General features: G+C 39.5%; 5 protein-coding genes across 12 annotated transcripts; 2 read left to right on the top strand and 3 right to left on the bottom strand.

The window, feature by feature from the left end:
• Positions 1-12,636: 12,636 nt before the first annotated feature.
• Positions 12,637-28,170, bottom strand: FEM1B (fem-1 homolog B). The gene is made up of 2 exons (XM_036932320.2): positions 27,923-28,170; positions 12,637-16,839 (listed from the first exon to the last, which is right to left on the bottom strand). The coding sequence occupies exons 1-2, from the start codon at positions 28,168-28,170 to the stop codon at positions 15,204-15,206; spliced, it is 1,884 nt and encodes a 627-aa protein (XP_036788215.1). The 3' UTR covers positions 12,637-15,203.
• Positions 28,171-62,827: 34,657 nt separating this feature from the next.
• On the bottom strand, positions 62,828-67,657 carry LOC118935734 (G2/mitotic-specific cyclin-B2-like). 2 transcript variants are annotated; one of them, XM_036932325.2, is made up of 4 exons: positions 67,505-67,657; positions 65,648-65,776; positions 65,320-65,433; positions 62,828-64,064 (listed from the first exon to the last, which is right to left on the bottom strand). In XM_036932325.2, the coding sequence occupies exons 1-4, from the start codon at positions 67,526-67,528 to the stop codon at positions 64,017-64,019; spliced, it is 315 nt and encodes a 104-aa protein (XP_036788220.2). In that variant the 5' UTR covers positions 67,529-67,657; the 3' UTR covers positions 62,828-64,016. The 2 variants fall into 2 exon arrangements, with proteins under 2 accessions (XP_036788220.2, XP_036788219.2); XM_036932324.2 differs by lacking the exon at positions 62,828-64,064 and having other exon boundaries at positions 65,070-65,433.
• Positions 67,658-89,616: 21,959 nt separating this feature from the next.
• CLN6 (CLN6 transmembrane ER protein) lies at positions 89,617-107,214 on the top strand. Of its 2 annotated transcripts, XM_057488924.1 has the most exons (8): positions 89,617-89,806; positions 97,668-97,782; positions 100,439-100,537; positions 101,524-101,712; positions 102,055-102,110; positions 103,492-103,614; positions 103,746-103,923; positions 105,220-105,311. In XM_057488924.1, the coding sequence occupies exons 1-7, from the start codon at positions 89,721-89,723 to the stop codon at positions 103,882-103,884; spliced, it is 807 nt and encodes a 268-aa protein (XP_057344907.1). In that variant the 5' UTR covers positions 89,617-89,720; the 3' UTR covers positions 103,885-103,923; positions 105,220-105,311. The 2 variants fall into 2 exon arrangements, with proteins under 2 accessions (XP_057344907.1, XP_036788259.2); XM_036932364.2 differs by lacking the exon at positions 103,746-103,923 and having other exon boundaries at positions 105,220-107,214.
• Positions 107,215-109,075: 1,861 nt separating this feature from the next.
• On the top strand, positions 109,076-118,877 carry CALML4 (calmodulin like 4). Of its 6 annotated transcripts, none has more exons than XM_057488926.1 (5): positions 109,076-109,344; positions 109,422-109,459; positions 113,921-114,061; positions 115,648-115,836; positions 118,608-118,877. In XM_057488926.1, exons 1-5 carry the CDS (start codon positions 109,214-109,216, stop codon positions 118,703-118,705), a joined length of 597 nt encoding a protein of 198 aa, XP_057344909.1. In that variant the 5' UTR covers positions 109,076-109,213; the 3' UTR covers positions 118,706-118,877. The 6 variants fall into 6 exon arrangements, with proteins under 6 accessions (XP_057344909.1, XP_036788261.2, XP_057344908.1 ...); XM_036932367.2 differs by having other exon boundaries at positions 109,200-109,331; positions 109,429-109,459; XM_036932368.2 differs by having other exon boundaries at positions 109,223-109,331; positions 109,429-109,459; positions 113,956-114,061.
• Positions 118,878-121,337: 2,460 nt separating this feature from the next.
• PIAS1 (protein inhibitor of activated STAT 1) lies at positions 121,338-236,868 on the bottom strand. Its single transcript, XM_036932362.2, has 14 exons — positions 236,807-236,868; positions 210,362-210,806; positions 161,597-161,681; positions 161,291-161,338; positions 158,374-158,464; positions 157,586-157,720; positions 151,021-151,126; positions 142,743-142,816; positions 134,150-134,310; positions 132,275-132,405; positions 131,455-131,635; positions 127,781-127,923; positions 125,875-125,912; positions 121,338-125,287 (listed from the first exon to the last, which is right to left on the bottom strand). The coding sequence occupies exons 1-14, from the start codon at positions 236,828-236,830 to the stop codon at positions 124,994-124,996; spliced, it is 1,956 nt and encodes a 651-aa protein (XP_036788257.1). The 5' UTR covers positions 236,831-236,868; the 3' UTR covers positions 121,338-124,993.
• Positions 236,869-237,646: the final 778 nt, after the last annotated feature.

The raw sequence follows: 237,646 nt of genomic DNA, 5'->3' as shown, positions 1-237,646 counted from the left end.
AGGGAGAAGTCCAGACAAGTGTGCTGCTGCTTTCTGGCAGTAGATGGTATGGGCATGCCAGCTCCAAGCACAAGCTGTGATTCGTAAAGCAATTATCTATCCTGAGCTGAGCTTCTCAAACTGGGGTCCCAGAGCCACCTTGATCAGAACCACAGACTAAGTTCCACCCCAGACCTCACAGGTGCAATTTCTGTGAGATAGTTCTAAATGCATTAAACCTATAGAACCAACGATCCAGAGCCATAATATTGTTATTCTCTGGACTTTAATGCTGGTTTCTTAAACAGTGCAGCCTTTCTCAACCGCCCTTAGGCCTATCTTGGTGGCAGCAATAATCAGCAAAAATCCCAAGGGGCATCTTTTCAGTGCAAACACTGGAGCATCTGGACTTTTCCTTTTGTCAAGGAAGGTGGTACTTCTTGACAGGTATCAGGTAGAAGGGGCAAAGTGCTAATAACACTAACGCAACAGAGAGAGGGGGTGTAACTCTGCCCTGGGGTGTGTGGAAGAGCTTCTGGGAGAAGGCATGGAATGCACCTTTCCTGGAGGTCTTTAAAAGACAAGGGGTATCTCCATCAGTATGCAAAGATTTTTCAGTGTCAATACTCTCCCAGAATAAGACACTAGACTTGAGTCAGTACCTCTGGCTTCAAGCCCCAAGATGCCAAGCAGCCTGTAATAGAAACAGCTGGCTTAATCCTGCTCCTTTTCTGGCACAATGACTCACTGCAACCATGCCTCACCCCAAACAAGAAGTGGCCAGGTCTCCCCACCACCACTTATGCCTTGGGCAACCTGACTTAATACAGCTATTAGTAGTGAATGGTTCTGTTTTCCTTCAACGCTACCCAGGCTTTGTTTTTACCTTTAGCTAATGATGTCAGCCCTTTACTCTGCACTACTATTTTAAAATCAGTATCGTCCTATCAGCATTAACATCAACTAGGCTCCTCTCAAAGGGCAGTCAAGGTTAATTGAAGACATTAAAATCTGCACAGTGCTTCTGTGAACTGTCTATTCCACTAGCTTTGACATCACACCAAAGCAGGACACCATGTTCCAAACAGAAACTGAAGCAGAGGAGCATTACTGGTTTGGTGTGGAGGGTTAGAAACCTGATACCTGGGCTCGGAAACTTTTCAATAAGAGACAACCTAAAATGTACTGAACAAACTCATGAGGTTCAAAGTAAGGTATGAGCAGAAAAAAATATATTTTTTAAGAAAGAAGAGGGCACCATTCCTTAAGGGACTTAACCCTCCAGTCAGTTATGCATGTTGTTTGTTCTATCTCCCAATACTATAAAAAAAATCAGTGAGCAACAATTCAAATGATAATATTTTCCAAAATGTTTTCAGGAGGTGGGCGAAGCCAGAGTCAAAAAGTAACACACTTTTATTTGGGAAATAGAAAGTAAAGTTTAAGGAAAAACAGAAAATTAAATTTCAAACAGGGACATCTAACTGGACAAGCTTATCAAGGGCGGACACCATCTTTCTGATTTCTGTACGCACATCCCTGGTATAGTGCCTGACACACAGTAGGTGTTCAATAAACACTAATTTCTAAGAGTTTGCTCCTATTGGTTGAGACAGAAACAAATCCCAGTCTTGTTCTCAAGATGGACTGAGCACACCAAATTTACAAAGATCAGATTAGAATATACAATTTTGTCTAAGCTTCCCAACAAGCTCAGATTTTGTGACCCACCTGAAATTTTCACCTCATACTGAAATTTCCTAGATCGCATATATGATGAAATATATTCCTGCCAGTATTTTCTGTAGTCTGGTCATTTGTCACTTTAAAACAGAAAGTATTTTTAAGCAGATCTGAAACAGAAAAAAATGATTTAGAATTTGTCTGGATGATTTCTGCAGTTCAGCTGAACACTGCTGTCAGGCACGGACCGAGCAGAGATGCTAAGGTGACCTTCTCTGGAAGAGAGGCTGACAGTAAAAACGCACTCCTCAGCAGGATTAAAGATGGCAGCATGAGAGGTGAGACAGAGGCCTCCTCCTAAAACCGTGCATATAATACGAAAATATAATTAATACAACTAATCCTGAAAGAGCAACAGGAAAGAGGGCTGTGCCAGACTGCATACACCTGGAGGAAAGAATATACCACACAGAACAGAATAACATACCACAGCCATGACCCGGCAGCACCCAAGCCCTTCCCCAACCCCAGCTCACCGGCAGGAGGAAGAGAAACAGAGCGGGAGGGAGTGGAGGCCTGGGACTGCTGAACACCTAGCTCTGGAGATCTGCTCTGGGAGCACAAACCTACATTTCATGGTGCTCTGGTGATTAGGCAGGCTGGAAAGCTAAGACAGGCATAATACCTGGAGAGACTGAGATTCCAGCCACTTGCGGAAAACAGGGATCCATATCCGGCTGCTCTGGGAAAAAAGAAAGGCAGACAGTCTGAGAGGCTTCATAACAGCAAGAGGGCTGCTAAGGGGGCAAGGATTGCACAGAGCTTACTGTTCAGGTGAAAGGACAGGTAGACAAAATTGTCCAGATGCACTCTGCCCAACAGGTTGGGAACTTTCACAAACTTCAGGTGCTTCACCCCCCTGGCTGGCTATGCAGCTCCAAGGCCCCCCTCCATGATTCACAGCCTGCTGCACCTCCCTCCCAGCCAGCCCACACCTGGCTCACAAACCTGCAAATCCTGCCCTGGCATCAGAACAGCCAGAGGGAAGACCCGCCTACAGCAGCTAGAAACACAAAGCAGAGAGGCTTATACCTGTGTGCTCAGCCCACTGGTTCTGGCAGTGGAGACAAGCATAGCAGCCAGGAAGCAGGAAACAGCTCTTTCCTACCCCCAGGCACCAACACCATTCCCCTGTGACCCCCAACATTGCTCCATGGGCAGAGCAGCTCCAGAGAGTAGAGCTTCTGGGCACTAGAGGGCGCCACACACAAATATGAAACATCAAAGGAACCTGGTTCAAAGCAAAATTATACACACACCAGAAAAAGAGTCAAATAAAACCAAATTCATGAATCATCCTGAAAGGAATTTCAAAATAAAAATCATAAACATATTCAAGAACTCAGGAATGAATTCCCATCAGGGATCCAATCATCACGGAACACAGTATCAGATAGGAAACATACAACGGAAGATTTCAAAAGCAGATTAGATATGGTGGGGAAGACGATAAATGAAATAAAAATTACAGAAAAGGAATACAAAGAAGCTGAGGCACAGAAAGAAAAAAGGAGCTCTAAGAATGAAAGAATATTGAGAGAACTGTGTGACCAATCCAAACAGAATGATATTTGTATTATAGGGGTACCAGAAGAAGAAGAGAGAAAAAGGGATAGAAAGTGTTTTTGAGGAGGTAATTGATGAAAATTTCCCCAATCTGGGGAAGGAGATAGGCTCTCAGGCCATGGAGATGCACAGATCTCCCAACACAAGGGACCCAAGGAAGACAACACCAAGAAATATAGTAATTAAAATGGCAAAGATCAAGGATAAGGACAGACTATTAAAAGCAGCCAGAGAAAGAAATAAGATCACCTACAAAGGAATGTCCATCAGGCTATCATCAGACTTCTCAGCAGAAACCTTACAGGCCAGAAGGGAGTGGAATGATGTATTTAATGCAATGACGCAGAAGGGTCTCAAACCAAGAATATTTTATCTGGCAAGATTATCATTTAAATTTGAAGGAGGGATTAAACAATTTCCAGATAAGCAAAAGCTGAGCCAATTTACCTCCCACAAACCATCTCTAGAGTGTATTTTGGAGGGACTGCTATAGAGGGAAGTGTTCCTAAGTTAATATCTGTCACCAGAGGTAAGAAAACCACAGTAAAGTAGTACAGTTAATTACTAAGCAAATGCAAAATTAAATCAACTACCTCCAAAGTCAGTCAAGAGAGAGACAAAGAGTACAGAATATGATACCTAATATATAAAGAATGGAGGAGGAAGAAAAAGGAAGAGAAAAAAAAAACCTTTAGATTGCATTTGGAATAGCATACTAAGTGAGTTAAGTTAGACTCTTAGATAGTAAGGAAGTTAACCTTGAACCTTTGGTAACCACGAATCTAAAGCTTGCAATGGCAACAAGTACATACCTACCCATAATCACCCTAAATGTAAATGGTCTGAATGCACCAAAAGACACAGAGTCACTGAATGGATAAAAAACCAAGACCCATCTATATGCTGCCTACAATAGACTCACTTTAAACCCAAAGACATACACAGACTAAAAGTGAAGAGATGAAAAAAGTATTTCATTCAACTAATAGGGAGAAAAAAGCAGGAGTTACAGTACTTGTACCAGACAAAATAGACTTCAAAACAAAGAAAGTCACAAGAGACAAAGAAGGACATTACATAAGATAATGGTAAAGGGGTCAGTCAATTCAACAAGAAAATATAACCATTATAAATACCTATGCACCCAAAGAAGCACCTACCTATGTGAAACCAATACAAATAGAATTAAAAGAGGAAATAGAATGCACTGAATTCATTCTAGGAGATTTCAACACTCCACTCATTCTGAAGGACAGATCAACCAGACAGAAAATAAGTAAGAAGACAGAGGCACTGAACAACACATTAGAACAGATGGACCTAACAGATATCTACAGAACTCTACACCGAAAAGCAGCAGAATACACATTCTTCTCAAGTGCACATGGAACATTTTCAAGAATAGATCATATACTAGGCCACAACAAGAGCCTTTGTAAATTCAAAAGAAGACTGAAATTGTACCAACCAGCTTCTAAGACCACAAAGGTATGAATCTAGAAATAAATTATGCTAAGAAAACAAAAAATCCCACAAACACATGGAGGCTTAACAACATGCTCCTAAATAACCAATGGATCAATGACCAAATAAAAACAGAGATCAAGCAATATATGGAGACAAATGACAACAATAATTCAGCATTGCAAAATGTGTGGGACACAGCGAAGGCCATGCTGAGAGGAAAGTATATTGCAATACAGGCCTACCTCAGGAAAGAAGAACAATACAATATGAACAGTCTAAACTCACAATTAACGAAACTAGAAAAAGAAGAACAAATGAGGCCCAAAGTCAACAGAAGGAAGGACATAATAAAGATTCAAGCAGAAATAAATAAAATCAAGAAGAATAAAACAATAGAAAGAATTAATGAAAGCAAGAGCTGGTTCTTTGAGAAAATAAACAAAATAGATTAAACCCCTAGCCAGACTTACCAGGAAAAAAAAGAGTCTATACACATAAACAGAACCACAAATGAGCAAGGAAAAATCACTGTGGACACCACAAAAATAGAAAGAATTATTATAGAATACTATGAAAAAGTATACGCTAACAAACTGGATAATCAAGAAGAAATGGAAAACTTTCTAGAAAAATACAACCTTCCAAGACTAACACAGAAAGAAACAGAAAATCTGAAGAGACCGATTACCAGCAATGAAATTTAACTGGTAATCAAATAACTACCTAAGAACAAAACACCTGTACCAGATGGCTTCACCGCTGAATTTTATCAAACATTTAGTGAAGACCTAATACCCATCCTCCTTAAAGTTTTCCAAAAAGTAGAAGAAGAGGGAATACTTCCAAACTCAATCTATGAGGCCAGCATCACTCTAATACCAAAACCAGGCAAAGACACCACAAAAAAAGAAAATTACAGACCAATATCCCTGATGAACATAGATGTAACAATACCCAACAAAATATTAGCAAACCAAATTCAAACTACATCAAAAAGATCATCCAATAAGATCAAGTAGGATTTATTCCAGGGATGCAAGGATGGGACAATATTAGAAAACCCATCAACATCATCCACCACATCAACAAAAAGAAGGACAAAATCCACAGGATCATCTCCATAAATGCTGAAAAAGCATTTGACAAAATTCAACATTCATTCATGATAAAAACTCTCAACAAAATGGGTATAGAGGGTAAATACCTCAACATAATAAAGGCCATATATGACAAACCCACAGCCAACATTATACTTAACAGTGAGAAGCTGAAAGCCTTTTCTTTAAGATCAGAAACAAGACAAGGATGACCACTCTCTCCACTTTTATTCAACATAGTTCTCGAGGTCCTCACCACAGCCATTAGACAACACAAACAAATAAAGGGCATCCAGATTGATAAGGAAGAAGTTAAACTGTCCCTGTTTGCAGATGGCATGATATTGTACATAAAAAAACCCTAAAGACTCCACTCCAAAACTACTGGCTAATATCTAAATTCAGCAAAGTTGCAGGATACAAAATTAATACACAGAAATCTGTTGCATTTGTATACACTAACAATGAACTAGCAGAAAGAGAAATCAGAAAAACAATTCCATTAACAAATGCATCAAAAAGAATAAAATACCTAGGAATAAACCTAACCAAGGAAGTGAAAAACCTATACTTTGAAAACTACAAGACCCTCATGAGAGAAAGTAAAGAAGATACCAATAAATGGAAACACATCCTGTGCTCATGGATAGGAAGAATTGATATTGTTAAAATGGCCATCCTGCCTAAAGCAATCTACAGATTCAATGCAATTCCTATCAAAATACTGACAGCATTCTTCAATGAACTATATCAAATAGTTTTAAAATTCATATGGAACCACAAAAGACCCCGAATACCCAAAGCAATCCTGAGAACAAAGAATAAAGCTGGGGAGATTACGCTCCCCAACTTCAAGCTGTACTACAAAGCCACAATAATCAAGACAATTTGGTACTGGCACAAGAACAGAACAATAGACCAATGGAACAGACTAGAGAGCCCCAATATAAACCCAACCATATATGGTCAACTGATATACAATAACGGAGCTATGGACATACAATGGGGAAATGACAGCCTCTTCAACAACTGGTGTTGGCAAAACTGGACGACTACATGCAAGAGAATGAAACTGGATTGTTTAACTCCATATACAATTATGAGTAAACTCGAAATGGATCAAAGACCTGAATGTAAGTCATGAAACCATAATACTCTTAGAAGAAAACATAAGCAAAAATCTCCTGAATATAAACATGAACAACTTCTTCCTGAATGCATCTCCTTGAGTGAGAGAAACAAAAGCAAAAATGAACAAGTGGGACTACATCAAATTAAAAAGCTTTTTGTATGGCAAAGGACACCATCAACAGAACAAAAAGGCATCCTACAGTATGGGAGAATATATTCATAAATGACATATCTGACAAGGGGTTAACATCCAAAATATATAAAGAGCTCACACACCTCAACACCCAAAAAGCAAATAACCCAATTAAAAAATGGGCAGAGAATATGAAGAGACAATTCTCCAAAGAAGAAATTCAGATGGCTAACAGAAACATGAAAAGATGCTCCACAACACTAATCATCAGGGAAATGCAAATTAAAACCACAATGAGATATCACCTCACACCAGTAAGGATGGCCAGTATTGAAAAGACTAAGAACAACAAATGCTGGCGACGATGCGGAGAAAGGGGAACCCTCCTACACTGCTGATGGGAATGTAAGCTAGTCCAACCATTGTGGAAAGAAATATGGAGATTCCTCAAAAAACTAAAAATAGAAATAACATTTGACCTGGGAATCCCACTTCTTGGAATTTACCCAAAGAATACAAGTTCTCAGATTCAAAAAGACAGATGCACCTCTATGTTTATCGCAGCACTATTTACAATAGCCAAGACATGGAAGCAACCTAAGTGTCCATCAGTAGATGAATGGATAAAGAGGTGGTACATATATACAAGGGAATACTATTCAGCCATAAGAAAGAAACAAATCCTACCATTTGCAACAACATGGATGGAACTGGAGGACATTATGCTCAGTGAAATAAGCCAGGCAGAGAAAGACAAGTACCAAATGATTTCCCTCATTTGTGGAGTATAACAATGAAGAAAAACTGAAGAAACAAAACTGTCTTAGACTCACAGACTCCCAAGAAGGGACTAGTGGTTACCAAAGGGGAGAGGTGGCAGAGAGTGGGTAGGGAGGGAGGTAGAAGGGCATTGTGGGGTATCATGATTGGTGCACATGGTGTGTGGGGTCACGGGGAAGACAGTGTAGCTCAGAAAAGACAAATAGGAACTCTGTGGTGTCTTACTACACTGATGGACAGTGACTGCAATGGGGTATAGGGGGGACATGATAATATGGGTAAATGCAGTAACCACATTGTTTTTTCACGTGAAACCTTCATAAGAGTGTATATCAATAATGCCTTAATAAAAAATAAAATAAATTAAATTAAATTAAAAAGCACTGCTCAGTGGGTCAGGAGACCCAGAGCCCACCCCAAGGTGACACTCAAGTCTTTGAGTGACCTTGAATGGACAAGTCACTTCTTTCTGGGCCTGTGTCATCAACTGTAATATGAGAGAGGTGCACTAAATGGTCTCTTGTGATGGCTATAAAGGGACTAGAATGGCTACCCTAAACCTAGATTTGAAAACAAACGTGCTGAGGGTGTGCTCCAGTCCCACCTTTTAATACTCTTCTGGTAATCTTAAACAATGTAATCAGGTAAGTGAAAAAAATATGAGGTATGAATACCAGATCTAAGGGTAAAATTATTCTTACTTGTTGTAAAATGATGATTACAGTATATCTGGGACATCCAAAAGAAGCAACTGAAAAATTACTTTTTAAAAAAAAGGCAAATACATTAAAATGCCTAGGTAAAAACATAAACATTTAGGAGTATATATATATATATATATATATATATATATATATATGGAAGAAAAGGTCCTATCCACAATATAAACAAACAAAAAAACCTAATGAACCTAATGATAATAAGAGGAAGACATCTGCAAGACTTCCATGTAAAAAAAAAAAAACTTAAAAAGAATCTCTTAAGAGATGTAAGACTTCATTAAATGGGCATATCTTTTGAATAAAAAGTATCAGACTTACAGAGATAACAAGTATCCCTAAATTAATCTAGTATCTCAATGCTAAACACAATAATCTTTCAATATGATAAAATGACACCAAAATTCATCTAGAAAAAAACAGTTAATTATCCCCCATCCTCTCCAAAAAAGACAATGAAGAAATATTAAACCCACTAGTATTATTATTTAACATCTAACACACATTTCACTATGCATCAAGCACTATGTTAATAAGCATTTTGATTCACTCATTTGCTCATCCCAGTGCAAGTTAAATAATTGTCACAATTTACAGAAACAGGGGCTTAGAAAGAAAAGTAAGTTGCCCAAGGTCACAGAGCTAATAAGTGACGGAGCCTTGCCAACATGGCCCAGAGCTCCAGCACACTGCTGTACCAACCGAAAACAGAGAGCCCAGAAAATGACCCAGTTACATTTAGTTTGTGATTCAAGTCAGTGGAAAATAATTAAGGGAGTCCTGGACTAGCTGGATCCTTATGTCACTATAAATTCCAGATGGATAAAAATATTAAACCAAATAAGTGGAAGAGGAGGAGAAAAATGGAGGGAGAAGGTATGAAAAGGTACAAGAAGAAAACATGGGTAAAATAGATTTATGATCTGAAAATGCAGACATCCTTACAAGCAAGATACAAAATTCAGAATCCACTTAAAAAATTATGATAAATCTGGCTACATAACAATGTCAACTTCTGATATAAAAACTACTATACTTAAGGTCAAAAAATAAACTACAAACTATGACATGACATATTTCCTTAAACCTCTGAAGAATTTCTAATATGAAAAAGACCACAAACCCAGAAGCAAACAATAGAAATACAAATGGTCAGTAAATACATGAAAGTAACACCTCATTCATAATAAAGGACCACAAATCAAAACCATGAAACACTATTTTTCATTAATCACCTTGGCAAAAACTAAATGATTAGGTAATAGCTGATGTCAGTAAGGGTGGAAGGAGATGGAAGATAATTTGATAACTTCTATAAGATTTTAAATGTTCAGTCCCTAAACCAGAAGTTCCACTATTAGGAATGAATTTGTTCTATGAATATAGTATATAAGGATATTCACTGAAGCATTTACTTGGAAGGTCAGTAAACTAAAAACCTAACAGTCTAATAATAAAGTCTGATTACATAAATTTTAAGTCTATCTAATAGAATTAAACCTATGAAGTTGTTCAAAAAAAAAAACTATACATACCAAAATGAAAAAATTACCTAAGACATACTAAAGAGAAGATGCAAAATAGTGTAGGAAAAGTGAAAGTCTGCATTTTTTAAAATGAAAAGGAGAGAAAATACATGTATGCACAGAATAATTCTGGGAAACTACTCAAAAAACTAATAGTGATTGCCTTCTGAAGAGTCCAGATGGAAGGCAGGTAGAGGTGGAAAGGAACTTTTTTTTTAACTATTTGAATTTTTCTTTACCATCTGAATTTTTCCCCATACACACATACAACTTTAACAAATTTTTGTTTTTTAGTGAATTCAACAAAAGATCATCTCAAACTACACCACACTAAACAATAAAGACACAAACTTCAAGGTAGTTTTTTTTTTTTCAAACATTTACTCAACACAAACACCATTTTCTCCTTTTACACAGCAATATTGTTAGTTTCAAATTAGCTGGGCTGTCAACTGCCAAGAAATTAAAAATGATTCTACATGTCAAACTCAAATAGAAAATGTCATACAACATATAAATCACTAATAGACCTCTGGTGCAGTCAGCAAGTTTACTATGTTTATTAAAGTCATGTAAATGATTTGACAAAAGTGCACAACAGAATGACATCACTGGTATGTGAGTTACTAGAATACAACAATGCAGTCCTCTACATGGAGGATGCAGGATGGGGTGAATATTACCAAGGATAAAATCTTTTCAACACGTTAGGCCAGTCAGATTTTACTCCCAACTACGTATCTCTGGAAAGACTGGTTAGCAAAGCTGAGGAATTTTCCCCTCAACCAATTACTAAGCAACAACAAAAAAAAAAGCCATGCACAAATTTTACAACACCTGATTAAAAACAGACATAAAACCTTGTTCACTTCATCACTTGGCAAACTTTGCAACTTCACTCCTTCATTTTTCTGATTAGGCCACTCATCACATGACTCACCCCTACTGAGAAGCTGTTAATAATTTAGCAATACTCACCCTGCACACACATCAAGATACGCTCCCCATAACCATCAAGTCAAAGTCCCTTCCCTACACATAACACAAATGAACACACCACAAACCTAGGACTAGAGACACATTTACTTTACAGTCTTTAAAATTAATATATCTATCACCACTACCAGTATAGTATTTATTTCAGATCCCATATTTGGGGGAGGGGATACTGTACAACCCAGCCCACCTGAAGATTTGGGCAAGTCTGTGAGAAATGTATGAGAAAGCCCTGCCGTGTGCCATACATAATTAGGAGCTTTCTACTTTCTAGAGAGGGTACCCAGAGCAGAGCTGTGCATTTTCAGAGTAGGAATGAACACACAGCTTAAAATCTTACGGACTAGTAACTTCTCATAGAGCATTTGTTTTCTTTAACCCATTTTAATGTCATAGGATAATCACTGAGGAAAACAGAGGAGTTCCCTGTATGTTGATACATCTGGTGAGCCTGAAGAGGAACATTTAAAATTTTTATAGAACGTTTACCATAAAAACAAGTCCTTTATACTGTTGTCCATCTATTCACTACGTCAACCTCTGGCTGCTTCTAAAGCCAGCAACTGTAACCCAACGTCCAGCAACTCACTCTCACCCCACCCTATTCCAAAAAAGGAATGCTTCTGCTCAAATAATCCAAAGTGGTCTTATTCATGAAGTAGCTGCCTCAGCTTCAGTGGACACTGGTGACAGGGTGTTTGTTGTTCCCTTGGAATTTAAATTTTCAAAAATTCTTGCCAAATGCAGAGTTGATACGTAGGGAGCTGCTGCCTCCAAATCATTTGTCATGTCCAACAGTGCTATCATACCTATCAAAGTTTCTCATAATAATAAGTTAGATTAATCAACTACTAGTATAAATAAATAAAATCCTTCCCAGAAATAAGGCTGAAGCTTGCTTTTTGGTTGGCTTGTTTGGTCCTTTGTTTGACGTTCCCACGGCAAAGAACCTTAAGGTACCTGGACTGACGCCTGCTAGAGCAACCCAGAGTAGACCAAAAACCCCTATGTTGTGTCAGAGTTCTTCTGTTAAAAATAGTCCCCTTCTTTATCAATTGTGGGGATGGAATTTCTGCCCATTCTTGAGTTAAATAGCTATCTAAACTCAAGAGTTCAATTTCACCCACTCTAGTAAAAATATAAAACCTACCAAAGTTTCACATGGTTTGCCCAGGCATTCATTCAGCTGGGTCTCCAGGTCAACCAAATGTATATGACAATTAACTGAGCAAAAAAAAGTTTTGATTGAAACTGTAACGTTACCAAAGACTTACTAACCAAAGCATTCATTCTACAAATAATTAACATAAAATGACAAAAAGTGGCTGAAAAATGGAAGATAGCCTAGCATTCCCAGAGCTGAGATACAGAATTATTACCTTTACCTATTTATTTTCCTTTAAAACAAAATGAAACAAAACTTAAGCTTGGGAAGGGTTTGGCTAAATGTATTTTAACATAATTCTACCAAAAAAAAAAAACAAAAACAGGCATGTAGATCACTTGTTTCAAGAATGGCTTTATACAGGTGTTTCACAATACATATTTGGATTTATTTTACAAGACAGAATTAGATCCTTAGCAATATAGCACACAATGTACTACCATAGCAAAAAAAATTAAGTTACCATTAGTAGAATTCAGTTTATTCCACTGTCTTCAAATTCATTCTCCAACTTTGTCAGCATTTCAATCAGCAGTTTTACTAACTCCAGTATTCAGTCTTTCCTTCTCAAAAACACCTAATGTCATTAAATTTCAATGTCTAAATATGTACATATAATCATTATCCTCATTTTATAAATAATATCTAAATAGCATTGGTCCTGGGTAACCAAAGGGATGAAATGACTTTTAAAACATTCAACATTATGTGACAGTTTAAGTTCTGGTGTTCACAAATCATACACATTAATACTGGAACCAGCTGAATACCCTGCCATTCTTGAGACATTCCTCAGGATATCAAATAAGCAGACCTTGAAGTCTGAAAAATACAGGGTCTGATCTAAGCTATGGGAAAGGCATGATTCACTCACCTTGAGGATGTACATTTTCTCTTTCAGGCCAGGAAAGTTGCCAAGAGCGAGGTACAGTATTTCCTTGATTCACACCAGGAGGATCAAGGACAGTAATTTTCAAATTAGGGCTCATTCAAATACCTCCCTTTGACTGATCCTAAAAACCTTCCTTGTAAAAATCTCAGGTTAGGAAAACAGAAATATATTACCATGACATAATCTACCATCAAAGCATTCCTAACTGAAGTAAAAAGATACATGAAATTTAATTGCAGTAGCTGTCAAAGTATCTTGCATTCTTGTGGGGAAAAAGTTTTTAAAGTTCCCCCTTCCATCCCCTCCCCACCCTTCAAAGTATTTCATTTTCTGGGGTCTCTATTTTATTAAAGGCCGTAGGTGCTGATTTTGGCTTGGTCGTTATGTTTCCACTGATTCAACTGCAACATTTCTCTTATATTTCACAAAGCAATATCCATACGTAGTTAACTGAAACTTTACAGTTTTGGTTTTTTTAGCTTAAATCTGATGTTGCTACATCATTATAATGCTTTTCTTTAAAGAAAAAAAGCTGCAGGTCTTCAGTTAACAGTACCATGCACTATGAGTAGCTAAGGCATTCATTTGGCACTGGGGAGAAAAATACAGATACAGTTAATTTTACTTGATCATTTTTAACATCAATAGAAATGGGTGTGTACTCTTTACTTGAATTTCTTTGATGCTTAAAAGATAATCATAGAATACTCTTTTAGTCTGACAGTTAAAATGTTGCCATTAAAACAAAACAAAGACACATAAAGACCTCTGTACAGCCTGTTGAAATAAATGACATATTGAATATATGACTGAAAAATTTACAGCTCTCAGAAATACTTTTCAAAGTAGAAATGCAAATTATTTTCATCATCAAAAACTTTTTATTTCCTATACCCAGCTAGTGATTTTTTCTACTTCTTATCACAGACTAAGTAAGAAAGTGAAAAAATTAAAAATATCCTGATTCCCTTTCGTCTATCATAAACATCTTACTAGGGAGGCACGAGTCATGCTCTCTGGGACAGTAGTTTCCAAATTTTTAAAGATACCACACAGGAGGAAAGGGAGAAAGGGACAAAAACAGAATGTATAACTATATTGTGACAATTTGTTTCATAAGAAAACACAGCATTCATAATTCTTATGTGTCTGTGAGCTCAAATACAGACTGCTGCAGCTTAGCTAAATCATATGAAAATAGAGACATCAAAGAATTTTAGAATTCAAGCCTTACAGTCTATCAGTATTCTCTAAAAAATTGCTTTAAGATTACTACCATATACCACCCGGCATAATGCAAGAATTTCAATGGATTTAACTTCATATTTGTAATTACTATTAAATTAGAACATTTTTTCAGATTAATCTGCAGCTATTGTATTTTAAATCCTCCTGATGTTATAATATGTTGTATCACTCCACATAAATAATCCAGAGTGAAAACTACCTACAGCAGTTTGGCACATGCAGAACACCTGGGTGTCCCATTACTTTTAATGTTCCTTTTTAGTTGTTTTTCATGAAATCCTCAAAACTGCTGAAAGGATAATAATGCTGACCCAGGCTTAACAGAAATGCTTTTGCAGAGACAGTTTTTTAAAACATTATCAACTTCAAATCATAAATGTCCCATGTTACATAATTGAAGTATTTTATATTCATTCCTTAAAAAGAACACAAATGTTGAATCATTATATTGTATACCTGAAACTAATATGTTGCGTCTCGATTGTACTTCAAGTTAAAAAAAAAAGAAAAATAAGTAATATTTTTTATCCAATATCCACACCTTAGATTATTATAGTTACACCTAAACAGTGTGGCTTTGTTCTAAGTGTATTTGAAATCAATTAACTGCATGAGGTAAGACGACCACAGACCTAAGGAAGGATGGGGAGGGAGGAAGGGTAATGGAAAGAAACAGAACTTATGAACACATCATTCTGTTATCTGTGATTAAAGTCCTTTACTTTTAGCACCACTTTAAACAATTTTACATATGCAGTCACTTAATGAAATCCAACAAACTCTTCAAGAGTTCTGGGGATCTGGTCTTGGTAGTTAATGTCATTAGCCCGAACTGCTCGGGCAGCCAGGCACTTGAGACTCATCTTCATTTGAGTTTTCAGTAGTATTTCAGATACCCCAGTTGTACTTTTGTCTAGCGGAGTCTTGTTCTGTTTATTTGTCATGTCAGTGTGAGCGCCAGCTTCCACTAGGCTAATGATGATAGAGTGCAAGGTTAAAAAATCACTGATGGGCCTGTTGTACTGAACAATAATATGAAGGGCGCTGTTCCCCTCATTGTCCACAGCATTCACCTCAGCGCCACAGTCCAGCAGGAGCTTGGTGACAAGCGCGTTTGGAAAACTGCAGACATCATTGGTGTGGAAATCATCAACTGGGGTATTTGAGTTGACGGCAAGATGCAATAAGGTGAAGCCTTCCCGAGTTCTGGGATCAAGGTGAATCAGGTTGTAGATCTGCTTGTTAATTTTGCACTGATCTTCTTCACTGCACTGTGTTTTGGTGGAGATGCACACTAAATACAGAAAGGTATAGAGATTACATTCGTAATTGTCCATAGCATTGTGGACATCAGCATCTGCAATATTTTTTACTCTGTTCATACTCTGCTCTATTTCCAAAACACTGCATCTCAAAACACATTCTATGTCGGGGGCCTTCACAGTTTCATTCAAATGAATCATCTGTGAGAAAACTTGGGCAAATCGAAGAAGGTCCTTGTGGGTATTCCTGTTACCTTTCTGTCTCAGGTGCAGGGCATGAAGCCACAACTTGATACACTGTTCAAATTCCATGTTATCTGCATAAACAGCTCCCCTGTAAATGATGGGATGGGAAACATCAATATTGTCAGCACCTAAAATCCGTTCCCGAACTATAAGGCCTTCCATATGAAGAGCATCTCTGTCCTGCCGAATGGATTCCAGTTCCTGAGGATTTCTACATTCAGTTCTATTCCCATAAGCATGGATTGGTGGGAGAACCTCTTTCTCAAGAACATTATCACCATCTTGAAACCTCTCCAACATAGCTAAATATAAATAGTGGTATGTCTTCATGATGTCATAGTTCTCACGGTCATTTGCAAAGGAGGCACCCAGGAGCTCCAAAGCTTCAATCCGACTTCTTCTGTCACAATCAGCATGGGAGAGCAACAGTTCGACGACATCAGCTTTACAGCTTTCAGCAGCTACTTTTAATGGTGTCATCCCGTGGCCGTTCACTACTATAGCAGCCCGCCATTTTATCAGCTCTTTCACAATATCTATGTGCCCAGCTTCAGCTGCAAAATGCAATGCTGTGGCTCCACAATGTGCTTTAGCATTGGGATCAGCACGTTGTTCTAAAAGGTATCTGACCACATCAGTGTGTCCCTTATATGCTGCAATCATTAGGCAGGTGTTGTCATATTTGTTAGCAATGCTGATGTTAGCGTTATTTTCAACCAAGTACTTCACAATGTCCAGTCTGCCATCAAAGCAAGCTGCCCGCAGCGGGGTCGAGTTAGTGACTGTTGTATGGTTTACGTTGGCTCCATGACTGACTAGAAGTTTAACAACTTCAAAATGCCCTGCTCCTGCTGCACACCAAAGAGCGGTGGCACCATCAATGACATACCTATTCATGAAAAGAACAAATAGTTAGAAAACGGAGGCCACATACCCTAGTGTAAGTTTAAAGAATGTATTCATTTGCAACAACCAAATCTTCAATCTACAGAACATTAATAAAACATTAGTTTGCTAAAAAAAAGGCAGTTAACTTAAGTAAAGCACTTTGCCTAGTACTTTTATCTAGTATTAGCTCAATAAACATTAGTTACTACTGTTATTATTAAAGTACATTAACCTAAAAAAAATCAACTTTCTACTATAAAAGTGTAAATTTCAGGAAACACAGAGGAAATGTATGAAGGTCTGTAACTTCACCACAAAGCTGACACCCTGGCTCTTCTGAGCTCTGCATGTTCCTCGTTTCCAGTATCCCCCAGGTACCACCGTTTCTCTCAAATAATGCCAGTGAGAAAATCACCCCAGTCTCTACATTAACACTGTATTAGAAAACCTCTTCAGAAGGAAAGTACTTAAGCAGATAATTTTTCCTTAAGATTATTTAAGCTAATCAAGTATTGTACTCTACTATGGTGATGAGAATGGAAGAGCTACTGCTCTACACAACCACATGGATGGGTCACACAAACATGGCGCTGAGCAACAGAAGCCAACCAAACAGAGTGCTCATTGTGGTATCACAGTTACAGATAGGCAGTATTAGAAGTCAGGGTGCTCGCCACGAGTGAATGTGAGGAAGCACAGACAGACTTCATTAACCAAACATGTTCACTTTGTGGAGCTTTTATACATTCCAACTAGTGCATATTGTGTATCTATGTGTGTTCCTCAACTAAACCATCGGGGAAAAAATACTAACAGCAAGAAAAATTGGCACTTCCTGAAAACCAAGTAGGCATGTTCCCTGACCTTCAGTCTGTGATGGGGCTTTGTAGCTTCACGGTCACCATTTAAATTACTGAGTGTCTTGATATGCACTAGGTTCACTTCTGATATACAAGTAGACTCTTGCTAGGTAGCCAATCTTTCCCACCTTTCCACTTTCAGGTTTTCCTCAATTTCCTAACTTTTATCCTATTACTGACCATCAGACCTAAAAAACAGATATTTGCTAGAGAGACTCAGATCTACTAGCTAGAGCCACTAAAATAAGTATACTTGTAAGTGCTAAGGAAAAAGATCAATCAAAAGCACTATCCACTAGAGCAATCAAATATATATACAAAAAGCCTCACTGGTGAGCTTCTCCCTGTGCAACCTTATGTTTTAATGTAGGCTAAATTATCTCTCTCATGAAGTGAAAAAGAGTACAGTCCCCCAGATAATATAAATATCATAGTTTAACCCAACTAACACCCCAAAAACAACACTACCATTTCTGAATATAGAAGACCTACTTTATAATAATTCAAGCAATTACTTATTCAGATTCAAATAATGACACAAAATGTTTACAAGCAAAAGCTTTCTCATTAACTCCCTATGGGGGAGTTTTGAGGAACTGCCTGGGAAAAGGGTTTAAAGCTGCTGGAAATAGCCTGTATCTTGATCTGGGTGGTGGCTACATGGATGGATATTTAGGAAAAACACTCATCAAACTGCATACTTAAGACTTGTTATGGAAGATAACCCTCCCCCGCCCCACCCCTCCCAAGAATTAGAAACCTTTCGTAGTTTCTTTTTAAATTATTATTTGTTTAAATACCATTTAAATGTTAATTGATTTTTTTAAATAATCAATCAAGAAAATAAGACATTACATCAGGGATATGTTTTAGTGGTTGCCAACTATCTACCTTTCACAAACAATTCAGTTCAATTAAAATTTACTTTATACACATAAAGTTTAAGAATTTTCTTTCAAAAAATTTTTTCACAGTCAAAAAAGTACTATTTACAACATATCAGAAAATACCAATATCTAGTAATACATCTAATAAAAAATGCAAAAGACCTCTACACTGAGAACTACAAAACATTCCCAAGATAAATTAAAGAAGACCTAAATAAATGAACAAATATTCCATGTTCATAGTTTAGAAGACTCAATAGCATTAAGATGTCAATTATCCCCCAAAATGATCTATAGATTCAATGCAATTCAAATCAAAATCCCAGCAGGTGTTTGTGTATGCACACACACAAGCACATAGATGCACAAACACACAAATGTATCCATACACAGATAGAAATTGACAAGCCAATTCTGAAATGTATATAGAAATGCAAAGGACATAGAGCAACCAAGATATTCTTGAAAGAAAAATAAAGTTGGAGGACAAACTACAGTAATTAAGATAGTGTGTCACTGGCACAAAGACAAATATATTAATAAAACAAAAAACTCCAGAAATAGATTCACACACATAGAGTCCTTGATTTATGACAAAAGCTCCAATGAAACTCAGGTAGAAACTATGGTCTTTTAAACACAGGGTACTGAAGCAACTAGACACCCATATGGTAAAAAATTAACCTTGACTCTTAACTCACACTATGCAAAAAATTTAGAGAAGTAGCACAGACCTATAACATAAAAAGTAAAACAATAAAAGCTTGTAAGAAAAAAAAACTGTCGTCATGACCTAGGGGTTGATGACAATTTCTTAAACAGAGTACAAAAAACAATAATCACAGAAGAAAAACTGATTTATTAGATTTTCTCAAAATTAAGAATTTCTCTTCATCAAAAGACATTGTGAAGACAGTGAATAGGCAATCCACTAACTGGACAAGATATCTGCAGTAGATAAATCAATTTTAAAAAGGGAAAATAACCCAATTTTTAAAACGAGTGAAAAAGAGAATACTATGAAAAAATTATATGCCAACAAACTGGATAATCTAAAAGAAATGGACAACCTTCTAGAAAAATACAACTTTCCAAGACTGACCCAGGAAGAAACAGAAAGTCTAAACAGACCAATTACCAGCAACAAAATTGAATAGATAATCAAAAAACTACCCAAGGACAAAACCCCCAGACCAGATGGCTACACACTGAATTTTATCAGACATTTAGAGAAGACCTAATACCCATCCTCCTTAAAGTGTTCCAAAAAGTAGAAGAGGTGGGAATACTTCCAAACTCATTCTACGAGGCCAACATCACTCCAATACCAAAACCAGGCAAAGATACCACAAAAAAAGAAAATTACAGACCAATATCCCTAATGAACATAGATGCAACAATACTCAACAAAACATTAGCAAACCAAATTAAAAAATACATCAAAAAGATCATACATCATGGTCAAGTGAGATTTATTCCAGGGACGCAAGGATGGTATAATATTAGAAAATCCATCAACACCACCCACTACATCAACAAAAAGGACAAAAATCACATGATCATCTCCATAGATGCTGAAAAAGCATTCAACAAAATTCAACATCCATTCCTGACAAAAACTCTCAAAAAAATGGGTATAGAGGGCAAGTACCTCAACATAATAAAGGCCATATATGACAAACCTACAGCCAACATCATACTTAACAGTGAAAAGCTGAAAGCTTTTCCTCTAAGACTGGGAACAAGACAAGGATACCCACTCTCCCCACTTTTATTCAACATAGTTCTGGAGGTCTTGGCCATGGCAATCAGACAACACAAAGAAATAAAAGGCATCCAGATTGGCAAGGAAGAAGCTAAACTGTCCCTGTTTGCAGATGACATGACATTGTACATAAAAAAAAACCTAAAGAATCCACTCCAAAACTACTAGAACTAATATCTGAATTCCGCAAAGTTGCAGGATACAAAATTAATACACAGAAATCTGCTGCATTCCTATACACTAATGATGAACTAGCAGAAAGAGAAATCGGGAAAACATTTCCATTCACAATTGCATCAAAAAGAATAAAATGCCTAGGAATAAACCTAACCAAGAAAGTGAAAGACCAATACCCTGAAAACTACAAGACACTCTTGAGAGAAATTAAAGAAGCCACTAATAAATAGAAACACATCTGATGCTCAAAGATAGGAAGAATTAATATTGTCAAAATGGCCATCCTGCCCAAAGCAATCTACAGATTCAATGCAATTCCTATCAAAATACTGAAAGCATTCTTCAATGAACTATATCAAATAGTTTTAAAATTCATATGGAACCACAAAAGACCCTGAATAGCCAAAACAATCCTTAGAAGGAAGAATAAAGCTGGGGGTATTATGCTCCCCAACTTGATGCGCTACTACAAAGGCACAGTAATCAAGACAATTTGGTACTCGCACAAGAACAGAGCCATAGGTAAATGGAATAGAATAGAGAGCCCAGATATAAACCCAAACATATATGGCCAATTAATATATGATAAAGGAGCCATGGACATTCAATGGAGAAAGGACAGCCTCTTCAACAACTGGTGTTGGCAAAACTGGACAGCCATACGTAAGAGAATGAAACTGGATTACTGTCTAACTCCATACACAAAAGTAAACTCGAAATGGAACAAAGACCTGAATGTAAGTCATGAAACCATAAAACTCTTAGAAGAAAACATAGGTAAAACTCTCTTGAATATAAACATGAGCAATTTTTCATGAACATATCTCCTCAGGCAAGGGAAACAAAAGCAAAAATGAACAAGTGGGACTACATCAAACTAAAAAGCTTCTGTACAGCAAAGGACACCATCAGTAGAACAAAAAGGCATCCTACAGTATGGGAGAATATATTCATAAATGACATATCTGATAAGGGGTTAACATCTAAAATATATAAAGAGCTCACACACCTCAATACCCAAAAAGCAAATAACCCGATTAACAAATGGGCAGAGGATCCAAACAGACAGTTCTCCAAAGAAGAAATTCAGATGGCCAACAGGCACATGAAAAGATGCTTCATATTGCTAACCATCAGGGAAATGCAAATTAAAACCACGATGAGATATCACCTCACACCAGTTAGGATGGCCAACATCCAAAAGACAAGCAACAACAAATACTCGCAAAGATGCGGAGAAAGGGGAACCTTCCTACACTGCTGGTGGGAATGTAAATTAGTTCAACCATTGTGGAAAGCAATATGGAGGTTCCTCAAAAAACTAAAAGTAGAAATACCATTTGACCAGGAATTCCACTCTTAGGAATTTACCTGAAAAAAAACAAGATCACAGACTCAAAATGACATATGCACTATGTTTATTGCAGCACTATTTACAATAGCCAAGACATGGAAGCAACCTAAGTGTCCATCACTAGATGAATAGATAAAGAAGATGTGGTAAATATACACAATGGAATATTATTCAGCCATAAGAAAACAAATCCTACCATTTGCAACAACATGGATGGAACTAGAGGGTATTATGCTCAGTGAAATAAGCCAGGCAGAGAAAGACAAGTACCAAATGATTTCACTCATTTGTGGAGTATAACAATGAAGCAAAACTGAAGGAACAAAATAGCAGCAGACTCACAGAACCCAAGGATGGACTAGCAGTTACCAAACGGAAAGGGGTTGGGGAGAGTGGGTGGTAAGGGAAGGATAAGGGGATTAAGGTGTATTATGATAGCACGCATAATATATGGGGACACAGGGAACACAGTATAGCATAGAAAAGTAGTGACTCTGTGGCATCTTACTACACTGATGGACAGTGACTGCAATGGGATGTTGGGGGGGACTTGATAATATGGGGAATGTAGTAACCACAAGGTCGCTCAAGTGAAACCTGAGCATAAAATTATATATCAGTGATACCTTAATAAAAAAAAATGAGTGAAAAGACTGAAAAGTCTACTTCACAAAAGAAGCTATTTAAATGACAATAAAGATATGAGAAAATGTTCATGGTCAGCATGTGAAGCAACTCAAATTTTTAACTGATGGAAATTACAGATAGGAATGTAATTTGGTTCAACCACTTTGGGAAAACTGTTCAGCAATAACTATTAAACATACACACCAATTCCACTCCTTGGCATTCTCTTCTAATACAGAGAAACGAATGCAAATGTCCAGCAGAAAACACATAAACGTTCATAGCAGCTTTATTCACAAGTCAAACACTGGAAACAACTAAAATGTCCATCAACAGGATAAATAAACTGTACATACAATGGAATATTACAAGGCATGTTTTTTAAAAAAAGAAACCACTTATATATCCAACTACATAGATGAATTTCATAGAATTGTTCCAAAAAAAAAGTCAGACAGAAAAGAGAGAATATATTGCATGATTCTATTTATAGAAGTTCAATTATAGGCTAAACTAATTTATGATGATAGAAGTCAGAATAATCATTACTTCTGGGAGAGGAAAGGAGGGGGAATTGACTGAAAACGGCACAAGGGAAACTTTTGGAGTGATTAAAATGTTCTGCATATTGATCTAGAGGGTGATTACTAGATGTAAACATTAAAATTTTATTGCATTGTACACTTAAGATTTATGCACCTTACTGTATGTTATACCTTAACTAAAAACAGGTATAATTAAAACAAATAAGCACAAATCAATTTAAAGAAAAACAGCTTAAATGAATACAAATAGCTAATACTTTCAATGTGCCAAGCACTGTATAAGTGCTTAATATGCAATGTATCTCATTTAGTTCTCACAAAAACCTCCACCCAAGAACCCTATGAGGTAGATACTATTATTTTGTTCACTTTACAATCTATAACTAAAAAATTTACATGAAATTAAAAAGTCAAAAGTACTCTGGAAACTATAAAATCCATCAAATGTAAGGAAACATTGACATATCATTGTCCAAATATTTGTTTCAATTTAAAAAGCATTTTTTTCAAACTGATTACTAATATAATCAAAAAATTAGTACATAGTTAGCATATAGGTACATTTGCATAGTTACAGTGTTTCCTTGTATTCTTTAAAATATAAAATTATTAAACACCAGGAACATGAAGCTAAACTATCTAAAACTCAAGAAATGTTACACTAAAATAAGCATTCATATACATTGTCCTTAACTCTCACAATAACCATACAAGATAAATATGATCCCCATTTTAAAGACGAAAAAGAGAAAGTGATTAAAATATTTTTCTGACCTCAAATTTGTCAGTTAATAATGTAAGAGCAAAACTTAAAAGAGTATATACTTAACTTGGTTTTTATAATAGTTTAATACTTTTCCTGGTAGCCTAATAATTTCCATTCTTTTCACATAGTGATGTAAAAGGAGTCTCAAAAGAAGTTTCAATTATCAATTTTTATTGAGACAATTAAAAACCTCTAATAGTTTATGACAAAAATTTCACTGCAAAACATATTATAAAATGATTAGTCCTTCAGAACCATTAGCCTTAGAGAATCTGGAATTTCTACATCTAAACAAAAATTATAATCCTAACATCTATGACATTCCTTTGTTATAAAATTCAGCTAAAATTGTAAGTGTATACTGCCTCAAAAATACTGACCACATGTATAACAAAAAATAAAAATACAGTAAAATTAATACAATTTTTACTTAGTGCCTATGGGAGAAACACTATGAAATGATCTTCCTAGACTTAGTCTAAAACTGCAATGCAAATTCTCTATTATGAAATTTCATCTTAAAAATCAAGGAACTATAATCTGATATTCATCTTTTTAAACAAAATATGTGCATCAACGATGGAAACATTTCACAATAATAACATTTCTGATCAAAAAGTAAGCTCATCTATTTCCTGGTTCAATTTTAAATAAAAACATCCGGTTCAAGCATTTGAAATAGAAATAAAAATTCAGTAAATGTAAATGACCAGCACTTTATTTCGAGCAAAGTCCTTACAATCATTTACTAGATGAAATGTTGTTCCTTGAAATATATCCTGGCAATGACTTTCTAAATAAAGTCAAATGATGATGTGCCTGACATGCCTATCCTCTACCTGGACACTTACTGAAAGTATTAGCATTAGCACTGATGTTTTTTAAAAGGAAGAACACTCAACAAAAAGCCTCAGAATTCCCAGAGGTCCTCTTCTCCTTCCCACCTATGTCAGCAAACCTCTTCTAGGACAGGGATTCCCCATAAACTTTGAGATGGGGTGTTGAGACCCTCAGAACTCAGGCCAGCAAACTATTAGATGGTCACATGGCACCTCCCCTTTGTTTTGTTCATATTTATAACATTCCCAACAGCTTCCCATTCTCCAACTAAAGGTTCTTTCATCCCCAGTCATGTCCTCTCACCCATGTCAATTTTGGTCTTCATATATTAAGCTGTAAGAAAAATCATCTTAAATGTTACTCCTAAAAATATGAACAAGAATACAAATATCAGCCTGGGGCTTAATGTAGGTGGGTAGTCCCTTCCCCCTTGAGGCTCTATTATGAATCTATTTTAGTTTTCTAAGGTATTATGGAAGTTTTCAGGCAGAACATAGATTTTCTTAAAATTTTAATCTTATTTACTTAATGTCTCTCTCTCTCTCTCTCTCTCTCTCTCTCTCTCACACACACACACACACACACACACACACACACACACATCATGTACCATATCAAACCCATAATTAATTTACTGTTGCTTAGGAAGAAGATACGAAGTAGTACTTTAAAAATATGAAGATGGTACACAAATGACTGAAAATTAGGTAACACTAATCTACTTCAGCACACAGAGAGAAACTGCTAGTCCCCACTTGGTCATGGGTCTCAAGTACCAATGGAATCTAAAGGGGGGATTGGCTAAGCACCTCTCAAAAACCTAGCCCCCAATGGATAAGTGAGCTTCCAGTTGTTAAAACCTCATTCAGGCTAACATTTCCACCACGTCTAGAAAGAGTGTAAAGTGAAATCATATGACATTTGCAAATTACAGTCTCTTTATCTAGTTCTGAAATGCCAAAATGACTGGGATAAATTGCAAAATAACCTCGCAGAGTGGTGTGAGTGGGCAGAAAGGTGGCCATGAATTTCAGTTCTTCTCCTTTGTTAATTAATTGGTAAGCTCCTCAAAAGTAGAAGCCTTCCGTTTTTCTGTATCCTCCACAGAACATGACACAGGCTGGGTCCATCATAGGCATTTAATAAATAGAACACTAAACTACTTTTACATAACAGTAATAAATTCATAAATAAGCCATAAACAAAAAGACAGATTCAAAAAGGCTCAGACAAAATCTTAAATGACAGAAATGTTTGTAATTGCAGTCTTACCAGTCTGACTCGATATGTTACACAAAGATCATCAAAAATCTGACCTCCACCTCTCTCCAGTATCCCACAATCTCTGTCTCAATTTCCCTAGCTTGAATCCTTTTCTTCATGTCTTTTAAGATCCAGCTCAGACCACCTCACCTGGACGTCTCCCTGAGTCACCCAGGCGAAGCCAAGCACTTCCTCTTCCTGTACTCCTTCCGTCTGCAAATTACTCTTTTGTGTATCTATTTCTCTGTATCCCCATTAGAATGTCTTCCCCCATAGTGGGGACAGTATGTTATTCATCTCTGCATTCCCAATTCCTAACACAAAGCTTGGCACACAGTAGGAGTTCAGATAAATGCTTGCTTACTGAAACCCCTTAATTTCACTGGCCAGTGCAGAATACTGGGCAAGGTAAACCACTGCACAGGATCAGAGCTATATTTCTAGTCATTTCAGGTTTTTTAAACTGCCACCTCACGGTACCTTTCTCCCTGATAGTCAAGGACAGCAATATGCAAAACCTTTCCAAATGCATTAGAAAACTATTTTTTCTTGCCACTTATTCTCCCCTCATCCAAATAGGCCCCAGCAAGCTCCTTCTTAACAGTGTTCCCAGCAGCTGTTGCTGCAGAGATTCTATCTCCATGGACGCATGTGCCTGTGCAGCTGGAATGGCGCTGGAAGTTCAAGGGGTCATTTCTGCTTCACTCCTGCTCTGGGCAGAGGAAAGGCTGTGGGAACACAGGGCGTTACAGAAAGGAGACGGGAGCCAGTAAGGAAAAAGGAAACATGAATCAGGTTGTCATCTTCGGTCAACATGAAAAAGACCATTTTCTTAATGTCTAGAGAAGTGGTACCAGAGATTAACCACTACCCGTGGGCTACATTTCTTTAAAATGTAGAACTCTAAAATATTTTCCTCCCATCTAAAACAGAAGAAAAATCTTTTTATTTAAACCTAAAAAAGAATCAGCCAAAATTCAACAATGCCCTAGTCATCCTCAAGAAGTGGTGCTTTTTCAGTCAGGTTTTAACCAAGCAGTTTTCAATCACCAAAACTAAAGGTACAGATTTTTATGCTTGGACTACGTGTACCTCAAAAGAAGAAAATGCTATAATAGTTTATGTACTGGCACAAATGAACAGAAACAAATACAACCAATGAAGTTTGTAATCTGTAAAGCACATTATAATCATCCACCACAGAAGAAAGGATAATGTGGTCAAACCTGACAATTCTGTATTCAACAGTACTATACCCAAAATATGTACAGTTAAACCCGAGGAGAAGTTTTAACTATTCTAATAGGAATTTTTGAACTCCCCACCTCAAATAAAAGTAAATTATCAAGCTTCCCTATAATATCAGAGGATAATATATAGTTTAACAATGGCATCATCTCCTATACAGGGTACAGAGTCATTTTTGCAGCCAACATATCTACCCCCAGCAATGTAAAAGAGAATGTCTTGGGACGTCTGGCTGCCTGCTGATGGTTCTAAGGGCTTATTTTGACACTGAAGTCCAGCAACCCGCTGAAGGTTTTATCGGACCATTCACTTCAAGGGGTAAAAATTGGGTGACCAATAACTCATCAAACAGAGGTTTTCAATGTTAATTGCCGACCTCGTTAATTTCTAATTTCGGTTAGAACCCTAGTACTGACAAACCTAAAACCTGGAAAGGCAGCCGCCTCCTCTATACTGCTTGCTCACAGGCTAGTACAGAATTATCTATTAGATATCAAGGCAGAGGGTGTGGCTATTTACCTATAGAAGCGATAAGGTGTAGGGGACTGATGAGGATGAGCAGCAAAACGTGGGGTGGAGAATTAGCCCTGGGAGATGAAACGGGCATTAACGGGCAGAAGGAAGCACAAAAAGTGAAAAGTGAATACCTCCGTGAAGACAGAGAGTGGGAGGGGCGTGAGAAGGGAACACACTCCGCGAAGTGGTGGGTCCATGCGTGCTGGGGAGGAGGCTGGGAGTTGGGATGTACCTACCCGTCGAAGCGGACGGTGCCTGTCTGCTGAGTCTGCACCCGGTAATGTTCTAAGAGCAAGCGCACCACCTTGGCGTGCCCATTGCGGGCTGCGATGATGAGGGGCGTGGAGCGCTGCCCTCCCTGCTGGCTGACATAGCCAAGCAGATAGCGGATGTCGCTTTCAGACCGGTTGAGAAGCAAGGCGGCCAGGGTAAGCACCTTGCCCTCGCTGGCCGCTTTGTATACATAGCCAGCCAGGCCCTCCATGGCGGCCGCCAACTCCAATACCCGTTTGGTCGCCACCGCTGCTGCTGCCTTGCGCCCCCGGAGGCCGCGTTCGCCAGCGCTTCAAACCTGGGCCCTCGCAGCCCATTCAACGGGGCGCCTTCGCCGCCGCCGCGCCCAGGCAGCAGCGCGGCCGGGAGAGGGCGGGGACGCAGAGGCGGCCGAATGCCGCGGGGGGCACGTCCGCGACCCAGCCCCGGCAAGGGGGAAGGCGGTCAGGGCTGCTGCCCCCAAGGTCCCAGGCGTCGGCCCTGAGCCGAGGGCATCTCCACGGCAACCGCCGCCCCGGGCCTCCAGCCGGACCCCTCCTTTCTGCGGGCTGCGACAGGCGCGTGGCCGAGCTACGGGTCGCCGAGGAGGTCTCTAGAGGGCCGCGCGCGCCAGGGACGGCGGACGGTGGGCGCGTCTCACCCGCCCCGGCCCGCCGGGCCTGAAGCCTGAAGCTGCCCCTGCCTCCGCCTCGGCTCTCCGTCCTCCCCGGCTGGAGGAAAGCCGCAGGCCCTCGCCCACCGGAGCTCAGAAGAGCCACACGCTGGGGAAGGCTTCGGAGCTCCAAGCCGGGCGGCCCCCGGGGCGATGCGGAAGGCTCCCGCGGCAGCAGCCCCCGACCAGGCTTGGGACGAAGGCGAGCCTCTGCAGACCGGGCCGGGAGGGGGAGGGCGCGAGCGGGAGGGACGAGTAGGCGGGGTGTCTCTTCCAAAGTCGACCGGCCGGCAAACGAGGCCTTGGTGAAGAAAGGTTCTACCGCGCGAAGTGGGCCCTTGCCCGGTTCGCACCTGAATGTCCTCTTCGCCCTTGACTCCTGGCGTCCCCACACAGCCCTGGGGGGGGTCCCTTGCCAGAGAGGGCACCAGAGTGAGGGCACTGAACCCCTACTACCGGTGGGCTGGGGGCACGCCCCATTTTACCATTGATGGGGCGGGACCCCTCTCTGCCCCTGATTGGGGGCCCAGGGAGGGGCACCTGGCAGGATCCATTTTTGGAAAAGGACAGCGTCTCTGAGACCCAGAAACGTGAGAGGACTTAAGGACCGACACTAGGCTCTGAGAAGGAGCTGGAAGACCGGCCTGCCCTCCCTGGAGAGGGAGATTAAGTGTGTGAGAGAAGTCAGGGGGAGGGAGAACCCCCATGGTGGAAAGGCACGAAGGATCCTGGGAAGGGAGACGAGGTCAGTGTTGAGACAGACCAGGATTCTGATCCTGAGCCTGTCAGACCCTCCGTTTTCTCACATACCTCACAAGATAGTTAGGATTTGAAAAAATCATTTGTCCATTGAACACTAGAGATGTTCAATGGACAAATGGACACTATTATGTGCCAGGCTCAACACTAGCGATTCAGTGATAGACAAGAAAACACAGTGCCTTCCGTTGAGACGTTTGTGGTGGTGTGGGGAAAACAGACTACAAACAAGTAAACAACTGATAAGACAAAACTACTGGAGTTCGTATTATTAGCACTTGCTAGGAAGCAAATAAAACCGAGTGGTGGTGGGGGTTGCTAATTCAGTTTGGGTGATCAGACCAGACCTCCCTCCCAGTAACTCCAGGCTTGGGTGTTCTGGGCAGAGGGAGGAGCTGGGACAAAAGCCCTGAGAAGGGTGCAGTCTTGGTGAGCTCAGAAGCAAACATCCGTGTGGCTTGCCGCGGAGTGGGCCATAGATGTATGGGAGATGAAATACGCAGGGTACAGATCACGCTAGGGCTCAGAACCCCCCCGTAAAGCGTACTTTACTTCTACCCAAGTGTGATGAGGGCATTTGAAGGCTTTTAAACAGGAATGTGACAAGATACAATTTATGGTTTTTAAACGATCACGGTGGCTGCTGTATGGAGAATAAACTCCACGAAGCAAGAGTAGAAGCAGGAAGGTCATTTAGGAGGAAAGGTCTTGGGCCAGGATGGTAGGAGTGGAGATGAGGAAGCTCCAGGGACAGTCACGAAGTGTACAAGCTCAGGACAGAAGCTACTTCCTCTCCCCCCCTTCCCCACCACCACCCCCTCTGCCCACCACCCCCGCAACAAAGGACATTATCTAATATAGAGAAAGAACACACATATTTATTCGATCTCAAGGGACCAGGCTAGGCTCAACAAGTTCCCATAAATTCCTTTACTTCAGCTGTTCTGCTCCTCGGTGGTGAAGGCCTCTCCTCTGTTGCAGAGCTATTGGTGGATGATCGGGCCGCTTCTCAAATTCTCTCCTCCATTTGGCAGCACAGTTTTACCTATTTGCAGAGCCCTACACAAACGTTCTTTTCCCCTTACCATATTAAACAAAAGCAAGGTTGGAAACGAGGGCTGGAGATGAGGCAGGTGAGACTGGCAGAGGCCCTGAAGTAGCTGGTAGAAAAGAGAAGGAAGCTGGCTGGTTGCATTCTGGGGCTTCAGAGTTGGAAGAAAGTCCCATTGTTGACAGGCTGACCCAGGCTTTTTGGCCTCTAGGTACATGGCAGTGACATACTGCGATGTATGACCTGGGTCGGGGCACTCCTTGCAAACGATTCCATTCCCTAGCTCTGTAGAGCGACTGGGCTCCTCATCCTTCTCTCTCCTCACGGCCTTGTACCCTGCATCATTGTTTTCCCACCCAAGTTTTTGGAGAAGGTGATCCAGACACAGGTCCCTTCTTCCCTTCAGTTTTGTTTTCTGAAGGAGACCTGATTCACCCGGCTGTTCATTACTGAATAAGAGACTTCCTTCCTCCTCTCGCCCTTGCAAGGTAAATTAGGGTTCATCCCAGTGCTGACACCTCAGTTTGGTGGTGTAACTGGGTGGGTGCTAGGAAGGGTGACTGCACTAAGAGTCATGCCAAAGAGGGACTCAGAATTTGCATTGTGTAGCCTCGTTCCCCAGATAAGAATATGTTTCTGCTCCAGCAGCCCACAGTCAGGATCCTTGGGCTGCTCTTCCGTATTTATCACAGCAGCCTGGTATGGCCTCTGAGCTCCCTCAGTTGCTCAATGGCCATTGGCTGACTGGAAACTCTTTGATTGCCTCTATTTTTCTGGGCTTGGAGAGTGGCATTTCTGTGGTCGGGTTGTGCAAATCTGGAGAGGGGTTGTGTAAACAGAACAACCCTGCTTTCCCAAAGGCCAGAGCCCAGAACTAGTTCCTTGTGCTTTTGATCTCTTCCGCATCCCCTTGACAGAAAGCTACTGAGCAAAGGAACAATAGTAAAATATAACTGCAATTAGGTTTATCCTGATGGAGATTGATTTGCTGAGGACAACAGACTACACTTTCCACCTGGACAAAAGACAGAACCAACCTCCAGCGCTTTGCTTGGTGGGGAGTGGGAGGTGGCCTATGAGCAGAATAGCTGTACCTTCCATAGAGCATTCCTTTTTCCAAACCAGGTCAGCCCAGCCTTACAGCTCTGAGACAATAGAGTTTATCAGATTTCTATAAAGTGCCTGTAAAATGTCATTTTCAGGCACCAGTAAAGATACTTTAGTCCTAGAACACGCACGTAGTGCAATGGAAGAGGATGACCTTTGGTGTTGGATAGATCAGGGTGTACTCCCTTCTCTATGGGCTAGCTGTGGTCTTGGGCAAGTTTCTTCTGTACAGTAGAGTTAATACTTTCCTTGCAAAGCTGGTGTGATGGCATACGTGAGCTCTTTCACCCAGCCTAGTCTTGCAAGTGAGTGTCAGTATATATTAGTGTCATGTCTCCATAGCTCCTAACTGACAGTGATCCTTCTACTGTGCCATTCACCTGTTCAGGAAAGGACTTCCCACCCCATCTGCATTTTCCCTGCTTCCGAGAATGCAGCATAAATCCACAGCATGCAAAGAGATAGATGATGAAGAGGCTAATTAGCTAAAGTTCAGAAATTTCAGCAGAGATACCAAAGGAAGATGTCAGAAATTAGTGAATGTGAACCGAGAAACCACTGATGACCAGTCACTATCAGCCCAGCTTCCAGGGAATGGAGGCCCATTGGCCTTTATCTCCTCTCCCTCCCTCTCCTTGCCTTTCCCAGAGAAGCAGAGCTAAGGGCTGTTGAAAACAAAACCTAAAGTGGGGTTGGGGAGGGGAGCTAGCTAATCAGTGTTGTTTTGCAAACAAATTCACTCCTGCAAATTTCCTTTTACCAGGAAGTGGATTGAAATATACTGTGTGCCTGCTTTCCTCTAACCTGACTCCTCCTGGAGTTGTGATACCAGTCAGGAACCCCAGGATTATAAACAGCAATAACAATAGCTAGCTCATATTGAGTGCTTACTATATGCCAGGCTTCATAGTAAACACTTTACACAGATTAGCATGGCAAAGTTGCGCAAGCCTCTGAATGATACCATTATCATTCCCATTCTTCGGATGAGGAAACTGAGATAGAGATGTTGTATAGCTTGTCCATGGCGTCATAACTAGGGTGTGGTAGAATGCAAGGATTTGGACTCAAGATGTCTCACCCCTGTCCCTACCCCTGCTACCAGCCTTCAATGCCTCCCTTACTCCCTCTAAGCGGCACCCACCCAGCCTTCTCTCTGCAGCTAGCATGACAGCTGTAGGTCACCAGTGCTGTGGGCCTGAGCACTTCAGCGCCAAGGTGCTAATTAGCTAATCTGATCAGCCACCCTATGCTAATGGAGGGTCAGAGGAAACTCTTCCCCACCATCACCCCCATACACCCTGGACATACTTCATTCCTACGCAGGATCACAGGTCCAAATCCAAAGCAAATGACATGGCATCTAGAGATCATCCTTGATTTTGCCCCAAGCTCTGTACCACTTGCATACCTCTCTTGGGACCCTTACTATTTCTAATAACATACGTCTGTAGGGCACATTATAGTCTTAAAGTACTTTCCCGTCTACCTAACCCAGCTCCCTCCTCCTAGGCTTCTTAGTCACCTTCTATCACTAGAGTGGCACAAAGCATTAGTGGTTCAACATCTGCGTCTGGAATCCTCTCTGCTGTCATCCCAGCTCCACCACCCACTAGCTGTGTGACGCAGGACAAGTTGATTATTTAATTTCTCCACTTGTTCCTTATCTGTGAAATGGGGATAATAAAAGTGCCTCTCCCATCTGGTTATTGTGAGGATTGAATGAAAATAAACAGGCATGCACGATGGAACTCAGTAAGTGTCAGCTATTGTTATCATTATATCATTGGATTTACCTCCAAATTCCTGTGGTAATAAACAAAGCAAGTCAGTTCTTGTCATCTGTAAACATCAGTTTAAACCAGATAATCTTTAAACTCTCTTCAAACTCCATCAAGCTCTGATTCTACAATGAATCACATTTATTTATGGATACATCTTAGCTCTTCTATGCTGCAGTAGCCTCCTAGAGGCCCAGCCTTTAACAGAGGGCTTTTTATACAGTACGATGTCCTGCCAGCTCCATGTTAGCATGTACAATAGTCCCTGCCTCATCCAGGCTTTGGGATGAACAAATGAGAAATTACTGTAGAGCATTTAGCACAGTGCCTGGCAGTAAATAAGCTCCTAATAAATCATCATTACTCTTGTTGTCCCATCTTACATGGGACTCCCAAACATGGTTATTAAAAGCATAAACTCTGAAGCCACACTGCCTGAGTTCATCCTAGTGCTGATCCTGTGAGACCTTGAGCAAGTTAATTAACCACCCTGGACCTCAGTTTCCTCATCTGTAAAATGGACATGATGATAACAACTCATGCCTAATAAGGTTGTTGTGCAGGTCAAATGAGTTAATATATGAAAGACACCTAGAACTGTGCCTGGCACATGCCTGGTGTATGTAGAGTGCTTTTTGTCATTACTAACAGGGGAAGAGACCCAGGCCAGAGATGTCAAGTGACTACCCCAAGCAGTAGTGGAGTTGGGATCCAAATAAGTCTAAGTCTGTCTGATTCCCGAGCCTCAAACCTCATATTAGGATATCTGCTGCCCTAGATGATCCATGTACATTTTTAATGGTGCAGACTTCAAGAGGAGAGCGAGTGCATCAGAACCTCTGGGGTGAGGGAGGCCACAGGATGCCCTCAAGTCATGCCACAAAAGAAGTGGCTTTTTCTTTACCTGTATCTGGCCCCGTGGCTTTAGCATTCCAGCAGGATCACCGCCCAGAAGCCCATAAACATGGCACCACCCACTCTTGCCTTTTGGCCAGGAGCATGCAGAGAGTCTCATTACACACTTTGATGTCACACTCAAAGCTGGGCTCTAGCTCTTCAGCCCAGGCAGGCCCTGGCCTTGAGGCATTTTTTGTATCTTTGGCGTGATTCAGCCCAGCAGACAAGACCAGACAGACTTGTACCAGAAGAAGGAGCTGGGCAGTCGATGGAGGAGAAGAAGAAAAACAAATAGGGATTAGAGCTGGGTGGCTCTCACAGCTGCTGGGCTCCAGGGGAAGGAGCAGGGTTAGGCCTAGGAAGCCACGTGCTCCCGAGCTGCACGGAACGCAGCTGCCCACTGACCAATTTACCTTCCTTACAGTCAAACTGACTGATTTAAACATGAATCCAACTGTGCTTCTAAAGCCCCAGCAAAACACTAATAACATTTCCCATTTGTGTAGCATGACGTGATTTTCAACACTTTCACACAAATAACCTTAATTTTGAGTTGTTTTTAAAATAATTTGCTTCTGTTATTATAAAGCAGCACATGCTTATTGAGGAATATTGGGAAAATTTTTAAATAGAAAATTTAAAATTTTTAAATATATATACACATGTGTATATATGTATGTGTGTGTATATATATATATAAATATGTATATATTTATATATATATATATGCCACTAGCAATAATATGTTCAGTAAAGTTCCAACTAGTCTTTTTTTTAAGCCCATAGGCGTATTTATTAAACAAAATTGGAGACATACTACATAAAGAATTTTGTGTCTTTTTTTCACTTAATGTAAAATCATGGGCATCTTCTAATGTTACAAAACATTCCACTACAACGATTTATAATGACTGCATTCATCAGGATATATGTGTCACAGTTTCTGTGGCCAGGCCCTAATTATTGCACATTCAAGATGTTTCCAAAATTGTTACTGTTATAACTAATACTGCCATGAACATCTTTTTGCTTACATTTTTGTCTAATACCTGATTACATTGTAATAATAAATTTCTAGTAATGGAATTACTAGCTTGAAAGATTTGACTATTTTTTAGTACATATAGCTGAATTACTCTCCAGAAAATACAGTTTATACTCCTGAAAGCAATGTGTGAGAGGGTACCTCTCAGTCTCTGTTCTGACCCAGTAAGCCAGATAACAAACATCTTGAAATCCTCAGTTTCTTGACCTTACTTGCGCCAAGGACCCCCTTTGGCAGTCCAGTTAAGCCTATTAACCCCTTCTCAGAAATATATATAAATATAAAATAAAATACCTAGGGTTATAAAGGACACCGGCTATATTGAAACATAAAAGCACAATGATGATATGGTAGTCTTTCTGCTCCTTTATAAATGCATTTATAATGAGCTCTAGCACTATGTGTTGGAGAAGCAGTCCACCATAGCTCCTGAGTGTCTCCCTATGCACTTGGTGAGTGTACCAGATGGCTAGGCTTTTCCACTGCTTATTACTAAACAGTTTCAGTAGCTAGTCACTTAGGCAACCAGATAAGCTTATTTTCTGCTTGCTACATTTGCTGCTTGCTGAAAAAGTGCTGGGCCTTTAGCCCTACCTTCCTTTCTTGTAACAGAATCTGTTACATATGCTTTTGTCTTCTGGCCTCCATGTTGCCTGTGGAAATTAGAGATCAGCGAGACAGCACAAACACATTGACACTCTGGCTACCTCTTTTGCTGTGAGTAATAAAGTCTTTCATCTCAGATACAGGAGTTTTGTGTCTTCCGTCATTATCCATGAAACTGTGGCAAGCTGCCTTGTTCACTTGCGAGTAGGTAGTCTCAGAGCCTTCACAGTTCTGACCCTACATTATTTCAAAGTAGTGGTGAGCATAAATGGTATTTTGAGATAAATGCAACAGCTGTAATGCAGACTGAAAAGATACCTAATTTTTACTGGTGACAAAGTCACTGTGGTTTGTTGTTTATATTCATAATAGAAAGAAACACTCTAATTCAGTTAAAGGTTTATGAAAATAAATGTCAGGTTTTTTTCCTCATTCAAGTTTACAGACTTTGTAAGAAACTCTTGTCTACTGCCAAATCCCCAAAGAACAGCAGAAAAACCTGTTGCTCAAGCAAAGGAAGTCTAAGCTTATTACATATTTTCTGCAATAGGGGAGAATATCATCTTCATAGAGATTTGGTAGTATCTCAAAAGGGAGATTTCAAGAAAGGGTATTTATAGGATTTGGGAGGTCTGGCTTCAGGTTGTTGCAGGCGGCTTTTCGAAGCAGGAAATTGATAGGAATTGGGCACAGTTTGTGACACTTCAGACAATTTAGGATTCCTAGAACCAGTGAGGGTCTTGAAGCAAGTTGTAATAAATAAACTTTGTCACATAAGGGAACTCTTTGCTTATGTGAGCAGTCTCTAGTCCTGATAGGAGAGCAGTCATCTTCCTGTCCCAGATGAGCAAACTATTTGCCCAGATAAATTTATTTCTTCAGGCAAACAATCTACTTAACTTCCTGGGCAAGAATTTCCTGAACCTGTTGAATCATGTTGATTTCGGTGGTCTCAGTTCTTCCTCACAAGACAAACTTCTTAGCCTGAAATTCTTTCTCACAAAAGCAAAGGCTATTTTTGCCAGTTTTTGCTGTCTGTCCTTTCCACACTGTGAGTTTATTGAGGGTGGGGGCTAAATCTTACACTCCTATATATGAGGTTTGATTGTTTTCTGTATTATATTTAAAATATATAACATGCACTATTTATAACATTTGCCTATATTTCTTGCTTTTTAAAAAACTTAATATTGTATCATAAACATTTCCCATCATATTATACAATCTTCATAAAAGCGTTTCAGTGATTCTATTGGTGGACATTCGGCTGTTGGGATTATATCCTTAGCTATGTTCCAAGAAATGGAATTATTGAGACAAAAGGTGTAAACTGTTTTAGAACCTTAATAAAGGTGATTATCAATTGCTTAACTAAATAATTTTATCAGTTTACACATCTTCCCACCACATATGAGGAATCCTATTTCACCAAACTCTCCATAACTGTGGATATTAATATTTTTAAAAATATTTGCTAATTTGATAGTGTAACTGATATCTCATTGTTACATGGATTTATATTTTTTTTGATTCCTAAAATGTTGGGAGATTTTCATATATTTTTTTCCTAATTTTATTTAATTTTTGAAATTACTTGTTTTCTTTTCTTGTTAATTGAAACTCAGATCCCCAGGTGCAGAGAATTAATCATACTTCTCAGTCCATAGTTCATTATACTCTCAAATTGGCACAATGGCATTCTCAAAATTTTTCTTTTTTCTCCCTTCTTTTCTGATATATGTATGTATATATATACAAAATTTATGCATGTGTGTATATATACACACATATATACAAAAGAAACCACACAAAAGAGTAACTACTGCATGATTCCATTTATATGAAGTTCAAAAGAAAGCAGAACTACTCTTTGATGATAGAAGTTAGAAAAGAGGTTACTTTTTGTAGGAGTTACTGACTGGAAGGACACACAGAGCATGTTTCTAGCATTCTAGAAATGTTTTATTCTGGACTTGATTGGTTACATGAGGATACTCATTTATAAAATTCATTGAGTTTAGTATACTTAATGTTTATGCACTTCACTGTATGTAAGTTATACTTCATCAAAAATATGTACTAAAAAAAACCAGTAAGATAACTTTTGTTCATATATGGGGATGTTCACAAGGTGTTATCATCCCTTACTGGAGAAAATATGTAATAAACTTAGACTTCCTTTGCTTGATCAACAGGTTTTTCTGGTGTTCTCTGGGGAGTTGGCAGTAGACAAGTTCTTACAAAATCCGGAAGAAACTGTTTTTTTCATATATGGGGATTCCTTGTGCTGATCACTTTTCCACAAGCATGTAATATTTGAATAATTAAGTTTCTTTTTAGAAAACTTCTCTTCTGTTGAGCCTCATAGCTATTGATTCTTTTTCTTTTTTACTCCTTTTTGCATTAAAATTCCTAAAAAGACCTATCTGTACTCATTGTTTCTAATTACTCTCCTTTCATTCTCTCTCTTTATTTGGAATGAACTTTCTTATTTGAAAGATTTCCAACATGAACAAAAATCAAATTGTAGAGTGTGCACCACCCCGATTCAACAATTGTAAGCTCATAGTCAATCTTGGTTCATATATATCCCATCCCACATAACTCCCATTGTATTATTTTGAAAGGAATCTCAGACATTGTATCATTTCATCAATAATTACCTTAGCATGTATCTTTAAAAAATAAATTTTTTAACCCAATCATAATACCATAAATCTAAAAAATAATACTATAATATCTAAAGTAACATATGATAAAATAGCATATATTATAATATCTTTAAAATTGACAGTAATTCCTTAATATTATGAAATATCCAATCAGGGTTCAAATTTCCCAGTCTCATAAATGATAGCACATATATTTTGTTTGAATCAGTATCTAAATCTGTCTCATATATTGCCCTTGGTTGCTCTGTACTTTAAATTTATTTTAATGTAGAGATTCCCTCTCTCTCTTCTTTATTTTTCTTTAAGTTATTTATCAAAGAAATTAATCACTTGTCCTGTAGCTGATTGCATCCCCTTGGCACATTGTTTAACATGTTCTTCTTATGCCTTTATTTTCTGTAACTAGGCAGTTTAGACCTAGTGACTTGATCAGATTCAAGTTTAGATGTTAGGCAAGAAGAGTCCGGAGGTGGTACAGTGGTCTCCTATTGCGCACAGGATGTCTAGCTTCTCGCACTTTCTGTCTCCTTTTTGCAACCATTGGCAGTCTTTGCTTACATGATTTTCTGAGTGGTTTCCTTATTCCTTCTTTATTTAATAATGAGAATACTTCTATAAAGAGAAACTTCCTTTCATCAACTACTTGGCCATCCTGACATACCATTCACATAGAAAAGGCAGGTCATACTTCTTTCCTTTTGTTTTCACTTCTTTGTTTTTAAAATAGTGAATTTGTTTCCCTAATATCTTCCAGAAGCAAATATAGAAGATTTGGGGAGTTTTTATGGTATGTTAAAAATTCATAGATTTAAACATATCTCACGTTTCATTCTTACAGATGGAAATACCATTTTTAGTCTATCATATTGTCAAAGATCAAAAAGTTTGAAAACACAGTGTTGGTGAGGCTGTGTAAAATGGTTCAACCTCTGTGAACAGAAATTTGACAATATTTGACAAATTATAAAATGCACATCTCCTTTGACCCAACAATTTTACTTTTAGGAATGTATCCTACAGATGGATTCACAAGTGTGCAAAGTGGTATATGTACTGAGATATTAATGGCAGCTTTGTTATTTTCAGCAAAAAATTGAGAAGAGAAAAGTATTTGTTACACCCCTATTCAAAGCAGCATTATTCACAATAGCCAAAAGGCAGAAGCAGCCCAAATGTCTGTTGATGGACAAATGGATAAAGTGGTACATACCTACATTGGAATGCGATTCAATCTTAACAAGGAGAAAAATTCTGACACATGGTAAAACGTGGCTGAACCTTAAGGACATTATGCTAAGTGAATAGCCAGTCCCAAAAAGACAAATACTGTATGTTTTCAAACTCACAGAAAGTAGAATGGTGGTTGCCTGGCGCCAACTGGAGAAAGAAATGGAGAATTGGGGTTTAATGGGTAGAGAGTTTTAGTTTTCCAAGATGAAAAAATTCTGGAGATTGGTGTTAAAACATACGCACATACTTAACACTACTGAGCTGCATATGTAAAATGCTTAAGATGGTAGATTTAATGTGATGTGTATCTTAACACAATTAAGCAAAAAATTTTTTCATCCATTTAAAAATGTAAAGAAAAAATTTAACTTTAATCAGCATGACGTTTATTATTCATGTTTGTATTGTGTAATGTCAGTTTTAAATACAAATGTCATGGTATTTGACTCCTGGAAATTACGCAATTTATGTGTAATGGCTTTTCCGCAGAGGGTGCCTTGAGCTGTCCAGAAGAGACAAACACAGCGAAGAATGAGGAAGGCTGGAAGGAGGAAGAGAAGACGCCCCACCCCTCTCCCCCAAGCTTGGAGCGAGACTGGGGCGCGCGGACACGGTCGGGGCGTGGGCGCCCCTGCCCGGCGCGCGGGCGCAGTCCCCATCACTGGGGTGCGGGGGGCGAGCTCAAGCCTGCCAACCGCTGGGCTGCGGCCCCCGGCGGGCGCTGAGCACCCCGCTGTGCCCTGGTGGAGCCGGGAGAAGTCAGGCCAGGTGTCTCGTCTTGCCAAGCGCCCACCTCCCAGACCCGAGCAGACAGGCACCCCAAAGGTACTGCGACCTCGACGCGGCGCCGGTCGCGTCCGCCCCTGCATCGCGATGGGCGAGAGGCCCTGCGCTGCCAGCCCGGGAAGCGGCGGCCGGCTCCACACCCGCTCCTGGGCATCCCCGCGACCACGCCTCGGGCCCTGCCCCGGGCGGAAGGCGGCCGCAGTCGCGGCGCAGGAGCCGGGAGGGAGCGGCGGGGCGGGGCCCCTGTGCTGGCCGCACACCCCGAAGCCTGCCGGGTATGTAGGGATCACAAGTATTGGTAATAGCATCTAGAGCAGTGCTGTCCGACAGAAACATAATAAGATCCACACGTGGGAGCCGCGTCATATGCTTGTATATGTAATTTTAATTTTTCTAGAAGCCACATAAAAAACGATGAAAAGAAACAGGTGAATTAACTTTAATAATATATTTTATTTATCCTAACAAATCTAAACTATTATTTCCACGTGCAATCAATATTACCAATTATTGAGACATTTTACCTTTTTTTTTTTCATACTAAGTCTTCAAAACTCCAGTGTGTGTTTTTAGGGTTCATCTCATTCCAGGTACTTGAGAGCTGCATGTGGCTAAGGTACCGGACAAGGCGGGTCTAGAGAAGGAAACCGGAAGTGGGGACTACCTGTGCTATTGACACTTGGTGGCATAACAGTCGCAGCTAGAGCTGACGTACCAGCCAGCAATGGTCAGTCACATCACAGGATAAGCCTTTTGGCCTCAGAATTTCTGAAAGTGTCTTGGTGACTATTGTGTTGTATTTTGACAGTGTTAACTAAATTTTAAACATTCCTGTATATAAGCCTCGTCCGGACATTTATTAAGCTAATGCTGGAAAACAATAGCCCCAAATCAATAAACAGAAAGGAAAATTAGATTTTGCAGTTGCCGTGAGGGAGGCCAAATAATTAACCTCATGTTCTGTGTTGTTAATTGAAGAATGAACACTTTGGGAAATACTGGAAAATTCTGGAAAAAATCAAGATCCAAGCAGATACACTTTTAAGTTTCCAAAAATGGTTACATAAGAAGGCAGAGAGGAAGGAAAAAACAAAACCTGGCCCCACGGCCTCGAGATCTACGCCAAAGTGACGTGCACCTGGGCTGCCCTGGCTGTGCATGTAAACACTCGGAGAACAGGCAGCCTTGTTTTGTATCTGCTCCTACCGGGGAAATGGATTGCTGGTAGAATGCAGCCATTATGTACTTTCCCATTTTCACTAGCCTTTCCCTTTCATTTGTTACTTTACTGATGGACTAGCCTACCACCTGGTGGTGAAAGACAAAAACTACAGGCCACTTTAGAAAAAGAATGCCTAAAAATCTCTTGAATATTAAACATGAACTACTTTTTCTTGAACGCATCTCCTCGGGCAAGGGAAACAAATTAAAAAACGAACAAATGGAATACATCAAACTAAAAAGCTTCTGTACAGCGAAGGACATGACACCATCAGCAGAATAAAAAGGCATCCTACAGTACAGGAGAATGTATTTGTCAATGATTTATCTGATAAGGGTTTAACATCCAAAACATATAAAGAACTCACATGCCTCAACACCCCAAAAACATATAACCCTTTCAAAAAATAGGCGGAAGACCTGAACAGACACTTCTCCGAAGAACAAATAGGGATGGCCAACAGGCACATGAAAAGATGCTCCACATCACTAATTATCAGGGAAACGCAAGTAAAAACCACAATGAGATATCACCTCACACCAGTTAGGATGGCCACTTTCCAAAACACAAACAAATTCTGGTAAGGATGTGGAGAAAAGGTAACCCCCTGACACTGTTGGTGGGAATGTAAATTAGTGCAGCTACTGTGGAAAGCAATGTGGAGGTTTTGAGGACAAAAACTAAAAATAGAAACACCATACAACCAGGTAATTCCACTTCTAGGAATTTACCAAAAAACACAAAATCTCTGATTCAAAAGGTACATGAACCCCTATGTTAACTGCCACATTATTTACAATAGCCAAGATATGGAAGCAGCCAAAGTGTCCATCAACAGATGAATGGATAAAGAAGAGGTGGTACATATACACAATGGAATATTATTCAGCCACAAAAAGAAAAGAAATCCTGACATTTGCACCGACATGGATGGATCTAGAGGGTATTATGCTCAGTGGAATAAGCCAGGCAGATTTTCATATGATTTTACCTATTTGTGGAACATAAAAACAAAGCAAAACAGAAGGAACAAAACAGCATTAGACTCAAAGACACTGAGAAGTGACGTGGTTACCAAGAGGGAGGGGTTGGGGCTGGTGCTTTGTGGGGAAGAGAGATAAAAGGGCACAATAATTCACAATCACAGTATAAGTTGATCACAGGGACCACTGAACTACTGTGATGGATATTTGAAACCAACATAAGATTGTAGATTAATGATACTTTAAAAAAAAGAAAAAACAAATGCCTAGTATTTCATACCTCAAAAGAATAAATGCAACATGAAATCCTGGAAACTGACTGTCCAGTTTGAGAACTAGAACATACCTATTGCTGCATCCACCTGTATGTATGCCTTTTTCCTATCTTATCCTTCCTCCTTACCAAAGGTAATACTAGCTTGAATTTTATGTTGATCAAGTTTTTTATTTTTAAAAATATGTGGTTGTATCATATGCATATGTATCCCTGAACAAAATATTGTTTAGTTTACTTGTTTGAGGTATGTAAAAGTGCTATCATGACTTTATGTCATTTTCTGGAACTTGCCTTTTTCAGACATATTTCACCAGGTTATGTGTGTAGTTGTAGTTCATTCTTTGTGTGAATATATCACTTTTGTTTATCCATTCTGCTGTCAATGGACATTTGGTAGCCTTGTTTTTTGCTATTGCAAACAGTACTGTAATGAATATTCTTAGGCACGTGCAAGAATTTCTCTGTAATAGACCTGGTTCAATGTTATAAAATGTTGCCAAAGTATCTTTCAAAGTTGTACCAATTTACACTCCATCTGTGTTATATAAAAGGTGCCATTTATCCTCATATTCACCAGCATTTGGTGGCACTAAATTTCTTAATTTTTGTGGACAGAGTTGGTGTAAAATGGTATCTTGTAGTATTGATATCAATTTACCTGCTTGTCAATGAGGTTGAGTATATTTTTACATGTTTTTTGGCAATTTATGGTTCTGTTTTTGTAAAGTGCCTATTCATGTCTTTTGCCCATTTTTCTACTGATTTGTCTTTTTCTTATTTCAAGATTAAGATCTTTATCTGGATCCTAATTTTTTGTCAGTTATTTATGTCACAAATACCTTCTGCCAGTTTCTGTATTTAGCAAACTTGCTGGATTCTTGTGAATTCTAATAATTTGTAAGTTCTTCTAGAGTTTTCAGTGTATACAATTTTATTACCTGCAGAATTGTTTCCTCCTTTCCCCTGATATCTGTCTTATTCTTGCCTTATTGAGCAGAAGGGTAATAGCAGACACCTTCATCTTGTTCTGCTCTTAAAGGAACAGTGTTTTCAATGACTCGCCCATAAGAATAGTGACTACTGTAGGCTTTTAAAAAAATTAACTTTCTAACATTAGGAAAATTCATTTTATTCCTGCTTTATTAAGCGATTTTATTATGAATGGACGTTGACTTCTACTGATTGCCTTACACATTTATCATGATAATCATGTAACTTCTACTTTAACCAATAAATGATATTAATTAAAGTCATGATGTTTTATATTACATCAGCCTAATATCCTTGAGATAAATCCAGCATAGTCATGGTAAACTGCCTTTATCATTCTCCAGTGGACTTGATTTGCTAATATTTTGTTTGTAATATTTTCATCTGTGTTCATGAGGGATTCTGGTCTGTTATTTTCTTTTTCATACAGTCCTCAAATAACTTTATTTCAAGGCTGTACTAACCTTATGTGAGTTGGGGAGTCTTGCTTCTTTTGATATTCTTGGTAAGAGTTTACATAAAATTAATTCGTTCTATTAAAATCTCCTAGGAATTGCCTTAAAACCAGCTAAACTTGAATTTTTTAAGCCACTAAGTCAGTTTATTTAATACTATTGTATTCTTGGGCTTTTCTGTCACAGCTTTGATAAGCTATATTTTTCTAGAAATGATTCCTTTTCTTATAAGTTTTCAAATTCATTGACGTAATGTTATTTGTGGTGTGCTCATCCTTTAAATCTCTTCTGTATTTGCAACTTCTGTTCTTTATTCCTATTATTGTTTATTTATGCATGCTACTACCATCATTTTAATGACTCTTACCAAAACTTTGTCTATTTTGTCTGGCCTTGGCTTGTTGATTGTCTCTATTGTAGATTTGTTTTCTATTTCATTAATTTTTGCTCTTATCTTTCTCTTTCCGTATGCTTTTTTTTTAGCTTATTTCATTGGGTATTTTTCCTCTTAGAGTGAAAGCTAGTTCATTAATTTTCAGCCTTTTAAAAATTTTCTAACATAAGCATCTAAAGCTGTAAGTTTCCTTGTAATTACATTTTTGCTGCATCCACCAGTTTTGAAATGTAGAATTTTTATCACGTATCATATGGTTTTTTCTATACAACTTTCAATTTCTATTATGATTTCTTACTTGACTTAAAAATTATTTAGAAACTGACTCATAAATTATTTAGAAGTGTACTTTCTAATTTCTAAAACTTGGAGAGGAGTTATTTATTTTTCTGTTATGGACTTTGAATTTAATTGAACATTAGATCTATGATCATAGGTCATCAAATGTGGAATCAAATTCTTTGAAATTTGTTGAAACTGGCTTTATGGCCTTTTATATGGTCAATTTTTGGAAGTGTGTGCACACTTGAAAAGAATGTCCATTCTTTGATTGTTGGATGCAGAGTAATTTATAAACATGCACTAAATCGAGCTGGTTAATTATGTTATTCCATCTTTCTTGACCCATCAATAATTGAGAGCATTGTACTGAAATCTCCCAGTATGTTAGTGCATTAGTCACTTTCTCTCCATAGTTCTATACATTTTAATTGTATATATTTGGATGCTATCTTAATAGGTACCCACAACTTTATAACTATTATATCTTCCTAACGAATTAAACTTTTTAACATTGTAATGTTAAAAGGCTCTAATAATACTCTTTACCTTATGGCCTATTTTGTTTAATACATAATTATACCAGCTTTTTTTAAATTAGTAATTGCCTGGCATATATTTTTCAGCATTTTACTTTCATCCTTTCTGTGTCCTTTTGAGATGCATGCAGACTTTTTTTTATCTAGGACTGATGTCTTATAATTGATTGTTTAGCCTACTTATTGTGATCACTGATAATATTTAAATTTCTGTCAGCTTACTTTTCACTTCCTATTTGTTCTCCTTTTCTAAACTTCTTTTTTCCTCCTTTATTTTTCTAAATTGAATTTTTGTTTTCTTATTCTCTTCTCTTCCACTGGAGTAAAAGTTCTATTTTCTATTCTTAGTGATAACCCTCAAATTTTTACCATGCACAGTTAACAAAGAGAAAAGTGAATCAGTGCCTGAACCTTCGCAGGAGGAAAACAAAGAACTTAAAACACAAACTCCACTAGCCACCTCACCCACCTGTACATTATTGTTGTCCAGTATTTATTCCTGTCCTTTTTCAACTCCACAAATTGTATGCCATCATCATCTTTTATTAGTGGTTTTTGCAAGTGGCGTTTGTTTTGAATTATCTGCATGTTTACTGATATTTTTTGCTCCCCATTTCTTCCTGCATTTTAGACCCTCCCTCTGGGATCATTTTCCTTCTTCCTGAATTACATCTTCTAAAAGTTGTTTTACTGAAAGTGTGTAAGTGGTTAAAACTCTGTTTTTTTTTTTTTCTAATTTCACCTTTATGTTTCTGTTTACACTCATTCTTGAAAGACAGTTTTACTGGGTATGGAATTCTGGATTAACTTTCTCTTCATACTTTGAAGATATTGTTGTCTTGTGGATTCATTGTTGCTGTCACTATCTAATTGTTGTTTCTTTGTAGGCAGTTTTTCTTTCCTCTATAGCTGCTTTTAAAATCTTTGCCTTTCATGCTCTGTGGTTTCTCTAATATATGCCCAAAGTGTGGATTTCTTTCTTTTTTAACCTGCTTGATGTATAATGTATTTCTTATATCCATGGGTTCATGTCTTTTCAGTTCTGGAAATTCTGAGCTATTATTGGCTTTTCAAGTTTGGCTTCTCCTTTATTCTTTCTATTCTCTCCTGGGATTCTGACTGGATATTTTTTTTTTAATAATTATTTTTTATTGAAGGGTAGTTGACGCACAGTATTACATTACATTAGTTTCAAGTGTACAACACAGTGGTAGAACATTTATATACAAATTTCTAGGTTCCAGCTATCACCCTATCAAGCTGTTACAATATCTTGACTATATTCCTTATGCTATACATTACATCCCGGTTACTTATTTATTTTACCATTGGAAGTCTGTCCTTTTTTTTGTGTGTGTGAGGGCATCTCTCATATTTATTGATCAAATGGTTGTTAACGACAATAAAATTCTGTATAGGGGAGTCAATGCTCAATGCACAATCATTAATCCACCCCAAGCCTAATTTTCGTCAGTCTCCAATCTTCTGAGGCATAACAAACAAGTTCTTACATGTAGAACAAATTCTTACATAATGAATAAGTTACATAGTGAACAGTACAAGGGGAGTCATCACAGAAACTTTCGGTTTTGCTCATGCATTATGAACTCTAAACAGTCAGTTCAAATATGAATACTCATTTAGTTTTTATACTTGATTTATATGTGGATACCACATTTCTCTCTTTATTATTATTATTTTTAATAAAATGCTGAAGTGGTAGGTAGATACAAGATAAAGGTAGAAAACATAGTTTAGTGTTGTAAGAGAGCAAATGTAGATGATCAGGTATGTGCCTATGTGTTAATCCAAGCTAGACCAGGGCAATAAAACATCCACGTATGCAGAAGATTTCTCTCAGAACGGGGGGGTGAGGTTCTAAGCCTCACCTCTGTTGATCCCCAATTTCTCACCTGATGACCCCCCTGCGACTGTGCCTGTCTTAGGTTGTTCCTCCCTTGAGGAATCTTACCCGTCTCTGGCTAACCAGTCATCTTCCGGGGCCATACAGGGAAATGTGAAGTTGGTAAGTGAGAGGGAAGCCTTATTGTTTGAAAAGGTTACCTTTTTACTTCTTTGCATATTTATGCCCTGTGGCTTCTATGTCCAGCATTTGTCTTGAGGTATCTTTACCACTTGGAGGAGTTATGATACTCGGTAAATTTGATATGAGGCACGAATTCTATTTAAGGGTTGTAATTAGGAAGGAAGAAGAAAAGCTATAGAAGTAGCAGGCAGAAGAAAACATGGGAAGATTGATTATTTCTTTGACATATCTTCTTGTAGAGTAACTTCAGCATATATAGGTTTTAAGCTACTACTTAAATTGTGCACACACATTAACATAATAGGAGTATAGTTACATAACCAAAGCATATCTGTAATTACCAGCCATCTCCAGTGAAACCAAGAAAACCATTAAGGCACCTTAGGCATTTGTGAAAACTTATCTATGATATGGTGGATATTGTCCAACTGAACTTGAACAGTCTGAGAGAAATCAGAAAAATTAAAACAACCCATTCCTGGGGACTGTTCACATGCCATATGTTCTTTTAACAGTAAATAGTCTGTAGTTGTAAGATTTTGGAGCACTACAATTTGCACTTCTCCAAATTCTTGGTTGAGTTCCAACAGTATAGATCCAGTCAAATTTGTTGTTTTACTGTATGCACAGGCCAGCTTAGATATCTCCTTCCTCATTCCCATGGCAAGTCCAGGAACTGGTGGGATGAGTGCATCTACAGCTGTAGCAGTGCGTGGATCTTTGTTGGGGTTTTTTGATGATCATCTTCTGGCATGAGTCTTCCAGAGAGTGCTGATGTTGGAAGTTCTTTTTCATATCGTATCTTAGTTCATTTTCGGGGTAGCCCAATTAGGCTTTGATCCTCTGTATAAACACAAACAGACCCTTTGCCTACACTTTTATATGCCCTTTATACCCTTGTGTAGAACTCGTTGGAGGTTACCACACAGGAACTGCCCTTTTTTTTTTTTTTTTTTGCTTTGTTTTTGGTATCACTAATCTACACTTACATGACGAATATTATATTTACTAGGCTCTCCCCTATACCAGGTCTCCCCTATAAACCCCTTTACAGTCACTGTCCATCAGCATAGCAAAATGTTGTAGAATCACTACTTGCCTTCTCTGTGTTGTACAGCCCTCCCTTTTCTCCTACACCCCATGTATGTTAATTTTAATACCCCCCTACTTCTCCCCCCCTTATCCCTCCCTACCCACCCATCCTCCCCAGTCCCTTTCCCTTTGGTACCTGTTAGTCCATTCTTGAGTTCTGTGATTCTGCTGCTGTTTTGTTCCTTCAGTTTTTCCTTTGTTCTTATATTCCACAGATAAGTGAAATCATTTGGTATTTCTCTTTCTCCGCTTGGCTTGTTTCACTGAGCATAATACCCTCCAGCTCCATCCATGTTGCTGCAAATGATTGGATTTGCCCTTTTCTTATGGCTGAGTAGTATTCCATTGTGTATATGTACCACATCTTCTTTATCCATTCATCTATTGATGGACATTTAGGTTGCTTCCAATTCTTGGCTATTGTAAATAGTGCTGCAATAAACATAGGGGTGCATCTGTCTTTCTCAAACTTGATTGCTGCGTTCTTAGGGTAAATTCCTAGGAGTGCAATTCCTGGGTCAAATGGTAAGTCTGTTTTGAGCATTTTGATATACCTCCATACTTCTTTCCACAATGGTTGAACTAGTTTACATTCCCACCAGCAGTGTAGGAGGGTTCCCCTTTCTCCACAGCCTCGCCAACATTTGTTGTTGTTTGTCTTTTGGATGGCAGCCATCCTTACTGGTGTGAGGTGATACCTCATTGTAGTTTTAATTTGCATTTCTCTGATAATTAGCGATGTGGAGCATCTTTTCATGTGTCTGTTGGCCATCTGTATTTCTTTTTTGGAGAACTGTCTGTTCAGTTCCTCTGCCCATTTTTTAATTGGGTTATTTGTTTTTTGTTTGTTGAGGCGTGTGAGCTCCTTATATATTCTGGACGTCAAGCCTTTATCGGATGTGTCATTTTCAAATATATTCTCCCATACTGTAGGGATCCTTCTTGTTCTATTGATGGTGTCTTTTGCTGTACAGAAGCTTTTCAGCTTAATATAGTCCCACTTACTCATTTTTGCTGTTGTTTTCCTTGCCCGGGGAGATATGTTCAAGAAGAGGTCACTCATGCTTATGTCTAAGAGGTTTTCGCCTATGTTTTCTTCCAAGAGTTTAATGGTTTCATGGCTTACATTCAGGTCTTTGATCCATTTTGAGTTTACTTTTGTATATGGGGTTAGACAATGGTCCAGTTTCATTCTCCTACATGTAGCTGTCCAGTTTTGCCAGCACCACCTGTTGAAGAGACTGTCATTTCGCCATTGTGTGTCCATGGCTCCTTTATCAAATATTAATTGACCATATATGTCTGGGTTAATGTCTGGATTCTCTAGTCTGTTCCATTGGTCTGTGGCTCTGCTCTTGTGCCAGTACCAAATTGTCTTGATTACTATGGCTTTATAGTAGAGCTTGAAGTTGGGGAGTGAGATCCCCCCTACTTTATTCTTCTTTCTCAGGATTGCTTTGGCTATTCGGGGTCTTTGGTGTTTCCATATGAATTTTTGAATTATTTGTTCCAGTTCATTGAAGAATGTTGCTGGTAGTTTCATAGGGATTGCATCAAATCTGTATATTGCTTTGGGCAGGATGGCCATTTTGACGATATTAATTCTTCCTAGCCACGAGCATGGGATGAGTTTCCATCTGTTAGTGTCCCCTTTAATTTCTCTTAAGAGTGACTTGTAGTTTTCAGAGTATAAGTCTTTCACTTCTTTGGTTAGGTTTATTCCTAGGTATTTTATTTTTTTTGATGCAATTGTGAATGGAGTTGTTTTCCTGATTTCTCTTTCTGTTGGTTCATTGTTAGTATATAGGAAAGCCACAGATTTCTGTGTGTTGATTTTGTATCCTGCAACTTTGCTGTATTCCGATATCAGTTCTAGTAGTTTTGGGGTGGAGTCTTTAGGGTTTTTTATGTACAGTATCATGTCATCTGCAAATAGTGACAGTTTAACTTCTTCTTTACCAATCTGGATTCCTTGTATTTCTTTATTTTGTCTGATTTCCGTGGCTAGGACCTCCAGTACTATGTTAAATAACAGTGGAGAGAGTGGGCATCCCTGTCTAGTTCCCGATCTCAGAGGAAATGCTTTCAGCTTCTCGCTGTTCAATATAATGTTGGCTGTGGGTTTATCATAGATGGCCTTTATTATGTTGAGGTACTTGCCCTCTATTCCCATTTTGCTGAGAGTTTTTAACATGAATGGATGTTGAACTTTGTCAAATGCTTTTTCAGCATCTATGGAGATGATCATGTGGTTTTTGTCTTTCTTTTTGTTGATGTGGTGGATGATGTTGATGGACTTTCGAATGTTGTACCATCCTTGCATCCCTGGGATGAATCCCACTTGGTCATGGTGTATGATCCTTTTGATGTATTTTTGAATTCGGTTTGCTAATATTTTGTTGAGTATTTTTGCATCTACGTTCATCAGGGATATTGGTCTGTAGTTTTCTTTTTTGGTGGGGTCTTTGCCTGGTTTTGGTATTAGGGTGATGTTAGCTTCATAGAATGAGTTTGGGAGTATCCCCTCCTCCTCTATTTTTTGGAAAACTTTAAGGAGAATGGGTATTATGTCTTCCCTGTATGTCTGATAAAATTCCGAGGTAAATCCATCTGGCCCGGGGGTTTTGTTCTTTGGTAGTTTTTTGATTACCGCTTCAATTTCGTTGCTGGTAATTGGTCTGTTTAGATTTTCTGTTTCTTCCTGGGTCAATCTTGGAAGGTTATATTTTTCTAGGAAGTTGTCCATTTCTCCTAGGTTTCCCAGCTTGTTAGCATATAGGTTTTCATAGTATTCTCCAATAATTCTTTGCATTTCCGTGGGGTCCGTCTTGATTTTTCCTTTCTCGTTTCTGATACTGTTGATTTGTGTTGACTCTCTTTTCTTCTTAATAAGTCTGGCTAGAGGCTTATCTATTTTGTTTATTTTCTCGAAGAACCAGCTCTTGGTTTCATTGATTTTTGCTATTGTTTTATTCTTCTCAATTTTATTTATTTCTTCTCTGATCTTTATTATGTCCCTCCTTCTGCTGACCTTAGGCCTCATCTGTTCTTCTTTTTCCAATTTCGATAATTGTGACATTAGACCATTCATTTGGGATTGCTCTTCCTTTTTAAAATATGCTTGGATTGCTATATACTTTCCTCTTAAGACTGCTTTTGCTGTGTCCCACAGAAGTTGGGGCTTAGTGTTGTTGTTGTCATTTGTTTCCATATATTGCTGGATCTCCATTTTGATTTGGTCATTGATCCATTGATTATTTAGGAGCGTGTTGTTAAGCCTCCATGTGTTTGTGAGCCTCTTTGCTTTCTTTGTACAGTTTATTTCTAGTTTTATGCCTTTGTGGTCTGAAAAGTTGGTTGGTAGGATTTCAATCTTTTGGAATTTTCTGAGGCTCTTTTTGTGGCCTAGTATGTGGTCTATTCTGGAGAATGTTCCATGTGCACTTGAGAAGAATGTATATCCCGCTGTTTTTGGATGTAGAGTTCTATAGATGTCTATTAGGTCCATCTGCTCTACTGTGTTGTTCAGTGCTTCCGTGTCCTTACTTATTTTCTGCCCAGTGGATCTATCCTTTGGGGTGAGTGGTGTGTTGAAGTCTCCTAGAATGAATGCATTGCAGTCTATATCCCCCTTTAGTTCTGTTAGTATTTGTTTCACATATGCTGGTGCTCCTGTGTTGGGTGCATATATATTTAGAATGGTTATATCCTCTTGTTTGACTGAGCCCTTTATCATTATGTAGTGTCCTTCTTTATCTCTTGTTACTTTCTTTGTTTTGAAGTCTATTTTGTCTGATATTAGTACTGCAACCCCTGCTTTCTTCTCACTGTTGTTTGCTTGAAATATGTTCTTCCATCCCTTGACTTTTAGTCTGTACATGTCTTTGGGTTTGAGGTGAGTTTCTTGTAAGCAGCATATAGATGGGTCTTGCTTTTTTATCCATTCTGTTACTCTGTGTCTTTTGATTGGTGCATTCAACCCATTAACATTTAGGGTGACTATTGAAAGATATGTACTGATTGCCATTGCAGGCTTTAAATTCGTGGTTACCAAAGGTTCAAGGTTAGCCTCTTTAGTATCTTACTGCCTAACTTAGCTCGCTTATTGAGCTGTTATATACACTGTCTGGAGATTCTTTTCTTCTCTCCCTTCTTGTTCCTCCTCCTCGATTCTTCATATGTTGGGTGTTTTGTGCTGTGCTCTTTCTAGGAGTGCTCCCATCTAGAGCAGTCCCTGTAAGATGTTCTGTAGAGGTGGTTTGTGGAAAGCAAATTCCCTCAGCTTTTGTTTGTCTGGGAATTGTTTAATCCCACCGTCATATTTGAATGATAGTCGTGCTGGATACAGTATCCTTGGTTCAAGGCCCTTCTGTTTCATTGTATTAAATATATCATGCCATTCTCTTCTGGCCTGTAGGGTTTCTGTTGAGAAATCTGACGTTAGCCTGATGGGTTTCCCTTTATAGGTGACCTTTTTCTCTCTAGCTGCCTTTAACACTCTTTCCTTGTCCTTGATCTTTGCCATTTTAATTATTATGTGTCTTGGTGTTGCCCTTCTTAGATCCTTTCTGTTGGGGGTTCTGTGTATTTCCGTGGTCTGTTCGATTACTTCCTCCCCCAGTGTGGGGAAGTTTTCAGCAATTATTTCTTCTAAGATACTTTCCATCTCTTTTCCTCTCTCTTCTTCTTCTGTGACCCCTATAATACGGATATTGTTCCTTTTGGATTGGTCACACAGTTCTCTTAATATTGTTTCATTCCTGGAGATCCTTTTGTCTCTCTCTATGTCAGCTTCTATGCGTTCCTGTTCTCTGATTTCAATTCCATCAATGGCCTCTTGCATTCTATCCATTCTGCTTATAAACCCTTCCAGAGTTTGTTTCATTTCTGCGATCTCCTTTCTGGCATCTGTGATCTCTTTCCGGACTTCATCCCATTTCTCTTGCGTATTTCTCTGCATCTCTGTCAGCATGTTTATGATTCTTATTTTGAATTCTTTTTCAGGGAGACTGGTTAGGTCTGTCTCCTTCTCTGGTGTTGTCTCTGTGATCTTTGTCTGCCTGTAGCTTTGCCTTTTCATGGTGATAGGAATAGTCTGCAGAACTGGGACGAGTGACGGCTGGAAGAACTTCCCTTCTTGTTGGTTTGTGGCCCTCCTCTCCTGGGAGAACAGCGGCCTCTAGTGGCTTGTGCTGCGCAGCTGCTCGCAGACAGGGTTTCTGCTTCCTGCCCGGCTGCTATGGAGTTAATCTCCGCTGTTGCTGTGGGCGTGGCCTGGCTCGGGCAGCTACTCCAAAATGGTGGAGTCGCGTTGGAGCAGGAGCGGCTGGGAGGCTATTTATCTCTGTAAGGGGCCTCCCTGCTCCCTGCAGCCCAGGGGTTAGGGTGCCCAGAGATCCCGGATTCCCTACCTCTGGATTAAGTGACCCGCCCTGCCCCTTTAAGACTTCCAAAAAGCACCCGCCAAAACAAAACAACGCCCACCAAAAAAAAAAGAAAAAAAAATTTTTTTAATTAAAAAAAAAAAAAAGTTTTTAATTAAAAAAAAAAAAAGTTTTTAATTAAAAAAAAAAAAAAAAAGGTGGTCGTTCGTTTTTCTTTATTCTGCGGTGCCAGCCTCAGGCCTCTGCTCACCGGTCTTTCTGCCCTGTTTCCCTAGTATTGGGGTCCCTATCCCTTTAAGACTTCCAAAAAGCGCTCGCCAAAACAAAACAGCAAAAAAGCAAAAAAAAATGGTCGCGCACTTTTCTTATGTCCTCCGACACCCGGCCTCCAGTGCCCGCTCACTGTTCTTGCTGCCCTGATTCCCTAGTATCCAGGGCCCCCTGTGCACATGCTGTGTCTGCGCTCTGGCCCGGATGGCGGGGGCTGGGTGTTCGGCAGTCCTGGGCTCCGTCTCCCTCCCGCTCTGCCTGCTCTTCTCCCGCCGGGAGCTGGGGGGAGGGGCGCTCGGCTCCCGCCGGGCCGGGGCTTGTATCTTACCCCCTTCGCGAGGCGCTGGGTTCTCTCAGGTGTGGATGTGGTCTGGATATTGTCCTGTGTCCTCTGGTCTTTATTCTAGGAAGGGTTGTCTTTGTTATATTTTCATAGATATATGTTGTTTTGGGAGGAGATTTCCGCTGCTCTACTCACGCCGCCATCTTCTGCCCCTCTCTGACTGGATATTTTTTAGACTTTCTCAATCCATCATCCCTTCTCTTATCCCTTCAATCATATTTCTCATTTCCTTGATTCCCTGACCTGTATTGTGGGTAATTTCCTCAGATCTGTCTTCCGGTTCACTAATCACTGCTCAGCTGTGTTTAATGTTGTTTAGCTTGTCCATTGAGTTTTTTATCTCAACAATTAAATTGTCCAGAAAACTGTGGTCATTTGCAATAGTCCCTTTGCCTTGCTTATTTTTTTTAATAATAGCTTTATTGAGATGTAATTCACAAATAACAGTCACCCTTTGAAAGTGTACAATTCATTGTGAGTTTTTTTGGTACATTCAGAGAAGTTGTAAAACCATTTTGACTATCTAATTCTAGAATATTTCTATCACCCCAAAAAGAAACCCTGCATTCGTTAGCAGTCACTGCCAATTTCTTTCTATCACCATCCCCCAGAAATCACTAATCCATTTTCTGTCTCTATGGATCTGCCAATTCTTGACTTTTCATGTAAATGGAATCATACAATAGATGACCTTTTGTCACTGGCCTCTTTCGTTTAGCATATTTCCTAGGTTCATCCATGTTGTAGGAAGTATCAATAATTTGTTCCTTCTTATGGCTGAATAATAGTTCATTGAATGGATATAACACTTTTGTCTAAATATGTTAAATTTTTCATCTTATACTCATGATGGCTTGTTTCCTTCTATGTTTGATGATACATTTCTGAGAAAAGGATTTTTGTTTTGTTCACTGCTGTAGCCCTATCATCTCAAACAGTGACTGATATGCTCAGTAAGTCTCTGTTGAATGACCAAATGAGTCCTGAGGACCTAAGCAGGAGAGGAAACCCCAAGGAGGATGTGCATTTGCTTCTGCTGGGTGGAGGCTGTCTACACACCTAGGACTATGTTAGCCTCCAACAGTCAGGGTTTTGTTGGCAAAATAGAAGCCACACAACTCTATATATTTCAAGTATATCCACCTGTATTGATGCAAGGTAGATAATCAGCTGCCCCCTGGGTGCAACTCATCTGTACCCCAAAAGGTTGCTTCTTGCCTTTCTAGAGACTAAGGACAGGCAATCCAGAGACAGAAACCACACAGTGATTTATTAAACAGGGAATGTTTCATATAAGGAATTATTAAGCTATGATACATGAGTAACTATAAGGTGTACCCAAGGATGGCAAACTTTGAAGGGGAGAGTCCCCTCTCAAAAACTGGGGTTCAGACCTCATTGGAGAAGATGTGGTTGCAGCCCCCTGGGTGGCAGAGAAGTCTGCAGGGTGACTTGGAGCAGAGCCAGTCCTCAGCCTCTGGAATCTCAGACTCTGCACACAGGAGGCATGTGCATGTGCATAGAGGCAGTCTGGGCACCAGTGCAGGAAGGAGGCCTGGAATACCCACCCTCCATATTAGAGGACCACAGGAAGGCAATCACCAGGCCTGGGAGGGGCTGCAAGGGCACTGAGAGGCTGTGGTCTGGGTGTGTGGCTGGGGCAGTGCACAACCAGAAGTCCTCGCATCTGTACCAATTTCTGAAGGTAAAGCACCAGACCCAGGAGGTGGTAAAGGAGCCTCCTTCCTCCCCCAAAGCCTTTCCAGTGACCTCTACTGAAAAAGCTCATAGCATTCATTGGAAGGAGATATGTTTAAAATAATGTTGCCCATTATTACAGAACAGGTATTGAAAAGTGAATTTGGAGCTAAGAGGCAATAAGTGGATAATTGGCATGCCCAGTGTCTTAGATACAGGGATATAGAGGTATATACAACATTGGATAGGGGAGGGGAGTGAAGGTAAGGGAGACTTCGACTGTGACTTCAGTCCCTGGCAACCCATATGGGTGGTCCCCAAGGTTTGCAGCGAGGCCACTCTGATCTTAAGCACCCCTGGGCAGCTCCCACCTACCCTCTCGGGCTGCAGCACCATTTCAGGTGATTCTCAAGAGGCACGCCCAGAAGCTGCTGTGGACTCATGTCGTCCCGGAGTCTGCCTGAAACACTTCTGGAGAATTGCGCCCTCTCCCTTTTGCCTGCCTTCAGAATTTCTCACCAGGGCCTCCCGTTTGCAGCCTCTACGGGAACCCCACAGGCCAGAGGATTCTGAGAAACAGTTTCTGCTCCTCCTCCAGGACGCAGAGGAGACTCAGCAAGGGGTGCATTGACAGTAACAGTCTGTTAGAGTCCTGTGCTAAGGTGGAGTCTTGCATCAAATCTCCCACATTGCCTCTGGCCCAAGGGCAGGCTTCCCAGAAGCAGCTGAAATGGGCATTTGCCCTCAGGGCCACCCAACCTTTCCTTTGTTCTCCATCAAGGCTGCTGTTCTAGTCTCAGGTCCTTGAGTTTTGTTTGTTTTTAGTGGTGAGGGACCTTGGGGATTGCCCTTACTTTCTGCATACCCAACAATACATTACAAGTATTTTTTTTCCAGGATCCAGTTGTTTTTTGGGGGGAGCCCCTCAGAGTATCTAGTCCATCACACTGCCAACAGCAGAAGATCCAGGCTATTTTATTTTTATTGTTTTTTACCAAGGTATCATTGATATACAATCTTATGAAGGTTTCACATGAGTAACATTGTGGTTTCAACATTCTCCCATATTATCAAGTTCCCCCACACACCCCATTGCAATCAGTGTCCATCAGTATAGTAAGATGCTATAGAGTCATTACTTGTCTTCTCCGTGCTATACTGCCTTACCCCCATGACCTACCTATATTATGTGTGCTCATTATAATCCCCTTCTCCCTCCCTCCTCATCTACCCTTCCCAGCCGTTCCCTTTGGTAACTGCTAGTCCCTTCTTGGAGTCTGTGAGTCTGCTGCTGTTCTGTTCCTTCTCTTTTGCTTTGTTGTTATACTCCACAAATGAGTGAAATCATTTGGTACTTGTCTTTCTCTGCCTGGTTTATTTCACTGAGCATAATACCCTCTAGCTTCATCCATGTTGTTGCAAACAGTAGGATTTGTTTTCTTCTTATGGCTGAATAATATTCCATTGTGTATATGTACCACCTCTTCTTTACCCATTCATCTACTGATGGACACTTAGGTTGCTTCCATTTCTTGGCTATTGTACATAGTGCTGTGATAAACATAGGGGTGCATATGTCTTTTTGAATCAGGGATCTTGTTTTCTTCTGGTAAATTCCTAGGAGTGAAATTCCTGGGTCAAATGATATTTCTATTTTTAGTTTTTTGAGGAACCTCCATATTGCTTTCCACAATTGTTGAACTAATTTACATTCCCACCAACAGTGTAGGAGGGTTCCCCTTTCTCCACATCCTCGCCAGCATTTGTTGTTCCTTGTCTTTTGGATGTTGGCCATCCTAACTAGTGTGAGGTGTGGTTTTAATTTTCATTTCCCTGATAATTAGCAATGTGGAGCATCTTTTCATGTGCCTGTTGGCCATCTGAATTTCTTCTTTGGAGAAGTGTCTGTTCAGATCCTCCACCCATTTTTTAATTGGGTTATTTGCTTTTTGGGTGTTGAGATGTGAGCTCTTTATATATTTTAGATGTTAACCCTTTATCGGATATATCATTTACGAATATATTCTCCCATACTGTAGGATGCCATTTTGTTCTGCTGATGGTGTCCTTTTAGTTAGATGTAGTCTCATTTATTCATTTTTGCTTTTGTTTTCCTTGCCCAAGGAGGTGTGTTCAGGAAAAAGTTGCTTATTTTATATTCAAGAGATTTTTGCCTATGTTTTCTTCTAAGAGTTTTATGGTTTCATGACTTACATTCAGGTCTTTGATCCATTTCGAGGTTACTTTTGTGTATGGAGTTAGACAATAATCCAGTTTCATTCTCTTACATGTAGCTGTCCAGTTTTACCAACATCAGTTGTTGAAGAGGCTGTCATTTGCCCATTGTACATCCATGGCTCCTTTAGCATATAATAATTGGCCATATATGTGTGGGTTTATAGCTGGGCTCTCTATGCTGTTCCATTGATCTATGGGTCTGTTCTTGTGCCAGTACCAAATTGTTTTGATTACTGTGGCTTTGTAGTAGCCACGTTACTTTTTAAAATGATAATTCCAACTCTGAACATTCCTCTAAAGTTAATGGAATAATTTTGATGCCACTGCTGGCAACAGAAAAATACAAAGAAATAAGTGATCCAAACTTGTGGTTGTATCATAGAGACCACAGATCTGATGAAAGCTATAATTCCAGAAAAGATGTAGAGCCTCAAAACATGTTGACACAATTGCAGGTGGTTCAAAGACTCCTGAGGCCCATTTGTGGACTCTGCCCATGGAGAGTAAGAACCTGATCAAAAAGAAATAAGATCACATACAAAAATCTCAGTCCAGCTTTAATAAGGAGGCCAAAGCCATTACGATTTTTCTTCCAATGCTTTTCTGAACACAAATAAATGCATTTCTAGTTAAGTGTTCACTGTTCACCATTTTTAGCATATTCACTTTAAATTATATTAAAATTTTGCATGTTGCATTAAAAAACTGCAGTGTAATTAATGTGTACAATGACTTCATGCCTATTTTATAGACTAAGCATAGTTTTATTAAGTTGTTATAGATGCTTCAATTTGTAATTACTTTGCTTATGTGATATTTTCATTTCATACCTTAATCAAGAGCAAACTCCCAACTCAAACGATGTTCTTAAGAGAAAAACACAGTTTTATGCAGTGGTCAGTTTTTTTTTTTTTCAAACATGCCCTGGGTGAAAACTTGAATTGTCTAGTTTCATGCATTTTAGCCTTAGCCCCCCCACTACCTTAAGTGTCTCCCCATGAAAGAAATAGAACAGCAGAAAGACCTGGGAGTCCGTTCTGACTTCTGCTGGAGAGCTTTAAACACATTACTTCCATCTGCACCCTTCTGTTTAATCATCTGTTAAGGAGCAACGACAATATCCAGAGTAGTTTGGCAATAACAGTTAAGGTTGCAAGAAGTATCGGTTTCGTGTGCATTATCCTGGTGTAGCTCAACGAATGCTTATTGACTGATTGGGTACAGTACCTGAGAACTGGCTCTGGTTAATTATCTAGCCAGGAAAAGAGACCCAGCTTTGTCTGCTGGATCCATTTAGGTTTATGACTTGCCCTTTGTTTGATGGGGGATCCTGTAGCCAAACAAATGAATAGTTAATTTTAAGGCAGGCAACTAGGATGCTTTGGATGGAAACTTAATTCCCAGACAATGCATACATTATGTATAGATTGCCTTGACCTGTCTCTGCACTTGGCATTCAGAGCAGGGCCCAGCACAGTACAATCATGGAAAGGTACGGGAGGATGAGAGGCAGGGCAGGGGTGAATGACCCAGTTTAGAGCTTTGCTCTCACAGTGCAGGGACAAGACCTCCAGGCCACAGGATTCACCCAACTCGATTCATCATCAGGATGCTGCTGCTATGGTTACCTCTGCTGTAGTCCAGAAGGTAATCTTTCTTGACCCCTTCTGCAAGGCAGAGCATCTCAGGTTTTTAAGATGAAAGATCACTTGAAATGGTTCGGCTACTTTGGAAAACAGTTTGCAGTTTCTAATGAAGTTAAATATGTACTTGCCATGTGACCCAGCGGGCCCATTTACCTAAGGGCTATTTACCTAAGAGAAATGAAACATTTATCCACACAAGGACTTGTACATGAATGTTCCTAACAGCTTTATTATAATAGCCCCAAACTGGAAACAACTCAAATCTTCAACTGGTGCCTGAATTAACGAACTGGGGTACATCCAGGTAGTAGAATTCTACTTGGTAATAAAAAGAACTGAAATCTTGATATATACAACATGAATGAATCTCAAAAGCATCATGCGAAATGGAAGAATCCAGGCAGAAAAAGAAGCTAGATGAGGGATATTTATATGACATTTAAGAAAAAACAATGATGACATAAATATCAGTGGCTGTCAGGGGTTAGGGGTGGTAGGAGGGAGAGACTGCAAAGAAGCTTTTGGGGAAATTTTTTGAGATGATAGAATTATTCTGTATCATGACTGTGGTGGTGGTTACATGGGAATATACATTTGTCAAAACTCTTGACTTGTACTTACAATTAAAAAATTTCATGGTGTGTAAATGATAGCTCAATAAAGCTGACTTTTAAAAACATTATGTGATTTGAAGCTATCATGTTTATCCTGCAGTAAGACCTGAGACCAGTGAAGTTTACTTGAGTTTGGGCTTAATTTTTCATGCAGGTCAGGGGGCCTCAAAAGAATTCCTAAGGACCTGCTCCTGAGCCCATGGTGGAAAAGGCTGAGGTGGGTTTTTGAGACCAGAATTTGTGTTCTCTGCTTCAGGAGTCCATAGGTTCAAGGCATCTGGGGTCTCTTGGACGTGGACCAGGATACTGAACTTGGGGCTTCAGGGGACCCAGGGAGTTCTCCTTCAGATGCTCCCACATTGGTGCTGAACTTCAAGCCTTAGAGCTTCCCCTGGAGTAAGCATTGCTTTCCCAGAGCTCCCACCTGGAAAACAAGATCTCTTGCCACCAGGACAATGATCATGAGCTATCCGGCTTCTAGCACCCTCTTTGAGCCTCTCAAGAACCTTGGAAGGAGGCTGTTGTGATTATGCCCATTTTACAGGCAAAGAAACCAACTCTGAGAGCTTGGGGGGCTTCAGGATCGCACAGCCCTGAATCACCCAGATAGGGTCAGATCCCACCCAAGGCTTCTCTCTTCAGAGCCCTCACTTTCAGCAGCAAGGCTGGCCACCCACGGGAACGGCTCTCCCACTTTTAAAGGACCAAGCCTACCAAGATGCCTCCCGGCCAAGATTTTCTAAAGACTAACGGCTCTGGGTGTCTGTGATACCACAACAAGGAATGCATTTCAAAGTCCAACACAGAGTTCAAGATTAACAATTCTTAAACAATTTTGAAAGGTAGATATTACTCATTGCTGACTGTGGCCATAGAAAAACCTCCCCCAAGCCTACACAGCCTGTCTGTTCAGGCAGATAGTGTGGTGGTTTCTGAAGAATGAGGCCCCAGAGGCAGACTGCTCTGGTCACTTATGACTACATGAGACAGGCTGTGTGGTCTTGGGTAGGTGACTTGGCCTCTCTGTCCCTGAGTTTTCTCATTTGTAAGCAAGGCAAAAGTTATTCCTACCCTTTAGTGCTAATGTGAGGGTTAAATGAGATCATATGCACAAAGCCTTGAGACCATGCATAGCACAGTGCTTATACTATCAGTGTAAGCTGTTGCTAGTGAAAGAAAAGAACCCTGAATGCTTTTCTGGCCTTGAATCCATGGATTTCTGAAGCAGAGAACATCATGGAAGTTCTAGTTTTAGAAGCCTACATCAGCCTTTGCCTCCACAGGGTCAGAAAGCAGGTCCTTAGGAATTGAGGCTCACTGACCTGCACAAAAAGTGCCTCTAAAATCAAACTGAAGCATCACTAGTGTTCACTTAAGTGCTGTGGATGTGACATTAGGACAGGGGCAGGCCTTGGGACCCTGTCAGCTCTCCCAGCTCTCAGCAGCAGATGGCACGGGAAGGGACAGCCCGAGACCAGTTCAGCTCTGGGCTGCAGGGGGGAGGCAGCTTCTGGGCAAGGCGTGAATCCATTCCCACATGTAGGGCAGTGGCCTCTCCAGTAAGGATTGCGGAAAGGGCACAGAACCTCCCGGTGGGGTTTTTGTTCAGGCGTGCAAGCCCAGGGCAGCGAACTGTCCGCTTTTCCACTTGCCTTACTGGTCAGAGAGGGAGGAGGCATGGTTATATGCCTGAGCAGGGCCCCACGCTGGGCCGACCAGAACTTAAAATTGCGCCTGGAGGAGTCCAGGCTCGTTCTGCTTCTCTCTCTCTTAGATGGAGGAGCGGTAACCCTGGGAGCTGCTGGCTGAGGCCATTCACTGCCATGTTCCCCAGGATGCCTGGAAAGCCAGTCTTCAGGGAGAGGAAGGAGAGGCCAGAAGCAGGTGGCAGGAGGTGACTTTCTGGGTCCTCTAAGTCCAGGCTCTGGTTCTTGTCTCTTCCCCAAGGCCCAGCAGCATCCTTGGGCTTAGACCCCTTAAGATGCCCCCTGGAACCTTATAATATAGAATCCCTTTTCTGTCATCAACCTGTCCCCAGCTGTTTCTAGCAGTCACAACCACAGGAATCTTATTGAAAGCAATTTGAGGCAACCACCTCCTTCTGTGTCTTTCCCCCAGTGTGACTTGTCACCTTCCCAGCTTCCTAGGGGGCAGCCTCAGTCTGAAAAGGCTGCCCTACAGGCCTCATCAGCAGACAGGGAGGGCCCGCCTCCATCTCTTTCTGTGGCTCCTCCCTCTGCCCCCAGGCCTGTCCCCACCTCCACCCTGCGATCTGCGCAGCCTTCTAACCGCGTCATCCCTGTTTCCCACACACAGAGGTCCCTAAATCAGGTGCCCTGGCTGCCTTCCTCCCAGAATTCCTGCCCCTTCTGTCCCATGTCCCTTTTGTCTGTCCTCCCAGGTCCCAGCTTCTGAATTCGGGGCTCTGTGTGTCATGCCTGCAGGTGGTGGCTGCAGTCTAGCAGGGCCTTCAACGCCTCCTGAGGGCAGGCCAGTGCAGGAAGATGTTTTGGGAAAGGAGAAATCTTCACAAGTTCTGAAATGGACTTGAAAGAGAGAGTGCTGGACTGGGAGTGAGGGGACTGGCTGCTGGTCCTGGCTTTGTTTCCAGCTTGCTGTGTGACTTCAGGTTTCAGTGGCTTCGGCAGCAGAATGAGAGAATCAGATGAGATGAGAGGCTCTCCAGGGAACCTTGTCCAGGTGCCTGGGTCATCTGTCACCTTGGAGACCGCAGAGGTGGCGCCCGGGCCCTGGGTCTCCTCACTCTGAGTGGCCCCACTGCTACCTCTTTCATTCGTTGAGCATCCTTGCAAGGTGCTCTCTTCACCCAGGTTCCCTAAGAAGCAGAGTGTGAGGCAGAAGCCTCTGTGCGGACACTTCCTGAGGGAGAGCAGTGCCAGAGGGGCTGGAGGGAGGGAACAGGGGAGTGAGGCCTCCGAGGAGGGGGGCATGGAGAGCACTTTGCTGAGCTGCCTCCTGAGCACCCGCTGATGCTGGATCTCACGGGACCTCCCTGAAAGAGGCTGCGTGAAGCTTCGGGCAGTTCATCTGCGAAGAGGAAGAGAAAAGAATTGACCTGCCAACCCCAGTCTCTTCTTGGTCAAAGGTTCACCCCATGGAGTGTCCGACACCCCTGCACTTTGGGGTGCAGTTAGCTTGTGCTGGAATGAAACAAGTGGAAGGACCTGGAAGATGGGGTGCCAGAGGGGGTCTTGGGTGGCACACTGAAAAGCATCTAGTGCAGCTATAATTGAAGATGGGGGAGAACATCTGCCAAAGCCCAAGTGAAAGCAGTGGGCTGGATAATCCCAAAGGAGCTTCCCAGCTAAAGAATCCCCTGAAGCTCTTCAGTGACTCACAGAGCTGAGGCCATCTGTCCTGCTGCTGTGCAGGGAGCATGTCCCCAGGGAGTTACAAGCAAGCTCCCTGGAAATGAGTACCCCTCAGTGCCCAAGAGTTGGTGCCAACTTTGCTCGACCCCCCACATCACACACACCCTAACGTCCGTGTAATTTGAAAGCTAATGAGAATGGTGTTTTTAAAGAGTCCTGATGGGACAGGAGGATACAGGGACTGATAATCCTGCCAGGCTTGGGGAGTTTTCATCATTCATTCAGGAAGGCCTGGCCCCCTGCCAGCCTGGGCCCCCCTCCACTCAGGGGGCAGCTGCCAGCTCCAGGCGGGAGGCAGATTTGTCAGTATTGAAGGGACTGGAGGATTGAAGGGGCCGGAGAGGCTCCCTCCACACAGCCTCACCCTCTAATGGCTGGAAGCCCACCCCTGGCTGTCATTAATAATTACATCATAGGCATTCCATGCCCCTTCCTTCGGAGCCCAGCAGGCTCGCAAAGCCAGCAGAGAACGAGAGGTTAAGGAAACCTCAATCCTTGTGTGGTGTAAACATAGATCAGTTTACAGATGGAAGACCAGACTCACCAGAATTAAACCCAGGATCCAGTCTGAGTATTGTCATTGGCCGACCTGGGGTCTACACGTCAGCTCAGGACACGGGCAAGTTTATTCTTACAGCGGATTATTTTAATCAAACCTACTAAATTTCACTCTGAGACCACTACATTTATTTGGGTATTAAGGTAATTAACTTTGTTATTCATGATCATAACATCAAGGAACCATCAGGAAAAAGATGTGCATGTTCATTTGTTTCCCACACTCTTGTTTCAAAGGAGGGCTGTAGCTGTGACTCCTCTTCAAAAGTCGCCGTAACGATAAAGGCACGCTTGCAGTCAAGCTAAAAACAGGTTACTTTCCTGAGTTTGATTGTAAATTTGGACCTTCCTACTTTTGGAGCCAACATTTCCACCTGTACTGGTTTCACAGAAGCAGTAGGTTTCAGTGGCTGGTTTGCATTTGTTGTTTTGGTGGGCTGCGCAGGTACTTTGGTGTTCTGAGCTTTCTACAAAGAAAAAGGTACTTTGGTGTTTTGACCTTTCTACAGAGAAAAAGGTACTTTGGTGTTCTGAGCTTTCTACAAAGAAAAAGGTACTTTGGTGTTCTGAGCTTTCTACAGAGAAAAAGAAATGTGAACCAGGGGCAAGAGAGCCAGCGTCGCCCCCAGTACTACACAGAACCAGCCCAGCGTGCACACGTACAGTCTTCAGCGTTGTTACCTTAGCTCCTTGTGTGGCTCTGGTTGTGACTCGATTTCCAATTTCTTCTAAAACTGCCCATCTGATAGTCACATGACTCTTTGCTTTTGAATTCACTCCTGTGTAAATATTCTCCAAATCAGTGGGCACCTTAAAAAAAATATTAGTGAAGAATTGAGACAATTTCCAATACTTTGCTAAAGCCAGATAACCAAAGTCAGAATTAACTTGGAAAAGGTGAATAAGCTGAGATCTATTTACAAGGGGAAAAACTACATTTTAGGAAGTCTAAAAATGCTATTTGTGATTGATAACACCACTCTAAATCAGGCAAATCATATCCACCTCATCTATAAAATAAATAATCCCACTAAGAGCTTCACAGATTTGTGATTATTTCATATACAGCACCCATGTCACTTGTTCGAGAACCTTGTATACTAAAGGCATCTATTAAAAAACTTCCTTTATAGAGCTTAGCAGCAAGTACAATTAAGATACAATATTAGAAAGCTATAATTGGTCTGGCTGTTTAAAAACCAGATGTTTGAAACCCAAACTGCCTTTGACTCTTAGGCCATTCTAGAGAGAAGAAGTGGTCTTTAGATACATAGCCTTTTAAAATAAGGTTGCATAGCATGGACTCTCTCTTATATTAAGGGTACTTAGAAAGGAAATGATTTTCATGAGTAAAATAATTTTACTCTCAAATTCAGAAAATGTTGGAATTATGTGAAATACAAAGTTAGCTGACATTAACTTGCTTTAGACAGACTGTACTTGGAAAGAGAACTTGCTGGGAAAACAAAAAATTTTCATTTTATTATAGAATTGATAAACATTTCATGAGGACAAACATCATGCCCCATCCCTGGGAACTGGGGGTTGTAATTCTAAAAAAATGTCCCGGCGGGGTGTTGAACAGACCCACCAAAATAGACACAGGAGCAAAGGAAAAGTCAAGCCTCCCCTGAACGGAAAGAATTCAACTATGAAAGAATTTTATGGAACAGATTAGGCAAAAATTACTTGTCAGTTTGACTTCGAGCTGCACAAAGATAGGAATTAAATACTGAATGTATTCAATTTAGGAGTCTCAAAAGTCACACTGTTCAATTTTTCCAGCATCCATTGCCAGTTCTGAAAAGCGTTTGAAAATTTATTGTTTATGAGTTGAAGCCTGGTAATCTAAGTTGCAATCCATCTTAGATTCATTGGGGAAAATTGCCAGTTTCTAACGAGCGTTATAGCCAGGTGGATGGAACTCAGATGTGTCAGGCTCCTCTATTTTTTCAGCAAAGGAAAAGTAGATCCAGATACAATTCAAGCCCACAGAAAAAAATACCAATTAACACTTTGAGTTTTGCAAAGATGAAGTAAACGAATTCGGACTCTTCTCTTTCCATCTGCCGTATTGCTCCAAATTATGTGCAAAATCTCTATTACACTGGAGTTAAGAAGTTATTATTTAAGACAAATCTACATATTAATGAATTTAGCCTGGAAGACTTCGTGTGCAGAAATAATTGGGGAAAATTGTACAAAGTAAAATGTGAAACATGTGAAAAGCAGCCACGGCGGTTGTTGGTCAGTGAGCACACTTCACTGCCTGCGGGGTTTCTCCCAGGCCCCTCCGCATCCCCACCACGGATCCCCTGGCCGCCAAGGAGTTGAGAACAGAGGCAGGAAACGCCAGGAACCTGAATTTAGGCGGCTCTCTAACAGAGAGCCCTCGGGACCGCTCGCGGAGCGCTAGGCCCCGGGGCCCGGGAGGCCCACGTGGCACGTGGCAGCTCAGAGAGAAAGAGGGGCGAGAGGCGGTCGGGGGCCGCGTGGCCGAAGCCCTGTCCCGTGCTGGGGGTCGCCGGGCCCACTCACCGCCGGGTGTGGGAGCAGCGCCATGAGGAACGGGGCAGGCGAGAGCGCAAGCCCGGCCCAGGGCAGGACGCGGACTGGGGAGGGAGAGCACAGGCTTCCGCGGCGCCGTTAGGGCTGCGCTCCCGGCCGCACCGCTGGAGATCTTCGCGCGGTCGCCTCGTTCCAGGATTCAAATACCGCGCCGCTCGCGCCCCAGTGGGCGGTCTTTCGTACGACGGGCTCCTCCCATTGGTCAGGCCGGAGGCGTTTCCGCAAGCTGATTGGCAGAAAAAAAGTCTCGGCCTCGAAGATAGATAAATTGAAGTGGCTCATTGGGAAAGCAGATGTGGGATGCTTCCTTCGAGGTCTGACGAGGCGTCAGCCACGGATGCCTCTCTACGTTTGTACTGAGTGGGCGGAAGCTGGTTCTAGGGACACCCCGGGAAGGCTGGGAAGGCCGTTTCTGACCATCAATCCTCTTCCGGGAGTTTGGAGCTGGGAGTTCAGGTTGGCCTGGGTCTTGGTCAGGCGCCCCTGGGCGGCTCAGGGCTGCGCTGCGATTAGGGGATTGAGCCTCAAACGTGTTCTAAAGGAATGAAATTGTGGCATTTACTCAAAGGTGAGAATCCCAGGAGAGGCAAAACAAAAACAAAAAAACAGTACTGGGATTTGTGTGAATCATGTAAACTCTGTGTTGAGCTGCGGGCACCTAGCAATTGTTAGGTATGTGTTGTGGTCGGTGCTTAATAAATATTCCTCGAATAAATGATTTTTACATGAGAAGGAAGGTGTGACCCAGCCTTGGGTAGAAGAGTGAGAGGATCCAGCACGATAAGAAAAGAGGAAGGGAAAAAGGGAGACGAATGGAAAGGGGAAAAGGGAAGGAAAGGCCCAGGGCCCACAGAAATGTAATGGATTGACTCCTAATAACGATCCATCTAAGAATTTGAGCAAGCTTCTCTATCACTCCTATACTACTCTTTAAGTTTACCTTTCTGTTACTGAGGTACTAATGACCCAAAATGAAGCTAATGATCTAAATGATCTGGATTAATTTTCTTCTCTTGTCCTTTCTCTTGCCTCTGACATTTCAAATTTGTTTCCTCTTCTGTAAAGCAGGAATAATTGCAGCTCTTACGTGGCATGGAAAGATGTTAGTGTACCTATCGTCCTTGAACTAAACATTAGATAGCCAGTGAAAAAGTCTTGGGGAGGAAAAACAGATGTTTAGTGCAATGCAGTTGTGAGTAAAATTGTATTTCTTCTTTATTATTATAATATTGTGGTGTTATCAAAATCTACAACTATAAAAGTAACAATCTTCACTGACTCACAGGACTTTGTAAACAGAAGTGTTGTGAGTGGCTCAACACTGTCAAAATCAAATAATTTAATCCTTATTAGACAAATTGTATCTTCATTAAAAATAGAAGTAATGTTTCTTTTGTATCCCTCAGCACAACTAACCTAGAACCTTACAAATAAACTTTTGGATTCAACCTTGTTAATGCTTTGTAGTCCTCACATTTTTATTTCCTGTTCACTCCAGTCTCAGGAAACATCAGTCACTCTTCCCATATACTAATTTACATTTACTTTCTCATTGAATGTGGGTAAGAATTCTTATAAAGGAGTAGTATCCCAATTTTTTTGATGTGTAACTGACATATACCATTGTACTCATTTCAGGTGTGCAACATAATTATTTGATATTTGTATGTACTATGAAATGATCACCACAGTAAGTCTAGTTAACATCCATCACATGTTATCCTAATTTAATAGATGAAGCAACTAAGGCTCAGAGCAGTAAAATGTCTTGGCTACCAATCACAGCACCTAGGAGTTTCAGGCCTAGAGATCAGTGCTCAGGTCTGATTACAAAGCCTATGTCCTTTCCACTATTTTTGCCATTGTCCATTCTATTTACGTTTGGCAGAAAGAGTGGGAAAAGTTTGAAACAGTCAGCGTAGGAAACCAAAGAGTAAATTAGCCAAGGATAAATTTCTTGAAGGCCAATGGCCCTTTACAGTATGGTAAAATTCTACATGATCAATTCACTTTCTTTTTGTTCTTGGTCAAGTACTGCTTCAAAACGGTGTGCATATGAACTTCACCAGACATGGGGTGAAGGGAGAATATTGCAGGGAGAGGGAGCTTCCAAAGAAAAGTATGGAGCCCCAGTACTGGACTGGCACAACTGGAGACAAGGTGAATGACTTGGTTCTGGGGGAGCCACTGGACTTCAAGGCAGCTGTTGCCTAGTGTCTTCCTACCCCATGAAAGGGAGTCAGAGGCAGAGAGATTCTGAGATTCTAACACAACTGTTTAGGTCCTGGAGTGCCAAATGTGATGCAATTTGACACCAAAATCCTCCAGTGTGGGGTGGAGTCTTGTGGTCTTGGCTGTCAGGACTATACTTCTGAATCACCAAAGATTTGCTCGCTATTTGTCAGACCTTCCTGGCTTCTGATTTCTTATTCTGATACCCATTTCCTTCTCCTGGTCTTGGGATTCATTTTTTTTTTTCCAGGGCCTTCCTCCATTAGAAGTACTTCAGTCAAATACCCACAGTTGATGGATAGCTCAAGAACTTTAGGAAGCAAAAATTTCCCTGAGTCAGGTCAGGGCAGGTCAGCCTACTCCAAGAGGTCCCGTTGGCAGGCCACTAGGACCACATGTCAGGCTCAGCCTGAGGTGCTGCTTAATTTAAACAAATCCACGAGTAAAAGCTCTATAAGAAGTGGTGCTGGTTTGGGGTCCCATTCTATCTCTAGTGTCTAGAACAAATGAGGTGACTATTTCTTGTTGGATGTTCACCAAGGTTCATTTGGGGCAGGTGCTCGTGTGTCAGAGGACAAGTCCAGATGCTCAGCTCATGGTCATGGCTGCTGGATCTTTGAAGAACACTTTTCCGCTTGTGTCCTTGGTAACTTTCAGTAGCCATCCTTCCCCATCACAACGAGGTCATCAAGACCCAGCTTAATTTATATATCATTAATTTGTGAATGAGATGATTGGCAAACTGTGATTTTCACCAGCTGAGTCTTATCAGAACACTTCCTATAGTTTTACCAGCTATCTTCCTAATGTACTATCATGTTCTCTCCCTCACTCTTATCCCATTTCTATTCTCCACCACCACCCATTTCTGCCTCCTTCTGATTTCTTCTTTTCTCTCTTAACTAGCTAGAAGACAAAATGTATTTGCTATATTAAAATTAAAACATCAGTGTGTGCAAGGCACTGCAGGGAAACCAGAGGAGAATGAAGTATGACCCATGCCCTCAAGTTCAAAACAAGGAAAGGGAGACACATAGGAACAAAATTATTATAAGAGGCAGAACCCATAAAACACTGAGCAAGAAGGACAAAATTAACTCGAAACCAGGGCAGATCAAAGAAGGCTTTTTAAAAGGAGACATTTGAGCTGAACTTTGAAGGAAGGGTTAGATTTTAGCAGGCAGCCACGATAAGGGTGTTCAAGAATTGGAAACAATGATAATAAATCTTTGGAAAAACAAATTAGTCTGAGGCATTAGATCATAGGAATGTTAAACATAAAGCTGCAAAAGATCCAGAAAATGAGGAATCTGAATTTCTTAAGACAGATAACAACTTGGTCAGAACATTGCGTTAGAAAGTTGAACCCTGGGGGCAGCATGAGGGATGGATTACAGTGGATTGGAAAGCTGAAGTTTTCCCAAGTGAGATGTAACAAAAATTTGACTCAGATGAGTATAGAGAATGAAAAAGAGGGGAACAGGTATGACAGGCATTTTGGGAGAAATGACAGAACATTGGCAAATGACTGAATGTAGATGATAAGGGTAAACAGTTGTAAGTTAAAAGTTTTGAGTGTTTTAAGTTAAAATTATACCTTAGGGAGTAAAGGAAGATGGCGGTGTGAGTAGGGCAGCAGAAATTTCCTCCCAAAACCATACATATTTTTGAAAATACAACAAAAACAACTATTCCTAAAGCAGAGACCAGAAGATACAGTATAACAGTCAGGCTACATCTACACCTGCAAGAACCCAGCGCCTCACGAAGGGGGTAAGATACAAGCCACAGCCTGGTGGGACCCGAGCGCACCCCACACCCCAGCTCCCCAGCGGGAGGATAGGAGTCAGGGAGGGAGAGGGAGCCCAGGACTGCTAAATACCCAGCCCTAGCCGTCCGCACCAGAGTGCAGACACAAAGTGCGTGGTGTGCTGGATACTAGGGAAACGGAACAGTAAAACCCACGAGCGGGTCCCCACAGCCGGCACCCCTGGGACAAAAGGAAAGCGAGTGCTTTTTGAAAGTCTTAAAGGGACAGGAGCCTCACAGCTGGACGGAAGCATCCCGGAACACTCAGTCCAGCAGCTAGGAATCCTGGGGAACTCTGGGCACCCTAACCCCTTGGGCAGCATGCAGCTCTGAGGCCCCTCACAGTGATAAACAGCCTCCCGCCCGTTCTCCTTCTGACTCGGCCCCACCATAGCAGAGCAGCAGCCTGAGACTGGCCACGTCCACAGCAGCCACACAGAGCCTCCTCCACAGCTGCCCAGGCCAGACTCAGATGCCCTGTGAGCATGCAGCTGCCCAGCACAAGCCGCTAGGGGTCGTCATTCTCTCAGGAAGGGAAGATGACCAACAAGCAGGAATGGACTTTGTTCTCCCAGCTGACACACGCACCAACTGCCCACAACTACCTCTATTGCCATAAAAAGGCAGAAGAACTTGATACAGACAAGAATAACCCAGACATCCCCTGAGAGGGAACCTGGGAAGATAGATTTAACCAATCTTCCTGAAAAAAAATTCAAAATAAAGGTCATAACCATGCTGATGGAGCTACAGAGAAAAATGCAAGAGCTAACGGATAAAGTTGGGAGGGAGAATACAGAAATAAAACAATCTTTGGAAGGACTTAAAAGCAGAATGGATGAGGTGCAAGAGGCCGTTAATGGAATAGAAATCAGAGAACAGGAACACAGAGAAGCTGAGGCACAGAGAGATAAAAGGATCTCCAAGAATGAAAGAATATTAAGAGAACTGTGTGACCAATCCAAATGGAACAATATCTGCATTATAGGGGTACCAGAAGAAGAAGAAGAAGAGAGAAAAAGGGATAGAAAGTGTATTTGAAGAAATAATTGCTGAAAACTTCCCCAAACTGGGGGAGGAAATAGTCGCTCAGACCATGGAAGCACACAGAACTCCCAACAGAAGGGACCCAAGGAGGACAACACCAAGACACATAATAATTAAAATGGCAAAGATCAAGGACAAGGACAGAGTATTAAAGGCAGCCAGAGAGAGAGAAAAGGTCACCTACAAAGGAAAACCCATCAGGCTATCATCAGAATTCTCAGCAGAAACCTTACAGGCCAGAAGAGAATGGCATGATAGATTTAATGCAATGAAACAGAAGGGCCTTGAACCAAGGATACTGTATCCAGCACGATTATCATTATAATATGAAGGAGGGATTAAACAATGCCCAGACTAGCAAAAGTTGAGGGAATTTGCCTCCTACAAACCACCTCTACAGGGTATTTTAGAGGGACTGCTCTAGATGGGAGCACTCCTAAGGCTAAGCAGATGTCACCAGAGAAAATAAAATCACAGCAAAGAAATCAGACCAACCAAATACTAACTAAAGGTAAAAAATAAAATCAACTACCCACAAAAGCAGTTAAAGGAAACACAAAAGAGCACAGAATAAAACACCCAACATATAAAGAATGGAGGAGGAGGAATAAGAAGGGAGAGAAATAAAGAATCACCAGACAGTGTTTATAATAGCTCAATAAGCGAGTTAAGTTAGACAGTAAGATACTAAAGAAGCTAACCTTGAACCTTTGGTAACCACGAATCTAAAGCCTGCAATGGCAATAAGTACATATCTTTCAATAATCACCCTAAATGTAAATGGACTGAATGCACTGAATGGACTGAAAGACACAGAGTAGTAAAATGGATAAAAAAGCAAGACCCATCTATAAGCTGCTTACAAGAGACTCACCTTAAACCCAAAGACATGCACAGACTAAAGGTCAAGGGATGGAAAAAGATATTTCATGCAAACAACAGTGAGAAAAAAGCAGGTGTTGCAGTACTAGTATCAGACAAAATAGACTTCAAAACAAAGAAAGTAACAAGAGATAAAGAAGGACACTACATAATGATAAAGGGCTCAGTCCAACAAGAGGATTTATAATAACCATTATAAATATATATGCACCCAACACAGGGGCACCAGCATATATGAAACAAATACTAACAGAACTAAAGGAGGAAATAGAATGCAACGCATTTATTTTAGGAGACTTCAACACTCCACTCACTCCAAAGGACAGATCCACCAGACAGAAAATAAGTAAGGACACAGAGGCACTGAACAACACACTAGAACAGATGGACCTAATAGACATCTATAGAACTCTACACCCAAAAGCAACAGGATACACATTCTTCTCAACTGCACATGGAACATAGTCCATAATAGACCACATACTAGGCCACAAAAAGAACCTCAGTAAATTCAAAAAGATTGAAATCCTACCAACCAACTTCTCAGACCACAAAGGTATAAAACTAGAAATAAATTGTACAAAGAAAGCAAAAAGGCTCACAAACACATGGAGGCTTAACAACATGCTCCTAAATAATCAATGGATCAATGACCAAATTAAAATAGAGATCAAGCAATATATGAAAACAAATGACAATAACAACACAAAGTCCCATCTGCTGTGGAATGCAGCAAAAGCAGTCTTAAGAGGAAAGTATATAGCAATCCAGGCATATTTAAAGAAGGAAGAACAATCCCAAATGAATAGTCTAAAGTAACGATTATTGAAATTGGAAAAAGAAGAACAAATGAGGCCTAAGGTCAGCAGAAGGAGAGACATAATAAAGATCAGAGAAGAAATAAATAAAATTGAGAAGAATAAAACAATAGAAAAAAATCAATGAAACCAAGAGCTGGTTCTTGAAAAAATAAACAAAATAGATAAGCCTCTAGCCAGACTGATTAAGAGAAAAAGAGAATCAACACACATCAACAGAATCAGAAATGAGAAAGGAAAAATCACGACAGACCCCACAGAAATACAAAGAATTATTAGAGACTGCTATGAAAACCTATATGCTAACAAGCTGGAAAACCTAGAAGAAATGGACAACTTCCTAGAAAAATACAACCTTCCAAGACTGACCAAGGAAGAAACAGAAAATCTAAACAGACCATTTACCAGCAACGAAATTGAAGAGGTAATCAAAAAACTACCCAAGAGCAAAACTCCCAGGCCAGATGGATTTACCACGGAATTTTATCAGACATACAGAGAAGACATAATACCCATTCTCCTTAAAGTTTTCCAAAAAATGGAAGAGAAGGGAATACTCCCAAACTCATTCTTTGAAGCCAGCACCACCCTAATACCAAAACCAGGCAAAGACCCCACCAAAAAGTAAAATTACAGACCAATATCCCTGATGAACATATATGCAAAAATACTCAACAAAATATTAGGAAACCGAATTCAAAAATACATCAAGAGGATCATACACCATGACCAAGTGGGATTCATCTCAGGGATGCAAGGATGGTACAACATTCGAAAATCCATCAACATCAGAATAGCTAATTTTAACTATAATATAAGAAAGTTCAAGAGTTTCAAAATTTTAGTGCACATCAGAATCACTTGGTGTGGGGACGCTTGTCCAAAATTCAGATCCTCAACCCCAGAAATTCAACTTTGGAGCCTAGGTTTAAGTTTTGGCATCTGTGTTTTTAATGAGCATAATGAGTTTTTTCTACTCTCAAAAGTCTGCAGACTAGGCTTAGAAAAAGAGTTAATATTCTTAAAATTCTGTAATCAAATATTGAATTGGTTAAAATTGTGAAAGGTCAAAGAAGTCCAGAAATACTAGACAAAGGTCAGACAGCAAAGAAGTGAGTGAAATGTCACTCATAAGTGCACCGAGACATTTCCACCAGATATCTCAATTTTTCTGAACTCTCCTAGGCACTGTTCATCTCCTTAAATTGAACTGCTTGATATTTAATAGTTCAACGTCTAATCATTGTACAGTGGCAACCAGAAAAGGTTTTAAAACAATTTTATTATAAAGGAAGATAAAAATCAACTTTTCAGTGGGTCTTCATGGAATAATACGCCCTTACTTTGAAATAGCATTTGACTTACCAATCCTCAAATACAAAGGAGACATCTTAAAATCTAGTTTTAGAAGAAAAGTAACTTAGAAGTAAATGTTTTTAATAGGACTAGCATGGAGGTATAATGATAAGAATGTTGAGTCTTGGCTGTGTGACTGGTAGAATCAGTTTTGCTGTTTATTAGTACCGCAAGCAGGTTGAGGAAAACCCTCAGGGCATATGGGTACAGCTCAACTTCACTATTCTCAGCAGGAGCAATCAAGTATTTACAGTTATTTCCACAGGTGACACACTGACAATTGGATTTGTGGACCAGTGACCCAATTCAGTCAGTCAGAGTTAAAAAACACAAACATGCCACAACACAAGCAAAAACAGGAAAATGACAGTGTGTGGCACACTATCGTGAGGAAAGGGAGAACTTTAGGACTAAAGGGGATGATAAAGAAGTTTAGCACCTAAGTTTAGCACCCTCATTTACAGGGGGGAAAAGGAGTTGTAAAAACAGGTGCAAGCTTGTCTTTGACCTTATGATTCCCCAGTTGGAACTGAGATCCCCCAACTCCCAGCTCTGTGGTCCAAGGGTTACTTGGCTCATAATGATGGAGTCCACGCCCACCTGCCCAAGGAGGCAGCCTCTGGGCGTCAGTACTGCCTCCGAGGGTGGACCTGCTCCTCCACTGACAGGGTATTGCCTTGAGTAATTATTTTTAAAAATCCATATGTTATTTTTCATTGAACTTATAGGAAAACATGTGCTCTTTTTTTTACTCTCTAGGATCACAAATGTAAAAATAAAACATTGTACTTTGTAATACTTTTTATTTTAACCTGCTTTTATCATTTATTATAAAACGAGTGTTCCCAGTGCCTCAGGTCGCCGAGTGATGACGCGCTTCCTGCCCTCCCGGCGCTCGCGCCCGCGCTCGCTCTCGGCTCGTTCCGCTCCGGGAGCCAGCCGCGGCGGCAGCGGCCGAGGCGGCTGCGGGAGCAGAGTGGTCGCCGGGCGTGCGGGGGTACGCCGGCTGCACTCCAGGGCAAGCGCTCTGCAATGAGACAGTAAATGCACCCCCCGGTAAGGAGCACGGCTCAGTCGGGTTTTTCTCTTCCTCCAGCTGCTTGCACGTGGCATGAATTCCTCGTGTCTTTTCCCTCCTCTCTACAGGAAAATGTGAGTGGTTTTTTCCTCCCTTTTGCATACCATGAGCGATGCAAATGCAGAAAAAGAAACCCACAAAGCACCCAGATTTGATATTCTAGGAGGTCTTTTTTTGCAGAAAATAAAATAAAATTCATGCACCTGTCTATTGCATATGTATGTTTCACTGCACTCGACCCGGGCGCAGAGCTGTTGGCAAACAGCCCTGCTGCCGGCGCCCGAGAAAGGGTTCCTGGCGGTGGTCAGCCGGTCCCCCTCCGGGGCTCCCGCTGGGTTTCCGGTAACTGGGCTTTGAAAAGCGGCCCCGCCTGCATGGAGTGTCTCCGCAGCCCCGGCTGGGCCCCCGCGCCAGGAGAGTTGGCACGGGCGGAGCGGCTTCATTCCAGCGCTGGCCGTCCCGACTCTAGCGCCACTTTGCAAACAAGTCTCAGTCCGACGCTCCAGGCAAAGACAGCCGCCGGTGCGGAGCCCTTCCTCACCCAGTCCTGGACTCTCAGACCTGCCGATTCCACGACTCCCCTTTGCCCTGCAATCTCGCCACCAGCAAAGTGCTGGTCGCTGAGGGAAGGGGACAGCGCCTGGCCGAGAGACAGAGCAGGATTTGGATTCGGTGCCGCTGGCCTCGCACTGGAAGAGCGGCGCCCTCTCCTTCCTCGGGTCCACGAGCTGAAATTTTGAGCCCACTGGGTGCTGGGGGTTCTGGAGACCGGCAATTCGGGGTTCCCTGAGGGGATTGAGGAACGACGTTGGAGGGCCCCGTATTTTCAGTGGGCCTGAGATGCGGAGGTCAGGAGCCGACCAGTTTCCGGGGCCCTGGGAAAGCGCGGCGCCCCCGCAGAAGGGGCAGGAGCGGTTTGCTCCGGGAATCTGCGCGCCGAGGTCAGCACGGAGGCGGGGGCGCAGGGCGCGCACGGCGGCTGTCCCCACAAGGGCGCGCGCGTTGCAGCGCGGGCCAGGCCCGCCCGGAGCGGGTGGGGGGCCGGGAACCACGGTCGGGGACTGCGCGTCCCGCTCACCCCTCCCCCGTCCCGCCGAGACCCGGCGTTCGCGCTCGGAGGCGCAGGGAGCACGCCCCCCGTCCCCGGCGCCCCGCCGGAGTCGGGCGCCGGGTGCCGAGCGTTCTCCAGGCCCGGGGATTCGCCTGGGCGCCCCGCAGGGCGCGGGAGCTCACTCCCTGAGCAGGGGGAGGCGCCGGGTTAGCGGATCCGGGCCGAGGGCCTGGCTTGGGGCCGCCCCGGGGCCGAAGACCAGCCGGAGCCTCTTATCCCTCCCGGGCGGTGGCGACGGCAGCAGCAGCGCCCGCGACTGCGTGCCCAGCCCTCGCTGCGGTGCCAGCTCTCGGAGGCGAGGTGAGGGGGGCGTTTCCAGAAGTTGGGGTTTCAGGGGACGCGTGGGGAAACTTGGAATTTTGCTGCCTGTGAGGAGCTGCGGTGATTCGGGGATAGGGAGCTGATTCAGAATCCCTGGGTCTCGCGGTGAAAATTTATCTCCAGTCTTTTACAGAAGAGGAGAGAGGAATGAGCTGAAGTTCTCGGCGTTGTCCAAGACACAGTTAAAGAACAGGAAGGTAGGGATGATGTCCTGGAGAAGTGGGCCCAAAATAAAAAAAAATTACAGCCCCCCTGGGCTCTAAGTACCACCTACTTTGGCTTTTACTAGTGCCCGGGTGCACTGCGTTGTGGCATCCGTCAGGTTGCGCGCTATCCTTTCTACTCCAGAGCTTGGAGTCAGCGACCTCTTGGAAGTCAGGCCGTGGGGAACCTTTATTTATTTTTTAAAGAGACTGTGGTCTCTGCTTTGAGAAGGGGCAAGGGAAGGGCGTGTGTGCTGACCTACAATCCGCTGAGTGCAGGAATGTGCCAGTCTTTTTCCTTGGGGTCTTACTGAAATGATGCCATAGTATTGAGGTCATGTCAGCACTTGGGGGGCTTCATCATTGGAGATAATTCAAGGGATCACAGAAGTGGGGGTGGGGTGGGCGGAGATGGGGGAAAGCTTTCTTCTGGGAGATAGGCTCCCTGATGTCAGGGATTAGACCGGTTCTTCCTTCTCCACTTCATTAAGTGCCTCCAGGGTGAATGTCAGCCATTGAGTTTACAAGATTTTATCTTCTTTGATGCTGGTTTGGGATATCTATGGGAAAATCTGGGGGCAGTCGAAATAACAAATAGCCTTGAGAGAGGAGGGATATCTGCATGAATGCTCTCTTCTTTTTCACTGAGTCCAAGAATTGTGGAAAACACCCAGAGTCCAAGGTGTGCTTATCTAAAATTAGCATAACCAATTTTGGAGAGAAATCAGCTGCAGAAAATGCCCATCTATATTGTGAGGTTCCCAGTCTTAGAGGTGGTACCTTGAATCGCAGAAACACAGGCCTCCTTGGATTGGGCAAGTCACTGTTTTTGCTCAGCCTTTGTACCCACTTATTATCAAGGAAATAGTAGAGGTATTAGAGCCTCCATTTTTGGCATTGATGTTGTGCTTCAACCTCCAAAGGGAAAGTTGGATGGGGATATTATTTACAGGTATAGGCATATTGGTGTGTGTCTTGTATTCACTTACTGTCAAACTTACTTGCTCAGGGTTTTTCAAACACTGTTCCCCAAAGTATTTTTAGGGAAAGTCAGGTTTTAGAAAAAAAATGTATGTGTGGTTTTTTTCTAGCCCAGTTTCTATCTTTCATACCTCAAAATAATACTGATTCCCCTGCTCCTCCAACCCTCACTCCCATTAAGCACATGATTAGTCCACAAGAGCAGTTAAGGATGGTTACAAGTCATGAACAATCTAAACTTTCACCAACTCAGAAAAAAAAATACATCTAAGCATGTATTTATTCATTTTAGCATTATGCTACATGACTATGTCACATATTTTTGTGTATGTGCTAGATGTTATATAACAGAAATTAAATTTTAAAAAGTTTTCTTAAAGTGGAAATAAAAAATTAAAGAAGTTTTATTGCAAACCCTACAATGTTCATTCCCAAGTTCATTGCCTTAATATTTATCTAGTTGCTTATGCCTGTCTTAACAAAGTGTTATAAATTGTGCTCTTGACTGATTCTTATTACAACTTCATGGTTTGATGAAAGGTCTTTTTTTTCTTTAAGAAGATGTTGTCACTTCAAAAGGTTACAAAATGCTTACAAGTTTTAAAGAGCTGTCTGTCAATTTACCGGGCCTTGTTTTGTGTTGTGCGTGTTGTGGGGTGGCATGCCCAGACTCTTGGAGCAGCGTCTAAAACTTGTGATCTGTGACATGATTGCCCAGAACCTTTGAGTCATAATGTTTTCTTGGAGATTTGGGGTGGTGTGTGGCCAATACAGGAAGTACTAAAAAAGAGTTAAATAATTGAAAGTTATTTTTATTGGTTCCAAGAAATTTTAAAGACGAGGAGGAAAACTTAATAAGCAGGACCAGAATTACAGCTTAATATATCCAACTGGTACCTTTAATTACAGCACTTTCTTCCAAACCCTTTAATCCTATTACTTTTATATTTAATAAGGAGACTAGTTAAAACATAAGCCAAACAGAACTATTACAAATAATGGAGATAAATGGTGGGTATAACCACATGTTTTGCCTAAAGTTAAAATACTTAAAGAATCTGAATTGTCAAACTCCCCCTGCAGCCCTTCCAACACCCCTCTTTCCAGTAAGCGGGAGATTTTGAGATGGGAAACAATCTTTGAGGGGATGGAGACAAAAAAACAACAATAAAGAAACAAAATGCTTAGGTAGGTTTCTCCTGTCCTCACAACCTTTGGCTCAGTGGCAGGTGCCATTTGAATGAGACAAGGCTGGGTACAAAATGTTTTGGTTGTGAAAACTTTGATATGTCACCCAGAACTGTGAATTAGGGTTGGGCTTATTTGCCACCCATTTCATAGGGAATTTTCAGAATCAGTGCCACGACCATAGTTTTGTTTTTTCCTTAACCAGCAATTTAATTTCATCCAAAGTGATGCTGTTCTGAATAAGTATAAAAGTAATGAATATTTGTATTTCCTTTCACTTCGTAGCCTCAGTCTTATCAAATGAATTTCTCTTAAGTCTTCTATTCCCTTACTCAGCACTTGGTTTTGAGGCTTCCCATGTACTTGCTGCTAAGAAGACATCCCTGAGCCTCACCACACACACTGAATTCCAAAGGGATGATACTCTTTCATACTTTCTCTAATAGATTAGGGTGGGAGGTGAGTGTATGATTGATAGTATTTGAAGGACAACACTATAGAAAGGTGAGCAAAGGATATGAACAGGCAATCCCCAAAAGAAGAATTACAAGTGGTCAATAAACATGGGGAAATATTCTCAACCTCCCTAATGGTTAGGGAAATGAAAATGAAAAAACAAAGACACTAGTTTTCTGTCTATGCAATCGACCCACTCTTTAAAAGATTGGTAACATCCTTTATTAGATGTTTTAGGGGCAATTCTTTGGTAGGAATATGAATTGTAACATTTAGGGAAAACAGACGGTTTCTGCAAAAGTTTTGTAGGTGGATGACAATATGACCTAGCAGTCCCATATTTGGAGTCCTGTCTTGCAGAAATAAAAACATAAGCATTAAGAATCTGTGTGTGAGGATGTTCATTGCAGGATTATTAAAGTAAATAACCTAGAAGCAGCATGAATGTTCATCAGTAGGAGAAATAAAGAAGGGTATAGCCATACTAAGGATTTTTTTGCAAGGGATGTTGCCTTGCCTGAGGGTTTCAGCCCCAGGCAAGTTCACTATGGATTCAGTGAGACTGAGAAATAACAATGGGATATTCTTGGGTAAAAGGGTTTATACCGAGCTTTATTCTCATGGTGTGGTCCGAGCACTAGAATCACTGTCTATATCCAGCAGTTTGCAGGTTTGTAATCTGCCTCTGCTCAGAGCCCTGGACGCAACTCTTTGTGTAGTGACTCACTCAGTCACAGCTTATTGCCTACATGTGTGGAAGCAGTACCCTGGCAGGAGGCCAATTACATCATCAAGTAGTTTAGGGTCAGGTGAGGATCCTGGCCATGGGCAGTTCTGTGTTCTCCACAGATGTTCACAATACAGTAAATGTAAATAAATCCAGTTGCACAGTATCATATGTAGTGTGATCCTATTCTGATTTTAAAAAAGAAGAAGCTCTATGTGTATGACCTTGGAGAAAAATGGGGAAAGACACACAAAACTCAATATCGTTTAAAATTGGCTGTGGGAAAGGGGTGGTGATTAACTTGCTCCCTATACACCTCGATTGGTTTACTTGCTCAAGCATGTAAGCTTTTCTATAGAAAACTTTTTCTATAGTAAGCTTTTCTTATAAGAAAACACTTTAAAATGTTATTTGGTAGAAACAGATATGGAATCATTTTGGAAACAAAAGCTGAGCCATATCATGCCTGCTTTCTCTGATGCCTTCTGCAGCAATCTCCATCGTTAGAAACTTCCAGATAATTATCTTCACAAATCCTGAGGTTTGCCAATTTTGAGTAAATTCCTTCCATGTAAAGGATGGCTTCAGGAAAAGCTGTTTACCTCTGTGCCCCTGGAGAGTAGTGAAAATAAGAGATCATGAAAACACAAGCAAGCACTCCCCTTTCCCTTGATCCCATTCTGGGGGAAGACCAATGGCAGTCCTAGCAGGGGAGGTGTTTGGGCAAAGTGCGGTCTTCCTTTGCCAAAGGATATCTTCCAATATCAGCAGCCTGTTCTCAGACTTGGTTTTCCTATCTGAAGCCCAGAGAAGTGCTGCTTAATGGCTGGGCTGGCAACTGAACCCAGGTCTCCTTCCACACTACCCCCAGCTTAGCTGATTGCCTCATCTGTTATCACTTTCAATCCTGCTTCTTACTGTGAGTTTGAAACTTGATAGAATGTATGAGTTCTTGGCAGTTACCACTAAAACTAAACTTTCAAAAACAGTGGAATCTCCATCCACTTTTTTAAAAGTACATACTAAGTGACCTTGTAAATCCTGCTGGGAGACTCAGAATCTTCACCTGTTGGAAGCTGGGGCTCTGCTGTACAATTTGAGACCCATGGTTGGATTTGAGTGCATCAGAATCACACAGAGGGCTTGTTAAAACCCAGGTCATTGGGCCAGAATTGAAGATTCTGCAAGTCTTGGGTAGGGACTGACAATCTGCATTTTTACCAAGTTGCCAAGTATGCTGATCATGCTGGTCATGGACCACACTTTAAGAACCACTGGTTTAGAGGAGATAGCTTGCTCAGATTTGCAGTTCTTGTGTGCTTGGCCAGCCAGTTCTCTACCCTATCACAAATGAAAATTAGAAGGCCAATCAAGGCAAGTTAACTCAATTTTATCAATTTCACCAAGCTGGGAAAAATAAATATTTGGGTTATACTATATAACTGTTGTCTGTATCTGGTGTATGTGTTAGGAGATTTAGTGATATTTTATCGATAGATGTTTGTTTGACCAACAGTGAAAGTCAGTTAGTGGGTATTGTTTTGAATATCTGGAAGGGATTCTCTCGGAAAAGCCAAGAAGACTGTTAGAGGTTCTCTGGTCCCTGTTTTTGTTTCTGTTTTTGCTGCTTCATCATGCATACGTACATATTCAGGATTTGATGTCATTGTCTTGCCAATGGGTTTCAGCCCCGGGCAAGTTTGCTATGGATTCAATGTGACCAAAGAAATTGACAGCAAAACGTTCTTGGGGTGAAAGGGTTATGATATATATGTTCTTTTAACAATAGATAGTCTATAGTAGCACGATTTTGAAGCACTGCAACTCACACTTCTCCTAATTCTTGGTTGAGTTCCGACAATATAGAACCAGTCAAATTTGTTGTTTTACTGTATGCACAGGCCAGCTTACATATCTGCTGCATTCCAATGGCAAGTACAGGAACCGATGGGATGAATGCAGCTACAACTGCAACAGCACCAGGATCTTTGTTGAAATTTTTTGATGATCATCTTCTGGAATGACTCTTCCAGAGGAAGTTGATGTCGGAAGTACTTCTTCATATCATATCTTAATTCGTTTTCTGGGTAGCCAAATTAGGCTTTGATCCTCTGTATAAACACAAACAAACCCTTTGCCCACACTTTGATATGACCTTTATACCATTGTGAAGAACCTACTGGAGACCACCACAAAGGAACTGCTTTTTCTTAAGAGAAAGAAATATTATCAGAAAAATGTACTTCCATAGCTGATCATCTGACACCCTTTAAAAGATCAAAATTAAGGATATGTAAAGCATGCATTAATTGTTGATTTGCAGTTAATTTTATCCTATCAGGGAGTAATCCCCCCCTTTTTTTGTTATCATTAATCTACAATTACACGAAGAACATTATGTTTACTAGGCTCTCCCCTACACCAAGTCCCCCCCACAAACCCCATTACAGTCACTGTCCATCAGCATAGCAAGATGTTGTAGAATCACTACTTGTCTTCTCTGTGTTGCAAAGCCCTCCCCTTTCCCCCACCCAGCACATTATACATGCTAATCGTAATACCCCCTTTCTTCTTCCCCACCCTTATCTCTCCCTACCCTCCCATTCTCCCCAGTCTCTTTCCCTTTGGTAACTGTTAGTCCATTCTTGGGTTCTGTGAGTCTGCTGCTGTTTTGTTCCTTCAGTTTTTTCTTTGTTCTTATACTCCACATATGAGTGAAATCATTTGGTACTTGTCTTTCTCCACCTGGCTTATTTCACTGAGCATAATACCCTCTAGCTCCATCCATGTGGTTGCAAATTGTAGGATTTGTTTTCTTCTTATGGCTGAATAATATTCCATTGTGTATATGTACCACATCTTCTTTATCCATTCATCTACTGATGGACACTTAGGTTGCTTCCATTTCTTGGCTATTGTAAATAGTGCTGTGATAAACATAGGGGTTCATCTGTCTTTTTCAAACTGGAGTGCTGCATTCTTAGGGTAAATTCCTAGAAGTGGAATTCCTGGGTCAAACAGTATTTCTGTTTTGAACTTCCTGAGGAACCTCCATACTGCTTTCCACAATGGTTGAACTAATTTACATTCCCACCAGCAGTGTAGGAGGGTTCCCCTTTCTCCACAATCTCACCAACATTTTTTGTTTATCTTTTGGATGGTGGCCATCCTTACTGGTGTGAGGTGATATCTCATTGTGGTTTTAATTTGCATTTCTCTGATGGCTAGTGATGTGGAGCATCTTTTCATGTGTCTGTTGGCCATCTGAATTTCTTCTTTGGACAACTGTCTGTTCAGCTCCTCTGCCCATTTTTTAATTGGATTATTTGCTTTTTGTTTGTTGAGGTGGGTGAGCTCTTTATGTATTTTGGATGTCAACCCTTTATCAGATCTGTCATTTATGAATATATTCTCCCATACTGCAAGATGCCTTTTTGTTCTATTGATGGTGTCCTTTGCTATACAGAAGGTTTTCAGCTTGACATAGTCCCACTTGTTCATTTTTGCTTTTGTTTCCCTTGCCCAGGGAGATATGTTCATGAAGAAGTTGCTCATGTTTATGTCCAAGAGATTTTTGCCTATGTTTTTTTCTAAGAGTTTTATAGTTTCATGACTTACATTCAGATCTTTGATTCATTTCAAATTTACTTTTGTGTATAGGGTTAGACAGTGATCCAGTTTCATTCTCTTACATGTAGCTGTCCAGTTTTGCTAACACCAGCTGTTGAAGAGGCTATCATTTCCCCATTGTATGTCCATGGCTCTTTTATCGTATATTAATTGACCATATATGTCTGGGTTAATATCTGGACTCTCTATTGTGTTCCACTGGTCTATGGGTCTGTTCTTGTGCCAGTACCAAATTGTCTTGATTACTGTGGCTTTGTAGTAGAGCTTCAAGTTGGGAAGCGAGATCCCCCCTGCTTTATTCTTCCTTCTCAGGATTGCTTGGGCTATTCGGGGTCCTTTGTGGTTCCATATGAATTTTAAAACTATTTGTTCCAGTTCATTGAAGAATGCTGTTGGTATTTTGATAGGGATTGCATTGAATCCATAGATTGCTTTAGGCAGGATGGCCATTTTGACTATATTACTTCTTCCTAGCCAAGAGCATGGAATGAGTTTCCATTTGTTAGTGCCTTCTTTAATTTCTCTTAAGAGTGTCTTGTAGTTTTCAAGGTATAGGTCTTTCACTTCCTTGGTTAGGTTTATTCCTAGGTATTTTATTCTTTTTGATGCAATTGTGAATGGAATTGTTTTCCTGATTTCTCTTTCTGCTAGTTCATCATTAGTGTATAAGAAAGCAACAGATTCCTGTGTGTTAATTTTGTATCCTGCAACTTTGCTGAATTCAGATATTTGATCTAGTAGTTTTGGAGTGGATTCTTTCAGGTTTTTTATGTACAATATCATGTCATCTGCAAATAGTGACAGTTTGACTTCTTCTTTACCAATCTGGATGCCTTGTATTTCTTTGTTTTGTCTGATTGCCATGGCTAGGACCTCCAATACTATGTTGAATAGCAGTGGGGAGAGTGGGCATCCCTGTCTCATTCCCGATCTTAGAGGAAAACCTTTCAGCTTCTCGCTGTTAAGTGTATGGTGGCTGTGGGTTTGTCATATATGGCCTTTATTATGTTGAGGTACTTGCCCTCTCTACCCATTTTGCTGAGTTTTTATCATGAATGGATGTTGAATTTTGTCGAATGCTTTTTCAGCATCTATGGAGATGATTATGTGGTTTTTGTCCTTTTTGTTGATGTGGTGGATGATGTTGATGGATTTTCGAATGTTGTACCATCCTTGCATCCCTGAGGTGAATCCCACTTGATCATGGTGTATGATCCTCTTGATGTATTTTTGAATTCGGTTTGCTAATATTTTGTTGACTGTTTTTGCATCTATGTTCATCAGGGATATTGGTCTGTAATTTTCTTTTTTGGTGGGGTCTTTGCCTGGTTTTGGTATTAGGGTGATGCTGGCTTCATAGAATGAGTTTCGGAGTATTCCCTCCTCTTCCATTTTTTGGAAAACTTTAAGGAGAATGGGTATTATGTCTTCTGTATATGTCTGATAAAATTCAGTTTTTACACACTTTTAAAAGCAAATCTGGGTTGCACTGCATTGTATTGTGTTATAATCTGATTTTTCCATTGACATGATATGCACTTGACACCTTTAAATTCTACTAAAACATGTTTAGGTTGCACAGTATTTCAGTAAATGGACTGAACCAATCTTCTAATACAGAATATTTCTCTTTTATATAAGAGATGTTCATCACAGCACCATTTAAAAGTCCTCAACTCTCCCTCTGATCATTAACTTAGGATAGCTTTTGAAAAGAGACTTACTGGGTATGGAGAATAACCATTTGAAATATACTGCCAAACAGTTCTCCTGAAATGTGGGAGGAACCACATTCAAACAGTCACCCATATAAAATGCTGCTTAATGGTCAAGACATCACAGTCTGAAAAGCTGCTTTGAGTTTGGCGTTTAGAAACCTCCCTATTAAAGAAAGGCCAATTTTGAGTATTTGTTCTGAGCTTTAGTTCTTGCTTTGAAGCCTGTTTTCTCTTGTCTTATAAACAGCAACATGCTGCAACCCTCACCTCTAAGTAGAAGGCTCCCAAGTCTGTCCTCTCCCTTCAGATGTTGCTGGCTTATTTCCAAGTGGATGTGTCTTTCCTGGTGGATGTCTCTGTTACCTCAACAAATATAAGGCCAAATAAGACCCCTTCCCCAAAGCTACCTCCGACTCCTGACTTACCTTTTTAAAAATTTATTCCATAAATGGTTTCTTAAAAACTCAAGTGTTTAAGGGTCTCACTCTTCCACACCAAGCAACATATCCAAAGAATTCCTTGTAAATGCAGGACGGTGTCCCTGAAAGGCATCTGGCCCATCCTCACCTACTGAGTGTTGTTTCTCGGCACCTGTGTACATCCTGGCTTCTGGGTGAGAGAGCTGACCCTCATCAGCTCTCGCTCGGAGAACTGCAGGGCCTCCTAATCGATGTCCCTTCCCTGGCCACCCTACACTGCTTTCATCACTTCTCAAACTTCTCACAGGTTCTTCACTGCCAAATGGGAAAAAAAAACCCTCATTCCAAGGCCTTCAAATCCAACTGCAACCTTCTTCCCAACTTTATCTTCTGATTCCTCACACAAACCCTGTTAGCCCAATGTAGACCTGCTGACTCCTTGCGCAGGACAGGATTATAAACTTATTTCCATTTGGTGCCTTGACTCCTGTTGTGCTTTGTTCCCTAAAAAGATGCTCCTTCCAATCAGCATCTCCCCATTCTTAAAAATCCTACTTATTCCATGAAGTTCCCCCTGACTCCTCCATTCCTGAGCCTTCTTCCCTCCCTAACACATACTTTCTGAAGGAGGGCACATCCTTCTGCCCTAGTCAGCCGTGGCGCAGGGCCATCTACCATCAATCCCAGGATCACTAACGTAATTTCCAGGACTGTCCACCCCTTCTGTTGCTCTAGGCAAGACGTCTCCTTATCAGCCTTTGCACAATCAGATTTGTATATAAATGTTCATCTCCTGCAAAGCAGGGACATCACCCGATCTGCTAATAACATGGTGAGCAGGAAAGAAAGCTATAACGCAGACGTGGCCTTTAGTGGGGCTGGGGTGTGGCCTGCTGGAGCCCAGGATGGAGCTGATGAAAACTGACCCCGGTGCAGGCACCAGCCACAGCCAAGACAGGACTTGTGGGTTCTGATGAAAAGGAGAAGAAATAAACTCAATTAAAGTCTCCCACGAAAGAAGACAGGGGAAAAAAACAGAACGTAAGTAGGTATAGCTCAAACCCCTCACATCATGGAAGGAAACATCGGGTCGGGGGACAGACTATGGGAAATACAAACCCGGCCCTGCAGGCCCCGAGCTGAGTGCTTCCTGGGCGCTGCTTTGCTTAGTCATCACAGCCCCAGTGCAGCAGACGCAGCAGGCTGCTCCTTGCAGAGGAGCAGCTGAGGCTGGGAGCGGCTGGGCAATCTACCCGAGTGCCACGGCGAGATAGGAAATAGACCAGGATTGAAACCCAGGCTATCTGCTTGCATATCATTCTTGGGCTTTGCGCTTTGTTCCCCCTTCTCACTGGGACGCTGTCGCTCCAGGCAGCCTCTTAGGTTCTGAAACTCATCTGTATTCCCGTGACTCCCAAATCTGTCTGCCCAGCTACCACGTCGACTAAGCTTCAGAACCATGGGTCCAACAGCCTTCTTGACCCACCTCGGGGTCAGGCTTAATGTGGCTGAGGATGAACTCTCATTTACTCTAAAACTGCTCCAACGCCCTTCCCAGGGGGCGCCCCCACCAACCACCCAGCGCAGAGCCTGGCCGCCGCCTGAACTCTCCTCACCCCCTGACACCTGAGTCACAGCAGCGGTACCTCCCACACAACTCGACGTCTTCATCTCCCTCCTTCCCACTGTCACCATTAGCAGCCTGGACTCTCACTAGAACAACTGCATGCCCTGTGCTCCACCTCCAAGTCTCCAGCCCTGCCTCCTCTCGTCTACCCCTCCACGGCAGGCGTCTAAAATCCGAGTATGATGGTGCCCTCCTCTGCCCAATGCCCTTGAACTGCGTCCCCTGCTAGAGGACGGTTTACCCGGCCCTGCCCGCACCGTGTTGCTCACAGCAAAGACTGAGGATGTTACCGCCATCCCATCCCCACCACGCACGCGACCCCTGCAAATACCAGCGCCAACACGGCCACCCGCGCTGCGCGCGCAGGACTCCGCCCCACGGCCCGCGAGGACGCCGCCTCCTCGCCGCCGCCCGGGGACGCCCTCGGTCCCTCTCCGGGTCCCCGCCTCCTCCTCCGGCCCCGCCCCCCGGGTCCCCGCCTCCCTCCCCCGCGCTCGGTGCGCGATCGCCGCAGCCCGGCCAGCAGAGCCCGTCTTTAACTCGGGAAAGCAGGGCCGAAGGGTCGACGGCAGGCGGGGCAGCCATGGAGGCAGCGGCGCGGAGGCGGCAGCACCCGGGAGCGGCTGGCGGCCGGGGCGCGCAGCCGGGCGCCTCCTTCCCGCAGGCCAGGTGGGCGCGCGCCGGCCGGGGGGAGCGGAGTCGCGGCCCCGCCACGTGACGGGGGCCGGCGGCGGGGCCGGGCGAGCGGAGCCGGGGTGAGCCCGCGGCGGCCTCGCGATCGGTCTCCGGCGGAGCCCCGCCTCCGCGCTCCCTTCTCTTCCTGGGAGGCGGGTGAGGCTCAGCGTCCCCCGCGGCCTCGCTCGGCCGGGGAGACCTGCCAGGGGCCCAGAAGCTCGGGAGCGGGCGGCGGGCCGGAGGACATCTCTGCCCCCTCGGGCCCCCTACGCACCTGTAAGCCACGGGCGCCACCTACAAGTTCTCGGGGTCCCTCCAACCACGAAAAGGACTTGGGAATCTGTGTTAGTCCAGAGGCTCACTCCTTGCCCGGAGGCACCCAAGAATGTGGGAATGTAGAGGGGAGAGAGCGAAGTGTGGAAGCTCCTCCCCCGAGGAGTGAGGAAGGGCTTTCTTCATGTGGTTGCGGTTCCCTGGTGTCGCCGAGGGGAGGAAGTTTTCGGTGCATGTACTAGAGCCCAGACAGGACAAAGGGAGAGGCACGGAACCACCTTTCAGTCTTTCTCTCCATTCCTCCTTCATCCCGTGTTACAGACCAGAAACATTCGTCCCGTAAGCAGAGAGCCATGGAAAGGTTTTGTGCACTGGTTGCTCGGAGTCAAGTTTAGAAGTTAGTGGCATGATTTGGAATGGCGGAGACGTCCGAGACACTTGCAGAGGGTAGCGCTTTCTCGTGCTACCGAGGGACGTCTCTGTTCTGGATCCCTTTCAAGTTGGGGGTCTTTAACTGCCTTGAACTGTGGGAGCCCAATTAAGGCAGTCTGTGGATATCAACATTGTCACTTTATCTCGTGTGGAGCTTCCATATGCAGCATCTTAGTATCTTTCTATTTTGTATGCGTGGAAACTGAGGCCCAGAGAGGTTACATCATTTGCTGGCAAGAACCAGGGCCTAAACCCCAGGCTCCTGACTTCTGGTTTGTGCTCTTGCTACTCGTGCATGAGTTACCAGCAAGGGTGCTCCCTAGTGATGGCATGAGGGGCTGGCACTCTTCCAGGGTGTCTCTCCCCACCTTTTTGGGTACCTGTAGGCACGTTCTTGTTCTCAGTGTCACTGTTGCTCAAGACAATAGGCAGAACCATCTTGTCCAGTTCCTGGGATGCTTGGATTTCTCTGCTGCATCCATGCTTTGCTTACCTTATGAAATGATAAGGTGCTCACCACCTTTTAAGGTAACTCCTGCTAGCTTTCTTCTGCTCTATTGACAGTTTCTTGTACTGTTATCAAAGTAATACATGTCCATCATCAAATAAAATAGCACAGAAGGCCTTAGGGTAAAAAGCGATGATTCTCTGTTCCATCTCTTCCTAGCATCGGACATAACTGCATTAATTTCTTTTAGCTGTTCCTACCAGAGTTAAATTCATATTTCTAAATAATAAAAAACAGTATGTAACACTTTATGTGGGCTAGGCTCCACTCTAAGTTTTTGCAGGTATTGATTCAACCACAACTCTAATTACCTTTCTTTGTTCCTCTTACTGTTTGCCTTCATTTTCTCATTTTTTGGTTCAAACTTTCCATCATGTTGGATAATTTATCATTCTTCATATAAAACCACAATCAGTCCCTCTACAGTCCCCATTCATGGTCCATGCTTGGCTCCTCTGTGGCTGAGACTCATCCCTTTTCTGCCAGGCAGTCCTCCATATGCTGGCTGCTTTGAATATTTGAACGTAATGGTATGTGCTTCCCAACTGCCATGGTATCAGTTTCCCCATATGGTACACTTGTAAAAACTGTGGAGGATAGAAAAGGCTATCCTTGTATCAGGTGACCTGCCATTGTGTTTTCACTGTTGTTCTCAGCAGCAGTTTCTGAGACCAAGAGCTGGCACAGGCTGGGGGCTCAGTGAGTAAAGTTGGTGGAGTCAGAAACTTGGGACAGGCTTGAGGTTGTTCATTCCTAAGACAGACTGTGGGAAGAGGATGCCTTCACCCTCCCTGAACTGCCTCTGGTGGTCAGAGTCCCCACCAAAGAAAACCAGTCAGATGTTAACCAATCTTAATTCCCAAGCTGGGTATCTGCCCTGTACTACTTACCCTTTTCTTCCTGCCCTGCTAAGCCAGGCTGGACTGATGACAGGGATCCCCACTGACTGAAGTGCCTCCTGAAGTTGGGGGGGAAAGAGTTACTGAGCCCCTACTATGTGCTGGATATTCACAACTTCCCTACCTGAGTCCTTCCCTGGGCTTTCACAATGCCTTTATTCCCTGTACCAAGTATCCTACTCTTTGCGCAGTTTGGAGGTTTCCAGAACAAAACACTGAAGGCTGTTATCCTTTTCCCCCAGCCAGTTTCTTCAGGAATGGAGGTGGCCACCATGTGCTATTTTAAACCTTGCCCTAGTGGGCACTAAGGGGAAGGGGCAGAGTGGGGTCTCTGTACCAGTTGCTTATCTCACACTCATCTCAGTCGGTTTCTGAATATCTGCCTAGTCTGAGAGCCCAGCCAGCCACTCCCTTCTCTTCCTCTCCACCAGTAAGCCAGGCGTCTCAACTCCACACAGTGCTGTCTCACTTCCATCTCCAGGCCTTAGATCCTGCTCTCCTGCTGCTTTTCTGCCTAGTTAAGTCACCCATCCCTACTTCCAGGCTCCTTGCCTTCATGCAGGCTTTGTATACTGCTCCAGGCCACACCGATCCCTCTTTATCTTGATCTCCTAATATGCCACATAGCTCGTTATAAGAATCAGAATAGCAAGCTGTTTAGAGCACAGGTCTTAATGTAGATAGGTTTGAATTCTTTTATTCAAGTTATGAGTGACAGAAAGCCAGCAGGAACTGCAGCACCCTTAGCAAGAGGGAATGTATCGGCTTGCATGGCCAAACCATTGCCTTGGGGATGCCTAGAGGTGGGAATGTGAATGCTCATTTCTCCTCTTCCTCTGATGTTCTTCTCAGGGCTGCTTCATTCTCACCTGACTGTCCCTTGAGGCCAGAACCTTGGCCACAGGCAGCCTGGGCTTGCATCCTCAGCACCCGAGCACCAGAAAGGAAGGCATTCTTTCTACCTATACTACTTATAAAGGTCCCCATGGGCCAGCCTGGGTTCCTGGCCTACCCTGTGCCTAAGGAAACATCATCTCTTACCAGACGAATGGGGGAGTAGGAAATGGGCTGACAAGAGGAATAGTTGCTGCACTCCTTCCTATAGGGGTGACCTTGGCCAAGCACTTAAAACACATGTACGTCTCAGTGTCCTTATCTCTAAAACAGGAGGCAACAGCCTCCTGGTGTTGTCATAAGGATTGGATGAGATGGTGCAGGTGAAGCTCCTAATACAGCATACAGTTGGCCCTCAGTAAGTGGTAGGGGCACTGAGCAGAAGGGACAGAAATGCTTAGTTGACCTAAGAAAGGCCCGCTCCACCTGTCTAGTCTGCCACCAGAGGGTGACAAGATCTCCCGAGAGCTTGCCTCCCTGTCTCTGGGTCGCTCCACTAGCCCAGTGTGGACCATTCTTGGAATTGGCTGAAAATGGTCCCAGAAAGTTATAGAAGCAAGACTGTTGACAGGAAAACCTTCATGATGTCTCCAAGCTAGTGTTGGCCACTGAAAAGAATGAATAACTGGTCACTGAGATTGTTTTAAATAAGTCAGTGTTCACTGAGCATAAACCAGGTACTGAGCCAAGAACTCTGGAGACTACAGACCCAAGTCACACCGCTACTGTTCTTGGCACAATGGGTGATAAAACTCACACACCTCAGTCACCTCAGGAAGTAGGCTGCTCATCACTGCAGGTGGCAAGTAGTGACAGTGACACTGGAAAGAGGATTTGGGCTCTGATGGGGAGGTGGGTAAGGGGAAAGAACCTAAAACCCACCCCTCTTCTTGAGTGTTTAGATAAGAGAGCAGAATTCAGCCCTGTGATGTCATGGCTGGACTGGGTGTTAGGGATGAAGCACTAACAGTGGGGCTTTGGGAAAAGCTTCAGGAAGCCTTCCTGGAGGAGGTGGCACATGCCCTGGCCCTTGAACTTCAGCTCACCTGTGAAGAGCAGATGGCTAACTGCTTTGCAGGAGGGACAGGCATCCAAAGATGTGTTATCAGATGGTGCTCCACTTCCTGCCATGTCTCACATCAGCTTGTCTGGCCGGTTTCCTTCTTCTGTTTCACAGGGAATTGTGAGAAGAGGGACACTGGCAGCCCCATTCTTACCTCCTCCTGGCTTATGAGCCCAGAGAGGGAGGTCCAGTTCATCCTGCTCTTTAGTCTATAAAGTGAATCTCCCTAGAGGGCTCTGATTGGTCCAGCTTGGGTCACATGCTGGAACAATCAGTGTGGCCACAATGATGGGATAGGGGTTAAAAATATAAACTCTGAAGCCAGGTCACTTAACTTCAAGTTCTTAGCTCTTTAACTTTGGGCCAGTTCTTAATATTTGGACCGCAGTTTTTTCACTTTTAAATGAGGGTAATATTCCAACCTCAGATGGTTTCTGTGAGGATTAAAAGAGTTCATTGAGAACAGATGGACCTAACAGACATCTACAGAACTCTACACCCCAAATCAGCAGAATACACCTTCTCAAGTACACATGGAACATTTTCAAGAATAGATCATATACTAGGCCACAAAAAGCCTTGCTAAATTCAAAAGATTGAAATTGTACAAACCAGCTTCTCAGATCACAAAGGTATGAAATTAGAAATAAATTACGCAAAGAAAATGAAAAATCCCACAAACACACGGAGGCTTCACAGCATGCTCCTAAATAACCAATGGATCAATGACCAAATAAAAACAGAGATTGAGCAATATATGGAGACAAATGACAACAATAATTCAACACCACAAAAATCTGTGGGACGCAGCAAAGGCAGTGCTAAGAGGAAAGTATGTTGCAATACAGGCCTACCTCAGGAAAGAAGAACAATCCCATATGAGCAGTCTAAACATATAATTAATGAAACTAGAAAAAGAAGAACAAATGAGGCCCAAAGTCAGTAGGAGGAGGGACATAATAAAGATTAGAGCATAAATAAATAAAAATCAAGAAGTATAAAACAATAGAAAGAATCAATGAAAATAAGAGCTGGTTCTTCAAGAAAATAAACAAAATAGACAAACTTCTAGCCAGACTTATCAAGAAAAAAAGAGAGTCTACTCACATCAACAGAATCAGAAATGAGAAAGGAAAAATCACTACAGACACCACAGAAATACAAAGAATTATTAGAGAATACTATGAAAAATAATATGCTAACAAACTGGATAACCTAGAAGAAATGGACAACTTTCTAGAAAAACACAACCTTCGAAGGCTTTATTATTAGAGAATTATGAGAGAATACTATGAAAAATTATATGCTAACAAACTGGATAACCTAGAAGAAATGGACAACTTTCTAGAAAAACACAACCTTCCAACACTGACCCAGAAAGAAACAGAAAATCTGAACAGACCAATTACCAGCAATGAAATTGAACTGGTAATCAAAAACCTACCTAAGAACAAAACTCCTGGACCAGATGGCTTCACCGCTGAATTTTATCAAACATTTATTGAAGACCTAATACCCATCATCCTTAAAGTTTTCCAAAGATTAGAAGAGGGAATACTTCCAAACTCATTCTATGAGGCCAGCGTCACTCTGATACCAAAACCTGGCAGAGATACCACAAAAAAAGAAAATTACAGACCAATATCCCTGATGAACATAGATGCAACAATACCCAACAAAATATTAGCAAAACAAATTCAAAACTACATCAAAAAGATCATCCAACAAGATCAAGTAGGATTTATTCCAGGGATGCAAGGATGGTACAACATTCGAAAATCTATCATCATCATCCACCACGTCAACAAAAAGAAGGACAAAATCCACATGATCGTCTCCATAGATGCTAAAAAAGTATTTGACAAAATTTAACATCCATTCATGATAAAAACTCTCAACAAAATGGGTACAGAGGGCAAGTACCCCAATATAAACCCAACCATATATGGTCAATTAATATATGATAAAGGAGCCATGGACATACAATGAGGAAATGACAGCCTCTTTAACAGCTGGTGTTGGCAAAACTGGACAGCTACATGCAAGAGAATGAAACTGGATTATTGTTTAACCCCATACACAAAAGTAAACTTGAAATGGATTAAAGACCTGAAAGTAAGTCATGAAACATAAAACTCTTAGAAGACAACAAAGGCATAAATCTCCTGAATTTAAGCATGAGCAACTTCTTCCTGAACACATCTCAAGCAAGGGAAACAAACCAAAAATGAACTCTTGGGACTACATCAAACTAAAAAGTTTCTGTACAGCAAAGGACACCATCAACATAACAAACAGGCATCCTACAGTATGGGAGAACATATTTGTAAATGACATATCCAACAGAGGGTTAACATCCAAAATACATAAAGAACTTACACACCTCAACACCCAAAAAGCAAACAACCCAATTAAAAAATGGGCAGAGGATATGAAGAGACAGTTCTCCAAAGAAGATATTCAGATGGCCAATAGGCACATGAGAAGATGCTCCACATTGCTAATCATCAGGGAAATGCAAATTAAAACCTCAAGGAGATATCACCTCATACCAGTTAGGATGGCCAGCGTTGAAAAGACTAAGAACAACAAATGTTGGTGAGGATGCGGAGAAAGGGGAACCCTCCTACACTGCTGGTGGGAATGTAAGCTAGTTGAACTATTGTGGAAAGCAGTATGGAGGTTCCTCAAAAAACTAAAAATAGAAATACCATTTGACCCAGGAGTCCCACCCCTTGGAATTCACCCAAAGAATACAAGTTCTCAGATTCAAAAAGACACGTGCACCCCTATGTTTATCGCAGCACTTTTTACAATAGCCAAGATATGGAAGCAACCTAAGTGTCCATCAGTAAATGAAAGGATAAAGAAGATGTGGTACATATACACAATGGAATACTATTCAGCCATAAGAAGAAAACAAATCCTACCATTTGCAACAACATGGATGGAGCTGGAGGATATTATGCTCAGTGAAATAAACCAGGCAGAGAAAGACAAGTGCCAAATTATTTCCCTCATTTATGGAGTATAACAACGAAGCAAAACTGAAGGAACAAAACAGCAGCAGACTGAGAGACTCCAAGAAGGAACTAGTGGTTACTAAAGGGGAGGGGTGTGGGAGGGCGGGTGGGGAGGGAGGGAGAAGGGGATTGAGGGGTATTATGTTTAGTACACATGGTGTGGGGGATCACTGGGAAAACTGTGTAGCACAGAGAGGGCAAATAGTGAATCTGTGGCATCTTGCTGCACTGATGGACAGTGACTGCAATGGGGAGTGGGGGGGGACTCGATAATAAGGGTGAATGTAATAACCATTGTTTTTTCATGTGAAACCTTCATAAGAGGTTATATCCACAATACCTTAATAAAAAATTTTAAAAAATAAAAGTTCATTGAGGTAATACATGTGAACAGCTATAATAGTGCCTAGAATATAGCAAGTGTTCAATAAAGTTTAGCTATTATCATCCATCACTATGTTTCACATATTTTAGTTGCTGCATTTGCAGCCTTTGATTTCCTATCATTCTATAGGTGAGAAAGCTCAGGAGTTAGTATTCCTGTTTGGCAGCTCCCTCCTGAATCACAGAAGCTAAGCTAATGTCAGGGCAGCTGGAGTCCATCCCAGGACACCCCCACCTCCATTAGGTCCTGCAAAATAGAACTTAATCATGTGCATTTCCTCCTGTCCCCAAATCCCATTAACTTCTCTGTGGCTCATCGCAGGGGGAGATTCCCACGGGAAGAGAGGAGACGCGCTGACCCTGTCTGCTTCCTTCCCAGGCACAGCTCCATCAGTGCTGATGAGGCTGCCAGCACAGCTCCCTTTCACCTTGACCTGTGGTTCTACTTCACTGTGCAGAACTGGGTTCTGGACTTTGGCCGCCCCATTGCCATGGTGAGTGTGAAGCTGTGGACAGAGCCCCAGCCAGCAGTGAGGAGGCTGTGACTTGAATTAGCTGAGTGTCCTTAGATACTGAAGTCACTTCCACTACCAGAAAAATATGAGAATAGACCTGGGTGCTTTCCTGTCCTTTAGCTCTATGGACAGGACCTCAGCCAGCAGGGCACCCGCCAGCAAACAGGAGGTCTGAGGGCCTGAATAGTCATATTGTGCCCTGACTCACAGGTTGCTGGTGGCCCTGAACAGGCATCCTGTGCCCTCCCACCCATTTCCCATATCCCAGTTTGACCAAATCACCAAGCCAGACAGAGAGGAATACAGGAAAGAAAGCAGAACGTCCCACCAGCCTTCCCCACAGCCTTGGTACAGTATTATTGCTCTGAAGGTGATGAATATAGGCTGATTTTGCAAACTGTATCCTCAGTTCATTCTTAGTGTCATCCACCAAAACTGTCCCTTGTGAAGAAAATCTGCCCCAAAGCCCTAATCAGCAAGAAGACAACAGCCCGTATACCCAAAGATGTTCATTACAGTGTTGCTTGCAGTAGCCGAAACTTCAGAGTGACTTCAGTGTCCAGCAGTAGGGACTGGGTAAATGAGCTTTCTGTATCCGGTAAGAGGATGTTACCTGGCCACCAAACAGGAATTACAGATACTATAGAGCAACCTGAAATGTTTAAGGAGGAAAAAGGTGCTGAAGAGGCATGCATACTGACTGACTGCAAACCAGTGATGATCTCAGCAATCTGGTGCACACGGGATTCACGACTTGAGAGGGATTAGGGAAAGCTGTCCTGGCAGCAGTGTCCAGGGAGGCTTACGGTAGGTGCTGGTTCTCCTTTCTCCAGACTTGCTGGAGAAGCATAAGCTCTATATGTTGTTTTTTAACTGGGGGAGAATGAAAAGGGACTGTGCTAGGAGTCAGGGCGTGTAGTCAGGTTCGTGGGTGATACTGGACAAGTCGCTGTCCTCTGGGCTTCCGTTCTTTCACCCGTAAGAAGACTGGCTGGACTGGCTGCTCCGAGCCCCCTTCCAGCATGAAGGTCTCACATAGTGGGAGCCAAAGGAGCTGCGCATCAAACTCGTGCGATGGGCGTGAGGAGACGAGACCAGGAGCAGGCCCATGGCTCTCTTCACTCACTGGGCCTTAGCCGCAGGTGGCCTACTGGGGATCTCCCATTGGGCATCTCACCTCCCCCATCCTGCCCAGAGTTGCCACTGTATGCATTTGGGGGAGTATACATTTGGAAAGCTCATGTATACACTGGAGCTATTCAGATGTAAGCATGATAGTCCCAAATTTGCAGTAACTAAAAAAAAAGTTTACAAAAGTATTATGTAATAGTTTGTAGCAAGTCAGTTAATACCCAGGTGTGTGAAGTGTTAGATTCTACCTTTCCAGTCCCACCCCTGACAGTTGGGGACACATCCTTCCAGTCCTTTCTCTGCTTATACAAACATATCTATGTTCTTTTTCTTTTCTAAACAAAATAAGATTCTACTTTATACCTTATTCTACAACGTGCTTGTCTTACTATAGAATATATCATGGCTTTATCTCCATGTCAAGGAGTCCTTTCTGTTAATGGCTACTTAACCGCCTATAGTAGAGATGTACTATAATGTATTCAACCAGTCCTGTTTGGTTGATGAGTTAGCCTATCTCTGGTATTTTGCTCTCACAAAGAGTATTTTAACCAGTGTATATATCTTGATACAGATAAAAATGTAGAGGTATACACACACCGAGTAAGAGACAAAGAGAGGGACAGAGATTCCTGTATCCTGGGAGTTTTGTTGTAGCCGGTTAGTTTTATCTACCATTTCTGAATTAAAAGAGTTAAGTATTTAAATTTCGAGTGACATTTGTGGTCATTACATGTGCTCTCAAACAACAGATAGTGGAAGTACAGTTTGGCAGGGTGGGGAGTTTTAAAATGTTTAGACCTCACATAGGGGTTTTCACACTGACTGACGAGGCCGGGGTCATGGGGTAGACCAATAGGAGGAGAGGGCGTTCCAGGCAGAGAAACCGCCCCTGGCCTGCCTCCTCTCTCAGGGAAGGGAGGAAAGAACTGAAGCTACTTTGTAGAACTCACTTATTTTCTTCTTCGTCTCCTAATGTAGACTTTTGACCAGGTTCGGAGGCGGCCCAGGTGCTCAGTGGATAGAGCATTTCCCATGCCTGGGCCTAGTGGGGAGGAGATCTTACCATCGTCATAAGGCCTGGAGTGCCAGATCCCTAAGGGTCCAGGGAGACCACCGGGACCACAGCTCTTGTGCTGCAGATGGGGAAACCACGGTCCAGAGAGGGGAAGGACTTGTTCAGGGTCACTTAGAAAGTCAGTGTCACAGCTGAATCCCAGTGTAGCCTCCAGCATCCAGGCTAGTACCCAGGGACATTCAGTGGGTACCCATTAGGAGAGGGGCGCAGAGTCAGGCTCTGGATTTGCATCTACCTCTGTGCCTGGAGACAAATCCGTTTATCTTCTCTGAGACTCAGTTTGTCTGGATACACCTGCCCTGGGGCAGCTGAGAGGATCCACAGAAATCACAGAGAATTAAGTGTGCAGAGGAGGTGGGGGCTGACTCTCCGAGGGTCTCACGGGGCTGTGCCCAGTTGAACACCAATCCTCCCTTTGTTCCGCAGCTGGTATTCCCTCTCGAATGGTTCCCACTCAACAAGCCCAGCATGGGAGACTACTTCCACATGGCCTACAACCTCATCACGCCCTTTCTCCTTCTCAAGGTACAAGTCCCTGGCTCCCTGCCCTTCCTTCCTGACTTAGGCCTGGGGGCACATCAAGGGCCTGGGGCCCCAAGGGAGCAGGGCTGCTTCTGGTTGGGAGGGATGAAGGCGTCCCCAAGGAGAGGCATTTTATTTGGGTCTCCACCTGGTGTGCCAGGGGGTGAAGTAGGTGAGGAGCGTTCAGGGAAAGGGACTGGAAGAAAAGCCATGTTGGGAAACCATAATATATTTGGAGGGTCTGAGGCACAAGGAGTGATTGGGTTACTGAGGGAAAGGTGCCAGTTGGGAAGGCAGGTGGGGCCGGTTAGCAGGAATGGCAGCAATGGAGGGGGAACTCTATCTTACGGTCTGCAGATCCCTGCCTTTGAGACGCCACTGGAGCCCTAAGCTCGCTAGGACTGCCAGCTTTGCACTTTGCCAAGTAAGGGCTCTAATAACAACTGTGACCATCTACTATCCCCATCATTTTGTCTTTAGAAAACTATTTCAAATCTCTAAAAGTAGGGAGGGTATAATCTCAGAATTCAGAGGAGTCTCTGGTTAAATGGTTTAATTTCAGAAGCAGCCACCCCATCGCTGACATTTTCTTTGTGTTTGCCATGAACCAGTGGCTCGGAAATCAGACGGTCCCTTCGGCAGGTCAGCCCAGCCATGCAGGGGCACCTTGGGGATGGTGGGACGGCTGGGCCTGGAACCTGGACGCCGGCTCTGGAGGCCTGGCTGTCACCTCCAGCATGTGGCTCACGTGTGACCTTGGGCAATGAGCCGGCCCCTCTAGTCTGTTTCCTCTCAGTGAAAAGGGGTGCTGTTCCCCGGCCCCTGCTAGGTTCACAGGCATATGTGCGCTTCTGAAGACTGGTTGGCCCGCTAAGGGGACTCACCGATTCCTGAGTGCCTTTCTAGCTGGTGGCGGCTATCCCACTCCAGACGTGAGGGGCGGGGTGTCAGTACGGTAGGTCACGCCGCCGGCCTCCCTCTGCCCGCAGCTCGTGGAGCGGTGCCCCCGCGCCCCGCCCCGCCCCTTGATCTACGTCAGCGTCACCACCCTCGTCATGGGTGCCAGCATCCACCTGGTGGGCGACTCCGTGAACCACCGCCTGCTCCTCAGCGGCTACCAGCACCACCTGTCCGTCCGTGAGAATCCCATCATCAGGAACCTCAGGCCGGAGACCCTGGTGAGGCTGCCTCCCCCACCGCGGGGAAGCCTGAGGGCAGCCTGTCCTCTGGGCCAAGGGCATTGCTGCAGCCCGTCTCTATGCCTGACCTTCTGCTAAAGGCATTGTCCCCACCCCACCTCCAAGCTGGGATGCCCCTGTATGATTTCAGCATGTGGCCCATTGACTGGCTGCCACGTGGGCCCCGCAGGGAGAGGGCAAGACCCTGCAAGTAGGGAAAGAGGGCAGCTGGGGAGGCCTGGGCGTTGTGGGGGAGGGCGGGGGCCAGAGGGCTGCAGGTGCCCCAAGCACGCTCCCTGAAGCACGTCGCCCTCTAACCCTGCCGTGCCCTGCCGCCTTCAGATCGACTCCTTCGAGCTGCTGTACTACTACGATGAGTACCTGGGCCACTCCATGTGGTGAGTGATGGGGCCGCCCCCTGCCGGGAGAGCAACGACGGCCAGTCTGCCTACCCGAGGGCCCTGGCCGCCCGCCAGTTCCGCCGCCGGCCCCAGGGCCCGTGGGCAGGGCTTCCGGGCCTCGGGGCTCCAGGTGTGGAGCAGAGCCCCCGGCCCGGCTGCAAGGGCGTCTCTTCCCCTGCGGGGACGCTGTGGGCGGTGCCCGGACCCTGGCTTCTCGCCGGCGGCCCCCAGCCCCGCAGTGCCCGCGGCGGCCACTAGAGGGCAGCGAGCGGCTGTCCCTCCCTCGCCAGCCTGGAGCAGATCACCCCTCCCGCCGCGGGGACGTGCGGGGAGGACGAAGGCGGGTCGGCCGGGCCGGCGGGAGGGCAGAGGGCAGCCGTGTGCGTCCCCCTCCTCAGAACTCCAGGAGAGCGCCCCTTTCTCCCCGCGGCCGCGGGGCGCCTCACGAGTGCAGGCCGGGCCCCAGGACGTTCGGCGCCCAAGCGGAGAGCCAGGCCTCTGTTGCAGCCCCGCACCGCCCAGGAGCACAGGGCCCGGGGGAGGGGGTTGGTGCTGGGTGGACGGCTAGTAGGTGACAGCTAGCCCGGGACCGGGGTGCACCCACTCCTCCCACACACGCCCCACACTGGTGTTTACAGGGTCTGTTTAGAACATGGAAAGTTGGTCCTTCTGGCCCGGGGGGCTCCCCGGACAAGCCTCTTGCCAACTGTACCCGCCCTTTGCCAAGAGTCCCTTCCCATGGAGGGCAGGGAGGAAGGAGAAGGGGGGGAACAGAGGCGGGGAAGGCTAGGAGGGGGGCGGGAGTGTGGGGCGCCGGTGCGGGGTAGGCAGGAGGGTGGGGGTGGGCACGTGGGACAGCAGCCTGGGTGTGGAGGGCGCAGGGGGGGTGGAGGAGGCCGTGGGCGGAGTGCAGGGGAGCGGGCCCCGCAGAGCTCGTGGACGACCTGGGCAGGAGTTCTTTTTCTGAATTTTTTTTTTTTTTTAAACCTGGGCCTCGGGCCTCTCCTTTGGTGCTTCTGGGTGGCCCTGTTCCAGGCCAGTGAGGAGCCGGGGCTGCTGGTATATAGGGTGCAGGGGTGAAGCAGAGGCACCACACACACCTGCGTGGAGTAAGTGAGATGGCAGGGCAGTGTGGAAGGGTAACCCCCACCCACTGTGGGCCTCTGATTTGCATGTGCCCGGGGAGCAGGTCTCCTCTTCCTGCTTCCCTCCCGTCCCTCCCTGGACCCCCAGCTCAAAGATGCTGGCAGGGGTGATGCCCTCCCCAAACCAGGTGCCAGTGCCAGGAACCGGTGCGAGGACAGGTGGGGGAGGGGCCTGTGGGGGCCGGTGACGGGCAGCTGGGCAGGCCTCTGAGGCCCGGGCCTCCCTGTCGCAGGTATGTCCCCTTCTTCCTCATCCTCTTCATGTACTTCAGCGGCTGTTTCACTCCCACGAAAGCTGAGAGCTCGATGCCAGGGGCAGCCCTGCTCCTGGTGGTGCCCAGTAGCCTGTACTACTGGTGAGTAGGCAGCAGACCTGGGGGGCGGGGGAGGGCTCCAGACCAGAGACCTACAGTGTGACACCAGGGGCCCCTGCTCCCCCCTCTGGTGGGGACCGTGACAGGGCCTTACGGTGGCCTCTCTGCTCCAGGCAGCCAGGCCTGAGTGTGGCCTCTCCGTCCTCAGCCCCCCAGAACCCTGCCTCCCAGAACCCCAGGGCCACCTCTACGGGCCCCACTCCAACACCAAGCCCCATAGAGCCCCGTGGGCCTCAGCTGTCTCCTCTGTGAAATGAGGGTAATACATGCCTGTCTTCCTCCCAGGAGACGGTAAGAATCCAGGGGGGGGAGGGGCTTCGCAGACTCCGAAGCACCATGGAGAGGACAGGATAGGTAGGGGGAGAAATTCCGGAGCCTCAGGAGCGGCTTGCCTGGTTTCTTCATTCCTTCTTGGTCTCTCTTCCCGTCTCAGAGGCCAGGCCTCAGTCAGCCTCTAACTCCTCTGTTACTTCCACCCTAGAAACAGGCTCCCGTGGGGATTGTGGGTAACCTAGGAAGGACTCGGCCCTTCTCTGATGGGAAGCCTTCCTCAAAAGGAAAAGGGCAACCTTTCCTGGAACCAGCTTCAGCCACTGTCAGGTTCTGTCCCTTGACCAGCTGATCGGGTCCACCAGACAAATTTGCACGCTCCCTGAGGACAGAAATAAAAGGAATAGGTGGCACCTCCAGCAAGAAGGAAAGAGGTTAGACATGGGAAAGAACTTCCTACCCTACTCTTGCCCACAGAATGTTCGTGCAGTGATGGCCACAGTCATAGCAGCAACCATTTGCTGAATAATATGCTTTTCCAAGTAAGAGATGTACACAGCTCTCATCAGTAACCTTGAGAACACTATTTACATACCCCCTTTATAAGCAAGAAAACAGAGATTCCAAGATGTCCTGTAAATAACCCTGAGGTCACACAGCCACTAGGTTTCAGAGCTATAGTTCCTTGAGTGGAATGGATAAAAATTGTGGTTCTCAAGGGGCAGGGGAGTAGACCAGACCACCTCTCCAAAGCCCTTCAACAAGTGTTACAGGGTTCCTGGCCATGTGCTAAGTACTGCCTTAGGAGCGACCAGGAACCTCTGAGATCTGAGACTATGTCCCAGCCTTCAAGGAGACGGTAATGACAACCCCCATAAATTGTAACTGCATTCTCAAACTCAAATGCCTTAAGGAACCAAGCTGGTAAAAGAAATGCATCAAGCAGGCATTGAGGCAATAGAGAACGGTAGGGACTATGGCAAACAGATCTAAAGCAGCAGCTGCTTTCTCCTCCAATCAGTTGTCCTGTAACACAAGCCTAATGTAACCAGAGAAACCAGAGATTTACTTAGGTAATCTGTTACTTAAATACTGGTAACAAACTCAACACATAAAAAAAAATAGTAACTATACAAGCCAAATCAATATGCTGCCTATGGGCTGTGGCTCATAGTGGTGTGGTTCCCTGAGCCTCTCATCAGGGGATCCGTCCTGACTGACTGGGAAGGCAGCCTGGTGCTTGGGTACCAGGAGGGATGCTGTGCAGCATGGAGCTGTCATGGCACCCACCTCACTCCCCTACCCTGGCCTCTTCAGGTACCTGGTCACTGAGGGCCAGATCTTCATCCTCTTCATCTTCACCTTCTTCGCCATGCTAGCCCTCGTCCTGCACCAGAAGCGCAAGCGCCTCTTCCTGGACAGCAACGGCCTCTTCCTCTTCTATTCCTTTGCCCTCACCCTCCTGCTGGTGGCACTCTGGGTCACCTGGCTGTGGAACGACCCTGTACTTAGGAGGAAGTACCCGGGTGTCATCTACGTCCCTGAGCCCTGGGCCTTCTACACCCTCCACGTCAGCAGTCAGCAGCAGCACTGAGTCCTTAGCACCAGCCGCTGGTGCTCCGCCTAACGGGCGATGGGCCATAGAGGGCATCTGAGCACGGAGAAGTGTGTGTGCAACCAGCACCTGCGGGCATGTGTGTGTGTGCATGTGCGCATACGCACAGAACACATCATCCTAAGACTTGATTGTTTCGGTCAAGTTTCTATTTGATTTGGATCCTTCCAGGATGGGATTTCGTGTAGCAGAATTTCCAGGCCAGATCTGGGCCCTGCCTTGGTGTGCACCTCACTGGACTCTGGGCCCTTTCGCTGTCACTGCTCAGGGCTGGTCTCTTCTTCCCAGGGTGTCTTTGGGTAGCCCTGCAGGAGAGGCCTGGGTAGGGCAGAAACGGGAGAGGACCTGGCTTGTCACCCACCCTCTGGCTCACCCCTCAGACCCACTCTGGCCCTGGAGGTCAGATTACAAAGGTTAATAACTTCACAGATATCGTTGAGCAAAACACCTCCCTCTCTGGGCCTCCTTTGCACTAGATGGGCACAGTAGTCCCAGAGAGCGTCAGTGGGCCATTTGCAGTTTCCTCTTGGGCAGCCCTGGATAGACAAGCAGCTCTGTCCTGTCTCTGCCCTCTCCTACCCTGGGAGAGGGATGTGCACCCCAGACCCCCACTCAGACCTCAGGCCGCACAGGGTGTTGGGCCACCCTGACCCTGGGGTGCCAGGGGCCAGCCCACTCCCCTAACCACCAGCCTCATCTTGGGGTCCCTCCAACCATCTTCCTCTGCCAGAGCTTCCCCTCCCCCCCCAGGAGAATGGTGGAACCCCCTTTGTGTCAACCTGACCAAAGGTCTTTGAGCTAAAGGAGAGTTCTCCAATGCTTAGCCTTCTCCCCTGAGCCCTGTGATATGGGCGGGGGTTGTCTTGATGCTCTCTCCCTTGGCCTCATCTCAGCCTGAACCACATGCCTTCTGCCAGTGGCCTTGTTCCCAGAAAAGGGAGGCCTCACCCCCAGCAGGACCTGCCCCCCACCCGGTCCCAGACCTTGGGGCCAGGTCTCCTCCCACAGCTGCAGGCACCACAGCCTCCTTCCAGCACTAGCCCACCCGTTCTCGAGGGCCCCAGGGGGCCCGCTTTGCCTTCCCCAGGCCCTGCCTCTTCTGTGTTCTCAGGGAGCCCCATACCTCAGATTCTCCTTCCATGTTGGGGTTCCTCTGCAGCCCCCATAGGGGTCCCCCAGGGACTGGTCAGTCCCTGTCTGCTGGCAACTTGAGTGGTGAGAGGTATGAGTAAAGGCCAGTGCAGAGCCAGGGCTGGCTGGTGGCTGCTGCTCTGGGTATGTGTTTGGGCAGCAGGAGGGCATTCCCTGGAATGAGGGAGTGACTGGTCTCCCTGGCAGGCCCCAGAGGCCCACTGAGCCCACATCTGGTGCTGCCACTGCCCACCAGCCCTCCGTGCTGTGTAGGATCCTGGGGGTGGAGCGCCCGGGCAGGCTGTGCCACCAGCCCCGAGGCCGAAGCAGGGAGAGGGAGGGTGGCCTTGTGGGGAAGCTGGGGAGTGGCACTTAGCCTTGGGAAGGTCACCTGATGCCTCAGCGTCTCAGCCTCAGCACCCAGCCATCAGGGACCTCCTGGGGCTCCTGTATCTCACCACACAGGAAGGGCCACATGGTATGAGGTGCACTGAGTCGGCTCGGCCCCTACCTGCCCAGTAGCCTCCCTGAGGACCCTGCTCCTTCAAGCCTGTCCTGAAGCTTATACAATTTGGAGGGACCCTTGATAAGAAAACAGGAAAAAAAAAAGTGAATAAAACATTCAGTATGAAAGTGAGTGTTTAGAATGGAAAAGAAATCGCAGCAAATTAGAGCTGTGGAGATTCCATGTCCCTTGACTGATATCCCTTTGGACAGTTTACTGGGAACATATCCCTAGAAATACTTAATTGCAGCCTGGCTTCACTCCACCTGGAAAACTAGGCCAATGGTTCTCAAAGCGTGGCCCTGACTGGCAGCATCAGGATGACAGAGGAAAATGCCCCCTTCCACTTGCTAAATCAGAAACTGGTGGTGGGGCTGTTCAGGTGAACGTATCTCAGCTCCCGAGTGATTGTGGAGGGGGTTTCTGTTTTTTCATATCAAGTCCAAGCGTAGCACGCAATGACGTGTGCAGCTTGATGGATTTTTGTATCGTGAACGCTCCTGTAGCCACCATGTGTTTTCCGCCATGTGGGAGACACCCCTTGGAGACATACATGTAAAGAAGGTATTGACTAGGGTGTGCCAGGGACGATGTCTCTGGGGGGACACAGCCCCAAACCCAGCACACCGACATCCCAGGGGAATGTCTTTGTCTCCCCAGTGAGCCCGTCTTGAACACAGCATGACCCCAAGTGAGCACTTTGGCCTGGCCCTGTCCTACAAGCGTCCACTCTGTGCACCCCCCACCCACGGCCCTCCGAGGCCCCGCCTGACTTTTCCTTTACCTCTTCTCCCAACAAGGCTGTTGGCAGGAAGCTCTCCTGCTCTTGCACCCTGGCCAGCCTTCCTCTTCTCAGAATCCTCCAGCTGAAATTCTCCAAGCCTCGAAACAAGTGTGAAGAGGTGACTCAGGAGACAATCTGGGGCAAAAGAGAACCTCCCACGTGGAGGTAGGTAGGCAGGCAGGGACGGAGGGAGAATGGACCAAAGGCAGGCGGCCTGTCCACGGGCCACGTACAAATTAGCAACAGGTCCTTCTTCCTCTGGGCATGCGCAGCCTGGCGCCGGGACCCGCTGTCCCCAGGGCTGGGAGCCCTTGTGCAGGACATGGCCTGTGGCGACCACACATGCCTGTCCTGACAAAGGGCAGAACCCTGGGGTGGGCGCCCCAGACAGGCCTCCCAGCTTGGAAGAGGAGGTGAAGGGTCACAGCCTGCAGTGCCCAGCGCAGCAGCTGCAGGAACCGCCCACACTTCCGGGGGGGCTGAGGGGGCCACACAAACCAGTGAGGAAATGGGGAAAGTCAGCAGCTTCTGCAGAAGGGATGGGAGCTGTGGGGGGGAAGAGGGGGAAAAGGAAGGAAAGGAGGAGCCCTCGCCAGGAAAAATTCACCGAAGAGGCCGCCCTCTGAGACCCAGAGTTGGCACTTCCCCCAACCCCTACCCCAGGGACCAGGGCGGGAGGCAAAGAACTGATACCTGCTGAGAACAGACTACACTGGCTACATGATCCCCTCAGCTCTGGGATGAGGCCCAGCAAGGAGACAGAGGCACAGCAGCCCCAAGGTCACTCAGCAAACAGGCAGAAGGGAAGGCTTTGAATCCAGCCTGAGCGCGCCAGGGCCTGCGTCCCTTCTGCGGACTGCATCCCAAGCCTTTGGCGTTGGAGGCGCCTTCGGCCGCGCTGCGCCTCGGTGGCAGGGTGTGGGGTGAGCTCTGAGTAAGACAGTGCTGCGGACACCCAGCAGGAGCTCGTCAGTCCAGGGGAACGAGAGAACCCACAACCGAGGCAGGCCAAGGTGGGGCCCAGGAGCAGCCCCACCCCGGAGCCCCTTTCTGTGTATCACTGATCCCTTTTCAGTGTCCAGGGAGGCCCCCAGGAAGGAAAAGTGGTGTTTGCTGCGGAGCATCCACTTCCTGATGCAGAAATGAATCGTGGGAGAGCCAGTCTCTAGGCCTATTTTCTCAAAATCAAACCTGCCGCCCCGCCCAGGTAGTGGACGGGGGCGTCAGCTGTGCATGGGAAGCTGGAATCTGACCCCTGGCGCTGGGCCTGGTCTCCATGGCAGCCGAGGACTTATTACTGGGGCCTCCACCCTGCTTGGCAGACTTTCGACTTAGAGCTGGGAAGAAGGGGCACCAAGGAGGCGGTTCTGGGAGCAGCGGGAGGCCCTGCCATGGTAAGCGGGGTCCCTGTCGCCCGCCGTGCTGGTGTGGTGGGGGTGGGGGGCGTGTTCGTGAAGCCCCTCCCTGACTGTTTTCCTCTCTCTGCTGCAGGCCAAGTTTCTTTCCCAGGACCAAATTAATGGTAGGTTGAGTTTGCTTGTTAATTAGCAACTCACAGCAAAATGTGGGTCTCATTAGGCAATTTGCTCTGCTCATTTTGTGTTGGTCCGGAGGAAGGCGGCTGGCGGGAATGCTTGGCCCACCCACGGGCCAGGGGCCCGCTGCTTCTAGGGACACCACTACTCGGTGGAGGCTCAGGGGGAGAAATGTTGGTATCACATTTGTCAGTGGGATTTAGAAGGTGGGGTGAGAGGGGAAATAGCTCACCAGGTTTTCCTCTGGAAACTGATTGTTGGATTTGGGGGAGAGAGGATAGGAGAGGGGGAGAGACACCACTCACTGGCTTGAGGGCTGAACAAAAGAGGAGGCTTTGTGATTGGCAGAGATAGAAGAGCTCAGGCTGCACTCCCTGCTCCTTGGGCCTCAGTCTCCCCATCTGTAAAATGGGGGGCTAGCTTAGGTGGTCTTTGAAGTCTCTTTGCCCTGACACCATGCTTCGCTCTGGTGTTTGGAGCACTTTACTCCCTGAGCCCCTAACCTGCCTGCCTCTAAGCAGGCTTCAGTTTCACTCAGGCATAGTTCTGTTTGCAACAGGCTAGGAGGAAAGACTTGAGTTACAGAGAACTCAGGGGCCCAGATGTGGGCAGGGGAGAGCCCGGAAGAACCCAGGTCGAGTCCTTCGGGCCCTGGAGGTGGGCCTAAAGTTGCCTGTGCAGGTATCCAGCGTTCTGGGTGCCCAGAGCTTGGTCTAAACAAGCTCCAGGCGATTGCCTCCTCACAGACCCCTCAATATCCTCACCCCCAAGAGGGCCAGCCTAAGTGCATTTAAAACACAAAGCCCAGGGCAGGGGCCTCTCTTGCCCAAGTGTAAAAGAGAAGCTGGTGACTCAAGTCTTAAACCAAGCTGTCGGCCTCAGCAGTCCCCTACCCACGCCTGCTTTGAGGCTCACCGATCCCCTTTATGGCCCTCCGAAGCTCCCAGAAGGGAAGGAAAATTTCCCTTTGTATCCCAGTATCTGACACCAAGAGGGTGGCCTCCAACGTTTAATGAATGAATGCAGGACTGGACAGGGGCGACCTGCTAGAGTGGGAAGCACAGGGACCTTGGAGCCAGCAGACCTGGTCCAGTCACCTCTGAGCCTTGGTTTTCTTATCTGTGAAGTAGGAGTAATGACACTGCCTCACCAGGCTGCTCTGGGCGACGGAGAGAAAGGGTGATGCCAATCATGCGTCTGACACTGGGCCTGGCACCCAGACACGTGCTGGGTCCTGCTTGCTCTAGTTACCATGAGCAGGGTGGTATGGTTTTAAGGATTTTGTGACTTGGTTGTTAACATCAGCCATTATTAAATAATGTAGGATCAAGCAATGCAAAACAAAATTTTAACCCTACTGCAATCAGTAGTGCTGAAGATTTAAAAGATTTCAGTTTAATGAATGTAATTTATACAAGGGTGAGAAATAGTTTAACAGTGGTTCATTTACCAGATTTAATGACAACACATTCACTGGGGAAAGAGTTGCATTCATTGGCATACAAGCTCTCTTGTCAAATCACGGTGGAATCAAAACTATAGGCTGGCAATAGATGTAAGAGTTGGCAAAACTCACTTGTGATGGTCAGTTGATTATTGATTATTGCTAAAATGGACTTTATAATTAAGAATATTGTATATGTTATTATCTGTAAATTGTCTGCTGCACAACCTTTATGTCTGTAAAATTGGTAATAAACGTATATCCTTATGTCATCAGAGCCAGGTGTTAAACATTTGCCAGCACACAGCTGTTCTTCTAGACCCTGGGGGACTATTTCTTGTCCTGAGCATTTGCATTTTCAAAGGGAAGACCTAATGGGTATTTCTAACCCCATTCATTCTCTCATTCAACAAATATATTTGAGCCCTTTCCTGTGGCAGCCGAGTTCTGGCATTAAAATAGAGCCATGAACACAGTGGACCAAATCCCTGTCTCATGGTGCTCACTTCCAGGGAGAGAAGGATGACAAATGTAGTAAAATATATGGAATGTTTGATGGCCAACCTATCAGGAGAAAAACCCAGGCGGGAGGGCAAGCAGGTGTGGAGGCCATGGGGGCCTGACCAGCAGATGGAAGAACTTGTTCCAGCACGGGAATTCAAGTTCAGATCTGGCCTTTGAATGGTATATTTTTAAGGTAGAAAGACAGAACATATTTTATGTAATGGTTTGTTAGAAGATGGACCTCCGTTCGACCCTAGCCCTGCTGATGTCAGGGGCCACAGGCCCCAGTTACCGATGCAGGACATGTGGGAGGGGGGCAGTTTGCCCATCTGTAGACTCTGGCTGATTCCAGGCTCCAAGGGCGAGGGCCGCCTTCTGGTACTGGCCAAGCAGGGGCATCTGCCATAGGATGAGGCCTCGAGAGGGCAGTGGGCCCACGCCTCCCCTGCGGGCAAACCCTGATGGACAGGGAGGCGTGGTGGCTGTGAGAGGTCCCAAGAAGGGGCACTGGTTGGGGGGCGGTTGGGCTTAAGCCCTGCACGCAGTGGAGCCCCCTTCCTGACCCCTGATGTAAAATGATAGCATCGTCCCAGTGGGCTCTGGGCCCTCCTGGAGGATATTAGGCTTTGCAAGAGCCAAAGGTGGGGCCTTAGGCTAGGCTCTGCCCCGGCCACCTGGTCCTGAATACGGTCGGCTCCTACTGAAGCCCAGGCTCTGGGAAGTTCTGAAATGGCAGGGCTTTCCCTCATTAACCTCTCCACAGGCATAAAGGCAGCAAATTGTCTCTAAATCCCTCTAAGCAGGCCTGCGAACACCTATGCTGCCAGAAGAGGCCTTAATTAGTGAACCTGAAGGAGCCTTAGGCCCAGGGTGGAGACCCTGCACCCCCCGCACACTCTGCTGCCCCCTAGTGGCCTTTTCTGGGAGTGGAGGACGCCGCGTGGTCCCCTGGGCAGAGCTCCGCCTCAGGAGCCGGTGGCCCGGTGGCGCCACCTGCATAATGGGAGCAATGAAGGGAGCGCATCACAGGGTCACGGTGAGGGTGAGGCAAGGGCCGGGGAGTAGAGGGCTCAGTAGTGTGAGCTGTCACTGTTGATTTGTGTGGTTTTATGTTTTAAGAAAATCACCCAATGTTTTTATTTTTATTCATTTTTTATTGAAATATAGTTGATACACAATATTATATTAGTTTCAGATGTACAGCATAGTGATTCAACAATTATATACATTACGAAGTGCTCACCACTGTGTCGTTACCATCTGTCAACATACAAAGAAATTACAATTTTATTGACTATGTTCCCTATGCTATACTTCCATCCTCATGACTAATTTATTCTATACTTGGAAGTTTGTACCTCTTTATCTCCTTCCCCCGTTTTGCCCGGCCCCCACCCCTATGGGACCCACCCGTCCATCTTCTGTGGGTTGTTTTGTTGTATCAGCTAAGGAGTCAGCCTGGTGTGTGAGAGACGGCAGAGAGCAGGATGCTGTGGGGGCCAGGGCCGGGCCCAGGGGGGTTCCGTGGTGGGCCTCAAGCAGTGGCTCCAGCCTGTGGGCCTCAGGAATTGGAGAATCACCCGCGGCGCTTTTGCCCAATTCTGATGGCAGCCCTGCTCCCAACCCCTGAGTCAGAATCTCTGCGGAGGGGCCCAGAGAGCTCCCAGCTGGGCTCCTGGTGCTCTGCTGGTCCCTGCCACTGGGTCTAAAGGGGCCTTGGCTCTGACAACGATTTCATCTCCAAGAAAGAAAGGGTTCAGGGAGAGCAGCAAGCTGGATCTAGTCAGAGCCTGGAAGAACTTCCTCACAGTATCCCTTAAAGTCTTCAAGACCAAGACTTGTATCAGAGGGCAGCTTGAGAGCTCAGCAGCCTGGAGGCCAGGGCTGGGCAGCAGGCCACAATGCCCGCAGCTGTGAGAGCAGTTGTTGCCGCATGAGCACCACTCCCTGCCAGGCCTCCCCAGAGGGTATTTCTGGTCCTTTCGGTGACCCACAGGCATTAGATCCCATTTCTCACATGAGGTGTCTTTGCAAAGGTCCCTGGAGAGTCTGGGAGCCCTGGGGGCGCCTGGTCTCCCTGGGCTGGAGAGAGCTTTCCTGGGGTTTTAGTCACGTGTGGGAGGGGAGAAAAGGGGGAGAGGAGAAAGGGGCAGGGAAGGAAGCCAGGAGAGGGGCAGGGGACTGAGTTGCCAGGTAAAATGCAGGATACCCAGGTAAATGTGAATTTCAGGTAAACAACAAATACTTTTTATATAAGTATATCCCATGCAAACTTTGGGACATGCTTAAACTAAAAATGTATTCATTTTTTATCCAAAATTCAGTTTCACTTAAAAAAAATTTAAAGTTTAAATTTTTATTTGCTGATCTGGCCACCCTAGGAGGGGAGGAAGAGAGAGAGTGCAAAAGGAAGGGGAAAGGAAGAGAAGGGACGGGGGACAGCGGCACTGGGCGCAGAGCGAATGCGGGCTGCTGATTCTCGCTTCTGGGCGGTCCACAGAGTACAAGGAGTGTTTCTCCCTGTATGACAAGAGGCAGCGGGGCAAGATCAAAGCCACTGACCTCTTGGTGCTGATGAGATGCCTGGGGGCCAGCCCCACGCCGGGGGAGGTTCAGCGGCACCTGAAGACTCACGGCATAGGTGAGTGGACTGGACCAGAGCTGGCCGCCGAGAAGCAGCCATCCAGGCTGGTGGGCCCCGCATCTGTAGCCCTGGGAGGGACCTGGAATCAGGTACAGATGGTGGGGGTGAAAACAGCTCAGAAGTTTGAGGGGCAGGTGGTAGTGAGAGCTCACCAGCCCAGAGCTGTGCAGACACCTGTCACAGCGACCGGCATCTCCCCGTCTCACAGAGAATCGCCCAACCTAGGTGTTCCAGCAAGGTGATCACCCACCTGCAGTAAAGGCAGTGCAAACGTAAGCCCAGTGTTCTCTCGGGAGAACAATTTCCCTTTATTAAGCATTTGTCATGTGCTTAGTTCAAACTCTCCTGTGAAGTCCTCAAGCTGTGACAGACTCAGGGTCGGTCCCTTGGGAGTCTGGGAATTCTTCTGATTTCAAAGACTGACATCCGAAACATTACAATACTGCGGGCAGGGGGGTGGGGGAGAGTGGAAGAAAACCCACCCAAAACAGTACCACGTGGTTCTCTCTCATGGTGGGATTATGGATGACTTTCATTCCCTTTATTGTTGTTTCCTGTATTTTTGACAGTGGGAACATATAGACTTTTATAACCAGAAACAAACAAGGTGGAGTTTTTTTGCTTTTTTTTTTAAAGAAACAAAAGGAGTGGGATCAGAGGCCAAGGTGGCTATTTGCATGTAGCTGGGCACTCAGGAAGGATGGCCCTGAGGAAGGGGCTGGCCTGGAAAGAGCACTTGACCTAGAGCCAGAGGCGACTTAGTCTCTGGACTGCTCCCTTATCTCTCAGCTGGGCTCCCGCCATCCGCTACGCTTGTCCTGAGGTCCCAGGAGAGCGGACCTGCAGCAGCGCCGGAGCCCATCCTGGAGCAGGCCAAGCGGGGCCTGGGGACACGGTGCTCGGGGCTGAGATCCCCTATTTTGAGCTCTGAACGGGTGGTGGTTTCCTTTGGTTACAGTCTCCTCCAAACAGGAAGCTGTGGTCAGGGGAAGTTCTGATTTCCTGCAGTTGTAGCCCAGCTGGGCCTGGGCTGAGGCCCCAGGCTGGCCTGGAGGAGGGGTATGGGCTGGGAAGACGGTTCAGGGGGTGGGGGGTGGCTGCAGTGAGGGGAAGAGCAGGTGAGCAGCCTGGGTGGCACTGGAGCTCGAGGCTCCAGGCGGGGTCCCCTGTCCATCCTGTGAATGTGCTGCGGTGGCTGCCGCAGGGGCGTGGCCATGCAGTCTACTTCCCCCCAGTTCAGAAAGGAGGGAAACACCTAGAAGGGGGCAGAGGAGGTGATGCTCCGTCTGGGCCCTGCCACTGCTGTCTGAGGTGACTCTCTGGGCTCTGTCTTCTCAGTGGGTGAAATGGGATGATGATAACATAGTCACTGGGGATTGTTCCAAGCATTAAATGAGGCATATCCGTCATGGGAGCTCGTCGGGGTTCTGCATCCTCTTCACCATGACCACTGCCACCATCGCAGTGCTCCCTGAATTAGGTGGCCCTAGCTCTGGCCATGAAGGCTTGGGCAGGAGGCCAGCTCGCTTCCCTAAGAGCCTCTTCCTGCCTGCTAACTCTGCTGTGTTTGGGGGGTTTCCTAGACAGAAATGGGGAGCTGGATTTCTCCACTTTCCTGACCATTATGCACATGCAAATAAAACAAGAGGACCCAAAGAAGGAAATTCTTTTGGCCATGTTGATGGCTGACAAGGAGAAGAAAGGCTACATCATGGCATCTGAGCTGCAGTCCAAACTCATGAAACTGGGGGAGAAGCTCACCCAGCAGGAAGGTAACTGGCTGGGTTCCTCTTTCCCAAGAGTGGGGAGGATTCAGGAGCTGCAGGGGGGACACCAAAGCCCAATCCATGCCGCCAGAATTGCGCAGACACCGCATTTGACACATGCCCCAGAAGGCTGCAACTAGATGTCAAGCTCAGTGAACTCCAACCTGAGCCCAGGGGAACTAGGGGGTCTGGTGACAGGAGGGAAGTCTGCTGGGGTAAAGGGAATGCTGGGGAACCCCAGCCAGGATCTACTTGGGCCTCCCACTGTGTCTAGGCATCCACTGTGGGCTTCCACGCAGTGCTTGGGACACCCTGCCAGCATGCAGCTGAGCTGGGAGGTGAATGCAGCAGGGCCATTAGACACACGGACACCCCACCTACACGCACCCCAGCCCACCCCAGACTCTCCTCTCACCACAGCTGCCTGCTGAACTTGCTGCTGCCCCCAAGAGTTTGCAAACTGAGCTGCTACTTTGCTCCTCCTCTTCATGACTCAGCCAGCTTTAAGAGCTGTCCTGGAGGGGTGCCTGTGGTGGGCTTTGCTGGGACCATGGGTCTCAGGTCGCTGCCACCGGGGGCCTTTGTCTTGTGCCTTCCAGCAGCCCCGCAGGACTTCCTGCCTCAGAGCAGGGCCAGGGGCCTGGTCCTCAGGAAAGCCCTTGCGACATCGCAAAGGGTGGCCTGGGTGCTGGTGTCCTAGCCTGCCTGGCTAGCTCCTCTGTCCGGGCTGCCACACCCACCGGCCCCACAGGCTGCCACTTCTAGTTAGCCCGGCTTGCCAGTCCGTGGTTGGGGCAGGAGGGCTGAGCTAGGACGCAAGTGCATGGAGGAAAAGGGTTCAGACCTAAGGGACCTTTAGCCTTTGGTTAAGTCACAAGAGACCAATGGAGGGGTTGCATGGCGGTGGTTTGAATTAGATTCGATTCCTGGCTCCGCCTCATTCTGGTGGACCTCACATGAGTTTCTTAGTATCTCCCAGCCCCCTCTGCTTCCTCGTTATAGCAGACAGTCCCTCAGGACCCTCCAAGAGCTAACACCCCATAAAGCAGTCTGCTTGAATTTGACCTGAAGTCAGAGGCACAGCGCAAAGCGTCTAAAAATAGAGCTACGGAAGGCAGAGTCCGCTGCCCCCGCCTCCCCAGGCCGTCGCTCTCACAATCTCAGCTTCCACTGTGGCTGTTTTAACGTGAACTTCGGAAACGTGGGCTCTCCTGCCTGCCTTCCGGGCTCTGAGGACGCTCTCGGCCTTTCATGTGCCAGGTGGAGGGTTAGCGGAGAGGACCAGCTGGGGCTTTAATTCTTGTGGTTAATGATCTCGATCTAAAACAACACCATGGCTCCCCAACTCACACACACCTCTCATTTGTTTGACCAGTAAGGAAACATTTCAAAGAAACTGGCAACATGGTCCAGACAAGCAGGGAGACTGATTTCCCTTCCCCTTGGGGAAGACAGAAAAGATGGCACCAGAAGTAGGAATCCTGCAGCTTGGGCGATTGGAAGAAAACCTGCGATTTTCTTAGGAAGCATCCTTGGAGCAGCCGGAGGAGGCTGCCGGAGGCCCTCTCAGGCTGGGACGGGCTGACGCCGGCACCCTGGTTCTTTACGCTTCAGCGTGAACTGCCGTTCCTCCCGCAGGTCCTCCTCAGACCCCAGCACCTGGCTAGGCGGGCGGCTCCTTCTCTGCACGGGGGGCGGCTGCGTGGCTGGCGCCGGAGCGGGTCTTGGGCCTGCCCACTGGGAAGGTTTGAAACAAGGGGCTCATGGGCAGAAGCTTCTCCACGAAATAAGATAAATTACAGTCTCCTCAACGGTCTAAAAATACTCACAACTACCAGCGGCCGAGGCACAGAGTGTAGTGATCACATTTTAGAGGATGGCCAGAGAACGGCAGGAGAGTTTCCGACTGCCCAGAATTACGTGCCTGGGATGCGCAGCTGCAGGGAAGCTGACACAGGGCAGTGCGACAGCTTCTGCAAGAGGGTGAGGATGGGCCAAGTACCCGAAGGCAGGCTGGCCCGAGGGGCCACCGTGAGACGTGCAAGTGGAATGGCTCTTCTGGCCAATGCCTGAGACAAGCTAGCGTTTTGTCTGAGGAGTCCAGAACCAGAAGAAACAAGTGAATGACACCATTTCTTTTTGTGAGCAACATCAGAGAACAGCGGCAGTTTTGTATGCTTTGAGTTTTAAGTACAGTTGAATTCATTTTCTCCCATATACCCCCACCTCCAAAACACATACTTTAAAAAAAAAAAAAAAAGAGGCGATGGTAGCAGACACCACTTGTCACCAAGTCCCTTCTTGGGGTGGGACATGCCAATCTGAAAGGTGAGGCAGGCAGGCCAGGAGCAGGCCAAAGCCTGGGCCAGGGTGGCCCAGGGGGGAGCTGCTGCACCGTCCACTGGGAGGCTGAGAGAGTAGGCTGTGCAAGGCAAAATCCATGCCAAAGGTTCCTGAAAGTACAGGTACAGGAGTCAGATATTTTCTTAAAAAAGAAAACAATGCAAATTGGCTTCAGTGACTGGATCCTCACCAATACACCTCCCCATCCCCTACCCCAGCCCCTGCAGAAAGCCCGATTAACTCTAAATTGAATCAGTGGTCTCCAAGGAGAGGGTGTGGGTTGTCCGTTCTGTTCCTGTTGTATTTCCTGGTCTCTGGGAAGAGTCCGTGGGACACGCAGGGAGGACCTCCCGGGAGCCCCGCCCCCTCATGAACTCAATGTCCTATAACGTAACACTAAAGCCAAACTGAAAAATTAATGTCATTTATTGCAGTGGATGATCTTTTCAAGGAAGCAAATATCGAACCAAACGGCCAAGTGAAGTATGAAGAATTTATCCACAAGATCACCATTCCTGTGCAGGACTACTGAGTGAGGAGAATGCAGGAGAGCTTCCCTGGGCCTGAACACCCAGACTGGTTAATTTTTTAAAAGAAAGTGTTCCTTTCACTCTACGGAGATGGCAAACACGCAGCAAGATGACCTTACCCGAGGAGCAGAGTGTAATTTAGCAATGGAAATAAATGATTTCAGTCATGGTGTTGGCATGTCTTTAACAAAAGATGTTCATTGATTTTAGTAACTACCATTAGCCCGGCATGGAAGGAGCCTATGGTCTGGAGCGGGGCCTGGGTTCCAGTCCTGACTCTGCCATGACCCAGCTGTGTGACTCTGGGCAAATCATTTCCCCTCTCAAAGCCTGAGGATATTCACTCAGGTTGGGTTCCTCCTTCTGACCTCATGGGGCCTGTCGAGGATGGTCCGAGATAATGCCTTGGAAATGCTTTTGCAAACTGTAGAGCACTGTGCAATCCTCAGTTACCATAGTAGTGCTTCTCCTAAAAAGGGCAGTCTAGCAAAAACTGTATTCTGTATTTGGCTAAATAATAGTGGAACCACCTTCCACAATTGCAAAATAAAGCCAGAGCTGTTTGAGAAAGAGCAACAAGAAAAGAGCTAAAACAAGCAAACAACTGTGGTAATATTTCTTGTAGCATCACAGGGCTACTCACAAATTCTCCCATCCGCATCTCAACACATAGTAACATGATTCAGGATATTCATTCATAGAGTATAGGGTGAAAACACTCATGTTCAAAGCATCATCAGCTACCAGTAGGGGGAGTGATCCAACTTTACGGCCCGCACCAAAGGAAACCAGACGTGACACTGAGGCCTTGCAGAGCTTGCGAAGGCCCCTGGCGAGGCTCCTGTCAGAATCTCGAGCTCTCCCCTGGCCTGTCGATGGGGAGGTTTGCAGCACCAGGATGGATGGTCGGCTCGAGTGGACCAAACTGATTGTGGCTTCAAGCCGTTTCCCCAGGACTCATGGAGAGGAACAGGGGGCTGTAACAGGCCACGGCCGTGGTACAGCAAGGGCCCCGGAAAATGTACTAGAGGTACCGGCCCTGCAGGGAGCTCTTCCAGCTCCAGTGGATTTCTAAGTGGGTTATTTAGCCAGCAGGTACCAGGCTGCTGCTGCCTGTGTGCTCATCCAATCTGTGGACATTGGTGGTGTCAGTACAGCCCTAAAAAGGGTCGGAGTCACACACTGGCATGTTGGGGTGTGGGGAGGAGCAGGGAGCAGTACAGGACAGAGAGCTCTAAGGAGAGATTTTCATCCTTATATGTTATCAAAACTGGGCTCTCTGGGCTGTGGCTTTTTCTAATGGTGCCTTCGTGGCTAAAGGAGAAAACCAAACCAAGAGGGAGGTGTCTTTGAGAGGTTATCCAGGACACCAGTCTAAGGGCCAGGCACGAGGGGAACTGCAGGGGACCAGCCAGTCACAGTCTTGGTGCATCCAACTCACGAGGCTGTGTGGCTTCAGACCAAAACCAGGTCCTGAGAAAAGAGACTCTCACTTTCCCAACAGTGTAATTGCCAATGGGAGTGAAGAGGAATTCCTGGGAGCTGCAGGGAGGGTCGGGTGTGTGGGGTGGGGGAGCAGGCAGTAAATGGCCCAGACCCTCATCACCCAGTGGGGGAGCCTGGGTTCACAAGGTGCAGAGGCAGATCCGTTTTGTGGGGCCTGAGGCTTGTGCGATTTGGCATTCTTCTTTAATACAAAAATAGAACTATAGAATTTCTAGGGCTCCTCCCAGGACCCTGGAGGAGGCCAGAGCAAGGGAGGGGCCCCAGCGCTCAACCATCACTGTCTCCTGAATCACCTGAGGACTGGTTAACGTTGGCTTGAACAACTGCTGGATTTCACCCACCATCAGGCAAGGTGCCCAGGTCCTAGCCCATCTCGTTCGACCCATCCTGGACATTAGGAAACCAGTCCACACATCCAACTTGGAACACCAGGGATTAGACAGCAGGTAACTATGGTTCAGACGGGACAGAAGTTCTGGGCTGTAATAACAGGATACTTTCCCTCGGAGCTTTTTTATGTCTGTCACTGAATGATCCCAGTATGCTCTTAAAGCGAGTTTTTCATCATCTCATTTGCCTACCAGGAATCTGAAGTACATTTTGCCAAAAGTAAGTGGAATGGAGTGGTAAGGAGAACCTGAAGCTCATCTCCACAGGGGCACGGTCCTGATTGAGGGTGTTCAGTGGTTCCAAGATCCTGTGACACGTTCTGCTTTAAATCTCTACTCCAGGAAAGGCCTCTCCACTACCCCGTCTGGGTTTCACAATCATTCCTGAAATTCCAGTTGGTTTACCTAGCACCTCGTATTGTTTACAAAGAAGGCCACAGCGTGGTTAGCACTCAAACTGAAAATGATTCAACAAATTTTAAACTAGACGGATGCTGCGGTTCATCACAAAGCTAGCCGAATTTCAGTAAGAAAGAGGTATGATGGCTGTATATTCCTTACTCACCACTCACCTCAAAGCATGTTGGAAGAGGACAGGTAAAATCCATGCCAATCCTCAATTACCACAGTAGTGCTTTGAACTCTGGCTGAAAGGTGCTTTGGAAGTTCAAAGTATTATCACTTTTCTCATAGGGTCTGTCCCCTTGTACACCCAGCAGTGTATTTTACAGAAGACAAATTAACTGAAGGCTTTTCTTTTATTACATCTAAAGAGCTCTACATAAACAGGTAACATTCAATAGGTAAACAATTTTTTTTCCAATGCATGTAATAAATATTTTCACTTGGTACTTTTATACAAACTGACATTGGTCTACTATACATTTTTAAAAGCCATTTTACTGGTTTGGCATGCGGTATGGGAATTCTAAGAGAGAAAGTTTTAAGGCAATGAATCACAGATTTAAGTTCATGGAATTTATGGTAACTTTTATATCTGTTTATATACATTTTCCCCTTTGTTAATTAAACAATTAACAGCAGCACATTCTGGGACCACCAGCTATTCTCCCTCCTTCTTTCTGAAATCTAAGCTTTGTGTTTTCTTTAAATTAAAAAACAGAATTCAACATGTATTGATAAAACAAAATCCTTACTAATTTCACATATGCCTTAAAGTCCCGAAGATCTTGAAGTGTTTTATGTACTTAAAATTAGGAACTGTTTAAAAACAATGCTCTTTCCACAATTCGTAATTTAATATTGGTATTTTCATTGAGCTTCAGACATTTGACTTAAAGGAAAATCTGCCGAGAAACTACATTTTTCAGACGCTTGAGTGAATCTTTCTTAAGTCAGTAATGATGTATTGTGATAATGTCTAAATCAACATATGTAAAAAAAGTTTTAATGTTCAAAATAAATTAGTCAACCAAGTGTGGCATAGTTAAGGTTCAGACTGTTTTAAAAAGATGTGTCCAATAATGCCCATAAAATAATTAAAAGCCACTTCAACCCTGCTAGTCAAACAGCTATTTTATCAAAGATGTGTGTGCATATATGCATGTAGGTATACACACACACAGATAGTACTTACAGAAACGCAAACATATGCACACCTAGTATGAAAGACCAAGCCAAGCGGGGTGGTGGCAACTCGCCTTTCAGAAATTCTGAGAATTGCTACTGTCCGCAGACAGCATGTCAGTGTTGGCATGGGTGGGGGGAGGGAGGGTGGGCTAAGGCAAAAAAGAGATGAAATGCCTACGAGCTTTTTGTGAAACTTAGAGAAGATAAAGATGCAGTGCATAACTCTACTAATAATTACTGCAGATCATGAACGTCTGAGTGGCTAGTATCAGCCATGAGAATGGAGTGACAGCCACTACTAATGCAACATTCTGGAAAGTCAACAACTGAAGGAACCGTACTCCTTCGAGTGGAGTGAACTAAAGTGAAAAGACAACCCAACGGTTAGTTTCTCCTGTGGAGACGTGAGCAAAGCCACAAGACAAGACATTTAGTTCTATTACCTGTTCTTCCCTTAGGTTGGTATAATGGAGGACATGGAGGGAAATTAAACATCTCTAAAACTGGACTGAAGATGGGTTTTCAACTGGGTAATTTAAGAGTTTGTAATTCAGCATCATACACAAAGTTATTGATCAGAATTTTGAGACAACTAATGACAAAAAAACCCCAAACTATTTGTTTTATCTTAGGTAGTTAAATAGAAATGTTTCCTACTAAATGTGAAATAAGAAGCAATTCCCCACAATTTAAGTAATTTCTACCCCAATGTGAACTTAGACACAAATTATACTATTAGATATTAGCCTAATGTGGCAATGAGAGTTCTTAAAGTGTTTACTCAGATTCATTAAAAAACTTAACTATTTGCTGTTTTAACCAACAATGAACTTTTTATTGCGAATTTAGTGACTATAACTCAGCCGTGTTTGTGTGGAATACACATGCGTAGGGGAAGACTATATGACTCACTTGTCACTCATACACACTTGTCTATAAATACATATATACACACACACACATATACATATCAACACCAACTTTTTTTTAAAATTCAAGTCAACAATTTAGTGGCAGAGAGATGCTGTAAAAACGCATTATTTTTAGATGCCACACAGTCATGTGAACCATTAATTCTATCAAAAACTGAAGATTCAGCCATCTTGAATTCGACTTGGATTAAAGTAGGTCATTTTGTTACCACTGCAAAGTTTAAAATGACAGTTTTATACACAAAGGTGGTCCTTCATCAACTCTAAGAACAACTCTGAGAACATTAACAGTTGATATAAAAATCATCAGGAAAACTGGTAATCATTATGCCCCTTATCTTTTCTGTTAAACCTGCTATACTTCTCAATCAGCTAAAAAAATATTTTAAACACCTTCAGCTATTCCCTGAAGAACGTAATACCTTCTTTACTGAGGATTTTGGAACACAAGTAGAACCACTTTTCCTTCCCTCTAACCCTCACTCATCTCCTGAAAAAGTTTTTAATATTTACATGCTCCATTATTAATAATAGATCAGATTCATGAATTCTAAAAAGAACTTGACTTTCCTATGTCATGCTTTCCTTTAAAAGGTGAAGAAAAAAATAAAACAAACAATATAGCTAGGCTAAGAAAATAAGTACATTCAGAACCAGAGAGAAACAATGACTAGGGATCAAGCCCATTATGAATTTCAACTGTTTCTCAGATAGGAATTTCTACAGATTGACGTGTGTGGTGCATTGCATTTCCCTAACAGAATTTACTTTTCAGATAACTGACTTTTTTTTTTCTTTTCTGAGGTGATGGAACCATACTTCTGTCAGCTGCTCAAGACACCCAACAGTGCTTTCTAAGCTATTTTTACTTCCTACTTTGGCATGAAGATCTCACAAGAAAACTTGTTACCCTGTGGCCAAAAAAGCAGGTGTTCACAGACTTGGTTTAAATACATAATACTGGCAATCCAAATTTAGAATAAAAAACTAGTCGAAAGTGTATTTCTCACAGGTCTGCTAAGCCCTCTCCTTACCCAGACAATTTTACTCCAACCTCTAAAACATATTCTCAGGGATATCGAGCAAATAAAAGAGAATATGTGATGGACAACATGCAATTGGGATAGTCAATAAAGATGCGCAGATGTGAGTTCAAGACCTTCAAAGCACTTTGAAGGAAGCAGGCAACTGATTTATCAACTGAATGCAAACTTGGGAGGAGAAGGAACAGTAATGACAGAAAAATACACACGGACACACACACCAAACACACACCCACCCACGAGCTATGTCCTGAAAATACAACGGGAATGCAGTGGGACAGATGAGATTTATAACTTAAGGCTGGATAAAATATGCACACACACACAAACAGAACCCCAGTCTGTCATTTTTAGAAAATGGAAATTAAAACTATCCCCCCAGCCCCCTCCCCATAACAAAGAAAAGCCCACAATTTAAAACTTCATACATGCAATTCCTTTTGTTATTGCAAATAAAATAATGCCATTGAAGTAAAATAAAACCAAAACCATAGGACAAATGATGAAAAAAATCTTCAGAATCCAGGAAAAAATGAACTGAAGGTGGTTTGTGGGTACTTGCTTTTTTTTTCTTTTTTTCTTTTCTTTCCTTTTTTTTTTTTTTACAAGTGTTTTATCAGATAGGCAGTCTTAGATTTATATACAAAAGTAAAACTGAAAATATAGTTTTGTTCTCTGTACATTTCTTTTAACTTTTTCCCTAAAAAAAGGAAAAAAACACGCTTGTGTACTTTTCTAAACAGAATAAGGTAAAACATAGCACAAAGTTCTCTTCTTTCTGCCAAAGTTCCTGAGCCCGGCGTGGGCACGGGAGCGGCAGGGCGAGGCGATCAGTCCAGTGAGATGATGTCCGGGATGATGCCGAAGATGGACGCCGCGTCCGCGCCGCCCCTGCTCGCCACGGTGTGCGCGTGGCCCTCCCGCAGGCCGTTGGAGGAGACGAGGCTGCTGTTACTGCCGCTGCTGCTGCCGTTGGTGGCTGGCAGAGAGGCACTGCCTCCTGCACTTAACTGATCAAGAAACATCTGTGAGGAGGTATATGGAAAAAACCGGGACGAGTGTAAGAGGTCTTGATCATCTGAAACGGCGGCTGCTGCAGCGGCGAGGAGGGAGGTGTTATAATGCTGGTGGGGGCAAACGAAAGAAAAACATTGTGAATTATACTTGTAAATTAGGGGATTTTCTTCTTAGCAGAACAAAGTCCTAATTTGAAAATATTCTGGGTTTCTGAAATATTCAATAAAATGCTCTGCAAATCAAATGTAATGATCTCATTATTGATCTTGAGACACTTCTGTATCTCAAACTGGGGGGAAAAACCGAAAACAAAAATTTTTTTTGCTTTTTGTTTTGATTTGTATTGCAAACAATTTTCAAAATCCTATTTCCAAAGAGTATACTCAGAAGCAGCCAAAAGAGGACAGTCCATCCCCTTTCCTCTTTTACGGAACAATTTGGCCATGAAAACAATCACTTAATATATAATTCACTGTCCTGTTTCTTTGCAAAACAGTACTGGAAACCACGTACTGTTCTTAACTATATACTCGGGCACAACTGAAACAAAGGGGTTTTTATTTAAATTCTTAAAACCTTAACAATAATGGGTATGACTACTCTGAATTTTCTAAGGAAACGTCTCTCTTGGCTACATATTTTAATTATTTTAATGTACAGTTAAAACAACAAGAACTTTTTTCATATAACATACCTGATTGTCTCCTGATAAGAAAGGAAAGAAATCTAATCCTGTGGGAGAAAAGATTATTTTAGTTTTGGGGAAAAAAAACAAACAAAGAAAAAACCCTCCCAAATGCCCTACTACTTTGAAAATAAACACAAATGTTAAATGCTAATTGTAAATTCATCTTGAATTTTATTTGAACATGAAGAGTTGAGCTGAATGTTTTATGTCCCTCCCACCTCTAGGTTACTACAGCTGAAGGCCAAGGTTTAGCAGTGATTTGCCCTCCGTGTGACTCCTGCTATGGAACTTGGCCACGGCTGGCCCGACAGAGCTAACGTGGGCCCCTTAAAATGATGGAGCCGTTTTCCCCAGATGCTTTCATGGACCCATCTTAAACACCCTGTCCATCTACCCTAATTTATTCCTCACAGGAACTCCTTGAGGTATGTAATTATTTTGGGCCTCATTTTGTGGATGAGAAGTGGAGGTTAAAAGAAGTTAAGCAAGTTGTATCCCAGATTTTCTTTCTTTCTCAAATTTGCTCACTTGCCACTATTTATACCAGATAAAGACTCTAGTGGCATGAGGGGGCAGGAGGTCTGCGGGCTACTTGCTGGGTGGTGGCTGCTACAGAAAGCCCAGGTCTGATCTCTGGCTGCCAGGAAGTCACTGCCAGCGGCCCCTTCTGATTCACATTCTTGTCCATACTGCCCCTTGTGTAGTGTGACGAAGAGCAAGTAAACCAACATGAACAAAGTGCCTCACTGTGATATCTAAACTTGGGGAAACATATAACAAGCAGACGTAGACACCAGTTATGACAACAATACAAATACTCTGGGGATCTACCCACTGTCTGCACTAGAATAGATGATCACATGAGGACCTGCAAAATGCACAGAATCGTGGTTCTTGAGAGTGAGATTCAGCAGTGAGCTAAGTGGAAAACAGGGCTGCGTTGTCCAATAAAGTAGCCACTAAACACATGACATGGCTATTTAAATTTACTAACAGAAAGTAAAATGAAAAATTCAGCTCTTCAGTCACACTAGCCACATTTCAAATGCTCACCAACTATATGTGGCTCGTGATTACTGTATTGGTCAGTATAGATGACAACATTTCCCTCACTGCAGAAAGTTCTATTGGACAGAGCTGAAATAGGGTTTTCATAACAATCACTAAGAATTCACTCAATTATCTCAACTCCCAAGAATCCTTACCAGTGGCCCTGGCTTTTTTTGTAGGGAAGAGGGAGAGAGAACCTTCCATTTAATGTTTTTGTATTAAATTTTCCACAATGAGCATATATGGCTTTTTGTTATAAGAAAAATGTTTTTAGATTATATGGCTAATATACCAATTATTAAATTACAAAGATAATGAGAACTAGTAATTCCTTTTTAATGTAAATGATTGTTATGAACTCAAAATACATTCTACAAATGAGTATACTGACATTTTAAACTACTTTTAAAAGGAAGAATCAAGTTCACTGGAACAAAAATGAAAACTTTGCAATGTCTCAATTCAGCATGACCTAAAAGATAATGCAAGAGTTCTAACACCTGTTGCATTATAACTGCATTTAGGGAACAAAAACCTAATTTTCGTAAGTATCAAAATTCAAAGCAATATACTGAAAGGCATCCAAAGGCAACTTGCAGACTAGTGTGAAGCTCACAAAACCTAAAGACAATTCCACTAGTTTCATCACTGGTGGTAGAACACTGACCACTGATGAAGGTATGAATAAGGAACTGCGTCTGTATTTATGACCATGGCATGTATTTCCCCCAGTTCCCTAGGTTCGTGTCCCTGTATTCGCAATTTTCAGTTCTTCAATTCTTCTTCAGACTTACCCAGCAGACTATGTAGATGAAAGGCAGTCAGAACGCTATGTGGCGGTACAGGAGAACCACTGACTCACCTTGTAAGTCATAAGGCATGGGTGTCATGTGGAACGGATGCCTGTAGTCTTGGATGAGGGATGTGTTGACGTAGCTCGTGTCTACAGCAGGGAGGCTTGGGGTGCGGGACACTGGAGATGCTTGATGTGGAAGACTTAAGATGCTGGAGGAAGGAAAAGTTTGTATAATTTTCATGAGTCAGTTAAGTTTAACAAACAAAAGGGTTACATTCACAATGAGTCCTTGCCCTTGTGCTGGAAATAAAAGGACAAGTAAAGCAATACATTAATTTAGACTACTGTAACTATTAAGAAATAATTTGTATACTTAATAGCATTTTGCAGGGCTGGAGGAAGAAATGGATGGATGCAATGGTACTGAACTTTCATGAATTGCATAGTGTCTTGGGAACATCATCGTCTCACATTCAGAATACAGGGGGGAAGGCACGGTTGAGGCATTTCAACAGAGTATAAGTGAATGTTATCTATAGCAGATGGAATTCTGAAACCTTTTAAAAATAAGCACTAGAGTGGAGGCTGGTAAAAAGTATAAGCAAGCCCTTGCAAAGAAAATACATATAGACAAGACTAGGGGAATGAATGTAGCAATCTGAGCAGTGTAGTTAACGGCTGGTCCCCAGACCCGTAGGCTTTTTAAGAACCGAAACGAGGTACTGTTTATCTTGGTATACCCAATGCCCAGCACAGCCATCAGCACTGTCTGCATAAAAGGCCTGCTTAATAAATGAAGGTAGCACGAGAGGAGAAAAGATGTTCCAAAATGAATAGGTGGCAGAGAGTTTTTGAAGGGAAAAGAGTATAGCTGGAAAAAAACAAAGAGATTCTGGAAAAACAGTGAAATGTTTAAGGAGCTGAACAGTCAAATCTTTTTTTTCCTTACCAAAAATTAAGGAAAACGCAAAAAGGAAGGAGAAAGAAAGAAAAAGAAGAAGAAGAATCTAAATGATTTTGAATAGAAAAAGCATTCTAATAGTCCTGAGTGCAAACCTAAGGGTCATATGCTATCCTAATCATGCGAGAGGCTAATAGGCATATAAGTAAAAAAAAATAAAGAGAAAACTAGGTACAAAGAGGCTGTCTTTTGCTTTCAAAACTTCATGAAAAGTACCTGGGGGGTGAAGATGCAATTTCAATGGTACACAATATTTCAAAAGATGCCAACAATTGATTTCTAGGAACAGAGCTCTAGTTATGAGCATCTACCAAATTTTTATGAATGAGATATGAAACATAAAATACTCTCATCTGTTTCATAAAAATGTTTCACTTAATGGGAACTTAATTAAACCTCTTGCATCTATAAAAAGCACCATTTTCCATTAGCTGTCTTCTCCGACAATCCCTATGGGATTACAAGAGAGAAGAAAGCAGTTGAAATGTTAGTCTTTGAAAACATCTTGCTATGCCAAAGAGCAAAGGAAATTTCTGGATGAATACTAAACACTCAGTGGTTGAAGACAGCAAAATCTTTTACATTTACTGAAGCTGTCTAATTCCTGGCTGGCTCCTTTTCTTTCAATTTTGTGGTAACATTCTGAAATGCAGAACTACTCTAAAATATTTTACACTGCACAATAATAAATACAATATGCTTGGTTAAGGTTTCTATTTACTGGTCATGATTATAAAATGGTGACTGGTACTGAATACAGTGTTATCTTTCTAAAAATGTCATAAACTTTCAGATTGCTTGTTTTTATCTGAAAATAAAGGCCTAGTATTTGCAAATACTGTATCTGGGTTCAATTAGCCACTAGGAAGCTCAGGAAGTAGTTAATGCATCTAATGTAATTTTCCAAACATAAATACAGCTATTTCTGAAGAAACAACAAAGCAAATATGCAAAGAAGAAATGTTAAATTTCTAAGTACTGAAAAAAGTTTCCTTTAAGCAAAGATATATAATCAGTAAAATTACTGCAATTTTCACATATATATATGACTACTACTGATATTCTAAAGAATAAAACTAATATATATAATAATGTATTTAATCCACAAAGTATTAGACTTAAAAAGTATTTTTTTAAGTTGCAATTACGGCATTTAAAGAAATAATACAATAACATGTATCTGGTCATACTATGGTCTAATATTAAATAAAAAATATCTAAGGATCAAAATTCTATAGATATTTGTTCCAACTATGCCAGCTTCTGGTAATTGTACTTTTCTTTTCCTCCCACTCAAGTTTGTAAGTTGGTGTAATAACAAGGTCAAGAATATAGGGTAACAGCCATCAAGATAGGCTTTCATCAGAGGCACATGTTCATAAAGTAAGATTTAAAGTAGAGTTAGTGTTTAAATATTCATCTTCTTTAGAATAATGATACTGCTTTTAGTATCTTTATTTTTGCCTCTCTGTATGCTGAGATCAACTACTTGAATAAAAATACCAACTTGTATAATGTTTGTCTGTATTATGAAGATTTCTGAAATAGAAAAAGTCATCACATAGTGAAGAGCTACCATTTGTCAAGATTGTCATCCTTCACCATTTCAACTTTATCTTTCAAGTAACGACAAATAAATTCAAACAGAATTTTTATCTCATCAAACCTGAAAATAATTTGACCCTGGGCACGGAATGCCTGCTCTTGGCCTGTACTAACTTTCCCCCTTGAACCCTGAAATCCGTAACCATGCCTTCTGTGGACTTTCCCTCTCTAGCTTATATTCTTTCTTCAAGTACCACTGCTAAAAGGGAGGGGATTTTGTGAATAGCTCCTATTCAGTTACAACAGGCCATGTAATTCTCCTGATATATACTTAAAAGGAGCACATCTATTTCTAGATGTACCTTTAGTGTGCTACAACTGTGCCTCAGTAAAACATGAAGGCTTTTTGCTGGGAACCCGAGGTGTCTCATGAGACTAAAGTCTTTTTAAGAGTATAGCTTGAGTTAGCTACTTGTTTTACCATCCTCTAAAAAAATGTTAAACTCTTTAAGGTTAAGACTGCATTTGCTCATTTTATTATCACCCATGTTAGCACAGGGTGTTTTACATAAATTAGGTAACAGTGTTTCATGAACTGAACTGAAGCATAACCAAGGTACATTATTACTGAGATGAGACTAATGGGAAATATGGGAAACGAGTCTGCAAAACAGAAAGCATTGTGTACCGCCAACTTAAATCTTAAGAGTTCATTGCCTGCCTTACACATTCTGAGGCAGGTTTAAAGCATTCATTTGGTCTTCCTCTGCTTTCCACTTAAAACATTCAACTTAGGGTTAATTTTACAGCATATTATTTTCCTTTCTTTTTTTTAAAGTATGTTTGAATAAATGCTCTAAATCCTATGAGCAACATTAGGATCACCTGGGAACTTACTAGAAATATAAATTTCCTCAGTCCCTGTTCTTGAATCAGGCATGGGGGGATGGGGTGCAACGTGTATTTTAATAAGCCCACCACCGATTCTGATGTACACAAGTTTGAGAACCACTGTACTAGAATTCTCTTTTGGTATGACAAATGCTGTATCTAAGTGACCCCTTTAATCCATGTCCCAACCTCTCAAGAATATAACACACGCAGGGAAAATTCAACCTATTTTTCAATTCCTAGGTCTTACAATCATGAATAATCATTTTATTTGGCAGATCTTTTAATTCTATTCTCAAAATTAATTCTCGCAATGACTGTTTTTAAAGATCTCAGCACTTACCCTTTATTATTTAGTGGTGATGTGGGAGATAGGGAAGGACAGGTCCTCTTGGCAGATGGCTCTTCCTCCTCTTCATCAGATGAACTATCTATGGTTAGGTCAATCACCTCTACTTTCTTATTTTTATTTGAGGACGGGTGATGAGAGGCCACCTGATGCTCCAATGTAGAGCTCAAGCATCCTATTTGGGAAGATTAAGACACAAGGCAAAAAAGATCTATGACACCTCTCTCTTTTTTTCAGTATGCCGATTGATTAATTTATCTGTTTTAGTTTAGACTTACAATATTGCTAAGGTCAGAGTAGAAAACCAACAGTGGCTCTGTTCCCCTAAGCTTAAAACTAGTATTTATTATGGGTTGTTAAAAGATTTTTTGAAAAACAATTCTGAATGAGAGCAAATAATCAAAATGTATGTCCACTTGCTAATACAAGCAGTTTGAGCACATTTACCTGTAACAGTACCTGACATACTTAAGAAATGCAGCAAAAACATACTAAAAGCCAGGAAAAAAATATAAATGGAAAAGGAATGCTCACTAATCTGTACTAAGTCAGTTAAAAAATTTAATGGATACTGTTTCAAAAGCATGATTTTACAAATGACTTATAAGATTGTTACTTTGAAATCTTATACCACAAAATTTTTAAAGATAGCAAAAAAGTGAATTGAAAAGGACTCTTACTACTTCTGAACATTTTATCAATGATTTAATAAGTTATTCGGCTATCCACAAGCTGTTGAGTGTTATGCATTTTAATATTGAAAACCAAGGCTTTACAATAGCAGGGAGACTTGTTTTGGACAACTAACACTCACCATCAACTCCATTGTAAGAGGCAGAGACTTCCTGTACTTCCTTTTTTGATCTCATAGGTGCCCAAGAGCCATCCTCCTTAAACTGTATTTCATCACAATCTGTACAGTACTTTAGGATTTCCATAAATAAGCTATAAAAAACAATTTGTTCTTGAGAATCACATTCTAAATGAAGGCAGATTAGCTTTAACTATTACTGTTCAAAAAACATTCAGCTTTTCTATGCTTGGTACAAGTATAAATGCGAAAGAAGAAAGTGGAACTGACAAGGTATATTTGTCCTTAAAATCTAGGACTAAATAGGGAAATAGTTACTTAAATTATACCTTTATATAAGGAAATACCATGTCACCATGAAAAATGAAGTTTCCAAAGACTTTTAATAATATGGGAAAATATTGACAGAAAGTAGGAAGAGACCAAGAAAAGGAAACTCTGCATTTAAAAAATAAAGTTCTGAAAAAAAAATAAAAAATAAAGTTCTGCGGTGAGTGGTACATGAATAGCAGTTATCTCTGAGTGTGACATTGCGGATATGCATTTTTCTTCTTTATACATTTTTACATAGTACAAATTGCCTATAAGTTTATCTGATAAACTGAAGCAATACATACAAAAATATGTATTGAATATTTTATCTCCTTGATAAATATGCAGGTATTAAAAAATGAGGTGTACAAAAAATGTATAATATTAAAGGTCAGATTCTTAGGTTACAGTATTAAATTAAATCAAAGGATAAACAAATAGCAATACTGTGCAATGACAATTACGTGAAAGGAAAAATCATGCTGTAAATTCTACTTCAGTTTTCCAATGGGGGTGGTGGGGGGTGGTGGTGGTGTGTGTGTGTGTGTGTGTGTGTGTGTGCGTCTTATAGTAAGAAAAACCCCAATTGATGAGGGGATCTAAAGCTGTATAATACACAAAGTTGATAAATATCATTATTCGATTCTAATTTATTAGTGATCATTGTCATCTCTGAAAAATTTTAACATTTAGATAACATATTTATTGTCACATGATGGGTCCAACTTCTTTCAAGCTCTCAGTTACACTTGTATTGCTAAATATATTCCATTCCTGTTACATCTTTAGACTCCCATGTTTTCTCAAATACTATAGATAAGTTTCCTTAAACTTTTTGCTAGAGAGTATAGAAAATATCAAGAAGATCTTTCTTGTCACCATTTATCTTTGTTGGCAAAGAGGGGAAAAGAAAGGACAACTAGAGAATGAGGGAAAATTTATAAGATGTCTGGCAGAACAGATAAAATAGGAATGCTAAAAAAACTGTGATGCTGTAGGTGGACAAGAAAGACAAAGCTGAATATTCCAGAGGAAATGAAAATAAATTAAGCTGCTATTCAGTGTGTTGATGAGTTTTAGGAGCCCTTAAAGCAGAGAAAAGGTATCATGGACCAAAAAAAGGTTACTGAGCACACGCACACACACACACACACAGATCTCCAATAACAGTCTAACTTCTACTAAAAAGCCCAATTTTGGTGAGCTTGAGTTAACCAGAGTTTCAGAACTCTTTCATTCTTTCTCTAATATGGTCTTCATGTCTTGGGATAGATGGATTCATGTTAGGAAAAAAAATGCTAGCAGACCCTGCTTAGAGCCTTCAATGCTTTCAATGGTAATGTCAGGAGGCACTGACAGTAAAGCATGCATTTCCAAAATAAGAAAAGGGAAAAATGTTCATAATATCAACTTACTTTAAAAATGACTGATTTCTAGAATCATGAAAATCCTAAAAATATGTAACTCAAAAAACATTGCAGAATTTTCATCCCAAATCTGAGGGATAACAAATACAGATAATAGATGTTATTTCAAGGAATAAGGAAAAACTTTAAATTGGCATACCCATCAATAATAAGGTGTTCATACGGAGCCTTCTTATCACAGACAGGACAGACCCAGGTTGGTTTTTTCTCATTCATCTGAATATAAAGAGTTGCATCAAAACACTGCAGATGAGAACATGTAAGGGCCCGACATGGAATTGTCAGCCGCATTTTACCAAGCTTTAAAAGAGGGGACAAAAGTAAATATTAGATAACTATATGCAAAATTTAAGTGTGATAAAAATTTCCTGAAACACAATGTGTATATGTTCTGATTTAAAGCATATTATGTTTACTTTTTATCAATAAGGAAGAACATTAAATACATTTTCTGTGAAACATCTACAGGTTAAAAAATTAAGAGTATTTCTTTGGATATTAAATACACAAACTATTCTGGAAAGCCTATTCCAATCCACAGCTCATATACTGGCTTTTGGGGGAAATGGCCATGAACCCCTTGAAATTATATGTAAAATTTTCTAAGTGTGGGCATTTTTCTGGAGAGAGTGCTTTCAGCAAATTCTCAGAATAGTCCCTGATGCAAAAAAATTAAGAACCACTTTAACAGGAATTTGGGAAAGGAAAAAAGGACGTCTTATTAAATACTACAAGATACAAATATTATGACATTTACTGCCAACCTGCTCTGAGTAAGAGTAGTTCACAGGTCAAAACAGAATGAATGGCAAGCATTCCCCACAATGTTTGACATCACTGTGCCAAAATGGCAATTCTAAGATGGAAGCCAGAAGTGTGCACCCTCTGTATTTCTTCTCTCACTAGGCACCACCACAGGCAATTCAGCAAATACCGCTGGACCTCTAGCATCTCCATCATGTTATGACTTTCTCTTCTTGCTCTGCAAATAAATGTTGCTTAGGCTGACACAGGTTGAATATGAGTTATGTACAATGAAATCTGCTTCCTCTGGTCTCTGAGCTACTAGCTTTAGCCCAAGGAAGAGAAGTTGCCAGGGAGCTGCCATATCATGACCTCCTTCCCTGGAGAACACCTCATATAGTGCAGCTGGAAGTCCCCAGAGGCCACAATGGCATACAGTATAAAAATTATCTATTTTCAATAACCATGTTATTTGCTAAATACCAAGAAAAGATTTTCTGCTTATTTACGAGCTTGAAAAATATAAAGGCTTAAAAGGAATGAGTTAAGTGAGGAAAAAAGAGGAAAAGATCTTGGCTTGGAAGAATTTCAGGGAAATGTGCAATTTCCTAGGCTACCAAGGAAATTAACTGTCATTTAGGGCCTTAAATTATTGTTCTAGTACCAACGATTTACTGTACCTCTAGGAAAAGCACTTAACCTTTCTGGGCCTCTCTTCGTATCTCTAATGTAACACTTACTTCAATGTTACTATGGCCTCCTTACTTCAACAGGATGTAGTGATGAAGAATGAAAAAAAGACCCAGGATGAGCTAGAAACTTATGAAAAAGGAGTAATGCTAGTTCAAGGTATCAGAAACATGGACAGGAAGGACACAGAGGAAACTGATGGCTCCCTTCTCTGTGCTCCCAATTCTGCCCCGCATATAACTATACTGTTTATTTGTGTGTTGTTTCTCCTCCTATAATACACATATTGACTTATCTCCTTATCCTGGCCTCACTACTTTCTGTGTGAATCCTAAATATATTAAGTCTCTCTGAGCCTCAGTTTTGTAAAATGGGAATAAAAATAGCATCTGTATCATAAAATTAGGGGGTTTAAAATTATAGTATGTTTACTGCACAGTGCCTGATGCATAGTTACTATGCTAAGTGCTCAGGTTTATGTACTGCAGAACCAGTAGGCCACTTCTGACTTTATGAAGACAATGGATAAGATGATAAGAAATAAAGACTGTTTCAGAATCCAAGTTCTAAGCCATAGAATTCATACTCTGAAAAGCACTTTGTCTCTGAAGCCCTCATCTCACATACTGTTATCCCTAGAATCCCTAGCTGCCAGTCCTCTTCTTGGTGAGAGAGAAACTCTCAAGTCCTTACCAGCCATGCTGACAAGTTCACTTCCATAGTTTTTAACAACATTGCTACACGAGTGGTGCAGGAAGGACATTTATAAACCCGTAGAACAAAGGGGAAGTTCACTTTCAAATGCACTACTAGTAGTCATACAAATGCCTTGCTACAAAGAATCATAAATTAACTGCTATGTGATAATGATAATCCTCATGTTCTGGATTTTTAAAAATACCCTCCAAAGTCTAAATATGGACACTGATTTCTCCAACTTGGCATCAGGAGAGGAGCTGAGCTTTGAACATCTTCATCTTGTAATTACAAATCCCTCCTTTTCCCTTTCTTTGTAGGATGTGGTGGATATTTACATCATTTGCAAATAAACACTTTGAAAACAACTTTCAAATGAGTTTTCTAATGCCACTAACCTCACTATAACATAATTGTACTATACTAGTAACTGATGATCCTGCAAAATACCCTATCTAAATAGAAGTTTAAACCAGCTTATATCAAAATGACCCTAAAAAGTCCATAAAGTATGTATTTTTTCTCTGTAAAAAGGAATAGTGTGATATTAGGAATAATTTCACAACTTTTCATTTTAATCACCATCATCAATAAATATATTTCCAAGGAGTTTTGTTTTTTTATTCTATCAGTTCCAAGTCATTTGTATTTGAGGTTACAGTTTTGGCATTTCACAAAGCAGATTCTCAAACATTCTTTCATCACTCTCTCTCTGTTTTTTATTTATGTATAAATAAAGATATAAACATAAATTTATATATATACATATTTATCTATTTATCTATCCATCCATTCATTCATTCATCATTGATATACAATCTTACGCTCAGGTTTCACATGAGCAACACTGTGGTTACTACCTTCCCCTATTATCAAGTCCCCACCACATACCCCATTACAGTCGCTGTCCATCAGCATAGTAAGATTTCCAGCTCTATTTTTAATAAATCAGAACTAAAAAATTTTCAAAGAGCAAAAATATTTTTAATTATTTTCATTGCCTTTAGCTAAATGGCATACAAACAAGAGACACTCATTTATTTTGAGCTGTGTATATCACAAGAGCAATTCAAATGTGCAGTCAGACATCATATTTACATATTTCAAAAGGAACAAATCTTTTATTATTCAATAAATTTGATATATAGATGAGCTGTTATTACTAAGTTTTACTTTTTAGAGTAAAAACATACCTAAAATATATTGCCTTACTGTCCCAGAATAATTGTAAAGGGATTGTCCCTTTAGCCACATAGAATTTTATTAAAGTATTGTAATTATGGATTATATATAAAGTTTTTTTTCTATAATCTGCATTTTGAAATCAGGTGCCAATTTAAAATGAACTGCTAACACTGTTGAAAGTAAAAAGGCAGGAGCAGGGAGAGTATGGAAAGAAAAATTTAAAGCTGGCCCACTTAATACAGAGATCACCTAAACTATAAAATTCAAAACTAGTTAGTTCTATGAGTAAAAACGCCAAGATTTATATTCTAGTGTTTATTTACATGAATAAATGCTTCATCTAAATGTTAAATTATATGAACATCATATATATATAGCATGACTGTAAGCACTTGCAAAATGAGACTGCAGAAAAACTAGCCTTCTTCCAATGATTTACATGGAAAATGAAGCTTATGTACAATTCTCAATTTCTCATATCCTATGAGTGTGTTTTATAATGGAATGGGTTGATAAAGAATATGTGGAGGCAGAGGGTAGATAAAATGGGATTTGGGTGGAAGAGGGTAGGATAAGTAAACATCTTTCTTTTTTTTATCTTTATCTTCCTACCTACCATTTACCTAGTCTGTGAACGATTTTTCTAAATGGCAAAAAATAGCAGCTTCCTTTACACCATAATCTGCTATAACATTTAACTGTCTATTTAAGAATCAACCTACATCAGCTGGCAATAATTTTTATTGTGACAAAAAACACCTAACATTAAATTTTCCACCTTAACCATTTTTTTAAGTGTGCAATTCAGTAGAGTTAAGTATATTCACATTGTTGTGCCACAGATCTTTGAGAACTTTTCCATCCTGCAACACAGAAACTCTGTACCCACTAAACACTAAGTCCCCCTCACCCCAACCCTTGGTCAACCACCTTTCTGCTTTGTTTCTACAATTTTGATTACTTTAGATACCTCAAGAGTAGAATCACACAGTATTTATGGCTTCTGTGACTGACTTAGTATAATATTCTCAATGTTCATCCATGTTGTATGATTTCCTTATTTTTTAATGCTACATAATATTCCACTGATGAACATGGGTGTGCAAATTATCTCATCAAGATCCTGCTTTAAATTCTTCTGGACATATATCCAGAAGAGTAATTGTTAGATGATATGGTAATTCCATTTTTAATTTTTTGAAGCACTGGCACACTTATTTATTTTCCATAACGGCAGCAGCATTTTACATTCCCACCAACAATGCACAAAGGTTCCAGGGTCTCTGCATCCTCATTAACACTTGATATCATCTGTTCTTTTGATTGTGGCCATCTTGATGTGTGTGAAGTGATATCTCCTGAAGTTTTGATCTGCTTAATTTGATTTAAGGATGTTTTGATATCCTTAATGATTAGTAATGTTGAACATCCTTTCATGTGCTTGTTGGCCATTTGTGTATCTTCTTTGGAAAAATGTCTGTTCAAGCCCTTTGCCCATTTTTTAATCAAGTTGTTTGCTTTTTCCGTTGCTGAGTTGTAGAAGTTTCTTATGTATTAACCCCTTATCAGATACATGACTTAAAATTATTGTCTGCCATTTTATAGGTTGTCTTGTCACTGTGTTGACTGTTTTCTTTGACATGTAAGTTTTTAAGTTTAGGGTAGTTCCATGTCAATTTTGCTTTTTATACCTGTGCTTTTTATGTCATATTGAATTAATAGTTGCCAAATTCAACTGCTTTTTTCATGTTTTCTTCTATTAGTTTAATAAAGTTTTGTGCTTTAGGTCTTTGATCTATTTTGAGTTAATTTTTGCATATGTGTAAAGTAAGGATCCAACTTCATTATTTTGCTTGTGAACATCCAGTTTTCCCAACACCACTTAAGAGACTGTCTTCCCTACTGTGTAGTCTTGGCACTTTGGTTGAAAGTCATTTGGTCATATTGGTGTGATCCGTTGGTCTATATTATCTATCTTTATGTCAGTAGTACATCATCTTAATTATTATTGCTTTGTAGTATGCTTTGAGGTCAGGAAGTATGAGGCCTCAAATTTTGTTCTCATTAAATTATTTTGGCTATCTGGGATCCCTTTAGACTCCATAGGGATTTTAGGGATATCTGCAAAAGGAAAAATGCCATGGGGATTTTGATAGGAATTGCAGTGAATCTGCAGATCACTCTGGGTAGTATGGACATTGTAACAATATTAAGTCTTCCAATCCATGGGTATAGGATGCCTTTTCATTTATTTTTATCTTCTCTGAATTGGTTCAATAATATTTTGTAGTTTTCAATGTTCAAGCTTTTATCTCCTTGGTTTATTCCTAAATATTTTACCCTTTATGATGCTATAGTAAATGAAACTGTTCTTAATTTCTTTTCCAGATTGATTATTGTTAGTGTATAGAAAACAACTAATTTTTGGCCATTGATTTTGTACCCTCAAACTTTGCTGAACTCGTTTATTAGTTCTAGTTTTTTGTGGAATCTTGAGGGTTTTCTACATAAAAGATCATGTTATCTGCAAATAGATCACCTTACATCTTCCTTTCCAGTTGTATATCTTACCTCTTTTTCTTGTCTATTTGCTTTAACTAGAATTTCCAGTACTATGTTTAACAGCAGTGGTGAAAATGGCATTCTTGCCTTGTTCCTGATCTCAAAGGATTAGTTTTCAGTCATTCCATACTGAATATGATGTTCACTGTGGGCTTTTCATATATGGCTTATGTGGAAGAAAGTCTCTTATATTTCTAGTTTGTTGAGTGTTTTTATCATGAAAGGGTTTTGAATTTTGTCAAATGCTTTTTCTGCATCAACTGAGGTTACCTTGTGGTTTTTGTCCTTCATTTTGTTAATGTGGCATATTACACTGGTAGCTTTTTGTATGCTGGACCATCCTTACATTCCAGCTATAAGTCCCACTTGGTCTTGGTGTTTGAGCCTTTTAATGTGTTCACAAATTCCATTTGCTAGTATTTTGTTCAGGATTCTCACATCAGTATTTATCAAGGATACTGGTATGAAGTTTATTTTGTTGTGTCTTTGTCTCGTTTTGGAATCAGGGTAATGTCAGCCTTACAGAATTGAGTTTGGAAGTTTTTTTTCTCTTCAATTATTAGGAAATATTTGAAAAGGATTGGTGTTAATTACCCTTTAAATGTCTGACAGGATTTTGTTGAAACCATAGGGTCTTGGTCTTTTCTTTGTTGGGAGGTTTTTAATTGCTGCTTCAATCTTCTCACTACTTACAGGTTTATTCATGATTATTTGTTTATGTTCATTATTTCTTTCTGATTCAGTCTTGGTAGGGTGTATGTATTTAGGAATTTATTTCTTCTAGGTTATCCAACTTTTGGCATATAACTGTTCATAGTAACCTCTAATAATCCTTTTTATTTCCCCTTTTATTTCTAACTTTAGCTATATGAATCTTCCCTTTTTTCCCAGTCTAGCTAAGATTTGTCAATTTTGTTGATTTAAAAAAAAACAGCTCGTTAGTCTTTTGGTTTTTTTTTTTCTAGTCTATGTTTCAGTTATCTCTGCTCTAATCTTTAGTTCTGCAGATTTGGGGTTTAGTTTTTTCTTTTTCTAGTTTCTTGAGGTATAAAGTTAGGTTGTTGATTTGAGAGCTTTCTTTTTTCATGTAAGCACTTACAGCTATAAACTTCTCTCTTCCTACTGCTCTTGCTGCATCCCTTAAGTCTTGGTATATTGTGTTTTCGTTTTCATTTGTCTCAAGGTATTTTCTAAATTTCCAAGTGATTTCTTCTTTCACCCTTCAGTTGTTTGAGAGTGAGAGAAACAACCAAATCTCTACATATTTGGATTTTCCTGTTTACCTTCTACTGATTTCTAGTTTCATCTGGTTGTGGTCAGAAAAGGTACTTTGTATGACTTTAATCTTAAATTTGTTAGGACTTATTTTGCGACCTAACGTGGTCTATCTTGAAGAATGTTCTGAGAAAAATGTGTTACCTGCTGTTTTTGGGTGGAGTATTTGGTATATGTCTGTTGGTCTAATTGGTTGTTGGTGTTGTATTAATCCTCTGCTTGCTTCCTTACTGGCTTTCTGTCTGGGTGTTCTATCCATAACTGAAAGTGGGGTATCAAATATCAAATTTTCTTACTAGATTGTACTGCTGTCTCTCTCTTCAGTTCTGTCAATGATTGCATCATATATTTAGGAAATAATTTTTAATAATAATATAAAAAGACTGCAGTCAAAGTATTTTCCCTTAAGAAAAAGACTGGCTATAATAAGGAATAAAAAGATAGAAGGATATACACAAAATGAGAGGCTTTGGTGGTTTTTATTAACTTCATTGTATTTCTTTTTATATTCTGCCAAAGGTTAATAATGAATAGAAGTTCCCTTAGCAATTACAAAATAAAAAATCTTTTTTTAAAAAAAAGATGTGAACAGTATTATAAACTGATTCATGAGCTAATGAATTTTTCATATTGCATTTGAGTTTCTATTAATTACAAAAGACTAGGATGTTAGACAAATAACATTTAATTTGCTTAAATTCTTTTTTCTTTAAGAATACAATCACTTCATCTTCATCTTAGATTAGCAGAATTTCAAAATTAAAAACTTTCAATATCAGGCCTGCCTGAATAATCCAGGCAAATCAGGAAACAGCTGTGTCCTCTTAGTCTTCATACTTTCTCCCCCATTTAGATATTAATTTGATTATAAAACAAAAGTAATCAAGATGTTAAAGCAATTTACTCTTAGTTTTTCACATATTTTGTAAGAAAGCCACATTCAATTACCACCCCTACTATTGCAGACCTTATTAAGAAATAAACTTTGTAACAATTATTTTTTTGGAAAATTGTTCACTACAAATTTAATCATTTGATATGTCTTGAGCCTCATACTCATTCTGCACAAAGAAATGATTTTGAGACTCATTTTCTGGTTTAAAAATATTTTTAAGTATTTTTATAAGCACAATTAATTATTCAGGCTAAATAGAAGTTTTTAATTGGTGGATTCTTATAATGTAGTCATTGTTGGCAAAATGGTTAAATTGAATGTGTAGGTAATCGGAGCCAAATTTTTATTCAGAATGAAATTATTTTTAAAAATGAAATTTTAATAAAAATATTGAGATAATGAACATTCTGTATTTGGAGATTTTATACTTGAGTCTAAGGGACAGTCATTAACAACAGCAATATTTAAATATATCTTACTAAAAGTAGAAAATTTTTATAGATTTATAAAAATATTTAGAATCCAATCCTATAACTAAATAATAATGTCTTTCCACTTTTCACAACTGTAAGAAAGGTAGGTATATTTAAAAAGTAAACAGAATTTCCCAAATACTGGAAATACTTAGCAGAATGAGAAAATATATGTTAAATCTTCTGGAAAGAAAGTATTAGTTAACACTTACTGGACATAGCAGAGAAACCCTTAGGCTGGTTGTAGCTATTTCACTGTCTGGATCCGCAGTCAATTTCTCTTTAACTGATATTCATTGAAGAGAAACAAACAAATAAAACAAGTTTATTAAAGATGCATGGCTGATGCAATGTAAAAAAGAATGAGGAACTTAAACTGAAGAACCTTTAGAAAAAAACAAAACTAAAAACTAATCTGCTTAATTACTTCCCCATCAATTGAATGGAAAGATAAAAACAAGTAAATGGTTTATAATTTCTACAATAAGCAAAGGAAGGAAAACAATTGTCTATCTCTAGACCGACTAACTACATTTCCTGTAAGTTTCCTATTTCTCACCCACAGAACAAAAACTGCTTTGCAGTAACATAAAGGAAATTTCTACAGCAGATTGACATATTCTACTGATAGCAGGCTCTTTTTCTCTTATAACTCTAAGATACTGGATATAGAGTGTCTTTCTTTTAAACTATGACCAATATTATTTTGGTATATAAAATAACTATGTTTTATAAACATAAAACTAACATTGACAAAATTTTCCAAAGCTCAGGTTATATTTATTGTAAAACACATTTTAAAAAGTTAATTGCTTTTTTATCATAAAATTATTTGAATTTTCCATTTATTTATCTATAAACTAATTATGCTCCCTTGGGCAAGTCAAACTTCCTCTCTGAGCTCAATTTTACTTCTAGCAAAACAAGAACTCATACTAGATAACCTCTAAGTCTTTTCAGTTCAAACTATCTAGAGAGGAGGCAAACTTTAAGAAAGGAGTCACAAGTAATTTTATTTTTAATAGCTATTCTGTTATTCTCCATCAGTCTAATATAACAAGGATCTTTATACTTCTCATCTGGAAACCTGAGGGATCTGTTACTTTTGAAACTTTAATTTACAACTTAAGTGAAATTTCAATGCAAAAGTGAAACTGCAAATGTCTAAAGTAATTAATATGCAAACAGTTTTTTAAATTGTTCCACAGTAACTTTAAGGCTCACATTTGTAAGGGCTGCCCAAATGGAGTACTTGTATACATAGTCAATCTTAGAATTTCAGAGCTGGGGCGAGCAACTAAGTATGACCAAGCAGTTACCACAGAGTAAAAAAAAAAATGGGGAGGGAAAAAATATTTGGATAAGGAAGAATGGTGGTATCTGTTGTACTGATAACCATTTATAAGAAGTAAGAATCCTGTATTTATTAAACATGGTGATCACAGTCTGGATTTTTTTTTTTGAGATGGTCCAAACCTTACATATTTTATCCACCTGTCTTCAAAAATTAGTGAATCTCAAGTAAGATGCACATCAGAACTACCTGTAGAGCTTTCTAACTTATAACTGCCCACTGAATCAGAATAGGGAGGAAGGACACCAATGCGTAGTTTTTAAAAAAATAGATGTGATTCTGATGCCAGACTAAAAAGTCACTTCATGGCCTGGAAATTCCAAAGTTTTAATGTCTATATAACTCATAAGGTGCCTCTCACACCTGAAAAGGCATAAAATGCCTGTATTTTAGTTTGGAAAATACAGTTATCATTATCACTTATGCTAATTAATATCATATGTAAATTATGAAAGCATGCCTTTGCCATTATAGTCTCAATCTTAATCTTCATATAAAGCTACATTTAAAGAAAATTATCTTTTTTGACAAGATACTTTATCTTTGAGGTAACAAATAACTGCCATACAAAATAAACATGTAAATAGAATTCTAGTGTGATTATTGACCATTCTGACTTTGGGTTTTGCCTATTTAAAATTCCACTTAAATTTAAGAAACAATACCATAGATCACAATAGAGCCTTATGCAAAACAAAGTTTAATGTTTAGGAGTTCAAAAAGAAATTAAATTAGGAGAGGCAATGAGGGAGTGATTAATACAGGATCTAGAGTCAGCCTAAATTAGAATTCAAACTTAATGTTAACTCATTTAACCTCTCTATGCCTCAGTTTCATCATCTTGTAAATGGTAATCATAATTGTAAATCTTAGCACTGTTTTAAGGATTAGATGAGTTAATACACATAAAATATTCTAAAACCTAACATTACTACTCAATAAATATTGGCTACTGCTACTTAAAAGTAAAATGTGACTTGTATATTCACTTTCTTTCAGAGGTGAGAGCATGTTCTGAAATTATTTTACAATAAGCTAGTCAATTTCTATTAAAAAAAGAAAAAGCTTGCCTTTCACCTTTGATATCACAGACTCAATCTTAGTCAATCCTTTGATGTAAAGATACTTTTAAAGATCTTACTAGGATCTTAATAGGATTGAATTTAATCTGTGGATCAACATGGAGAGAAATGACATTTCTCTAATAACAATACTGAGTGTTCTAAATCATTAGTTCTCCATTATTTAGATCTTACTTAATTTCTCTCAGCAGGTTTGTAGTTTTCATACAGATCTTGCACATATTTTGTGCAATGTATCCCTAAGTATTTCATATGTTTGGATGTTATAGTAAATTCTTGTTTTTTTGAATTTCAACTTCCAATTATTTACTGCTAATTGAAATACAATTGATATTTATAAATCAACCATGTATTCTGAAACCTTGTTAAATTCACATACTAGCACTATATCTTTTTTGTAGATTCTTTGGGATTTTTTTCTACACAATGAGGTCATCTTCAAATAAAGACAATAATTATTTATTCATTTCTAATTTTTTGCTTTTTTTTCTTGCTTTATTGTGCTGCCTAGGATTGCAAGGACAATGCTAAACAGCAGTTTTAAGAGCAGATATTCTTGCCTTGCTCCCAATTTTAGGTGTGAAGCATTCAAATTTTTCACCATTAACTATGATACCAACTAAAGGTTTTTTGTAAATACCCTTTATTACACTGAGGCAGTTTCCTTCTTTTTTTTTTCCTTGCTGAGAGTTTTATCATGACTTGATACTGAATTTGACCAAATGCTTTCTCCACATCAATGGAAATAATCATACCATCTTTTTATTTTTAGTTTGCTGAAAATGTGAATTATACTGATTGATTTCTGAACATTGTACCGACCTAATATTCCTGGAATAAACTCTATTTGGTTTATTGCCTGGAATGTGGCAGTGGTTCATGAGTGCATATACCTGTCAAACTCATCAAACTGTATACTTAAAAAGGTGGATTTTTACTGTGTGTAAACTGTACTTTCAATAAACATAACCAAGAGGAAGAAGAAAGAAAGAGAGAGCAGGGAAAAAATCACTATGTTAAATTTAAACCCAAGAAGGTATGGAGAAAAAATTAAGAAAAGTACTTGTCCTTTGTGGGCAAGGTAATAAAAAATAAAAACAAGACATAATATTCATCTGGCTTATCAACCAACACATGGAAGTCTTCTGAGAGTTAGTGAGTTACAGTATTAACAGTATTTTTATAGGATGACCTATAAGAGAATTATAGTTAACCACATTTAAAGTTTATCTTTTTAAATCCCTGCTATCATGAGCTATAAGCCACTAGTCACATGTGACTATATTTAAATTAAAATTAAATAGAATTTAAAATTCAGTTCCTTAGTTGCATTAGCCATGTTTTCAGTGTTCAATAGCCACATATGGCTGGTGGCTACCACATGGGACAGTGCAGATACAGAAAATTTCCATCATCAGACATTGTTCTACTAGTGCTGTTCTAGGTTTTTTTTGTTGTTGTTTGCTTTTTAAATAATTTCTATCCTTCATTAGTGTCAGATTATTTTATACTCAGCCTTTTAGAATTTTAAGGCTGGAAACAAATGAACATATTAAGTCCAATACTTCACATTTTATAGGAAAGGAAACAAAGGCACAGAGATACGATTTTTACTCTAGAACTTTTTTCGTCAATTTCCTTCACCAAAAATCTGAGAATCTACTATGTGCCAGGAACTATGCTAAGAACTAGGAATTCAAAGAACTCATAGTCTAGTAGAGAGTAAAGACACCTAGTGAGATCATCTCTAATGTGCTCTGATGCACATGTTTAGGAAGCTAGTTGCCAGTCAACTCATCCACTGGGGCTTCTGAGATGCCTCCTGGAAAAAGTGAAATGTGAAGGACAACGAGTTAGGTGAAGAAGGCAACAGGAAAGTTTTGCGGCCCAGAGAACAGTACTTGCAAAGCACTAGGAAAACAATTCAGTGTTTTTCTAATAATAATGCATGAGAAGAGTAAATACAGGTGACACTGGAAAGAAATGAGCAGGTGCCAAATTATGGAAAGCCATGTATGTTATGCTAAAGAAGCTGAAGTTTTTGTTTCATTAGTGTTAAGAAGCCATGGATTATAAAGGAATAGCAAGAAAATTAATCACTTAGGTTGCCACCAGAGGAGAGATATGAAGAGAGGCCAAGAAAGGAGAGGGATCTATTATTTAAAAGTAGATTTGTAAAATAAAGGCAAGACAGGAGAGCTTAAACTAGGACAGTGATGGTATGGAAAGACAGGAGACAGATTTGAGAAATATTTAGGGCTTAAGTTTGATAGGACTTGGTCAGCTCAGTTTTAAATACTTGACTTTAAGGAGCAAGTAGAATGTTTTGGTGAAGGTAGTTAGCTACACATATCTGTATTTGAAATTCAAGGGAAGGTCTGGGATGAAGATATGTATCTTGGAGTTGGTGCTAGTTTAAACCAAAAAAGTGGTTCTGATGATCTCTAGGGGAAGTATGGAGAAAAGCAGACCAAAGATGAAACCCCAAGGAAAAAAAAACTTGACATGCTTCCTTAAGAGAATCCACTGAAGGCAAGTGATTGAGAAGAAACAATCAGAAAAGAGAATTTCAGGGACAAAGTGGTTGGTAGGAAATGTAGCAAAAAAAATGAAAACTAGGAAGATAAACTTGAAATTTGGAAATCAGATGGTCACTTGTGACATCTGCAAGAGCAATTTCAGTGAACAATGGGTTACAGAGAAGACGTAAAAAGAGCAAGTGTAGAGTACTCTGAGGAACTAGATAAGAACAATAGGATGAACACAGAGCTCTACTAGAAAGTAGCTTGTTTTTGTGTTTTTTTAAAGGTTGAGAGACTTGAGAGGATGAGCCTATAGAGAGACAGGAACTGAAAATACAGGACAGAGAGAAGGTAAATGAGAGAGCCAGGTCTCAAAATTGTTCCTGAGCATTTTCACCTGATGTCTCACAGACATCTCCAATACCAAAAGTCTAAGAGTATATACTCTGATCTTTCTCTCACAAACTGATGGTTTCTCTACCGTAACCTGTGCTTCAGTAAGAAACCTAGAACTTCTCCTTGACCTCTCCTTTTTCTTCACTCCCCACAGTCTATTACCATTTCTACCCTCAACACTTCTGAAACTAACTTCTCTCTCTATCAGCATTACCTTAGTTCAAGACACCATCATCCCTTATTTTGTGTAATACTAGATTCCTAACTGGCCTCAATGTATCAGCCTTGCCCCGCTTCAATGCAGTCTTCAAAGTGATCTTTTTACTGCCCAAATCTGAACATGTCACTCTGCTTAAAAATCCTTTAAGGGTTTTCTGTCATCTTTCTTTGTATCAGCCATATGAACTAAGCCCATGGCTCTCTCTCTGATCACTCTTCTTGCTCTCTTCACTCCAGTTTCATTGGCCTCTCAGCGTACTCCTCTCCTGTCTTGGGGCTTCACTCCTCATCATCCTTATAATCTTGTTTTAAACATCACAGCACCAAGAGAGGACTACATTCTCCTGTAATCACCTCCAGAGTTCCCTTTCTTCTTTAAGACATGTCACAACTGTAATTCATTAATGACTTGTGCTATCATTTAATCCTATCTTTCTCACTAGACTGCAAACTTCTGAGGGCTGCAGAGACAGTGTATGTCTTGTTTAATGCTATACTCCTTGTGCCTGGAACACAGCAGACTCTTAATATTATTTCTTGAATGAGAAGAATAAATGAAAAAAAGATTAGCTTTGAGCAAGAAAAGGGCTATTTCCTCCTGAGACTGAAAAGAGTAAGAAAGAATGGGTACAAATGTAGATAAGCTGAAAAGTAGTTGTAGTGGCACTAAGATTAAGGAAGAAATGGGCAGCTTAGAGAATTCACATCTTGTAACCCCAATTTTCTTGCATTAGCAGTGATCTGAGAGAGGGAGAATAGTGTTTGCATAAAGTATGGCCAAGATTTAAAGTGACTACCGAAGGGAAGAGGGAGAGAAGACAGGAACCTGACCAAGAATTAGTCAAGGGTGGTTTTGTGTTCATTGTTAAGGGGCAACTCTACATAAGGTGGAAACCACAATGCAAAAATATACTAAGCCAAATTTATCAGAGAATGGATTTCCCTGTGCAAAGTCTAATTACTGACTTTATTCTTTCAAGATGTTAACAGTTTCTCATTTGATTAATAAAACCTGCCAGTAGAATTTATTGGTAAGAGAATGACTTAACAATGAACATATTTGTTGGTAATTTGATTCTTCAAAAATATCTGAGAAACCTGTCAGCATTTTCTTCTCTCGGGTTGTCTTAACACAGTATTTTAATTACATAATTAATTTGCTGGCAAAGTTACTTCTTTACTGATAGTAAAAAGGCAAATAGTCTGTTCTTTAGTCAATTACAACAAATGTCTTATTGGTAGGATTCAAATTAACGTTTTGTTGGTTCCCAGGACAGTAAGTAAGATATAAATTGCCACAAAAATCCTACCAAATCTGCAACTCCTCCTCCTCCAGCACTGTATCACAGATGAAATAAATAGCTTTTGGATTAAGGAACTTTTGCTGCTTAATAGTGGCTAACATTGGTTCTTTGCAGAAAATAAAATAATTCTAGCTCATCTTCCCACTCTCCCTTCCAGATGGTGCTACAGCTACAAGTGGAGAAAAGTTAATAGCTGGAGCAAAGACAGCTTGTCTTCTTCTTATTATTAAATATAACAGCTTAATCTGCCTTATTTCTTGTTATGATTACCTTTTCCATACAGGCTCACATAATTCCACAATGCTTTCCGACAAGATGAGATTCTAGCACTATGTAGCAAATGTGAAGGTTCTCATTAGAATGACCAGGAATGGACTTGAGCAAGTGAGAAGAAAGTTCTTTTCTTGCACTCTCCTTCCTCTATCTCTTTGCCCCTGCCAAATGTAGTTGCCACACCCCTAGGTCCCCAACCAGCACTGTCACTGTAGCTCCCCATTGTCCTTCAAGGACACTGAAAGAGGGAGGCATTAGTCAAAAGTGTACTCTTCTTGACTCAAGATTCAATTTGCATTTTAAAAGAGCCCTTTTAATACAGAAAAATCCCTCAATGAACTATTATTTCCTCAATAAACTGATATTCAGAGGTAGTAGGATATTTTATTCTGGCACAGAAACAGATTAGAAAAAAGATGAGGCTGTACCACAAAGGGAAGTAAGAGGAGAGCTGACTTTACTACTTTAGTTCTTTCTGCCAGTGATCCTAAATGTGAATCTGACACTGAGCTTCATTAACAAATTCACATCAAGAATCCTTTGAGAATAGCTAGCTAACCCCTGCCAGTAAGTTTTGTACCCTAAGTGCCTAGACCCATCCCCAATCCACTCATCCATGAAGAATCTTTCTCTCACAAAGAAGAGAAAAAAAGGAAGAACTTAAATCACCTCATTGGAAAGACCACCAACTTCTGGCCTTAACCCTCAAAACTTGGGGCCAGAACAGTCAATCTGCAAACCTTACTATATTAACTCAAATTCAACACAAGAAAATGAATCATCTAGCTATTCATACCAAAAAAAACAGTCTTTGGAGGGGCCTCAGAAATCATATGGTACACAAACCTCTTATTACAGATGAGGAATATGAGACTCAAAGTAGAGCGCTTGTCCAAAGCTACATAACTGATTAATAGCAGAACCTACTTCATTATTTCTATAACCCCAATGACTCACTTTTTATTTTGTTCATGCAGAATCTGGTCATCATAAATGCCTGCACACTTTTTCTAGATCAACCTTAAATATAAAATAATTCTCATGGAATATATATCAAGATGTCCTTCCCATGTCCTAAAGTTCCTTGAACATTTATTTATTTTATGAAGTTTTAGTAATATATTCTGTGTTCGTGTACTGGCTTTACAAGGTTAATTTTAAGATCAGCAAAATATAGACTATAAACTATAAGTTGTTACAAAGATACGGTTTTCAGTGTTTTTAATCCTTTAATGACAAGCTCTAGTTAAAAAAAAAAAATTCTTGAATTGAGAAAATACTACTCTAACCTTTACCAAAATATTTCAGCTGCAGAAATGAAGTAAGTTTATCATACGTACTTAAAGCTCTAGAATGATCCGGATTCCTTATTCCCTTTGCTCGTAACCTCTGAAGAAGAACTGTTGAGGACAATTGTTTTACAAGATACACTGCCATGGAATAGTTCTGAAAAAAAAAAAAAAAAAGATGTAGAAAACAAACAACATATGTAAGTAAATAGTACATCTATTTTAATCCCACAGTGATAGGGAAAGAAAGCTAACATTTGTTAAAACACCTACTGTGTGCCAAGCACTATCTCAGGTGTTCTCATGAAGGGTAATTCGCTAAACCCTAAACAAAAAGCTGCTGAGGTGGTCATAAACTTACTTTTATGGATGAGGAAAGTGAAGTGTAGAAAAAAGAACTTGCCCTAATTATCCAACTTTCAAGCAATAAAGCAGGTCTGCTATGCTTCTGTATTACCTGACTACATACGCTTAAAGCTAATCAATTTAAGGTGCTTATATAAAAGACCACTAAATATAAACTAAGACCAATAAGATGTCAAAGTCTTCATAAAACATATTTAGTAGGTAATAAATATATCTAAAATAGTAACTATTTTAAAGATTACAGATCAGATTGGCTTCCTAATCTGTACCATTTAATCTCTATATCTTAAACTAGTTCTTGAAAAGAACCTACTTGGACCATTATCACAAGAAGCAGAGGGAATATTAAAGATTTTTAAAGAGAAGCTGCTGGTTTGGCAAATGAATCCAGTACCAGCACAGGGACTACCCAGCTGTGGTAAATAGCAGAAGGGGACAAAGAAAATAGTTAACTAATAAGCCAAGGTAAAGTAAAAGGTAAATGATTAGATAAGAGGAAGAAAAGAGGGCTGAGGCTTGTGAAGGGTAGGAGAGAGATCTCAATAAAAAGGCCAACTTTCCATTTGGTATTGGGATCAAGAGGAAGATCAAGAGATTTGGAAAGAAGCAAAAGGAAAAATAATTACTGCACCTTCTATCTTACAGCTATATACAGTTTTCAAAGCACTCTTAATATACACTATCTACTTCATTTAAACCTGTAAGGTATAAGGCCTATAAGAGAGAGAGAGGATAAGTATTTTTCTAAGTGAGGGGTTGATGAGACACAGACACACAAAAAATGTGGAATCTGATCACGATCATTTATCTGCTTGGTGACAGGGCTGGCAGTAGAGACCAAGAGGAAAGAGGACAGCAGGCTTAATGGCCCAGGCCAGTGTAGTTCTCTACAGTCCTGCTTTCACACAGCCTGGGGGCTCTGACCCTCAGCCTAGTCCAATGTACATTCCAACAAGTTCCTTTCACACTTCTGAAAATGCAGTCCCCTCTTTTGGCAACAAGAGAAAATATCTTACAATATTCTCTGGGAGTTCGTATTTTCATTTAGAGTTCAGAAGCCTATCCTTGTTCCCATGTTACACATTTTCTGAGAAAAAAATGAAGGGTCAAAAAAGCTAATTTACTATAATTAACAAATAACCTTAAAACTTCCTTAAATTTTAGAGCATACAACATCTAAGCTTTTTTTAGGGGAAAAAACCCATATTCACTTTTGTTATTTATTTGATTAATGTTTCAAGCATGGTAGAAACTGGAGGAATACTAATTAACACTGTGAAATTATGTACTGACAGCTTGAATCTTCAGAACTAGTAATTACCCTAAAGCTTTATATAAAATTTTAAGGAAAGATCAAGTAAAAACCACAACTACAAGTTCAATAAAAAGGTATGGCCACTCTTGTTGAAACATAACCAAATAAGAAAAAGAAAAACAGCAGCAGCAGAAAGAATGTCAGGTAATAACAATGCCACTTGTACTGATAATGTAGAATTAAATTTTGTATTACATGAAAGAGATTCAGTGGCAAAAAACCCCAAAGTTTTAGTGGTACAGTATCTGCTACGTAGACATTATTTTGTTCCCCTAACTTTTCAAAGTACTACTCCAACTACTGGTATATATTGCATTACATTGATGTTTTTGTTAAATTTTTTTTGGTAAAATATTCAGAACTGCCTACCAAGTTCATAGGACATTGTCTCCATAATATACTCATTTAGTGCCCTTTACACCAGTATCTGAATAACTTCTCTACAAACAATGAGAGTAACAAATGCCAAATGCAGTGATTACCCTGCTTTAGGATAAGTTACAATACAGTTTACTTTGCTTATTTCCTTCAAGAACTGTACTAGCTCTTTTATATTATGTCTTTCTAAAAAACTGAACTATAGTTGACGTGTAACACTGTGTAAGTTTAATATGCACAGCCTGTTGACTTGATATATTTATGTATTACAATATGATTACCACAGTAGCCTTAGCTAACACTACTAGCTCTTCTATTTATTTCTTTTGAACAGGTATTTCTAACATTTCTCAATGGCACATACTAATACAAATTAATCTCCAAACAGTAAAAGATCCTACACAAACTAGTGTATCTTTACAAGATGAATTAAAAACGGAACAAAAAACAATCTGTTAAGTTATTTTCTTGACTTTAGAAAAGAGTAATTTTCTTTCAATGGTTTACTTCAGAAAGGTCTCCAACTTGTTGACTGGAGTCTACATGAAGGAAGATCTTACCTGGTAAACCTTCAAATCACTGAAGATACTGTTTTGTTTCTGAGGTTTGGAAGACTCCCCATGGAAAGGTATCCCCCCCTCTCAAGTGCTACATATCAGCAACAGCATTTCCCTCCTCTCAATTTCAGACTTCTTTCATAGTTCATTGTAAAAAACCTGGTGTTATACTTCGCTGGTAGGTTATACTTTTCACACACAGACAAAAACCAAAACATTTTCAACAACCTCTTCAAACAGGGGGACAAAAAGGGGGAACCCCAAGGTAAAACACTAAGTAAAACATTTAAAAGGATTTTTAAAACCTAATGGTGACAATTAGGCAAAGGAAAAAAAAAATAACATTTACATATGTCAAAAGGGATTTGGATAAAATTCAAATCCATTTCTCACAAATACAGGAATATGCTGTGGATGAAACTGTTCTATCAAAAATCAATTGCCATTATAATACTTAATGTTGTGACACTAGTAGGATTCTCATTAACATAAGGAGTAAGTCACGTATGTCCACTAGCACTCCTATTATTAACACTGTCTGAAGAGTTCTAGCCAGCACAATAGGACACGAACAAGAAATTATAGCATAAATATTTGGATAATCATTTTTTGTATGATAAATCTCAGAGTCAAAACTGTCTACCTGGAAACAAGAAAACAACAAAAAGGCTACTAGAACCACTGTGTGAAGTTAGATATTAAGTAAATATTTAAAAATAACTAGCTTTTAAATACACTAGCAATAAATTCTTTAGAAAATACAGAAAAAAACTATAATAGCAATAATAATAATAAACACAAATTAACTTAAAATATTGAAGACTTTTAAGAAACCTATTAAATTAGAGGAACATAAGAGAGGATTTGAGTGCATGGAGAAATACACAGTTCTTGGAATGGGTACATTAAATATTGTACATAAAATAATCTTCCCTAACTTAATCTATATAAATTTTAAGCAATCTCATTCAAATTCCCAGAAAAGTTTGTGAAGTAATGCAGGGAAAATGTCTCATTCTCTGTAATTACTTTTCCAACATTTTCACTACCCTCAAAGTCTGTTTTTTCCCCTACAAGTCTCAGCACATTTATCTGACTTGCTATGTCACGAAGAAGTGGTGAGACCAGAACACACCCATCTCTCTAATACCAATCATACACACTCATCCAAGATTCCTTTAATTCTTCCATTAACTAAAGAAGCTGTCTCTCAGCCGCCATGAGATACTAAGCAATTCACCATTCATTAACCTTTCTTTCTCTTGTATATTTAATCTCCTTGTCTCTAGAAGATACCATCGTTTTTTATATATGTTAAAGAATCTCTCATTAAAACAAGTAACTTTCATCTCACACTTCCCTCCAGCACATCCTTCTTTCCAAAGCCATATTTCTATAGCTCACTATGCCCAGTGCCTCTCCACCTGGTCACAGTCTGGCCTCCCCTCTCACCAGCCAGTGAAACAGCTCATGCCACAGTCACCTTCAGGTTCCTAATCCAAAGGGTGTTTTTTAGACTTCAACATACTTGACTTCTCAACATCTGTTCAATACTGCTTACCACTTCCTTCCTTTTCGAAACTCTTCCCTTGGTGTCTTATATCCACTCTCCAGCTGTTCCACCTCTGTGACACTATGTCCCCAGGTCCTCTGCAGGTCCTGTCTCTTCAACCCAGTATTAAATGGTGCAGTTCCTCAAGAATAAGTCTTAGGCACTCTCCTCTTCCTATTTGATGCATTCCCCCTAAGACCTGCTTGTGTGACCCCAATAGCCACCAATATGCAGATGACTCACATATTTTTCTCTAGTCCAAATTCATCCTGAGCCTATAGGCCCAACTGCCTATTCAGAATGTCTCAAATTCCAAAACTTCAAAACTGAACTCATGATTTTCTCCATCTAGTTCTCCAACACTCCCCCCTCTAAAGCAAAACAAAACACACTGAAACCAATCCTTTTTCAGTGTTTCCTCTATCTCAGTAATATTATCATTTACCTTGTTACTCAAGCCACAAACCAAGCAGTCCCTTAACATCTCCTTTCTCTTTGTCCCTACTACTAATCTATCACTTAGTCCTATAGATCTACCTACTTATCTCAATCCCCACTGCCACCACTCAAGGCTAATAAACCATCTCACTGATCTTCAGGAAAAGCTTGCTCCTAAGAGGTCACCCCTCTGCATGATTCTGGCCTCCATTCAAGCTGTTTACCCACTCTGAGGAGTGATCTTGTCTAAACAGAAATACGGTCCTGTAAACCTTCTGCTTAAAAAGAGAAGATCATTAACATTAACATTCCTTCAGTGGCCCTATGTGGTCTGGTCCTTTCTTGCCTCTCCAGCCTCATCCTGTACATTGCTCCTCTCCATTCTCTGCACTCTAGCCAGTGAACCCTTTCAATTTATTGAAAAGAACTAGGCTCACCCTCGCCACTGGGCTGTTGTGCAGGTGATTTCCTCTGAACCTCTAACCTGATTCCTTCTAGCCTTCTTTCAGTTCTTGGCTCAGCCACTAAATCCTCAGGGAAACCCTGCCTGACAACTCTTTCTAGATCAAAATGCCCTTTAATATACTCTAAAATCACCACACACCTCTCTTTTATAGTACTAGTTCACATTTGTGTGTGTGACCACCTGGCTCCTATCTCAGGCTCCAAAAGAGAAAGGACTTTTTCCCCTCACTTTGATACTACTAGTTTTCAGTACAGTGCATGGCATATAGTGAGCACTCAATAAATTTCAAATAAAAATATCTATGAGCTTATATCATAAAACTTCAATAATAAAAAATTTTTGAACCCAGAAAAAGAATGCTAGACTAAGAAACAATACAGAAAAGATCTGGAAATGCATACAGGATAAATAAAAATCAAATACATAATAATAGTGGCATCTCAATCAGCACTTATTTGGCTAATGGTATTAGAACTGGCTGGCTATTTTAAAAATGAAAGTAAATTTTCATTTCATACAACACACAAATTTATGATGGATTAAATATTTAAGGGTAAAACAAGAAACCTCAAAAGTCTAGATGAAAATATAAACAAATATATATGTAAGCTTGGGAAAGGCAGATGGACTGAGCATGACAGGGCTGAGAGGGAAAGACTTAAAAAGGAAAAAAACTGGTTAAGACTTCACTCCATAATAATTTAAACCTTCTATGCATTCAATAATCACATAGAAATAAAAATAAAAGGCAAACAAACTGGAAACAAATATTTGTAACATGTGAAAGAGGCTTAAGTCTTAAGATCCGTAAGGAAAACCGCAAGAGAAATAGATACAGACACAATTTTGAATGTAAGTAATCATAAACATAAACTATTCAATCTCAGTAATAATAAAAGGAGTACTAATTAAAGCAATGTGGTGACATTATTTACCTACTAAAATTATAAAGATTTTACAGAAGAAAAAGCTCAGCACTGACAGGGTATGAGTCAACAGACACATGAATAAACACTGAAAGTCACAGAATAAATCTGTATATCTTTTGGTAAGTCAATCTGTCAGTGTACAAAGAATTTCTTAAAATTCTGCACGCTCTCTGACTCAGCAATTCCACTTCTGGGAATTTACTCTAAGGAAGTTATCATGTATGTATGCAAAGCTATTGCTACAAGGATGGTCTTCAAAATGTTTTCTGAAACAGCAATGAATCAATCAATAAATCAAATAAGTGCTCAACAATAGAGACAAGACTAAATTATGACATACTCACATTGGAATATGCAGTAGCCATTTAAAATCATGCAGATGAACATGTAATGACATACAAAGACGTTTATGATAAATTGCTGGGTGAAAGGATTAGGCTATAAAACACCGAATGCTGCATGATACCATTTTTTAAATGGGAAAATGTTGAAAATTCATTGTGAGATAAAAATAAATCCTTTTGCAACTCATTTTACAGTATGATTTACATATTAGTTCAGGTAGCCATGGAGATTAACCCCTCCTTATAATTCAGAAATCAAAAATTTACTTACTCTTCCGATTTCTGCAGTCCAAGAAACAACAATGGTGTTTGGTACTGTTGTGGACAATCGGACAAGTGATGTGATATTAATTGGTCGGCTGGGTCGCTTTGGTTCCACACCATTTTTAGTAGGTGGAAGATAACCCTAGGGATGAAATATAATTTATTTCTACTTATTTTTTCTATAATCATTTCAACTTCCACTCCTAAAACAAAAACCTACAAATCACATCCTAGAAAATGTGAACATTTTTGTTAAAAAGAAAGAAGCAAATACAAGTTTCCTGTGTACTTTCCTAAACAACCCTACAGTCTCATTATAGTAAGTCTGCGAAAAATAGTGGTACTACAACTTGAAAATCTCTAAACTTTAAGAATTGGGGTGAATTCATAAAAAGACTTGGGTAAGTATATAAGGAATATTTTTAAGGTGAACAATATCCACCTCCATATCCACCCTCTGTTTAAGGCATAGCACTCCTCAAATCTCTTCTCTCCCAACAGACTACCAGATTCACAGGAACACCACTGAAGTTTTGTTGAGACAATTTCTGCTCCCCAAATTCACTATCACACTGAAGCTGACACACCCAACTCCAAGTCCTAGATTTTCTCTCCACAGCTAACGTCATAGCTGTTACTCGTACATAGTCGGTACAAGTGCTTTATTCAGTCACTTGAATATCTATCCAAAATAAAGACGTTTTCTTAATGAAAATCTATGATTAACAACAACTGTGATGACTTATTTGCTAGCTATGCTGGCAATGTATTTAAAAAATAGCTTTTAGGACTTACTGGAAGGCTGCAGGGTTTTGTATTCACTTTCACACAAAGATTGGGTGGGAAGTGATCTTCTTGTGGACAACTGGTTTCTGATAAACAAAACCTAAACAATAAAGGACAAATTTAATTTCTTTTATTAAAGGATAACCTCATTATTATTTCTGTTCAGTAGATGATCTAAAAGATGGTCAAATTAACAATAACAACAACAACAAAACTATTAAGACCAAACATTTCACATGATAAATCATATTTAAACAGGTTTATAATAGATAATTCTGCCAATGTAGTTTCAGCAATCATGACCATCAACCTGTAAGTATCTTCATAATATTTCCAATCATCTGCTTATGCATGTTTGGCAGGGGAGGGCTCTGTAGTTGAATAAGTTTAAAAATTTTTGAATCAAAAATCACAAATTGTTTCTTTAATATAGAACATCTTAAAGCTGAGCTAACATGCATCTGCATTATTTCCCAAATTTAGTTGCCTATGAAACAGTTTTTTTGGTTCTTAGCCAAAGATACTGAAAATCATACAAATCCATCTCCAGGACCAAGTTCTGCCCACTAAGCCAAGGTACTCCATTATTCCCTGAGAACTGAAGATGTTGAGTAATAACATGGCTTGTACTATCCACATGTATTTAGAAAATTACATGCATAATCTTTTGAGAAAACCAAGAACAGCTACATAATTTATAAATCCTCTGTTAACTCTTACATAGATCAAGAAATAAATTATTAATTTGCTATTTAAGATATCTATTCTTAATTACTTCCTTATTCCCAATATACTGTTGAGGCTCATTCCATCTTTACAGAATGTTCATAACACCTTTGAATTATATAATATGAAGAATGCTATCTCTGAATTCTATGAAATACTCATGAGTCACACAAGCATCTTCCCTCAACATCTGTAGAGTCTTAACCTGCCAGCCATGGAATCTGTGTGTGAGAAGGGTACACAAAATGGGATAGTCTTCTATGTAAAATTTCCTAAATACATATTCATCTTTATGGGGAGATAATCTATAGCTTCCATCAGATTCTCAAAAGGATTAAGGATCCATATAAAGGTTAAAAATTGAGGATCTATAAAAATTTTCTCAAAAAATACTTGACAAACAGATGTCAAAGTTCATAGGATCATCTCTAACCCCAACAGAACCTTCTATTACAGGCCAGTTCTTTACATGCAACAGTAAGAGGATGCCACGAAGTTGTTAATGAATTATTCCAATGTAGGGATACATTTAAAACATGGATGCTGACTGCCTGGGCTATAGGAAAATAATTTATATGACAGGTTGACTCCTACTCAATTAAATAAAAAGTAAAAATCTAAACTAGCCAAACAAACTAAAGGCAAAAGAAAGAAAAAAGGGGGACAAAAGCAGAAAGTTTTTGTGAAGAGTTCATAGGGGAGGGAAGGTGAAACAGGTACATGAATGAAAACAGACTAGGAATCCCATTAATAGAGAACACGCTGATACATTCTGGTCAAATTATTTTCATGCTTTATATAAAAATTTATACAGAATTAGGATAGTAAATAGGTATATACTCCCAACCTAAATACACTGTGATTGCAGACCTACTGATGTGGGGATGAAAAATGACCACTGTATTTAAACACAAAGAACCACTTAACAATCACCAAATATAATACAAAACCGTTTGTTTTTCATCAAGTTCTGCAGATAAATTTTTAACCATCAAGACTCCCTTAGAATCTCTGAATTAGAAAGTTGGTCATAGAAAGAAAACCTTCCTTTATAATGTAAACCATACCTGTTGCTGCTTTAAAGAACACATGTACATTAATATAAAATACTGAGGATGCAACTAGATCCTTAGTTCTAGAGCTATGGTTTTTAAACTTAATTTTAGTTGTCTTGGGACTCTTTCTTCATATGAAAACCAACCCAGAAGTCAAACATGCAAAAACTTAGTAGCACCACTTGGGCTCAGAGGATGTTGCAAGGGCTGCTGGAGGAGGGAGGGGTGAGGCACAGGGGAGATGGAATGTCACCAGAGTGTACAGGCTCCTAACGGCGGCTCCAGCAACAGGGTGAAACCCACTATTTTAAAGGATGATGTCCCTACATATCAGTATAAACAAAATATAAATTGTTGACGCAGGAAGTAAAAAAAGGGTCATCACCAATATAAATTATGAAAGCACCCTATATTATTAGTCCTTTAATTTATTCAGTCACTGCCCCTGACAGCAGATAAAGTACCTTGAACACAGGAACATCTTTGTTAGTGCCTTCCAAAACCAAGACCTCAACTTCTCCTCTGCTTTCTTACTGTTTCCATTACACTATTTTTAAGCCTACATTAGAGATTTTCATTGTTCTACAAAGCACAGAGCAGGAACTTTTATGAGTTTTCTGACCTGTTAGTGTATTTATAATTTGTACATACAACTTAGCATCTGATTATTGACACTGGGCAGCATGTTTGACTTACCCTTCCCACTTCAGTGGAAAAAGCTTGCTGAGGAAAAAACTGTTTCGTATTTTCTCTTTTATTATCCCTATTGCCACAAAAACAGTGTAGGGCACTTAGGTTCACACATGTATAGTCATTGAGTAACAAGAGCAGAAGATAATTGATGTAAGCAAGAGATAAAGACATATTAACATAGAAGATTTCTTAGATATTCTTAGAAGAGATGGGCTAAGAAAAGAAATTGAATAAGGGGCAGCTGTGAATTCATATTGGAAAATTTTCCGTTCATCTTTGTAAAACTATCAAGAGATGTCTCATATGGAATATTACTTATAGAATATTTAAATTAATGATTTAAAATGCAGGACAAGGCAAATTAGACGGTTTTGGTTTTGGTTAGAGTTTAAAATAAATCTTTTAGCATAATTAACTTAAATTTTGGATATATACTATAGTCAACACTGTACCTTAACTGGACCTGCACTGTGAAGTCACATTTGGTCCCAGAAATATCCCTAGAAAAAGACAAGAGTAAGAACTACAATTATTTTTAAAATATGCACATGAAAACTGATTCAAAGATACCACCAAGCATAAAGTTTTTCAACTTAGTAGAGATATAACTGTTCTTAGGTTACCACTGTAATAACATTCCAATATTAGTATTTGCTTACTAATATTTACCCACTATACTGTCTTTAAAAAAATCACTTAATATAAGACAATACTGGATTCAAAGGCTAAACTGCAAATCACACTTGAAGACAACTTACATGGAACTACTGATTTGCTGCACTTGTTGTGGTGTCAATGCAAATGCAAAACAGGTTTCTCGAAAGCGCTGACTGTTGTCTGATGCTAAAGAAGAAAAGAATTATACTTTACCTTCAAATTCATCAATAGAGGACACAACAGAAAAAAAGAACCACACCATTCACATGCTTTTAACTGACTGGGATGTAACAGCTCTTAAATATATGTGGCAGTTGTAATATAACACAAATGGGCACCAAAAAATGGCTAATTTCAGACAGACATATCAGGATTCAAATTCAGGGAATACATAATCAAAGAAACACTAATAAATGTTAAGACAATCATATAAATGTTCACACCTAAAAAGCATATTTATAAAAAAACATACTGATATTAATTTCAATTAAAATAAATGTAAACCCATTTAAAGATGCATGGTTTCTGAGCTAAGTAACAAACATACACACCTTGAGATCTGCACAGGTGAGAAGACATTTGGTTTTCAAGGCAAATTAAGAAATTTATCATCCCCTGCCTAAATATACCATGCAAGCTTTATACAACAAATATATATAGTTTCTCCTAGACTTGGATGATTTGACTTCAAATTTTGCCTGTGGTCACTATCTCAATAAGGCAAGAGTTACAAAAAGGGGAGGAAGAGAATAAAGAGAGGAAGAAGGGAGGGATGGGAAGGGACACACAGAGAAGAGAGTGAGAGAAAAGGCAGGAAGCACAGGTCAGTGTAGAGCAGTGATTCCTAAAGTGGCTGCTCTGAGCAACAATAGTTTATTGGCTTGTAATACACATTAAATATGTTTTAAAAATCAGTGGTCAATATCCCTCTTGTTCACTAATATTTACTCAGTGATTGGCACAAAAAAGCACTAAATTATTGTTGAATGAATAAAAGATGATGGAAATTAAGAAACACCAGATTAAATTATTTAAACTGTACTTTTCCAAGTTAATATTCTAGAACAAAAGAATGACTAAAAAGTTAGTATCAAGGAACTCCTGGCCTGTGGGCTATTTAAACCTGTGTAGAAAAAGTGACTGGAGTTGGCCATCCTTGATTAAACTGGATTTGACCCTACTTGCAAGCAAAACTTCCTCTACAACTACTACCAAACTGCAGTATGTTATGATGAAAAATCTGTACAACGTATTACTATAAGAAAAAAAATGGAAAAGAGCAATGCTGATCTACAATTTCATCTCCATACAGGAGTATCTTTTAAAGGCTAGATTTGTGTTTCTGCTTTTTGTTATCTGGGAAGCTTTTCCTTTAGAAAAAAAATCCATTGCCAAGATATAGTTATTAACCAGAAAGTTAAACTTAATTGTGAAGTACAAAAGAAAAAAAAAATCTATCCCCAAGAAACAGTTATTAACCAGAAAGTTAATCGTAATTGTGAAGTACCAACCAGGCAAATGGTTGATAACCAAGGACCAGAATGGAGAAAAGCACACAGTTCCCTTTGTCAGGCAATACAGATAACTCCTTTGCTTCTTAGAGGATATATCTCTATAAAGATTTTAGTCCTGTAGGTTTAGCCTCATTTAGATTTCTGGCTCCATTCTAAAACAGTACTAAAATAATTTCTCAAGTACAAAAATTCATATTACTCTCTAGGCAAAATTTCAGATTCACTTTAGAATATATGAATACAGAGTGTGGGACACACAAACACAGATCTAGACAGAGAAGATGTGATTAAAATGACAAGGCTGCTTCTTGCACCCTACACGGAAATCAGGTTTATTATTTAATAACCCTTACTTACATCCTCTTTTTATATATATAGATTATAATGCTCATGAGGTTATTAATATTTGTCTGGAAAAGCATCTTTCATATACTATGTGGTTTTCAGGCTTAATTTCTGCTATGAATGCTAGTAAAAAATTTTCAGTGTTTGTCTTAGATATTAAATTATCTAAAAACTCTTCTGAAAGTGAATTAAGCTATCATCAACCCTTTCAGAAAAATTCAGGCTAAACAGAATCATATACTCTTCAAAATGACAAAGAAGTCTTACAAATCATCCAAAACAATGACCTCAAATGTTGAAGGTATGCAGCTCAGTGAGTACACAAGATAATCAAAAGGGAAACAGGAAAACATAAACTACCTGTAAAATAGAAGCTTTAAAAAGTTGAGATTTTACATAAAATCTAACATTTAATTTACAAAAATATCTAGAATTTTATGTAAAATCCTAACTTTTTTAACTTCTATTTTTTTGTTTTGTAACATATATAATATTAGTATAATAGTATAATACATATAACATACATAGATAAGATATGGTACATGCAAAATTATTTTGCTGAGAGGTGCATGTGATCAAATTAAGTCTACAGGCCACTGACCAAGAGAGTTCAACCTTCCTTTCAAACCTTCCATTCATACTTTGTTTGAACCCTTTTAGAGAGAGGGGAGAGTGGCCAGAAGGCAGAACAATGCTGGTGATGAACAGTTTAATTTTAAGAAAGCCTGCAGTCCTATAGAGAGAAGCAAAGTTTAATGGAAAGAGATGAGATCACATAGACCTGCATTTCAGATTGGTTTTGCTTTTTATTTGCCATGTGACCTTAGGTACTAGTTATCTATTCCTAGTCTGTTTCTTCTAATACTTAAACATAAACACATACATGTACACAAACCCCCACAGGATTATTTTGAAGAACATAAATGAGGTAAGGTATTTAAAACAACCAACAATTTTCCTGTCCCCTTTCCTCCCTATGGCCATATACTGAATCAAAATAGATAATGCTGCAACTTTCAGCCCCTGATGTCATACAGCATATCCAATGATAGTCATTCTTCAAATATTTTAGACAGCATGAATATGCCCATCTCTCTCCACATCAATTCTTCCCACTCTATTTCAGGCAAAATTAGAATATTACTCACCATCCTGATCTTTCTTCTCTAGACATAGTGCAGGTCGTCACACACTTGAAGTGACAGCAAGAACTGGACATACTCTCTCATAGCATACAGTATTTGTTCAAAATATTTGCTGCCCCTTTTTACTGGCCCATCACCATGGGAGGATTATACCTCTGTGACACTGACATTAGTCTTGGTCAATGAAATGCGACTGGAAGTGTACCACTCCAAGCAAACCCTTTTTTTTTGTTACCGTTAATCTACAATTACATAAGGAACATTATGTTTACTAGACTCCCCCCATCACCAATTCCCGCCCACATAACCCATTACAGTCACTGTCCATCAGCATAGTAAGTGCTGTAGAATCACTACTTGTCTTCTCTGTGTTGTACAGCCCTCCCTGCACCCCCCCCATTATACATGCTAATCATAATGCCCCCTTTCTTTCCCCCACCCCCCTTATCACTCACTTCCCATCCATCCTCCCCAGTCCCTTTCCCTTTGGTAACTGTTAGTCCATTCTTGGGTTCTGTGATGCTGCTGCTGTTTTGCTCCTTCAGTTCTTTTCTTTGTTCTTATACTCCACAGATGAGTGAAATCATTTGGTACTTATCTCTCTCCGCCTGGCTTACTTCACTGAGCGTAATACCCTGTAGCTTCATCCATGTTATTGCAAATGGTAGGAATTTTTTTTCTTCTTATGACTGAATAATATTCCATTGTGTATATGTACCACATCTTCTTTATCCAGTCATCTACTGATGGACACTTAGGTTGCTCTTCCATTTCTTGGCTACTGTAAATAGTGCTGCCATAAACGTAGGGGTGCATATGTCTTTTTCAAACTGGGCTCCTGCATTCTTAGGGTAAATTCCTAGGAGTGGAATTCCTGGGTCAAATGGTATTTCTATTTTGAGCTTTTTGAGGAACCTCCATACTGTTTTCCACAATGGTTGAACTAATTTACATTCCCACCAGCAGTGTAGGAGGGTTCCCCTTTCTCCACAACCTCACCAACATTTGTTGTTGTTTCTCTTTTGGATGGTAGCGATCCTTATTTGTGTGAGGTGATATCTTGTTGTGGTTTTAATTTGCATTTCTCTGATGACAAGCAATGTGGAGCATCTTTTCATCTGTCTGTTGGCCATCTGAATTTCCTCTTTGGAGAACTGTCTGTTCATCTCTGCCCACTTTTTAATTGGATTATTTGCTCTTTGTTTGTTGAGGTGGGTGAGCTCTTTATATATTTTGGATGTCAACCCTTTATCGGATCTGTCATTTATGAATATATTCTCCCATACTGTAGGATGCCTTTTTGTTCTGTTGATGGTGTCCTTTGCTGTAGAGAAGCTTTTCAGCTTGATATAGTCCTGCTTGTTCATTTTTGCTTTTGTTTTCCTTGCCCAGGGAGATATGTTCATGAAGAAGTTGCTCATGTTCCTGTCCAAGAGATTTTTGCCTGTGCTTTTTTCTAAGAGTTTTATGGTTTCATGACTTACTTTCAGGTCTTTGATTCATTTCGAATTTACTTTTGTGTATAGAGTTAGACAATGATCCAGTTTCATTCTCTTACATCCACTTTTGCCAACACCAGCTGAAGAGGCTGTCATTTCCCCATTGTATGTCCATGGTTCCTTTATCATATGTTAATTGACCATATATGTTTGGGTTAATATCTGGACTCTCTAGTCTGCTCCACTGGTCCGTGGGTCTGTTCTTGTGCCAGTACCAAACTGTCTTAATTACTGTGGCTTTGTAGTAGAGCTTGAAGTTGACAAGCGAGATCCCCCCTGCTTTATTCTTCCTTCTCAGGATTGCTTGGGCTATTCGGGGTCTTTGGTGGTTCCATATGAATTTTAAAACTATCTGTTCCAGTTCATTGAAGAATGCTGTTGGTATTTTGATAGGGATTGTATTGAATCCGTAGATTGCTTTAGGCAGGATGGCCATTTTGACAATATTACTTCTTCCTAGCCAAGAGCATGGGATAAGTTTCCATTTGTTAGTGACCTCTTTAATTTCTCTTAAGAGTGTCTTGTAGTTTTCAGGGTATAGATCTTTCACTTCCTTGGTTAGATTTATTCCTAGGTATTTTATTCTTTTTGATGCAATTGAGAATGGAATTGTTTTCCTGATTTCTCTTTCTGCTAGTTCATCATCAGTGTATAGGAAAGCAACAGATTTCTGCGTATTAATTTTGTATCCTGAAACTTTGCTGAATTCAGATATTTGTTCTAGTAGTTTTGGAGTGGAGTCTTTAGGGTTTTTTATGCACAATATCATGTCATCTGCAAACAGTGACAGTTTGACTTTTTTACCAGTCTGGATGCCTTGTATTTGTTTTGTCTGATTGCCATGGCCAGGACCTCCAGTACTATGTTGAATAACAGTGGGAAGAGTGGGCATCCCTGTCTTGTTCCTGATGTTAAAGGAATAGCTTTCATTCTCGCTGTTCAGTATGATGTTGGCTGTGGGTTTGTCATATATGGCCTTTATTATGTTGAGGTACTTGCCCTCTATACCCATTTTGTTGAGAGTTTTTTAAAATGAATGGATGTTGAATTTTGTCGAATGCTTTTTCAGCATCTATGGAGATGATCGTGTGGTTTTTGTCCTTCTTTTTGTTGATGCAGTGGATGATGCTGATGGATTTTCGAATGTTGTACCATCCTTGCATCCCTGAGATGAATCCCACTTGATAATGGTGTATGATCCTCTTGATGTATTTTTGAATTTGGTTTGCTAAAATTTTGTTGACTGTTTTTGCATCTATGTTCATCAGGATTATGGGTCTGTAATTTTCTGTTTTGGTGGGGTCTTTGCCTGGTTTTGGTATTAGAGTGATGCTGGCTTCATAGAATGAGTCTGGAAGTATTCCCTCCTCTTCTATTTTTTGGAAAACTTTAAGGAGAATGGATATTATGTCTTCTCTGTATGTCTGATAAAATTCAGTGGTGAATCCATCTGGCCCGGGTGTTTTGTTCTTGGGTAGTTTTTTGATTACTGATTTAATTTCGTTGCTGGTAATTGGTCTGTTTAGATTTTCTGTTTCTTCCTTGGTCAGTCTTGGAAGGTTGTATTTTTCTAGGAAGTTATCCATTTTTTCTAGGTTTTCTAGCTTGTTAGCATATAGATTCTCATAGTATTCTCTAATAATTCTTTGTATTTCTGTGGGGTCCGTCATGATTTTTCCTTTCTCATTTCTGATTCTGTTGATGTGTGCAGATTCTCTTTTTCTCTTAATAAGTCTGGCTTGGGGCTTATCAATTTTGTTTATTTTCTCAAAGAACCAGCTCTTGGTTTCACTGATTTTTTCTATTGTTTTATTCTTCTCAATTTTATTTATTTCTTCTCTGATCTTTATTATGTCCCTCCTTCTGCTCACTTTGGGCCTCATTTGTTCTTCTTTTTCCAATTTCAGTAATTGTGACTTTAGACTATTCATTTGGGATTGTTCTTCCTTCTTTAAATAGGCCTGGATCGCTATATACTTTCCTCTTAGAACTGCCTTCGCTGTATCCCACAGAAGTTGGGGCTTTGTGCTGTTGTTGTCGTTTGTATCCATATATTGCTTGATCTCTATTTTAATTTGGTCATTGATCCATTGATTATTTAGGAGCATGTTGTTAAGCCTCCATGTGTTTGTGAGCCTTTTTGTTTTCTTTGTACAATTTATTTCTGGTTTTATACCTCTGTGGTGTTAGAAGTTGGTTGATAGAATTTCAATATTTTTGAATTTACTGAAGCTCTTTTTGTGGCCTAGTATGTGGTCTACTCTGGAAAATGTTGCATGTGCACTTGAGAAGAATGTGTATCCTGCTGCTTTTGGGTGTGGAGTTCTGTAGATGTCTGTTAGGTCCATTTGTTCTAGTGTGTTGTTCAGTGCCTCTGTGTCCTTACTTATTTTCTGTCTGGTGGATTTGTCCTTTGGAGTGAGTGGTGTGTTGAAGTCTCCTAGAATGAATGCATTCCATTTTATTTCCTCCTTTAATTCTGTTAGTATTTGTTTCACATATGTTGGTGCTCCTGTATTGGGTGCATATATATTTATAATGGTTATATCCTCTTGTTGGACTGACCCCTTTATCATTATGTAATGTCCTTCTTTGTCTCTTGTTACTTTCTTTGTTTTAAAGTCTATTTTGTCTGATACAAGTACTGCAACATCTGCTTTTTTCTCCCTATTGTTTGCATGAAATATCTTTTTCCATCCCTTCACTTTTAGTCTGTGTATGTCTTTGGGTTTGAGATGAGTCTCTTGTAAGCAGCATATAGATGGGTCTTGCTTTTTTATCCATTCTATTACTCTGTGTCTTTTGATTGGTGCATTCAGTCCATTTACATTTAGGGTGATTATTGAAAGACAAGCAACCTTTAAGAGCTATCCTTTGACTGTATTTCCTTCCAGTCTGCCTTGACTCTAGAGTGAAGACAATATAGAGCAGAGGCAATGAATCTGTGGCTACTAAGCAATGTAAGCAAAAAATAAACCATATTTGTTCATCACTGAGATTTATGATTGCTTATGTATTTATGACTGACATATCATTCCAGATGTGATGTGACTAGTACACTATTTTAATCCACAGAACAATCATGAAGAAATAGTATCTGCTCATGTATCAGATTTAGAAGTTGAGGTTCAAAGTAACCACATAAATGTCAAGGCCTTATACTAGGTTAAGTAGAACCACAACTGGAACTCAGATCTACACATCTCCAAAGCCCCATGCTCTTCTCATTAGGTAAGTCTTTTGCTCCCCCAATCTAGGTTTTGCACTTCTACCTAGCACTGTATTAGATCATAAAAGTCAGAAAAGAATTACCCACTATCCCCTCATAACTATTCATCATTTTTACATATTTCCTTCCAGTAATTTTAATACTGAATTGTATATACACTTTGAAAGCTCACTTTTAAAAAATTACCCTTATCACACTTTTCAATTAAAATCTCCGTATTTTAATGATTGCATTACATTCCATAAATGGGGGATAATTTAAATTATTCCCTTAATAAGTCATTTAGATTTTCTCTAATTTTTCATTATTTGAAACAAACATCTTTGGGCTATGTATTTGTGTTTTGGGGGGCAGTTATTATTTTCTTTGGATTAATTCCCAGATGTGGGATTTCTGGGTCCAAATGTATGGAAATTTCTATAAATCTTGACACATCACAAAAATGGTTTTCAAATGGTTGTAACACTATATACAAGACTATTAGCAATTTATGTATATCTACTAAGTGCACCCTACTCTGCCCTGCATGGGAGTTACTGGTAATTTAATGAGTGGATCCTGATAACACCTTAGTAGTTTAATTTGCATTACAGAATTTTTCCCTGTTTGTTTTTACTTTTCCTATGTAATAGCCCAGTTTTGTGCTCACTTTTATATATTTGCCTAAGGGTTTCATATATAAGAACACAACCTTTGGCAATTTATTGCAAACACTTCCTCCAGTCTGCCACTTTTTTTCACCTTGCTATATTTTTGGATGATAAAAATGTTAAATTTTTATATAGTCTATTCTGTTAGCCATCTCCTCTGCAAATTCTAGTTGTTTCCCTTCTTAGGGTCAATCAATACAGAACTCAATTCTTTGGCTTATTGTTTCTATGTAATTATTAATCTACCTGGAACATATTTCAGTATGTGATATTTTAGAAATCTAAATTTGTAATTCCAAATTGCTTACAGTCGTACTAACACCATTTGTTAAATAATCCTTCCCTTTCTTACAGATACGTGTATTTCTTTTATCATATATCTTTATATCAAACATGTACGTACCATTTTGGGGCTACAATGCCACTAGTCTTTTTTATCCTGGTGCTGGCACTCTATTTTAAAAAAAATTTTTTATTAATGTATTATAGATATACTCTCTTATGAAGGGTTCACATGAAAGAACAATGTGGTTATTACATTTACCCATATTATCAAGTCCCCACCCATACCCCAGTGCAGTCACTGTCCACCAGTGTAGTAAAATGCCACAGATTTACTAATTGCCTTCTCTGTGCTACACTGCCTTCCCCGTGACCCCCCAACCATGTGTACTAAACATAATGCCCCTCAATCCCCATCTCCCTCCCCGCTGACTGGCTCTCCCACACATCATGATGCTTTGTATTTGTTTTTCTTTCCTTGTTGCACTGGTGAGAATCTCCATTACTTTGTTGAATAGAATTGATGAGAATGGCTACTCACTTTCTTGTTTCCAATTTTTTAGGGAAAACATAGTACTTCTATGTAGTTTCAAAAAACTAAAGCATTCCATCAAACATTAAGAAAGAAGTAATACAAGCTCTAGACAAGCTCTTCCAAAAAAATTTAAAAGGGAATACTTCTCAACTCATTCTATGAGGGCAGTGTTACTCCAGTATCAATACAAAACAAAGACACTATAAGGAAAGAAAATTACCAATCATGAGCATAAACATTCTTAACAAAGCTTTAACAAATTAAATATAACTATATATAAAATAATCCATCATAACCTGGGAGATTTATCCCAGGAATGCAGGGTTGGTTCAGCTTTCAAGTCACTAGATTAGCAAACTAAAAAAGAAACACCATACTGTCATTTCAGTAGATGAAGAAAATGCATTTGACAAAAATTAAGCATCCATTCTTGTTTTTTAAAATATTCTCAGCAAACCAGGAATAGAAGTAAACTTCTTCAACCTAATTAAAGGATTTCTATGGAGAACTTACAGCAAACATTAAAGGTAAAAACCTAAATGTTTTCCCTAAAAAACTGGAAACAAGACAATGAGTAGCCATTCTTATCAATTCTATTCAACAAAGTACTAGAGATTCTCACCAGTGCAACAAGGAAAGAAAAACAAATACAAAGCATCAGGATGGGAAAATAAGTAAATATATTTATCCACAGACAGTATGATGATCTCTGTAGAAAATCTGACAGAATCTATAAAAAAAACTATTAGAATAAGTGAATGTAGCAATGTAAAGTAATATACAAAAATCTGTTGTATTCCTGTATACTAATAGCAAACAATCAGAAACTGTAATGAAAAAAAACAAAACACTTACAGTAGCATCATCTCAAAACAAAGTAGTTACGGATAAATATGACAAAATAGGGGCAAGACCTGCACACTGAAAAATGTCAAACACTGCTCAGAGAAATCAAGGACCCAAATAAACAAAGAGATATTCAGTATCCATGGATGAGAAGATTCAGTGATGTTAGTATGTCAGCTGTTTGCAAACTGATCTACAGACTCAGTGTAATACAATCAAAATCCTAGCTAGGTTTTTTTGTTTTTGTAGAAATTAACATGGTGCTTCTATAATTCATGTGGAAATGCAAAGGACCTTGACAAACAAAAACAACTTGGAAAAAGAACAACAAAACTGGATGGCTAACTTAAGTTCATTTGAAAACTTATTATAAAGCTACAGCTATTATGACAGTGTGAGGTTGGTGTTAGGACAGAAAAATTCATCTATTGAGCAGAATAGAGTCTCAAAATATATCCACATATATATGAACAACTGATTTTTTACAAAGGTAGAAAAACAATTTAGTTGAAAAAGAAGTATTTTCAATGAATGGTGCTGGAACAACTGGATACCCATATGCAGGGGAAAAAAAGAAAGAGCTTTCGATCATACAGTACAGCATATACAAAAATTAATTCAAAATAGATAAGTGACATCATAGAAAATGGTACAGGAGGAAGCTCCAGGAATTAGTCCCTCCCCCAGACAACCATTAAGCTAGAAAAAAATATCAGTATCAATGATTTCAGAACTCTGGAACCTTATCAGACACTAAACAGCAAACAAGGGAGTGCCTGATGACAGACTGCTGAAATTTGTTAAGAGCTGTGTGAGAGAACTAGCAACTATCCCCTATTCCTTAGCCCCACCGTGGCTGTGGGAACTGTTGCCCACATTCCTAGAGAGAATGGCTGTGCCAGTATGTCCAGAATGCATCTGATCCTCTAAAAATTTGGGGTTTTGAATTTTTGGGTCTGGCGGTTCCCTGAGGAGCCAGAGCAGATATTTCTCTTTGTTTGAAGGTCCCCTTTGGCTTCAGCAACTTTCCCAACAGCATCTATTAGAAAAGTTAAAGAGAAATACATTTTTTCACAGGGGGGAAGAGGAATCCAGGCATTTGAAGAAATCTGTCAGGTAAGAGGCTGACTGAAGAGACAGTGGAAGAGAAATTCACAGGCCACACAAAACGAAGAATCAGACTTTATAAAAATAGTGTGAAAGTCACCATGTGAAGTGGTGCAGCCCTCAACAAGTAACAAAAGCAATCCCTGAGGATAGAGAAAATCTGATTTCAAGAATTAACATATTAAAATGCTCAAAACAGCCAGTTTTTAACAAAAGACATACAGACCAATGGAATGCAACTGAGAGCCTAGAATAAACCCTCACATTTATGGTCAGTTCATTTTTGACAAGTATGCTTTCAAAGGGGAAAGAAGAGTCTCTTCAACAAATGGTGCTAGGAAAACTAGATATCCACAGGCAAAAAAATAATGTTACATCTTCCTTTATATAATAAATACAAGTTACATCATATACAAAATTTAACTCAAAATGGATCAAAAACTACATTTAAAAGCTAAAATATAAAAATCTTAGAAGGACCCAATCTTCATGACCCTGGATTTTGAAATCATTTCTTAAATATGACACCAAAAGCACAGGCAAAAGAAAAAACAGATAAAGTGGACTTTACTAAAATTAAAAACCTTTGTGTATCAAAGGACATAATTAGAGAGTGAAAAGACAATGCAAAGAATGGGAGAAAATATTTGCAATCATATATCTGATATGGGTTTAATACCTAGAATATATAAAGAATTTCTACAATTCAACAATACAGGCAACCCAATTTTAAAAATGGGCAAAAAACTTAAATAATTATTTTTCTAAAGAATATATATAAAAGGCCAATAAGCACATGAAAAGATGCTCAACATTATTAGCTATTACAAAAATGCAAATCAAAACCACATACCACATACACAAAACCAGATACCACTTCACAATGACTAGGATGGCTATAATTAAAAATCAAATAAAAAATAACAAGTGCTGGTAAAGATACAGAGAAACTGGAACCCCTTGTGCACTGATGACAGAAATACTAAATTAGTGCAAATGCTGTGGAAAACTTGACAGTTTTATCTTAAGACCTGAAATTCCACTCCTAGGTACATACGACCCCAAAGAATCAAAAGCAGGGACTCAGGTACTTGTATGTCAATATTCATAGCAGTTTTATTCACAATAACCAAAAGGTGGAACAAACTCAAGTGTCCATCAACTGATGAATGGAGAGACAAAATGTGGGATAGTCACACAATGGAATATATTATTCAGCCATAAAAGAGGAATGAAGTTTTGATACATGCTGTAACATGGCTGAACCTTTAAAATATTTTTCTAAGTGAAGCAAGAAGACAGACACAGATATATGATTCCACTTACATGAAATATCTAGGACAGGCAAATTCATAGAAACACAAAATAGATTAGGAGCCTGAGTGGAGAGGAAGAATGGGGAGTTTTGTTCAATAAGTACAAAATTATTGCCTGGGAAGATGTAAAAATTTTTTGGAAATAGTGGTAATGGTACAACATTGTGAATATAATTAACACACTGAATTATACACTTGAAAGTAATAAAATAGCTAATCTGTATTATTTATATTTACTCACAATAATAAGATAAATAATAGGTCACAGACCCAAATATAAAACCTAAAACTTGTAAAACTTTTAGAAATACACATAAAAGAAAATCTTTGTGATTTTGGGTTAGACAAAGATTTCTTAAGATACAATACCAAAAACAAAGCACAATCCATTTTTTTTAGACTGGTAAATTGGATTTCACCAAAATTAAGAACTTATGTGTGTGGAAAAACACTGTTAAAAGAATGAAAAGAGAAGCCACAGACTGGGAGAAAATATTTACAAATGACATATCCATTTAAGGACATGTAGCCAGAATATATAAGGAATCCTTTCAAGTCGCTAACAAGAAAGTAAACAACTTAAAAATTTAAATGAACAAAGGATCTGAACAGGCAGCTCACCATGGAAGATAAATATATGGATGGCAAAAAGGCACATTAAAAGATGTTCAACATCCTTAGTCTGTGGGTAATGCAAATTAAAACCACAAAGAGACACACAACTAGGAGAGTATCTTAAATTTTTAAAAATAACAGTATTAACTGTTAACAAGGATGTAGAATAATTAGAAAGCTCATATACTGCTGGAGGGCAAGTAAAATGGCTCAACAATTTCAGTTTGACAGTTGCTTAAAAAGTTAAATCTGTGCCTATTATATGACTTGCTTATATTCCATTGCAAGTAATTTACCCCAGAAAAATATAAGCATGTACCATACTAAGGCGTGGGTCCAAATTTTCAAAGCAGCTTTTTTTGAAATGCCAAAAACCAGAAACAACCCAAGTGTCTATCAATAGGTGAATGAGTAAATAAATAGTATATATATCCATACAACTGAATACTATTCAGCAACAGAAAAGGAATAAACTACTGACACATATAACAGCATAGATAAATCTTAGAATATAATCTTGAGTAAAAGAAACCAGAACTTCTCTAGTGATGGAAAGCACACTCAACCTAAGAGTTGGGTAGGCATGGAAAGGACAGCAGGGAGGACTTACTAACAGGATGAGGAACTTTGGGGAGTGATGGGTATGTTCATTATTTTCATTGTGATAATGATTCCACATAGGCACAATGTATTAAATTGTACACTTACAATGGTTTCAGTTTATGGTATGCCAAGGATATTTCAATAGAGTTGTTTAAAACAATAGTGTTCAAAGAAAATGGCCACAAAAAAAAAAGGGGTGGGGTGGGGATGAACAACAGAACTCTGGGGAACTGGTATCAGTATCAACATTTTAGGCTCAAGTCAAAAAAGAAAAAGCCAGGAATTCAGAAAGAAAAGCAGGGAGAAATGGTGTCTTAATACCAAGGGAAGCAGGAATTTAACAGTGTCAAATGCTCATAGATCAGTTAAGCTAAGAAATGAGAACTGACTTAACAACTAGCAAGTCATAGGTCATCTTGGCTGGACCTGTTTCAGTGGAATGGTTAAAGCAAAAGCCAGACTGCAACAGATTCAGGTGGGAATGATTTGTTAAATCAGTGATTTTTACATTTAACATGAGATCCTCAATTATTTTCCTATCCTCAGGAGGAAATTAGGGATAGGAATAATGTCTCAGATTTGTGAATTAATTACCATACTGTTTTGAATCATTTTACCTAATCTTGAAGGTCTCCAAAGTTTTATAATGCACAGTAATTTGAAATTTTGCTAAGACAGGAGTTTGAATATTGGCTGCTTGGGGAATACAGGATGACTGTCCTTTGGGTAATACATGTGTCTCTCAATATGACCTGAATTGTTATATATTTGTTGTCAGCAGCTCTCATTGAGGGTAAAAACCAAAGTCACTCAGATTTTTACTTATGCCATGCACCAATTTAGAGAAAAGATAAAAGGTTCTAGTGATATCCATAATTAAAGATACTTACATAGGTCATGGAGGATATCTCTTATGAATATTAAGTGCATATTGCACTTAAGGGAAAAGATTTTCAACAAACATCCCCTCTGTTTTCTAAAAAATTGTTTTTATTGAAGTGGAGTTGATATTCAATATTATATTGGTTTCAAGTATACAACAGTGATTTGACAGTCATGTACATTATTAAATGCTACCCCAATCCCCCATATTAATTACTATCATTTCATCTATATATATAGAAATAGAATTAAAAATACACAAAATGTGCAGAAAGTAAAGGTCTTAAAATTTCATCTTTTTTTTTACATATTGTTCCACAGATGAAACAGACTAAAAAGAGAAAAAGGAATCATGTTACAATTTACATAAACTCAAAACACTGGAAGGTAAAACCTAGATACATAACATAAACAAGGTTATTAGATTCTGATGGCAGAAACACTGAACTAATCTAAGTGGCTGTACTTTCAACTGCTCTAAAAATATTCACTATTCCACCTTACCAGCAGAAAGAAAAGCTAAAAATAGTCATCTTTCTGTTATAGAATATTTCTTGCTATCTTAGGGAAAGTGAAACTAAAGTACCTATCTACAAATATTAGCATTAAAATTTTTAGAGAGCTCTCTGGTTTATTCTAACAAATAAACAAAAACTTGGAGAACTATGTAATTTTTAAAACATAGTTGGAATGATTTAGTTTCATTACTAGGCTGCTAACTACTATTAAGACAGACAGTTGTAGAAAATTTGTTTCCTCCAATAAAAAGCATGTATCAAATCAACAAATTCACACCGCTTTGACTACTTTACCCTTAACATGGGAAGTTTTTAAGCAAACAATATTCAATGACATGACAAAACAGTCATAAAATATTAAGGGAAAAAAGGCAAGATACAAACTTGAAATGTACAGCATAAGCAAAAGTATATACATATATATATATACATATTTGTATTGAAAGATCAAAAGAGGCAGCAAAAGTACTTTTGAAACTTTACTTTTAAAACTTTTCAAAGTATGTATTGCTTTTATAATAATTTGTCTTATGCACCTCTCACAAAAACCAATGTAATATCACATACACACACATATTAAATATACAGCTGTGATGGTTCTATTGATAGATTTTAAGAATTTTCAGTGATGTTCTATTGCTAGATTTTTAAGAATTTTCATAGTGGCAAATATTTCACAATAAAACCTGACTAAATTTCTCTGGGGCACAACAAAAGTTCCGCTCATACAGAACAAAAATTACCAGTATTAAGAAACAGGAAACAATTGTAATATTCCATACTATTGGACTCTAGTTTTACAAACTGATTTCATTTTATCATACTCTTTAACTGCAGGTTAAGTTTGCGTGCTTACGCTTTTCATCATCCTTCTACCCGTCCTATTTATTTGTCTTTATATTATTTCTCAGACAGTTTACCATGTTAATACCTGGTCTCCTGACAGACTTAATCAAATAAGCCTACAGAGACTGGGCAACTTTAAAGCTAAAAGCATAGTAAATATTCTCTCATAAATATTGGCCCATCTATTCTCTCATAGCTGGCACACTATTAGACTGTTTTAAGTCCAGTAGGGTTAAGAAACAGGACTGGGTCAAACCAAGCCAGCCAGCTATGAATGTAGTCTGATGATCAACATTAAATGCAAAAATAGAAAACGGAACCAGACTATGATTAGAAAGTTAGTTTTCTCTTTCTTCGTAAAAACTGCTTTTTACTTTCTTCTTCTTTTCTGTTGTTACTGGTAATAAAGCCATTCCAGGTTAGAAGAAAATCTAGAATTGTGTTCCCTGAAGATGGCTAAAAAACATTTTGGTATATATTCTTCCTGGCATTTTCCTATACATACATATAAACATCCATGTATATTTGTACACAGATACATCCATAAGTATAACAGACACATTGTTTCCCACAAATACTGAATACTTATCTCACTTAAAAAGATGTAATGAAAACCTTTCCATACCAGTAACAAATCTTTGTCATCATTTTTAGCAGTCACATATATTCTATTATATGGATGTGCCATCACTTGACCAATCTCTTACTGCTGGACATTTAGGTTGTTTTCCATTTTTTCCTTCCAGAAATGACACCTTGATGAATACTTCCCTCCCTCCCTGAGTGTGTGTGTGTGTGTGTGTGAGAGAGAGAGAGAGAGAGAGAGAGAGAGAGAGAGAGAAAATGTGTGTGTATATGTGTATATTTGTAAGATCTTTATTTCCTTAGGATATCCTCTGAGAAGAGGAATGGGTGGGTCAAAAGATATAGACATTTTTGAAGCTTTTGTACAAGCTGCCAAATTGCTTCCAGAAATGCTGTTCACTTGCATAAAGCAAATAGTATAAGAGAGTCCCAGATTTCCTTGCCAACACTGGGCAGTGGATGAAAAATATCTTATTGTTGTAAATTTGCATTTCTTTACCTATTCTACAAGTTGACTACTTTTCATACCCTCACAGGCTTTCTTTGTGTTGTGAATACACTTTATTCACTATATTAGTCATCTCTTAATTTTTTCCTTTGATGTGTCAAAACTGATAAAAAAAACCATTGCTTTTAGTGACATAATGGTCACTGGTGACCTTGATAACAGCAGTTTCTTTGGCATGTGGTAAATGAGAACTACTTGAAAAGGGTCCATGAGAGAAAGGGAGGAGAGAAATCAGAGACAGTAAATTGAGACACCCCTGGCAAGTAATTCTGTGGTGAGGAAAAGAAAATGGGGTTAGAGCCAGAAGAAAATTAAGAGAAAAGTAGTTTTGTTTTGTTTTCTAATATGGGGAAGTTAGCATGACATTGTATATTAATGGGAATGGTCTAGTAAAGAGGCAATTTGATGTACTGGAGAGAGAGGAAAGAAATTACTAAGCAATGTCCTTGAACAAGCAAGCAAATGGGATCCAATGCACAAGCATAAGGATTGGCCTAAACCCAAAGACCAGAGAGTTCATCCAGGGTCACAGAAGAAGATGTATATGGCATATGGATAGAGACGTAGGTAGGTGGGTATAAGGTGCTTACAATGGTAAAAACAGTTAACTTTTGATTGGTGCCATTTTCTTAGTGAAGAATAAAAAGCAAAGTCATCAGCAAAGATTTAGGGTGGAAGAACAGTTGTTCATTAGAGAATAGTGTGTCAGGAGAGAGTAAGATGAAATCATTATCTAGCAAAGCAGGTTTTATGGACTAGGGTAATACTGTCTGATGGCTGGGGAGGAGTAAGCACTCCTATCCACATACAAATTACTTCTAACATATATTGAGGATATGTCCTTTCATATATTAAGGATATGCGATGTGGTCATATATTGTAAATATTTTCCCTTGGCTTATTTATTTTGCCATTTAATGAAGATTTTTGCTGTGAGTCCTAATAATGAAATCCTGTTATTTTTTTTTCCTTAGGAAAAATGGCTTACTTATTCCATTATTTCAATATTATTTATGTATTTATTTAAATATACCCTGTATTTTCCTCTGATACTGTTTTAGTTCCATTTTTAAACATTTAAATCTTTAAACCATGTTGATATTATTCTGGTAGGTTGCAAGGTAAGAATCTTATTTTTTAATGGCTAATTAGGTACTACTAAACAATATCCAATTCATGTCACTAATTAAAATTTTCACTTTTATGTTATCTTTAAGTTGTAGTTCTATTTCATTAACTATACCTTTGCCATACATACATACACGGTATATATAGCTTTTCCAGAATTCCTCTATTCTTATTTTTTCTTCTAGATTATAATGGACCTACCACTTCCAACGTCCCATTCTAGCTGAATCATCCCAGTGCACACTTCCTACAAGGAAAGCAGCTTTAGGCTATTTTCTGTGCTAAACTGACAGGACTACCTATCCACTAGCAACTTATTAACTAAAAATCAATTCAAACCAGCTTCCTCCAGGATTTGGAGTATGGAACATGGAGGCTCTCCAGAGTTCTTTGTAGCCACAGGCAAACCACATAAATGCTTAGAAAGATACAGAGGTGCCATAGAGGAAGAGAATGCACATAACCAGACAAAAATACATAATCATAACATTCTGAATCTGCTTTTAATTCCTATGTCCTTATAATAAACTGGTGACCTAAGGCATCATCCTTTCTTGCAATCTTTAAAGCCTACAACACAAAGGAACCTGAGAATCATTTGATAAAGCTCTCCTTCTCTTCCTTTCACTTCTCTATTAAATTGGATTTTTAAATTACAACTACATTAAATTTATGAGAATAAACATCTTTGAAAGGACTGTGTCTTTCTATGTATTAAAGTTTTTGAGGGTTTGTAAACATTTTTTTTCTTTCAAATAAGTCCTATTCATGTGATGAGTAGTCTTTTGATTTATTGTTACATGAGATTTTTCTTCAGTTTTCTAACTAGTTCTTGGCAAACATCAATACCGCTCATAGTCTGGTCCATGAGAATATACCTTGAGATGTTCTGAAGGGAAAAGTGTTTCACTTTCAAAGAATTTTGGGAAGTTGCTGCATAAAACACTTCCCACTTAGAGATTCATAAAGTACATCATCATAGTTAAAACCCTGAGAAATTCTGCAATAACAAAACTTAAATTTAAGTTTCCAAATTTAATGGAACATAGTCAAATAACAACTACTGGCATCCCATGGAAGCAATACCCAAGTATCGTATTTCATAAAACAGTGCACATAAACTAGTATATACTTCTTGTACACTTATTCAGCAGCTTCTATTCCCCCAGTAGACATGTGGGTCTGTGGCTTTCCTTCCAGTCTCAGAATGGAGAATATGACCAGAGTTTAGGCCAAAAAGTACATTGCATTCCCATTAGGGCTGACAGGTAAAGGTTGGAGATGGCACTTAAAGTAGCTCAACCATAGCGAACTGACTCAAGACTTTTCCTTGAGAAGAGTTAAGACAGAGACATTTTCTCTTTTTGGCTAGATTTGAATCTGGAAGGATTCCAGGAACTGCTGGGAACTAGATAAAGCCTAAAAAAAAATGGTACCAACATAAAGGAGGCAAAGCCACAAAAATGAGTAACACCAAACAGATCTGTTACACAAACATTCATTCAACATTTATTGAACACCTATTTCTATAACCAATGAACAAGAGACCAAAACTTCATGACATATACATTCTTAAGGGAAAAGAAAGATATCAAACAGTATCATCATAAGTATTTTAAGAAGCAATGCATGGAAAAATAGGACAGAGTAATGGGAACTAGAAAAAATGAGGCACGATTTTAAATAGGGTCATCTAGGTAAGTCTCATCAAACATATTAATACCTTGATTTATCTGAAGGAGGTGAAGGAGATAACTATGTGACTCTCTGTAGGAAGGGCACTCCTGGTAAAGAAAACACCATGCCAAAACCTTAAGACAAGGGCATACAGCGTACCTGAGAGTCAGTGTGGTAACAGCCAAGCTAACAAAGAGAATAGTAGATAATGATATCAGACAGGTAATGAAGAGAGAGCTAGATCATGGTCACAGGGAGGCCACTGGAGAGTTTTAGGGAAGTAATGTGTTTATCTTCCATTGAAAAGACTGACGGGCTGCTAAGCTGAGAATACTGTAATGAGATCAACGGTAGAAGCAGAGATCAATGTAATAATCCAGGTTAAGGGATAACGGTGGTCCACATCAGGGTAGTAGCAGTGAAGGTTATGAAAAGTAGACAGATTCTGGATATATTTTAAAGGTAAAATAAAGCTAACAGGATTTCCTGACTAGTTATGCTGGGACATAATAGAAGAGAAGAATCCAGGATGACTCTAAAGATTGTAAGCAGAGCAACTAGAAGGATAAAGATGCCCTTAACCTATGAAGGTTAGAAGAAGCCTATGGTTAGAATTTGTTTTGGACAAAAGAACAAAAACTCACTTCTGAACATATTAAACTTGAGAAAGACATCTGAATGGTGATTTTACACAGGCAGCTGAATGAGACTCTGAAACTCATGAGACAGGACTTGGCTAGAGATACTAACTTAGGGTCACCAAAATTTAATTACTATTTAAAGCCTTGAGACTAGATAAAATCACCAAGCAAGTAAGTGTTGACAGAAAAGAGATCTGCGAGAAGAGGAGGAACAAGCAAAGAGGTGTGAGAAGAAAGGACCAATGAAATAAAAGGAAAATAAAGAGAAGACAGTAGATGTCCTGGAAGTCAAGTAACAAAGTGTTGCAAATAGGAGAACCTGATTAATTGTGTCAAATGTTGCTAACAGACCAAGTAACCTGGGGCTTAATAAGGGACTACAGGCTTTTGGCATCACAGATTTTTCTTGACAGAGGAAGTTTCAGCGGAGTGACTGGAGCAAAAACCTGACTGGAATGGACTTAGAGAAGAACGGAAGGTGAGGAACTGGAAATAGAATCTACAGGTTTATTCGTGGAATTTTGCCACAATAAGGTGCAAAGCAATGGGGTAGAAGCTGGCAGGGTAAGTGAAGGGTCAAGAAAAAGATCTTGGTGATGTTCCCTGATCTCAGCATCAAGCCTTCTATTCTTTGGTTACATAAACTAATGAATTAACTTCTTTGTTTATGCCGGTTTTAGGTGGGTTTTCTATCATTTGCAGTAAAAAAGAATACTGATTTTTTTTCACATTAACTTTTAAGTAGCTCTCATGCTGAACTCTTAATTAGTTCTAACAGTTCCACACAGTTGATTTTCTAGCAGTTTTCTTGTATAAAAGTAGCTAGACATTTTTGGCTATACTACAACTCTACACTAGAAAGGTAAATTATTTTAAATGATGTTTCACTACTTGATAATATAGACTGAAACAAAATGTGTACTTAGTTTTTTCTTAAATGTGTATTTTTCTAAGTTCAGGCATTATTTACCATCAGCCTTCTTCCTGTTTATAAATGTTGGCCACTTTATCTCTCATCATACATTTCTATTACTTGTATAATGCATTTAGATACAGTTTAGTAGCCATTTCCAAATCCATTCTACACTATACTTCCTTTCTTAAATGAAGTATAAAGGTAAAATATTAGACTGTGAGTAGCAGCCTAATTCATGAACCCAGAAAAGGCTCACAAGATTGTAATTATCTAGTGTAAATACTAGTCATTTAATAACATATGTCCATAACAAATTTTGTATTTACAATAGACAAACTAGAAATACCAGGCATTTGGGTAAATACTGATTTATACTTTTAAAATATACTGCTTAAGAGAACTCAATCTTACAAATCATAGTGTTTACTTTTCCCGAGAAAGAAATGGAATTTCCTTCTGATAAGGATTAAGAGGACTCATGAGGTGAAGGTGGTGGCAAATGAGCCCATACCCAAGCACACTTGCTATGAGTAGTGATCAGAGGGAAAAGAGCTGTAAATTCATGGATAAGCCCTGACAAACCCTTAAGTTACAAAGAAACAAACACGTAAAATAGCCATTACTACCCTGGACTCCCATCCCTAAGCAGAGAACCTATAGGCTCAAAAGTTATAAATACCAAAATTAATTTCATGGAGATGATCCAAAAGAATGCTCAAACATAAATGGGCTTTTTAGATTTAGCTCCTTGCTCAAAACCATCTTTCCCCTGTGGTGCCAAATAATAATAAATAATGCCAGAATTGTTTGAGCACGGTCTCCAGGTGAGAAGAATGCAGTTCCCTCCGTTTCTCATACCTCTCCTTAACAAGAGCATTTCATCATGCTGAATATGATACTAATATCTTAAGAGATCCAGTAGTGGGCTTTTCATACAAAGTGCCCATAAACACAACCAAACTTCATCTGTGTTCAACCAAAGAAACAGCAATCCAAGCCCATGCTGAAGAAGTTACTATTGTGCTATTTATCTAATTTAAAGATGGTACACTATTGCAATTAATGAACAATTGCAGGAATTTTCAACAGTCAGCTAATACACTGACTTGTAAAATCAACTCCCTTCACTTTATATATCAGACTGTTTTCTTCTATTTTACAGATCATATTAGAAGGAAAATGGAGGGGTTTTGTGGGGTTTAATAAGAGGTACATCTACAGGGCCAAGGAAAAATGCCTCAGTGAGGAGCTAAAGATACTAGATGCCTAAGAAGGGGGAAGAAGGAAATGGGAGAAGCATGAAGAAACAAATGGGAAAATGCCAAAGCCAAGGCCAACTTTCCATTGAAATGTGGCCTGGACCACTTTTGCACAAAGGTAAGAGACTATTTTCTCCCTCCTTAAGGTCACTCTCCTGTACCAAAAAAACCTCCGTTCAGAATCTAGAAGGTCTAGAAGCAAAGGTTACTCCCCTCATGGGCACAGAGGCAGATGTTTAATCATTTTTAGCTTTGATGCAGGAGGAAGAGGAATACAAATAGTTTAATATCTCCAATATATACATTTGCATTTCTTTGTCTTCCTCTTTACAACTCTGGGTGCCAATAAATGCACTCTGTCCCATACACACATATTCATGTGCATGAATACACGTATACACAAATTAGAGTATAAATAACCAAATGGAGAAGGAATGATCACCTTTAATTGAAACAATATCTAAATTATAGTTTGCCATAATAGCAGAAGTATGCTATGCAATCACCATCAGTTGAAGAACTGAATTAGATTGGTAATTATCATTTTTTTAATGCTAAAATGTTTAACTGTGTGAGGTGATTTTTCAAGTGTCAAAGCAGAATTAAGTGTTGATCCTCTAATTTTATATAGAAAATCTATGTAGACCAATAAGATATCTAACAAACTACAATCATTAAGAGCTACAATTTTATTTTATATAAAGTTAAAACATTTCAGAGATTATATAAACGCACAATGGGGGTAAAACTGGAGGTGAAATGCTAGACTGGGGAGAACAATAAAAGGAAGCTATAGACTCAGAAAGGCTAATATAGATTATTCATGAAGTAGTACAAGTTCCAGCATTTTTTTTCTAGTCACACTAAGTTGTGTCGTTCTCCAAATATTCTTCTCATTGATTAGCAAATCTAGGTTTTATGGTGTGCAATTAGGAATTAATATGAAAACCATCACATACATATATACAACCTTGCCTTAAACTAACTTCAAAAGCACACCATAATCTACACAAGCAAAAGCAAATTATGCACAAATACACAAATAATAAATACAAACGTATGGCCTAATTTACTTTACGTGAAAGTGACCATGGAATGAATTCTAGAGAAATTTCAAGCTCAAGTAAAAATAGAAATTATAGTATCAAGGCTATCTATTAAACAATAATGTATTATTTCTACCAAAAAGGAAGTTAATCCACATCCTGAGTGAACCTGAAAATCTTAATTTCCTAAGCTGCCAGATGGATAAAATTGCAATTTGACACATTAAATAGTGATAGCTCCACTCTCTTGGTTAGGCTTTAACTCAATTCTCAATGTATTCATCCGACTTTCTTATCCCTTCCCACTAGCTTGAGTTGAATGACTTCTTAGCTTTTGGATTCTACAGACTAATGTCCTCTCAAAACAATCTTAAGTAAAGCATTAAAATAGAACATATATTTCTTCCTTTGACAGCAATTCTTTCATGACCGTAATTATTTAATTTATTGAGACTGGCTCTCATCATGCAATGAGGGAAAATGCTTCATCTGTCAAGAACTCTTATGTAAGCTTTAACTGCTAATAGAAATTTGAGGATGTAGCCAACACATTTATGATAAATCAACTGAATAAATTAATGAAGGGGAAAATGAAGCAAGATACACTGATTATCTCAAAAAATTATCAGTATCAGGAGGAAAATTTAGGTTTAAATATGTCTGGTAAATCTTAAATAGTAACTACCTCTAGAATAGAAACAGAGAGGAGAATTCCCAAACTACTAGAAAATAAAAGGGGAACAAAGAAAGCATATTTCATTTCACAGAGGTCAGGTAAGAAAAATAAGTGACAAAAGGAAACAAAGATGGCAAAACAAAGACCAAATATAAAAGTGGTGATGTAAAAATGGGAATAAGTTACATTTTTAGATTGAGCTTCCTAAAAGCCAGCTATATGCTTGCTATTTATCAAAGAAACCTGCCATAATGAGATACCACTTCATACCCACTAGGTTGATATAATCAAAAAGACATACAATAACAAGTGTGGACAAGGATGTGGAAAAATAAAAACCCTCAGAAATTACTGGTAAGAATGTAAAATGGTGCAGCGGCTTTAGAAAACAGTCTGGCTATTGTCCATAGGTTAAACAGAGAGTTATCATATGACCCAGAAAACCAAGAGAACTGAAAATTTACATCTATAACAAAAAAGTTGAACTTGAATACTCATAGCAGCATTATTCCTAATAGTAAAATTGGAAAAAATTCAAATATCCATCAACTGATAAATGGATTTTTTCAAATGTGGTCTATCTATACAATGGAATATTGTTTGCCATAAAAAGGAATGAAGTACTGATACATGCTACAACATGGACAAACCATGAAAACATAAAGTGACAGAAAGCAGTCACAAAATGTCACATATTGTACAATACCATTTACATGAAATGTCTGGAATAGGCAAATCCAGATTTGTAGACAGCAATGTAGATTAATAGTTCTAGAGGGTGGGGGTGGAAAGTGAGTGATAATAGGTACAGGATCTCTTTTTGGGGTGATGAAAATGTTCTAAAATTGACAGTAGTGATGGTAGTTTAACTCTGTGAGTATACAAAAATCAATGAACTGTATACTTTGAAAGGGTGAATTTTATATATGAATTATGTCTCAATAAAATGTCATTTAAAACACAAAGAACACCCAAAAACAAAATGTCACAGAAGGCTGAAAACAAAGAACAAAGTTTCTATCAGGAAAATGCTAACAAAGGGGAGGCTTAAAAAGAATAATACAAAAGAGGGTAAGCTTCAAGGGGAAAAGGCCAAAAATAGTGAAAAAGTCAGTGTATCTTGAGGCTTTTCCCCTAAGATTGAAAACAAAGAAAGGATATTCATTCTCACTACCATTATTCAACACTGTATTGGAATCGCAAGCAATGTGATAAGGTAAGTAAATGGAAGGCACACAGATGGTAAATAAACTGTCTCTACTGGCAGATGACACAGTCATCCCCGAAACATATAAATATGTAGAAAGTCCAAAAAAATTTTACAGAAACCTTCCTAGAACTAAGAAAGTCAGCAAGGTCACAAGATACAAAATCAGTAACAACAAAATCAATTGTACATCTAATATGTTTATATATTAATAATGAACAAATGAAAGACAAATTTCAAAAAAACAACATGTGTAATCACTCAAAAAGGTAAGATACTTAGATAGTTCTAACAAACAAGTGCAGGACTTGTATACTGAAAACTATAAAATGCTGATGATCAAAATCAAAGATCTAAATAAATGGAGAGACATCATGTTTCTATACTGGAAGACTCAACACAGAAAACTATCACTAAGTTGATATGCAGGTTTAATGAAATTGCTTTCAAAATCTCACTAAGATTGCTTTGTAGAGATAGACAAGGTAATTCTAAAATTAGTATGGGAAGGAAGAACTAGAACACCTAAAATAACTTTTAAACAAAAGAATAAAGTTAGAGAAATTACCCAATTTTATGACTTATTAGCTACAGTAATCAAGATTATGTGATATAACTGAGACAGACACACAGATCAGTGGAACAGAATGAAGAACCCAGAAATAGATCTACACAAGTATGGACAACTGATTTCTGGCAAAGGTACAAAAGCAATTCAATGAATGAAGGATATCTTTTTCAACAAATGGTGCTGGAGCAATCAGACATCCATAAATGAACCTCAACCTAAACCTCACCTTATATAAAATATAACAACAAATGGGTAATAGGTTTAAATATAAAACATAAAAAATACAAGGACTGGATTAAAGATGGCATGAGAGGTGACAGAGACCTCCTAAAACCACATATAATATGAAAATATAATTAATATAACTACTCCTGAAAGAGCAACAGGAAAGAAGGCTGCACCAGACTGCATACACCTGAAGAAAAGAGCAGACCTCATGAAACAGGGTAATGTACCAAAGCTGTGACCCAGTGGGGACCAAGCCCTTCCCCCACCCCAGCTCACCAGCTGGAAGAAGAGAAACAGAGCGGGGAGGGAGTGGAGGCCTGGGACTGCTGAACACCTAGCCCTGGAGATCTGCTCTGGGAGCACAAACCTGCAATGCATGGTGCTCTGGTGATTTGGTGGGGTTGGAGGGCTGGGACAGGCAGAGTGCCTGGAGAGATGGAGACTCCAGCTGCTTGGGGAAAACAGGGATTCATATCCACCTGATCTGGGTGGGCAGTGTGAGACTTACTAAAAGCAAAAGAACGGATAAATGGGCAAGGATTGCACAGAGCTTACTGCTCAGGAGAAAGTACAGGTACACAAAATAGCCTGGGTGCACTCTGCCCAGCAGGTTGAGAGCTTAAACAATCTTCAGGCGTTCCATCCCCATGGCTGGCTACACAGCTCCAAGGCCCCCCAATGTGATACGCAGCATGCTGTGTCTCCCTCCTGGCTAGCCTGCACCTGGCTCAGGCTTGCAACCTGGCAACCCCTGCCCTGGCATCAGGCCAGCCAGAGGAAGCCCCGCCTAAGGCAGCTACAAACACAAAGCACAGAGGCTTACACCTGTGTATTTGGCCCACTGGTTCTGGCAGTGGAGACAGGCATAGCAGCCGGGAAGCAAGAAACAGCTTTCCTCCCCCCAAGCACCAACACCACTCACTTGTGAGCCCCAACATTGTTCCAGGGGCTGAGCAGCTCCAGAAAGTAGAGCCTCTGGGCACTAGAGGGCACCACAGAAAAATTATGAGACAACAAAGGAACCTGGTTCAAAGCAAAATTATGAGTACACCTGGGAAAGATTCAAATGAAATCGACTTCATGAATCTTCCTGAGAGAGATTTCAAAATAAAAATCATTAACATGCTCATGGAGGTATAGAAAAATATTCAAGATCTCAGGAACAAATTTAGGACAGAGATCCAATCACTGAAGAACACAATGGAGGACATTAAAAGCAGATTAGATATGGTGGAGGAGACACTAAATGAAACAGAAATTAGTGAAGAGGAATACAAAGAAGCTGAGGCATAAAGAGAAAAAAGCATCTCTACAGAAAAAATACTCAGAGAACTGTGTGACCAATCCAAACGGAAAAATATTTGTATGATAGGGGTACCAGAAGAAGAAGAGAGAAAACAGGATAGAAAGTGTTTTTGAGGAGGTAATTGCTGAAAACTTCCCCAGTCTGGGGAAGGAGATAGTCTCTCAGGCCATGGAGATGCACAGATCTCCCAACACAAGGGAACCAAGGAAGACAACACCAAGACATATAGTAATTAAAATGGCAAAGATCAAGGATAAGGACAGACTTTTAAAAGCGGCCAGAGAGAGAAATAAGATCACATACAAAGGAAACCCCATCAGGCTATCATCAGACTTCTCAGCAGAAACCTTACAGGTCAGAAGGGAATGGCATGATGTATTTAATGCAATGAAGCAGAAGGGCCTTGAACCAAGAATACTTTATCCAGCAAGATTATCATTTAAATTTGAAGGAGGGATTAAACAAGTTCCAGATAAACAAAAGCTAAGACAATTTACCTTCCACAAACCATCTCTACAGTGTATTTTGGAGGGACTGCTATAGATGGAAGTGTTCCTAAGTTAATATGTGTCACCAGAGGTAATAAAACCACAGTAAAGAAAGTAGTACAGTTACTTACTAAGCAAATGCAAAATTAAATCAACTACCCCCAAAGTCAGTCAAGGGAGAGACAGAGAGTACAGAATATGATACCTAATATATAAAGAATGGAGGAGGAAGAAAAACAAAGAGACAAAAAGAACCTTTAGATTGCGTTTGGAATAGCATACTAAGTGAGTTAAGTTAGATTCTTAGATAGTAAGGAAGTTAACCTTGAACCTTTGGTAACCACGAATCTAAAGCCTGCAATGGCAACAAGTACATACCCATCCATAATCACCCTAAATGAAATGGACTGAATGCACCAATCAAAAGACATAAAGTCACTGAATGGATAAAAAAACAAGACCCATCTATATGCTGCCTACAATAGACTCACTTTAAACCCAAAGACATACACAGACTAAAAGTGAAGAGATGAAAAAAGATATTTCATTCAACTAATAGGGAGAAAAAAAGCAGGAGTTACAGTACTTGTCTCAGACAAAATAGACTTCAAAACAAAGAAAGTAACAAGAGACAAAGAAGGACATTACATAATGATAAAGGGGTTAGTCAATTCAACAAAAAGATATAACTATTATAAATACCTATGCACCCAAACCAGGAGCACCTACCTATGTGAAACAAATACAAATAGAATTAAAAGGAGAAATAGAATGCAACGCATTCATTCTAGAAGACTTCAACACTCCACTGACTCTGAAGGACAGATCAACCAGACAGAAAATAAGTAAGAAGACAGAGGCACTGAACAAACATTAGAACAGATGGACCTAACAGACATCTACAGAACTCTACCCCCAAAAGCAGCAGAATACACTTTCTTCTCAAGTGCACATGGAACATTTTCAAGAATAGATCATACAGAAGGCCACAAAAGAGCCTTGGTAAATTCAAAAGAAGACTGAAATTGTACCAACCAGCTTCTCAGACCATAAAGTATGAATCTAGAAATAAATTATGCAAAGAAAACAAAAAATCCCACAAACACATGGAGGCTTAACAACATGCTCCTAAATAACCAATGGATCAATGACCAAATAAAAACAGAAATCAATAAATATATGGAGACAAATGACAACAATAATTCAACATTGCAAAATGTGTGGGACACAGCAAAGGCCATGCTGAGAGGGAAGTATACCGTAATACAGGCCTACCTCAGGAAAGAAGAACAATCCCATATGAACAGTATAAACTCACAATTAATGAAACTAGAAAAAGAAGAACAAATGAGGCCCAAAGTCAGCAGAAGGAAGGACATAATAAAGATTCGAGCAGAAATAAATAAAATCAAGAAGAATAAAACAATAGAATGATCAATGAAAGCAACAGCTGATTCTTTGAGAAAATAAACAAAATAGATAAACCCCTAGCCACACTTAACAGGAAAAAAAAGAGAATCTATACACATAAACAGAATCAGAAATGAGAAAGGTAAAATGACTATGGACACCAGAGTAATACAAAGAATTATTAGAGAATACTATGAAAAATTATATGCTAACAAACTGGATAATCTAGAAGAAATGAAAAACTTTCTAGAAAAATACAACCTTCCAAGGCTGATGCAGAAAGAAACAGAAAATCTGAAAGGACCAATTACCAGCAATGAAATTTAATCAAAAAACTACCTTAGAACAAAACCCATGGACCAGATGGCTTCACTGCTGAGTTTTATCAAACATTTAGTAAAGACCTAATATCAATCCTTCCTAAAGTTTTCCAAAAAGTAGAAGAAGAGGGAATACTTCCAAACTCATTCTATGAGGCCAGCATCACTCTAATATCAAAACCAGGCAAAGACATCACACACAAAAAAATTACAGACCAATATCCCTGATTAACATAGATGCACCAATACCCAACAAAATATTAGCAAACCAAATTCAAAACTACATCAAAAAGATCATCCAACAAGATCAAGTAGGATTTATTCCAGGGATGCAAGGATGGTACAATATCAGAAAATCCATCATCATCATCCACCACATCAACAAAAAGAAGGACAAAATCCACATATCATCTCCATAGATGCTGAAAAAGCATTTGACAAAATTCAACATCCATTCATGATGAAAACTCTCAACAAAATGGGTACAGAGTGCAAGTACCTCAACATAATATAGGCCCACAGCCAACATTATACTTAACAGCGAGAAGCTGAAAGCCTTTACTTTAAGATCAGAAACAAGACAAGGATGACCACTCTCCCCACGTTTGTTCAACATAGTTCTCGAGGTCCTTGCCACAGCCATTAGACAACACAAACAAATAAAGGGCATCCAGCTTGATGAGGAAGAAGTTAAACTGTCCCTGTTTGCAGATGGCATGATATTGTACATAAAAAACCCTAAAGAATCCACTGCAAACCTACTAGATCTAATATCTAAATTCAGCAAAGTTGCAGGATATGAAATTAATACACAGAAATCTGTTGCATTCCTACACACTAATGATGAACTAGCAGAAAGAGAAATCAGGAAAACAATTCCATTCACAATTGCATTAAAAAGAATAAAATACCTAGGAATAAACCTAACCAAGGAAGTGAAAGACCTATACTTTGAAAACTGCAGGACACTCATGAGAGAAATTAAAGAAGATACCAATAAATGGAAACACATCCTGTGCTCATGGATAGGAAGAATTAATATTGCTAAAATGGCCACCCTGCCTAAAGCAATCTACAGATTCAATGCAATTCCTATCAAAATACTGACAGCATTCTTCAATGAACTAGAGCAAATTGTTCTAAAATTCATATGGAACCACAAAGGTCCCCAAATAGCCAAAGCAATCCTGAGAAAGAAGAATAAAGCTGGGGAGATTACGCTCCCCAACTTCAAGCTCCACTACAAAGCCACAATAATCAAGACAATTTGGTACTGGCACAAGAACAGAACAATAGACCAATGGAACAGACTAGAGAGACCTGATATAAACCCAACCATATATGGTCAACTGATACAATAACGGAGCTACGGACATACAATGGGGAAATGATAGCCTCTTCAACAGCTGGTGTTGGCAAAACTGGACAGCTACATGCAAGAGAATGAAACTGGATTACTGTTTAACCCCATATACAAGAGTAAACTCGAAATGGATCAAAGATCTGAATATAAGTCATGAAACCATAATACTCTTAGAAGAAAACATACGCAAAAGTCTCCTGAATATAAACATGAGCAACTTCTTCCTGAACACACCTCCTCGAGTGAGAGAAACAAAAGCAAAATTATGAACAAGTGGGACTACATCAAACTAAAAAGCTTCTGTATGGCAAAGTACACCATCAACAGAAAAGGCATCCTACTGTATGGGACAATATATTTGTAAACGACATATCTGACAAGGGGTTAACATCCAAAATACATAAAGAGCTCACACACCTCAACAAACAAAAAGCAAATAACCTGATTAAAAAACAGATAAAGGATCCGAACAGACAGTTCTCCAAAGAAGAAATTCAGATGGCCAACAGGCACATGGAAAGATACTCCACATCACTAAGCATCAGATAAATGCAAATGAACACCACAATGAGATATCACCTCACACCAGTTAGGATGGCCACCATCCAAAAGACAGACAACAACAAATGTTGGCAAGGATGGGGAGAAAGGGGAACCCTCCTACACTGTTGGTGGGAATGTAAATTAGTTCAACCATTGTGGAAAGCAGTATGAAGGTTCTTCAGAAAACTCAAAATAGAAATACGTTTGACCCAGGAATTCCACTCCTAGGAATTTACCCTAAGAATGCAGGAGCCCAGTTTGAAAAAGACAGATGCACTCCTATGTTTATCACAGGACTATTTACAATAGCCAAGAAATGGAAACAACCTGTGTCCATCACTAGATGAATGCATAAAGAAGATGTGGTACATATACACAATGGAATATTATTCAGCCATAAGAAGAAAACAAATCCTACCGTTTGCAACAACATGGATGGAGCTAGAGGGTTATGCTCAGTGAAATAAGCCAGGCAGAGAAAGACAAGTATCAAATGGTTTTACTCATCTGTGGAGTATAAGAACAAAGTAAAACTGAAGGCACAAAACAGCATCAGACTCACAGAACCCAAGAATGGACTAACAGTTACCAAAGGGAAAGGGACTGGGGAGGATGGGTGGGAAGGGAGGGATAAGGGGAAAAAGGGGCATTATGACTAGCACACATAATGTGGGGGGGTGGGAGGGACAGGCAGTATAGCACAGAGAAGAGAAGTAGTGATTCTATAGCATCTTACTATGCTGATGGACAGGGACTGTAATGGGGTATGTGGTGGGGACCTGATAATGGGGGAAATGTAGTAACCACAATGTTGTTCATGTAAGTGTTATTAATGATTCCAAAAAAAGTAAAGAAAAAAAATATATAAAACTTTTAGAAAATACCAGAGAAAATCTTTGAGATTTAGTTAGGCAAAGACTTCTTACACTTGAAACCAAGAAAAGGGAAAAAAATGTTTTCAATTTTGCTTTTCCCAAGACCCTTTTTTTAAGAGGATAAAAAAGGAAACTACACAGTAGAAGAAAATATTTGCAAACCACATATTTGAGTAAGGATTAGTAAATAGAATATATAAAGCAAGACTCAAAATTCAACAGTATAAAAACAATGCAATTTAAAAATGCAAAAAAACATGCAGAAATTTCATGAAGGATAAAGGGATCGCAAATAAGCACATGGACAGAGGTTGGTCATCATTCCCCATGAGAGAAATTAAATTAAGAACACAGTGAGATATTACTATGTACCTATTTAAACACCTAAAATAAAAAGTGACAAAAACAAATATACTGGAAAACAGGATGTCTCATATATTGCGGGTGGAAATGTAAAATGGTACAGATACTTTGTAAAATAGTATAGTGCTGTCTCAAAACACTAAACATACTTACACCGATGACCCGTCGATCTCACTCCTGGGCATATACCCAGAAAAAAGGAAACTTATGTCCATACAAAAACCTGTACATGAATGCTCCTAACAACATTATTTGTGATAGACAAAAATTGGGAACAACCAAAATGCCCTTCAACTAGGTAGTTAGGAAAAAAGAGGTAGAAAACTGATACATCCATACTATTAGGTACTACTTAGCAATAAAAAAGAATGGACGGCAAATGTGCAATATCAAGCATATATAAAGTCAAAAGATATCATACTGGATAAAAGCTGCAATTCTTATCACCAACTACTAAATTTCTCAATTCTATAACCCAGAGGAAAACACCCAATAAACAAGTTTTAAACAGGCAAAGTTCATAAACAGTTCAAAGAAAAAGACATAAAATCATCTCAAACATATTAAAAAAAACACTTTACCTGCACTCTTGAGAAATGTAAATATTCACTGACTAATTTAAAATGATCAAGAAGTTTTAACAAGTGGTATTGTTGAAAGCACTGGGGAAAATAACACTGTTTACAAAGACAATAGGATTATGAATTAGTACAAACCTTCTCTGGAAGGAAACCTGACAATACTATCAAAATTTTAAATGCACTCTACTTCTAGGAATTTATCTTATAAAAATACTGGATATATTCAAACATGTATACAGTGATATATTATCACCAAACATTCTATACACTTTTTAAAGCAGGAAACTACCTAAAAATCAATAGGAGTATATTTTTTAAAGCATAATCTAATCACATACTAAGTAGATGCTAAAAAAAAGAACAAGGCATGTATGTTGTATATATAAACCACTCTCAGGAAAGGTATAAAAGGAACTGAAAGCAACACCTGTGATTGAGATAAAAGTAGGAGAAGGGCTTCCTTTTCATTATAAACCCTTTTGTGACTTTCAGTTTTTGTATCAAGTAAATGTATTACCTATTCAAACTTTTTAAAATAATCATAAAACTAAATACAGTAATTCCACCTTAGTGGATAAATATACAAACAGATTAGCAAAGTAGAATTAAGGTCTAGAAAAGCTTTCATTCAAAGAAGTTGTGCAGAAAAGTAAGCACCTTACTCTCATATAAATAAAAATAAAATCCAGATAAAAAAAACACAAATTATCAAGAATGGAAAATGAAGGGACTTTTAATTTACTCATCCTGGAGACAGGATATGCCATCAAAAATCAGACAAAATCCAAAATGCCACTGTTTAATATGTGGAAAGCAATCAATGTAACAGACATATTAATAGACTAAAGAACAAAAACCACAGGATCATCTCAACAGATGGAGAAAAAGCATTAAACAAATCCCAATGTACTTTCAGGGCTAAAAAAAAAATTCAACAGAAAGGACAACCATGAAAAATCCAGTTAACATCATACTCAGTGGTGAAAGACAAGATGCTTTCCCTCTAAAGAGCAAGATAAGAAAGTCCACTTTTCAAATACAACAGCACATGAAAAAGATTATACACCATGGGCAAATGGGGTTCATTCATGGAACACAAGCATGGTTCAAGATATGAAAATTAATGAATGTAATATACCTCATTAACAGAATGAAAGAAAAGAACCAAATGATCATCTCAACTGATGATAAAATTCAACACCTTTTCATGATAAAAACATAATAAACTAGGACTAGAAGGAAACTATGTCAAGATAATAAAGGCCATATATGAAAACCCACAGCTGATGGTACCACAACTCAATGGTAAAAGTAGGAAAGCTTTTCCTGTAAGATCAGGAACAAGGCAACTTTTTATTCAACATCATAGTAGAAGTCCTAGCCACAGCAATTAGGTAAGAAAAAGAAATAAAGCCATCCTATTTTGAAAGAAAATAAAATTTCTGTTCACAGACAACATGACTTATTTGCAGAAACCCCTAAAGATTCCACAAAAAACTATCAGAATAGACAAATTCAGGAAAGTTGCAGAATACAAAATCAACACTCAAAAATCAGCTGTCTTTCTATAAACTAGCAATGACCAATCTGAAAAGGAAATTAAAAAAACAATCTCATATTGTATAGCATCAAAAAGGAAGAAATATTTAGCAATAAACGTGACCAAGGAGGTAAAAGACTTGTATGCTGACAATTACCAAGCATTGATGAATTAAAATAAATGGAAACACATCCAGTGCTCATGGATTTGAAGACTCATACTATTAAAATGTCCATACTACCCCAAGTAATCTATAGATTCAATACAATCTCCAACAATCCTAAAGGTATTTTCTGCAAAAATAGAAAAAATTCATCATATGGAATCTCCAGGAGCTCTGAGAAGCCAAAACAATCTTTAAAAAGAAGAACAAAGTCACAGGCCTCATATATTCTGATCTCGAAACACATAATAGTAATATGTATTCAAAACACTGTGGTGCTGGCATAAAGACAGACATATAGACCAATGAAACATCAAAGAGCTCCACAATAAATCCTCACTCACAAGGTAAAATGATCTTTTAACAAGGGTGCGAAGCCCACACAATGCTGAAAGAACAGTCTCTTCAACAAATGGTACTGGACAAACTGGATATCCACATGCAAAATAATGAAGTTGGACCCTTCCCTTACAGCATATACAAAAATTAGCTGGAAATGGGTTGAAGACCTGAACCAAAAAACTTCTGGAAGAAAACAAAGGGGAGATGCTTCATGATACTGGACTTGGAAATGATTTCTTAGATATGACACCAGAAGCACAAGTAACAAAAGCAAAAGTAGACACTTGAGACTATACTGAACTTATAAACTTCTGTACTTCAAAGGCAACAATCAATAAAGTGAAAAGAGCAATCTACAGAATGGCAGAAAATGTGCAGATATCATATATCTGATCAGGGGTTAATACTAAGAATAAGGAAAGCAATAACTCAACAACAAAAAATAAATAACCTATTTTAAAAATGGGCAAAGGACTTGAACAGACATTTCTTCAAAGATGATAAACAAATGACCACAAGCACACAAACAGATGCTAAATATCACCATCATTAGAGAAACGCACATCAAAACCACAATGTGAAACCACTGCACATCCATTAGGATGGCCACTATCAAAATAACAGAAAACAAAGTGTTGGTGAGGATGCAGAGAAGCTGGAGCCCCTGTGCACTGTTGGTGGGAATATAAAATGGTACAACTATGGAAAACAGTACAGTGGTTCCTCAAAAAATTAAAAATAGAATTTCCAAAACTTTCACTTTTGGGTATATATATCCAAAAGAACTGAAAGTAGGATATGACAGGTATTTGTGTACTCATGTTCATAGCAGCATTATTCACAACAGTCACGAGGTGGAAGCAACCTATACGTCTACCTGCAAATGAACAGTTAACCAAATGTGAAATATGCATACAATGGAATATTAATCGGTCTTAAAAAGGAAGGAAATCCTGTCACATGCTACAATAATGAATGAACTTTGAGGGCACTGTGTTATGTGAATATAAGCCAGTCACCCAAAAGAAAGCAAACAAGTATTGTATGATTTCTTTTATATGACGTATGTAAAGTTGTCAAATCCTTAGAAACAAAAAGTGCAGTTACTGGGGGTGGGGATAGGAGGAAATGGGGACTTGTTTAGTGGCTAGAGAGTTTCAGTTTTGCAAGATAACGCTGTAGATGTCTATTGCACAACAATGCGAATATACTTAATACTACTAAATTATACAATTAAAAATGGTTAAGAGGGTAAATTTTTTTTCCACAATTATAATTTTTTAAAAAGGAAACTTGACACATCCCATTAAAAATAGTGATATACTCTTGAAAAAAAGAATGAAGTGCTGATGCCAGTTATAACATGGATGAACTCTGACAACATTATGCTAAGTGAAAGAAGTCAGTCACAGAGGCCAGGTATTATATGATTCCAATTATATGAAATATCCAGAACAGGCAAATCCACAGAGTTTACAAAAAGATGCTTAGGATTAACAAGGGCTTGGAGGAGAGGGAAATGGGAGTGACTGCTGATCAGTACAGTGTTTCTTTTTGGGGCGATGTAAAGTTTTTGAATTAAATAGTGGTGATGAATGCACCACTCCATGAATATACAAAAAAATACTGAATTGTACACTTTAACAGGATGAATTTTAAAGTGAGTGAATTATAGCTCAAGGAAGCTGTTATTTTAAAAACCCAAACACCATAAAATAGCAGATTTTTTTTGAAGTTCATTTTTTTAAATTTTGGTATCATTAATCTATAATCACATGAGCAACACTGTGGTTACTACATTTCCCCCATTATCAAGTCCCCACCACATACCCCATTACAGTCACTGTCCATCAGCATAGTAAGATGCTATAGAGTCACTACCTGTCTTCTCTGTGCTATACTGCCTTGCCCGTATCCACCCCCCCATATATTATGTGTGCTAACTGTAATGTCCCTTATTCCCCTTATCCCTCCCTTCCCACCCATCCTCCCCAGTCCCTTTCCCTTTGGTAACTGTTAGTACATTCTTGGGTTCTGTGATTCTGCTGCTGTTTTGTACTTCCAGTTTTTGCTTTGTTCTTATACTCCACAGATGAGTGAAACCATTTGATATGTGTCTTTCTCCACCTGGCTTATTTCACTGAGCATAATACCCTCTAGCTCCATCCATGTGGTTGCAAATGGTAGGACTTGTTTTCTTCTTATGGCTGAATAATATTCCATTGTGTATATGTACCACATCTTCTTTATCCATTCATCTACTGATGGACACTTAGGTTGCTTCCATTTCTTGACTATTGTAAATAGTGCTGCGATAAACATAGGGGTGCATCTGTCTTTTTCAAACTGGGCTGCTGCATTCTTGAGGGTAAATTCCTAGGAGTGGAATTCCTGGGTCAAACGTATTCCTATTTTGAGTTTTTTGAGGAACCTCCACACTGCTTTCCACAATGGTTGAACTAATTTACATTCCTACCAGCAGTGTAGGAGGGTTCCCCTTTCTCCACATCCTCACCAACATTTTTTGTTGTCTTTTGGATGTTGGCCATCCTAACTGGTGTGAGGTGATATCTCATTGTAGTTTTAATTTGCATTTCTCTTATGATTAGAAAATAGCAGATTTAACAAACTGTTTTAAAGTTCTGTGTAATGAAAGATATTATAAATTACATAATAAGATAAGTGGCAGACCAAGATAAAATATCTACTAGAGGGCTGGCTAGTATGCATTATAAAGTGTAAATCAGTAAGAAAAAAACACAGACTAGGAAAATGAGCAAAGAACATGAACAAGAAATTCAAGGACTACCAATGATTAATAATCATAAAACGTTCAATTTCAGCAGTATGCAAAGGTATGTAAATTTAAAAAATATTACTTTCATTTTATCAGTTTATGTTTTAAATGGCAGGAGTGCAAAATTTTGGGGGGTTGGGAGGGATGGATGCAATTTGATAGTAGCAAATTAGAAGTATGCATATCCTTTGACCTAGAAAAACTACTTTGGATTTAAAGAAATACTCACATGAGACAAAAATATATTTATTTATATATAAGGATGCTGGTATAGTAGCAAAAAAATGGAAGCAAGCTATATGGTTCACCGCAAGGAGAAAACTTAGGTTTATGATTATACTATGATACCTTCTGTATGAAATCAAATAAATGAGGTGATCTACATGGCAGGCGTGTATAACATACTATGATGATAAATACAATTCAGAGGATCTGGAAAAATCTCTATTTTTAGAAAGCATGCTCAGTAATTCTGACTGAACTACTCCACAAGACAAAAATTTTAGATTCATTAAAAATAATCCCTTTAATTTTTATCCCTAGATTATGCCTTTTAGTTTACTTTGCCTTGCATTTTTTAAGATGAACTAATGTATGTTTGACTCCTTCACTAGATCACAAATTCCTTGAATAACTCCTTGAATTGTGTCTTATTCTTTCTCAGCAACCAGAATGGTGCTTGGCACAAAAAAGGCACCTAATAAATACTAACTGAATGAAGAATGATTTTAAAAATCAAAATTAAGTTATTTTTAAAAATCACAAATCTCTTCAGAGGAAGGAATGGAAATATCCTACTTCCATGATTATAGGTATTTACCTAAAAATGAAAACATGCTTTAAGATCCTTGTTCCTTTGGAATGGCTTACAGTGCTTGATTCATATAGAAGGATAAAAATCAGCAAAAATAAGAACTAAAAAATAAAATAACCAATAAAAGAAACGATGAATCCTCTCTAACTCCATTTTATATTTTTCTTTCAAGTAATTTTAAACTTCAAATTTTTTTCCTTATTATTTTTTCCCTACCGTTTTTGAGTCTTAAAAATCTTCATCTTATTTTTAAGTTCATTATACATCCTAGAAAATACTGTAAATTATTTTTCTTAAGGCAAAAAGGTTTTGCTCCCCCAAAATATTACAAAATTTTGAATTTGTGATTAGCTATATATACATGTTATTTCAACAGAATGAATCTTAGCAAAACCCTGATATTTAGATTGGACTGTAAAAAGCTTTTTCTTAAAAATATTTAGGTATTGAGTTATGAAGGGTCTATAACAATACACTTTTTAAAATCTAGACATTAACATCTAGAGGTGATAAATCAGAATTCCTCATACGTACAGTGAATTTCACACAGTCTATAAACTGACCTGTTGAAATGAAACTCCATTTTATTTACAGTAGTCCTGGTAAAGATTATCATGTAAAATTAGAATCTCAAACCCTCTTTCAATATATGTATGGACTATAAAAAAAACCTTCAGTAGGTCTCTATAAAGCAAATTTCATACAGTGATCCCATTTGGATCCAATTAATTTACTGAAAAAACTCAAGATTCTTCAAAATAAAAATGAGAGCAAGCGATATTATAAAATTGCTAAATTATTTTAAAGAACAATTTAAAATTTTTAAAAAATATTTTATGTTATATAATAGAGCACTGTTTGGAAGCAAACCTACTTGTGTTCCAATCTTGAGCCTTTAACTAAGTTTTGTGACTTACCTTGTTCAGGTCTCAGTTACCTCTTTCATAAAATTTAGACTATTAGTATAACTTTCCAAAGTTGTCTGGAAGATTAAAAGAGATAACAGATATAAAGCTTCCAGCTTAATGCCTGTCAGAGTAGATGCCCAGTAATTTTAGTTATCTATTTCACTTCTCAACTCACTTATTAAACTCCCCAACTCACAATATTAAAGACTTCATGATAATCATTTTTAACTAAGCCTTAAAATATCCCACATGGTAGGTATCTCAGATTATTATTCTATTATTGGATATTTACATTATTTATAATTTTCATACTAGAAACAATGTTGCATGATTGGGTTCCCAAACAGATCAAGTTGGAATAAATACATCAAAAAAAATTTTAAGCTCTTGCTACATATTACCAAACTATAGTATTAACAAGCAGTATTATATATAACTTGCATTGCTAGCAGTTAGCATACATCTTAACAAATCTCATCATTAGAGAGAAATTTTCTTTTTAATCTAGTAATATAGACAAGATTTAAAACCTCATTATTGCCTTACTTTGAATTTTCTTTAAGACTAATGAATATGAGCACTTTTCATGTTTCCTAGTTGTATTTCCCCTTTAATAACTTACCTATTCATACATTTTAATACAGTCTTAGTATCCTTACCCTCCCCCTTATTGATTCGTGAGTTCTTCAGTCTGATGTTTGTTCAAACATTTTTCTATTTGGTATTTACTTTTATACTAGAGATTAAAAAATAAAATAGGATGCATAGAGGATTAACATTTTTAAGTAATCAACTCTATCCATCATTTCCTTCATGATTTTTTAAATTGTATAGAAACATAAATTGCTATCTTTACATTTAAACTTTACATAAGGAGGTGATGAAAAGAAATACAATACTATGAGTATATTATAAATAAGTTTTTCCCATCTAACCCATATTTTATGTAATAAAATCATTAATTTAAAAATTAAATAAAATTTAAGAGCAGAAATAAAATATTCAAAAATATAGCTCCAAAATAAACTAAGCACTGAAGCAAAATTCTTGGAATTGCAGAAAACATGCAGAGGTGATAAATTTGTATTTTAAAATAATTTAGCCTTTTGATTTTTGCACCCCTTTAAATTATTTAATTTTAATACTACGTTCAACATCAGTTTCTTTGGAACTGCAATATCCCCATCTTTGGCACATTTAAAGCTTATTTACATTTTAGCTTTAATAAATTTAGCAGCAATAGTGCCAAAAAATTTAAATGACTATCTCTGCTCAAAAAATTGGGGTTATCTGCAAGCACTGTCAGCACCAAAGTAATATGGCTCAAGAAAGGGAATGGCTTAAAATTATTTTCCAACCACCCAGATATCAACAAAAAAAAATTTTTTTTTACGAAAAAAATAAGAAATGAACTGCCAAAATTTGTTGCATCATCCTATCTACCCCATTTCCACAACCAAGTCCTCTAGCTGGCTGGTCTGCAACTCTTATGGTAACTCAATTTGTGCCTGAGGCAAAGTGCTATATAGACCTACTGGCAAATTTGTGCTGCATTTCAAACACTACAGGTAATACATCTTTTTGATCTTGAAGCTCCATTCCAGTGAAATCTTATGTGCTAGATTTCTTTGATAAATCATACTTCCTTCTGAAACTAAATGGCTGGCTTATTAATCTCATAATTAAAATTTTTTTATTTCACATTTGTAATTATAGAGAGGTTTACTGATTTTGATTGTCAAGATTCCTCCCCAAACAAAAAAAAGTCTATTCTTAGTTCCAAAGATAACACTCAAGAACAGAGACACCCATTTATTAAAAACACACTAGACATCTTTGGGATTCTGGGCCACTACACAAACAGTAGTAAAAATACTAAATTAAATTCACCAGGTAATAAAAAAGTATCATCTACAAAGGAATGTAGACTTAAAAGGTAAACCTTAGATTTTCTTTCAAAAGTCAGAAACCAGTGCTGCCAAATTAAGAAGAAAAGCTTCTAGGTAAGAAATCCACCTACAAAAAGAAATTGGTGCTTTTGACTTCCCAAAATTCAAGTACAGAAGAGCACAGCTAGTGCTGAATTATTAGAAGGCAAATTTTCTAAAAGCAGGGTAGAGTGAATCATAAAACCTTTGAATGCCCTTTCCAATACTTATCTGAGACTGTGTCCTTGAATTTGCATCACCTGATCTCCAGGCACTGGCTATTAGGCATGTGGAGGAAGGCAAACTCAATTATAAAAAAATGAGAGGAGAAGAAAACTGAAATCTAATCCAATGCCAGAGGAGCCCTTGGCAGAAAACACTGGTAACCAATGTTATTAAGATGTAGCAGAACTTGATAATAGAGGGAATGTAGTAACCACAAGTTGCTCATGTGAAATCTTAGCATAAGATTGTTTATCAATGATACCTTAATAAAAAAAAAAGTTGCAGCTGAAACCTTACCCACACTGCACAAAGCAAGATGGATCATCTTAACTAGGAGTGCTGAAGCATCTGCTGCTTTTTTTCCCCAAGGCAAAACTCAGATTTTATAAATACATATATTTTTAATTCAAACTTCTTCTAAATTATTCGTACATCTTCCTAAGCCTGAAATAATTGTAGTTTTCTATATAAAAAATGGTTCTAATTTAAAAAGGCAAGAGATCAACCTAGCTTTCTAAAACATGGAGACTATAGTTCATCCCTTTCAAAAGACGTAATTTGGCTTAAATCTGATATAAAGCAAATCTTGAGATTCACCAAATTTCACATGACTACTCCAAATGAATGCAGCAAAGCTGTCTGTGTTCTCTATATGTCAGCCTTTGAAATAATTAGAACTATTAAAAAATTTAAAGGCACTATGTTAAAAAATTTATTTTCTCTGGGAAAATTTACCTAAGTCAAGCAAGACAGAAATGCTTCAATTAGTAACAAATAGAAAACTGAGTATTAATGGATTTGTTTATTCAATCTAAGTCAAATCAAATTCTGTGTCCTAAAGAATTATTCTTTCAGTCACTGTGAAAACATTTTGTGTTTTTGCCATTATGCTCTAATACAGGCCAACTTAAACAATAAATATAAATAACAATACTCTAAACAACTGTATTACTCTAAATAAAATAATATTAAAGGATTGAGGAGAAATATTTTACCCCTGAATGGACATAGCAGGATAATTTAATCCAAAATTATTTGTCCTTTTGACTTTCTTAACTATGTAAATTCCACTGTTCCTCAACCCCAATAGTGACACACTATGCAAATAAGATATTTCAAACAAAGTACCCTCTAATATATGGTACTCTAATACACTATGAAGATTCAACTTTTCTGTACCCCATTATTTGCATGGCTCAATAGTATATATGGCTTAAGATCCTGCTGGGTTACGTCAGTAGTATTTGAGATTCTCTTCTTCATTAAAACAAAAGCAGAAATAAATACACACATGTATATACACATACACACAAAAAACAATAACTGACTAGAACACAATAGACTCTAAAATTTACCTCTACAATAAGTAGTATCTATGGATTCTACATTGAACATGTGGTATCTTTGTAATTAGGGAAAACTTTTTAAAAAATAAAGCATATTACATATCCAAGTCACAATTAACCATAGAGATCAGAGAGGGGCAGGAATAATAAACAACAACTCTTTAGTCCCCACTCTATTTCCCATCCTTATCATAGGCCACTATTTATGATATGTGATGTGCCTTAGTTACATGTCTCAGTTGTGTCTCGACTGTAAAATGGTTAAAATTCACTGATTCAGAGTGAAGTAAAAGACTATTTTATTGCATCATATTTAAGTAAGGCGGAGAGCTAAGTAAAGTTTACTGGACAACTATTATTTAACAGGTTTATTGCCAGCTATTATGGGAATATACAGATAATTACAGAAGAGCTCTTACCATTTTGAGAAACTACCATCAACAAAGTGTTACAGGAACATGCAGGAAACTGAAATTGATTCTGAATGAATGAAGGAATAGACTGATATGGCAGGAGACAAATCTTAGAAAAATTAATGGAAAAAGTTTTTTTAATGGTTCTCATAGAACGAGCAGGATGTTAATACTTGCAAGCAAAAATACATGATCAAATAGAAACACCATTTGACCCAGGAATTCAACTCTTAGGAATTTACCCTGAGAATGCAGCAGAAAGTTTCAAAAAGACATGCACTCCTGTGTTTACCGCAGCACTATTTACAATAGCCAAGAAATGGAAACAACCTGTGTCCATCAGTAGATGAATGGATAAAGAAGATGTGGTACATATACACAATGGAATATTACTCAGCCATAAGAAGAAAACAAATCCTACCATTTGCAACAACATGGATGGAGCTAGAGGGTATTATGCTCAGTGAAATGAGCCAGGCAGAGAAAGACAAGTATCAAATGATTTCACTCATCTGTGGAGTATAACAACAAAGCAAAAACTGAACGTACAAAACAGCAGCGAACTCAGAGAACCCAAGAATGGACTAACAGTTACCAATGGGAAAGGGACTGGGGAGGATGGGTGGGAAGGGAGGGTAAGGGGGAAAATGGGGCATTACAATTAGCACACATAATGTAGTGGGGGGGGACACGGGAAAGGCAGTATATAACAGAGAAGACAAGTAGTGACTCTATAGCATCTTACTACGCTGATGGACAGTGACTGTAATGGGGTATGTGGGGGGGACTTGATAATAGGGGGAGTCTAGTAACCATAATGTTCAAGTAATTGTACATTAACAATATCAAAAAAAAAAAAAAGATGATCAAGCACTTTACAACCACCTTTACTTGGTCTCCCAATTCTTCTAGTTAACTATGGACAAATGTAAAGAATTCTCTTTAATACGTGGTTCCAAAACGAATAAATCCCTTTAAATTACTTATTGTTAAAGAAATACTAACAAAAATGATTGTAAGAATGAATAAGAAATTACCTAATTAAAATACGGGGTACCACAACTACTGTTTTGATTTTAGTTAGAAAAATGACCATGCATTAAAAACATTCAGCTTACACTGGGACCATCTTAAAGTCTTTTACATCTAGTGCTTAAGGCCAAATGGAAGGGGGAAAAATGAAAAATTAATTTGCCTGCCACATTCTGCACTCAAGTGATAATTGTGATGAATATAGCTAGCTATAAAAACTAAACTCGTAAGAGCTTGTAATGATTTTAAATGTATATATGTTTAGAAACAGAGAGAATGCAGGGAGCCTTTTAATTTTTCAGAAAATACTGTTTTCCGGATTCAAAACAAATGATCTACTAGCAAAAGTGATCCTGTAGAAAACTGAATTCTGTGATGAAGTTTTAGACACTTAAACTAAAAACAAAAATAACATTAAAGAAACTTATAGATTTCTTTTTTGTTTGTTTTTTATAAAAGACAGTGCCTATATATTCATCCTAAAGTCTGTAGATTACTTAGAATCTTTTCTCAATAAATCATTTTTCAGATTCACTGAGCACTCCCCTCCCCTGAATATTTACTGACTCAATAAGTACCCACAAATTACTTTCTGGTGAAGATTTTTTTATGCATAACCAAAATGTTTGCTTTTATTTTAATTCTATTACAATAAGAAATTAGAAATCTACTTACACACCACCAAGCAATTCTGTAACACCTGTTCATTTTGTGTAATACCTCAAACAGTAGATCCAGAAAACTGGTATTCAAATCAAACAAAACTTTAAATGTATAGTCACTTTTTATTACTTGTGGTAGTTGTGTTCTATAAAGTCAACATAAACAATGAATTAGTGAATACTAAACCATTGCTCCTAGGAGAAATAACAGAGTTAGGTTGCTATAAGTCTCTGATCACAACATTTTCATCAACTGATCAATATGTAACCTTGTTTTATGTGTGTTTCTGTTTAAAGACACCTTACTTAACATAATGATTCATTAACTTTGACCTCACAGGCCAAGAGAACTTTAATTTGCCTGAAGAAAACTCATCTAATAAACATATTTTCTCCATAAGGCACATCACAGCCTTGCATTTATGAACACTAGGCAGAACTTCAGCACTAATGGAGGTCGTGTTAAACAGCAACAAAAAGCACAAAGATGCAAGAAATACGGCACTAAATAGAGTGTAACAAGAACACTTGTTTACAGTATGAGAGCTGAAAACAAGTAAAATCACCTTGTTCAACCATAGGCGGGAAAGGGTGCATCTGCCAACTCAAATTCATTGCCACTCTGTGCATGTCTATAAATAACCATGAAACTATTTTGAGTACTGATTTTGAACTTACAAGTAGATTTGAGAAAGGATTACATTCACAAATACACAATATGCAAATAATGAGGACTGCAGAATAAGAAAGCCCAATCAAATAAACCTCATGGGAAATATTTCAGTACTTCAACCCAGTCAATTTTGTGAATGCAAAGGTTTACTTAGTGGTTATCAAGAATGGGCAAAATTTATGACAATGTTTTCAAATTGCTACTTAGAATATCCATTAAAATTCAGTAAGCTTTCAGATGAAGAGTAAACATACAAACTATTTAAAATTTACTGCCTGTTCTTTAAAAACAATCATTGGGGGAAAATACCACAGAAAGATATCAAAAACTGCAGCTTTAACAGCATAATTTCTTATGAACTGTCTGCTTCTAATCTTTTTTAGGGGAAAATCAGATATATTCACTGCTACTATTACACATTAAAAAGTTCATGAAGTAGAAAAGTACCCTGAAGTATTAAAGCAGTAACATATATAAGACATAAATTATAATACAAAGGCATGAAAAAACAATTCATATAGACAATTAGAAATAAACACATAACATATATATTTAAGCAAAGTTCCTCAGTAAAATTTTTTTAAAGTACCTAAAATTCCCTTAATTTTAATTTATTTAATTTATTTAAGACATTACTCAATATAACCATAATATGTGTCCAGTTTGCATTCAACTCTCCTTAACAAAATTTAGAGGCACATGTAAACATCATCTATTCACAGTAGCACTTGAAATTTATATTAGTGAAAATAAAGAAACAGCAAGATATGTTAATTATTAAGATTAGAAAAAAATTTGAGAACTAGAAATCAAATCAAATAAAAAACACCAACATTTTTTCCTTTTAAATTTCAGAGGATGTTCACTGCAGCATGTTTTAGCAGTAAAAAAACTAGAAAAATTTGTCTTATAATAGAGGACTTATTCAAATCATGCAATAACATACAGTTTTTAATAAGAAAGTAGCTAGAATATAAACATACATGCACATATACATACATATATACACCACATGTGTGTGTATGGTCTTCTATTAAAAATGGGACATATATATATATATATATGTCATGTATCAGATATCAGACAAGGAAAAATATCTATAAAATATTAGTGAGGGAAAAAAAGGCAAGTCACAGAAGACTGTATAACACAGTTCCTTCTTGAAAAGAAACATAAATTTGTTTATATATGTATGCATACTAAACTGCTAATAAAGAAGCACTTTGAGCACTTATTTTTCAGTTACAGCTATTTTAAAAATAACCTAATGTGATAATAAGTTCGTATTATTTGAAAATGACTCCTATAATCTTAATTTCCTCAGGCAAATTCTGCTTAATATAATTAAAAACAAAATTTTCCCAGTTTAAAGAATTTCAGTATAGGTTCTCAAAATTCAACACTAACCAATCCCCTTAACTGAAATGTTTAATGATTTGTAACTGGGGTCAGCAAAGTTCTTCTGTAATGGCATCTAGAAACTGACATACATGGTCTCTGTTTCATTTTCTTGTTTTCGTGTGTGTATGTTCTTCTTCACAACCCTTTAGGAATATTTTTAAAATTCTTAGCTTAGATCTACAAAAAACAGGCTACAGGTTGGATGTGCCTTGCCAGCCAGAGTTTGCTAGACACTGATTTGTAACAACAAACCAGCATCTAGAAACTGACATTTTAAATATATTACAGCAAGAGCATCAGAGATCATAATCGGGTCAGTTTTATTCTACACTAAATAAAGGGAGCATTATAGCAACGAAAATTACAAGTTGATTGGTATATTTAATTTTACTAATATCCTAGGTACTAAACAAATAATGGGAAAACAGAGTAAATGAAATTTCAAGTATTCATATTATATAATTCATATTATATTATATATGTGCACCTGCAGAGCTCACATATCCACTTGAAAGTCAGCTGAAACTGAAATACTATACATCAAAGCTCAATTCTCCTTTTACAATGATTAAGACCATTTACTCATTTAAATAAGCAAAACTAGTTAGCCATTTGTTTTAGATGCCATCAACCTTTGAAAATAATTGAATTTCAAAGCTGTTATTAATTACTGGGTTTTTATTTTAATTTGTAAGGGTTATTGTAAAATATTAATCAACAATCTAAAATATTACACTTCAAGAAGTTTATACTCTTGGAAACTTAATATGTACTATGTCAGCAACCATCACTAGAAACTTGACTATAGTTTTTCTCTCTCCTTAAAAGATAGCTTTTATACATTTGACTTTGTCTAATATTGAAAGATCCTTATTATCATCTGGATGCTACTACCAAATGTAAATTTCATTATGAATAATAAACTGGGTCAAATTAAAACTCCAAAATGAAAACACATCCTCCAAAAGTAATCAAATAATCATTATAGAATAATCTTACCTAGACTGGTGGGTTTTATCAGTTCATCCAGTAAATCATAAAATGGTAATTTTTGAAGTTTTATATCCGGATGGACTGGATGAAGAGCTGATGTAAGATGTGGGAGTTCCAGTTCATGTTTAGGTCCCAGAAGAGAAACAGGGAGTAACGGTGATGATGCAGGGTGACCATCATAAGTGAGCTGTGGAATGGTAGATGGAGACAAAGTTGCTGGCATTGGATTTGAATGTACGTTGGGGATGGACAAGTCCGCAGGCGTCATGATTTTCTGGGGGAACCTCCGCCTATAGAGTTCTTTAATTTTCATTTGTACAGCAGGACTGCAGCCAGTCTTTAGCAAATGCAGGGCTTTTGTAAGAAGTTCGTGTTTGCGTCCGTGCTTGTTTCTCCCAGCGTAGCCCAACAGTACTTGGAGTTCAGAAACTCTAAGGCTCATAACCATTTGCTTAGAGACAAAACAAAATGTAAAACATTAGTATTCTGATAATACAACTTACAATTGATAAAACATACTTTATTATAACCCTTTCTCCTTGTGATGTGAAGGCCAGCTCATTTACAGTCAGTTCTAGCTATTTCAAACTTAAAATTTAACCACTTAATGTGTGAACAAAGAAATTTAAAATTAACACTCATAAATTCATGGACTTCTATCCAGAGTTATGAAAGACGTAAGATAAAGTATACACCAGGTAGAACCACATCTCACCTCTACTGTTCTGATGAAATTGTCAGTTATTTATCAAACACTCCAGGAGAGTGCTAAGAGCTATATGAATGGGAAAAGATAATAATGAGCTTTCAAGAACATGTTTTCTTGGGGGAAAATTATATAAGAATATCTGAAACATATAAATGGCCTCCCTTCAAACACCAGATATAGGCACAATATAAATAAAATATTACCTATTACATTCTAAATAAACTAATTCTGGAATTTGTAGGACTTAACTATACCTTTTTTGACCCATTATTTACCAGATTTGATATTTACTTATGGGTTGTCACTAAGTCTCTTCAGCTTCACAGGGTATTATCCTTCCTCCTTTACATATGAAGAAGAAACTAGTTATGGCCACGTAGCTATAAATAATAGTTAGGATTCAAATCCAGTCATATATGAATCTAAAACCCACACTCTTTCCACTACATCACTAGGAAAAGGACAGAGCTGGAGACATACTAATGACTCACTCCACTGGCAAAGCCAAGCTAAAAAGTCTAGAAATTTAATCCACATGCCATATTGGATAAGGTAGTGGTAAAGAAATCTATTTAACCTTGTTTAACCCTGTGTTCCCAAACTTATTTGGCCACTCTTTCTCTCTCTTTTTTTTTTTTTGGCGGTAATTAAGAGACTACCAACAGGAAGTGCCCATCTATAGCAGTCTTCTCATTTTAAAGTAGAAGAAAATGAATCTGAAGAGGAGAAATGGCTTCCTCAAGATCATACAGCATTGTTATTAATCTCACTTTACCACCACTGACACAGGAAGGTGTTAGGATGGAAGATACATGTAAGTTTACCATTTGGTCTTTATTTCCCCAACTGTTTTATCCCCTCATCTCATACCAAATACCAATTCACAAAAGCTAAACTGCCTTCCTCAACTCACCACCACTCCCTGAGATGATGCCCTCCCCAAGCCAATCCTCTAGAAGTCCCTTGCAGATTGCAAAACAATTAAATAAAAAATGTACTGGTGAGGAAAAAAAAGTGTATGCAGGGCTTTATATGCAATATAGCTGATCAATCAAAGAAATATGAGCCCTTCCCCTAGTTCTCTGGCTAAAAATGCTTTATTTCATTAAAGTCCAGCTTTTGACAGCCTTTGCCCATCAGGTCTATCAGAACTAATGACTCTCTCCTCATTACTTTTACTGGCGGTTTTCCACATCTTTATTGTAGCATTTATCTTGCTATATTATAACTTTCTGTTTATAGAAGTGATTCCATATCAGATTGAGGTCATCTAGGGCACAACACCATGCTACCCTCAGCATCTAATGCTATGGCCTGACAACAGCAGAAAATCATCAATACCTGGACAATGAATGAATGAATGGAGTAAGAAAATCACACCAGGAGAAAGTGTGGAGATACAATCTACAGTGGTAAGTTATACATACAACTATTAAATAAATTCATATGAACTCCCAAATTCTTACATTCTATAGAAGATATGCAATGATATAATGTAGGCCATAAAAAATATATTCTACCCCAAATCCTAGAAATGTTTCTCTTTAACTACATTATCAGAGATTAAATAATTAGTGGTCAGCAGAGTATCAATTTCTCCCTACTATCCAAAATGTCCTAAGAGTATAAAACAGTTTTCTTTATTTTAAAAGGAACAGACTTCAACAGAAAAGCACTAAATTAATAAGTAAGCTTCTGTTTTTAGAAAAATATGAATTATGCTTCAAAGATTATACGTTAAAAATAAATTCAAGTTGGCATTGGTCAAATGTACTTCATTTTACAGAGAAAACAGGATACATTTGAGAAAGAGAAGAATGTCTTTCCATTCTAATTCAACTCCATTCTCCTAGGTCAAAACACAAAAACTAAAATTCATTGATTATCATAAACTCTTCACTGATGATAGCTTTTGTCCTTAAGTCTATGGATATAAGGATTTAAATGCAGCACAGATGAATTATTCTATTTTTTATGGAAGAACACACTAACAATTCACATAAAATCTCTTGTTTGATGAGCAAAAAAAAAAACACTGAGTGACATAAGTATAATCTTCATTTTTGTTTTCATAGGATGCAAATTTACCATCACAATTGTGATGTAGGTGTTGCCTTCATTTTACAGACAAAAGAACTGAGACCTAGAAAGATTAGGAAATTTGTTGAATTTTGCACAGCTAGTTCTCCAAATGTGCTTTTATACTATCATACTTTCTTGTAGAGGAACAAATCACATGCCTTTTAATTAGTGAACAAAAATCTTTTAAAAGATCAATTTAACAATCTCCATTTCAAGCTTCAATATTTTGGCTTTAAGAAAACTGGTGGTTAAGATAAGAAAATGCATCTGGATTCAAATTAACCATTGTGCGTTATAACCAGGTATAGTGAAAGATGAGGTGCTATCTACTACTATTATTGGTACAGCTGCTGCATACTCTTAAGGACTGAATAAGCATGCAGTACTTTAAAAACTAAATAAAAGGGGGCAGAAACAAACACCTGAAGCATCACTTAACCAGAAAGTTTCAGAGAAACATGAAGCAGCCGTTGACAACACAGAGGAAAACCACTTACATCTAAGACACTGAAATACAATACATTTTAATCTGTCGTGTGTTTAAAAATCTCCATTTGTTAACACTACAACAGAAAGTATGTATAACTAAGGATAACATCAACCACTGCTACTAGAAATCATTGCCTCCTTGGATAACATTCCACTGACTTTACATCTCCAAATTACAGTGTTCTCAGAATCCTAGGGAATTTTAAATGCCTGAGAAATATTCTGTACAGAAAGCACTGTGAGGGGCATTTTTTAAAATCAGACAGGCACGCACACAGTTTAAAATTCCAACAGTTTTACAGGAAAAACATGTCTCTTGCTCCACTCCCATTTTTCACATCCCTGAAGCAACCATTTCCAGGGGTTTTTAGCTATTTTCTTCTGTCATTTTTCATAATTTCTTGTTCATCTTCTGACTTCCAGAGCTGCTGTTAAACAGAAGCTTGATTCTGATCCCCAATCCTTTTTAGTCACCTGTATACCACACACTTCAGCAACCTTAAAGAAACTTCTAGCTTGGGGTTGGGTTGGTTTTTTTGGTTTGGTTTGGTTTTGAATTGTATGAAGTGATAATTGCTGAGCCTTTTAAATTTATAAATGAATCTCCTTCAGTACTGGGAAGTTTCTGTAATCTTCCTTTGATTATTTTCTATTCTCTTTCTTGTATACCTATTATGTAGATAATGGCCTTCCTAGACATCATATGTATGTATGTATGTATGAGAACACTGTTCCAAATACAGAGGCAGGGACCATAATCTGAGAAAGATAAATACAAGACAATAATCAAGCAATATCAACAAATATAGGCAAAGTGCTTTTTTGCAATTAAATAAAAAGTGCCCATTCTATTGTCTCATTAGCTATGACCTTACATTATTAAAGGTCATATCTAAATTGTGAATAAGAATTAGGTACTTCCCATTGAACAATTACTCTTATTCACACATCTCACTGCAATAGTTGAGAGGATTAGTCATAGCAGACGCTGTATTATGAATCTTTCTTTGGTATCAATTTATAACCAACTGTAAACAAAAATGAATTCCAAAGATAGACAAAATAGGCATTTAACAATGTCATAATATTTCATTTATACTTTTGTTTTCTACCCACAAAAGCAACCATTAAAAGTTCTGTAACCGCATCCACTAAATCCTTTATAGTACAACAAAAATACTATATTCATTATTTTCAAAGTCAGATTCTTTATATGATGTAAACAGCTATGAATCAGTTCTAATCCTCTCTATCTGAAATAGTTAATAAGCAGTTGTTAGATTAGCAATTTGTCAACAATGCCCAGTTTAACCAGAAAACCAAGTCAAACAGTTTCTATTAAAGCAGCAAATCAGGCAGCTTATCTCTACAATCTTGCTCCACCAAATTTCTCACTTTTTATTTATTTCTCAATATAAGATAACTGAAAAACAACCTGTAGTGCCTACTCCTCTAGATAATCATCCTCCTCGTCTCTATTCCATCATATGGGTTGCACTTAGCTTCCACATAATAACAAAATATGGACATCCTATTCTCCTTTAACAAAGCATAAACCTAGCACTCTGTGGAAATGGGGTACCACACCTTCAATTTTATAGATAACTGGAACATCAACCCATTTATGTACTACCACATTTCACGAAACATATGGATATATATTTCAGAAAGTGCCTTCTAGATGGTAATTTGAATACTAAAAATAGCAAACCCAACTCAGAACATTTTAAAACTGGGATAAAATGTTTTTCTAATAAAAAACAAAATTTAATTCAATTAAAATTTTAGAACTTGAAATTCTAACACATTGCCAAACTTACACTGAGGTACAAAGATATGACTTTAAGTAAAAAGCTTCTCTGAACACAGATGTTCAGTAAATGCTTTTTGAATCAATGACCAGCCCCTAAATAAGCATGTAGAAAGAGGCAATATAGGAAACAAACAATGAACACAGAGATAAGCTAGTCTTCAGACACACACATAATCATCACATTAATTCAGTTCTCAACAGTTACTGAACACTTATTATGTACTAGGCACATGTACAATATAATATGGTACTAGTATATATAAAATTTGGATTCTAGTACTGACTTGACCACTAATTTAATGAATCATGATCTTTCAGGGTATTTTCTGACTTCAAAAAATGGAGACTAGAGGTTCTCAAAGGTTCCTTAAAATTTCAAAATTCTATAATGTGACTCTTAAATGAAATCTTTCTTCTCATTCTTCTACTCTTTTCCATAGTCCAGGAAATATAAACAATCCAAACAGTCAGTGAAATTTATTTTATCAATGTTTTCAATCAAGATTTAAGTGTAATTTACATAGTTTGACAGAATAAAAATAATGATCAACCTAATTTATGATAAATGCTTACAACCTGCCAATTACAAACTAATTATAGTAAACGTAATTATCTTATTGAACCCTCACATGAACCCAAGAGACAGACATTATTCCCACTGTATGACTAAGAAAACTGATGCTAAAATGGAGGTCAGATAATAAATAATGATGGAGACATGACACAAACTTGATCTGACTCCACACTTTAAGCTCATAAGCACTAACCAACACAAATGTCTTAACAATTTTCAGCTAGGGCAGACTATGTGTTACATCGGGACAGGCAGGGGACATTAAATAACAGTTAAGGAATTTAGACTATAAACAGTGAAAAAGACTACACAAAAGGAATAAATGTATATTTGGGAGGAGTAAAAATGTGATAAAAATAGTGTTTAAGGCTGTTCAAATAGCAACCTATAAGATAGTTGAAACGAGAAAAGACTAAGATATGTAAGACTTTCTAGTTAAGAGATACAGCAACAAACAAGAATTATTTATCACATATAGGGTAAAAAGGAGCTATGACAATTGAAACAGAGGAGACAGGACCAAGAAATAATTGCAAAGAAAAACTGCAAGTCGCATTTAGTATTCTAGCTATAAGTGCATCTTTCAAAAATCAGCACTTTAAAAACTTTAGAAGTTTTACTTTAAAAGAAGTACTTTAGAAAAAATTACTTTTAAAAAGTGCATATTTTAAAAATACATGATCATGAGAACAATCATCATTCACTTTTCAAATAAAATATAGAATTTAAAAATAATAATCAGGGCTTTAAGAAATTTTAAATCTATCAAATTATAAAATAATGAATATTCCTTCCTAAACTCCCTTCAAACCAAAACAAACAAAACACTGCATTCACAATTGGAGATACCATCTCATCTAATTTAAATTTCAGACAAGACAATAAGCAATGAAAGAAACAGTATATCCTAAGAGAAAGTTAAGTGTAAAACAAGGAAGAGACAAGCAGTAGCAAAACAAAAAGTGAAAACAAAAATGCATTCTATAACTACACACTCTTTAAATCACAGCTTTCAATCTGGGTCCTAGAAAGGAGATTTAAGGAAAAGCCTGAGGGGTAAAATATCAAGAGAACTACTTCACAGTAACAGGTCAAACTACTCAAGGTTACAGAGCTAGCAAGCAATGGAGCTCAGACTCAAAAGTCAGATGCCAAGTCCACAAAATGCTGCAGAATACTGGAGACAGCAGATAATTTGAAAATGTTTTTGGAAGTAACAGAATCATAGGATCATAACATGAGGTAAAACTTTAGAGATATTCTTGTCCAACTCTCCATTTATGAAGTTTTACTATAATCTCCTTAATTGATGGTCTCCCAGCCTCTGCTGAATACTTCTAAGCTATCACAATCTAATCTTAAAAGCAGTCTGTTACTTTTAAAAATCAGTATTTTTTGAAAAGCTCTACAAAACAAAATTTTTAATATCCACACAGTGGTTCTATAAATTTGCCCTACTGAAGCCAGAGTCTATTCTTAAAATGTGTTAATAAGAAGGCTCTTTTCCTTTAACTGGCTTGGCTTTTAGGACCCTTCCCACCTTGATCGCTGTTCTCTAAGCATTCAGCAGTCCATCATAACTCAGAGTGAATGAAATAATCCAGATAATGGTCCAATCTTCAATACAGCAGTATTACTACCTCTCATATTATGAACACAGTATTTCTACCAATGTAAATTAATACAATTTTCATATTTTAGGCTGAATTTTTTTTTAATCTGAGCAAAGGGAAGGATGTGGTGTTACGCTTTTGTTTCAGCAGGGAAGGGGAGTTGCATCCAAATTATATTGCTGCTTATATTAAGCTTGAAGTTAACTGATTTTTTCCATATTAACTGTTACTAGGTTAAGCCTCCTCATCCTCCAGTTCAATTTTTTAAATTTAAAAGTAGAATTTTATATTTAGTGCTATTAAACTTCACTTTTTCCTCAGTTCATCATTTTACCCTTTTGAACATTTGCACCCTATACCCTCTATTGTAGCACTTATCACAGGGTATTGTAGATCACTGATTTTCTAGTCTATGTCCTCCCCTCGACTTTGAACTTTTCCAACACAAGCACTTATTCCATAACACTATGCTAAGTATAGTATGTGACACCTAATAAGTGCCCAAGAGATGATGACGATGAACCGAATTCCCTTGATTCTGTCATCTAACATTTTCTTCCCAGTTTTGGGCCATCTACAAAATCTGAGAGTGTTTCCTCTTAAATATTCATACAGGTCATCCTTAAAACTTAGGATATAATATGGTCAAGACTACAGAGCCACATCGTAAGAGAGTCCCTTCCAGATAACAATAAAATAAGATTGTTCAACTACTTAACATTCAGATGACTATGATGACTATCTTTCCCCAAGATTCCCCAATCGTAAGGTACTCAACAAACACTGTCCAGGGTGCACAAAGAAAATAATTAAGGTTATACTATTTCAATCTAGATTTACAGATGTGTTTTTCATTGAAAAACAAACTTGGAAAAGATGTACACAAATGTTATAAAAATCCTAGGAATGATTTCTCACAAACTACAGAGAAATATTAAAAAGAAAAGGCTACAGGAAAAAGTGGTTCAAGTCTTACAATGACAGCTTGCCTAAGTATTTTTTTAAATGCCATCAGAAACCTATTCTTAACACCCCTTCCTTTTCTAAACAGAACATTTTCACCTGATTATTCTACTAGTTAGAGATAAGAGACACAACTTCACAACAAAAACATCCTTTATTCTACATAAAATAAAATTGCTTAACTTACAGCAAAACTTACACAGATCACTATCTTTAGGACAGATCGTTATGATTAGCATTTACATTACAGTAGTGAAATCAAGTTGAAGAAAATGTTCACATTCTCTTGAGAAATTACATTAATGCACATAAAAATATATTTCAAGGTGAGGACAATGAAAACACTACACACCCATCCTGAAATGTATGGAGAGGGAATATGAGCTAATTAACAACCATCTGATGCCAAATATCCTAACAACATCCATTTTAACATATCCAGAATATTAATCAAAACAAAAACAATGCTAAGTCACTAACAGAGAGGGAATAATTTTTTTCAAGCACAAAAATAGGGAGGAAAATGTTTAACTGTTATGTCTAAAGGACAATTTATAAACAACCACCAAAGAAAGAAATGTACTATGGTTATGCTCAAAGAGTACTTTAGATTTTGTTGCCATTTAGAAAGTAAAATAAAATAGAAGCATACCATAAATCAATCAAAAAGCACAAAAGTAGAAACTCATTCTTAATGCCATTCTTAGACATGTAACTAAAAAAATTCCAGAGTATTTCTCCACTCAAAGCAACCAACATTCTTGAAAGTGGAGGTTCAATTCTTTATTTCCTAAATCTAGAAGGCATAATTTTTCATTTGAGAATAAAAACATAGATACAGATTCTGTGACAGAGGAGAAATAGTACCTATCAGTGCATCCTAAGAATAAAATGATTAAAAAGGAAGAAATAATTGCAGACGTACTGCCTACTTTTCCGTAATACAGAAAAGGCCTTTTAAATATTGGTTCAATTAATTATTCAATCCTCAAAGTTCCCCTAATAACAAAATTGCAGCATTTTTCAGGAAAATGTAACTGAAGTTATGTCTTTTAAACTTCAAATTTTACTTTGTGATTAGCTGCCTAGACATCACCAACCAAAATCCCAAAATAAAAATTATTAACAAAGAAGCAATATGATTGGGCTTCACATTAAAGAGCTCCAATTTAAAGGCAGGATACTCTAAACCAGCATTTTCTAACTAGGTTTGTAGTGTTAATAAATATTCAGAGAAATAGGGTTCTGTGGCAAAACAAATTCAGGAAATTCAAGAGTCCATAATTCTTCACCCAGCCCTTCCTTCTCAAATTATATTAACATGTTAAAAGTCCCGGTAGTCCAACAGAAAGAATATGCTAACTTGCATCTAACATTTTACAAATCTACTTGGCCACAAAACACTTATTTATTATTATTATCACTGATTAATCTACTGTCATCTAATTTCCTAGCACTTCACAAAAGAATAATTCTGTTAAAAATTATAAGATGGTCAGTTTTCCAGGAATTCCATTTTATGCCTGTCCTAGAAAAATTATTAAAAGCACCCCCTTCCACTCTTAAAAGTGTTCCACTTTGGATGATAAAGTATATGGCCACCCTACAATTAATACTTTAAAATGTGCAAAAAGCATGTGAACTACCTTTACTAAATGTCAAATTCACATGGCCATGATACTGCATGCAGTAAAATGTTATACAGATGATTAACCTCAAACCCTGTCCCAACCTTCTGAAAGAATTCTTCACTAGTGATCTTTTTTTTTTTTTCAAAATACTCTCTACTACTGAATTCTAACTCAACTCACAAACCAAATAGATTTCGACAATGAAAGAAATCTATAATTGTTTTTAAGAGTCCATTAAATCTAATCATAAGGAAAGGAAAACTCCACTTCTGCTAAGCACCTCTATGTTCCAAAAGTATTCAACTCAACCTGTACAAACCTAACACATCAAATTTTTCTCATACTTCCCATCCACCTAACCAGCTTCAAGCCAGACACTTCTACAACACTTTCTCCTTTACTCACATCTGTTTACCAAGTCTTGTTAACCCTACCACTTTAAAATGACTAAGTCCCTATTACCACTTTAATTCAGACTATCATGACTTTTTCCCTAGAAGTCTGTGGAGACTGAACTGTTCTCCCTGTCTCCAATATTATCCCCTCCAAGTCAATTCTCCACACTAACAACCTTTCTAAAATTAACTCCTCTCCTCCCATTCCCAACTTTTTTCTAGCTAATAGCTCCCAATGATTCAGGTCTCAACTTAGATATTGGTCATCACCCTCTGGGATACTTTTATTAGACCACCCCAAAATTAGTAAATGCACCCTCTTAGGTGCTCCCCAGTTTAACCAAATAAAGCCCTTATGCTATACGGAGATAGGCCCTGTTTACTTGTTTATTCTCTACAGACTGTGTCTTGTTCACTGTCAATGAATCTGAGTGATGATGATCTGGCATCTACCTTAATATTATGAATCATACTGATAACACAAACCTATTAGAAATTCTACATATTACCTCCCACTAATAAAGACACTATTATAATTCTGCTCAGTACCTACTCAGCATGTCACTGGTATCCAAATAACAAACTACTACTTAGTTTGGACATCAAGTTAGGGAATTTTACTCTTAATCCTACAAAGAAAGGAAAATTACAAAAACTTTTCAAATTGCAGGAAACGTAGAAGTGGGGAAGAGACTGATACGTAATCAAAAAGTCAATGTGACTTAAGAAATAAATTGAAGAGGGAAATCAAGATGTAAGATGAATTTAGAGGTTGTTGATTAACACCAATACAAAACTATGAGAGTCTGAAATAATGAGGTTGACAGTTGGAAAAGAAAGGAAGGCACAACATTAGTAAAGATTTGACAAGACTTGGATGTAGAATAGTTCAGACAGTTCAGAAAATGGGGAGGCCTTCCTAAAGCACCCAGATTAGGTCACATCCCCCTGTTACATGTGCTTATAGATTATAGAATTCTGTTATTTTCCTTTATAGAACTGAGTGCAGTTTCCGACTCTTAAAATTTCAAGGTGAAAAGATCTGATAACAATATGTCCCAGCTTCCCAGAATTTGCATTTTTCTTATACAGATCTCCACACATGGATCTACTGGATGTTCCATAAATATATCTCAATGTTTTCTCTTATTATCTTTCTTCATGCTGTTCCCCCTGCTTCAAATAACCTCCTTGAAATCACCATCTACCAAAATATTCTCTTTAAAGGCCCACTCTGTAATAAGCTTAGTCAGAAGTGACCTCTTCCTCTTATAAATACACTGTTAACTATTTACATGGTTATTACTTTCATACCGCTTTCTATTATGTTGTTCTAGACTTTTGTCCCCTCCACAAGAATGAGGCAAACTCCTTGAGGCTAGCTACAGAGTAAAGGGGAGCAGAGGTCAGTGTGGAGGAGCTGAATAGAAGGAAATTCCAAGCATAAAGAACTGCAGAAAACAAAGCACAAGAGAACTCAATGAAAATAAGTCTATTGTCTCTCCCTAACCATTCTTTAACTGGTTTCTCCAGACCCCTATAAATGTCTTCCCACATAATTCTCATACTACTTATCGGTGATAATAGTTCTAAAAACATCGCTGCTCAAAATGAAATGTAAGGTGAAAATGTGAGCCACACATGTAATTTTAAATTTTCTCTTAGCCACTTTTTAAAAAGAATTAAGTAAAACTAATAATATATTTTATTTAACCCAATATATCCAAAAATATTATCATTCCAACATGTAACAATATAAAACAATTATTGAGACATTTTCCATTCTTTTTTCACACTCTGTCTTCAAAATCTAGTGTATATTTTGTACTTATTGCACATCTCAATTTGGACTAGCTACATTTCAAATACTTGGTAGCCACCTATCACTACTGGACAGTGCAGCTCTAGAATATCATCCCTGTCATTCTCTGAAGGTTTTAGCACCTGCCTCAATTATCCAGGCTCCAACCCAAAACCCTGGTGGTCTGTGTTTCTTAACTCCTCATCATTATTCTTCACACTCAGACACTCACTCCTGAGGCCACACCTTGGACCTTTTCCACCAGATTTGTACCACTTCCAAATCACGAATTCAAACACTCCATTCTCCAACCGCTTCCTTAAGTACCTCCACTGCAACAACTCAAATTTGTTAAGTATTTCCAATTCATTGATGCTATCACTATTCATCAGCCCCCTTCAGGTCCAGCTTAGTAAGAAGATTCCATAGTACATCACTAAACACTCTTGCAAGATTCCCTTTCCCCTCTATGCCTGGTTCAACTTTACAACCCCGCAGGACAGAGGAATGCAAGCACGCAGGCAGACAGATTGTTCATAATCAACAATCTCAATGGACAGAGGCATCGAACTAAGTTTTCCAGTAAACCAAAAATCAAACTTCCCACAATAATTACTTCATATCTTTTCCTTGCTCCTCCCACCTCTCATTCCTCTTAAAACTACCTTTAGCAAGCATAAACGAAACAAATATATTCAATTTTTTTAACAATAATTCAGTACTGCTATTTGATATTCAAGAAAACTTCCAAAATTAAAAAACAGCATTTTTTACTAATTATTAAAAACATCTTTATAAAAATTCACATACAGAAAGCTGCTAGAGAAACCAAACTATTTTTCATATACTTATCAGAATACCAGAATGTAAAGTTCCACAAGGGCAAAGACTTGACCTATTTCATTCCCAAATGACTACTGGGCATCTATCACAGTATATGGCACATAAACCACCCCTCATTTTTATTGATGGAGTGACTAAAAACCTTACTTTTAGGCAACTGCAATATGAAAGGTCAACTTGAAATAGGCAAAAAGGAGGGGGAGGTGAGTGCCTACTTTTTTTCAAGATTTAGTACAGAATATCAATAGCCTAGTAAAGGATTATTTTTCCTTTATATTAAGTTTTTAAGTGTTATCAAACAAAAATAATGGACCAAAATATATATAAAGTACAACATAGACTTTAATGGTTTATGCTCTCACCAAAAAGCCAGGCCTTCCTCTTAACTCTGACCAAGTGTGGATCACTGTGACAATTAAGTACTTCCTCCTTCTCCAAACATCATTAGGCATAACTGTTAGATTCTATGGGCATTTATATTTGCCACAGTCATGAATGTTTTCAAAATGAGGTCTCCAAAACATTCCTCTCCACCGCCACCTATGGAATCCTCCACTTCAAAGAATGCTATATCAAATTTGGAAATTTACAAGACTATGATATAAATAGATGGTTTAAAGCAATGGCTTAAAAACAAACTTACAAGTAAACGATTTATAAAACTAATATTTCATTACCAGTTTTGATTTTAAAAATAATCTATTAATACAATTACCTGGGAGGAAGTGGGGAGGAGACAGGATGAGGGTGCACAAAGGAGGGCCTCAAAGTTTTGTAATATTCTATTTAAACTTACTCTTCTGTAAGTTATACATTACTCTAAAAGTTAGATTATTTTGTATATGCTGTTTTTTAAACAACCTAGCTTTCTCTCAGAAAACAATTTTTTTTTTTTGAGAGGGCATCTCTCATATTTATTGATCAAATGGTTGTTAACAACAATAAAATTCTGTATAGGGGACTCAATACACAATCATTAATCAACCCCAAGCCTAATTCTCAACAGTCTCCAATCCTCTGAAGCATAACGAACAAGTTCTTACATGCTGAACAAATTCTTACATAGTGAATAAGTTCTTACATGGTGAACAGTGCAAGGGCAGTCATCACAGAAACTTTCGGTTTTGATCACGCATGATGAACTATAAACAATCAGGTCAAATATGAATATTCGTTTGATTTTTATACTTGATTTATATGTGAATCCCACATTTCTCCGTTATTATTATTATTATTTTTTTTAAATAAAATGCTGAAGTGGTAGGTAGATGCAAGATAAAGGTAGAAAATATAGTTTAGTGCTGTAAGAGGGCAAATGTAGATAATCAGGTCTGTGCCTATAGACTAAGTATTAATCCAAGCTAGACAAGGGCAACAAAACATCCACGGATGCAGAAGATTTCTCTCAAAACAGGGGGGGTGAGGTTCTAAGCCTCACCTCTGTTGATCCCCAATTTCTCACCTGATGGCCCCCCTGCGACTGTGCCTGTCTTAGGTTGTTCCTCCCTTGAGGAATCTTACCTGTCTCTGGCTAACCAGTCATCAGAAAACAATTTTGATTATCATTCAACATAAATCTTAATTCAACACTTAAGAATGGTTAGCATATATTAATATAGTTTGTATTATGAACCTCATAGAAAAATGTGCAGTGTCTACCAGTTAAATTAGAACTATACACAAATATCTACTATATCCCCCTTCCTAAAAGTTAACAAGAACACAATTAGGGAAGGAAAAACAAAAAATTAATTCACAAGCACAAAGAGCAAAAGACAATAACTAACTGATTAAAATAAAGAAGTAAATAAACAGAGGTCCACTCCTCTGACAAGAGAGAACACAGTAAATAAAAGGGAGAAAATTTCTAAAAGATTAATACAAAAATATTTCCTAGAAATAAAGGACATGTGCCTCTAGATTGGACCACCAAGTATCTTCGTAAAGTGACTGAAAAAATACCATACCAAGGCACATCCTAAAGTTAGAGCATACCAGAAATAAAGACCCTGAAACCTCCAGGTGACATGTAAAGGTTCAATAACTGAAACGGCATTCTGTACCCTGAACAGTGTGGATTTCATCTTTAGTTCATGTTACAAAAGGCAGGAGTATAGAAAAGAAAATGTCTATTCAAACTGTTCAAAATTATACCATACTTCAAATTGTCTAGAGTTTCATTCAGGAGATAAAACACACCTTTAGAGAAAACTTTCTGAAAAGTTAAGATCTGTCAGATTTAACAGCAAATTAGCCTTGAGTAAAGTCATTATTAAAGTTCAATGCTAGCTTTATTTAAACTCCTTTTGCTCCTACTAGACTCTGGCTACTTTCATTTAGCAAAGTAACTAATCTAAAATTAATGATACTTTTTTAAAACCATGAAGCAGGATGGAGAGTGAGTAGGCAAGTAGCCGGATGAGAGAGACACAGGAACCTCAGAACAAAAGACTTTATGTAAAAAGTTTTTCAAAAGAGTAAATTACAGTAACTAATTTTTTAATCAATATAAAACATTCATATGTGAAAGCTGAGGAAAAACAATTTTCTTAAATATAATAATTCAGGAATGTAGAGATTCAATGTTAAGTAAAATTACAGATCAAACACTAATGGGTATATTTATTAGTCTTAAGCAGGTAATTGTGATGCAAGATGGTATGTATCCATCTCTCCACCAAACTGAATTCCTTTCCCTCAGGAACTATATTTAAATTATCTTTGTACACTAAAACTAGCACAGTACCAGGCACTCAATTATTTCCTGTGTAAGTGACTGCATGAAAAGGCCTAACTATACAGGAAGTAAAACAAGTTCCCTTCAAGGTCATGTTTTTAATGAGCAAGACTATTAAAGGGAAAATATTAAAGAATCAAGTAATTTTTAAATCAATAAAATTATTTTCACATTCATAAGGTATTATTTACTTCTTCAAACACCCTAACCCCATAACTAATTAAGAACTTGAGTTTAACCATCTGCACTTTACATCAACACCACTTTCACCCTTGATTAACTTCATTTGTAGAATTATGTTCCATGGAGGACAAACCCTTTGAATTCCAACATCATTCTTAGCATCCTCAGCACCACCACGACCATCCAGCCCACCCCCATACACACAAACACACATCACCCTCAAACCTCATTCCTTCAAACAGATTATGCAGTTAGGACCCAGTTATATTATGCAGATGTTTGGACAATGAAAAATGGGCCAGTTTTACTAAAGCTCCAAATAAAACTGAATGTGCATGATGGACAGTGACTGCATTGGGGTATGGGTGGGGACTTGATAATATGGGTAAATGTAGTAACCACATTGTTTTTTCATGTGAAACCTTCATAAGAGTGTTTCTCAATCATACCTTAATAAAAAAAAAACTGAATGTGCAGTATCACCCTCCACACTAAATAGAATCCTGTTAAGAGCAACAGATTCCAGAACACTAATAATTGAGCATAAAGTGTTTACTGCAAGAAAATGTTCTAAGCAATTACCAACCAACCTAAAAGTAGCAAAGTTTAACCTACTCAATAGAACAAGCTATTCAATGGTATATGGCACATTGTTTACATGCAAATGCTGCTGCTAATTACACATCAGTCTTATTTAATATCCTTTCCAGTGGCTAGAGCAGAGCTGTCATCTGGAAAAACTTGTTAAAATAATTGCCACATATACCAAGAAGTAACTTTTTAAAAATAGTCTGAAATTAAGGGTTATAAATTTTAACTGTTCATTTCCCCCATTAGTCTGAACTATTTCTGGTATTTCTATCTACATCCAAGAGTAGAAATGAATGGCTATCTTAAAATTCATATTCTCTTCCCTAATTATGATTCAATTAGACACAAAATACCATGTTTTTAAAAAAAGATCTTTGACCTTGTAAGATGCTACTTTACTTTAAAATCACGTTAGAATAACTTTTGTGACAAAAATCTTCCTTTTCCATTCTTACTTTGACACCCTAAGGAAATATGATTAAGGAATACAGAGGCTGGAGCTTTTCAAATACAACTCTAAAGAAAGATTTAAAGAAAATGAAAAGCACTCTGAGTCTTATAAATCTTTAGGTCTCACTTTAATCCCAAAAGAGAGAAAGGAAGAAAACAAAATAGATCGAATGCGAATCAATCATATTAGATATTTGGTAGGAACTATTAAGATCTGCTGAAGAGGAAATTATTGGCTAAAATTAGGTTAGGGGATATCTATATGGATTTTTCATTTATCTGAGCTATTTCCATCCCCTACTACAGAAAAAATGCAATCGAAGGTTGAAACAAAACCTTGAGAAAATAAAAAAGGTATACAACTCCCACACCATTACTGATTTAAAGTACTTGGAGCCCAATCACTGAATGCAATACAAGCCATTACTGCTTACATTTTTGCTACAGAGATGCAGGATACAATTAACCAGCTTGTACTTATGTCTTGGATCACTATCATCTATAAGCAAACTTTTTTTTCTTTTAAATTATAAAAAATACCATGCATGAGAAGGTAAAAGGGATATTCCCATTTTAAACTACAGAGTCCTAGACTTTGAATCTTATATAAAAAGTGTTCAAGTTCTCAAAATTTTTGCTCTTTGGAGTCTTTTACAGTCTTGAAAATGGAGGACTCTTCCCCCAACCCCCAAAAAAGAAACTTTTGTTGATTAAATCTATCCACATTTACTTTTATGCATTAAAACTAAAAAAATTAAGATTTATTCTCATTTTAAAATAAATTACTTAATATAAATATTAAAACTTAAAACTATATTCTAAAGCAAATTAGTAAGAAGAGAGTCACTATTTTACATTTTTACAAATCTCTTTAATGTCTTAAAGACACACAAATTCTCATATTCACTTTCACATTCAGTATGATGAATTAGACTGTTTTGACTGAAGAGTATGAAGAAAATTCAGCCTCACACAAATATGTAGTTGAGAAAAGCTGCAGGATTTCAACAGTTTTTTCAGGTAACTGTGGTGTCTTTGATCCTTCTCCAAGACTCAGCAAGTAGCAGTTTCTTACAGGCAGTTGCAATATAGAACTGGAAACCGTATCAATGAACATTTCCTACTGAAATTCACTAGTTTATCTGCCATTTCCACTGGGTCTTTTTTCCAATGATTGTGCCACACCATGCACTGGTTATTTAGAAAACACTGAAATATCACAAAGTTAGAAAGTTCTTCCAAATGTTGACACTTTATACAATGTTAATACATCACATTCATTAACACCACCACTGATCTTACCCCAAAACTTCAAGTATTAGAAGCTGTCAAGCTCACAGCAAATACAAATCCTCCAAAATTCTATTTTTACTTGAGAATTTGAATTTTGTCATTAGTAACAAATACTGTCAGTTTGTTTTGGGGTTTTTTTTTTGCAGTGACAAGCTCACTATGTCTAGTTTTGAGAAAACATCTGCCTAATACCTAAGAGTGTAACAATACTTTGTCAGCCATTCTTTCAAAATAAAATGGTATATTCCATTAAAAAATCAGCTCATTCAGCCTACAACTCAAACAACTGCCCAAGTTCTTTTCCTTGAGTTAATCATTGGATTTGGTATTCAGGAAAAGTGCTTTACAGGTATTTTCTATTTCATCACACAAAATATATTTTAAAATGTACACAGTATTGAGACATAGTAAAATTAATGTTTTATTGCTTCATCAAGAACATTAAGCTTAACAGGCATTTATTTTTTAATTCAAGTGGATGGTGATATACCAGTACAGTTTAGTGCCATTGCCTTAATTCATGCTAAGACAATAACAATTTTATCCACCACTGATTTTTCAAATTTCAAGATAGCAAACAATGCCTTACTATCATTAGGAAAATAATTTTGGCATGGAGAACCCCCAGAAAGAGTCTGGAGAAGGACCAAGGGTCTGGGAAATAGACTCTGAGAACCACTGTAATAGCTGATGCATTGTTTGTATGATTAAGAAAAAGATACTTTTTTTTAGCAAATAATCCATTATAACAAGAGGGTTTAAACAAACACATATACATGGTGATATATTCAAACCACTGACAGCCTAGTACCTCACACAGTCGGAACTCAAATACATGAGTAATAGAACATGATAGGTACTTCTTGAATAAATAACAAATACCTACCATAAGCTAGGCTCTGAGCTAGGTGCCTTCACATTCCCTTTCTTGGATAATTTTGAGAAGCCCACAGACCACAGTCATGATTATACATAGGAAAAATGTTACCCTGAAATCATTCAGGTCTTTTTTTAAGAGTAAACCTACATGACTGCAAGAAAAAGTCTTAAAATTCACCATAAAGCACAAGATAGCATGTTAAATTCTATTTTAAGCACTATGCCATAAGCTAAAAACAGGCTTGCTCACACACAGAAACCTAAATACAAAATGAATTGCTTTGGCTGTACACTGCCAGAATCCCATAAAGAATCTACATTCCATTTCTCCTCAAGCCGAACAACCCTCACCTGGTAGTTTTCATTCCTATTTTTAAGTGAAACTCCAACATTAATACTACGTTACACTAAATGTGGCAACTATTTAAAAAACAGCAGCATAACAAAACTACCAAAACAAGCTGTTAAGACTTTGAGACAAATACACTGATAAATTCAAGAGATAAACCTCTAGAAACATTCATATAAAATATCTGCACTGTTAAAAAGAATGAGACCATCTCATTTTGGAACACGTCATGGAAAGGTTTTCTATATATACTGTTTAGAGAAAAAAGTAAGTCAAAGAATTTTATGTATAGTTGATCCCCTTTATGTTTTCAGAAAATACATTTATGTACATGTACATTCACTTAATACTTAAGAGTTCTATGTGCCTAGTTTGCTCCGGACCTATGACATATATACATACAGTAAATTTAAAGTATTATACAGGCATACATAATTAAATGTCCACACAAAGAAAAATGAATAGGTCAGGCACAAAAGGCTACAAATTCTATGATTCCATTTATGTGAAATGTCCAAAATAGGCAAATATGCAGACAGAAAATAGATAAGCGGTTGACTGAGGATGAGGTGAGTTTTAGGCAATGAGTGACTGTTGAAGGGTATAGGATTTCTTTTGGGGGAGAGAAAAATATTATAAAATTGACTGTGGTAGTAACTGAATATATTTTTAAAAACCATTTAATTGTGCACTTTAAATGGATGAACTGTATGGCCTGTGAAGTATATCTTCAGAAAATTGATATGCTCTCCCCACCCCCCAAAGATGATGGTCTTTAAAAAGTGTTACTTTATTTACTGCTGTATGAGTAGAATGTATAATAAGAAATGTATTCACTTATTACCTATATAAAGAAATGTAAACAGTAAATCTGAAACAGTTTTTCATAAAACTTTAATGTTACTCAAGTTCACCTGAGAAGCAGCCATAAAAAAAGTGTGAAGATACAATTTACAATTTAGACTGTCATAGAGACTTATGCATCAGCCCCCTAACAGAAACAGATCTGGAACATAATATGTTCATTTTAACAAATATACCTTAAGCATTTACTGTGTTCACAGGGTAGGAACTGGGGAATATGAGTGGTGTACAAGCAGAACACTAGTCAATAAAAAACAGCAAACTAAAAACTCTGTCTTAAGTTAAGGACTTTTGCTATTCAGTGGAGGAGACAAAACACAAAAAGCTGACTAAGGTCAGACTACAGAAAATCTGGAATACCAAACTGAGAGCTAAGACTTTCAATGGACAGGATGAAAGGGGTGTTTTGGGAAAAAACAAGTCTGGCAACTAAAGGGGGAAATTGTAAGCAGAGAAGAATAGCAGGAAAGGTAAGAAAGAGATGAAATTCTAAAAAATATGAACATTTGCAACAATCCTGCAAGAGTTACTGATACTTCAAAGTTACTAGTTAATGTTCAAAGTGTTAATATTTATTTTGTTTGTTTTCTCTAAGGTGAAGCAGAAAAGGAAAAAAGGTGGTTTCTTCATTTTGATGAAGACATTCATGCCAAAGAATGAAGGTTTATTAGAAAATTCTTAAGAGAAGAGGCGTTTGGGTAATTACCATTTCATGCGATACCATTGAAAATATCAAGAGCAGAGGGAGTCAAAGGCAATAGTAGCTCCACAATTTTTAACATGAAAGGGGAAGTACGGTCAGGAACATTCTGCAGAGAGCAGCAGAAAGTACACGGCAATCAGTACTACTTACGAAATTGGCAATAAAGGACAACTAAGCACTTTAAAATTTCTCTATCACCTATTGATCCTAATGATAAAATTTGTTACATAAATGCAGATTTAGGTGAGGACCAAATGTAACATATCAAATTTAGAGCATGATAAATTTCATACCCTTCATTTCATCAACTGTTCTTCTACAGTACTTTTCATATGTTACATAAATAATATTAATTCACATATGCATTTATTAATTGATTTAACACATACAGGCCCCTTCTTATGGGTCTTCATTGCCTATGTAACCTCCTTTCTGTAACAGCCTTTCAAAACAATGTTACCTAGCAATCTAACACTAGGACAACACTGCTTTGAGATAAAAAATGAGTAAAGCAAATTCTTATTTCTACTTTCTCTACATTAACATTCAGCATTTCTTTTTTAAAATGCCAGTCAAAAACAAATAAGCATCTAAGCAAGGCAAATAAGCTGCAACATTTGATTACTGTGATTTAATTTCCAAAATCAAACATGCCTGAAAAAAGTTACACATGCTGTTTCATAATCTATTTCATACTTTACCAAATGTTCTGATTCAAAAGAAAATGTTTACTTACATCTTATAAAAACTATCGCTGCCATCATTTAAAAATCTTATCTGGCAGGTTTACAGAAACAGAAACAAAAAAGGTATAGACAATAAACAAATCAAGAATTACTTATTTTACTTACAACACTTCATCTAATCAAAATACCATTTGCATTGCTCCCTAAAGCACATGCACACATGCACCCAAAGCATCTGTCATAGCAATATATTTAGTCAGAATAAAACATGTGCAAACTTTTGTCAAGGCTATAGGTCAAGACATTGTTTAAAATAGCAAAAAAGTGTAAATTATCAAATTGTCCAGTGATAAGGGAAAAATACAATGTTACCTTTCAAATGATCATATAGACCTATATTTACCAACCTGGAGAAATAGACATGAAAATAGGAAATTATAATAAAGAATAGTGTGATCTCTTTCTGTGATGAATATACATACACATACGCTCACAGAGAGAAGGTCTAAATGGATAGCTACTTAACCATGACATTCCTAAGTACTGGGATTACAGGTGCTGTTTATTTTTCTGCTTATTTTTTTCACTATTCTCTGAAATTTTCCCAAGCAAAATGGTATTTGGAAGAATTAACATCTATGCTTCCAACTGACAAATTCCAAAATCTTCCTTGCAAAAAGCCCAAAGAATATCCAAAAATACCCTGGCATAGAGCGAGAGGGAAAGTATTAAGAACAACATAACTAGAATTCTTTGTGAGCAAGGCACCCTAGAGGGCTCTAGGACTGATACAGCACCTTTAAGACAGCCTACAGTACAGGGTTTTGTAATCACAAGACCTAGGTTCGTTTCTAACACTTTTATTTGTACAGTACGACCTTGGGCTAGTCACTTACTTTCTGGGCTCACTTTATCAATAAAAGGGGGATTATTACCTGCCTTTCTAATTAAAAGAACTGTTGGAAAGATCAAATGAATAATGTGATACATTGTGACCAGCAAAGTACTACATATATAAAATATTATTCAAATATTTGAAAACAAACAAGGTGCTAAATGCCAAAGCAAAATACTTCAAAAAAAAAATTCCAATCAAGTCTATGAAGTAATGAACCAGGGTTTGTTTATTTTTAAAGATTACATCTAATCATAAACTCCCAGTTTTTCTGAAACTTAGATACGTCTTTGCAGTTCCCACTACAATCAAGAGCCACTTTATTTTCTCATCCCTAGTTACCAGCAACAAAGGGTACAAATTACACTGAACTCAAAAGCCTCAGCAAGAACCCTGGAGCAGCATGCTGATGGAGTTCACCAGAAGCCCAAGGTTAATCAGCTATGGACTCACCACTAAGCACTACTGCAGTCAAAAAGGGTTACAAGACAAGAGACTCTTTGAAGATAAAGACAATACAATCACCCAGGAGAAAATGGCAGAGGAAAAGGCAGTATTTCAAAACAATTACATGAAATACTAAAAAAAGATGTTTCATAAATTGTTTTTAAACTGTTCAAAATGGTAACTTCAAACAAAGCCATCTAAATGTGGTACTTGACAAAAGCTAAGCATGGAGATTCAAATTAAATCCACGAGTAAAGTGTCAGATTTACTTGAAACAACAGACAAACTGCACCACAAAGATCAAAATTTCTTGAAAATAAAAGAGGCAGAATTTACTAGCATGTTTATACTTTTAAAAGTATGGTTTCTCTTCCCACTGAATACCATTATCTACTCCACTAAAATGATGATGAATTTCTTTCTTGCCCCTCTGTTCCTCCTGTGAGTTAAAATGGCACTATACCTCCGAGTTTTCTTTAAGAGTACTTAAAGAGCTACACGAAGCTGTCAGATTATTAATTTCCAAGACCATCTGACCATCACACCCTCCAGTTTTTAAATTCCTAAAGATAATAAAATGCTCACTCTCTAATTCCTACAAACATCATTTATGGGTATTCCCCTAATGAAAAATTTAACTTTTCATAAATGTGCACAGAGAACTCTTTGATATGCATATTCACAATATAATTTTTATTGGCAATATCATTGCAGCCTACACCATTTATACAGGGAGTACAAATCTATCCATCTTTCCCATTTGTGCAGATTTGTTACAGATTTAAAAGGACTCACTAAAATGGGCCATGAGGAAAACAAAAAAGTCGCCGTATCTATTTACTCAAAGCCTTATAGTCGAAAATCGACTGGAAGTTCTTTATTTTCGCCTAAATCTTTGAAAAATCTGGATTTTTCTTACTCTGACTTTTCTTACCTTATTAGGAAAAAATGCTATTTACCTCCAAAAGCCACAAACAAAAAACCATCAGAAAATATAATTTGCAAAAGAAGTATCTTCCAAAGCTTACTGCACGTTAAATTATATATACACATTTCTTAAGTAACTATAGTAGATGTTCTTAAGATCATGTCCCCCTCCAACAAAGAAAAGAGAAGAGCTCAAATCTCAACACAATCAAGTATTTACAAAATTTTTAACACAACTATCACCAACTAAGCGATTTATTACAGTTCCTCAAAGTATTGGGCACACACAGTAACAGACCAGCGTGCCAAAAGTTATTATAATAATAATTTTAAAAACTGTTCAACAGGAACATAAAAGCAGAAAACAGCTCCTCTGGATTTTGGAGGGAGAAAAAAAGGAGACCAATTTTAGAAAAGTAGTGTTTCCCCCAAGTGTTTAGCATTCATCTGATACAGGCTCATTTTTGTAAAGAGAAACTTTACCTAACAAGACTCACACCAGGGAACTGATCTATCCCCAAAGGCACTTTCTTAAAATGAGAAAGAACAAAGAAGGAAATCTCCCAGCATGTGCTTTCCATACTAGTTTCTTTGGACAGCATCAAGAGTGACAATATAGCCAGCACAATCTTTTCAGCTTTACTCTATGGTCCATGTATAACAGAACTGATTAGTTAGCCATTCAAAAGGATTCGCAACAAACTATAAGAAGGCAAAGACCACAGAACATAGTGACTACATTTTAAAAGTAACACTATAAAAAAATGCATCTCAAAGTTGTGTAGTTTTCATTTCAAGAGTTAATTACCTCCAAATATTCAATTTGTAAGGCTTTTCATTTCGGTCATTAGTTTGAAACTGGAAAAAAACGAAACCAATCACTCTAAATCTGTTCTCCCTTAAATTAATTTGTAATTAGAAGTAAATTAAAAAAGAATGACGTTCAAAGCCACACTCTCAGTTTACAAATCTTAGAATGTTAACATTGCAAAATTACTGAGGAAAACGATGTTTCAGCTTAGCTTTCCAAAGAAAACCTCCAGAAACAAGCCTGGGGTTTGGTTGTTTTAGAAGTTGTCATTATAACGGATAAAAAAATTTTAATAATCTTTATTAATTATAAAAAAGGGACTCTCCCCAAAGATTTACAGCTGTATATACCAATCTGACAGCGATGTCAGTTCTCTGGTTCAGGGTATAACCAGCTGCTTGGTTCACACACAGGAAGCCACAGAAAAGGGAATATTCGCTTTCAGAGCCTCGAAATAATATGCGTTAGTTAAAAACTGCTTGCTTCTAAACCAGAATTATTCAAGCGGAGCCCCATTTGTCACAATCCAATCATAAGGGTTCCACCCCCTCCCCCGACTGCTTGTGTAGTGGTTTATCTGCTTCGGTAAAGAAGCCATCATCAGGTAAAGATTGGGGTGGGAGAAAAAGCGGGGGAAAGGAGGCACCCTTTCATCCCATTTCGCGAGGCGTGAGTAATTGGTACAGTTGAGAGGAACGGGGGAACGTTCTATTTATTGGGGGTTGAAGTAGGATGAGGGGAGAATTTCGTTCAAATCAACACGGCCAACAAGATGTCCCTACAAACAAAAGGCAACGGGGGGATATAAACACGAACCATTCACCTTCATCAGCTATAGCATCGCCATCATGGTGTGTGCAGAGACCCCCGAAGGCCCCGCTCACCCTCCACACCAGCCAAAGGAAGAGAAGGAAAAGAAGGAAGAGGTAGCTGCTTCCCACCATCCGCCACCGCTTCCAAATACACACCCTTAAAGGGGGTTTCTCCCCGCTACGGCTGCCCAGAATCAGAGAGCAAGAGTAAAGTCCCGCCCAGACACACTCTCCCGCTACCCCCTAGGCGAACCCCAAAGCTGGCCAGGGGCTCACTAAACTTTACCAACGCTTCTCCCCACATCCCCATCCCATGGCCCCAGGATCGCGCTGCCCACAAGCGGGGCACCCTGGGCACCTCCTGACAGGCGGGCTGCAGGGTAGAGCCGAGTCCGGGGTGGGGGCGGCAAGAAGCCACGGAGGGGCGGAGCGGCCGGAGCCAAGTTCCCAAGGCGCTAAGAAGAGCGCCTGACAGGAGCCCGGGACTGCAAAGGAGGAAGAGGAAACGACGGCGGGGAGCTTTCCCAGTCCCCCAAAATGAACACCCTACCCCAGCCCCCGCACCCCATGGGGGGCGGGGAAGCTGACTGGGAGGTGAGGATCGAGCCCCGGGGACAGCTGCGGCCCCCACCTCCCGACTTGCGATCTCTTCCCCCGCCACCCCCGCCAGAGGCGCCCACAACAATAACACGCCGGGGACGACCCGTCAGCGCCCCCGAGGCACCCGGGGCCCGCGGCCCGCTGCTGCCAGGCCCCCTTAGCTAGGGCCGGGCGCGCCACTCCTGCCTCCAACTCCAGGCCCGGGTGGAGTCAGGCCGGAGCGGCCCCCCAGGGTCGGACCCATCCCCACTAGCACCAGCGGCGCCGTCTGCGCGGCCGAATATTAGAAGTGAATTCGAGCTGCGCTTTACCTTTAGTTCCGCACTGTCCGCCATCTTGCGTCTGTCAGCGCAAGCGCAGTGAACCTCGCCGGGGGCCGCCTCTAAGCCCGCCTCTCTAGCCAGCCGGGCCCCGCCCTAGCCAGTCCCCTCTCGCCAGTCCACCTCCCTAGCCCGCCCCCGGCCTCCGCCCCGCTCGGAGCGCTCGGAGCCCCGCCCCGGGCACGTACAGCGGCGAGACGGGCACGTACCATTTAAATAATGGCGCCAAGAGGGGAGATTTGACAGTTACTCCCCGCTCGGCCTCCCCGCCTCCCACCCTGGCCGGGCGAGCGCCTCCAGGGAAAGGCCAGAGCAAAAGGGCTGCTGGCCTGAGCCCCGCCCCTCGGCGGCCCGCGGAACCCTTCTACAAAGCTTCGATGCCGACAGCCACCGGAAAGGACAATGCCTCCTCCCCAAATCAGCGAGTCCTTTTCAGCACCTGCTACCTACAGGCTAAGCGTGCGCTAAAAATAACAACCCATTCCAGTTAAGGATCACATAAGGGGGAAGCATTTTTAGGTTTATTAGCTCGGGTCCTCCTCGTGAAAACGCGGTGAGGTGGGCAGGGAAGAGATTACAGTTCCCATGGTGTATATTCAAAAATGAAAACTCAGGAAAAGTGCCTTCCCCAAACAAGTACTTAACAAACAGCAGTGGCCTAAGACAGAATCCTGAAGAGGTTCATTCGTTAACTTTTTTGTTTCCACCAGTAACTTCTTAGTGACTATGTACCTGCCCTGTTTCTCAGAACTATACATACATTGGGAAATGAAGTACAACAAAGTCTCTGCCCTTCTGTAGTTCTCTAATGTGGGAACAGTTAAGTGAACC

Source organism: Manis pentadactyla, chromosome 11 (genome assembly GCF_030020395.1).
Source record: "Manis pentadactyla isolate mManPen7 chromosome 11, mManPen7.hap1, whole genome shotgun sequence".
NCBI lineage: Eukaryota > Metazoa > Chordata > Mammalia > Pholidota > Manidae > Manis > Manis pentadactyla.
Note: the sequence above shows the minus strand (reverse complement) of the source record. Positions and strands in the feature narration are given on the sequence as shown.

Bases quoted from the DNA above. Each gene is read 5' to 3' on its own strand.
- FEM1B (XM_036932320.2), bottom strand. From the start codon at position 28,170: ATGGAGGGCCTGGCTGGCTATGTATACAAAGCGGCCAGCGAGGGCAAG. The intron at 16,840-27,922 runs GTAGGTACATCC...TTTCATGAATAG, and splicing joins GGCACCGTCCGCTTCGACGG to GTATGTCATTGATGGTGCCA.
- LOC118935734 (XM_036932324.2), bottom strand. From the start codon at position 67,528: ATGGCGCTGCTCCCACACCCGGCG. The intron at 65,777-67,504 runs GTGAGTGGGCCC...ATTTTTTTTAAG, and splicing joins CGCTGCTCCCACACCCGGCG to GTGCCCACTGATTTGGAGAA. The intron at 65,434-65,647 runs GTAACAACGCTG...TTTTCTTTGTAG, and splicing joins GAGCCACACAAGGAGCTAAG to AAAGCTCAGAACACCAAAGT.
- CLN6 (XM_036932364.2), top strand. From the start codon at position 89,721: ATGGAGGCAGCGGCGCGGAGGCGGCAGCACCCGGGAGCGGCTGGCGGC. The intron at 89,807-97,667 runs GTGGGCGCGCGC...CTTCCTTCCCAG, and splicing joins GCCTCCTTCCCGCAGGCCAG to GCACAGCTCCATCAGTGCTG. The intron at 103,615-105,219 runs GTGAGTAGGCAG...TGGCCTCTTCAG, and splicing joins CCCAGTAGCCTGTACTACTG to GTACCTGGTCACTGAGGGCC.
- CALML4 (XM_057488926.1), top strand. From the start codon at position 109,214: ATGGCAGCCGAGGACTTATTACTGGGGCCTCCACCCTGCTTGGCAGAC. The intron at 109,460-113,920 runs GTAGGTTGAGTT...GGCGGTCCACAG, and splicing joins TTCCCAGGACCAAATTAATG to AGTACAAGGAGTGTTTCTCC. The intron at 114,062-115,647 runs GTGAGTGGACTG...GGGGTTTCCTAG, and splicing joins CCTGAAGACTCACGGCATAG to ACAGAAATGGGGAGCTGGAT.
- PIAS1 (XM_036932362.2), bottom strand. From the start codon at position 236,830: ATGGCGGACAGTGCGGAACTAAAG. The intron at 127,924-131,454 runs GTAAGTGCTGAG...TCCTTCCTCCAG, and splicing joins TCACCACTAAATAATAAAGG to CATCTTAAGTCTTCCACATC. The intron at 125,913-127,780 runs GTGAGTCAGTGG...TTTCTCCCACAG, and splicing joins CATGCCTTATGACTTACAAG to GATTAGATTTCTTTCCTTTC.